Source organism: Capricornis sumatraensis, chromosome 3 (assembly GCF_032405125.1).
Source record: "Capricornis sumatraensis isolate serow.1 chromosome 3, serow.2, whole genome shotgun sequence".
Classification (NCBI taxonomy): Eukaryota; Metazoa; Chordata; class Mammalia; order Artiodactyla; family Bovidae; genus Capricornis; species Capricornis sumatraensis.
The window spans coordinates 91,199,552-91,487,909 of record NC_091071.1 but is presented as its reverse complement, the minus strand read 5'-3'; the positions used below and the strand labels follow the sequence as shown (position 1 = coordinate 91,487,909).

The 288,358-nt window shown below is 41.4% G+C and overlaps 1 protein-coding gene and 1 long non-coding RNA gene across 2 annotated transcripts; one reads left to right on the top strand and one right to left on the bottom strand.

Moving 5' to 3' along the window:
- Positions 1–110,586: 110,586 nt before the first annotated feature.
- LYPD6B (LY6/PLAUR domain containing 6B) lies at positions 110,587–140,691 on the top strand. The gene is made up of 5 exons (XM_068967961.1): positions 110,587–110,634; positions 127,785–127,937; positions 130,577–130,675; positions 134,833–134,963; positions 140,016–140,691. Exons 2-5 carry the CDS (start codon positions 127,823–127,825, stop codon positions 140,178–140,180), a joined length of 510 nt encoding a protein of 169 aa, XP_068824062.1. The 5' UTR covers positions 110,587–110,634; positions 127,785–127,822; the 3' UTR covers positions 140,181–140,691.
- Positions 123,256–250,585, bottom strand: LOC138075889 (uncharacterized). Its single transcript, XR_011144662.1, has 6 exons — positions 250,421–250,585; positions 140,992–141,126; positions 136,120–136,305; positions 133,314–133,436; positions 133,055–133,196; positions 123,256–123,439 (listed from the first exon to the last, which is right to left on the bottom strand). It is a non-coding gene; the product is annotated as an uncharacterized lncRNA (long non-coding RNA).
- Between the last annotated feature and the right edge of the window lie 37,773 nt (positions 250,586–288,358).

Sequence of the window (288,358 nt, the reverse complement as noted above, 5' to 3'; positions counted from 1 at the left end):
AAATAAGTAACTAATGAGAACCTGCTGTATAGCACAGGGAACTCCATGTTCTGTGGTTTGATGAACGGGAAGGAATCCAAAAAAGAGGGGACATATGTGTACATACAGCTGATTGACTTTGCTAGAAAGTGAATGGTAGAAATGAACACAACGTTGTAAAGAAACCATATTCCAATAAAAATTAATTAAAAAATAAACTGTAGTCTCTGAGAAAGCTCTTAAATACTGCATTTTCTTTATTTTGAAAACTTAGTGAGAGAGCATGGGGCCTCAGAAAGGGCACTTGGCACTAGTGGGAACAAGTCACATCTCTGCTGGGCTCTGTGTTTGCTCCTTGGCAATTTTTGTTGTTATCTTATGTCAACTCTGATTTTATCCTATATCCTAGCTGTTCCACATCTCCTTCAGCTCCTAACCTCACCCCTCATGGTTCTGATCCAAGTATGATCTTAGTTTCAAGGACACATTAAGGGAAGATTATTTGTAAAAACTTGGTCACAGCATTCCACAAGGCATTTCTTACATTGGAAAGTGAGTGTGAGCATTTGTAGACCTTGGGGGTTTGTGATTCTTCCATAAGAATTTTAAAATGTTGCTTCACTTTGGATGGCAGTAAACATTTAGACATAATTCTATATCTTTGGATAACTATCTTATAACTAAGCACTGTGACATGGTTTTTGTGTCTCTGCCTGCCTTTAGGTTTTTGGTTTGTGTTCACATTAGCGTCAGGTCAAACCAAAATAAATGTAGAGGGCTCTTAAGAAAAGTCAGAGTTGAGTTAATTTGATGCCAAAATACTATTTATATTTAAAGACCGAATGCTGACAGAGCAGGTTTGGTGAAGAAAGGTTTCACAGTAGTTCCCTTGGGGAAAGTGGTGGGAGGATACAGTCACTGCATTGAATGTGGAGGTAAATGCCTGCTGAGCTCAAAAGGGCCCCGTGCTACAGCACTCAGTGACCAGCACCGCGTAAGTCTTCATCTGGGCAGCAGTGTGGTTTCAGCGGAACATCATATAGTATGTTTTATTCACACTGTTTGGAATGCTGTTGGTTTTATTTATGTACTGTGAAATTTTTATTGAAATATAGTTGATTTACAATGTTGCATTAGTTTCTGGTGTGTATATAAATATATGAATTCTTCTGCTGTAGACGGACTATACACTATATATAGTCTGTAGACTATATAGTGCATCGGATATATCGTATATATACTATCACACACATATAGAGTTCTTTTTCAGCTTCTTTTCCATTATATATTGCAACATACTGAATATAGTTCCTTGTGGTACACAGTAGGTCCCTGTTGTTTGTCTTTTTAATGTAGAGTCAGTTCAGTTCAGTTCAGTTGCTCAGTCGTGTCCGACTCTTTGCGACCCCATGAATCGCAGCACGCCAGGCCTCCCTGTCCATCACCATCTCCCGGAGTTCACCCAGACTCACATCCATTGAGTCCGTGATGCCATCCAGCCATCTCATCCTCTGTCGTCCCCTTCTCCTCCTGTCCCCAATCCCTCCCAGCATCAGAGTCTTTTCCAATGAGTCAACTCTTCACATGAGGTGGCCAAAGTACTGGAGTTTCAGCTTTAGCATCATTCCTTCCAAAGAAATCCCAGGGCTGATCTCCTTCAGAATGGACTGGTTGGATCTCCCTGCAGTCCAAGGGACTCTCAAGAGTCTTCTCCAACACCACAGTTCAAAAGCATCAATTCTTCGGTGCTCAGCCTTCTTCACAGTCCAACTCTCACATCCATACATGACCACAGGAAAAACCATAGCCTTGACTAGACAGACCTTAGTAGGCAAAGTAATGTCTCTGCTTTTGAATATGCTATGTAGGTTGATCATAACTTTTCTTTCAAGGAGTAAGGGTCTTTTAATTTCATGGCTGCAGTCACCATCTGCAGTGATTTTGGAGCCCCCCAAAATAAAGTCTGACACTATTTCCACTGTTTTCCCCTCTATTTCCCATGAAGTGATGTGACCAGATGCCATGATCTTCATTTTCTGAATGTTGAGCTTTAAGCCAACTTTTTCACTCTCCACTTTCACTTTCATCAAGAGGCTTTTTAGTTCCTCTTCACTTTCTGCCATCAGGGTGGTGTCATCTGCATATCTGAGGTTATTGATATTTCTCCCAGCAATCTTGATTCCAGCTTGTGTTTCTTCCAGTCCAGCGTTTCTCATGATGTACTCTGCATATAAGTTACATAAGCAGGGTGACAATATACAGCCTTGACGTACTCCTAGTTTGTATCTATTAATGGTGAACTTCTAATTTATCCCTACTTCCTCTTACCCTTTCCCCTTTGGTAACCATAAGTATTTTCTATGTCTCTGAGTCTATTTCCATTTGGTAAATAAGTTCATTTGTATCATTTTTTTTAGATTTTGCATATAAGTGATATCATATGATACTTATCTTTGTATACTTAACATGATAATCTCTAAGTCCATCCATGTTGCTGCAAATGATATTATTTCACTATTTTTTATGGCTGAGTAATAGTCCTGTGTGTGTGTGTACACACCACATCTTCTTTATTCCTCTGTTGACAGGCCTTTATTATTCATTTTAGGTAGCTTCCATATCTTGGCTGTTGTAAACAGTGCTTGGGTGCTGATGGTTTTGTAGTTTTGTTGTATTCATTTTTACCTGTGCTTTGGTTTGTATTGGTTAAAGGTGATACATGTAAAGATTTTGTACTTGGTTTTATTTTGGTTGTTTTCTAAAAAATACACTAAAAACAATAGTCAACACTGGGAGATATGAGGACATTTTTCTTTTAAAATATCTGTATATAGTTCAAGTTGGACAATTACTGAGTGGAGTTAGGAACACTAGACTGGGAATCTCAGCCTCTGTGCACTGGAAAGGGAGAGAGGAAGGAAGGAAGGAATTTTGCAGTCATCTCTTTTAACTCTATGAAGACTATGAATCTTCACCCCAAGAATTCATGAGGTTTTGGTTTATTTAAGAGCTCATATTTGGGAGATATATAAGCCAATGGGATCCCTCTGGCTCATTTGCTTTGTGCTTTTTCAGTTTGGGTCTCTCGTACATGGAATCCAAGGGCCGTTCTTCATGTTTCTACCATAACCAAGTATACAGCATGATGAAATCTTGAAAATATTTGCTGACTAATTTCCTAAAATATTAATTTCATTGGTTGAAAATATTAAAGATATCTCTTTAATTCCTCACTGTGCTGCCCCTTCAATAATGTGGATTTTGAATGCAGGACTCCTTGGGGTTACCAATATGTAGTCCTCTTTGGGGCTGGGAGAAATACTTTGTAATTGCCAGCGACAGTATTTTCACTGGGCTTTGTCTTCTCTGTGCCCATAGCAAATAGTTAACAACACTCAGGGCAACTACAGGCAAGTTGGAAAATCAGGAAGTAGTATGTTTGGTATTAAGTTCACGGGTCTGTCCTTTAGGCAGGGGTTATAAAACATGTTATGTGCTCTGTGATGACCTAGAGGGGTGGAATAGGGGAGAGAGGCTCAAGAGGGAGGGCATATATGTATAGTTATGGCTGATTCGTGCTGTTGTATGGCAGAAACCAACATAACATTGTAAAGCAATTTTCCTCCAATTAAAAGCTGAAAAAAAGAAGCAAAGTAAAAAGCCCCACATTATGTAACTGAGGGGTCATATGATCCCATGGGCAGGTGTGCATGCTGGAGTAGCCTGCTAGTCTCAGCTAGGCAACACCTTTTGTTCTTAGCAGCTCTCTAGGGTAGAATCACTTCTCATGCTTCTAAAGTTATGGTAACAGGGCAATTATTAACCACTGTCACCACTCACTAATTCTTCAAATGGACTTCATCGGGGGAGAGGTAATCTGAATAATAGATAGTTTATAAATAATTTGGAGCTGGCATTGAATGAGTCCTACAGTTTCTTCCTTGTCTATTGACCTTTCTACTGTTTGCTTTAGGATTAAGAAAGAGGGAACCTGCATTCCACAGGTTAGCGTCCCACTTACAGTGCTGCTCCTCTGCAGCTCTCTTCCCACCTCCTTCTCGTCCTTTAAGCCCCGTTGCCCAGATTGTCATGGAACGTGATAAAGAAATGACCACAAGAAGCTTCTTTAGGTTGTGGTCCTGGATGCCGACCCTAATACTGAGGAAGACCTCAACTAAATAACCAGGTTGCAAGGAAGCCTTTGAAGAAGGAAGGTATTGGCTATGACTTTTCTTTTCCCATCAGGAACACTGATGGGGTGGATGAGGTCAGACTGCATCTAACAGAAATGTTCCAGGAGGAAATTGGGCTTTCCCAGTTGAACGTAAACCTTTCTCTTCTCAATACCTCTTGACTGGCAAAACCCAGAAACTCAAACACATCCTTGCCTACCAGTCCTTGCAGTAACTTTGCAAATCACTCATCTCTAAGCCTGTTTGCTGTAGTCAAACAATGCCCAGCCCCTACAAAGCCCTCCACAAACATAGCCACTCCCAGCCTGCAGGTCAGGGTAAGTAGATTACTTTAGAGACAGCTGAAAGTTCTGCTGCCCAGACTCTCTGCCTTTCCTTCTCCTCCAGGCCTTTTCTTTGCTCAGGGCTCTTCCTCTGCTCTCAGGGAACCCACCGAGAATTCTGTTCTGTCAGGAAGTGGATCAGATCTGCTGGTCTCACCCCAACCCCTTCCGGGCTAGATTACAACTAGGGAGAGAAGGTCTGGGGTATGAGGGGATGTTCAGGTGGATTAAGGCCATGCTCCTTTTCCCCCACTGAGAATGGAGTTAATCGGTATCATAACCTCTCTTCCAAACAACACAGCACCTTAGAGTATTGTAACTCATCAGCCTCTCTATTTTTCTGAGGTATAATTGATGTATAACACTATGTTGGGGCTTCCCAGGTGATGCTTGTGATGGAGAATTCACCTGCAAATGCAGGAGACGTTAGAGATGCAGGTTTGATCCCTGGGTTGGGACGATCCCTTGGAGTAGGAAATGGCAACCCACTCCAGTATGGGCTTCCCTCGTGGTCAAATGGTAAAGAATCTGCCTGCAATGCAGGAGACCTGGGTTCGATCCCTGGGTGTAGAAGGTTCCCTGGAGTAGGAAATAGCAACCCACTCCAGTATTCTTGTCTGGAGAATGCCATGGACAGAGGAGCCTCGTGGGCTACAGTCTGTGGGGTTGCAAAGAGTCGAACATGACTGAGCAACTAACACTTTCACACTTTTCAACATTATATTAGCTTCAAGTGTACAACATAATGATTGGATATTTGTATGTATTATGAAATAATCACACAGTAAGCCTAGTTGACATCTTTCCCTATACATAGTTATAATTTTTTCTCCTTGTGATGAGAACTTCTAAGAATTACTTTCTCAACAACTTACAGATATGCAATATGGTATTGTTAAGTGTAGTCACCATGTTGTAAATTACATTCCCAAGACTTATTTGTTTTATAACTGGAAGTTTGTAGCTTTTGACCTCTTTCGTCTAATACCACCACCTTCCCACTGTCTCTGGTAACCAGCAGTCTGTTCTCTGCTTCAGTGAGTTTGCGTTCTCATCCCCTAACATAGTGTTACCATGTGATCCAGCAATCCCATTTCTGGGCATGTATCTGGGAAAAGATGAAAGGTCTGATTTGAAAAGATACATGCACCCTAATGTTCATAGCAGCTCAATCTACAGTAGCCCAGACATGGAAGTGACCTAAATGTCCATCAACAGACAAGTGGATAAAACATGATATGTGTATCTGTGTGTGCGTGTAAATAATGGAATATTACTCAGCCATAAAAGAATAAAATACTGCCATTTGCAGCAACATGAATGGATCTAGAGATTATACTACTAAGTGATGTACGTCAGAGAGAAAAGACAAATACCATATGATATCATTTATTTGTGGAATCTAAAATATACAAATGACTTATTTACAGGACAGAAACAGACTCACAGACATAGAAAACAAAGTTATGGTTACCAAAGTTACCTAGATATTTACCAAGTTTTCTGTTCACCATTTCTTGCATTTCAACCTTTCCTTGGGTTCATTTTGTTCTCTTCTAAAGTATATCTTTTAAACATTTTTAGTGAAGTTATGTTGATAATAAAGTCTCAGTTTTTGTTTAGAGGAAAATGTTTTTCATTCTTAATAGCTTCACTGGGATTTCTAGTTACTTCCTCCTAGCACTTGGAAGATAACTTCTATCTTCTGCTTTTGTCTTCTGACTTCAGTTGTCACTGGTTAGAGATCTGCTTTCAGTCTAATTGTTGAAATTTTTTGTGGCTGCTTTTTGTAATATTATTATTGTCTTTGGCATTCTGTAGTATTACTTCAGTTATCTAAGTGAAGAGTATTTTTTAATCCATATCTTATGTGAATTATTTTATATATAGAATTATTCTGTGTCTAAGAATGTTAAATGGAGAAGGCAATGGCACCCCACTCCAGTACTCTTGCCTGGAAAATCCCATGGATGGAGGGGCCTGGTAGGGTGCAGTCCATGGGGTTGCTAAGAGTTGGATACGACTGAGTGACTTCACTTTCACTTTTCACTTTCATGCATTGGAGAAGGAAATGGCAACCCACTCCACTGTTCTTGCCTGGAGAATCCCAGGGATGGGGGAGCCTGGTGGGCTGCCGTCTATGGGGTCGAACAGAGTCGGACATGACTGAAGCGGCTTAGCAAGAGTGTTAAATATTGGTAATAGAGGGTATAGCTCTGTTGTTTGCAGGCTTCCATAGTGGCTCAGAAGGTAAAGAATCTGCCTGCAGTGCAGGAGGCCCGGGTTCAATCCCTGGGTTGTGAAGATCCCCTAGAGAAGGGACTGGCTACCCACTCCAGTACTCTTGTCTGGAGAGTTCCATGGACAGTCCATGGGATCGCATAGAGTCGGACATGACTGAGTGACTAACACTTTCACTTTCTGTTGTTTATTGTTTTTGGCCACTCTGATTTATGTTGCTTCATGTTTTGAGGAATATTTTTTTCCGAGAGTTTGTATTTGATTTAATTTACAGTAGCAGTAAGGGCTTAAGTTGAGAGCTTTCCTCCAGAGAAAATGTGCATTTCTTACGTCCTGGAACTTGGGGACAGGATGGACCTGGGACTACATAAGCTACTTTCACGGGTCCCAGCTTAATGCACAAGCCTCAGACCCAGCTGCTGCTGCTGCTAAGTTGCTCCAGTCGTGTCCGACTCTGTTCGACCCCACAGACGGCAGCCCACCAGGCTCCCCCATCCCTGGGATTCTCCAGGCAAGAACACTGGAGTGGGTTGCCATTTCCTTCTCCAATGCATGAAAGTGAAAAGTGAAAGTGAAGTCGCTCAGTCGTGCCTGACTCTTAGCGATCCCATGGACTGCAGCCTACCAGGCTCCTCCATCCATGGGATTTTCCAGGCAAGAGTACTGGAGTGGGTTGCCATTGCCTTCTCCGTCAGACCCAGCTACCCCATCATATGAGGGATGGGAGTTCAGTCTCTGATGCCAGAATGATCTTGACTAATGTATGTGCTTGCCAGTTACGATTTTGAATTTACCTTAAACTTCTTGCCCATTCCTTCCTCCCTCCCTTTGCTTTCCATTTTCTTTCCACTCCTTTAAAATATTTTCTTTACTTTCTTTGATGGTCAGAAATGCATTATAAAGTTTGCTTTTCTATTTATCTAGGACCTTGTAATATTGTAGCAGGAGGGCCTCTCAGAATATGGGATAGAAGTAGAGAATCTTCCTAATCTCTCGATAGGTTGCCCCAGTTGCTTGATGCCTCTTGGTTATAGCTAACGTGTGTGTAAGAGTAGGCTGATCCGTGGAACTACTTTTGGCTTCTGAGGTATAAAGGTGTGCTAATCACTTAGTGTTTCACACACTAACTAACTTACGATCTTCTTTTACTGTACTGATTACTCTGAGGTCGTTGGTTAGGAGTGTGTCTTCAAAATACAGTACTACATAGGCTAATGAGTATTTTTTAAGGAAAAAATAGAATGATATATTTGGGGTTTTAATTTCTTTAAGAGGTACATTTTCATGTAACATGCATTCAACTGATTTATTTATTTAAAAGAAAAAGACATAACCCATTTTTCAAGTCACTCTTTCCACATGAATATGGTATTGCCAGCATTTGTTTCTTGAAAATCAGGTTTGTATCTTATTTTTCTTTTTAAATTTTTATTTTTTATTGAAGTTTAGTTAATTTACAATGTTGTGTGTCTGGTATACAGCAAAGTGATATATATATATACACACAGACACGTATATATATGTACAACCTGATACATATGTGTTCATATATTTATATTTTTTGATTCTTTTTCATTATAGATTATTACAAGATTTTGAATAAAGTTCCCCATGCTATACAGTAGGATCTTGTGGGTCTTACAAGATCCTAATTAATTAAAAGCCCCTAATTTGTCCCTCCCTGCTCTTTCCCCTTTGGTAACAAGTTTGTTTTCTGTGTCTGTGAGTCTGTTTGTGTTTTGTAAATAAGTTCATTTGTGTTATTTCTTTTAGATTCCACATATAAGTGATATGATATTTATCTTTCTCTGACTTCGGTTAGTATGATAATCTCTAGGTCCATTCATGCTGCTGCAAATGGCATTATTTTTTATGGCTGAATAATATTCCATTGTGTGTGTTTGTTTGTATGTATATGTGTCTATGTATGGATATACACAGACATATCACATCTTCTTTATCCATTCATCTGTCAGTGGATGCTTAGGTTGCTTCCATATCTGAACTATTGTAAATACTGCTACTATGAACATTGTACCTTTTTGAATTAGCTTTCTCTAGATATATGCCCAGGAGTGGGATTGCTGGATCATATAGTAATGCTATTTTTAGATTTTTGAGAAACCTCCATATTGTTTTCCATAGTGGTTGCACAAGCTTATATTCCCACCAACAGTAGAGGAAGTTTCCCTTTTCTCCACATCCTCTCCAGCATTTATTATTTGCAGACTTTTTGATGTTGAACAGTCTGACTAATGGGAGGTGATACCTCAGTGTCGTTCTGATTTTCATTTCTCTGATAATTAGCAATGTTAAGCATCTTTTCATATGCCTATTGGCTATCTGTATGTCTTCTTTGGAGAAATGTCTATTTAGATCTTTTGCCCATTTTTGATTGATTTTGTTGTTGTTGTTATTGAGTTTTTTGGGCTGTATATTTTGGATATTAACCCCCTTTTTTGGTAGCATCATCTGCAAATATTTTCTCCCATTCTGTGGGTTATCTTTTTGTTAATGGTTTCTTTGCTGTGCAAACACTTATAAGTTTGTTTAGGTCCCATTTGTTTACTTTTGCTTTTATTTCTTTTGCCTTGGGAGTCTGACTATTAAAATATTGCTACCATTTATGTTAGAGAATGTTTCATCTACATTCTCTTCTAGGAGTTTATGGCATTTAAGCCAGTTTGAATTTATTTTTGTATATGCTGTGAGGGAGTGCTCCAGCTTCATTGATTTACATGTGACTGTCCAGCTTTCCCAACACCACTTGCTGAAGAGAGTATTTTCTTTGTTGTATATTCTTGCCTCCTCTGTTGAAGATTAATTGACTGTAAGTGTGTGGGTTTATTTTTGGACTCTATTCTGTTTCATTAATCTGTATGTTTATTTTTTTTGCCAATACCAGACTGTTTTGATTACTGTAGCCTTGTAGTATTGTCTGAAGGCCAGAAGGATTATAACTCCAGCTCTGTTCTTTTTCCTCAGGATTGCTTTGACAATTCTGAGTCTTCTGTGGTTCCATATAAAATTTAAGATTATTTATTCTAGTTCTATGAAAAATATCATGGGTAATTTGATAGGGATTGTATTAAATATGTAGATTGCTTTCAATAGTATGCCATTTTAGCAGTATTAATTTTTCCAATACAAGAGCATGGTATATCTTTACATTTCTTTGAATCATCTTCAGTTTCTGTTATCAGTATTTTATTGTTCTCAGCATATCAGTCTTTCACCTCCTTGGTTGGGTTTATTCTTAGGTATTTTAAAATGTCATTTTAAAAAGGATTTTTTATTTTAACAATCTCATTCTGATACTTCATTGTTATTGAAAAGGAGTGGAACAGATTTCTGAATGTTAATCTTGTATTCTGCTTCCTTGATGAATTCATTCATCAGTTCTAGAAGTTTTTGTGTGACGTCTTTAGGATTTTCTGTGTATAGCATCATGTTATCTGCATATAATGATAGTTTTACCTCTTCCCTTCCAGCTGGGGTATCTTTTATTGCTTTTTCTTATCTGATTGCTGTAGCTAGGACTCCCAGTACTGTGCTGAATAGAAATGGTGAGAGTGGGCATCCTTGTCTTGTTCCAGATTTTAATGGAGGGCTTTCAGCTTTTCACAGTTAAGCATTATGTTGGCTGTGAATTTGTCATAAATAGCTTTTATTATGTTGAGATATGTTCCCATTATACCTGCTTTGGTAAGAGTTTTTATCATGAATGGATATTAAATTTTATTCAAATGCTTTCTATGAATCTGTTGAGATGGTAATGTGAGTTTTGATTTTTCTTTTGTTGAGATGGCATATCACATTGATTGGCACATGTTGAGCCATCCTTGTGACCATAGGATGAATCCAAGTTGGGTGTGGCATATGATCTTTTTTTTTAACGTGTTGTTGCATTTGATTTCCTAATATTTTGTTGAGACTTTTTGCATTTGTATTCATCAAAGATGTTGGTCTCTAATTTTTATTTTTGGTAGTGTCCTTGTCTGATTTTGGTATAAGGGTAATAGTGGCTTCATAGCATAACATTCAGAATGTGCCCTTCTCTTCAGTCTTTAGGCAGATTTTGAGAAAGATAGGTGCAAGTTCCTCTTTGTACATTTGGTAGAATTCCTCAGTGAAGCCATCTGGTCCTGGACTTTTGTTTGCAGGAAGTTTTTTTTTTTTTTAGTATCTGGTTATTTAGTGATCTTGCAGCTTAGGTTGTATGACATCTTTTGCCAGCATTCAGTAAGTATTCCATGAGAGTTGTTTAATATGTAGAGGTATTTTTGATGTATTTGTGGGGAGGAAGTGCACTCCATTTCTAATATTCTGTCATCTTGATCTCCCAGACACATTGTTTTTATTTTTATATCTGGCTACACTTCAGTTCAGTCTAGTCACTCAGTCGTGTCTGACTCTTTGCGACCCCATGAACCCCAGCATGCCAGGCTTCCCTATCCATTACCAACTGCCAGAGTCTACCCAAATCCATGTCCATTGAGTTGGTGATGCCATCCAACCATCTCATCCTCTGTTGTCCCCTTCTCCTCCTGCCCTCAATCTTTCCCAGCATCAGGGTTTTTCAAATGAGTCAACTCTTCTCATCAGGTGGCCAAAGTATTGGAGCTTCAGCTTCAACGTCAGTCCTTCCAATGAACACCCAGGTCTGATCTCCTTTAGGATGGACTGGTTGGATCTCCTTGCAGTCCAAGGGACTCTCAAGAGTCTTCTCCAACATCACAGTTCAAAAGCATCAATTCTTAAGTGTTCAGCTTTCTTTATAGTCCAACTCTCACATCCATACATGACTACTGGAAAAACCATAGCCTTGACTAGATGGACCTTTGTTGGCAAAGTAACATCTCTGCTTTTGAATATGCTATCTAGGTTGGTCATAACTTTCCTTCCAAGGAGTAAGCATCTTTTAATTTCATGGCTGCAATCACCATCTGCAGTGATTCTGGAGCCCAGAAAAATAAAGTCAGCCACTGTTTCCACTGTTTCCCCATCTATTTGCTATGAAGTGATGGGACTGAAGAGTTGACTCACTGGAAAAGGCTCTGATGCTGGGAGGGACTGGGGGCAGGAGGAGAAGGGGATGACAGAGGATGAGATGGCTGGAAGGCATCATGGACTCGATGGATGTGAGTCTGAGTGAACTCCGGGAGTTGGTGATGGACAGGGAGGCCTGGCGTGCTGCGACTCATGGGGTCGCAAAGAGTCAGACATGACTGAGCAACTGAACTGAACTGATGTAACTGGATGCCATGATCTTAGTTTTCTGAATGTTGAGCTTTAAGCCAACTTTTTCACTCTCCTCTTTCACTTTCAAGAGGCTCTTTAGTTCTTCTTCACTTTCTGCCATAAGGGTGGTATCATCTGCATATCTGAGGTTATTGATATTTCTCCCAGCAATCTGGCTACACTTACCATGTGATAATTTTGTGGAATTGAATTACATTTTTCAGGTAGCTTGACAGAGATCTGGGTAACTGTGACATTTTAGGGAAGTACCTTCAAATAGCATTTGAAATCTCCTGATAGATAAGTCTTAATTAGCAGAGCAAGTTGTTTGGTTCACCTTATAGATCCAAATCATGGACTTTAGAGAAATTTTCTGAAAACAGATTCCTTATCTTGGTTCTCATCATTGGTACCACTTCTCCCTTTCTGTTATTGATGAATAGCTGCTGTAATTACACGAGTCTCCCAGGATGGAGAGTGAAGGATAGAAATGGCTTTTATTTGTTGTTAAGGCAGTTTTGGGACTTCCCTGGCAGTCCAGTGGTTAAGACCTCACCTTCCAGTGCAGGAGGTGCAGGTTGGATTCCTGGTTGGAGAGCTAAGATCCCACATGCTTTGTGGCCAAAAACCAAGACATAAAACAGAAGCAATATTGTAACTAATTCAATGAAGACTTAAAAATGGTACACAGAAGAAAAGAGCTTTCAAAAGAAATCAAGGCAGTCTTTAGTGTTCTTGTCTCATCTGGGTAGAGATCATTGAAAGAAATGTGTCAGGTAGTCAGTGTTTCAAATGAACTATGATAAAAGAATCTTTGCGTGTGAAACAGTTCCTAAATTGTGTCTTTTCAAAATGTCAGAATTTCAATTACAGAGACATTTGTACTAACAAAATAGCAAAAAGATGTGTTGTGGAAAGTTAAGGATCTGCTCATTGCTCAAATGCTATGGACATGCCGCATCACTTGCCTTTTTTTTTTTTTTTTTTCTTGAGACAGCTTGACTTTTAATGTTGGCTAGTTTTTTAATGCCCTTGATTATACTCCAGAAGAAAATCTGGTGAAAATTACGTAGGCCACCTGCCTGAGCTTCACAAATGAGAGGAAGGGAGAACTCACAGGGGAGAACCCTTTGCCTTTGAATAGCAAGGGGTTGTGTGGAATTTTGAGGTCTGCTGCATGCTTTCAGCATATAGGGGATATCTTTCAAATACATGGAAGCCTCTGCTAGTTAGATACTGGGGACATGCAAGACAGGAATCACCAAAATCCATATGTTTAGGAAGATTCTTTAAATTGATCTCTTCTAGACTTCTAAGGGACTTCCCTGGTGGCTCAGATGGTAAAGAATCCGCCTGCAATGCGGGATACCTGGGTTTGATCCCTGGGTTGGAAAGATCCCTTGGAGGAGGGCATGGCAACCCACTCCAGTATTCTTGCCTGGGAAATCCCCATGGACAGAGGAGCCTGGCAGGCTACAGTCCATTGGGTCGCAAAGAATCAGACACCACTGAGTGCCTAAGCACAAGACTTCTTAGACACTAACAAAAACGGAAAAATCTAAGAGTTACAGCATGTGAAAGTACTTCAGAGCAAGAATAATTTTCTGAACTTGAGAATATATAAAAAATAGCAAACAAGATGTTTTTGGGGAGTGTGGCCTGAAAGAACTAGGACAGGTGGCAGGCCTGGGCTGACCTCTGCATATACATATACTCTGTACATCTCTTAGGGAACCAACCCTCAGACTCTACCTGAACTGCTTCCTTTGGGATGGATGCAGTTAACTCCATACAGAGCTACAAATCACTAATAAGTCCCAGGAGTTTCCTCCTCTTAGTTTTTAACTGGAGACAATCCTCAGTCAAAGGAATGCAGCTCCAATGTGTGAGAGCCTTTATATCAACTTGGTGGGGGAAGTTACCTTTTGAAGGAGGAATGGGGAGTATGAAGTGCTTTATAGAATCACAAGGCTTTTTCTGTGATGTTGACAGCTTCTGCAACTGTTGTTGCTCATGATGAAATAGATAAAGCTGGTAGATTCCATCCAGCTTTCTTTTCTTTCTGCTCTTTGTATCTTCAGAGCAGAGAACCTGTAGAATGCTTCTCTGCATACTTCATTTCTAACTCAATTCCTGGTGCAAGCCAGGAGCTCTAAAATCTTGGCTGTTGAATGGATTGGCTCAGGACCTACCAGCAGGGCTCAGGTGTCTGGGACAGACAAAGAAAGAGACATTCAGACAGGTACCTGACTCAGAGGGGTAACATGCTGACCACAAAAAATATTGTATCATTTTTTTGTCTCATATTTTTGCCATGGTCCCAGACATCACTTTGCCAACTAAGGTCCATGTAGTCAAAGCTATGTTTTTACCAGAAGTTATGTACAGATGTGATAGTTGAATCATGAAGAAGGCTGAGTGCCAAAGAATTGATTCTTTCAAACCTCTGGTGAGCTTCCCTTGTGGCTCAGCTGGTAAAGAATCCTCCTGTAATGTGGGAGACATGGGTTTGATCCCTGGAAGATCCCCTAGAGAAGAGAAAAGGCTACCCACTCCAGTATTCTGACCTGGAGAATTCCATGGATTGTACATCCATGGGGTCACAAAAAGTTGGACACAACTGAGCAACTTTCACTTTTCAAACCTCTGGTGCTGGAGAAGACTCTTGAGAATCCCTTGGATAGAAAAGAGATCAAACCAGTCAATCCTAAAAGAAATCAACCCTGAATATTCATTGGAAGGATTGATGCTGAAGCTCCAATATTTTGGTCACCTGATATCAAGAGCTGACTCACTGGAAAAGACCCTGAGGCTGGGAAAGACTGAGAGCAGGATGAGAAGGGGGCAACAGATGATGAGATGGTTGGATGGCATCACTAGTTCAATGGACATGAGTTTGAGCAAACTCCAGGAGATAGTGAAGGTCAGGGAAGCCAGGTGGGCTATAGTCCCTGGGGTCACAAAGAGTCAGACATGACTGTGACTGAACAACAACAGCGGCAGTCCTTCTTGACATGGATTTTCCTGTTGTGAACAAAGTGGCTCTTTGTTCTGTTTGTTTTTTCCTCCCTGGACTCCTGCTTCTGCTCCATCAGAGGCCCTCACCTTTGATCCAGGAGCCTGGGTGCTGTAGGCCTTATGCTCAAATGTAAGGAATGCACCCCTTCTTCTCTGTATTCCTTTGAAAGGCCTATTGGACCAGGACCCCGAACAGCTGCTCTTCTCCCTCCACATTTTAGGACAAGCCTTATATTTCTGTGCTTTGAGTTTCTCTAAGACACAGCCAGGACCTGCTCCATCTGTGAATTTCCTGCTGAAGACTCGTTGGTATCACTCCGCTGACCTGTCCTCCAGCCCCTTCTTCTAAAATGGCAGGTCTCCTGATGTATTGTGTTTGTATTGTTCTAGGGGGGAAAAACCTTTAAATACCTTTTTAAGGGGAGGAGAAGGAGGAAGAGCCAACAGTTTTAATTTGGACATCAGAGTGTTTTGGCTTCTGTCCTGTAGCCATTCCATAATGAGTCTTTATTTAGGCAGACATCCATGGAGAGATTAATCAAGGAGGGCTGAAAGTTAGTCATCCATCTTAGGTACCTGGCAAGTTCTTTCTTATACCTGGAGGTAAAGTTCAAGGTGCTTGCTCAAAAACCAAATGTTTCCACTTAAGGAAAAGAGAGGGCGGCCTGGTCCCACTAAGTTTTGTGTGCATATGTGCTCAGTTGTGTCCGATTCTTTGTGGCCTGATGAACTGCTGCAGCCCACCAGGCTTCTCTGTCCATGGGGGTCTCCAAGAAAGAATATCGGAGTGAGTTGCCATGCCCTCCTCCAGGGGATCTTTCTCACCCAGTGATCGAACCCGTGTCTCCTGTGTCTCCTGCATTGGCAGGTGAATTCTTTATCCACTGAGCCACCTGGTTATAGCAGGACTGAATTAAGTGATTCTCTGGGATTGGAAAGAGGAGCATTGCCTGTGCTCTTTCCTGTTCCTGCCACTGCTGAAAATTTGCATCCACTCTCTACATTCTTTGGATATTTCTGCCTGGGGACAAGAGGACACTGTCTGAAGTCTGGATCTTTCTTGTACCTGGTTTGTGGCTGGGAAAGGTTATTGAGCCTAAGGACCTCTTTAAGACTTGTCCCCTGCCAAAAGCCTCTTACTTACTGTAAAAGCTTTTTATCCCAATTGTCTACAACATCAGTCATAATGATACCTTTCCATGTTCATTTGTTTAGATATGCCACACCGCTGCCTGCCTTTGGCAAGCCTCCTGGACTAGGCTGCTTTTGTTAATCACATGGATGTTGTGAGTATTATGTTCACAAGTGGATGCAGAGAAGATATTTTGATTGAACTACAAATCCTTACCGTATGAGCTACTCGTGCTTAGCAAAAACTATATTAAACAGTGGTGATCCGGAGTTTCATTAATCTTGGGGATTATGCTGCTTGCCCATCTGTAAAATACTGTGATTTCTATATCTTCCTGTAATCATATCGACTTTTTATGAAAGAACTTTTGATACTGAGCTGTGTCTTGTAATGTTTCAATGTAGAGGTGGTTGTTGATCTTAATTTGTGATCCTGAATTCATTTCGTCTCAAGTACTTTTATGTTGTAGCTTCCTGAATGTTTTTAACAGGAATGTACTTCAAACAGCTCTCAGTCCTAATCTTGTACTTCTGTTCATTGAAGATAACCAGCAATTTCTTTTTTTTAAAATTCAAAGAGAGTTGATTTAAAATGCTGTTAGTTTCCGCTGTACAGCAAAGTAATTCAGTTTTGTGTGTGTGTATACACACATGCACACATCTATACATACAGAGATATATGTGTGTGTGTGCTTTTTCATATTCTTTTCCATTCTGATTTATTATAAGATATTGAATATACTTCCCAGTGCTATACAGTAGGACCTTGTTATCTATTTTTATATATAGCAGTTTTGTATCTGCTGATCCCAAACTCCTAATTTATCCCTTCCCCTCCTTTCCCTTTTGGTAACCATAGTTTGTTTTCTGTGTGAGTCTGTTTTGTAAATAAGTTCATTAGTGTCATATTTTAGATTCCACATATAAGTGATATCATATGCTATTTGTCTTTCTCTTTATGACTTAATTCATTTAGCATGATAATCTCTAGGTCCCTCCCTTGCTGCAATGGCATTATTTCATTCTTCTTTAGGGCTTGGTAATATTCCATCGTGTGTAAGTGTGTGTGTGTACACACACACATTGTTTATCCGTTCATCTGTTGATGGACATTTATGTTGCTTCTGTGCATGGGCTATTGTAAATAGTACTTCTGTGGACATTAGGGTGCATGTAACTTTTTGAATTTGCATTTTCTCTGGATATAGCCCAGGACTGGGATTAATGGATCATATGGCAACTCTGTTTTTAGTTTAATGAAGAACCTCCGTACTGTTCTCCATAGCGGTTACACCAATTTACATTGCCATAAACGATGTAAGAGGGTTCTTTTTTTTTCCCCATACCCTCTCCAGCATTTATTATTTGTAGACTTTTTGATGATGGCCATTCTGACTGGTGTGAGGTGATCTTTCATTGTGGTTTTGATCTAATCTCAAAGAAAGGCAATGCCAAAGAATGCTCAAACTACCACACAATTACACTCATCTCACAAGCTAGTAAAGTAATGCTCAAAATTCTCCAAGCCGGGCTTCAGCAATACGTGAACTGTGAACTTCCTGATGTTCAAGCTGGTTTTAGGAAAGGCAGAGGAACCAGAGATCAAATTGCCAACATCCACTGGATCATGGAAAAAGCAAGAGAGTTCCAGAAAAACATCTATTTCTGCTTTATTGACTATGCCAAAGCCTTTGACTGTGTGGATCACAATAAACTGTGGAAGATTCTGAGAGAGATGGGAATACCAGACCACCTGACCTGACTCTTGAGAAATCTGTATGCAGGTCAGGAAGCAACAGTGAGAACTGGACATGAAACAACAGACTGGTTCCAAATAGGAAAAGGAGTACATCAAGGCTGTCTATTGTCACCCTGCTTATTTAACTTCTATGCAGAGTACAACATGAGAAACGCTGGACTGGAAGAAACAAGCTGGAATCAAGATTGCCGGGAGAAATATCAATAACCTCAGATATGCAGATGACACTACCTTTATGGCAGAAAGGGAAGAGGAACTAAAAAGCCTCTTGATGAAAGTGAAAGAGGAGAGTGAAAAAGTTGGCTTAAAGCTCAACATTCAGAAAATGAAGATCATGGCATCTGGTCCCATCACTTCAAGGGAAATAGATGGGGAAACAGTGGAAACAGTGTCAGCCTTTATTTTTTGGGGCTCCAAAATCACTGCAGATGGTGACTGCAGCCATGAAATTACAAGACGCTTACTCCTTGGAAGAAAAGTTATGACCAACCTAGATAGCATATTCAAAAGCAGAGACATTACTTTGCCGACTAAGGTCCATCTAGTCAAGGGTATGGAGAAGGCAATGGCACCCCACTCCAGTACTCTTGCCTGGAAAATCCCATGGACGGAGGAGCCTGCTAGGCTGCAGTCCATGGGGTTGCAAAGAGTCGGACAAGACTGAGTGACTTCTTTCACTTTTCACTTTCCTGCACTGGAGAAGGAAATGGCAACCCACTCCAGTGTTCTTGCCTGGAGAATCCCAGGGATGGCGGAGCCTGGTGGGCTGCCATCTCTGGGGTCGCACAGGGTCAGACATGACTGAAGTGACTTAGCAGCAGTCAAGGCTATGGTTTTTCCAGTAGTCATGTATGGATGTGAGAGTTGGACTGTGAAGAAAGCTGAGCGCCGAAGAATTGATGCTTTTGAACTGTGGTGTTGGAGAAGACTCTTGAGAGTCCCTTGGACTGCAAGGAGATCCAACCAGTCCATTCTGAAGGAGATCAGCCCTGGGATTTCTTTGGAGGGAATGATGCTGAAGCTGAAACTCCAGTACTTTGGCCACCTCATGTGAAGAGTTGACTCACTGGAAAAGACCCTGATGCTGGGAGGGATTGGGGGCAGGAGGAGAAGGGGACGACCGAGGATGAGATGGCTGGCAGGCATCACTGACTTGATGGACGTGAGTCTGAGTGAACTCCAGGAGTTGATGATGGATAAGGAGGCCTGGCGTGCTGCGATTCCTGGGGTCGCAAAGAGTCGGACACGACTGAGCGACTGAACTGAACTGAACGGAGTAAGTAGCAAAGTTGAACATCGTTTCTTGTATTGACCATCTGTATGTCTTCTTTGGAGAAAGGCCATATATAAGTCTTCTGCCCATTCTTTGACTGGGCTGTTTGTTTTTGTTATTGAGCTGTATGAGCTGTTCATATATTTTGGAAATTAAGCCTTTGTCAGTTGCCTCTTTCGCATGTATTTTTTCCCAGTCCTTAGTTCGTCTTTTGTTAATGGTTTTCTTTGCTGTGCAAAAGCTTATAAGTCTGATTAGGTCTCATTTATTTTTGCTTTTATTTCTATTGCCTTGGGAGACTGAACTAAGAAAACCTTGCTATGATTTATGTCAGAGAATATTTTGCCTGTGTTTTCCTCTAGGAGTTTTATGGTATCATGTCCTATATTTAAGTCTTCAAGCCATTCTGAATTTATTTTTGTGTATGGTGTGAGGGAGTGTTCTAACTTCATTGTGTCAAGCAGCAATTTCTTATTTTATTTCTTATCAGTTATCAACAGGTCTAAACAACTCTCTTAGTTGTGCTGCCAGGACTGAGAAAAGATGAGAAAGAGGGAGGGGGAAAAATAGACAGATTGACAAAGTATGAGATAAAGACGGAAGATAGCATAGTGGGAAGGTGATGTAGGCTGCTAATCATTTGAGGGCTGTCAATGTCGTGCAATAGTTTATAAGTTGAATGTTACCTGTTACCTGTCTGCAGGCCCCCAAAGAAAATGTGGGTGTGGGCCATGTGTCTGGTCAGTGGCACTTCTCCCTCTGTTTGATGACTGAAGGATGGGAGAGTTGTCAGCAATGAGGGCCACAGAGAGCTCGAGATTGCTGAGTCTTAAGTCTGTCTCTTAAGTGAATAGTCTCACAGGAAACTGTCTAGAGTAAGACTGAGTGAGACACCCTGATGACCTCCATTTCAGACACGGCTCTCCTTTGGATATGATAGCTCAAATTCTTGCCTGTCCTGTTTTATTTGATTTTCTGCAGCATAGCTGATGGCTCACAATTCCATTTCTAGAAGAGGCAGCCTAACCGTGTGGAAAGGACCTGTGAGACACAGCTTTGCTGCCACATACTATGTAATTTGGGGCATGTCACTTCCTCTCTTGGTCTCGGTTTCCTCATCTTCAAATCACAAAGAAGAGGCTAAAATGATACCCAGGAGTGCTGTCACTCTAGGAGTCTCTAATTCTGTGGATTTTTCTGAGATACTTTTCTCTTTGAAGGAATTATATTCGTCATCAATCGTTTTTGGCCACTCTTTGTGTTTTTTGCTCTTACTTATCCCCCAAAACTTTACTAGTCAGACTAGCAGGCTGCCTTTTCCAGGCTTAGCAAGACACCCTGAGTGCAGCAAATAAAAGCAACATTCTAGGTGGAGTCCAGGCTTCCTGGTACACACTTAGACTCAAAAGGTTGATGTGGAAATGGACTCACCTTCCATGTGGCATGATTTGATTTCCTTTGGGGTAAGGGGAAAGACACTTGGAAAAAGTGTGTAGGTTAAGGCCAAGTAGACATGATTCCTTGTGTCTTTTCTCCAGGAAAGGAATCAGATGCTGCTCGAGTCTTTCCATTCATGGCTCCGGGGGCTCCAGTGGTGCTGGGTAAAGCCTCATGTTTTGCCAGCCTCTTTTCTGCAGATGGAAACAAATTCATTGGCAGCTACACACCAAGAAGGAGAAAGGCTTCAACACTATTTTGGAGCTCCTTAGCAGAGTTACTTAGACAGTTACTGCTGAAGATGAGGACAGCTTATTTCCATCTTACAGATGTGCAGTTTGTTAAATGCGCTTGGCCCTGCCCCATTAAATTAGCCTTCCACTCTCGGTAGCTTGTTGAAAGAATTGCTAGGGCTCTGCTTCATTGCTCCTTGGCAGGCAGTTTAATAGAGCACTTTGATAGCAAATGTCAAGCCAGAGTACTGAGGTTTAGAATTATGGCCTGCTTGAAGCCCCTTGGCTTCTGTGGACTGATGCTTTTATTTATTTATTTATTCTTAAATTTCTTTCCTTCTTTCTTTCCTTTATTTTTTTTTTTTTACTGTGGTCTGTTCACTTGTAGTGACAGAACCAAGAGCAACTCTGGATCAGACAGTTTACTGCTTATTTAGTTGTATTTTATGATTCTCTTTTTGTCAGTTCCTAAATCCCATGGGCAGAGGAGCCTGGTAGGCTGCAGTCCATGGGGTCTCGAAGAGTCGGACACGACTGAGCGACTTCACTTTCACTTTCCACTTTCATGCATTGGAGAAGGAAATGTCAACCCACTCCAGTGTTCTTGCCTGGAGAATCCCAGGGATGGGGGAGCCTGGTGGGCTGCCGTCTCTGGGGTCGCACAGAGTCGGACACGACTGAAGTGACTTAGTAGCAGCAGCAGCAGGTCTCCTGTGATTTAAGTGACCCGCAGCCACTGATTTCTGTGCATATCTGGGTTACTTCCTCTTTACAGACTCCTATTTGGGAAGGTGAACTTTTTGGCTGCAGAGATTCTGAAGTTCAAAGTAGCCTTTGTACCTGTTAAAAAGGGAGCTCTGGGGCTGTGTGGTCCATTTAATGAGGTTCATGAATGCTTTATAGTATCACTGTGTGTGTGTGTATTTTTTTTTTTTTAGTATCATTGTTAATCAGTGATCTTACACTCCCCCCACTTCTTTTGACTTAAGATATTGGAAAGGGAGTCAGTATAACATTTTTGGGAACCACGAAAAGTGAGCAGGTTTCAAAGGTGTCAAAACTGCCAAGTCAAAATGCATTTAATGGTGATGTATACAGTAAGGTTCTAGATGGGTTGCCGCAGGAGTAACAGAACTTCTTGGAGCATTTGTTTAAATAGCTTTGGCTTTTTGTAGGATGTTGTTCTTTGCTAGAGTAAAGGAGAAGAGGTTTAAGTAGAGGTTGGGAAGTATCCTTTGTACCTTCACTGTGCCTTGGTTTTTAGTATTGAGCTGCAAGGATGGAATGTGAATGAGCTAAACAGATTTTGAAAAACATCGTTTATTTATTCAACAAATATTTGTTGATGTGACTTGTTGGTGTCAGGAGTTGGAGATATAGTAATGAACTTTTCTAGGGCATATATTGTATTAAAGAAAGAGGGGAAACAAACAAGTGTGTTTCTGGTGATAAGTGCTGTGCAAAAATAGGGAGAGTAAAAGAGAGAAAAGAAAAAAGGAAACTTCCTTTCCTTGCTGCTTTGGATTTATAAGCTAGATATTGTCATTTTTACCCCAGGTTTATGAGGTGGTTGCTATTAAATGGGATCATGCGTATGAAATATTTGTTATGGTATTTGTTGTGGTAGTTAAGTATTATCTATTACATGGTATTCTGACTTTTTACAAAAGAGACTCCAACCCACCAAACCCTTTATTGCTTCTGAGGTATTTGTAGGCATAGAAACTATTCCTTTGGGGATGGGGATGCTACATAAATGTAGAATTGTTTTACTTCCCCTGCAGTTCCAATCACTAGAAAGTGTTCCTCTGAAATAAAAGCAGTTTGCTCAGGGATAGATTTGAATCAGTGATAGAGTTTGCAATGATGCCAGGCACCCCGTTCTTTCACAGTGAGTGACGTGGCAGAGGGGAAGGTTGGTGGAGGAGGAGGCAGAGGAATGCCCTGGTTTTGCAGTAGCCAGGTCTGGAAGGAAGCCAGAATGCGTCTAGAAGTGCAGAGGCCCCCTGTGTTGTCAGTCACCATCTACCAACCCAGAGCTACTGGGTCAGTGCCTCTGGGGTTGGTGTGCTAAACGGTAGTGAAGAGGCAAGGCTGAGAATGTGCTTGGTAAGAAGGCACCTTCATATTTTTAAACAAAGTTACTTTGGAATCATGGAAAATATTCATGGCAAGAATGAACTCTTCAAAGCAGATTACTCCTAATTAGGTCTGGTTTTCCTAGAGACCTTGTAATATCCTATTGTAAGCTGTGATTTTATAAATTTTGAGAGTTCCTTTAGGTTAAAAGGATATTGTTTAGTGACTTTTTTATGGAAAGATTGAAGACAGGCGGAGAAAGGGGTGACAGATTGGATGGCATCACTGACTCAATGGACATAAGTTTGAGCAAACTCCAGGAGACTGAAGGACAGGGAAGCCTGGGGGTTGCAGACCATGTGGTTGGAAAGAGTTGGACATGACTTAGTGACTGAACAACAGCAACAAAGCTGTGTTTTTTTTTTAATAAAATTTGAGGGTTCCTTTAGGTTACAAGGATATTGTTTAGTGACTTTTATTTGTATGTCTAAATATGTATATGTATGATTAAACAAGTATGTATTTTTTCCAGTCTTTCTATGAAGGTTTAAAATTATTTTTAAATAAAAAATTAGAAACATCAGAAATCAAATGGGAGATGATTTACCAAGAACCAGAGATGATATCTTATTGAATATTTCAGTTTTGGGGGGCGCCTTCCTTGATTCTCCCCGCTCACCCCTCCATTTCCCTAGGCTGGATGAAGTGCCATTTCTATGAGCTCTCAGATTATCCTATGTATATCTCAGTCACAGAAATGATCCCTCCTTAATTCAGTATCTGCCCATGGCTTTCTGAAAAGCTGACTGCGCCCTTGAGCTCTGAATCATCAGGACTTTGCATGGTCCTTGACATGTAATAGAAGCTCCATGTATGTTTACTGAATAGATGAATGAATAAATGAGTTACTAAGATTTATATCTGGTTTGAACTTGGTAAGCAAAGCAAAATATATATATATATATATATGTTGACTACACAGTTCTCATAGGCATATAAAACAGAGCATTATTTTTACAGTATTTTTTTCCTTGGTGCTAAGTTCCTGAAAGCCTTGATGAAACATGATATAAAGATAGTAAGTTTTGAGAAGTGTTTTCAGTATTTAATCAGCTACTTGTGCCCTGGACTCTGAAAAAATTACTTTGGTAGAGCCTGGCAACTGGAGGCCAACTCCAGCACCTGGAGAACCTGGGTCTTCATTAGCCTTCTAGCAGATTACCTGCTAGAGCATCACTTTCCCAGATGGCAGGGGCTCCACGAGACAGCTTATTTTATGCCACTGGACTTTATTTTCATAATTGGAACTATTTAACAGATACTCTATTGAAAGATTTTATTGTGCTCACAGTCTCAGGCATTAAATGGAGTGTGTGAATTACGGGAAAACATCCAATAGAAAGCAAATGGTGAGGATGCTGCAGTCAGTTTCAGACCTCAGCATGCCTGTGGGTTTTTCAAATTCTTAAAGAAAAAAAATTTTTTTGCCCTTGCTGACATGTAAGCTTTATGAGAAAAGGATTATATTTTTAGAAACAAAAGTGACTATCAGGATACAGGTGAGAATAACCTAATAGATATCTGCTTAGTTAAAAAATATTTTTAAACCAACTTCCTTTATGAAGAAGTAATAGTGCTAAGAAGTACAAAGATACAGTTGCTGAAGGAAAGAAGGTTTTTTTTTTTCCTGTGATGTATGAACTGAGACAGGAAGGAAAGAGCAAGGACAATTAAAAATTCTTTGATTCAGCAGCATGATTATTATTTGAATGTTTTTAAAGAATATATTTTCTTTTCAGTTGGATAATCAATTAGTGAAGAAAGACACTGAGTGGTTAAGGGTTTTGAGTCTCAAGACAGTTTGAAAAGAAAGGACAGGAAAAAGAAATTTATTGAGTGTCTACTTTTTTTCCAGGCAGCTCTAAAGAGTTTTTAGACATTTTTTTTTCTTTTTGTCTAAACTCTTGTGGTAATTCTGTGAGTCTGGAATGTAGATGTTAAATAAATTGAGATTGTACAGTTAGTGTATACATCAAAGCCAGGACTGAAAGCCAGTTAAGTGTGTTCTAAAGTTCAAGCTGGTGTTAATTTTTTATTTTAAACCTGCTCCAGTGGCTTCCTATTTGCATGGAAGGGACTCACAGGGGCTTCAGAGCTTTACAAAGGTTTCATTCAAGAGCGTATCTGGCATTACCTGTATTACAGAAATGTCATACAGATATATGCATGTCTATACTTCAAGAATGTGTAGGATGTATTTGAAACCATTATGTCTAGTATATAATCTCAACAAGACCAGAGATTTTTTTGGAATATTTTTGTGAGGTAACAAATTGCCTAGAACCCCATCAGTATAGCAGACGCTCAGTATTTGTGCATGCCAACAAGGAAAGAGTCGTGGTTCTTTGAACAAACCATGCTTTATTTCTATTACTAGAAATTTTCCTGTTTCTGTTTACCTTTTTATAAACAATACTTATACAGGCTACAAATACGTTCTTATATGTACTTCTTTGCACTTTATAAAGAAATAGAGAAATATTATATATTTTCATTGTAATAGAGTCTTGGAACTGCTGGATCAAAGGATAGTTTGGATTTTGATATGAGGGCAATTTGACACAACGTATCAATGATATTATCTCAAATAGCATGTGAGATTGTTATTTGTTTCACCTCAACCTGGCTGACAGGAGGAGTTTTCAGGCTTTCCCCTCTTAAACGCTCATTAAATTTCAAAGTTTGGTAGGCTTACTGCTTTCTCACAGTTTCTATTTATCTTTCTTAGAAGCCGGGACAATACAGTGTGACTTCTTTCCTTCTGTGTTGAGAGAGTATGTATGATGATACTACTCAATGAAATTATTTTTTAAACCCAAATTATGTTCTTTTTCCTAACTCTCTGCATTCCTGTTTGAATATATGGACTCTGTATTGTCATTGGTGACTATGTGCCTAAAGAGAAAAAAAATTAGTCTAGAATTGGTTGTATCTCATTAGCAAGTACAATTGGACCACTTGGTGAGAAACCGTGGATACATTTCTGAACCAGATTGACCGCTGTGGGCATGATCTGTCGTTGGGAACGTGGGGTCTCTTGCTCTGGCCCAGCCAGCAATGCAAATGCCTGAGAGCCCATAGTATGTTCCTGTCGGCTGTTAAAGATGCACAGGAACAGCTGCTGTCTGACCTTGGTTGTTGCCCCATAAGCAGATGTGGGTGGGCTACAAATATGTTCTTATACGTATTTGTGCAACCAACAGATCTTTCTGTTACCAACCAGGATTCTTGGCTTCCTCAATCAATAGAAATTGATCAGAAGCCAGGCAGGAAATTCAGGCTTGGCCTCATGGGGCCCCTGCTGCAGCAGAGGGGAAGGAGAACAGTCAACAGGTTCCCTTGCCTGCTCACTCCCCCAGAAGGGTGAGCTGATTCCTTCCAAGGGGTGAGGTGGGGAGTGTGCCCAGGGGTTGGGTCAGGGGGTTGGCATAGGTGGTCTGCCCGCCCCTTTGGTGGTGGTGTGTGCAGGGGGCGCGGGCCAGTACTCTGCTTTTGCTCCTGGCTCCTCAGAAGAGGCAGTTTTGTATCTTATTGTCCACAGTTCACCCCAATTACCCATGCACACAGTTATTTTTAGTCTCTTGCAGTTTCTCTGTATTTTGCTGCTGGAGGACATGTTTGTGCAGGTGCAAGCGCCACAGCAAAGGGTCCCAGGTCTCGTCCCTACCCAGCAAAGAATGTAGAGGGCACTGGCTTCTTGCTGGCCTCTGCTTTGCATGGGTTTGAAAGCAAAGGACTTTAGAGAACTCAGAAGCATGTGCTCAACATTCTCCAAAACAATCTGTATCCTCTGACAGGGTTATTCATACAAGAAAACGTTTTAAACAAGTATAGAGTTGACTCTTGAACAAGCTAGGTTTGAGTTGCATGGCTCCACTTGTAGGGGAATTTTTTTCAATAGTAAGTAACACAATACTACATGATCTCTTGTTGGTTGAGTCCACAGTTGGTTAAATCTGTGGCTGTGGAATCACAGACACAGAGGACCAACCCTAAGTTACATGCAGATTTTTGACTGCACAGAGGGTTGTCTCCCCTACCCCGCTTCTCCTCTTTTTCTTTTTACTGGGTATTTTATTTTTTATTTTAAATTCTTATTTATTTAATTTTGGCTATACTGGGTCTTTGTTGCTACACTTGGACTTTTCTCTAGTTGTGGCGAGCGGGACTGCTCTCTAGTTGTAGTACATGAAGGTCTCATTGCAGTGGCTTCTCGACAGATCACTGGCTCTAGGAGTGGGAGTCTTGGTGGTTGCAGCTTGTGGGCCCTAGAGTGCGTAGGGCTCAGTAGTTATGTCACACAGGCTTAGTTGCCCTGTGACATGAGGGATCTTCATGGACCAGGGATCGAATCTGTGTTCCCTGCATTGGCAGGCAAATTCTTAACCCCTGGACCACCAGGGAAGTCCTCCTTTTTCCCGTCTTTGCTTAGGCTACCAGAAAGTTCAGAACCATGGGTAAATTCTAATAACTCATTATGGCTTCAGTAGAAACAAGCATGGAGCTCATATTCCGTGTCAAGTACCGTGAAAGTGCCTGTGGGTTCAGGTTGCGGCTCATGAAGGAATAGTTTCTTGCCTTCTCGAGCTCCTTGTTTTGGATGCTTGCCCTGGAAGAGGAGAGCCCAGCTTTTCCCATGGAACATAACCGTCTCCATTAAACTTATTAGCACTAGAAAGGAGGTGGCTCATTTTGCTCTCAGGTGGAGACAAAGGCTGCTCTTGTCCTGGGTGAAGGGCCTTCGGTGACTTTATTAGTGCACAGGCTGGCCTCTGCTGATTTTCAGATGGAGACCATCAGATATCATCCGCCGCCTCATTAGGCTGACACTGGTCCTGCCCCCTCTTGTAATAATGTCACTGGAGCACTTAATAATCTTGGTAAGTGCTATAAGCATGCACTGCAGAGGTAACCCAGGGTCAGCAGTGACAGATGCTCAAAAAAGCACTTGTTTTCTCATCCCCGGCTCTGGTTAAAATATAACAAAGCAAGAGGTAGAATAATCGCACAGATTTAAATATTGAAGGAGCAGGACTGTGGCCATATAGCTGTCTTTATGTCTGATTCAAGCTTGCAGGTTTTCAAGATTGAGGGGACCATGAAATAAATTGGCTGATTGCCATGGACTTGTGGAAGGGTTCATTTGTTTCAGAGAAGAGAAGGCAGAGAGGGGTCCTTAAGTGTTGGAAGATATATAAGATGGGCAATATTTATGAACTCTTCTTTTCCAGTGAGAATGGGAGAAATAAGTCTTATGTTGATTCAAGGAGTAATTTAGATTAGACTGTAAGAAGAACTTGCTGGGTAAAGATTGGACAAGCCCATGGGTGGGGAGTGGACTAGGCTCCCACCTTTTTTAAATATGTTTGCACATGTGTGTATATGGTCTTCCCTGGTGGCTCAGTGATAAAGAATCCGCCTGCCAATGCAGGAGATGCAGGTTCAGTCAATGGGTCGGGAAGATCCTCTGGAGGAGGGCATGAAAGCCACTCCAGTATTCTTGCCTGGGAAACCTCATGGACAGGAGGCTGGCAGGCTGCAGTCCGTGGGGTTGCAAAAGATGTAGGCATGACTTAGCAACTAAACAATGACGATAATGTATGTATATATGCATGTGTACTACTTTTTAGAGTAGACAGCTATTTTCTTTATTGGAATTGGATTCCAGAAACTGTTTGTTGGGCTGATACTGGGCTGTGCACTAATTCACAAGTGTATATATAACCTGCCCTCAGAGAAGCAGGGGATGTGGCAGGACTTCAACAGGTCGTTCTATATTGTGTGGGTTACAAGGATGCAGTGGGAAGGGCTGGGAACAATGGAGCATTTGTCTTGGTGCCACATAGCTGACACCGTCTTCTCTCTGTGGGTCAGCGCTGGAAGACTAGAGCCATAGGTGAGCCTGTGACAGTACTTCCCAGGACGTGGTTGTTGTTTAGCTGCTAAGTTGTGTCTGACTCTTTGCAACCCTGTGGACTGCAGCACGCCAGGCTTCCCTATCCTTCACTATCACTCAGGGTGTGGGGCTCCCTTAACCAAAAAGGGGGCGATGCCTTCAAAACAGAACAGTCTGGAAATGGCAAAGTGAAGAGACTACTTTCTGTCCCCATGATTCTCTGACACAGGTTAGCACCATTTCCCTGGTGAATGAAGCTGGGGGAACGTAAGTGTGAGAAGTCCACTAGAGAGCTGAATTGGATGGGAGTCCAGGGTATCCTGCCAGGGGACAGGCAGCTGGATGCTTGATCCTCAGGGACTTCATTAGATCTCAAACACCTGCTTCTCCACGAGTGCTGAAGTCCCTCCCAGATGAAATAACTGCATTGAAGTTATCCTTGCTTTTAGAATACTTCTGTAGCATTGGGGTTTTATTCCTCATACTGTTTGAAAAGATTTTCCCTAGCTTTTACAATTGGATGGCCAGGAAAATAAATGATTCTGAACCTGTAACATATTAGCTTGGTGAATTTAAACAAAATCCAACACCAAGGTTACAAGTTCTTTTTCCCTTCGTGAGTCTGTTCTTTCTCCAGAAAGAACTTCTCTTCCATTTGCCCTCTCTTTGAACATTGTCTAGGTTCAAAGACTAGAAAAAGCTGCAGTCTTAAAAAATAAACATACAATAGATGGGATTTGGCCAGAAGATGAAAAAAACTATGTTAAGAGATTTCCTGCAAATTTATGCCACGTACATTCATTTAGGGCCTACTGTATACTTTTAGGGACTGGTGAATAGCAGGAAATCTTGCCCTTGATGCTAGAAAGGGCTCACCTTCTCGCATGGGAAGTCAACAAATATGCATGTTAGATAGTGATGAGTGTTGGGAAAAGTGATAAGGGTAAGGGGATCTCAACAAATCCATGGAGTAAGTCATGTGACTTTTGGGGGATGTGCTGCTGGAGTTGGTGGGAGTTGAAGGGGTGTGGGTGGGACCAACCCAGGAACCAAGAATAGCACCTGCCTTGAGGAAGGGCTGGAATTTCCCTGGTGTGTCCTTTGGGAGTAGGGAGGGAAGAGAGATCAGAAGATAGCCAGGATTTATTAAGCTGGTTTGCCATGAAAGGAAGTAGTCTTTCACTTGTTTGCGCTGCTTTTGGCCTGGAGTTTTTGACTGAGCACTTTCACATGTACCAGTCAGGTAATGACCCTCTAGAAAACCTTGTTGAACATGTTTGCTGGTTTAACTGCACAGACATGTTAGACCTGATAGTTCATCATTAAAGGAATTTAAAGGGAATGTGCAAAAGAATTTGGAATATCTGCAGTTTATTAGGCTTCTCACTAGAGACTTCATTTTATTTACATGCTCTGTTTTAAATGAATGAATAAAGTGACTAGAGGCTTTTTGCCTGTTTATTATTTGAATAGTAATTCATAGAACATGGTAAATTGCAGATCATTTCTTTTAGTTAAAATAAGTCTTCCCTGTCTCCCAGTGCTTACAGAAGCAACCACTGCTAGCAGATGGTGTTAGCATGGTATTTTTCTAGAATGAAAATAAAGACCCTTTTCCTTATGAAAAATAAATGATCATGGCTATATACATTGTTCCAGACCTTAAGCATTTTAGAGCTCTTTAATATCATAAACATGGCACTGTCTCATTCTTGTTACTATTCAGTTACCTGAGAAGACCACAGTTTAATCCTTCCCACATTGATGGACATTAAAGTTTTTGGATCTTTTGCTATAACAATCAATACTGTAATGAAAGTCCTTGCACACTCTTCTCTTTGCACATGTGTAAGTGTATCTATATAAAAAATTACAGGAACGGATTGGTGGGCAAGGAGGAAATGTGTATTTTAACTTTTGATAGATATTGCCAAATTATGACAATTGATACTCCCACCTTGGCCAGGAGTCCCTGTGTTCTTGCATCCTAAGCAACACCTTGTGTTACGCTTCATTTGTGTTTGCAGTATAGGCAAGAAATGCTGTTTGTTGTAGCTTACTTTTTATTTCTCTTAGAACAAAGTTGAATTCAGAGATGAACAGTATTGTATTTTGGTCAAGAAAGGATTGTCTGTGTGACCATGATTCTTTGAAATATGTGGGGACTTCTTGGAAATCTAGTAACTGGTTAATTTTATAAATTGTCCTATGTGCTAAAAAAAGAAAAAGAATGTGAATTCTCTTTGTTGGGAGCAGGGTTTTGAACGTATTTTTGGATTAATCTTGCTGGTTAAATTGTTAGCATTTTCTGTCGCCCTACTGGTGTTTTTCTCATCTGTTCTCCAATCACTTCTTTTAGAAGAGAATGTCTCCCACTCTGGGTTTTTCCAATTGTTCTTATAGTCAGCTTTCCCTTGACATTTTTGTAGATGATTGCTGTTTAGGAACATTGCAGTTAATTTCTTTCTGGTGTATTGCATGCATGAATTGCTCCTTTTTATCTCTGATGTTAATATTGCTACACCTGCTTCTTCTCTTTTTAGGTGGTGTCTGGTATATCTTTCATTTTCTGTGTTCTTCCTACATTCCTATCATTTTGTCCTGTCCTAGAAATGTCATCTGAAAACTGCATAGATGAATCAGATTTGTAAACCCATTCAGCATTTTGCATTCTAATAAATGAATTTCCTATGTTCATACTTTTTGAATTACTGGTGTATTTCAATTTATTTCTGCTATGTTATTCTGCATTATGTAAAAACTTTTTTTCTATTAGGAATAGCTCCTGTATTCTGTTGTATTAATCAAATTTTCTGTTATTCTTTTCCCACACCCCTCCCTAAATGGAAGCTGAGTTAGTTTTCTAAGGCTGCTGGAACAAAGTGTCACCCTCTGGGTGGCTCAAAACCACAGAAATTTATTCTCACAGGTCTGGAGGCTAGGAGTCTGAAATCCAGATGTCTTCAGGGCCATGATCCCTGGAAACCTGTAGGGGAATCCTTCCTTGCATTGTCTCAGTGTCTGGTGGTTGCTGACAATGTATTTAGTATTTCTTGGTTGGCACCTGCATAACTCCAAACCCTGGCATCCTGATCACATGATCTCCCAAGGATCTCTGCAGGGTTTCTGCTCTTATCTTTATTATTTCTTTCTGTCTGCTTGCTTTGGGTTTATATTGCTCTACTTTTTCTAAATTTTTGGTATGAGAGCTAGAGTATTGCTTTGAGACATTGCTTTTTTAATGTTTTCATTTAGTGCTATACATTTCCCTCTCAGTACTGCTTTAACTGTGTTCAACTTATTTTGACCTATTGTATTTTCATTTTCATTCAGTTTAGCAAACTTTAAAATTCCCTTTAAGACTTTGACACATTTAGAAGTGTCGTTTGGAGTTTTACCTGTTACCATTCCGTTACTGATTTCTGGTTTGATTCATTGTGGTTGGAAAATATATGCTCTGACTGATACAGAGTCTTATAAATTTGTGGAGGTGTGTTTCATGGTCCATGATGCCTCTTTTGGACAGAGTTCCATGGGCATTTGGAAAGAATGTGTTTCTGCTGTTTTGGGGTGGAGTGTTGTATAAATGTCTATTACTTTCTGTTGGTTGATGGTATTTTTGTCTTATATTTTTCTATATCCTTGCTGATATTCTGCCTAGTTGTTCTATTAATTGTTGAGAGAAGGCAATGGATTTTTTAGTCTTTCTCCTCAGAATGCATTCTTCCTCTCTGAAGACCAAAATATTTTCTGAGTTCATAATAAGCATTAATTACTGTTTGATCAATCAATAGACCATGGTGGTTATGTGACCTCACTGTCCCCTCCTTATATCTTAAACTCTTTTAAAAAAAATGTATTTTATTTATGTTTTAAATTTAAATTTTTATTGAAGTGTAATTGACTTATGGTATCAGTTTCAGGGGTACTGCTAACTGATTCAATTATATATATATAATTTTTTTATGTATATGTTCATGTTTATTTCTAATCTGTGTGAATGGTGTTCTGCAACTTATTTCATTCAAAATCCAGATTTATCACAGATAATATCTAGTTCATTCTATTTTTTTGTGGTAAACAATGAATTCATTTATATACAGAACTAATAAAGAACAGCAGAATAACTGCAGGATTTGGTTAATAGATTATGGATGTTATAAACATATGTCAATGTGTGGCAAAACCAATACAGTATTGTAAAGTAAAATTTTAAAAAAATTAATAAAAAAATAAAAAAAGATTCTCTTTTGATTAAAAAGTATTGTGAGAAAACTAAGAAGTTGGATAATTCTGTTTTATTGAGTGAATGGTTTAATTTTATGTGGAGTTGACGTTCTACTATGACAAGTGGGAATAGCACGTCTCTTACATCCTCGTGACTTACCACCCTCCAACTTTTCTGTTAGACCATCATTGCTACATCATCTATGTTTAGATATATTATTTTATATATACATAATATTTTACATTGTATGCTATTACAAAATATGAAGTATGGTTCCCTGTGCTAAATGGTAAATCCTTGTTGCGTATCTGTTTTATGTATGGTAGTTTTATATGCTAATCCCACTGCTTCTATTTTATTTTTCCTCTCCCTCCCTTTATTCTTTGGTAGCCATAAATTTTTCCGTGTATATAAGTCTGTTTCTATTTTCTATATAGATTTATATTTTAGATTCCACATAAAAATGATCATATAATATTTGTCTTTCTTTGACTTCACTAAGTATAATATTCTCTAGGTCCATCCATGTTGCTGCAAATGGCAATAATTTATTCTTCTTTTCATGGCTGAGTAATAATCTATTTTATGTGTGTGTGTGTGTGTGTCTGTGTCTGTGTCTGTGTGTCTGTGTGTGTACCAAACCTTCTTAGGCCAGTTCTCTGTTGATGGGCAGGTGGGCTGCTTCCATGTCTTGGCTGTTGTAAATAATGTTATGAACATTGAGGCGCATGTTTCTTTCCAAGCTAGAGATTCCATGTTTTTTTGGATATATGCCGAGGATGGGGATTGCTGGGTCATTTGGTAACCCTGTTGATTAAGGAACCTCCATACTGTTCTCCGTTGTGGCTGCACCAGTTCACACTCCCACAAACAGTAGAAGAGGGAGGGTTCTCTTTTCTCCACACCATCTCTAGCATTTGTTATTTTTTGACTTTTTAATGATGGCCTTTCTTTGAGTCTTCTATAGAAATGTCTATCGAGATCTTCTATTTTTGAAAAGATTTTTCATTTATTTGATATTGAATTGTATGAACTGTTTGTATATTTTGAATACTAATCCCTTATCAGTTTTCAAACATTTTCTCCCATTCTGTAGGTTTTCTTTTTGTTTTGTTGATGGTTTTCTTTGCTATGCAAAGGCTTTTAAGTTTAATTAGGTCTCATTTGTTTACTTTTGCTTTTACTTTTTTGACTTAGGAGATTGACCTAAGAAAACATTGATATGTTTCCCGTCAAAATGTTTTGGTTATGTTCTCTTCTAGCAGTTTTATGGTGTCAAGTCTTATATTTAGATCTCTAAAGCATTTTGAGTTTATTTTTGTGTAGGGTGTGAGAGAGTGTTCTAATTTCATTGGTTTACATGTAGTTGTCTAGCTTTCCCAACACCTGTTGAAGAGATTTTTTCTTCATTGTATGTTCTTGCCTCCTTTGTCATATTTTAATTGACCTAAGTGCATGAGTTTCTCTCTGGGCTTTCTATCCTGTATCTTTTTTTGTGTCAGTACCACACTGTTTTGATTATATATGTAGTACAGTCTGAAGTCAGGGAGCATGATTCCTGCAGCTCTGTTCTTCTTTCCCAAGATTGTAGGAGGTTTGGGCGATGCATGACACTGGGCGCTTGGGGCTGGTGCACTGGGACGACCCAGAAGGATGGTACAGGGAGGGAGGAGGGAGGGGGGTTCAGGATGGGGAACACGTCTATACCTGTGGCGGATTCATGTTGATGTATGGCAAAACCAATACAATATTGTAAAGTAATTAACCTCCAGTTAAAATAAATAAATTTATATTAAAAAAGATTGCTTTGGCTATTTGGAGTCTTTTGTGTTTCCATACAAATTTAAAATTCCTTTATTCCAGTTCTGTGAAAAATGCCATTGGTAATTTGATGGGGATTGAATCTGTGTAGACTGCCTTAGGTTGTGTTATCAATTTAGCAATATCGAGTCTTCCAGTCCAAGAACATTGTATATATTTCCATCTCTGTGATCTTCAATTTTCTTTTATCATTGTCTTATAGTGAAAACTATAGGTCTTTTAGAAAATATAGGTCTTTTGCCTCCTTAGGAAGGCTTATTCCTAGATATTTTATTCTTTTTGCTGCACTGGTAAATTGGGTTGCTTCCTTAATTTCTCTTTTTGACATTTTATTGTTTATTGTTAGTAAATAGAAATGCAACAGATTTCTGTATATTGAGTTTTGTATCCTATAAGTTTACTGAATTCACTCATGAGCTCCAGTAGTTTTCTGTTTTTGACTTTAGGATTTTCTCTGTATCAGTTCAGTCAGTTCAGTTCAGTCGCTCAGTCATGTCCGACTCTTTGCGACCCCATGAATCGCAGCAGGCCAGGCCTCCCTGTCCATCACCATCTCCTGGAGTTCACTCAGACTCACGTCCATCGAGTCAGTGATGCCATCCACCCATCTCATCCTCTGTCATCCCCTTTGCCTCCTGCCCCCAATCCCTCCCAGCATCAGAGTCTTTTCCAATGAGTCAACTCTTCACATGTGGTGGCCAAAGTACTGGAGCTTCAGCTTTAGCATCATCCCTTCCAAAGAAATCCCAGGGCTGATCTCCTTCAGAATGGACTGGTTGGATCTCCTTGCAGTCCAAGGGACTCTCAAGAGTCTTCTCCAACACCACAGTTCAAAAGCATCAATTCTTCGGCGCTCAGCCTTCTTCACAGTCCAACTCTCACATCCATACATGACCACAGGAAAAACCATAGCCTTGACTAGATGGACCTTAGTCGGCAAAGTGATATCTCTGCTTTTGAATATACTATCTAGATTGGTCATAACTTTTCTTCCAAGGAGTAAGTGTCTTTTAATTTCATGGCTGCAGTCACCATCTGCAGTGATTTTGGAGCCCCAAAAAATAAAGTCTGACACTGTTTCTACTGGTTCCCCATAGTATTAGTGAAAGTGAAGTCGCTCAGTCGAGTCCGACTCTTTGCGACCCCATGGACTGTAGCCTACCAGGCTTCTACGTCCATGGGATTCTCCAGGCAAGAATACTGGAGTGGGTTACCATTTCCTTCTCCAGGGAATCTTCCCGACCCAGGGATCGAATCCAGGTCTCCCGCTTTGGAGGCAGATGCTTTATGTCATCGCAAAAAGCAACAGATTTACTTCTTTTCAATAGACTCCTTTTATATCCTTTTTTCCCTCTGATTGCTGCGGCTAAGTTTTCCAAAACTTTGTTGAAGCAAAAGTGGTATGATTAGGCCTCCTTGTTTTGTTCCTGACCTTACAAGGAATGCTTTCAGTTTTTCACCATTGAGTATGACGTTAGCTGTGGGTTTGTCATATGTGGCCTTTATTATGTTGAGGTAGGTTCCCTCTATGCCTGTTATCTGAAATTTTGTTTATTATTATCAATGGATGTTGAATTTTGTCAGAAGCATTTTCTGCACTTATTGAGATGATCATATGGTTTTTATTCTTCTATTTGTTAATGTGGTGTATCACACTGATTTACAGATACTGAAAAATCCTTGCATTCTTGGCATAAATCCCACTTGATTATCGTGGATGATCCTTTTAATGTATTGTTGGATTCGGTTTGGCAGGATTCTGTTGAGAATTTTTGCATCTGTGTTCATCCTTGATATTGGCCTATAACGTACTTTTTCTGTGGTATCATGGCCTCATAGAATGAGTTCAAAGTGTTCATTCCTTTGCAGCTTTTTGGAATAGTTTTAGATGGGTAGACATGGATTATTCTCTAAATGTTTGGTAGAATATACTTGTGAAGCTATCTAGCCCTTGATTTTTGTTTGTTGGGAGTTTAAAAGATTACTAGTTCAATTTCCATACTTGGTCTGTTCATATTTTCTATTGCTTCCTGGTTCAATTTTGGGATACTGTATCTTTCTAAGAATTTTTCCATTTCTTCTAGGTTGTCCAGTTTATTAGCATATAGTTGCTTGTAGAAGTCTGTTATGATCCTTTGTATTTCTGTGTTGTCAGTTGTAACATTTTTCATTTCTGATTTTATTAAATTTTCCCCCCTCCCTTTTTTTTCTTCATGAGTCTGGATAAAGATTTATCAGTTTTGTTTATCTCTTCAAAGTATCAGCTTTTAGTTTCATTAATCTTTTCCATTGTTTTTTTGACTCTATTTCATAGATTTTTGTTCTGATCTGTATGGTGTTTTTTTTTGTTTGTTTTATTGAATTTGGGTTCTGTTGATTCTTATTTTCCTAGCTGCTTTAGAAGTAAAGTTAGGTTATTTGAGGCTTTTCTTGTTTCCTGAGGTAAATTTATATCACTATAAACTTCCCTCTTAGAACTAGCTTTTGCTTTGTCCCATATGGTTAGATCAGTGTGTTTTTGTTTTCATTTGTCTGTAGGTATTTTTTTATTTCCTCTTTATCAGTGAACCATTGGTTGTTAAGTAGCATATTATTTATGTCTTATTTCTCCATCTCCTTATTTAGTCCTTCGTCTGGAACATATTCTTCTGCTGCCTCATTTTGTCTGAGTTGCTATTTGTATTTTTATGTATATGATAGGCTAGTTACATTTCTCGGTCTTGGAGAAGTGGCTTTCTGTAGGAGACATCCTATAGATCTAACAGGGCACGCCGCTCTCATCACCCAAGCTATATGCTCTAGGGTTTCTCTTAAGAGGGCTGCCTGAAGCCTTCTGTTGTGGCAGACTGACTACGTGGGCAGTGTGTGGTAGGTTTGGTTGGTCCCTAGTCTGATTGGTTTCCAGGCCCTGCCTGTGTGGGTGCTGCTGGTTGCTGGATGGTGGGATTTGGCTATAAGGTAGTGGGTGCAGAACCCTAGGGGGTGCTAGGGCTAGTGCTGACTCACTGGTGGTGGAGTCAGCATCTGGAAGACTCTGGGGCTGTTGCCCACCCACTGGCAGGTGAAGCCAGATCCTGGGATTAGTGCCACTCAGCTGGGAACAGAGCTGGTTTCTGGAGTCTGGCTGCAGGCCTCAGGGGTTCCAGAGCTCACTGGTGCAGGGATTCTGATTTCTGATGCAGTTGGACATGGGGTCCTGCGTGTCTTGAGAGCTGTGCTGACCTGCTAGAGGGCAGGGCCAGGGCCAGGGCCCAGGTGGCCCAGGATAGGGTCTGGTCTGTGTTGGTGGACTGGGCCTACAGACTGTAGGGATCATAGTTGTTTTGTTTCTGGTGTCTGCCCTGTGGTCAGTGAGGTGGTCTAGAAACTTGTGGAGGCCTCCTGGTTGGGGGCGCCTGCCCAATTCTGGGCAGAACTGTGACTTGGCCCTCTAGTGAGCCGCACTGTGTCTATGTGTGTGTCCAGAGGCAGGAGTGGGCTCAGGAAATCTTGATGCAGCCTTTGGATGGTTGGAGCTTTGTCTGCCACCTCTTCTCTCTAAGACCAGCAGTTAGGTCTGGCCCAGGCTCCTATCAGAGTACTGCTTTTGTGCTGGGTCCTGGTGCACATGAGATTTTGCGTGTGCCCATTAAGAATGAGTCTCTATTCCCCTCAGTCCTGTGGGGCTTCCGCAGTTAAGCCCCGTTGACCTTCAAAGTCAATGCTCTGGGGGCTTGTCTTGGTGCTGGAAGCCAGCCTGGGGAGCCTGATGTAGGGCTCAGAGCTCTCCTCCTATGGGAGAAACCTCTACAATTTACTTATTCTCGTTTGTTGGCTTCTCACCTGGGTGGTTTGGGAGTCAGCTATATAGTGATTTTGCTCCTCCTACCCAACTCATTGCGGTTCCTTCTTTATATATTTGGTTGTAAATCTTTTCTGGAATGTTCCAGTCTCTTTCATCAATGGTTGTTCTGCATCTGCTGTGACTTTCGTGTGCTCGTGCAAGGAGGTAAGCTCAGGGTCTTTTTATTCTGCCATTTTGGCTGCTCTCCCACCTTCTGTGTCATTTCACCTGCTCCTCATTGCTTCTAAATTGCTTTTGATCTCAGCAATTGAATTGCCTTCTGCATCTTTATATTTTCTAGTTTCTTTTTACTGTGATCTGCATTTCTATCGATAATCTTTCTTAATACCTTTAGCATTTTTATTACCTCCTATTTGAACTCAGTCTAATAAACTGTTGAGATTTGTTTCATTATTTGTTCTTTCAAGGGCTTTCTCTTGTTATTTTACTTAGGAGTAGTTCCTTGACTTTTTTGTTTTACTTAACTCTTTCTCCTAAATTCAGAGACAGAGTAAGTTATCTACTGTGGTTTTTGAATGGGTGTTTTTATGTGGGAGCATTCCTATGTATGAACAAATTCCAGGAGACAGGGGAGGACAGGGAAGCCTGACATGTTGCAGTCCATGGGGTCGCAAAGAGCTGGACACGACTTAGTGACTGAACGACACCATTCCTGTGTAGACCATGTGAGTCCACTATTTTCAGTTGGAGGGGTGGTGTGGCTGGTGGCCGCATCTTTCCTCAGGATGTGTTGGCCGTTATTCCCTTGATAGGGGTCGTGACTAGTGCTGTGACAGAGCTGCACTGCTTGCTGGCGGGGCCTCTTTGCCCCATGGCCATTCCGGCTCTGTTAGGGGTGAGGTCTGTTCTTCAGGCTGAGTGGAAGCCATGAGGAGTTTGATCAGGCTCTGTTGCCCTCAAGCATGGGTCCCACCCCAGAGGAGGTGACCATTGAAGAAAGTCAGGCCCATGTAGTCACAGTGGACCTACGTGCCCCCCGGGCAGGTGTCTGTGTTTCTGCCCAGGAGCAGCCTAGGGTCATCCCCTTTCGCCTCTGTATTCATCTCAGACCGAGTGCTAGGCTGTGATGCGTACTGGGCTGTGGCTTGGGCACTGTGGCTGCAGAAATCAAGGTGGTTGTGCTGGGGACCTGGACTGCCTCTGTGGCAGGGCTCTCCCAGGACTCTGTCCATTCCATCCCCCTACTCTTTCGCTTGATCCCCTTCCCTGTCCCTAACTTTTAAAAGCAGAACTACTGTACACATTTCAGCTGCTCCAGACATGCACAGTGAATTATAGCTTCTGGAGGAAGAGAAAATAGTAATGACTTGAAATCCCCACACCTGTACTGCTGTAATAAATACTTAACTGATCTCCTCACATCCAGGCTCGGTTTACTCTAGCTTGTCTTATAGCCTCACCCTATAGACTCAACCCTGCTGCATGTTAGAACCTCCTCGGAAGGTTTTAAAAAAAATACTGATGTTTTGGCTCGCACCCAAGACCAATTAAAGTAGAATCTCTGTTGGCGTGGCTTTGGGCATTGTTCTTATTAAGAGCTCCCTGGGTGAGTTCACTGTCCAGGCAGGGCATTGCCCGGACAGTCTCCCCAAGTGCTTATGAAGCACCCACAGTCCACAGGCCCTTTGCTGGGTCTAGAAGGGCACAGCTGAGGAAGGTTTTTGCATTCTGAGAATGTTGTCCCACAGCATTTATTGAGGGCCTTCACCTTCAACTCAGTTAATATTTCTTAATTGGTTGATATAGTCCCAGAAACCTGATAAGCTGCCTAGGGTAGGAGTCAAAAAACTTAAGAATGGGGAGGGAGGTGGAGGATAGCAGCCTAATATTTAATTAGGGAGAAAAAGAGATACTACATTCTTAATGTGCAGCTCTTAATTTTTGCCTTGTTCATTCTTTGCTGTACTGTGCTCATTTGTGTACGACTCTGTGGCTCCATGAACTGTAGCCTACCAGACTCCTCTGTCCATGGAATTCTCCAGGTAGGAATACTGGAGTAGGTTTCCATTTTTTTCTTCAGGGGAAGGAAGCCCCCGGCCCCCTGAATATATTCTTATTGCCTGCATTCTCTTCGATTAAAATTTTCAAAAAATTTATGTTTTGCTTCCCCATGTAATTGTAAACTATGTATATTAATTATGTTCTTTAGGGATTACTTCTATTTTTAAAAGTTAATAAAGCTTTTTGTACTATTTATTTATGACCTCTGTTGCATGCACGTTTAAAGTCATAGTGATGGTTTTTCCTAGTACAGAGCAGCAGTTCAGTAAATACATCTTTTTTTTTTTTTTTGTGCCGTGCTGCGTGGCATGTGGGATCGTAGTTCCTTGACCAGGGACTGAACCTGTGTCCCCTGAACTGGAAGCGTAAAATCTTAACCACTGTATGGCCAGAAAAGTCCCCATACACATTTTACATTAGAAAAGTTCTAGATTTTAGGAAAAGTTGGAAAAATAGTACAGAGAGTTCCTCTATACCCTACACCACTATTTCCACTATTATTACCATCTTATATTAGTGTGGTACACTTGTCACAATGTATCAACCAGTAATGACACATTATAATTAACTAAATTATAATTTTTTTTCACATTTCCTTAGTTTTCACCTAATGTCTTTTATCTGTTCCAGAACCCATCTAGGATACCACATTATATTTACAGATTTTGTTTTGTTTCATTTTTGGCTTCATCGGGTCTTAGTCGAGGCATATGGAATCTAGTTCTCTGACCAGGGATTGAACCCAGGCCCCCTGCATTGGGAACATGGAGTCCTAGCTACTGGACCACCAGGCAAGTCCCCTACAGAATATCTTTTATTTTTTTGTATTCATGAATCAATTTATTTTCCAGCAAAGTTTGTTAATTGGTAGCTTTCTCTCTTATAAGACAACAATATTAACATACTTTAATTCCCCTTTGTTTTTCCACTCCAACTCCTTAGCTAATGTTATGTAAATTTTGGTTCCAACTCTTTTTAGGACTGTAAATGCTAATGAGTTTAGAATTCTGGCAAGGACATTCAGTGAGAAATGTCTGTTCTTGGTCTTCCTATGTTTAGAACGTCAGTGAAAACCACAGGTCTATCAAGTTTTAGCTATCCATTTGATGATTTTTGAAATTTGTCTTCTGAAATTGCAAAATGATGTTTTTCTCAAATCACTCCACCTTTACTCCAAAGAATGGCCAAGAAAATTATCTGTGAGTGGCAGAACCTTGTTTCACTCTCAGTAGTTTCTCAGCGAAGATATCTCCATCCAGTTGTCTCTCATCTGGGGATCATAAAGACAGACTCATCATGAGATGCAGTAAATAACACTGACAGAGTTTAATTGTTTTTTTAAATTGCAATCATAACTAATTAAATACTGAGATGTGAACAGCTGCACAAGAATATTTAACAGATTTCTTGGAGTCATCCCCACTTTTGATATGACTTTTGAAAAGCCTAGCTTGTGGAAAGCTGAGTGAGTGGTTATCTTATGTTTTACATTAGAAAGTGAAAAACCAACCTGAAAACTAGCAAGAAATGAATTGGCAAGTCTTGGTGAAGGTGTCATCTAAGTTCAGTCTTAAAAGACGAGTAGGATCCTTTCAGTCAACCTGTATATATTAAACTTCCGTCACTATGTTAGAACTTGGACCCCAGGGTGACTTGCCTCTGAGGAGCTTATAGTGTGGTGGTGGTGGGGAGAGGGGATGGGCTGACTCATCGGTGGTTAGTGCAGGGGCCTGTGGCCAAAGCCAGCCTGTCACCTGGTTTTGTATGACCCATGAGCTGACAGTGATTTTTACGAAGCAAAGAGGGAGCAGGGATGAGTAAGGGACTTTCCAGCTCTGCTTTTTTTTTTTTTTTTTAATGTTTCTAGCCTAAGTGGAGCCCCGTCTAGCCCCTTGGATAAAGACTTAATATTTTATGGTTAGAATTGCAGCACACCCAAGGGGCTACAGAAACAGGAGGACAGCTAACTATGACTGGGGAGACCAGAGAAGTCACCCCAAGAAGAGGAACAAACGTCGGGTTGCGCTTGCTGGGCCTTCGGATGCCAGCTGCCAGGTTGTCCATCCTTGATTTTTTCCTTTTAAGATTTGGTCCTTCTTTCATCTGTTCCTTATAAAACGTGACTTTGGTTGCTGAACTTGTCATTGTCCATTGGCTATGTTCCCTGTAGATGGGGCTTCAGGGGTTCTGAGGACCCCCTAAATGGATACACGTGTGCATTTTTCTGGGAGAAAGACACATGGCTTTCATCACATGCTCCACCGGCTCCATCATTCAGAAATTTTGGAAGCACAGTTTTAAAGTGGGTGCCTTCAAGGAAACCAGAATTGAAAGAGACACGTGTACCCCAGTGTTCATCACAGCACTGTTTATAATAGCCAGGACATGGAAACAACCTAGATGTCCATCAGCAGATGAATGGATAAGAAAGCTCTGGTACATATACACAATGGAGTATTACTCAGCCATTAAAAAGAATACATTTGAATCAGTTCTAATGAAGTGGATGAAACTGGAGCATATTATACACAGTGAAGTAAGCCAAAAAGAAAAATACCAATACAGTATACTAGCACATATATAGGGAATTTAGAAAGATGATAATGATAACCCTCTATGTGAGACAGCAAAAGAGACACAGATGTATAGAACGGACTTTTAGACTCTGTGGGAGAGGGAGAGGGTGGGATGATTTGGGAGAATGGCATTGAAACATGTATACTATCAGGTAAGAAACGAATCACCAGTCTATGTTTGATACAGGATACAGGATGCTTGGGGCTGGTGCACAGGGATGATCCAGAGAGATGATATGGGGTGGGAGGTGGGAGGGGGGTTCAGGATTGGGAACTCATGTGTACCCGTGGCTGATTCATGTCAATGTATGGCAAAACCAATATAGTATTGTAAAGCAAAGTAAAGTAAAAATAAAAATAAAAAAAATAATAAAGTGGGTGTCTTTAAAATTGGGACTGTTGATGGTGGGTTCTGACTAGTGCAGAGTTAAGCAGAGGATTTATATGTTTCCTGAATATTCATTGGAAGGATTGATGCTGAAGCTAAAACTCCAATACTTTGGCCACCTGATGCAAAGAGCTGACTCATTTGAAAAGACCCTGATGCTGGGAAAGATTGAGGGCAGGAGGGGAAGGTGACGACAGAGGATGAGATGGTTGGATGGCATCACCAACTCAATGGACATGGGTTTGGGTGGACTCTGGGAGTTGGTGATGGACAGGAAGGCCTGGCGTGCTGTGGTTCATGGCGTCGCACAGAGTCAGACATGACTGAGCAACTGAACTGAATTTACTGTCCAGGCTCAGATGCCCAGGGTCTGTGCACTCAGAAGAAGTTCAGTGAGAGGCTTCTCTCAAGGTATTCTGTGCTTGGGCTGCAGGAGTGGTTGCTTCAGGGACACTGGGAATGTCAGAGGATATCAGCCTGAATGGCTGAGAGAAGAGGGTCTGAGAGAAGGACTAAGAGGCCAACAATTGATTGGGAAGATGCGAGCCCTGGGTGATGGGGCAAAGAGGAGACTGCGTTACTGCTGGCTGACGCCTTTCAGCAGCCGTGAGGTGCCGTATCTGTCCCTCAGCCACTTACTCTTGGCTCCACGCTTCTCTGGGAGGGCTGCAAGAAGAGGCCACACTTCGCAGTAGCCCCTTGGAGAGAGGAAGGAGGTTTAGGTGCCAGCCTGACTTGTGTCTCCTTGTCATGTCGGTAAAGCTAATTCTCCTCACTTCAGGGTACTCCCCACCAGCCTGCAGGGACAGCTCGGGAGCTGGATCCCATGCACTGCAGGGCTGGAGTCTGGTCTATCCAGAAGCAGAGGGGCAATCAAGCAGAGGCGGGAAAGACCATTAGAAGAAAAAGAAATTTAGAGAAGTGTGTCAAGGAGTTGGAAGGTGAAGGTTTGTTTCTATCAGTAGGAGGTAGACCTCTGAAGAAACAGCAGGTGTCGGGTTGGGGTAGGACCATCTTGGCAGAGGACACAACTGATCAGAGGTGGCAATGGAGGGAAGAGGGAGGGGAGAGTAGTCCCCCCGAGACTATGTATCACCCTCTCTCCTCTGCATCCGTCTGACACTCAGCTTCTGTTCTGTGCCAGTGGTGATATGATGAGTGAACAAAACCAGATCTGGTCTCTTCTCTCACAAAGATTAATCCAGTGTGGGAGACAGAGTATGCACATCATCACACTGGCAGATGTGAAATTGCAGCTGTGGTAAGTGCTCCTGGGAGACAGCTCTCAGAGCCTTTGTTAGACGGATTTAAACACAGTGAGAGGTCAGATAAGATGTCCTTTTAATTTTTTATTGGAGTATAATTGCTTTGCAATGTTGTTAGTTTCTGCTGTACAACAATGTGAATCAGCTATGTGTGTACATATATCCCCTCCCTCTTGGACCTTGCTCCCACCCCTCTAGGTCATCACAGAGCACGGGGTTGGCTCCCCGTGTTACAGCAGCAGTTTCCTCTAGCTCTCTGTTTCACACATAGTGGTGTACATACAGTCAGTGCTGCTCTCCCGATGTGCCCTCCCCTCCCCTGCCCTCCATGCCCACATGCCCATTATCTAGCTCTCTATTCCTGCCCTGCAAGCGTGTTCACCTGTGCCCTTTTCCAGACTTCCCTGGTGGCTCAGACTGTAAAGAATCTGCCTGCAATGAGGGAAACCCAAGTTCAATCCCTGGGTTTTGAAGATCCCCCTGGAAAAGGAAATGGCAACCCACTCCAGTATTCTTGCCTGGGAAATCCCATGGATAGAGAAGCCTGGAAAGCTATAGTCCATGGGGTAACAGAGTCAGATACGATTGAGTTGGACACACACATATACCTTAGACTTTGTATGTGTGCATTAATATAGTATATTCATTTTTCTCTTTCTGACTGACTTCAGTCTGTATGACAGATTCTAGGTTCATACACGTCACAACAAATGACCCAATTTTGTTCCTTTTTATGGCTGAGTAATATTCTAGATAGGGCTTTCCAGGCCAAGTGGCTCATGACCTGAAATAGAAAGGACTGGTGGGAGTTAAGGGCAAGAGCAAGAGAAGGGAAAGCTCTTTTGGTTGGAGGACAGATACCTTGTCCAAAGGCTCTGTGGCAGGCTGGAGCCTGGCACATGTGAGTGTCAGAAACCAGGCCAAGGTGACTGGAGCAGTGAGAACACGTGGGACAGGAGGTGGGTGTCAGGGGCGGGCTTCAGACTTCCATGCCAGAACTGGGGCTGTTGGAGCCCTTCCCGGAAAACACCAAATATTAACAACCCCACGGATATCTGAAGGACAGGCAACTCCAGGAAAATCTCTGCAGCACCAAGCTAAAGGCAGTAGAGACTTTGGGGCTGGTAGCTGTGAGGGGGGCTTCCCAGGTGGTGCTAGTGGTAAAGAATCTGCCTGCTAATGCAAGGAGACACAAGAAATGTGGGTAAACGTGCGTTCAATCCGTGGGTCGGGAAGATTCCCCTGGAGTAGGAAATGGCACCTCAAAAAGACCCTCATACTTGCTTGCTGGCTCCAGGATCATTTTTAAATGTTGCAGAGCTTTTTCTTTTTATTATTTTTTAAATTCATTTTTTAATTGGAGGAAAATTACAGTGTTGAGTTGGTTTCCGTGGTACAACAATGTAAATCAGTCGTTATTATATATATATATATATGCATACGTGTGTGTGTGTGTGTGTGTATCCCCTCCGTGTTGAGCCTTCCTCCCATTTCCCCCTCATCCCACCCCTCTAGGTCATCGCAGAGCACCAGGCTGAGCTCCCTGTTATACAGCAGCTTCCTGCTAGCTATCTGTTTACACATGGCAGTGTATATATGACAGTGCTACTTTCTCAGTTCATTCCACCCTTTCCTTCCCCCTCTGTGTCCACAAGCCCGTTCTCTATATCTCCTGGAGCTTTTTTAGACTATTCGCTCTTCAGATTTTCTAGCAACACTCTCACATGGGGCATGAAACTCAAGGTGCCTGCATGGAAAGTTCCAGAACCAAACCTAGCATACAGACCTCCTCCTGGGCAACATCCCACAGTGGCAGTGCTGGGGGCAGGTCAGGCAGAGGGCTGGCCCACACAGCCCTGGGCCAGGACTCCTCGTAGGAGGACGCACAATCCCCATCCTCAGTGTTTGCCCCAGGGATTGACTCACATTCTCTTGGAGCAGTATCTGCGCTGCTTCCAGGTGCTTTGCAGATAGTTATATGGCCCGTAACTCTGCACACTTCAAACAAAGCACAAAACAAAGCAGAAACCCCCCAGTGAAGCTATTTGAGAAAGAACTTTTATCGGTCTGACTACCAAGTTACCTTTGGCTTGTGATAAACAAAATAATCCAACTCATTAACCTGGGAGAAAGTATCTCTGAAGGGCAGGCTTTTGGTATCTTGAAAAGCTTTGAGAGGAATTTAAATGTATTCTCATTTGGCAGAAATTTATGTATTGTGATTACCTCCAGTCAGAGCAGATTGTCTGATGTGACTGCAAGAAGCCTTGGGATTGGTTAGAGCAGTCTTGGCTGATTACAAATTTATTCATCTGAGCCTCTGTCTCTGTGTGTGTGTGTGTGTATTTTTCAAGTCAGAGATGGTTGTTGTCTTGTGTTCTGAGCTGTGAGTAGTTTTGATTCTTTTTTTCAGAATATTTCAAGAGTGCTGCAAGAGCAGACCTCTCTGGACCCATTTATCTATGTAATTTTAATGCAGGAGAAATAACAAGAGAATATCTAGATACAAAATTCCAGTCCTCATGGACTCTGGAATGCTTGGCATTTTTCCTTTCTAAACTGGGCAGCTGCCTGTGAGAAGCTGATTTAACATGTCAAATCTTGGATAGCCCTTGTAAAAGCTCTTAGGCACACTCTTGCTTGGTAATTCTGAACTGTGGGAAAAGAAGTGCAGGACTTCATGAGTGGATTTGAACAAATTGGAGGAATTTAGAAAGAGTCATAAAAGTGATTAAGGGTTGGAGGGAGTGACTGAAAAGAGATTAAAGGAGTGAAATGCATGTCTTGGCCAAACTACAGCTGTGGGAGAAGCAGAGGGCAGAACTCTCAGAGGATCATAAAATGCTGGGAGGAAGTGGGCTGATTCAAGGCTCTTAACTTCTTTTGGGGTCACGGACCCTTTTGCAAATCCAGTAATAGCTCGAAACCTCTCTTCAAAGGAGCGCCCAGGCTCACATAGGCTTGGTTTGCCTGTTTCTTGCTCTTTGTTCTTGGCTCTAGACATGTTGGGTTCCATATGAGCCTGGAATTGCCACAGCTTTTAATTTCTTTAAAGACAAATTGGAAATACAGATTTTTATGTGAATTTTTTCAAAGAAACAGTACTGACCAAATTAAATGCCGTTCTGGGCCATTGTAGCCTCTAGGTTGCCATCTTTGTCTTTTTTGTCCCTAGTTCCTTGTCTGTTTATCTGTTTAGTTGGTTCCACTTTTTCACATGGAGACTTTCCTCAAAGGTCTGGTGATCCTGGCTGTAAGTGGGTGGAATTTTCCTGTAGGTGATGGATGATGAGTATGTATGGGTGTTTCTTTGGGGCACTTAGTTTTTCCAGAGAGTTGCCCAATCTCCCAAGAGAGGTTGCAGTGAGGTGGGGTATAAAGGGGGACAGGGGAGAGAGAAGGTCTGTGGTTCTGTAGCTGGATGCTGCTGTTGTAGGAATGGACATTTGAGTATGTGGATTACTGACAATTCACCACTTGTCAGCATTATACTTCATCCCACTGCTGCACTGTGCCTGATCCCTTTGAAGCCAGAGAATCCTCTTCTTGATTTTTTCCAAAGGGTGAAGCCCTATTTTTGTAGGGTTGGATGTCTTGCTGTGCAGAGATGGGGAGAAGCTCTGGAGGTCTGAGTTGGCCTGACTGCTTGTAGACAATCTGTTTTTAACCTGAGAGCCGCACTTGCCCTCTTGCTGCCTAGTCTTCAGGTGCTGAACCCTCCAGGGATTCTGCAGAATGAATTAGTTTGTTTCCTGTTGGTATCCTACTTGGTAGGTTATTGGTAGAGCAAAGAATATCATAAGCTAAATTAGTTGCCTTCTATTTTCCAAAATCTCTCTTCTGCAGTTAGTTCCTTCTAGATCTTTAGTAAAGAAAAATTCAATCATTTTAACCAACAATCTTTTTAGTGAGGATTTGGGAAAAGAAGGGCAGAAATGTATATTATAGTCTGCTATTAAAAAAAGTTGAAATACAGATGACTCAAAATATTGTGTTTAAGGGATACAGCAAAATGATTCATTTTTTTTCAGATTATATTCCATTTTCAATTATTATTCAATATTGACTACATATAGTTCCTTGTGCTATCACAGTAAGTCTTTGTTGCTTATCTGTTTTATGTATAGTAGTTTGTATCTGTTAATCCTATGCTCCTAATTTCCCTCCCTCTCCCCTTTGGTAACCATAAATTTGTTTCTATGTCTGTCAGTCTGTTTCTCTCTCTTTTGTGTATAGATTAACTTGTATTATTTTTAGATCCCACACATAATATTTGTGTTTCTCTGTCTTCACAAAGTATAATATTCTTCAGGTCCATGCATGTTGTTACAAATGGCAATGTTTATTTTTAAGGGTGAGTTATAGTCCATTGTTGTCTATGTGTGCATATACACACCATATCTTCTGAAGACAGTTGCCTCCTGGTGGGCACTTGAGTTGCTGTTATGTGTTGGCTGTTGTAGATAGTGAAGACAGGTGCAGAGATTAGGTTTGTGCAGTTACAAGCCAAGGAATGCTAAAGGTTACCAGCAGCCACCAGAAACCAGGAAGAGGCTGGCATGGAACACATCCTCTCTCAGAGCCTTCAGAAGGCATCAGCCTTTCTGACTCCTTAATTTTGGTCTTCTGGTCTTCAGAATGCAGAGAGAATAAACATCTTTTTTTCTTTTAAAGCCACTAAATATGTGGTAATTTGTTATAACAGTTAGGAAACTAATATAGTTATGTTCAGATTTTAAAACAGAGGACAGGAATTTGCTGACCTTAAATCTCTGTAACCTTGCTGTTTTGTTTGATCTTCTGAAAAGATGGACATTCGTTGTGATCATGCTGTTGCTGACATTACCTGGCTGGTGGCATAGACGGCAAGAATGAGGAGAGGCTTGTGTTGTTGAGTTAAGTGAGGCAGGTGGGTTTCCCTGGTGGCTCAGACAGTAAAGAATCTGCCTGCAATGTAGGAGACACAGGTTCAATCCTGGGGTTGGGAAGATCCTCTGGAGAAGGAGATGGCTACCCACTCCAGTATTCTTGCCTGGAGAATCCCGTGGACAGAGGAGCCTGGTGGGCTACAACCCATGGGGTCTCAAAGAGTCGGACCCAACTGAGCGACTAACGCTTTCACTTTCAGGTGAGACAGATGTAGTGGATTGGATTTGCTTCTCTGCAGGGAAAACTATTTCAAAAACAAAGGTGAAAGTGAAAGTCACTCAGTTGTGTCCGACTCTTTTCGACCCCATGGACTATTCAGGCCATAGAATTCTCTAGGCCAGAATACTGGAGTGGGTAGCCTTTCCTTTCTCCAGGTGATCTTCCCAACCCAGGGATTGAAACCAGGTCTCCTGGATTGCAGGCAGATTCGTTACCAGCTGAGCCACAAGGGAAGCCCTCAAAAACAAAAAGCAATCAGTAATTGAACCTTTATCATGTTTCTGTCTTATGTCCAACAGTATCTCTTGTTCAGTCATTCAGTAGTGTCTGACTTTTTGTGACCCCATGGACTGCAGCATGCCAGGCTTCCCTGTCCTTCACCATCTCCCAGAATGTGCTCAAACTCATGTCCATTGAGTCAATGATGCAGAGAGATTAGAATTAGATTCCATGTGGACTCTTGAGATGCTCACAACTCAATAATTGAAACAAAACCATTAGCAAGCTAATATATAATCAATTGGTAAGAGGCATAAGGAAGGTTGAACTGGATAAGGAACCTCAGTTTATTTATTAGTCGGATACTTGATTTTTTTTTTCTTCAAAATTCATCACTCAGTTTCAGGTTCTGTGACTAAGTCACTCAGTAGGATGTGTCCCTGGATCTCATTAAGGTCAGATTACCCCTTGGCTTGAGTCAAGGTGTGTGCTGATTGCATAGCAGAGTGCTGGCATTTGTAGGCCGAGAGATCATCCCTTTTTCCCCCTTACCTCAGTGCTTGGAAAATGCAATGCAGCTGGCAGAATCAGCAGGGGTGGGAAGCACAATCACCCTCTAGGATTGGGAACGGAATAAATTAAAGTACTGTCTTATCTAAATGGTTTGACAAGTTCCCGTTTGCCTGGCAAATTGCATCAGTCTGCTATCCTTGCTCCTCCAAGGCTGGGATTCTCAGGCTAGAGTGTTAGCAGCCCCTGCCCTGGAGTGTGCCCCAGCCCATTCCTGCAGCCTAGAGGGGACCCTGGGGTTTTATCTGCTGACCCCAGGAGTGCTCCAGGGCCCTTCTTTTAATAATAGATTTCACAGTCATTGCTGGATACTTCCCTGCAAAGCTGTGCCTAGCTGGTGTTAACTTTAGGGAGGTGGGCTGAGCAAGACTGAGGAGCCTGGGGAGATCAGTGAAGCTGGGACCCTAGGACTGGCTAGGCGAAGCCTTGTGCTCCTGCTGTCACTTGTGACTTACCTCCAGCAGTCCATCTTGTTAGGATTCCCTCTGAGTCTAGCACAGGCCCCTTCAAGTCATAGCTCCTGGAGCCAGAGATATAACACTGGGCAGTTGGCCAAACATGGAGAGTATGGAAATCAGACACAGTGGTCGTGGCTCCCAGCACTCACAAAGCCCATCAGTTAACTCTCCTGGATGAACTTTTCCAGTGAAGGAAAAAAATAGTGCGAACTGAGTGTTAAGGCAACTGCCAGTCCTTTTGTCTCTGATGACCTCTGGCTCTGGACTTGCTTCTATAATGTGCGAGGTGCTTAGGCCCCCAACTCTGCCTTTTCTCTTTAGGGAGAATAGGGAACGGAGATTGCCCAAGGCATCTGAGCCAGCTGCAGGGATTGAGGCAAGAGAAAGGAGGACTCAGTTTCTGGGAAGAGTATCCCAAGGATGCTGTTTGCAGGGCAACTTCTAGTTAGCACAGAGTATTTGGGAGAAGCAGAGGAAATTCCTGTAATGTGGAAGTCAGAGGCCTTGGGGCAGGCAGCGGCTCCCTCTTTGGGTGTAGGGGTCTTCAGTTTATTTGAGAGATGTTCCTATTTGTCACCCTCTTTGGATTTAGAGATTACCCATTTGGGGTAAGGACATGGATGACAGTGAGGTCCCTGACAAGGGTTGGGGACAGTGTCCCTGTGACTTTTACAGACTCCTGCCTGGGAATCCTGGCATTCTGAGGAGAAAGACAAAGACAAGGGATTAGTTATCTAGGCCTGCCATAACAAGTCATGCAGGTTTGGTGGTTTAACAGCAGGCATTTATTTCCTCACGGTTTTGGAGGTTGGAAGTCTGAGATCAAGATATAGGCAGGATTGGTTTCTTCTGAGGCCTCTCTGCTTGGCTTGCAGACGGCCGTCTTCCCCCTGTGTCTTCACGTGGCCTCCCTCCTGTCCTTGTCTGTGTTTTGTATCCAGATTTACTCTTGTCAGAACCCAGGTCATATTGGATTAGGGCTCACTCCAGTGGCCTCATTTGAAGTTCATCACTTCTTTTAAGACCTTATCTTCAAATATAGTCACATTCTCGGGTTCTGGGGATTAGGACTTAAACCAGTGAGTTTTGGAGGGAAGGGGACATAATTCAGCCCAGAACAGAAGCAAATTGGCATTCTACTAAGTTTAAGTTTAATTTTGTAACTACTGGTGAATGCTAGTTGTCTTGTTGGGGTTCTTACCTTTGAGAATGTTTTCAGGCCATGGGACATTTTTTTTTGAGAGTGTGTGTATCCACATCAGAAAGGCTTGAATGAACTTAACCTTACTTAGATGTATGGAATGAGTATCACAGATAAAATCTTAGTACTCAGTTTATGCCTCTTATCCATTTTCAGACTGTGTATTACTGATACCCTAAAAAGAGGGGTTGAGTAATTACTTCGGATGGAAAGCTGAGTATCTTCTTATTCAGGAGTCTCCTCATTAGACAAATTTGAGATCCATGCTATTAAAATCTTCATTTCAGCCTGTTGGGAACTGGCTTCTACAACCTATGGAAATGTCTCTTGTTCTAGAGACAATGGATTCTTTACCTATTTGCTAAAAAGAACAATCTTTCTGGCATTTATTTTGTTTTTATCTTAAAAAATAAAAAACCCTCTTGCTCTCAAAGTCAGTCTTAAAAAAACATACAGGAGGAGCTCAAGGCTGGATTCTCTGTAATTTTCTCAAACAGCTTTTGTGTAAATGACATGTTCCTAGCTAACTGAACGCAGAAGTAGCAGATGAGCTTAAACTCAGCCAAGTGGTAATAGTCTGGGATGACAGCAGATCCTCCCAGCTGAGAAGTTTATGCTGTACAAAGTAGCCTGCATCAAAGCGGCTCTTGATTTTGCTGGCAGTTCCCTTGCCAGAGTGCAAAAATGGTGGTTTTTCATCAGCTTCCTGCAGACATCTTTTGATGACTTTCACCGAGCCACTTCTGTGAACTCAGGTGTACAGTGGCATCCCCTTCATGCCACATGCTCCTTTGTGCACTCTGAAGGTGGAAGCCAGAGTGGAGTGTAGCGTCTCACTTCTTCTTTCAATACTAAGACGTCTTGCTGTGGACCTGTGTTCTTCTTAGGACCCATGTCTCCATGCAGAGATTGGTTATCTTATTTATGTGCCCTAGAAATGAAAAGCTTCTGATGGATAGCAGGCAGGTGAGGGGAAGGATGTGCTTTTATAGTTGACTTTGTCAGAATATTTCATCTGCAGAGGTAAAGAAAGCAGAGTCTTGCAGTCCTGCAGTTTCTCCGGCTTCTTCATGTTAGCTGTTTTGATAGTTCATTATCAGTGGGTCAAGGGTCAAGAATGACACGTTATAAGCTTTAGGCACCATGATATGGAGAGTTGCAGTGTACACTGGCCACAGAGTGAGGCCATTTTAATCTCAGGTCAGCTTTCAACATGAAGAATGCTAATTAAGATTATAGTGGGGGATTTATTTAACTCTCAGGGAAGGAAAACTATTTAACAGACTTTTGTTTTCTCTCTGCTGCTACTGACTCTGAAGCTAGGATTTATACAATTAATTGGCTTCTTGTAGAATAACTGTTCTGCCTCTTACACACTGTTCTTAGAATAGAGTTAATATTTAAACAGTCGAGACTTTGTACATTATATTCAATCATTGGTGGTGGTGGTGGTGGTTTAGTTGCTCAGTTGTGTCCGGCTCTTGCGACCCCCTGGGCTGTAGCCTGCCAGGCATTTGATCATTATTTGTTGAATTAGTTATATAAAATAGTATATACTTGTAATAAAATAATATTCAGCCATAAGGGAACATGAATGAACCTTGAAAACATTATGATAAATGAAATACAGACACAAAAGTACAAGCATGGTATGATTTTACTTTTATGAGGTACCTCAAATAGGTATATTCATGGAGACAGGAAGTAGAATGATGGTTACCATGGGCTGGGGTCAAGGGCATAAGTAGAATAGTGGTTACCATGAGCTGGGGTCAAGGGTATAATGGGGACTTTCTGTTTAATCAGTACGGAGATTCCATTTGGGCTGATGAAAAAGTTCTGGAGATGGATAGTGGTGATGGTTGCACAACTGCAAATGATTAAATGCCACTAAATTATACTTAAAAACAGTAAATTTTATGTTATGTATACTGCTGCTGCTGCTAAGTCGCTTCAGTTGTGTCTGACTCTGTGCGACCCCAAAGATGGCAGCCCACCAGGCTCCCCCGTCCCTGGGATTCTCCAGGCAAGAACACTGGAGTGGGTTGCCATTTCCTTCTCCAATGCATGAAAGTGAAAAGTGAAAGTGAAGTCACTGAGTCATGTCCAACTCTCAGCGACCCCATGGACTGCAGCCCACCAGGCTCCTCTGTCCATGGGATTTTCCAGGCAAGAGTACTGGAGTGGGTTGCCATTGCCTTCTCCTATGTTATGTATACATTACCATAAAAAAAGAGTTTTAAAAAATTGATTCCATTTCAAGAAGAGCTTCTAAAAATGCAGAAATATAAAAAAATTTAATTTGCTATTTCTTAGACATGTGTTACATGTATTTCTTAGAGTTTATAAACCTGAGGGCAGCTTTTCTGTGTTTCTGCCCTTAATCAGCAATAGAGGCAACCTTTACTCCATGGATGGAGTAGTCATGTATAGATGTGAGAGTTGGACTATAAAGAAAGCTGAGTGCTGAAGAATTGATGCTTTTGAACTGTGATGTTGGAGAAGACTCTTGAGAGTGCCTTGGACTGCAAGGAGATCCAGCTGGTCCATCCTAAAGGAAATCAGTCCTGAATATTCGTTGGAAGGACTGAAGCTGAAACTCCAGTACTTTGGCCACCTGAGGTGAAGAACTGACTCATTTGAAAAGACCCTGATGCTGGGAAGGATTGAACATGGGAGAAGAAGGGGACGACAGAGGATGAGATGGTTGGATGGCATCACCGATGCGATGGACATGAGTTTGAGTAGGCCCTGAGAGTTGGTGATGGACAGGGAAGCCTGGTGTGCTGCAGTTCATGGGGTTGCAAAGAGTCAGACACGACTGAGCAACTGAACTGAACTGAACTCCTCCAGTAATTATAATTTTTCTCCTTAGCTCAGGCCAGATGATCAGATGGCTGTGTGCTTGGCCTCCTTTTTTGACTTTGCTCAATCACTTCTGCATGAATTGTGCTTTGGCCTCCTCTCTCACATTGAAGGAGCAACAGGAAGCATTTCAGGAGACCCCCTACTGTCTATACCTAGAGGCACTATTAACTGATTACTTCTCCACCCCAATTTCCCAGTATTGGATGGTAAAGGATACTTTATAACAATGTACCCAAGGAAGGGAAGATTAACTACTTTGGGAGAAATTCCTCAATGATAAAAAAAACTAAGCTCGAAGTATGTACATTGCATCGCCTTTTAAAGTCAATGTCTGTTTTATGTCTGTTTTCTTCTTTACCATGGCTACTAGGATGCTCAGAACCTAATACATGAAACACACCTAATAATAGTTCAGTACTTTATAAAAATATGTCTGTGGACTGCCTTTTCCTCATGCTCTTCTAGCCTCTTTTTTTTTTTAATGTTGTCTTCTTGACATAGTGAACATATTTTATGTCATTCCTCCTGTTTTGACATTAGATGGTGTATTGGGGTTCTGCAGAGAACCAGGACCAGTAAGAGGGTGTGTGTGTGTGTGTGTAGAGAAGGAAAGAGAGAGACATATTAATTTTTAAGGAATTAACTTACATAACTGTGGAGACTGGCAAGTCCAAAATCTCAGGCAGGCCAACAGACTGAAGATGCAGGAAATAATTGATGTCACAGTCTTGAGTCCACAAACTGTCTAGAGGCAGAATTCTTTCTTCTTTGGGACACCTAAGGCTTTTCTCTTAGGACCTCAACTGATTGGATAAGGCACTCCCATACCGGGCTTACCTGGTGGCTCAGACAGTAAAGAATCTGCCTGCAATGCAGGAGACCCAAGTTCAATCCCTGGGTCAGGAAGATCCCCTGGAGATGGGAATGGCAACCCACTCCAGTATTCTTGCCTGGGAAATCCCATGGATAGAGAGGAGCCTGGCAGGATACAATTCATGGGGTCACAAAGAGTCGGAAACAACTGAGGGACTAACACTTTCACTTCCCACTTTATGAAAGGTAATCTGCTTTACTAAAAGTCCACTGATTTTGTTTTGATTAAAATATAGTCTTTGTATAATATTACATGTTTTACAGGTGTACAATATAGTGAGTCACAGTTTTTAAAGATTATACTCCATTTATAGTTATAAAATATTGGCTATATTCCCTGTGTGGTCTAAAATATCCTTGTAGCTTATTTTATACATAATATTAATAGTTTCTACCTCTTAATTCCCTACCCCTATATTGACTCTTCCTACTTCCCTCTCCCTACTGATAACCACTAGTTCTCTATATCTTTCTTTTTGTTCTGCTCACTAGTTTATTTTAGATTCCACTTATAAGTGATATAATACAGTATTTGTCTTTCACTGTCTGACTTATTTCATTTAGTATAATACCCTTCAAATCATCCATGTTGGAAATGGCAAATTTTTGTTCTTTTTTATGGCTATTTAGTGTTCCATCGGGCTTCCCAGATGGCTCAATGGATGAAGAACCTGCCTGCAATGCAGGAGACACCAGAGACATGGGTTTGATTCCTGGGTTGGGAAGATCTGGTGGAGGAGGGCACAGCAATCCACTCCAGCATTCTTGCCTGGAGATTTCCATGGACAGAGGAGCCTGCAGTCTACAGTCATAGGTCGCAAAGAGTTGGACATGACTGAAGCGACTGAGCACAGCACAATATTCCATTGTGTGCGTGTGTATGTTGTGTGTGTGTGTGTGTATACACACACACATATATCTATATTTCATAGCTTCTTTATCCATTCATTTGTTGATGAACACTTAGGTTGATTCCACATCCTGGCAATTGTAAATAATGCTGCAGTGAACATTGGAGTATACGAATCTTTTCAGATTATTTTTGTTTGTTTTTTTGGAACTGGTGGATCATAATGGTAGTTTTATTTTAGATTTTTTTTTAATTGGAGGATAATTGCTTTACAATGTTGTGTTGGTTTCTGCCATACAACAATGCAAATCAGCCACAGTTATATATATATATATATATATATATATATATATATATCTCCCCTCCTTCTTGAGCCTGCCTCTCCCCTTCCATCCCACCCTTCTAGGTCATCACAGAGGGCCACGGTGGGCTCCCTGTGTTATGTAGCAGCTTCCCACGAGCTAGTTTACACATGATAGTGTATATATGTCAATGCTACTTTCTCAATTTGTCCTACCCTTTCCTTCCCCAATTGTGTCCAGAAGTCTGTTCTCTATATTTGTGTCTCCATTCCTTCAGATAGGTTCATCAGTAGTATATTTTCTAGATCCCATATATATGTGTGTTAATATACATTATTTGTTTTTCTCTTTCTGACTTACCTCACTCTGTATAACAGGCTCTGGGTTCATCCATCTCACTACAACTGACCCAAATCCATAAGTTTTTATGGCTGAGTAATATTCCATTGTATATATATACACCATGTCTTCTTTATCCATTCGTCTTTCTTTCTGTCAGTGGACACAGGTTGCCTCCATGTCCTGGCTATTGTAAATAGTACTGCAATGAACACTGAGAAACAAGTATCTTTTCAAATTAGTGGTTTTTTTTTTTTTTTGTCTATATACCCAAGAGTGGAATTGGTGGATCATATGGTAGTTTTAAGTTTTTGAATTAACCTGTATACTGTTCTTGCACAGTGGCTGCACCAATTTACATTCATATAAACAGTATAGGAGGAGTCCCTTTTTTCCATGTCCTCACTAACATTTTTTATTTGTGTACTTTTTGATGAGTCCTTCTGACAGGCATGAGGTGATAGCTCATTGTGGTTTTGATCTGCATTTCCCTCAGTGCTTACTGATGTTGAGCATCTTTTCAAGTGTCTGTTGTCCATCTGCATATCCTCTTTGGGAAACTGTCTATTCAGTTTCTCTGCCCTTTTTTAAATCAGGTTGTTGTTTTTTGATCTTGAGTTATATGAGCTGTTCATATGTTTTGGATATTAACCCTTTACCAGTCATATCATTTGCAAATATTTTCTCCCATTCTGTAGATTTGTCTTTTCATTTTGTCAATGGTTTCCTTTGCTGTGTAAAAGATTTTAAGTTTAATTAGGTCCAATCGGTTTATCTTTGCTTTTATTTCCTTTGCTTTAAGAGACAGATCCAAAAGATATTGCTCCAGTATATGTCAAAAAGTGTTCTGCTGGTTTTCCTCTAAGAATTTTATAATTCCTGGTCTTACATTTAGGTATTTGATCCATTTTGAGTTTATTTTTATATGTGGTGTTAAAGAATACTGTCTAGTCCTTAGCACCACTTCTTGAAGAGACTATCTTTTCTCAATTTTATATTCTTGCCTTCTTCATTGTAGATTAATTGACCTAAAATACATGGATTTATTTCTGGGCTATCTTCTATTTTATTGATCTATGTGTCTGTTTTTGTGTTAGTACCACACTGTTTTGAGGACTGTGTCTTTATAGTGTGGGCTAAAGTTAGGGAGCTTGATTCCTCCATGTCTGTTCTCCTTTCTGAAGATTGTTTTGGCTGTTTGGGTCTTTTCTGTTTCCATACAGATTTAAAATTATTGTTCTCATTATGTGAAAAATGTCATTGGTATTTTGACAGGGATTGCACTGAATCTATACATTGCCATGGGTAATATGGTCATTTTAACACTCTTCTTTCAATCCCCAAAATGGTATATCTTTCCATGTATTCATGTGACCTTCAGTTTCTTTTATCAATGTTATACAGTTTTTGGAGTGGAGGTCTTTTTGTCCTTAGGCAGGTTTATTCCTAGGTATTTTTTTTTTTTTTTGATGTAATGGTAAATAGAATTGTTCCCTTAATTTCTCTTTTGAATCTTTTGTTTTACTGTATAGAAATGCAACAGATTTCTGTATATTAATTTTGTGTCCTGCAACTTTACTGAATTCTTCAATGAGCTCTAGTAGTTTTCTGGTGGCATCTTTAGGATTTTCTATATACAGTATCATTTCACCTACAGTGAAAGTTTTACTTTTTCCTTTCCCATTTGGATACCTTTTATTTCTTTTTGTCTGATTGCTGTGGCTAGGACTTCCAATACTGTGTTGAACAAATGTAGCTTGAATGGGCATCCTTGTTGTTCCTGATTTTGGAATGCTTTCCAGCTTTTCACTGTTCTGTAATGATGTTAGCTGTGAGTTTGTCCAGTATGGCCTTTTTGTTAATTTATGGTAGGTTCCCTCTATGCCCTCTTCCTGGAAATTTTTTTTTTAAACATTCATAAATGGATGCTGAATTTTGTCAGAAGATTTTTCTCCATCTTTTGGGATGATCACCTAGTTTTTATTCTTCAGTTTGTTAATGTGTATCATGTTGATTTACAGATACTGAAAAATCCTTGCATCCCTGGAATAAATCCCACTTGATCATGGTATATAATCCTTTCAATATATTATTGAATTCGGTTTGCTAGTATTTTCTTGAGGATTTTTTTGCATCTGTGTTTATCAGTAATACTGGCCTATAGTTTTCCTTTTTTGTGGTTATCTTTGGTTTGGTATCAGGGTGATGATGGCCTCACAGAATGAGTTTGGGAGTGTTCCTTCCTCTACAATTTTTTGGAATAGCTTCAGAAGGTTGGGCATTAACTCTTCTCTAAATGTCTGGTAGGATTCATTTGTGAAACCATCTAATCCTGGATTTTTGTTTGTTGGGGATTTTAAAATTGCTGATTCAGTTTAACTAATGGTAATTCAACTGTTCTTTTTTTTTTTCCTTCCTAGTTCAGTCTTGGGAGACTGTTCCTTTCTAAGAATTTGTCCGTTTTTTCTAGGCTGTCCATTTTTTTTGGCATACGGTTGTTCATAATAGTCTATGATGATTCTTTGTATTTCTGTAGTGTCATTTGTAACTTCTCTTTCATTTCTGATTTCATTGATTTGGGTACTTTCTTTTTCTTGATGAATCTTACTAAAGGTTTATCAATTTTGTTTATCTTTTCAAAGAACTAGGTTTTACTTTTATTGATCCCTTTTATTTTGTTTTAGTCTCTAGTTTTGCTCTGCTATTAATGATTTCTTTTATTAATGCTAACTTTGGTTTTTGTTTGTTCTTCTTTGTGTTGCTTTAGGTATAAGGTTAAGTTGTTTATTTGAGATTTTTGTTTCCTCGGGTAAACTTACTGTAAAATCTCCTCTTAGAACTGCTTTTGCTGTGTAGAATATTCTTAGTTGTAGGTTTTCCTTTTCATCACTTTAATAAATCATGCTGGTTCCTTCTGACCTATAGAGTCCCTGCTGAGAAGTCAGCTGAAAGCTTTATGGGTGTTCCTTTGTATGTTATTTGTTGCTTTTCTCTTGCTGCTTTTAATATTCTCTTTTTTTCTTTAGTTTTTGTCATTTTAATTACAATGTGCCTTGATGTGTTCCTCTTTGGGTTAATCCTGTATGGGAATCTCTGTGCTTCCTAGGCTTGGGTGACTGTTTCCTTTCCCAGGTTAGGGAAGTTTTCAGCTATTATGTCTTTAAATATGTTCTCAAGCCCCTTTGCTCTCTCTTCTCTTTGTGGGACCCCTATAATGCAAATATTAGTGTGCTTGATGTTGTCCCAGTAGTCTCTTAAACAGTCCTCATTTCATTCTTTTTTCTTTTCTTTTAGGCCTTGGAGATTTTCACTACTCTGTCTTCCAGCTCTCTGATCCAGTCTTCTATATCATTTAGTCTATTGTTGATTCCTTCTGGTATATTTTTCTTTTCATTTATTATGCTCATTATCTCTTCTTGGCAGTTCTTTGCATTTCTATCTCTTTGTTTAAAATTTCTAACTTCTCGCTGTGTGCATCTATTTCTCTCCTGGGTTCTTTGATCTCCTTATAATCACTACCCTGAATTCATGCTTGGGTTATTTGCCTGTCTCCAGTTCATTTAGCTCTTCTTCTGGGGATTTATCTTGTTCCCTCATCTCCTGGAGCATGTTATTCTGTCACCTTAGTTTGCCTTGGTTGCTGTTTGTATTTTTATGTATCTCTTACATTAGTTATGTTCTCCAACCTTGAAGAAGTGGCCATTTGTAGGTGGCCAGAAGCACACTCTGCTCTTGTCACCCAAGCTATAAGCTCTAGTTTTCCTTATGAGGATGGTGTGGGTTCTTCCATTGTAGTGGGCTGTGTGGGCAGTATGGTAGGCTTCAGTTTCAGTTCAGTCAGTCAGTCATGTCTGACTTTGCGATCCCATGGAGTGTAGCATGCCAGGATTCCCTGTCCATCACCAGCTCCTGGAGCTTGCTCAAACTCATGTCCATCGAGTCAGTGATGCCATCCAATCATATCATCCTTTGTCATCCCCTTCTCCTCCTGCCTTCAATCTTTCCCAGCATCAGGGTCTTTTCCAGTGAGTCATTTCTTCACATCAGATGATCTTAGTTTTTTGAATGCTGAGTTTTTTTAAAATTTAAATTTATTTATTTTAATTGGAAGCTAATTACTTTACATTATTGTATTAGTTTTGCCATACGGCAACATAAATACATCATGGGTATACACATGTTCCCCATCCTGAACCCCCCTCCACCACCTCTCTCCCCATACCATCCCTTTGGGTCATCCCAGTGCACCAGCCCCAAGCATCCTGTATCCTGCATTGAACCTGGACTGACGATTTGTTTCTTATATATTATACATGTTTCAATGCCATTCTCCCAAATCATCCCACCCTCTCCCTCTCCCACAGATTCCAAAAGACTGTTCTATACATCTGTGTCTCTTTTGCTGTCTCACATATTGTTACCACCTTTCTAAATTCCATATATATGCATTAGTATACTGTATTGGTGTTTTTCTTTCTGGCTTACTTCACTCTGTATAATTGGCTCCAGTTTCATCCACCTCATTAGAACTGATTCAAAAATATTCTTTTTAATGGCTGAGTAATACTCCATTGTGTATATGTACCAGAGCTTTCTTATCCATTCATCTGCTGATGGACATCTAGATTGCTTCCATGTCCTGGCTATTATAAACAGTGCTGCGATGAACATTGGGGTACACATGTCTCTTTCACTTCTGGTTTCCTTGGTGTGTATGCCCAGCAGTGGGATTGCTGGGTCATAAGGCTGTTCTATTTCCAGTTTTTTAAGGAATCTCCACACTGTTCTCCATACTGGCTGTACTAGTTTGCATTCCTACCAACAGAGTGTCACACCCTCTCCATCATTTATTGCTTGTAGACTTTTGGATAGCAGCCATTCTGACTGGCGTGAAATGGTACCTCATTGTGGTTTTGATTTGCATTTCTCTAATAATGAGTGATGTTGAGCATCTTTTCATGTGTTTGTTAGCCATCTGTATGTCTTCTTTGGAGAAATGTCTATTTAGTTTTCTGACCCATTTTTGGATTGGGTCGTTTATTTTTTCTGGAATTGAGCTGCAGGAGTTGCTTGTATATTTTTGAGATTAGTTGTTTGTCAGTTGCTTCATTTGCTATTATTTTCTCCCATTCTGAAGGCTGTCTTTTCACTTTGCTTATAGTTTCCTTTGTTGTGCAGAAGCTTTTAATTTTAATTAGGTTCCATTTGTTTATTTTTGCTTTTATTTCCAGAATTCTGGGGGGTGGATCATAGAGGATCCTGCTGTGATTTTTGTCGGAGAGTGCTTTGCCTCTGTTCTCCTCTAGGAGTTTTATAGTTTCTGGTCTTACGTTTAGATCTTTAATCCATTTTTTTATTTCTATGTATGGTGTTAGAAAGTGTTCTAGTTTCATTCTTTTACAAATGGTTGACCAGTTTTCCCAGCATCACTTGTTAAAGAGATTGTCTTTTCTCCATTGTATATTCTTGCCTCCTTTGTCAAAGATAAGGTGTCCATAGGTGCGTGGGTTTATCTCTGGGCTTTCTATTTTGTTCCATTGATCTATATTTCTGTCTTTGTGCCAGTACCATACTGTCTTGATGACTTTGGCTTTGTAGTAGAGCCTGAAGTCAGGCAGGTTGATTCCTCCAGTTCCATTCTTCTTTCTCAAGATTGCTTTGGCTGTTTGAGGTTTTTTGTATTTCCATACAAATTGTGAAATTATTTGTTCTAGCTCTGTGAAAAATACCGTTGGTAGCTTGATAGGGATTGCATTGAATCTATAGATTGCTTTTATCTATAGATTTCATTTTCACTATATTGATTCTTCCGATCCATGAACATGGTATATTTCATTTTCACTATATTGATTCTTCCGATCCATGAACATGGTATATTTCTCCATCTATTAGTGTCCTCTTTGATTTCTTTTACCAGTGTTTTATAGTTTTCTATATACAGGTCTTTAGTTTCTTTAGGTAGATATATTCCTAAGTATTTTATTCTTTTCGTTGCAATGGTGAATGGAATTGTTTCCTTAATTTCTCTTTCTACTTTCTCATTATTAGTGTAAAGGAATGCAAGGGATTTCTGTGTGTTGATTTTATATCCTGCAACTTTACTATATTCATTGATTAGCTCTAGTAATTTTCTGGTGGAGTCTTTAGGGTTTTCTATGTAGAGGATCATGTCATCTGCAAACAGTGAGAGTTTTACTTCTCCTTTTCCAATTTGGATTCCTTTTATTTCTTTTTCTGCTCTGATTGCTGTGGCCAAAACTTCCAAAATTATGTTGAATAGTAGTGATGAGAGTGGGCACCCTTGTCTTGTTCCTGACCTTAGGGGAAATGCTTTCAATTTTTCACCATTGAGGATAATGTTTGCTGTGGGTTTGTCATATATAGCTTTTATTATGTTGAGGTATGTTCCTTCTATTCCTGCTTTCTGGAGAGTTTTTATCATAAATGGATGTTGAATTTTGTCAAAGCCTTTCTCTGCATCTATTGAGATAATCATATGGCTTTTATTTTTCAATGTGTTAATGTGGTATATTACATTGATTGATTTGTGGATATTGAACTTGCATCCCTGGGATAAAGCCCACTTGGTCATGGTGTATAATCTTTTTAATGTGTTGTTGGAGTCTGATCACTAGAATTTTGTTAAGGATTTTTGCATCTATGTTCATCAGTGATATTGGCCTGTAATTTTCTTTTTTTGTGGCATCTTTGTCAGGTTTTGGTATTAGGGTGATGGTGACCTCATAGAATGAGGTCCTCTGCAATTTTCTGGAAGAGTTTGAGTAGGATAGGTGTTAGCTCTTCTCAGAATTTTTGGTAGCATTCAGCTGTGAAGCTGTCTGGACCTGGACTTTTGTTTGCTGGAAGATTTCTGATTACAGTTTCGATTTCCCTGCTTGTGATGGGTCTGTTAAGATTTTCTATTTCTTCCTGGTTCAGTTTTGGAAAGTTGTACTTTTCTAAGAATTTGTCCATTTCTTCCAAGTTGTCCATTTTATTGGCATATATTTGCTGATAGTAGTCTCTTATGATCCTTTGTATTTCTGTGTTGTCTGTTGTGATCTCTCCATTTTCATTTCTAATTTTATTGATTTGAATTTTCTCCCTTTGTTTCTTGATGAGTCTGGCTAATGGTTTGTCAATTTCATTTATCCTTTCAAAGAACCAACTTTTGGCTTTGTTGATTTTTGCTATGGTCTCTTTTGTTTCTTTTGCATTTATTTCTGCCTAATTTTTGTGATTTCTTTCCTTCTACTAACCCTGGGTTTCTTCATTTCTTCCTTTTTTAGTTGCTTTAGGTGTAGAGTTAGGTTATTTATTTGACTTTTTTCTTTTTACTTGAGGTATTCCTGTATTGCTATGAATTTTCCCCTTAGCACTGCTTTTACAGTGTCCCACAGGTTTTGGGTTGTTGTGTGTTCATTTTCATTCATTTCTATGCATATTTTGATTTCTTTCTTGATTTCTTCTGTGATTTGTTGGTTATTCAGCAGCATGTTGTTCAGCCTCCATATGTTGGAATTTTAAATAGTTTTTCTCCTGTAATTGAGGTCTAATCTTACTGCATTGTGGTCAGAAAAGATGCTTGGAATGATTTCAATTTTTTGAATTTACCAAGGCTAGATTTATGGCCCAGGATGTGATCTATCCTGGAGAAGATTCCGTGTGCAGTTGAGAAAAAGGTGAAATTCATTGTTTTGGGGTGAAATGTCCTATAGATTTCAATTAGGTCTAACTGGTCTATTGTATCATTTAAAGTTTGTGTTTCCTTGTTAATTTTCTGTTAGTTGATCTGTCCATAGGTGTGAGTGCGGTATTAAAGTCTTCCACTAATATTGTGTTATTGTTGCTTTCCCCTTTCATACTTGTTAACATTTGTCTTACATATTGCGGTGCTCCTATGTTGGGTGCATATATATTTATAATTGTTATATCTTCTTCTTGGATTGATCCTTTGATCATTGTGTAGTGTCCTTCTTTGTGTCTTTTCACAGCCTTTGTTTTAAAGTCTATTTTATCTGATATGAGTATTGCTACTCCTGGTTTCTTTTGGTCTCTATTTGCGTGGAATATCTTTTTCCAGCCCTTCACTTTCAGTCTGTATGTGTCCCCTGTTTTGAGGTGGGTCTCTTGTAGACAACATATATAGGGGTCTTGTTTTTGTATTCTTTGAGCCAGTCTTTGTCTTTTGGTTGGGGCATTCAACCCATTTATGTTTAAGGTTTAATTTAAGGTTTTTAAGGTAAGGTAATTATTGATAAGTATGATCCCATTGCCATTTACTTTATTGTTTTGGGTTTGAGTTTATACACCCTTTCTGTGTTTCCTTTCTAGAGAATATCCATTTGTTGGAGGGCTAGTTCGGTGGTGCCGAATTCTCTCAGCTTTTGCTTGTCTGTAAAGCTTTTGATTTCTCTTTCATATTTGAATGAGATCCTTGCTGGGTACAGTAATCTGGGCTGTAGGTTATTTTCTTTCATCACTTTAAGTATGTCTTGCCATTCCCTCCTGGCCTGAAGCGTTTCTATTGAAAGATCAGCTGTTATCCTTATGGGAATCCCCTTGTATGTTATTTGTTGTTTTTCCCTTGTTGCTTTTAATATTTGTTCTTTGTGTTTGATCTTTGTTAATTTGATTAATATGTGTCTTGGGGTGTTTTGCCTTAGGTTTATCCTGTTTGAGACTCTCTGGGTTTCTTGGACTTGGGTGATTATTTCCTCCCCCATTTTAGGGAAGTTTTCAACTATTATCTCCTCAAGTATTTTCTCATGGTCTTTCTTTTTGTCTTCTTCTGGGACTCCTATGATTCGAATGTTGGGGCATTTAATATTGTCCTGGAGGTCTCTGAGATTGTCCTCATTTCTTTTAATTCATTTTTCTATTTTCCTCTCTGATTCATTTATTTCTACTATTCTATCTTCTACTTCACTAATCCTATTTTCTGCCTCCATTATTCTACTATTTGTTGCCTCCAGAGTGTTTGTGATCTCACTTATTGTATTATTCATTATATATTGACTCTTTTTTATTTCTTCTAGGTCCTTGTTAAACCTTTCTTGCATCTTCTCAGTCTTTGTCTCCAGGCTATTTATCTGTGATTACATTTTTATTTCAAGATTTTGGATCATTTTCACTATCATTATTTGGAATTCTTTCTCAGGTAGATTCCCTATCTCTTCCTCTTTTGTTTGGTTTGGTGGGTACTTATCCTGTTCCTTTACCTTCTGGGTATTCCTCTGTCTCTTCATCTTGTTTATATTGCTGAGTTTGGGGTGTCCTTTCTGTATTCTGGCAGTTTGTGGAGTTCTCTTTATTGTGGAGTTTCCTCGCTGTGGGTGGGGTTGTACTAGTGGCTTGTCAAGGTTTCCTGGTTAAGGAAGCGTGTGTCCGTGTTCTGGTGGGTGGAGCTCTATTTCTTCTCTCTGGAGTGCAATGAAGTGTCCAGTAATGAGTTATGAGATGTCAGTGGGTTTGGAGTAACTTTGGGCAGCCTGTATATTGAAGCTCAGGGCTGTGTTCCTCTGTTGCTGGAGAATTTGCATGGTTTGTCTTGCTCTGGAACTTGTTGGCCCTTGGGTGGTGCTTGGTTTCAGTGTAGGTATGGAGGTGTTTGATGAGCTCCTGTTGGTTAATGTTCTCTGGAGTCAGGAGTTCTCTGGTGTTCTCAGGATTTGGACTTAAGGCCTCCTGCTTCTGGTTTTCAGCCTTATTTTTACAGTAGCCTCAAGACTGCTCCATCTATACAGCACCATTGATAAAACATCTAGGTTAAAGATGAAAAGTTTGTCCACAGTGAGGGACACCCAGAGAGGTTCACAGAGTTACATGGAGAAGAGAAGAGGGAGGAGGGAGTTAGAGGTGACCAGAATGAGATGAGGTGGAATCAAAAGAGGAGACAGCAAGCTAGCCAGTAATCACTTCCTTATGTGCGCTCCACAGTCTGGATTGCTCAGAGATGTTCACAGAGTTATACAGAGAAGAGAAGAGGGAGGAAGGAGACAGAGGTGGCCAGGAGGATAAAGGGGGGAATCAAAAGGAGTGAGACAGATCCAGCCAGTAATCAGTCCCCTAAGTGTTCTCCACCGTCTGGAACACACAAAGCAATTCACAGAGTTGGGGAGAGATGAGAAGGGGGAGGGAGGAGATAGAGGCGACTAGGTGGAGAAAAAGGAGAGTCCAAAGGGGGAGAGAGCAGTCAAACCAGTAATCTCACTCTCAAGTAAAAATAGGTACTGAAGACTGGGTTCTTAAAGGTACAAAATTGATAACAAATACCAAAAAACAAAGATTAAAAATCTAGAGTAGAGGTTGGATTTTCAACAATGCAATATTAAAGAAAGAAAAGGCACAAAAATTATAAAAAAATATATATATATGAAGCTTGCTTTAAAAAATAGGGTCTTTTTTTATTTTTTGCAAAGTAATAGTATGTTATAAAATGAAAATTAAAGGAGTAGTAGAGGACTTAAAATTTTTTTAAATGAAAAGAATGATCATAAAAATAGTAAAAACATATCTAGGACTTTCTCTGATGTTGCTGCGGGCCGTGTAGGGTCAGTTCATTTTCGGATAGTTCCTTGGTCTGGCTTATATCTCTCAAGATCTATAGGCTCCTTCCTACGTAGTCGGTCCTAACTACAGGCTTTTAATCTATTGCACCTGTCACTTCCAAGGCGGTTCCCTCTGTTTTAGCTTCTTCTGTTTGCTGGTCTCTTCAGTGTCTGATTTCCGCCCTGACACAAGGGGGGCAGTGGTGGACACTTTTTTAGGCTCACTTATTCAGTTGCACTGTGGGGAGGGAGGGACACTGCAAAAAATAACACTGGTGTGTGCTCGCAGTGTCTCAGCCACACTGGGCCTGCCCCCGTTCACGGCACGTGTGCCCTCCCTGCCCACACTGCTCAGGCTCTAGGTTGCTCCACCGGGAACCATCCGAGGCCGGCCCTGGGCTGCATGAACCTCCCAGGTCTAAGCAGGTTCAGGCACTCAGGAAGTCCTCAGAGGTGCAGACTTGGTTGGGCCTGAGTTCTGTGCCCTTCCCAGGTCCAAGCAGCTCAGGTGATGAGGTGTTTGGCAAGTGCGGTCACTGTGACTTATTTTCTCCCCCCGTCCCTGCCTCTCGGTTTTCTGGGTGTACAACTGGTGCACCTTTTCAGGCAGATGTTGACTGTCCAGAACCCCAGGAAGTCTTAGTTAGCAAAGAAGCCTGCTTTCAGTATGGTAGATAATGTCTTCTGGGGCTGCAATTGCCCCCTTCTGGCTCTGGCTGCCTGTCACCGGAGGGGATGGTCTGCAGCTGACTAGCTCTGTTCAGCCCTTTGTTCTGTGAGCGGGCCTGGCAGTGCTTTAAGTTAGGGCTTTTCGCGTGGTAGCTATCCCACAGTCTGGTTTGTTAGCGCAAGTTAGTTCCCTCAGATTGCCCTTGGGGCATTCAGGCCTGGTCTTTAAGCAATGCAGCCCATACCTCCCTGCCCAGCCCCCGCTTGCTAGTGGCGGGTGCAGGTGTCTGCGCTGCTTCTCCGCTGGGGGAGTTACCGTTGGGCACGCAATCTGTGGGTTTTAATTATTTATTTTTCCTCCCAGTTATGTTGCCCTCTGTGGTTCCAAGGCTCGCCACAGACTCGGCAGTGAGAGTGTTTCCTGGTGTTTGGGAACGTCTCTCATTTTAGGACTCCCTTCCTGGGACGGAGCTCCCTCCCTACCTCTTTTGTCTCATTTTTTGTCTTTTATATTTTTTCCTACATCCTTTTGAAGACAATGGGCTGCTTTTCTGGGTGCCCGATGTCCTCTGCCAGCCTTCAGAAGTTGTTTCGTGGAATTTACTCAGCATTGAAATGTTCTTTTGATGAATTTGTGGGGGAGAAAGTGGTCTCCCTGTCCTATTCCTCTGCCATCTTAGGACCGCCCCTGAATGCTGAGTTTTAAGCCAGCTTTTTCACTCTCTTCTTTCACTTTCATCAAGAGGCTCTTCAGTTCTTCTTTACTTTCTGCCATAATAGTGGTGTCATCTGAGTATCTGAGGTTATTGATATTTCTCTTGGCAATCTTGATTCTAGCTTGTGTTTCATCCAGCCCGGCATTTCTCATGATGTACTCTGCATGTAAGTTAAATAAGCAGAGTGACTATATACAGCATTGATGTCCTCCTTTCCAATTTGGAACCAGTCTGTTGTTCCGTGTCCAGTTCTAACTCTTCTTCTTGACCTGCATACAGATTTCTCAGGAGGCAGGTCAGGTGGTCTGGTGTTCCCATCTCTTGAAGAATTCTCCAGTTTGTTGTGATCCACACAGTCAAAGGCTTTGGTGTAGTCAATGAAGCAGAAGTAGATGTTTTTCTGGAACTCTTGTAGGCTTGGTTGGCCCCTGGTCCAGAAACTTGCCAGGCTCTGCCCTGTACAGAGGCTGTTGACTTCTGATTTGCTGGACTAGGTCATGAAGAGGATGACTGTGGAACTGAGGAGTGTCCTGGGGCTAGTGCTTACTTACTGGTGGGTAAAAAGGATACAGAAGACTCTTGCCTGCCTATTGTTGGATGGAGCTGATTCTGGGATTAGTGCTGGACTACTGGGAGGTAAAGCCAGATCTTGGAATCTGGTTGCAGAGCCAGGGATTCCACAGCTGGTGTCAGATTGCTGGGAGGCAGGAGAATGCAGTTCTTGACATGGGTCCAAGGTCCAGAGTTTCCTACAGCTTGTGTTCACCTGCTCGTGGGCAAGGACGCAGCCCATTTGGGCCCAGGTCAGGGTCTGGCTTACTGGTGGGCAGGCTGAGTCTTCTGGTTGTGGGATTGTGTTTCCTTGCATTTGGTGGATGAGGCTGGTCCAGAGGCTAAAGCAAGCTTCCTAGAGTGTGGGGCCAGGGCCCAGTGAATTCTGAGACTGATGCCTGCCTTCTGGTGGGTGGAGCTGGGTCCTGGGCCCCCTGGTGGTCAGAGCCATGTACAGAGGCAGCTGCAGGCTCAGGGAGTCTTAAGGCAGCCTGTCTGCTTGAGTGGGTCTGTGTTCCCACCCAGTTAGTTACTTGGCCTGAGACGTCCCAGCACTAGTGCCTGTAGGCTATTGGGTCAGGGAGGGCTGTGTGCTGGGAACAATAAGCTATAGGGAAGATTCCAAAATGGTGTCCACCAGTGCCAGTGTCCATGTGGTAGAAGAGACTCCCAGGAATGGCTGCCATCAGAGTCTGTGTCCCTGGGGTGAGCTCCAGTTGCCTCCCACCCCTCTGGAAGACTCTCCAACACCAGCAGATAGGTCTGACCCAAGCTCCTATCAAATTACTGCTTTTTCCCTGGGTCCTGAAATATGTGAGCTTTTGTGTATGCCTTTAAGAGTGATGTTTCTATTTCTTCTAGTCCTTTGGGGCTTCCTGAATTATGCTCTGCTGGCCTTCAACACTAAATGCTCTGGGGGCTCATGTTCCTGGTGCTGGACCCCCAGGCTGGGGAGCCCAGTGTGGGGCTCAGGCCTCTCACTCTTTTGGAAGGACTTCTGCAATTGTAATTATTCTCCAACTTGTGAATCACACACCTGGATACAGAATTGACTATATTGTGAGTTCATCCCTCCTCACCCATCTACTTGTGATTCCTTCTTTGTCTCCTTAGTTTAGAAGAACTTTTCTGATAGGTTCTGATTTTTTTCATTGATGGTTTCTCTGCAAATAGTGGTGATTTTGGTGTGCTCACAAGAGATGGTGAGTTCAGTGTTTTTCTACCCAGCCATCTTGGCTGATCTCCCTTGTTTAAATGTTAATCATATCTAAAAAATATCTTCACAGTGATATGGAGCCTGCTATTTGGCATCATAACCCAGCCAAGTTGGTTAAACTCAAAATTAACCATCACAGATAGGAATATAAATATATAATAGAATATCCTTAAAATTTGGCATAATTGTTATTTGTCTTTTACACTTGCTTCAGTTCATGCAGAAAAAATATTCTGACTCTCCCATCTCCTCATCTAGGTTCAAGTCTCATGTCATTATTTCATCAACTATCAGGGCTTTCTTCCAAGGCAGTGTTGGTTAAATGGCATAGAGTCTTCATTGTATGTGGATGTGTGAATGCTCTGACCTGCCAACATACCCTGATACATGTCGGTGTTATACAGAGTTCTGCCAGCTCCTTGGTAAACAGCCATTTTTGTGGAGGGACTTGATGAAGTGTATGATTTCACCAATTATTACTATTTCCAATTAGCCAGGGTCCAGGTGTGTGTGAATAAAACCTTAGCTCATCCTCTCTGTAACGTTAACAGCCTCCACCTGACTTGATTCCAGGGCTTTCATGCATTAAATATTGTTCAGTTGATTATATTGTTGCTTTTCAATTCTGGAAAGTCTTCAAATATCCGGGGACCTGCCTTCTGTTAGAAAATACTCCAGTTGTTGAGGAGTATAACTCATCCTTGAGGGTGGCTCTCCCCTTATCTCTTTATCTTTGAGGCTGATTACTTTATTTGGTCACAAAACTCTTCACTTTTGGAGAGAGGAGCTGACAATCTCCCTTGCTCTCTTCAGCTAAGAATAAGGTGATTACGGACAATGGTCAGCTTCTTGTTTGGGAGCGCTGGGTTAGGTCAGCATGAATATCTTGGGACTCTGTCTTTGACCATCTCCTCAGCAGTTTGCCAGGTTTCCTGTTCCATCCTAACCCTTTGCTTCTCACTGTCATCTTGGGATTCAGAAGCTTGATTTTGCCTTAAGTTAATTATATTTCTGATGAGCCCAAGGGAGGAGGTCTGATACCTAGGGAATGATTAGTGGTGAGACTTCTCTGCTTCCCATGTGATGCACTAATTTGATCAACTGAGAGAAACTTCCAGAATAACTGTCCCAGAGATGGGGGTGGGGATATATGTGTGTTTGGGGGGAAGGAAGAGGGGTAGGAGCAATGCTCAAAATTGTTCACATCAAGTGAAGTACATTGGTAACTACTTGCTATTCTGAGTATTTGTAATTATTGGACATTTATATGTTCAGGATTAGAAGATATTTCCTGATCCAAAACAGGATGAGGGTGTGTCCCCAGCCAAGAATAGGTGGCAGCATCTATGTGAGCATGTTTCAAGTTATGTGTTTTACTGATGATTGCTCTTTACCACATTCATTTGGCCCTTTTGCTTTTAGGTGTGGTGTTTAATACATAAGTCAACCAGTGTTGATTGATAGGTCTGTCTTCATTTTTCCGGTGAAAAAAACTGAATCTAACATCTGGTTTTCCGAGGTCCAGGTTACCAAAGCCAAGGAATATCTTCTTGAGGCCTCAGGGACCTGAGCCTGCCTGGTCTACTGAGTAGTCATTTGCCTGACTGGGCTCTCAGCTCCCACCCCAGAGGCCCTTTGCCTTGTAACCAGACCTCCCACCTTGCATCTGATGAGTGAGGGAGGCAGCCTCCAAAGGAAGTTGTCTGAGATTGTGAACTGATGGGGCCAAGGCCATGTTTACCCTTCCTGTTTCTTGTCTACAAAGAGCAGATTGAATCATTAGTGCACATGTTTGTTAATGATAATTACATGTTTCAAGTACAAAGCATTATTCTGTAGGATATTTACTAAGATGGTTTACTCCTTGCCTTTTTAAAAGGACGACATTGTACTACCCTAATTAGGTTCAAGAAAACAAGTAGGAATCTGCATAGCATCATCACTTTTCTCCCTAGGGCATACTGGTTGGTGTGCAAGCTATTACTTGAACTTAAGAGTCTGCTATTAACCTGAAGAATATGGAGATCAGAGAAGTGATGTCCACCAATGAGACATTTAGAGAGTATCGGGTTATCTCCCAAAGCTAGGCAGTGTAACTATAGTTACAGGTTCAACACAATGTTAGGAACATGGTAATGATGGTCATGATAATCATAATAATAATGATAATAATGGCAATAAAAATAATAAGTCTAATGTGAACTATCTCTATCTCCACCATCACAACAGCTAATATTGGTTGGCTCCTACTTTCTACCAGGCCCTAGATTAAGCATTTTATTTGCATTCTCTCTATCTGCATAGAATGCTGATTACTATGAGGAAGGTCCTATTAACATTCACTTTTTACAGTTGAGGAAATTTAGGTTCAAAGAGATTAGATAATTAGCCCAAAGTTAGACTGTTAAGTCCCAATGGGGCAGAACAAGAAGTAACCCTCCACATAGCACAGAACATGGTCCAACCTCGGTGCAGCTTTGACTCACGGGCAGGTGTTGTGGCCAGTACTCTTCTAGGTTTTCACACTTGCCCTGCTCACCTGCCCTTTGCCCTTTGCACCTACCATTGACATTTTGTGTCTTTTGCATTGAGGCAGCCAAAACATTCAAATATATATAAATAGTTCAAGATCGTTCAAGAATATTCAGGCTCTGGGGGACAGCAGAAGGAGTGAAAAGTAAAAATCACCCAGTTTTTAAAAATCCCAACTCTGGAGTCACAAACACATTAGTGTGTCCTGCTGTGGCTTTTCCTCTTGTAAATAGTTTGTCCATGTTTATTCCATAGTTATTCCAAATTTAAGTTTTGAATTTTAAGTTTAACATAAGTATTTTCTTACACATTTGCTCTCATAGTCCTCTTTTGCAATTTAATATTTTTTAATTAAAAAGTTAGGTACTTAGTTTTGTGCTGGGTCTTCACTGCGGCGAGGGCTTTTCTCTAGTTACAGCAAGCGGGGACTTCTCTCTAGTTGCGGTGTGTGGGCTTCTCCTCATGGTGGCTTCCCCTGTTCCCCTATTGGGCTCTAGGGTGTGCGGACTTCATTAGTTGTAGCACGTGGGCTCAGGAGCTGTGGCTTTCAGGCCTTAGAGCACAGGCTCAATAGTTGTGGTGCATGGGCTTAGTTGCTCTGCGGCATGTGGGATCTTCCCAACCCAGGGGTCAGACCCTGCATTGGCAGGTGGATTCTTCACCACTGAGCCACCAGGGAAGCCCTCATAATCCTATCTTAATGGCTGCTGAGCTCTCTATTAAGTGCATACGGTTAGCGGGCTTTTAAGTCTGTGCCACAGGAGGTTGTATCCTGTTGCTCCCATGTGCCAGGTGCAGGCTTTTGCTCAGCATGCTGAGTGCTTGTTTCTGTCTGCTGCCAGGTGGGTTGGAATTGTGGGGTGTCTCTACCCCCTCACATTGTAAATAGCTTGTATCTTGAGAGGGGTCTCTATGGGGTTTGGCAGGAGTCCTACTGGCCTGGAGCTAAGGAGACCCAGCTTAGGCTTTGTATGAAATTAGCTGCAAGTCCTTCAGGTAAATTATTAATATTAATACTTCATCTTAGTGTCTCCACCTCTGGGCCACTTACATCTAGTCAGTGCTGTAATTGCACGAAATCAGGGGTTTTCTGCACTCTCTTGGTTTATAGCCCAATCAGTTCCAAATCGCTGCAGCAATTTTGGTAGGGCTCAGCTGAGTTATGCTGAGTTGCTTCAAGCAGAGAATTGGTTTTCAAGATGACCAGACCCGTGGGCTCTTGAAAGCTGCAGTGTCTTAGCTGCTTCAATTTGATTCTTTCCATTCCCACTTCTGTGTTCCCACCCTGCCAACTTTTTCCACGGCCTACTCACCCACAGCATAGATAGTACAAAGTCTGTGCTAAACAAATGTGAGTTGAGCAAATGAATATATGTGCAGACAAATGATCTTGGTCCTCGTTTAAAAATCTTTAGCACAATGGCTGACCTACCTCATCAAATTAATAAGTAAGATTATTTCATATAGATGCAATGGTCTTATTTGTAATAAACAGGAACTTAAGCTTGCAAGTCTCTCATAACATCTTTCAGAGCAATTTTCCTACAAACTTGATTATGATTTCTTCCCTTATGTTACAGAAAAACAAACAAACAAAAAACCAACACTGATTTGTGGAACTTCATATTTTGTCCCTGTATTGTAGGGTGAGATGGGTTTTTGTTTAGGTCACAGCAAAATCACAGCTTGGGATGTAATCATTGTCTCATTTGACCAGCAGAAAAAATTAGAGCGATAGGGTTTCCTGCTTTCTTAGAGCCACAGAGCTGGACCCATGGGGTGACGTGGTTTGTTCAGACTGGCTCTCTGAATCTTCTCTGGTGATACTAACCTTGATTTTGCTTGTGTCTTGAAGGCATCTACCCACATCATCATACAATATCTAAGACTCCTAGAATAAAGGTGCTTCCAAGGAAGCCAGATCTTTGCATTTCTGGCCCTGTATTCTATCACAGATTAAAAGAAACAAAATTTTGAGTTCCCACTACGCTCCTCGAAAAGACTTAATTTGGTGTCTGCCTCGGTGCAGAAAACTTGCCTCCATCTCCCTAGATATCATTAATTGGTCTTATTTTTCCCAAGCTGATGTGCTGACTGCAATGGCCCCCAGTGGGTGGATGAGAGCTTGGAAGCAGCATGTGGTGGTTGGTAAATCTGCTGGCATATAGACAAGTGGCCTGGTTTTGTGTGTGTGTGTGTGTGTTTGACATGTCATTGATAATAATGCCTCATTTGTTTAGGCCTTTGTATCTGTTATCTATTGTGTAACAGTAGATACACAACCTCAGTGGCTTAAAACAACCACCATTGTATTTCTCATGATTCTGGGGCCAGAGACTGGGGCTGGGCTCAGCTGGATGGTGGGTCTGCTGGTCTCCTATGGGGTCCGTGCCACCACGTTCAGCCCAGTGTCTGGGAAGTTGATACAGGGGCCTCAGCTAGGATGACTCAGCTCTGCCATGTGGTCTCATCCTCCAGAGGTTCTCTCGGGCTCCTTCACAAGATAGAAGTGTCTGGTAAGAGGGTAAGTATTGAAGTAGCACAGTCTGTTGGCCAAAGAAAGTCATAGATTCAGCCCAGAGTCAAGGGGAGAATGTTGAAAATAGACTCCAACTCTTGATGGGAGTAGCTACAAGAGATTCACAGCCATTTAAAATTTATCTGGGCTCTTAACTTTGATATGAAAGCATTCTGAAATTAACATTACTTAACCCTTGTGGCTCAGATGGTAAAGTGTCTGTCTACAATGCGGGAGACCTGGGTTCGATCCCTGGGTCGGGAAGATTCCCTGGAGAAGGAAATGGCCACCCACTCCAGTACTCTTGCGTAGAAAATCCCATGGACGGAGGAGCCTGGTGCAGGCTACTGTCCATGGGGTTGCAAAGAGTGGGACACGACTGAATGACTTCACTTCACTATTTGACTTTAAGGGCTTCCCTGGGGGCTCAGTGGTAAAGAATTGGTTGCCAAGCATGAGATGTGGGTTCAGTCCCTTGGTTGGGAAGATTCCCGAGAGAACTGGCAAACCATCCAGTATTCTTGCCTGGAAAATCCTATGGACAGAGGTGGGCTATAGTCCATGGGGTCGCAAAAGATTCAGACATGACTTAGCAACTAAACAATAACAACATTCAACTTTAAATCATCCTGGAATAGAGATAGTGTTGTCACTGCATCTGAGAGCAGAGAAATTTGGAAAATACTTCTGTAGCATACCCAAGAGTATAAGAATAAAGATAATGATAATATCAGCAAATATTAATAATTGCTATTACTATATGCCAAGCAGTGTTTTAAATCCTTTAAATATCATAATGCATTTGGTCATTACAGAATCTTATGAGTAGCTATCACTTTAATCCCCTTCTTGGTGAGAAAACTGAGGCACAGTGAGGTTGAGAACTTTCCCCAATGTCATAAGGCTACTAAGTGGCAGAACAAGGACTTCTCCACAGGTGATCTGGCCCCAAAGTCTGTGTATTAACCCCAAGCGCCTCTCAAGTGATGAAATTTAAATCTTCCTCTGAGAGTGCTCTCTTGAGCCATGTAATTTTTCTAGAGACAAGGGGATTGGCTATTTGGAGAGGGACATTAGGTCTTTCTGGGTACACCCATGGGGCCGAAAATGGGTCTAGTCACACTGCTAGAGACCCTAATTGGACATAATAATGACACCAGATCCCTGGAACAGAGAGTAATTCTCCTGGATGTTTATGGGGAGTGGGGGGTGTCTGATCATGGTATCACTCTGCTGTTTCCTTTGCTGAGAAAGGCATTGAGGAATGAGAATATTTAATGTTCTTGCCAGTCTTTTGGACAGCCTCTTGTTCTTAAATTCAGGTAACCAGAAAGCTTTGGCTCCAGAGAAAAGAATGTTGTGTTTACTTAGCTTTTTGTTTAAGGACTACCCCTGAGAAACCTTTTTTATACAATGTTTGTCCATCTCCAGGTGGGACCAGGTGGTTTACCTAAGGGGAGAGACACATTTTGTTGAATTTGTAAGGCCACCCTCACAGCCATGGATTCAGTGGTCCACGGCACCTATATCTTAGTCTTGAGCCTGCAGCCCCTTCTCAGTGTGAGTAGTGTAGCTGTGAATCAGATTTTAGAGCCAGGATTACACTGGAGTCTCAAAGTGGTGATTTCTCACTTTGCATTTAGCACCAGAACAGGGGAAGAGACCACAGTCTAAGGCTTAAGAGCAGTCATTCTGGCCATCTGACGTCTCCCCTCCATTCGATCCCATTGTTGTCTCTTGACTCCACAACTAGCCTCCTGCTAGTTGGACCTGATGTCCTGGTCCTCCTGTGGTGACTCATGTTATCATCAGTGCCCGTTTCCACTTCTGAGAGGCATTTGCTATTAATATATCTTCTGCATAGATGAGAACCTGCATATTCATGCCAATGGACTAGAGTAGAAACTGAGTGGAAAGCCAGGCAATCTGGATGGGCACAGCCCACCAGAGCGGGCAGGAAGTGGGGATGGACTGGGGAGACCCACACTGCTGGCTGCCCCTCCCCTTCTAGCACGTCTCACCTTCCTACCCCGGGAACTTCTTGATCGTCAAGTTCAAACTCCTAGGGAATCCTTCCCCATAGCAGTGGAACCTCTGTTAACCTTCATCATCTTTTCCTTCAGCTACTCTTGAAGAGTTTATGATCCTGTCCTGCATTAAGTATTTTTTCCTTTTTGGATGCTTACATCCTGTTTTTCTTATTCAAACCATCTGGAACAGTTGATCCCCTATTATAGAAACAAAACCCTCCCAGGCAGGTCTCTACAGGAGAAATTCTCCAAGCAGTGCTTGGCTGTTGGAGATGACAGCCAAATAGCTCAGACTGCCTTTACAACAGGGAATGAGAATAAACTGCTTTTGTGTCTGAGGACTTTGGGGCTTTTCCTTCCTGGCCATAAACATAACTGCTTCTTGGGATGGACCTGGTCAACAGACTGGTATTTCTTTAGCTCCCTCCTGTCTGGTCAGCCTGGAATACCAAAGCCTGCACCTTCATCAGTGGATGGGGTTGAATACCATTGGTTTCCTTTGACTCTTGCTGGCATTGCCTATTTTGGGGATTGGCAGTGCCCAGGAGATGGATGTGCGCATGCATGTGGTGGGGAGGCAGGTGAGAGGCAAAGTGGTGAGCAGGATGAGACTGTGCACTTTGCACACTGGGGTCCACTCTGTGCTCTTGAGTGTGCTCAGATGGGTGTGCTCCAGAAGGGTGGTTATTCATCTTATCCCCTTAGAGGATGCTTCAGACGTGGCATTTCCTTGAATTTATTGCAGTTTCAACTCAACCTAGGATTGCTGTGTTTCCTTGTTCCCCTTTCTGGTTGGTTTTATGACCAATGTTGCAGGACGACAACCCTTGAAAGTTTGTGTGAGCTCCCCTTTCTTTTCCCAGCAGTGAAAATGATTGCTCAACAATAAACATAGAAAGGAAGTTTTTAAAAAAAAAAACAAACACAAAATTTTGCTCTAGGCTGGCTCTTGGCAAGGAAAGCTGAGCTGGCAAAGGCAGCTCCTAAATAGGATGCATATTCACACGCCCCACAGTCTAGGGCTTGTTAGCAACTTTCTTATCCTGTGGCTCTGGAAAGGTGGTTATCAGCAATCCAACCAAAAGGCGGCATTTCAAACTTAACCTGAAGTGGCTCTTGAAATTTCACCTTCAGGAAGTCTTTCTAGAAAAGAGATGAAAACTTTCTCTGTGTCTACACATGTCAAGCCCATGCACAATTCTCCTGATCTCACCACGGTGACCTTCCATATTTAACCTGGGAACATCAAGTCCCGTCCACTAACTAGCTATATTTTTCCTGTTTGTTGAATGTGGGTCCATCCTAGGATAAAAAGGGCAGAGCTGGTTATTCTGGGATGGCAGATCTGTGCTAACTACCCAGGGTAGCACCACCAGATGGACAGTGAATGAACGCATCCAAACAGTGATGTCACCTACAACATACACTCTGATCACAGGGGCCCAGTGTCTCTTCTGCATTTAAACTTCAGGTATACTCTGGTCCCAGGTGGCACTAGTGGTGAAGAATCCACCTGCCAATGTAGGAAATGTAAGAGACAGTGGGTTCGATCCGTGGATTGGGAAGATCCCCCGGAGGAGGAAATGGCAACTCACTAGAGTATTCTTGCCTGGAAAATTCCATGGGCAGAGGAGCCTGGTGGGCTGCAGTCCATGGGGTCTCTAAGAGTTGGCTAGGACTGAGTCACTGAGCACACACATATTTTGATCAAGTGTGTGGTCAAGCCTTTTTATTGAAGTTTACTTTGGAGTTTCAGCAATATATCCTATTAGATTATTGCCAGAATCACACATGGTATCAACCTATTTGACTTTTATCCCATCGAACTCAAATAGGAGGCAGTAATGTAGACGGTTGCTTGCCATCTATTAGTTTAGTTTATATATTTTTATTTTAGTGCCTTATTTGTAACTAAATGATAGTCTAAAATCTTAAGTGAAATATATTTGGCACGTAACTGTAAATTTAAGGTACACAACATGCTGATTTGATACGCTTGTACACTGTAACATGATTGCCACTGTAGCTATAGCACCTCTGTCCTGTCACATCATTATCTTTCTAGTGGTTGACATAATTAAAATGTAGTCCCCTAGCAAGCTTGATTATAATGCAGAATTGTTGTCTCTAGTCACTATACTGTGCTTATTTCTCTACTAGTTTCAAGTTAACAGTATTTTCACCTCTCTCCCCCAAATGCTACCCGCCTGGTAGATCAGATGGTAAAGAATCCTCCTGCAATGCAGGGGACCCGGGTTTGATCCCTGGGTCGGGAAGATCCCCTGGAGAAGGGAATGACAAGAACCACTCCAGTATTCTTGCCTGGAGAATTCCATGGACAGAGGAGCCATGGGGTCACAAGGAGTCGGACAACACTGAATGCCAAACATTTTCAGTTTTCCCCCCAAAAGGGTAAATTAGAATAAAGCAGTATGGAGAAGAGTGGGGAGAGTCAGATTAATTAGGGAATGAGAGTGCCTAGTGCATTCCTGGATTTGATCCCTGGATTGGTTACAACTCTGAAAGGGAAAGGTTTTCAATTTTCAAGTCTTTAAAATGTACTGCCATGGCAGAGGCTTTTACTTTCACTCTTCCGCATGTGTTCACCCTATTTGAATAAGACATCAACTTAGTTTTATAGAACACATTCCTAAAAGAGCCAAGGCAGTGACCACAAGCAGAGAGCCAGGTGCTGTTCCTCCAGGATTTCTCTCCACTAAGGTTACAGATGGTCTCGCCTCCATCTCTGCCCATCTCCATCTCTGTGATCACTAGGGGCCTAATGGGGAGTTTTGTGGAGAGGTTGCCTGGAATTGTGGGCTGAAATACAGACTTTAAATACCGAGTTTTAAGATGTGAGGAAGGAAAGTGACATTGATTTATTTGTTCTGTTCTTGGCCAGCCTGAGAAACCTGTCCCATCAGGTAATCAACAACTGCTTTTATCCTAACTAGTGACTTCAAGAGGGTGATTACTCACCCCGTCATTACCATTCTCCCTGAGTCATCCAGGCTGGCTCCTGTTGGTTTCAACTGAATAAGAATCTTCAGGCCATGGACTCTAGGGCCAAAGTGCCTGTTTAGTAATGTGAATTACAGACACAGGTCTGGAACATGGAGCCATGGCTCCTCCTTCTCCTTCTCTTTATCATTTTATTTTTATCTTTTTATTTTTGGCTGTGCTGGGTCTTCGTTGCCGCACACGGCTTTCTCTAGTTGTGGAGAGTGGGGGCTCCTCTCGCATTGCAGCCCACGGGCTTCTCATTGTGGTGGCTTCTCTTATTTTGGATCACAGGTTCTAGGCACGTGGGCTCAGTAGTCGCAGCTTGTGGGCTCTCCAGCCGGGTAGTTGTGGCACACTGGGCTTAATTGCGCTGCAGCACTTGGGATCTCCCCGTACCAGGGATCAAACTCATGTCTCCTGCATTGGAAGGTGGATTACTACTGAGCCACCAAGGAAGCCCCATGGCTCATTTTGAAAAGATATTGTGTAGGTTCAGGTTTTTAGTTATGTGTCTATTTGAGGAATTGTATTGTCTGGTATCATCTAAGTGGCCGTCTTAATGGTCAACATAGAATGATTCTATGAGTAACCAGACCTTCTAACCTGCCTGGTGATGATATAAAGAGAAAGATATGATTATGCAAATGGATGGTGACTTGGGGGCATCTCATGCTGGTATCTTCTCAGAAGTGCTTCAGATTGACCACTGTGTATTAGGGGGAGGTCTTAGCAAAGACCCTTGAAAGCCTTGGCCTTGTGATGGTGCTGGGAGGGCTTTGATACTTAGAAAGATGTGTGCTGTTATGGGTATGCTGAAAGGAAGCCAAGATCATTTCCATTTTACAGATACCCCCCCGTCCCTTGCTAAGCCACTCTCCCACTATTCTTTGGTCATATTGTATATGATTTGGACAGTCAATTTGAGACTAAATTGTCTTGGGCCAAATTTGGATGTATGGGTAGTTGTAGAGATTAATATTAATTGGCACATGTGTTTAGTTCCAGTTCATTCCAAAGTTCAGTCTATTTCCATGTTTTGAATGTTTATGTTCATCACAGACCTAAAGAAACTTAGTTTTGAAGGGAAGCAGCCTTGTAAGACTTAGTTGAGGCAACACACGTTCATAGGAGAGTTTGACATGTTTTGAAATAGAAAAGGAAAAGGTAAATCTTGGGATACACATTTATGGGTTAGTTGAAACTCCTACCCCTTTTACATAAAGTTTCTTACCTAATCCTTCCCGGGTTTAAATAAAATCAACAGTTGCTTTTACAACAGCTATTCTGTCACTGTTGTCTATCTCCAGGCACTTGAAATATATCGTTAAACAACATCAGAATTAATCCAAGGTCCTTTAGACTGTAGACTGAGCTGCTTGGGGCAGGAACCTTTCCTTTTTCATCTTGAATTCCTAGGACTGAGAAAAACGAGGACTGGGAAAAATGCTTGTTTTATAAGCAGACATGTGAAATAGTAGCAATGGAAAGAAGAACTACTGTGATCCTGAAGCGCTGGTGGATTGGTGGCTTGTCCTGTAGGGTCTGCATTGGATGGGAACCTGGGTGCAGGTGGGAAGCAGCTGCTCTGAGGCTCTTGGACAGGCCTCAAGGAAGGCACTAATGCAGGTCACTTGGCGGGTTGACTTTTACCATCCTCCATGATTCCTGTGTTGAAATAGGAGGGTTCAGCCCAGACAAATGCTAAGGAAACAAAACCAACTCTTTTATTACTCTCTCCAACATTTATAGCCAACTCTTATTCAATGCCCTTATCCTGGAGCCATTCCGACAGTCATTTTAATGATTTATTTTCTTTTCCACAACCAAAAAACAAATAAAATATTTTATTACCTTTTGGGTAGACTTGATGTCTTTCTCTTCATTTCATCACTTTCTGGGTCTATAAAATTTCCCTTACCTTTCAGTTTTTATAACACAAGGGATAGGAATTCTGTTTTTTCTCATTCTTTATGTGAAAAAAAATTTTTTTTCAGTATGAGGATTTTTTTGGTCCTATATCCCCAGGCTGTTGTTGTTCTGTGTGGTGGAGGGAGGGGGTTAAGGAAAGGGGGACACAAGGCCACATGTTTGCTGAAATAGGTGGATGGCAGGGAGAGGTTTGTTTTGAATAAGAAAAATATATATCTTCAGTGCTGTTCTCCACTATGGGGCTGTTGGAGCCTTTGGTGGTGAAGAAGTGGTTGTGCTGGTTTAAGAGGGAAATACTACTGCAATTTGCTCTGTGGTTTCTTTCCCAGGATCTACGATAAAAAACAATGATCTGTACGAGAACCCACAATATTGTGATTACCCTTCTCCACTCAGAATTATATGTCTTCACCCTAAGCTTCCTGCTTTATAGCTCACATAGGCTTTTTTATTTTTTATTTTTGGCTCTTTGCCCTGTTTTGCTTATTTCTGCCTCATTTTCTGTATGCCTCCTTACATTAAGGTGTCAGATGAGTCATCCTGAGCTACAGAAGCTACGCGGCCACATATGTGGGTTTGTCAGGACAAAGCTCTTCTCAGGTTACTCTTAATCGGAGTTGATGTAGCATGAGATTGTGTCAAGTTCAGCAGTGCACCTCAGTGATCTGAGATGTCTATCTCCTGCCCTCTGCTCCCTTCACCATCAGCTTTAATGAAGACCATAGAATTGAAAGGGTTTTGGGGGTCTTTTCTTTCAAGGATCGTGATCTCGAGTGTGGAAATGCATGTGATAGCATCCCCATTGGTGGTTACCCCTCCATCCTCTCCTTGAATGATGCCATGGGCAGGGTGCTCCTCAATCTCAGGCAGCCCATTCCCTTGTCAGGCATTTTAAAACTTGACCCCAAATAGGTCTTCCTGCAGCTTTTATGAAGTCATCCTCTGAAATTACTTTCTCCTCTCCACTGATTTGTAAAGTTATTAGTTCAGGTTTAACTCTCAATCTCCCCCTCCCTCCACCAAAGTTTTCATTTCTCTGGGCAAACAAGTATAGCTCTCTCAGATATTATAATGTAGGCAGAGTTTTTTGACCTCTCACCATCCTGGATATTTTGTACTATAGGCCGTCTAATTAGAAGTGGATGAATGGCACAGCACTCCAGTACTCTTGCTTGGTAAATCCCATGGATGGAGGAGCCTGGTGGGCTACAGTCTGTGGGGTCGTGAAGAGTCGGACACGACTGAGCGACTTCACTTTCACTCTTCACTTTAATGCATTGGAGAAGGAAATGGCAACCCACTCCAGTGTTCTTGCTTGGAGAATCCCAGGGATGGGGGAGCCTGGTGGGCTGCCGTCTCTGGGGTCACACAGAGTTGGACATGACTAAAGTGACTTAGCAGCAGCAGTAGCAACAGTTGTATTCCAAAGGCGATCAAGACTCATGAAGAGGAATTTTACTCGACTGAGATGTGATCTAAAGATAAGACTCAGTTGTACATCAGTTTCTTTAAGCAGCCATTTTTTTGTTGTCCAGCCACTAAGTCGTGTTCAACTCTTTGTGACCTCAGGGACTGCCAGGCTCCTCCATCTTCCGTTCAGTTCAGTTCAGTCCCTCAGTCCTGTCCGACTCTTTACAACCCCATGAACCGCAGCACGCCAGGCCTCCCTGTCTATCACCAACTCCCGGAGTCCACTCAAACGCGTGTCCATCGAGTCGATGATGCCATCCAGCCATCTCATCCTGTGTCATCCCCTTCTCCTCCTGCCCCCAATTCCTCCCAGCATGAGTCTTTTCCAATGAGTCAGCTCTTCGCATCAGGTGGCCATAGTATTGGAGTTTCAGCTTCACCATCAGTCCTGCCAATGAACACCCAGGACTGATCTCCTTTAGGATGAACTGGTTGGATCTCCTTGCAGTCCAAGAGACTCTCAAGAGTCTTCTCTGACACCACAGTTCAAAAGCATCAACTCCTCAGTGCTCAGCTTTCTTTATAGTCCAACTCTCACATCCATACATGACTACTGGAAAAACCATTGCCTTGACTAGACAGACCTTTGTTGGCAAAGTAATGTCTCTGCTTTTTAATATGCTGACTAGGTTCCTTCCAGGGAGTAAGTGTCTTTTAATTTCATGGCTGCAATCACCATCTGCAGTGATTTTGCAGCCCAAAAAAATAAAGTCAGCCACTGTTTCCTCTGTTTCCCCATCTATCTGCCATGAAGTGATGGGACCGGATGCCATGATCTTAGTTTTCTGAATGTTGAGCTTTAAGCCAACTTTTTCACTCTCCTCTTTCACTTTCATCAAGAGGCTTTTTAGTTCTTCACTTTCTGCCATAAGGGTGGTATCATCTGCATATTTGAGGTTATTGATATTTCTCCCAGCAATCCTGATTCTAGCTTGTGCTTCCTCCAGCCCAGCGTTTCTTGTGAAGTACTCTGCATATAAGTTAAATAAGCAGGCTGACAATATACAGCCTTGACGTACTCCTTTTCCTATTTGGAACCAGTCTGTTCTTCCATGTCCAGTTCTAACTGTTGCTTCCTGACCTGCATACAGATTTCTCAAGAGTCAGGTCAGGTGGTCTGGTATTCCCATCTCTTTCAGAATTTTCCACAGTTTATTGTGATCCACACAGTCAAAGACTTCCATTATCTTCCATTATCTCCTGGAATTTGCTCAAAGCATTTGCTCATGAAGCAGAAGTAGACATTTTTCCTGAATTCTCTTACTTTTTCTATGATCCATTATGTTGGCAATTTGATCCGTGATTCCTCTGCCTTTTCTCAACCCAGCTTGGAAGTTCTCATTTCACATACTGTTGAAGCCTAACTCAAAGGATTTCGAGCATTACCTTGCTAGCATGTGAAATGAGCACAGTTGTGGTAGTTTGAACATCTTCACATTACCCATCTTTGGGATTGGAATGAAAACAGCAACACTATGTATATAGAACTTCCCAGGTGGCTCAGTGTTACCAAAAGAGTTGAATATGATTTAGCCACTAAACAACAACTAAATATGTAAAATTGTGAGTCTTTATATATATTTTCACACACATATATATTTTATCTATATTTTTATAAAAATCATGCGTGTATATGATGTGTATGTGTGTGTATATATGTATATATTGAATGACATGGTGTCTTTAGTTACTATAAAATTCATGTAAATTAATTTGTCTAGTAAGGTCCTGGTTATTCTCTGCCTATGCTGTTGATAATCTAAACCAAAATATATAACTTTAGTATCATGTAGATTTCAGCTTTATGATATAATCTGTCAAGAATTTTTTCTGTCATGAAACAGTAGCTGTCTTTCCTGGCTTTCTGCCCTCAGTAGGTTTCATGGGAAATCTTATCTTGATTCAAGTAGCTGATAAAATTATTAAAACAGCATAAATAAAGACAGAATTCTGTAGTACTACTAGAACGTTTGGGGTTGAAAGTGAAAGTGTCAGTCACTCAGTCATGTCCAACTCTTTACGACCACATGGACTGTAGGTCACCAGGCTCCTCTGTCTGTGGAATTCTTCAGACGAGAATCCTGGAGTGGGTTGGCACTCCCCTCTCCAGGGGATCTTCCCAACCCAGGGATTGACCCTGAGTCTCTTGCATTGCAGGCAGATTCTTTACCTTCTGAGCCACTGGTTTGTTTATTAAAAAAACATAATTTGGCAGCTCATGATTTGCTGTTGTTCCCATAAGGATAAAAAATTTTATGTATTGAGTTGCCAAATCCAGGTCATGTGTGGAATGTCACTGATTTAATAGCCTGGTAAGTATATCACAAAAGGAGAGATTGGTTTGGCTATATTTTACATTACTTTACCTTACTAATCACTTCTTTCTTCTCTATTTGCTCACAAACCAACTGTTTACTAATCTGCACCTTTGTTTATCAAAATTCAGAGAAGTTTATTTGTGAAACTTCAGTGTCTAGTACAGCACTCAATATATGTGACATAGTTCTTGCCTTTAAAAAGGGAAGAGACATATAATACTCTGTTGATAATATACATATATGCAAATGGGTATTTATGTTACTTATATAATAAAGATGGGGTTTTATAAACACAGTATAGGGAATAACACCTAGTAAAGGTTTATCCAAAAGATCACGGACAAATGCAATTTGGGCCTTGCAGAATAAGGAATTAATGGTTAGTTTTGGGAAGGATAGAAGCCGTTCAATGAAAGGAATAAAATCTTCAAGGATAAGTGGCCTGTGCCTAGCTTCCAGACCCTGGCCTGCCTAGGACTTTCTGCCTGACAACATGACCTCCAGATTCCCAGACCTGTGGCTTGCACTTGGTCATGTTAACTGCTGTTTTGTTTCGGTTTTGCCTTTTCCTTAGCTATTTGACTCACAGATTTCTAAGCAAAGCCTGATTTTTTGGTTTTGGGGCATTTAGTATAATCAGGTGACTACAGGCAGTTGACAGGACCTATCTGGTAGCTGCCTACATCCTAGCATGACAAGTCCCCCATAGATACTGTAGAAAGCAGTGGTGTTATGACCCTAAAAGTTGTCACATGCAACCATATAGGACTCACGTCTGACAAACTTTAAAATTAGGTAGTGCCTCTGTTTTAAGCCAGCAACTACTGAACAGATACATTTCCCCATCCGTATATCCACTATCCTCATGCCCCAGGACATCCAACCAACTTTACTTTGAAATATCTCATCTCCTTTCATCCGTTGTTGAATTGTTTGGGAAGATTTGAAGTGGATCAATTCAGCTGTGTTTGCATTTTCTAGAACATGAAGAATGGTGTTTCACTGATTACCTGTGGAGATTGAGGAACTATTTGCACAGCCCAGTGTCTTAGATTGCAGGTGGAATTGGTAGTTAGAGAAACGGCCCCCAAGCATGGAAGCTGAATAAATTCAGTTCATGCTGCACAGAGAGAAGAAACCTGGAACACCACAATGGTGTTTTCTTCAAATGCATTTCCGACCATTCCTCATTTGCTGAAGAAGAACTTTTGTTTTTCCACATTGGCCCTCTGTTTCCATCAAACATGTAGCCAGCTGGCTAAGACAGTAACTTGCAAAGCTGGCTGGAATCCTGCTTTTAGCATCCCAGCAGGAAAGAGATGTTTGTTTTAGTTGGGTGCCTTAGCTGTTCTTCCATCTGGCCATTTCCTCCTGTCTCTTACTCCCCTTCACCTTGTTTCTTTGGGAGCCAGTAGTGGCTCCAGTGGTAAAGAATCCTCCTGTCAATGCAGGAGATGTACAGGAGAACGTAGATGTGGGTTTGATCCCTGGGTGGGGAAGATCCCCTGGAGGAGGGCTTGGCAACCCACTCCAGTATTCTTGCCTGGAGAATCTCATGGACAGAGGAGCCTGGCAGGCTACAGTCCATGAAGTCACAGAACCGGACATGACTGAAGCGGCTTGGCGTGCACACATGCACAGTGCTGCTGCTTATATGGAAGTGTGATGTGTTATTCGTTCAGGTGTGTCCAGACTCTTTTCGACCCCTTGGACTGTAGTCTGCCAGGCTACTCTGACCATGGAATTTTCCAGGCAAAAATACTGAAGTGGCTTGCCATTCCCTTTTCGAGGGGATCTTCCCAACCCAGGGATCAAACCTGGGTCTCCTGCATTACAGGCAGATTCTTTACCATCTGAGCCACCAGGGATGCCTCTTTATCATCTGTCTCATTCATTTTATATGGAAAATGGATGTAAATAACTAAGGGCCATGAAACAGCTCATGCATCACATTTTGGCTGAGAGGGTGGGCATTTTGAGAGTCAATAGCAGGAATCTTTGCAGTGAGTTCTGCAGGGAGTTGGGAGATGGCTAATGCTCTGTGAAGAAATCTCACACCTGTCAAGCACTGTGTTGCTTGCCTGCAACAAGATACTCCAGCAGGCAGTCCTCAGAGCCTGCTTACAGGACTGAGAGTGATTCAGCTGAATCTGCCACCTGAACAAGAATAAAGTTCACATGGTGTCAACTTCTTATGCTACCTGGCCCTGTTCCTTTGCCACAATCAAAAGTTAACCTAAAAAGGGAACTAACATTTATTGAGCACTTACTGTATGCCAGGGATTGTGAAACATACATAATAGTTAATTCACTGAATTCTCACTCTTTCTTATTTACTTCTTACCATGCTGAGCACCAAAGAATTGATGCTTTTGAACTGTGGTGCTGGAGAAGACTCTTGAAAGTCCCTTGGACTGCAAAATCAAACCAGTCCATCCTTTAGGATATCGACCCTGAATATTCTTTGGAAGGACTGGTGTTGAAGCTGAAGCTCCAATACTTTGGCCACCTAATGTGAAGAGCTGACTCATTTGCAAAGACCCTGATGCTGGGAAAGATTGACAGTGGAAGGAGAATGGGACGACAGAGGATAAGATGGCTGGATGGCATCACCGACTCAATGGACATGAGTTTAAGCAAACTCCAGGAGATAGTAAAGGGCAGAGAAGCCTGGTGTGTTACAGTCCATGGGGTCACAAATAGTTGGACATGACTTAGCGACTGAACACCAACAGTCTCGAAGTGGAAAGTTTACCATCCTGATGTATAGATAAGGAAACTGAGACTTGAAGAAGTTTAGCAACTGGCTCAAGTTAATCAATTTCTGACAGTGATGATCAGACCCTGAGTTCAGGATCTAAATAAGGTTTCACTGACTCCCATTAAATCCAGTACATCAAACCTTGAGAAAAGCTTGTGTTCTTCTGGGAGTTGGAGATATAAGTACTCAGGCTGAGAAACAACTGGGCTTCCAGCACAGCTTTTTATATAGAATGTGACATATAGACAATGCCTTGTTCTTTACTGCCATCCAGTAATGTCAGTTCAGTTCAGTCGCTCAGTCGTGTCCGACTCTTTGCGACCCCATGAATTGTAGTATGCCAGGCCTCCTTGTCCATCACCAACTCCCGGAGTTTACCCAAACTCATGTCCATTGATTCGGTGATGCCATCCAGCCATCTCATCCTCTGTCGTCCCCTTCTCCTTCTGCCTCCAATCCCTCCAGCATCAGGGTCTTTTCCAATGAGTCAGCTCTTCGCATGAGGTGGCCAAAATATTGGAGTTTCAGCTTCAGCATCAGTCCTTCCAATGAACACCCAGGACTGATCTCCTTTAGGATGGACTGGTTGGATACACTTGCAGTCCAAGGGACTCTCAAGAGTCTTCTTCAATACCACAGTTCAAAAGCATCATTCTTCAGTGTTCAGCTTTCTTCACAGTCCAACTCTCACATCCATACATGACCACTGGAAAAACCACAGCCTTGACTAGATGGACCTTTGTTGGCAAAGTAATGTCTCTGCTTTTTAATATGCTATCTAGAGCTTTATAGAAATTGTAAAATATTGTAATGACAGCATCTTGTCACTGCTGTGACCTAGAGGTCAGTGTAAAATTAACTCAGTTTTCTATCATTCTGCCCTCTCCCAACCCTCTGAAAGACCAAATAGTGCAAGCTGTATGTGCTATCCTTTTGTTCTTTAACGGTTAAGTCGTGTCTGACTCTTTAGAGACCCCATGGACTATAGCCCACCAGGCTCCTCTGTCCATGGGATTCTCCAGGCAAGAATACTGGAATGGGTTGCCATTTCCTCCTCCAAGGGATCTTGCCAGCCCAGGGATGGAACCTGCGTCTCCTGCATTGGCAGGTGGATTCTTTACCACTGAACCATCAGGGAAGCTCCTGAGCTTGTCCTCTAGCCTATGACAGACAACAGAAGTGACTGAAACTATGCAGAAGCTGTGCCCTGCTCCCAGAGCAGACTCTGTCAAAATTAAAGACCTCTGCATTTCCAACAACTTCAGACAGACACTGGCAGCTGACTCAGCTTGCTTTTCAGATTTTTTTCCCTTTAAACTTGAGAAATGCCTTTAATGTTTTCCTCCTGATGATAATGCATTGTAGATAAGATCTTCTAAGCCAAACAGCTGCTTTTTGAGGTCCTGAAAGCCTGTTGAAGGTATTCATTTTCTTTCTCAACACATGGTATATCCCTGCACTTGCTCAAGCCAGTAGGTCTTGTCAATAAATCTGCCAAAGGCCAGGCCAGTCTGCACAAAGCATGCTTTACATCTTCTACAGCAGGATGAAAGGCAACCTCTTAGAGCTTGGTACAGTGGACATTATCTAGCTCAAGAATAAAAGCGTACATCTCTCAGTTTTCCTTCTTGCCTGCCTACTGCAGTGGTCAGGAGATTATTTATTGTTCATCCATTTGTTGTTGTTGTTCAGACGCTCAGTTGTGTCTGACTCTTTGCAACCCCATAGACTACAGCATACCAGGCTTCCCTGTCCTGCACCATCTCCCAGAGCTTGCTCAAACTCATGTCCATTGAGCCAATGATGCCATCCAACCATTTCATCCTCTGTTGTCCCCTTCTGCTTCTGCCTTCAATCTTTCCCAGCATCAGGGTCTTTTCTAATGAGTCAGCAGTCTGCATCAGGTGGCCAAAGTATTGGAGCTTCAGCATCCAAGATTCTAATGAATCTTCAGGATTGATTTCCTTTAGGATTGATTAGCTTGACCTCCTTGCAGTCCAAAGGACTCTCAAGAGTCTTCTCTAACACAACAGCTCAAAAGCATCAATTCTTTGGCACTCAGCCTTCTTTATGGTCCAACTCTCACATCCCTACATGGCTACTGGAAAAACCATAGCTCCTTCATTAGCTGGTTTGTAAATACCCACATGTGAGGCCAAGGAAGGAGAGTCCCAGCTGTGCTCTGTGATCTCAGAACCACTGACTAGAGGCAGGCAGGAGAGAGAAGTGCATGCCGGGAAGCGCACTTTCCTGTCCCACAATGATGCTTGGGTGCTGTTCGTTCAGGAATAATTGAAAGGGAGGTTTGTACATACAGTTACCAGACAGGGGATCAGAGAGCCTCAATTTCTCCTGGCATAATTATGGGTTTTCCGGGGGATTAGAAAGCTCTGCAGTTATGCAGATGACTTGCAAAGGCAACATGAGATATTTTACTACTCAAACCAAAGTGAGCCATCTCAATAATCCAGCAGCTAGCTGAGAGTGCCAATCACTATTGTAAAATCAGGAGCTTTTGTGTTGGTGAATTGCTTGTGAAGCCCAAAGAGCTGGGTAACCTATTTTAAGGAGATTTTTATATTTCTGACAGGGGTGATTAAAAAACAGGCTCTACTGCTCATATCAGCAGATAGGCTGCTGACATCATATTTTCCCCAGATTGCCAAGTGGGATACAGTTCTGTTTGCAGTGTTGGTGAGTGCTGGAAAAGTCATTTTGATTTGTCATTTGGTAAAGTGGGCATTCTGAATATGAAGGAGTTAATCAGTTCACAGAGGGCTGTCATTAATCCATAACTTACAGGCCCTTTTGGAAATGTCTCTTGCCACTAATGTCATTGCAGGCAAGGTCACAGTCCCCTCAGAATCCTTCATCCCGAAATGGTCCCTTCCAGTCCTGCCAGGGGCAAACTCAGCTTGCACTGTTGGTTTGTATATCATCTATATAAACTCCAGTTTTCCTAAATTTACAGTTAGGAGCATTGTTAGTTTAGGAGCTTTTTTAATTAGATGAGATAATTCACAAAACTGGTAAGAAATCTTTCAACCTTAGTTAAAATGGAAACAGCTATATCTTCAGTAGAAATTGTCTGTAAAATTCTACCACCTTTGTTTATTTTTCTTGACAGTAAGGAGAGGAAATACCAGAGCTGAAAGTCTGTCCCTTAGTAACTGGCAAAAAGCTGTGTTCTGGTCTCCCTAACTTTTCTCTGGGTATATTTAATCAGTGTTTGCTGTCAAAGGAGAGAAATGTCTAGCTTCAGCAAAGACGCTTTGTCCATCACGATAAACACAGCTAAGGTGACGGTAGGCTCTGTGTGAAGAAGTGAGGAGAATGCTTTTTTTATGACTGGAATGCAAAAAGACAGATTTACTAGGGACTCTGCTGCGCTTTTCTCCCTAAACTTCCTGATTCAGCGGGTGATGCAGTCTCAGGTACGTTATGTGCTGTTATACAAGTGAAACCAGCAGATTTAATGACTCTGTGCTTCTGGCTCGTAATTCTTTGGTAACAGCAAGAATCTCAAACCTGCAGCACTCCTTTGTCTTGCCCAGGGCATAGACATTTCTCTTTGTAAGGTGGGGTTTTGTTTTGTTTTGTTCTGTCTTTTTGCCTTAGTCTCCAAAAAGACTATAGTGAGGAAAAGAAATAACCAAGTGTTGAAATATGAACGAGTCAGAGAAAAGTATTAACCAGACTCTTGCCTTATTCAGTTCAGTTCGGTTGCTCAGTCGTGCCCAACTCTTGGCGACCCCATGAATCGCAGCAGGCCAGGCCTCCCTGTTCATCACCAACTCCCGGATTTCACTCAGACTCACATCCATCGAGTCCGTGATGCCATCTAGCCATCTCATCCTGGGTCATCCCCTTCTCCTCCTGCCCCCAATCTCTCCCAGCATCAGAGTCTTTTCCAATGAGTCAACTCCTCGCATGAGGTGTCCAAAGTACTGGAGCTTCAGCTTTAGCATCATTCCTTCCAAAGAAATCTCAGGGCTGATCTCCTTCAGAATGGACTGGTTGGATCTCCTTGCAGTCCAAGGGACTCTCAAGAGTCTTCTCCAATACCACGGTTCAAAAGCATCAATTCTTCAGCGCTCAGCCTTCTTCACAGTCCAACTCTCACATCCATACATGACCACAGGAAAAACTATAGCCTTGACTAGACGGACCTTAGTCAGCAAAGTAATATCTCTGCTCTTTTTTTTTTTTAATTTTTATTTTTACTTTACTTTACAATACTGTATTGGTTTTGCCATACATTGACATGAATCCACCACGGGTGTACATGCGATCCCAAACATGAACCCCCCTCCCACCTCCCTCCCCATAACATCTCTCTGGGTCATTCCCGTGCACCAGCCCCAAGCATCCTGTAACCTGCATCGGACATAGACTGGTGATTCATTTCTTACATGATAGTATACATGTTTCAATGCCATTCTCCCAAATCATCCCACCCTCTCCCTCTCCCTCAGAGTCCAAAAGTCCACTCTACACATCTGTGTCTCTTTTGCTGTCTCACATACAGGGTCATCATTGCCATCTTTCTAAATTCCATATATATGTGTTAGTATACTGTATTGGTGCTTTTCTTTCTGGCTTACTTCACTCTGTATAATCGGCTCCAGTTTCATCCATCTCATTAGAACTGATTCAAATGTATTCTTTTTATGGCTGAGTAATACTATCCTATTAGACGTTCCCTAATCCGGTCCCATCACTTCATGGGAAATAGATGGGGAAACAGTGGAAACAGTGGCAGACTTCATTGTTTTGGGCTCCAAAATCACTGCAGATGGTGATTGCAGCCATGAAATTAAAAGACGCTTACTCTTTGGAAGAAAAGTTATGAGCAACCTAGATAACATATTCAAAAGCAGAGATATTACTTTGCCGACTAAGGTCTGTCTAGTCAAGGCTATGGTTTTTCCTGTGGTCATGTATGGATGTGAGAGTTGGAGTGTGAAGAAGGCTGAGCACCGAAGAATTGATGCTTTTGAACCGTGGTATTGGAGACGACTCTTGAGAGTCCCTTGGACTGCAAGGAGATCCAACCAGTCCATTCTGAAGGAGATCAGTCCTGGGATTTCTTTGGAGGGAATGATGCTAAAGCTGAAACTCCAGTACTTTGGCCACCTCATGCGAAGAGTTGACTCATTGGAAAAGACTCTGATGCTGGGAGGGATTGGGGGCATGAGGAGAAGGGGACGACAGAGGATGAGATGGCTGGATGGCATCACGGACTTGATGGATGCAAGTCTGGGTGAACTCTGGGAATTGGTGATGGACAGGGAGGCCTGGCGTGCTGCGATTCATGGGGTTGCAAAGAGTCGGACACGACTGAGTGACTGAACTGAACTGAAGAGGCTTAATGTGGGAACAAGCTCAAGTGGGCATCAGTCCCACTGTTCTGAGGGCAGCCTGCTGAGCATGTGCAGGGGCTGTATCCCCGTCATGGTCCCTGCCACCTGTGTGGGTTGGTTTTAGGGATTGGCTTAGGCCACAGGCACAGTAAAGGACCGGGTGGGATCCTGGCCTGGGTCTTCAAAGTACATTAAATGGTTTTTGCTTTCTGAGTTCTCAGTTGCCCAGTGCCCTCACCAGCCACCCCCGGCTTTATTGAGGTGAAATTGACAAAATTGTGTTAAGGTATATAACATGGTGATTTGATATGCATATACATACATATTGTGAAATGATTACCACAATTAAGTTAATTAACACCTCCATCACCTTACATAGTGACCATTTCTAATGGTGAAAACACTTCTTAAAATTTGCTTTCTTAGCTAATGTCAAGTATGCAACACAGTATTATTAACAACAACAAGTCAACGTGCTGACCATTAGACCCCAGAGCTTATTCATCATATAACTGAAAGTTTGTGTCCTTTGACCAGAACCTCCACCCCCAGCCCCTAGCAACCACCATTATACTCTCTAGTTTATGATTTTGACTTTTAAATTCCACTTTTAAATGATAGTAATACACTAGTTGTCTTTCTTTCTTTGGCTTATTTCACCTAGCATACTGCCTTCCAGGCTCATCCATCTTGTCACAAATGGCAGGATTTTCTTCTTCTTTTTTTTTAATGTCTGAATAATATTCCTTACATATGAATCCCAAATATATGTACTACATTTGAAAAGAATTCATTCATTGGTTGATGGACTTAGATTGGTTTCATATCTTAGCTATCAGGAATAATGCTGCATTGAACATAGGGGTACAGATATCTCTTAGAAATACTGACTTCATTTCCTTTGAATATATACCCAGAGGTAAGATTGCTGGATCATATGGGAGCTCCATACTGTTTTCCATAGGAGCTGCAGCTTTACTATCCCACCAACAGTGGACAGGGTTCCTTTTTCTCTACATTCTCCCCAACAATGGTCATCTCTTATGTTTTTGATTGCTAACCATTCTAACAGGTGTGAGGTGATATCTCATTGTGATTTTGATTTGCCTTTCCCTGAGGACTAGTGACGTTTGTGTTCAGTCACTCAGTCTTGTCCAGCTGTTTGCAACCCCCATGGACTATAGCCCACCAGGCTCCTCTGTCCGTGGGATTTTCCAGACAAGCATACTGGAGTGGGTTGCCATTTCCTACTCCAAGGGGTTTTCTTGACCCAGGGATCAAACCCACGTCTCTTGCATCTCCTGCATTGGCAGCCAGATTCTTTACCACTAGTGCCACCTGGGAAGCCCCTAGTGGTTTAGTACCTTTTGTGTACAACAGAGGATGAGGTGATTGGATGGCATCGCTGACTCAGTGGACATGAATTTGAGCAAACTCCAGAAAATGTTGAAGGATGGGGAGGCCTGGCGTGCTGCAGTCCATGGGGTCACAAAGAGTCGGACACGACTGAGCGACTGAACAACAACAAATGTACCTGTTGGCTATCTGTATGTTTTCTTTGGAAAGTATCTCTTCAGGTCATTTGTCCATTTAAAATTGGATTATTTGGGGTTTTTTTGCTGCTGAGTTGTTTGAGTTCCTTATATATTTTGGATCTTAATCCCTTATCAGATATTGGTTTACAAATATTTTCTCCTGTTCAGTAGGTTGCCTTTTCACTTTGTTGATTATCTCCTTTTGCTGTGGAGCCTTTTCAGTTCCTAAAGTATTAATAGTTATAATTCCCCCTCAAGTGGCCTCACTTGCCTGTGACCTTGGGCCAGGCCCTGCATCTCTCTGTCCTGTCTTCCTCATCTGTTTGTGGCTAGGATTGGACTGAATCAATGGCTTTTCGGTTGTTTTAAGCCATGGAACTCCTTACCCATATGAAGTTTTGTGAAATATCCAAATAAAAGCAGTTTTATAAAATCAGACCTATTCTCAGTTAAGTGTAGGTGAGGGATGCAGAGTACCTCCCACCCTATTCAAATCCCTTCATCTGTTGGAGCTACAACAGCTTGTAATCAGTTCAGCCTGATAACAGCCTGGCTGAATGCGGGAAGTCAAACGAAAGCCTAAAAATGCAGGTAATTTTACCTTTGTCAATCCTAAATGCTTGAGACAGCATATTTTATAAGCTTTATGTCAACCAACCTAAAATGACTTAATCCATCATAAATTTCTAAGCACCAGTCATCCTTCTTTTCTATGCCCTGTTCTTGTAACCGGAGTATTTTTAGCTTTGCTGTTGTTAGTGATGTGCAAATGAACTGGGTGATGAATTCTGTAAAGCATGTCCACCTCAACATTTTAGAACTATGCCAGGTCATTCCTCCCCCTGCCCCGTTTCCTCCTGAATTCCAGAAACTCGGACTGTTTGCCTCCCTACCATCCATTCTTCTAACCCCCCTGCTGCTGGAATACCATGTCCCCTTTCTTAACCTCTATATTGTCTCCTTCCAAAAAAAATAGCCTCTTTGCTATAAAGACAAAAACTCAACTCCTGATTTCAACTTTCTGCAGATTCCATGATTATTTAGTTTTCCTATCAAGCTGTATTTCCTACTTCCTTCTTATATATATCTCCTTTCAGTAAGTTGTTCCCTCCTAATTCTCTGCCTCCAAGCCCGTGGTCATGTTCTTTGCCTATTTCTCTCTTTTTCTTTCTCCATGAAGACCCCATATCCTTTCTGTTGCCTACCAATACCCTTTACAGCTCCCCTTTCACATCCTTCCACGCTCCTTCCTCTTCTCCAGTGGTACTTAGCAAAGAAGCAGCTTGATGTGGCACCAAGATTACAGAACAGAGAGGCAATGCTAATACTACTGTCCTGGAACTCTGACACTTATTTGCGAGGTGCCCTTGGCTACCCTGGGCCTCACAGTTTCCTCATCTATAAAATGACATCTATTATCACTTACTGTATCCTAAAGCACTTTTTATAATTATTAATCATCTCTGCCCTGTTCTCACTGTAGTCATTTCATGTGTGATATCTAGTCCCAATAGTTCTTTAGGTCAAAGACTTTTCTTAAATATAAAGTATAACTCCATTTCAACCCTGTAGTGGTCATCACAGTGCTGACCACACAGCAGGTACTTCATATGGATTTAATAGAATTTTGATCTCTGCATTTTCCCAAGAACCTACTATTTTGGATGTGCTGGCAATTGTGGTCATTTAACTATCAGACGGTTATTTGAATTTCTGGCATCTTCCCAAAGCAAGATTGAAATTCTAAAGATTTAAAAATGGATGTGGGAGACCTTAGAAGCAGGGTTGAATAAGTTTGGGTGAGATAGTTTCTTGAAAATGAACTCAATGTAGAACTCAGTTCTTGGACCAGTTGTAATGAGTCTGACAGTCATCACTACAGCTTGTAAGAATTCTGTATATGTTATTATAGTTCCCTGTGCTGTACAGTAGGTCCTTGTTAGTTACCCATCCTATATATGTGTTGCACTGTCATTTTAGTCGTGTCTGACTCTCTGTGACCCCATGGACTGTAGCCCGCCAGGTTCCTCTGTCCATGGAATTCTCCAAGCAAGAATACTGGAGTGGGTTGCCATTTCCTGCTCCAGGGGATCTTCCCAACCCAGGATTGAACCCACATCTCATTATGTTTCCTGTATTGGTAGGCAGGTTCTTTACCATTCCCAGACTCCAAATTTATCCCTCTCCTATTCATTTCTCCATTGGTAACCATAAGTTTGTTTTTGATATCTGCAAGTCTGTTTCTATTTTTATAAGTAAGCTTGTATTATTTTTTTAAGATTCCACATATAAATGATATATGAAAGTAAAACAAAACAACAGAAAAACTTCAAAAAACTCTGTGGATGCTCATAACGGACAGGGAGGAAGTGTCAGTAAGTGAGGTTGCCTCCCAGACTCTTAAGGACTACACCACATTTCACTGAGGATACTGCTTCAGTCTGAAACAGCAAAAGAGTCCTTTGGTGGCTTCAGCTGATGATACATTTTAGCAGTCCACATGAATTTGCATCCAACTTTTCCAAGTCAAAATAGGAAACAGGTTCTTATGCCCATTGTAAGAGTCAGGGTGCTCAGTAAGATGATGGCAAATACTTAATGTAAGTGAAAATTATTTTATTTTGAATCATACAGAAATATACCATTTCTAAAAGGTATCTAAAGTTCCTTCAGGAAAATAAGCTAAACCTGTTGTGACAAACTCACCTTGGAGGACAAAGACATACTGGGTACCTCTTCCTACACTGGACATTTCATTTGCAATGAGTAAACTGGTAATCAGTAAAACTTTATTTTTCCAAGCTTGTCATATCTAGTGTAATTTACGCTTCTGGAAGAATTGAACTTTGTTGGAAGGGTGAAGTTTCTGAACCGAGAATGAGGACATGAGGGCTCTGAAGTTTGCTGGAAAACAGAGTGCTAGACTACCAAGTTCCTAGTTCAGGATGTGGACACAGAGCCTCAACATGCTCCCCGTCAGACCACAGGTCTCAGTGTGTCCACCTCCATTCATTTATTCTGGTGATACCTGTGGAAAGTCACCACCAGCATGCTCCTTTTTCTCCTGGTAAGAAAAAAAAGCATTTTCTCTAGACATTTGTTCTGTTGAACCAAGCTAAACATATGTAGATTTGTTCCTTGCAGACTTGCTTATTTCTGGGAGCCTCCCTACAAGATTTTAGCATAAATAATACACTTCCCTACCTACTACAAGCTACAGGGATCACTAGAAATTATTTTATAAAAGTAAATGGAGCAGAGTTAGTAACACTGCACAATCCCATGTATCTAGAGCAACCTTCACCTATTTGCCTTTTGTGCATAAACTGTCTTCATCACTGTATTCAAACTTTAGGGCATGGACCCTGTCTTACTTAAATTTTTATTTCTAGCTCCTCATATAGTACATAGTGCATTCAAGAATGCCTATTAGAGAGAGTAGCATTGACATATATGTACTACCGAGTATAAAATAGACAGCTAGGGGGAAGCTGCTGTATAGCACAGCGAGCCCATCTCAGTGCTCTGTGATGACCTAGAGGGGTAGGGTGAGAGGAATGGGGAGGCAGAGGCTCAAGAGGGAGGGCATATATGTATATATACGGATGATTGACCATGTTGTACAGGAGAAACTAACGCAACATTGCAAAGCAATTACACTCCAGTTTAAAAAATATAAAAAGAAATGAAAAAGAGGTTTATATATCTATATATCTGTTTACATATATATGTGTGTGTGTATATGTATCAGTTTTCCATTTAAAAAGTTTGTTAGTACTTCCTCAGCTAAGAAAAACTCCAAAGATAAGTTTGGATGGATGGTGCCGAACATGACACTTCTATTCCAGTGCTCAGCATAATCACTCACACAGAGGAAGGCAAATCATGGACTACATGGTGTGGCAAGGCCATGGCTGCAGGGCATCGCCAAATTTTCTTTGGTCTGTTCTGCAGGGCCCAGTGAGCCCAGACCCAAAGGAATTCTAGTGACAGTGCTCTCTCAACTCTCCGTCTTGAACTACCATTGCCAGGAGGTATAGGAAGTTAAGTAGAAGCCTAAGCAGGGCTGACAGTATTTTAATATACAACGCACATCGTAGGTCTCAGTAAGGCATTAAGTTCCTGCAGTTCTGGAATTGTCCTTGAAGGATTCCATAACCAAATTAAGCTTGTGAGAGTGTTGGTTATTGCTCCCACTGCTGTTTTTTTCCGTGCAAACTCCTGATTCTGTGTCTGTATTATACTTTTCTCCTATATTTCAATTGCAGCTTTTAACTGTTTTAAGTTAATGGTGAAAACTCACTGGTATTTGCTATAAAATATGTACTAAGAGCTTGCCTTGTCTTTTCAACATTCTTTCTTTTCATTGAACTATAGTTGATTTACAATGTCATGTTAGTTTTCAGATGCATAACAAAGTAATTCAGTTATTTATATATATTCTTCTTCAGATTCTTTTTGACTATAGATTATTACAAGATATTGAGTATAGTTCCCTGTGCTGTACAGTAGGTCCTTGTTGTTTATTTTATACGCAGTTCAGTTCAGTCGCTCAGTCATGTCCGACTCTGTGCGACCCCAGGAATCGCAGCACGCCAGGCCCCCCTGTCCATCACCAACTCCTGGAGTTCACTCAGACTCATATCCATAGAGTCCGTGATGCCATCCAGCCATCTCATTCTCTGTCGTCCCCTTCTCCTCCTGCCCCCAATCCCTCCCAGCATCAAAGTCTTCTCCAACGAGTCAACTCTTTGCATGAGGTGGCCAAAGTACTGGAGTTTCAGCTTTGGCATCATTCCTTCCAAAGAAATCCCAGGGCTGATCTCCTTCAGAATGGACTGGTTGGATCTCCTTGCAGTCCAAGGGACTCTCAAGAGTCTTCTCCAACACCATGGTTCAAAAGCATCAATTCTTCGGCGCTCAGCCTTCTTCACAGTCCAACTCTTGCATCCATACATGACCACAGGAAAAACCATAGCCTTGACTAGATGGACTTTAGTCGGCAAAGTAATGTCTCTGCTTTTGAATATACTACCTAGGTTGCTCATAACTTTTCTTCCAAGGAGTAAGCGTCTTTTAATTTCATGGCTGCAGTCACCATCTGCAGTGATTTTGGAGCCCAAAAAAATAAAGTCTGCCACTGTTTCCACTGTTTCCCCATCTATTTCCCATGAAGTGATAGTATCTGTTAATCTTAGATTCCCAGTTTATCCCACCAGCTTCTTTTTTCTTTAACAATCAAACTTTGTTTTCTAGGTCTGTGAGTCTCTTTCTGTTTTGTAATTAAGTTCATTTGTATAATTTTTAAAGATTCTACATATAAATGATATAGTATTTATCTTTCTGAATTCACTTAGTACAGCCATCTCTAGGTCCATCCACATTGCTACAAATGGCATTAATTCATTCTTTTTATGGCCAAGTAGTATTCCCTTGTATATATGTGCTATGTCTTCTTTATCCATTCCTCGGTCAATGGACACTTAGCGTGCTTCCATGTCTTGGCTCTTTTAAATAGTGCTGCTGAGAACATTGGGGTGCATGTGTCTTTTTGAATTAGAGTTTTCATCTTTTCTGGATGTATGCCCAGGAGTGAGATTGCTGGATCATGTTGCTCTATTTTTATTTTTTTAAGGAAAACAGTGGCACTAGTGGTAAAGAACCCACCAGCCAGTGCAGGAGACATAAGAGATGCGGGGTCAATCCTTGGGTCAGGAAGATCCCCTGGAGAAGGGCATGGCAACCCACTCCAGTATTCCTGCCTGGAGATTCCCATGGATGGATGAGCCTGGCAGGCTACAGTCCAGAAGGTTCCTAAGAGCTCATGCATCCTCATTTCAGTGTAGTATGTGATATGTATATCCCCCATGCAAGTGTTTCATTATTAGATCCATTGTCCCATGAAGTGCCCCTTAAAGGAAAAGGTGACTGTACTTTTTATACCTCTTTCTTCATTCCACAATATTCAGCAAACACTTGGGCCCCCGCTCTGTGTCAGCCCCATTGCTGGAGATGCAAGACTACTCCCACCTTCAGGGAGCTTAAATATGATGCGAGAGGGGGAGAGATATTGCCTGTGGGCACACCTTCTTCTTCCCATTGAAGAATCTGAGGTCTGATGAATGGTTGCGTGGGCTGCTGGGGCATTCAGGGCCGACAGGCAACATTTATCAGTGGACTGAGTAAAGACATATCAAGGAGAATAACTTCAAATTTGGGGCTTCAGACCCTAATATCACATTAACCTGGAAAAATAGCAGCAGTGATTGCCATCAGCTGACACACCACCCCCAGAAAGAGTGATCGTTCTAGGCAGGAAGGTTGTTCTCTCCTGCGAGCAGAGTCAGGAAAGTATCCCTAATTAGAGTAGCTCCCTGAGCTGGTTCATAATTTGCTTAATCACACTCACTTCACTAAACTATGATTTTGGTTTTAGGGGAGAAAATGCAAGGTTTGGGGAAAGGGAAAGGAAGCAATTAGAATTCAGACTGATCCTCCTCCCTAGTCAGTTTGGGATTGGCAGAAAAGACAGCAAATGACATCAATGGCCAGGTGTAAATATAAGGAAGCTGATTTGGAAAATGGGTCCTTTGAGTCTTGTTTGGGTGAGAATCATTGAGATCACAAAAGGAAGCAGCTGGTAAGTTCCAGAAACCTTTTTTATGTCAGCCTAGAATATGAATAATACACTAAATGGAGTGTAGTGCATATATTTAAATATTTATGTTCGAATGGGTGTCATTTTTTAGCCTGCTCTGCCATGGTCCCATGACTGGATACAACTGCTTTTAAATGATCATTTTGTAGATGCTTGAAAGACATTGTTTAGAAGATGAAAATCACAGCAAAGCAAACAAAGAAAATGCAGAAGAGACCATTAGAAACCGAATATATCCATCCTGGCCAACCCTATTTAAGAAGTTTTGAAGGCAGTTTAGTTGTAAGGATTAAGATGGAGGAGTTTGTAACTGGACCTGAATTTTATTTCTGTTTGTGATTTACTGGCTCTGTGGTTTTGAATAAGTTACTTTTCCTATCTTTAAATTTCAAACTCATCTGTAAAAAGGGGATAATAATAGTACCACTTCACAGAGGTGCTGTGAGAATTAAATGAATTAATGGTGTTCAGTGCCTGACACCCATAAGCCCTCAATAAATGTTAGCTTAAAAAAAGGAAGTTGTTCCTCATGAGGGCTCATGGAGGAAACCATTAGCAAAGCATTGGAAAGTCTGACCTCTGAGAGCAGCATCTGTGTTTTAGGGACTAAAGCTGTGGTGGTGAACAAAACCATGCCAGGCATGTGGTAGGTGCTCCATAAATACTGACTGAATAACTGAAAAAATGGGTTGTGTGCATCTACAGTGTATAAACTGGATTATTCTATGAAATTAACATGCATTTTAAAGGAGGAAAGTATAAGGCAAGAAATAACGGGTGAAAATTTTGAGTGTGGCAAAGGTATATATTTCAAACTTTTAGCCAGGAAAATGTTTATCCCGTGATTTCCCATTAGGGATGCAGGATCTGATTTCCTTTTCTTCTCTAAGATCAAATGATCTGGGGGAGCTGTTTGTAACATTCTGGATAGTGTCTTCCTGACTGTCCAGCCTCAGCTCCCATCCTCTCCAGCTTGCGTGATGCTACCATGAGCCACTGTTGGGGAGGGACAGGCACACATTGAAACTACTGATTAAGGGTGTTCTTTTCTCCCGTTTGCTTCCACATCACAACCCTGGGGGCTCAGATGATAAAGAAGCCACCTGCAATGTGGAAGTCCTGGGTTCTGTCCCTAGGTTGGGGAGATCCCCTGAAGGTGGGCATGGCAATCTGTTTCAGTGTTCTTGCCTGGAGAATCCCCATGGACAGAGGAGCCTGGCAGGCTACAGTCCATGGGGTCACAAAGAGTCGGACACGACTGAGAACTAAGCACATGATACTTTAACCTCCCTCTGTGATGGAAGAGAAGCTTGGAGGGGCCAGATCCCAGAGTCCAGCTGCATGTCTGTCCTGTTTGTGAGCTGGGCCAACCCGGTGTCTCTTCCAAACTCCCTGGGGAAGCAGTGGGCTGGTTGGTTCCGCCCTTGTCTGTGTGTGGTGTCTTCCTCTGCTCCCTGTGTTCCAGGCCTCACACAGAAGGTGGGGAAAGGTGTTGATATTCTCTGCCTGACCCTTGCCTGAAGTCATTTCTAAGACAAAACGTGATGAACAAATACTGTCTTTGGAAGAAGATGTACAGGTTTGCCAAGGAGAGAATGTAGGTCTGGGACCTCCTGGCTACAGGATCGTATAAATCACTCAACACTAGTAAAGTTGAAATTTTGAAAGTAAATAATTTCCATCTGTACCAGAGCTAATTAGCCTAAGGAAAATGGTGACAGAGATGTATTCTGTAACTTCTCAGGCAGCCCTGGAAGTCTGGCTCCAAAGACAGAGTTTTCAAAATACTCATCTCTAAGATGTTACAGGTAGGCAGCTAATATTTACTGAGTTTGCACTGCCTTCAGACATGATTCTAAGTGATTGTGATGTTCACTCACTCCCTTGAGGTTGTATTTTTTATTTTCTCCTTTTACAATATGGAAACTGAGGCACAAGGGGGTTAAGTGACTTCCCTAATGTTAGCACTAACTCTTAATACTTGATTCAACATGTGAGGAAACTGAAATGCTGAGAAACAGCCCACAAGCTAAATATTTAACTTGATACTCAGCTAAATAGGAATTTCCCCCCAACTATGTGCACAAGGAACCATTGCATCCTTTCCTGTGGGAGTGGGTTATAGGCCCCTCTTACCGCTGAAGCCTTCATGTGGAGATGGGGAGTTGCTGAATTCTGAGATTTCAGAACCTCAGTTGGAGTCCTGGGAGATAAGCCATTTCTCATAGTTCAAAGAGCCTAACAGAAATTGCTCATTTAGGGGCAATAAACAATGTGGGCTAATGAACATGAAAGTTTTGTGTGTGTGTGTGTGCTTGTCAAAATTCTGTATATCATATTAAGGTAATTATTTTTTGTGGAGCATGCTTTTCATGGCAGTTGTGCATTTTGTTTTACATTAAAACCTGGTTTATTGCATATCTTCTACATTGTTGCTGTTCAGTCGCTCAGTCATGTCAGACTCTTTGTGACCCCATGGATTGCAGAACCCCAGGGTTCCCTGTCCTTCACTATATTCTGGAGTTTGCTCAGATTCATGTCCATTGAGTCAGTGATACTCTCTAACCATCTCATCCTCTGCTGCCCTCTTCTCCTTTTGCCTTCAGTCTTTCCCAGCATCAGGGGCTTTTCCAATACAGTTTATTTAAATCCTTCTAAATGTGGAATCTGGGGTCTAGACTTCAGGAATGAAAAAGTTAGAACATATTGCCCTGCAGTGAGAGAGGGATGTGTTGCTAATAGTCAGCAATCACAGTGGATTCAAATGGATAGAGCACTCCTGTTCTGCTGGGAGGCAGTGCTTCCTGGCTGTTCTCTCCCTTTCCTGCATTTTTAATCCATTGTCATATTGCAGACAACTGTGACTGTGTTCTTATTAAGATCTCAGGGGCTTTCCCAATGGAATTTGCAAAATGTAATTAAGATGGTGAATTGTCTGGGACTCCCATCCCTACCACTAAATAATAGCATTTTTATTTGGCTCTGCAATGTTTTTGTATCATTTGCTCTTTGGATTTACAAAGTCCCTGGTCCATTTAGAGAGAACTGTTGATTTTTAAATATACAGTAGGTACTTATCCATAAACTACAGAGCCAGTCAAACCCTGTTTTAATTTAAATTTCGAGTAAGTTATGCATTCATATGGATCAAAATTCAAAACAATGAAATGAGATGTGCTTTGAGAAGTCTCCATCCCACTTCTGTCCTCTTATTAGGTGTATTATTTATCCCTGTCCCTCCACCTACATGTCATCACTTTTATTAGTTTCCTATAAACTGTTCCTGAGTATATTTATGCATATAAGTATGAATACATATAGCAGTTTTTGTTCCCTCTCTAACACACAAAAATGACATGATATTCATATATTTATAACTATCTCTATTCATATATATATATATAATCTCCTAGAACTTTTTCACAGCAGAATATAGGGAGTATCTCCTTTTTTTTCTTTTTTCAGCTGTGCCATGCAACATGCAAGATCTTAGTTCCCCGACCAGGGATGGAACCTCTGCCCCGTGCAGTGGAAGTATAGAGCCTTAACTGCTAGACAGTCAGGGAAATCCCACTGTTTCAAATGGCTGCATCATATTCCATTTTAGGTGTATACATATATGTATACACTCCCCTACACACACACACATGCTCTTTTGATGGACACTTAGGGTTTTGTCCAATCATTTGCTATTATAAACAAGGCTCCAAAGACTATCATGGCAGTATATTATTTTGCATGAAAGCAGACCATCTGTAGAAAAAATTCCCAGATGTGAGATTTTGGGTCAAGGGTAAATGCATTTGAAATTTTAATAATGTTTCCAAATTGCTCCTTGGAGTCACATTCCCTCCAGCAGTGTATGAAAATGACTGATTTCCTATGGTCTCCTCAAAAGAGTGTTAGAAAACATTTTTATCAATCAGACAAGTCAAAATTTGGAATTTATAAAGTATAGTTTTAATTTATATTTTTTCTATTTGAAAAGATGGTCAGCTTACATCATGTTGTTTAAAGGCCATTTTATTCATTTTTTCCACAAAATGTCTATTAATGTCCTTTACTAATTTTTCTGTTGGGTTGCTGATAATTTTCTTACAAATTTTCAATGTTACTGAGATTATCCATTGTTTTGTCTGTGACATGAGTTGAAAATATTTCCCCCAGGTTATTTGCTTTTTTTTTAATTTATGATTTTTTTGTCATACAGAATTTATTTTTGCTTAATGTAATTGAATTTTCAAACTTTTTAATACATTCTAAATTTTTAATCATAGTCAGAATAGCCTTTCCCCACTCCAAGGAAGTCATTTATATTTTCTTGTATTTTTAAGATATTTTATTACAGATAATTTTAAGCATAGACAAATTAGAGAAAATAGTATAATAAACCCCAACTACCTGTCATCCAACTTCAACAATTCAGAATATTTTGCCAGTATTATTTCATCTTATTCTCCCACCCATTGTCAGAATATTTAAAGCAAACATTATATTTACTTTGTAAGTACATCAATATATATCAATAACATGTCAAACTTTTTAGGATATAGTTTCTATTTCATTGTTATACCAATGATCCCTTAAGATTATCCAGTACCAGTCTGTGTTCAAATTTTCTTTTCTGGAACATTTATGGCTTTATGTGTGTGCAGTATGATGTATGTACCCAATTATCCCAACTCAGTTTCTTACAGTTTATTCTTACTTTACTGGTTTTAGATGCTATTTTCCCCATATAACAGACTCTCACATGTATTTCAGTCCGTTTTCCAGACTTTCTATTCTGTTCCATTTGTCTACTCAAATGCTGCTGCTGCACTGTTTTAATTACTGTGGCATTAGAGCATGTTTTATAGTCTTTCTGAACTAGTCATTCCCCAAATGAAATAGTGAGTAATCTACTCCAGTTCATGCTCTGCAAAATGGCAGAAATATACAGTCCAGCCTCCTCAGATCAGGGATGGGTCTGGTGACTTACAAATCAACAAGGAGTGGGAGTACAATGTGTGAGCATAAATCTGGTCCCTAAGAAAAGTAACAATAATCACACTGTGGGAAAGTAAATAGTAATAACATAAAAGCTGGAAACCTGGGAAGGGTCCTCATTTGCAGCTAGGAGGAGGAAGCAGAACTGGCAAAGCAAAAAGGACATGGTTTTGGTGGTTGAAACGTGCTTCTCCCTTGGGAGCAGATAATCCTGGTTCTCTTCGGCAAAGTCAGAAAGGGCGGTGGTAGAGGAAGTTGCAGCATTTGCCGTGTGCCTGCCCTAGCAAACCCATCAGAGACATAAAGCGTGCTGAAGAGCCAAGAGGGCCTGGCCGCAGTGTGTAGAGGAGACTGTGCGATCCCTGTGCTCTGGGAAGTTCACAAACCTGAACAGGCAATAACCCTGACCTCCAAGGCTGCCTGTGTGCTGGCTTGTGCCTCTGAAGTAGCAGGAGTGAACCTTATTGTCCCTTTCTCAGGAAAAGGATGAAGATGTTCTATTCTGAACCCTCTTTCCAGGAGACAGTATTAATTCTGCCTAACAAGATACTTGTACTGGAAAGTATCTGAGAGAGGACTTCTAATATGAGTTATTATGGGAAGAGACGGCTGAAGTATTTAGCAAGGGCACACTTTCTTCTTGTAGTTTAGTCGCTAAGTCATGTCTGACTCTTTTCGACCCTATAGACTGTAGCCCTTCAGGCTTTTCTGTCCATGGGATTTTCCACGCAAGAACGTTGGAGCAGGTTGCCACTTCATACTCCAGGGGACCTTCCCAACCCAGGGGTTGAACCTGCATCCCTTTTGTCGCCTTCACTGGCAGGGAGAGTCTTTACTACTCAGCCACGAGGAGGGTATACCATAATACCTTTTTTCCCTCTTGAAATGCATGTATCTGCTGGACTCTGTCTGCACCATCACAAAAGTCCAGAGAATGATAAGGTGGTCACAGCACAAGGAAAAGACCTGGACCCAGAGTGAGTGGAAAGACTGCACCAGGATGACTGTGGAATGACTTCATCCCTGGCCGACACCCTCAATAACCTTTGACAGAGCCGGTAACCTCTTCATCCCCAACTTCCTCCTCATAAACTGCAGGAGAGCATACCCGCTTACCTCACAGGGAGGTGGGGAACCTTAATTAGGTTCTGATGGGAAAGTTCTTTACTGATGAGTCATGATCTCGTGACTGTGATAATTTGAGGCTGCACAGCCATGAGTTGCCCGCTGCCCAGACGCAGATGCCAAAGGGTAAATGGAAATCGGTCATCATCAGAGTCAGGGGAGTGGACTTTTCAAACCGAATGAATGGGTGAAGTCATCCTTGTTCGGGCATATTCAACAATTCCTTACTGAGTGTCTACCCTGTGTGAATGGTAGCAAGCAACTGTGGTGGGGGCAGGAGGAGGTTCGCGAGGAGTGGCAGGCCTGAGGTGCGTGCACTGAGCTGGCTGCTGGAGCGGCTGTTGGCCTCCTTGGAAGACAGTAGCTCAGATTTGTGACTCTTTGGACAAGAAGTCACTTTTGCCATCAGTGGTGAGAGCTGGATGTTGGTTATAGTCGGCTTCACATTCCAGCATGGTTTAAACAATAAGAGTCATTGGGGCTCCCCCAGCCCCCCTCACTTTCCAGATGCCACTCTTACCAAATCCCTAACCTAGCTTTCTGTCTTAGGTGTTCCAGGGAAAAGAATCTTTGTGTTTATTAACAAAAGGGGAAAAGAAAAGGGACCCCTCTTTTGGCCTCTTTGACTTCTGTATTTACATGAAGCTGTTTTACAAAGTACTTTCAAGGTGTGCTTTATTTTAAGCACAAGGTAAAAGGGACTCTTTTAGGCATTATCATAGAACACTGTCTCTGCCAATAAGGAGTTTTATGGTCTGGAAATTGGTACAGAATATGGATGAGATCTCAATGTACATTTTAAGCTGAACCTTTTTTTTTTTTTTCAGGTGTCCTTGGGTGAGAGTAGCAGGAAGTAAAAGAGGAGCCGAAGAGAAAATTAAGAAGGGTGAGTACGAGTAGATTTGGAAGGTGAAGTAAATGGCTTCTCTGGGCAAATGAGGCTGCTAAGACCATTATCCCAATAGGAAGTTTTTGGACTGTGGAGGTGAGAGGTAACCAGAGAAAAATCAGAGGAAGTTCAGGAGAAAGTCCTTCATTTAAGTGACAAGCCCATTGTCACATAAAAATAGTGTTGTTTATTGAAACACAACATTTTAAGGAAGGAGACTAGGGCAAATCATAATTGTGTTAATGTGGAATTCTGGTTTTCAGTGAATTTATTTTAATTTTAAAAATATAGAATTTTTAAAGATTACTTTGCGTTTATAGTTATTAGAAAATATTGGCTATATTGCCTTGTACAACACAGCCTTGAGCCTATTTTTTATTATTTTTTTAGTTTACAGTATTTTAAACCCCATAGTTTGTACCTCCCACTTCTCACACCGCCCCGCCCCTGCCTCGCCTCCCTGCTGCCCTTCTCACCTGACTCCACTTGTAACCATTAATTTGTCTCTACATCTGTAAGTCTGCTTCTTTTTTGTTATATGCACTAGTTTGTTATATTTTTCAGAGTCCACATATAACTGATAGCATGTATTGTATCTTTCTGGCGTATTTCATTTAGCTTATGCCCTCCAAGTCCATCCATGTTGCTACAAATGGCAAAATTTTATTTTCTTTTTATGGCTGAATATGGCTTGCCTGGAAAATCCCATGGACAGAGGAGCCTGGTGGGCTTCAGTCCATGGGGTCGCTAAGAGTCGGACATGATTGAGTGACTTCACTTTCACTTTTCACTTTCATGCATTGGAGAAGGAAATGGCAACCCACTCCAGTGTTCTTGCCTGGAGAATCCCAGGGATGGTGGAGCCTGGTGGGCTGCCGTCTGTGGGGTCGCACAGAGTTGGACATGACTGAAGCGACTTAGCAGTAGCAGTATTCCATTGTATGTATGTACCACTCCTTTATCTGTTCATCTGTTGATGGACACGCAGGTTGCTTTCCTGACTCTGCAGCTGTAAATAATGCTGCTGTGAACATTGAGGTGCATGCATCTTATTCAACTAGTGACTTTTAAATTTTTTTCAGTAATACCTGGGAGTAGAATTGCTGGGTCATATAGTAGTTCTATTTGTAGTTTTTTGAGAAACCTCTACACTGTTTTCCACAGTGGATGCGCCAATTTACACTCCCACCAGCAATGTATGAGGGTTCCCTTTTCTCCACATCCTCCCAACATTTGCTATTTGTATTATTTTTGTTGATAGTCATTTTGACAGGTGCGAGGTGACATCTCATTATGCTTTTGATTTGTATTTCTCTTATATTAGCAATGTGGAGCTTCTTTACATGTTCCTATTGGCCATCTGCATGTCCTCTTTGGAAAAATGGCTATCAAGTTCTTCTGCTCATGTTTTAATTGGGTTGTTTATTTTTTTTTATAGAGTCCTTTGAGCTGTCTACACATGTCGGTTATTAATCCCTTATCAGTCATGTCATCTGCAAATATTTCCTTCCTTTCAGTAGGTTGTCTTTTTGTTTTTCAGTTGTTTCCTTTGCTGCACAAAATCTTTTCAGTTTAATTAGGTTCCATTTGTTTATTTTTGCTTTTATCACCTTTAATTTAGGAGACAGACCCAAAAAATATCGCTGTGATTTATATGAAAGTGTGTTCTGTCTATGTTTTCTTCTAAGAGTTTTAGGGTTTTGGTCTTACTTTTAGGTCTTTAATTCAGTTTATGTTTGTCTGTGGTGTGATAGAATGTTCTAATTTCATCCTTTTACATGTAGCTGTCCAGTTTTCACCTACTGAAGAAATTGTCTTTTCCCCATTGTATATTTTTGCCATCTTTATCAAAGTTCAAGTTGATTACTATTGACTATAAGTATGGGGGTTTATTTCTGGACTTCCTGTCCTCTTCCACTGATCTAAATGTTTTTGTGCTAGTGCCACACTGTTTTGATTACTGTTGTTCAGTCGCTCAGTCGTGTCCAGCTCTTTGCAACCCCATGGACTGCAGCATGCCAGGCTTCCCTGTCCTTCACAATCTCCGGGAGTTTGCTGAAACTCATGTCCATTGAGTTGGTGATGCCATCCAACCATCTCATCCTGTGTCATCTCCTCCTCCTCCTGGCTTCAACTTTCCCAGCATCAGGGTCTTTTCCAATGAATCGACTCTTTACATCAGGTGGGCAGGATATTGGAGCTTCAGCTTCAGCATCAATCCTTCCTTTGAATATTCAGAGTTGATTTCCTTTAGGAGTGACTGGTTTGATCTCCTAGCAGTCCAAGGAACTCTCAAGAGTCTTCTCCAACACCACAGTTTGAAAGCATCAGTTCTTCGGTGCTCAGTCTTCTTTATGGTTCAACTCTCACAACCATACATGACTACTGGAAAAACCATAGCTTGGACTATATGGACCTTTGTTGGCAGAGTATTGTCTCTGCTTTTTAGTACACTGTCTAGGTTTGTCATAGCTTTTCTTCCAAGGAGCATGGGTCTTTTAATTTCATCACTGCAGTCACCATCTGCAGTGATTTTGGAGCCCAAGAAAATTAAGTTGGTCACTGTTTCCATTGTTTCCCCATCTATTTGCCATGAAGTGATGGGACTGGATGCCATGAGCTTGGTTTTTTGACTGTTGAATTTTAAGCCAGCTTTTTCACTCTCCTTTTTCACTTTCATCAAGAAGCTCTTTAGTTCTTCTTCACTTTCTGCCATAAGGGTGGTGTCATCTGCATATCTGAAGTTATTGATATTTCTCCTGGCAATCTTGATTCCAGCTTGTGATTATTGTAGCTTTGTAATATAGTCTGAAGTTAAGGTATGTGATTCCTCCAGCTCTGTTCTTCTTTCTCAAGATTGTTTTTACTATTTGGGATCTTTTGTGCTGCCAGCAGCAGTATTCACGTGTGGAATGTTCCCCATTATGGCTGTGACTAGTGTCTATATCCCCTTGGTGAGCTGCAGCCACCTCCCATCTTTCTGGGTGACTCTCTTGAGACAAGCAGGGAGATCTGGCGTGGGTTCCTATCAGATTACTTCTTTTGTCTTAGGTCCTGGTTGTATGTGAAATTCTGTGTAGCCCTTTTAAGAGTGAAGTCTCTATTTCCCCCAATACTTTGAAGCTCCTGAAATTAAGCCCTACTAGCCTTCAAAGTCAAATGCTCTAGGGCAGAGGTCTCCAGCCTCTGGGCCACAGACTGGTGCCTCCTGTCAGATCAGCAGCAGCATTAGACTGGAAATAAAGTGCACAGTAAATGTTATCATTTGCACTTGAATCATCCCAAAACTTTCCCCCTCTCCCACCGGCCCACAGAAAAATTGTCTTCCAGGAAACCAGTCTCTGGTGCCAAAAAGTCTGAGGACTTCTGATCTAGCGGATGATCTTCCTGAGGCAGGACCATGCAGGCTGGGGAACTGGACATGGGGTCTGGAATTCTTATGCCTTTTGGGAGAACCTGTACAATATCATTCTCCAGTCTGGGGGTCAACCACTCAGGGGTATGGGGTTTGATTGTTTCTTGAGTCTGCCTTTCCTAGTTGTCTTGTTGTGGTTCCTTCTGTATGTCTTTAGTTGGAGAAGATCTTTTTGGTGGGTTCTAGTCATTTTTTATGGGTGATTGTTTTGAAGATAGTTGTTGTTTTGCTGTGCTCATGAGAGGAGGTGACCTCAGGGTCTTCCTACTCCCCCATCTTTCCCCCTTCCTCAGTGAAATGTTTGTGTTTAAATAAACTTACATTTCTGTGTTAGGTTCTATGATGTAGTAAGAGTACAGCTTTGAATACACTAAAGCTTCCAGGGGCTGCTGTGCTGTGTTCATCAAAATGTGTTCATTTTTCTCAGCTCTTTTATTAAATAAGGTTCAGGAATTTCACCTCCCTCTCTTTTTCCTTATTTCATGATGTTCTTTAGTGATCTTAGGAGCAGGAGAAAAGATGCGTTTTGGTGGACATATGATATTTGCATGGGATTATAAAATATTTTTCAGCTAGATTTTCCTTGTTAATATTCTCATTTTCTTTCTAAAGCCTTCATTCTCCCCTTGATTAGTTTGGGGCATATCCAGTTGTAACAGTTGCTCTTATACTCTCCCGGTAAAGAGGTGTTGTTTAGTCACTGCAGCTGTTCCTGACACTTTGGTTCAGTGTGACTCACTTCCTAGTGTTTTGAGACTAGATTCACAGCTTCATCAGGGTCCTGGAAGGAACCAGATGGCATATTCAGACTGGTGTTATTTGAGAGAATGAATAAGGGGCTATTTACAGTGGTTTGGGCTGGGTTTAGGGATATCAACAAAGGATAGTCCCAGCCTTCAGAGATGGCAACAGAGAGAAGCCATTTCTCTCCCACAGGCCTGAAGCTGTGAGTTGCTCAGTCATGTCTGACTCTTTGCCACCGCATGGACTGTGGCCCACTAGGCTCTTCTGAGCATGGAATTCTCCATGCAAGAATACTGGAGTGGGTAGCCTTTCCCTTCTCCAGAGGATCTTCTCGACCCAGTGATTGAACCTGGGTTCCCCTGCATTGCAGGCAGATTCTTTACCATCTGAGGCTCGGATAAGAAGAAATGGTTACTGGAACCCAGGAGAAGGTAGCTATGAAGTCAGGGACCTGACAGGAGCTGAGAGACATGACGACAGCCTGGCAGGGGAGTAAATACCTCAGTCTCACTCTCTGCCCACTCTCCAGTGTGCCAGTTCCTGCCACTGGCCAAATCAAACTGAGAGCCCGTAGGAAAGGGAACTGTGCGCCCGGTCATCGTAGCTTGGCTTCGCAGGGCACAGATCAGAGTGGACAAGGCTGGATGGTGGGGCTGGAGGAGCAAGAGATGAAAGCCCAGCAGGGCTCAGTCCCTTTCACCCTTTTAGGATAGCTTGGGAAGGTCATGTGGTCAGAGCATATTTAAGGCCCAACCTAGTATGTGTTGAACCACATGTGAATACACTAGGCCAGCGATGGGCAGAGCTTTAGTTGTTGAAAACAGAGCTCTCACAGTCTTCATGTGTTCACCTAAAATCTAAATGAACAGTCAGCATGGAAATGGAAATTCTGTTGGTGGAAAAGATGAAAAAGCTTTTTTTTTTTTTTTTAAAGGTAATGCCTGTGTGTGTGAGGCATTTAGAGATCTTTTGCCCATCTCTAAGCAAGAGTTGGAGCTGCAGTTCCCACTCCAGTGCTCGATAAGGAAGGGCAATCTTGTATCCCCAAACAAACCCCAAGCATTTTCCAGGGTGGAAACTATTACATGGAGCAGAGTAGACACAGAAAGTTTTCATGAGGGAGAAATATTGGAGCTTAGCCTTTAAACAAGAGTGAGAAACACAAAGTATTTCTTTAAAGAAGAGTGAGAAATACAAGCACAGAGTCTACTGCTCTTTTTTTCTTTTTTTGAATTTTTTAAAAAATTAAAAAAATTTTAATTGCAGTATCATTGCTTTTCAATGTTGTGTTTCTGCTATACAGCAATATGAATCTGCCATATGTATGCTTATCCCCTCCCTCTTGAATTCCCCTCCTACCCACTCACCATCCCACCCCTCTAGGCCATCAAGGAGCACTGAGCTGAGCTTCCTGCTAATTATCTATTTTACACACGATAGTTTATATATGTCAGTGCTACTCTCTCCACTCGTCCCACCCTCTCCTTCCCACACCACAGTGACCACAAGTCTGGTCTCTACATCTCCATTCCCATCCTACAGATAGGTTCATCAATACCATTTTTCTAGATTTCATATGTATGCATTAATATCCAATATTTGCTTTTCTCTTTCTGACTTATTTTACTTTGTATGACAGACTCTAGGGAGCCTGTTGCTTTTTAAAGCACACTTTATGAGAACTGTTTTTATTTATGAGCATAGAGAAAGATGTATGGATGTGAGAGTTGGACTATAAAGAAAGCTGAGTGCTGAGGAATTGATGCTTTTGAACTGTGGTGTTGGAGAAGACTCTTTTTTTTTTTTTGGATTCTTTTTTTTTTTTTTTTTTACTTTATCTTACTTTACAATACTGTATTGGTTTTGCCATACATTGACATGAATCCACCACGGGTGTATACAAGCTCCCAGTCCTGAATCCCCCTCCCACCTCCCACCCCATATCATCTCTCTGGATCATCCTCATGCACCAGCCCCAAGCATCCTGTATCCTGTATCGAACAGAGACTGGCACTTCGTTTCTTACCTGATAGTATACATGTTTCAATGCCATTCTCCCAAATCGTCTCACCCTCTCCCTCTCCCTCAGAGTCCAAAAGTCCGTTCTATACATCTGTGTCTCTTTTGCTGTCTCACATACAGGGTTATCATTACCATCTTTCTAAATTCCGTGTATATGTGTCAGTATACTGTATTGGTGTTTTTCTTTCTGGCTTACTTCACTCTGTATAATCGGCTCCAGTTTCATCCATCTTATTTAGAACTGATTCAAATGTATTCTTGAGAGTCCCTTAGACTGCAAGGAGATCCAACCAGGGTGTTCACTGGAAGGACTGATGTTGAAGCTGAAACTCCAATACTTTGGCCACCTGATGCGAAGAGCTGACTCATTTGAAAAGACCCTGATGCTGGGAAAGATTGAGGATGGGAGGAGAAGGGGATGAGGATGAGATGGTTGGATGGCATCACTAACTCGATGGACATGGGTTTAGGTGGACTCTGGGAGTTGGTGATGGACAGGGAGGCCTGGCGTGCTGCGGTTCATGGGGTCGCAAAGAGTCAGAGACGACTGAGCAACTGAACTTAATAGACAAAGAATATAGATTTATCAGAAAGGAGATAAATGAAAATACTCCACTGAGGCCTAAATATTGTGCTCACATATATTCTAGAGTAGTTTTCTTAAAACTCATCTTCAGAGGAGTTTTACATTCTTCTCTCTTATTTACTTAGATAATCACAGCATTTGAGAACTGAAAATAGGTGTATTGAATTTGTCTTAAATCTGGCCCAGATATGGTATAATCTTAATCATATTGGCTGGTATGTAATCCATTGAGGAACCATAAATCTCTCATTTTAGATTTTTTTTTGCATTATAATGTTGTGTTAGTTTCTGCTGCACAGCAAAGTGAATCAGCCATACATATACATATATTCCCGTTTTTGGATTTCCTTCCCATTTAGTCACCATAGAGCATTGAATAGAGTTCCCTGTGCTATACAGTCCTTGTTGGTTATTTATTTAGAACATAGTAGTGTATATAAGTCAATCCCAATCTCCCAATCCATTCCACCCCCTTCTAATTTTAGTGTTTAATACTTATTTAATAGTTTGATCATTAAACCAACCATGTATAGGGACTTAGTCATTCTCTTTTATTCCCACAACTCTGTGCAAAATAGATATTTAATATCTGTTGTACTGATAGGAACCCGAGTCTCAGAGCAGTAGAGGAATCAGCCAGAGGTGGCAGGTCCAACTAATGGCAGGGTCAGAATTTGCTCCCAGGCCTGACTGAGCGCCTCTAAAAGCCATTCTCCCTGTGCTAGATGAGGCAGCATATACACTTGACTCGACCTTTGTGGGAATGTGAACCGTTGCTTAAATGTCATTTTTCATGATGCAATTAAAACACTATTTAATGCCTATAATTTTTCAATTTCCTCTGGGAATATAAAGTGATGCACAAATATATCTTTATGTGTACACTTCCTTCTGCTCCAAGTGGTAATAGTGACAATTTATAGGGCAAGTGACATGCTGTAACTTTGTTATATATGTAGAATGCAGAAATTTTTTTTTTACTAGAATTGCTTTTATAAGCTTGTTACCTTCCAGAGAGTTCTTTGAATAATCGGTTCTGGAATTTGTGACTGTGCAAAAGTTAGCATGACATTCTTTGGCCATTGCATGTAGTTTATTGTTGGTTTTCAAATGGCCTCCTGTTTTAGAATGATAGCCATGAACATGTTCTTGTGCAGTACAATTTTAGATACAGAATCAGGAATAATTTGGGCTAGCTGTATGAACCATGGTCCGTGACATAAAGCCTCAGGACAGAAGAAGGACAACAGGACAAATGCATAGCGACAGTTCTGCATTCTTAAGCTTTCCCAGATGAGAGATAGCCACGTGGATGCTGAAAGCAGCTGACGTGGTAGGTGATACAGCCTCTTACACAGAGTGCCAGGGGCTTCCCAGGTGGCGCTGGTAGTAAAGAGCCCGCCTGCCAATGCAGGAGATTTAAGAGATGCAGGTTAGAGCCCTGGGAGGGGAAGATCCCCTGGAGGAGGGCTTGGTAACCTACTCCAGTATTCTTGCCTGGAGAATCCCATGGACAGAGAAGCCTGGCAGGCTGTGATCCACAGGATCACAAAAAGTCAAACATGACTGAAGCGACTTAGCAAGAACACATGCTCAGGGTCACTTTGTCATAGAGCTTAAGCAGTTATTTCATTCATAAGATATGTATGTACATTTGCATATATGCACACACATATATACATATATATGTATCCATATATACATACATATATACATATGTACACATATACACACATATCCAGATGAAATTATCATCTAAGATTTCTGTTTTGGTACAGATGTTCCATCATGTTAGAATATATACAGAGACATTCAAATGAGACACACATCAGTATACATACTTTATTTCTATGGTCATTTTTCTATGTCTGCTGAGGCTAAATACAGTCAAAAGTGCTCGCCGTCACTTGCATGTCTAGTGACCTTGAAAGCTAAATTTTCCCAGTTGAGTTCTGTATGCCATGTGTTAGAGAAGGCATATTTGGATTGTTCTCCTCTACTCAACAATTGTAGAATAATGGGTCCTTAGCCAGCTGTTGGACATTTCAGCCTAGATTTCTATTATGAGAACTTTGATTGGCTATTAAAAGACATGAGTTCAGTACAGCCAGCACGGATGGGGAACATAAAAAACAATGTCTTCTGTGCCTAGCCTCTGCCGCCACTCGGTTTACATCCGGGAAGTTCTGCGGGTGGCATGGTGCGTTAACAGCACCAACACCTCTGTGCCTGCAGCTCTCTTGAAGAGGTTCTGTCCAGTTATTCTGTCTTCCTCTCAAATTTAAAGAAACCTCTCTTGCACAGAAAAGAAAATAACATCCCTCATTTGCCTGCCTGACAGCGGAAATATCTTTATAAAATTGCCTCAATATTATGCCTTTGGCTTTTTTTCTTTAAAGAAATGGCCAAATGAGGGATGCGTCTTGAGCTCTTCAAAACAAATTTCAGGCATTATCTGCATGTTCTTTGGTGCTCTCTGTAGAAAAATGCATAGGGCCCATTAATTTGAGAATTAAGGACTAGGGAGTTTTCTGTTTACAAATCATGAGAATGTGTATTCCACATATGTTTCCCTTGGTTCCTGGGCAGTACAGAGCAGAGCGTGACGTACAGCAGAGGAACACCATTCGTACAAGGGGTTAGGATCTTTATTTTTCCTTTCATCCAATATGGTTTTTACACTGTATTTTGAGAACCCTAATGCTTTAATTTGACTTGGCATAGGCCTCTTAAAAATCGCTTATGGAAGCAAACTGTGTAAAAATTATTCCACCCATGTGAAGGGTACTTTTAGATATAATCAATTAACATATTTTATTAGGTCTCTACAATTTGTCCAAAGAGTTCAATGAACACGACAAACCAATCTTGATCCTTTTTAAAAGGAATCCATTTTCCAAGTCTCAAACATCTAAGCTTTTAAATATTGTTCATTTGGAATTCTTACTGTCTTATTTCTCCAGTGTCATGAAAGCCTTCTCAAAAAGATGTAAAATTATATCTTGGACAAAAATGCAACTGAAAAGCTATTACTTTGGAAGTATCTTTTAGCTATTTCTTAAAATTTGAATCCCATTTAAAAAGATTTCTTTACAATTGATTAAATTTCATCACCCAAATTACATACTTATGGGCCCTATATTAATTCACAATTAGATTTAAATTTGGTTTGCATAATGAAGTGATTTTAATGTTAGCACAGTTTTAGACAGTATCTTGTACCACGTTGCATGTAGTAGGAAAAACTCCCATCTTAACACTGTAAAATGCACACCTTTATGTTTAGAAATGTGATACTCAGTTCTGTGAGTTTTTGATCCTGTGTTTGATGAGATTTTTTTTGAAAGATTTTCTTTAAAAGAGAACAGTGGGAATCTGAAATATTATGGTAATATTGTATTCATTATGACTTTTTATGGCATAACTAAAAGTCTTCATTAATATTCTTCCCCTAAAATCATAGAATATTAGAAGTGAAGGAACCTTGGCAGTCATTCATCCCAGCTCTCCACTTGGTTGCAATAGAGAGAACTTCAGAATCTTCCTGAGAAATGAGTGCACAGAACTCCACACTGTGTACCAGATTTGGTCCAGCTGATACGGAATGGAGTTAGACAGTTATATCCCTTGATCTGATCTCTATTCTGCTAATATTGTCTGAAGAAGCCTCAGGGGAGGAAAGGAGAGGGAGAACAAGTCTTAAACATCATCTCAGTAAAATAGGAGTTACCTATGTTATTGCACTCAGTCCACACAATTTAGAAAATTTACCCACCTGACTCTAAGCCTCACTTGTCTTTCTGGCAAATGGGGACAGTACTTCTTAACTCCGTGGTCACCTGCTTATGAAATGTAGAACTAGAATTTTATCCTGTTTATTGTTGTTCAGTTGCTAAGCTGTGTCTGACTCTGTGACGCCATGGACTGGCAGCATGCCAGGCTCCTCTGTCCATCAGTATCTCCTGGAGTTTGCTCAGATTCATGTCTATTGAGTCAGTGATGCTAACTAACCACTTCATCCTCTGCTGCCCCCTTCTTTTGCCTTCAGTCTTTCCCAGTATCAGGGTCTTTAGGTCTTCCTGAATCTAAAGCCCATCGTTTCCCCCTCAAAGATGACAGTATTAATATTTGACAGTCATAATTCACCAGTGGCTCACATTAACTTCTGGGCTCCAATAATGTGTGATAGCACAGGGACTGTGTCTGTTACTCACTGTTGGATATAAGTGCTTAGCACAGTACCTAGAATGAATGCCTGACTTATAAACATGCTGCTTTCAAGATTTGGACAAGCTGTAAAGAGAGGTCAAATCATGATTCCATTTTTCCCTATTGAATGTTTTATGCAAGAGTAAAATCCATGGTACTCCATGGAGATTTTTGTATTTTCAAATAAAGATGATGGACTGAGCATAAGCTAAAATTCTCTCTTGTATTTTACTTCAGGCACATAGAAATGCTAAATTAAATATCTTTAAAATTAATATTTAAACTTGGGTTGGGGGGCGGGGGGAGGAATTATCCAGGGACTGGAAACAGAGAATCTGTCAGAGAGGGTCAACTCTGAGCGGCAGGGCCAGGCTCTCATTGCCCAGGTCAGGTCCCCTCAAGGAAGACAGCTGAAGCAGAGTCTCAGCCTATATAGCCTGTGGATCATGTTGCCAAATTTCTTGGGAACCAGAATATCGCCACTGCTCAAACTCAAATAGCTGGAAACAAGTAGTACAACCCTTGTGACAGACTGTAAAGTTTCCTGGAAAATTTCTCCTTTTCTGAGGAGTGTTTTCATCTTTTCCACTGTGAGTAAAATTCCAGGACTTATGCTGCATTTTCTCTTTGACTTCTATTCTTTTTACAAGGGAAAGCAGGCCCATTAGGTTTGCCATTAAAGTGTCTTAGCACGGATAAGTGATGCTTGCAGGAAGGTGTTAATGCAGGTGTTGATAGGCATGTTGAACTTAGGAGAGCTGCTCCCCTTAAATTATCTATTGCATTTGTTTTATTGGCAGTGGAGGTTGGCCTGGCGCTTGCTGACTCATTTTTCGCAATTGTATAAGCTGTGCTGGTATTTACCACCTCTGCTTGGTCTCGGGTTTCAAATCTCCTTTTGATCCCCATCATCTTTATCATCTTTGGATGCCCTGCCAGCTCCTTATTGCCCACAATCTGTCTTACTTGCTAAGAAAGGTGCTCCTTATAATAGGTCATAGCTAATGATGTTTGTTCTGTTCCAAAACGTATCTATTGAATATCTACCATGTGCTGAGTGTGGACCTAGGGGATATAAAAGTGATGGAGGTCCTTTTCCTATCTCAGAAGAGCTTGAGGTCAAGGGTGTGCCATTCCTGAGGCCTGCACATACCCCAGAAAGCTTAAAAATGCCACATGTAGGATGGGATGATGACCATGGCTGGGACCTGGGAAATAGTCATGCTTCTGGACCATGAGCCATGTATGTCCATTACTCCTGGCAGTAGTGGGCCAGTCTCATATGGAGTTTCCTAAATTTACACATCTGGCTACCTGCCATTCCCTGAGTGCCTGAGAGTTGCCTGTCCCTGCTGTAACCCTACAGATGTGCCTTGCAGAAATCCCTTCTCTTGGCAAGGAAGCACACTGCATTCTGGAACAAGAATGAATATGCTTTCCAAAGAGAGGACTCCTAAAATAAAGACCAGCACCAGAGGTGAGGGGTTTCTGACAAGGTCTTCTATCTGAGAAAGATGGATGATGGTGATGAGCTTTGTTGGGGGTTGGTGGGGTGGGGATGTTTTGAGCCACCCGTGGGTTTGAGAAGTGTGGACCAGGCATCTACTGTCTATGTGAGGCTATGTTAGTGTCAAAGTAAGAAAACATCCAAGTTACAGGAAGCTGAATTATAATGGCTGTATTCTAAGTCAGAGAGCAGCTATTGTTAACCATTATGTGTAGGTTTTAACCCGGGGGAAAACATATATGGACATGATAATGCAAATAACCTTAAGTTCCTCGCAGGTCCTCCTCTGGTACATGAAGAACTCAGCTGTGTGATAGTCCTAGAGAAAGTAACAGAATGGGTTAGTCTAGCTTGTGTTAAAGATTTTTTTCCCCTTTCTGGAGCAGAATACAAACTCTGCTATAACCTTGTTCTGCAAGAAAGACTGCAACAAGAGCCTACTCAGCAAAGCCTCAGCAGATAAATTTTAGTTCAGAGTCTCCATGAAATGATTCCAAATGTGAAACTACTTTCAGATACTATAATTTAGTCATTTGCTTTTTCATTATCCTAATGTCTTTGGGTTGTGAAAAATAAGATAGTCATGTTAACACAAACCTATACACTGAAAAAGAGAGATAAATATAGGTGCCATGGGAAAAGCAGTATGTAGTAGATTGTAAAACATGCTCTGGAAAATATGAGATATTGTTATTTGGTGCTTCCCTCATTTGACAGGTAAAACCTTTGCAGTTTTAGAGGATCTTGATAGAATAAGACTATGCTGTTTTAACGAAAACCAGAAAGGAAAATACATCTAGTCTATATGGAAGCAACATTCTTGTGGCCTATTTTTCACCATTATCAACTTTTGTTCTAGAAGAACCTGCACAGACACATTTTGAGGGCATGCTGTGTTCCAGGCTGTGTGCTAGGATCTTTGCACATATTGCCCCTGAACCCCCCGACCTTGTAATGAGACTATAGTAATGAGACTATATTCTCTACGGTGCTTTTTCCAGGAAAGGAGAAACCACAACACAAGTCTAATTCTTGGGTTTGTTGTTCCTTCCGTTGTTTTTAAGTCTTCTATGAGCCATCATATCATGCATGATGTCATCCAGAAGAACCTTTGAGGTGTATCTGAATTCTTCCTTCCTGTGTTCACTGTTATTTGTATCCCTTTCTTCCCGGGGCTAGAAACAGGACTAGGCATCTTGGACCAATTACTACCTTCCAGAGACAAAGCTTCCTTGAGAGTAGTTTTCAAAACTAGATAATCTAAAACAGAACAGTTTCTCGACTCGGCTGGATCTGAGATCCTTGCCATGGCCTGGAAGTGCCTGTGTAGTCTGGCTTCACCGATTCTGGCTTTGTCTTTTCCCCTCTCTCTGCACGCTCTGGTCACACTAGCTGCTTTCTGAGTTCCCCCAGTGAGGCACACTTCTTCTGATCTAAGGACTTGGTTTCTTTTCCTTTGATTCTTTGCTTGGACATGTCCTTATCAACATTAAATTCACCTGTATAAATGTCACCTACTCTGGTGTACTGGGCTTACCATATATATTAAGCAGTTCCTTCTGTCCACTGACATAACACACATGTTCCCTCCACAGAATTTACAATAGTCAGAAATTATGGCCTTTTCCATATGTACTGCCTGTCTTCTCCCTCTAAAATGCAAACTGCCTGAGAGCAAAGACTTTGTTGGGGATCCAGCGATGAAAATGTCTGTTATGTACTAGGTGTCAGTAATGGTGTATTGAATGGATGGGCTTTTGTCTGAGATTATGTGAGGAAAATTAGGGGTTCTGACTTGTGATTCCGAAGTACTTGGTGATTAGTTCATCATAGTAAATGCTTCAGAACTAGCAAAATGCTGAGCACATAAGTAATGAGATAGGTAGATATGTATTAACAAATTTGTATACCCCTATGAGGTAGGTACTATTATTATTATTCCCACTTTATAGATGCAAAAATTATGATACAGAGAGGTTGAGGAACTTGTGTTAGGTGCTATTCAGATGGTAGGTTTGAAGGCAGGTACTTGAGCTAATGATCTTTACTACTGAATAGAAAGTGCTCAGTGAATACAGTTTTGACCATGTGCCCAGCACTGGCTGAGTTCTCTCTATGCATGATGTCACTCAGCCCTCACTTCCATACTGTGAAGTAGGGACTGTCATTATGCCTGTTCTGGAGATGGAGATGCTGAGGCTTGGGAAACTTAAGCAACTCAAGTCCCATAGTTGGCACTTAGTGATGCAAAAGGGACTTGGATATAGATAATATGAACGCTGTGATCTTATGCATTCTCTCTATATTACAGGGGCTTCCCAGGTGGCTCAGTGGTAAAGAATCCTCCTGCCAGTGCAGGAGACGTGGTTTGATCCCTGGGTCGGGAAGATCCCCTGGAGAAGGAAATGGCAACCCACTCCAGTATTCTTGCCTGGAAAATCCTATGGACAGAGGAGCCTGGGGGGGCACAGTACATAGGGTCACAAAAAGTCAGAAAACTGAGTGACTAAACCACCACCACCACCACCTTATTCACAGGAGCACTTGTGAGTTGCTCTTACAACACAGTCATGTTTGTGAAAGAGGAATTAGTCTCCCCTACTCAGAGGGTCTCTGCCAGTGTAACAAAGAGGGTACCCATTACTTGGCTACAGATTTATAATGGACATGGAATAGTCCAACTCAGAGAAAGAAATAGGAGAAGCGGAATTTATGTCAATATAGCCACTTGTTTATAAGGAATTACAGAGTTGGTTAAATGTTCATTTTTTTTAAGAAAGAGCATAACAATAGGATTTGGAAACCCAGTAACTGCAAAAGGTCAATTGTGATTTCTAAAATGAGCAAGGGCAGAATGAGATACATATTTGTGTATCACTAGGTCTGATTTTGGACTGAGCTGAGATGCAGTGTACAGCGTTTAGCATTATTGTTTTGTGAAACTTGCCAAGTTTTTTCACCCTGAGTCCTTCCTTAGGGACTTAGTTCTCTCAGAGGCAGAAGCCAGCTGTAGGGATGCTATGATGTCATGGGTGCATTTTGTCTAATATTCAGCTTATCAATAGGCATTATTATCCCCTTAGGCAAAACCAGTATACTCAGAGATGGCATAAAATCCCTAGAAATTATGCATTCTTAATCTTAGCTGCAGGGAAAATATCCATGTCAGGGATTATGCTTAGATATGTGGACATATTTTTTTTTCCTTTAGAAGTTTCCCTAAACCCACTGAGACCTATTGAATCAGCAAGAAGACAGGTTCAGCCATTGTCTTTGAACCCCAAGATTCCACCGTTTTCACAGAGCTTGTATTACAAGTGCTCTTATGCACACAGTTCTATGTGATCCTACCCAAGCCTCTATTGGATGGTCACAATGACCCAGGGTGTGGGCAGGCTGGGTGTTATTAAACCACTTTACAGATGAGGAAATTGAGGGTAATAGAATCTAAAGAGCTTGCCCAGGGTCAGGCCGCTAATAAATGGCAGAGCCAGCACCCGAACCAAAGTCTTTGGACTCCAAATGACTTCCTTTTTCTGCTGCCCACGCCTCCCGCTTGTGAAAGAGAACCTGTCGGTGGTGATGTTACAGGCTCTGAGCATCTCTCCTGAAGGTTTCCTTACTAGCAGGTCTGCTTCAAGAGGGTAGAATCTGTGGGCTTAATTAAGATGAAACACCTTACTGAGTGCTGTGTGCAAACCACTTTCTCTGGGTTTTGGCCCTGCCAACTTGAAGTGGCTGAAAGCAATAAGCAGTGTCTGTGGGCCAGAATTAACATTATGTGTGTGGTTTTCAAACAACTGTTACTCTGTTCCCTTGAGAATCTCCTGGCCCCTCCCCTTGCTCCTGGCGAGACAGGATACAGGTGGGGACGGCCTTTCACAGTGACTCTCCTTTCTCTCTTCAGTGTCTGTGTGCTCTGGGACCCAGTTGAGGCTTTGTTTCTCAAACTGGTTGCCCTTTTACTCACTGTCCTTCCTACTTTTCCAACTTTTATTGTGTCTTCCAAGTTTTGAAAGAATTGCAAAATTCATCAAGCGTTAAGTATTGACTCAGGGACTGGAATTTCAGAGAGGTGGTTCAGCAACTTCAGTGCAGCGACCTAGTTGAACCAAATTGCGATTGTTAAAAGATCAGGTGACTCAGCACAAAGTCACCCAGCCAGTTCTGGCCGAGCAGTGATGGAATGGGGTGCAGGCAGATCAGGACCGCTGCTCCATCTCTTGGGACCTAAGCCACCAGGTGTCCTGCAGAGCCTGCCCAGTAGAAGGTAGCAACAGCTTAGCTTTCACCTGATGGGGAAGAGTACCCTTAAGTCACAGGTGTGGCTCTAGAGAACAAGCAGATGGTTGGATACGTTTAAATAATCAAGCTTTTTCAAACAGAAGCCAAACACTCCTCGTGGGCTTCCCTGGTGGCTCAGCTGGTAAAGAATTGCCTGCAATGTGGGAGACCAGGGTTTGATCCCTGGGTTGGGAAGATCCCTGGAGGAGGCCATGGCAACCCACTCTGTATTCTTCTTGCCTGGAGAATCCCCATGGGCAGAGGAGCCTGGCAGGCTACAGTCCATGGGGTCGCAAAGAGTCAGACATGACTGAGCGACTAAGCACAGCACAGTGATGTATAAAACGCAGAGAAACTCAACTCGTCTCTTTTCACCACAGGTATATGAGTATTGGACTTCCCCACACCTGGGGTCAGAATGCTGCTCCTCTGTCACGTCCTCACTGTAGCTGTGGTCCAGACTTTTATCTTCTCTGAAAACCGGGTATTTGCCAAGAACATCAACTTCTATAATGTGCGGCCTCCTCTTGATCGTAAGTAGTGGTTGTCACCATTGTCCGTGACATGGGATCGGAATAACCAAAATCTGTTTCCCTATAGTAACCTTGCTGATTCTGGAACATTTGGTTTATATCAAGCATAAATCGGAAAGTCTTCATTACTTCCATGGGTAAGGGTGACACATGGTGACAGAAATTTTCTCCATTTCTTTAAGATGGTTTGGCTTCCTGCTGAAGTCTTAAAAGGGTTCATGTTTAAAATAATTTTCTGAACATTGTCCTTAAGAATGGCTCAGCGGGGAAATTCAGTGTTCTTTGCTGATCTCTTCCTTGGAGAAGGATTTTGACTATAGGAAGATTCTGCATAAATTATATATAAAATTTCCCCTCCTTTCTCTCTCTTCAGACAAGTAAATATACCTTATAGAGAATGTGTGATAGACAAAAATAGTTTTAGAAATGTTAATGCCAGTGGTTCACAAACCTGGAAGAGTATCAGAGTTACAACAAAAGCCTTTAAAGTTTCATATTCTTGGGTTTCTTCTCCAGAGATTCAGTAGTCAGCAGGGTGAGATGTGAAATTCTCTTTTTGCTCACAGAGTCAGGTTTGGGAACAACTGTCTTTATACTCCTGATGAGGAGTGTTCATACTCCTGTATGGTTACCATTCTGCACTTTGTATTTTGTTATTTAGGACATTCAGTCCTTAGTAAGTAGGTGTGTACGCATATATATACTACATAGCCATACACATGTACACCCCACACACCTTGAACTACCATTTATTATAAATTTCTAAATTGGTAGTGGTTGTATACTTGATAGCTTAGCATAGACATCATTATCATAAAATTAAATTATTGACAAATGTTTAACCTTTTAAGCCTGATATAACTTTATGATGAGCAAATTATTAAAGATATAAAATTAATACTTGATTATTATAGAAAATTCCAAAAAAGACTGGTAAATGTGTAGAATAAGAAAACTTATTCATAATCCCAAGATTCAGAGCGAGCTCTTCTTTACACTTTGGCATACATTTTGACCAACATGGATTTGAACTGCCTGGGTTCACTTATATGTGGATTTTTTTCAATAGTAAATAGTACTACACGGTCTGCAGAGGGACATATGGAGGGCTGACATGAGATTATGGGAGGATTTCAACTGCATGTTCTTCTGTTGCTTTTTCTCTGTATATGTTTTTAAATATGTATATGTTTTAAAATATGTGACATACTGAGATCAAACAGATTTAATTTGGCAGTAGCGTTTATTCCTTTACATTGTATTTTGAATACGTTTCCATGATTTTGAAAGTATCTTAATGTCTTACATTAAAAAATGTTTTCACTCATACAGCTGGCAGTGACACACACACAATCATAAACAAACTAAATGTTTATGCTTCACTGAAAATCTTTTTAAATGCATTTTTCATTGGCTAATGACCTTAGAACAGATTTTAGGAATTACTAAATCAAAAAGATAGTGCCAATTTTTACATTAACTATTCACCTACCAGCAATGAGTTTTAGTATTTTTTAAACTGTACTGAATTAGTAGGTGAAAATGGATTCCATTATTTATTTACCTATGCATAGGCAAAACTGAAATGCATTTGTGGTAACTGATTTTGTGTCCTCTGAGTTTTAGCTTTTGATAGTTTGCTCTTGTTTTATGCATCAATAATACTCTCCCCTGTATGTGAAATACCCACTGCCTTCTAATTATCATCCCAACTTGGGGTCAGGTTGCTAGGATGGTTTGGGTTACCTTGATCTTTATTTCAGTCTTCAAAAATAGAATTAAACGTTTCACACAGGGCTTTACACTCTGGTGTACAGAGAAATGTCAAATTTATCCATTTGATTTCTTGCCCATCAAAATAACAAGGTACAAGGCAGAAAAAAGAAAGCATAAAGACAAAAAGAACATACTAGTTGTTATCATTCCAGATTGCCAGCAGTCCATAATTCTTGTTTCTATAACACCCTTGCCTGAGCACAAAGGCCTTAAAATTACTATCATCCTGATATTAAATGTTACATTCCTGGTTGATGTCTAATGTAGGGATAATTGACATATCAAATGAAATTACTTGTTTGAAGTTAAGTCTAGCTATAAAGCAAGTACATAGGGATGGAAATCAATGTGGTTTGATATGCCAGGGATCCTAAGAGAGATTTTTCATGCAGTCTCTTGTTTAACCTTTATTATACCTCTGCAAGTCATGGGGATCTTTAGGTTATAATAATAAATTACTTCTTAGTCTAAAGGGCAGAATCAAGCTCAGGTTAATGACTCCAGTTCTTTTCAGGGCCAATAATATATCAAAGTATAGGTCCCAATACTACCACCATCTTTGCCAATCCACTCAACTTTCACTTATTCCCGAATTATAATAGAACAATACCATGGATATTTCAAAATGGCTCATGGAATCATCTGCAGTACTCTGTAGTGCATATTCATAGACGAAATATTCAAAGAAAAGAGGATAAAGAAAACGCCCCAAAGTGTGGCAGTTAAGCCCAGCTTGATAGAAATTGTAAGGAGAATGATTTGTAAATTTTATTTGCTCTGGTAAAAGTTGCTAATTTTATTCCATATCTGATGTTTGAAAAATTTAACTATATTGTTTCCCTTTGCATTTTTTTTTTTTAAAGCTACACCATTTCCAAACAGCTTCAAGTGTTTTACCTGTGAAAATGCAGGGGATAATTATAACTGCAATCGATGGGCAGAAGATAAATGGTGCCCACAAAGTAAGTGTGCTGAGTTTGGAACTCTCTTTGTGACCAGACCTCATTTAGATCTCTCTCAACTGGCTCTGAGTAAAGGCATCTTATGTGATGAGATTAGCAAACCAGCAGGCTGGTGATGTTCTACAGAAATCAGAGAACTTTTGATAAGACTATCACAGACATCAGACTAATCTGAGAGTACATGGAAACTGATGACATAGCCTCAATTTATAGTTGTGTGTGCTTTGAGGAAGAATTTCTTAATTAATATTTACCAGTGAGAACAAATAGACCACAGTGTTGACTAAGGCATTCTAAGAATGTCAGAAATGTTTGATGATACTACTAGAAAAGTCCTACTTACTGTAAAGCAAAACACGGTTTCTGTCCTCTTGAGATACACTGATGCTTAAGTGACTCATTTGTTTACTTGACAAACGTTTGAGCATCTTTTTAGTTTGTTTAGTTGTCTGGTAGATCCCAGTGTGTAATCCAGTACCTGGACCATATTGGGCACTTGGTAAGTACTGACAGAATGAATGGATGCCTTTGACTATATAGTCAGGAAATCTCTGAGGAATCTACATTTGCACTAAGACTCGAATGACCAGAGCAAATCAGCTCTGTGGAGATCTATAGGAAAAACATGTCAGTAAGAGGGAACAGCAACGCAAGGGTAAGATTTGGCTTCTAGAGTGAACAGGAAGGCTGGCTGGTGAGGCTTAGTGGAAGGGGGAGAAAGGATTTGATGGAGATAAGGACCGGGACATGCAGGATCTTCGTTTTGGTAAGAAGTTTAGATTTCATTGGAAATGTGTTGGGAGTTGAAGCTATAGAGTACAAGATGCTAGGTGTATTGTAAAATATTGCTCTGGCTTCTGTGTGCAGAATGAATGGTTGGGGACAAGAGAAGAAGTGGGCACCAAGTGGGCTCTTTCATTATCTTTTAGGGCAGTAGAAGATGGTCTTAGACGAACATAGGGGGAGAGAAGATGAATGACTTAATACAGACAAACTTGGATGCAAAGCAGACAGGATGTACTGATAGAATTGAAAACCTCTACTTAGAACTATAAGGAAATCAGGCTGTTTGTATTTTAGGATACCCTGTTTTTTTTAGGTTTTCAGATGTGAAAGGCCAACAAAAACAAACTCTTCCAGACTTAGCAATAACCAACTTTGATCTACTATTATTGTGAATCTTTTGGAAGTTTCTGTATCACTTTATGGCAGTGGAAGAGGCCTACCTCTTCCAGATAATGCCAGTGGGTTGTGAGTGTGCTGTGCTCCGTCGAGTCCTACTCTTTGTGACTCCATGGACTGCAGCCCATCAGGCTGCTCTGTCCATGGGATTCTCCAGGCAAGAATACTGGAGTGGATTGCTGTGCCAGCCTCCAGGGGATCTTCCCCAGCCCGGGGTTGAACCCACGTCTCTTTCATCTCCTGCATTGGCAGGTGGGTTCTTTACCACTGAGCTACCTGGGAAGCCCTTGATGATGCCAATGGGTGGAGCCAATTGATGGTAACAGTGGAGACCTTTAGGGGCCTGAGAATCTTATGCTCTAAGTTAGACAGATGACTATGACATTTGCATGGACAGCATTGTTCATCACTTCTTTTCAAGAATAATTCTGAAGATTTTGATCTCTTACAGCTCTTGAGAGCATGTGACTGAATTGTACTTTTGAGTGCATGTGTGTCTGTGCATGTATTCTTTTGGGGATTTGTTTATACATTTTCACAGACGTTTATTTCAATGTTTGCGAGGTAGGCAGATGCCTCTCTTTATTAGCTTGTGTGAGAGGGCTGGGAAAATTCTTTAACCATTTGCTTTAAATTTCCCCGAGAACTGGCGGGGTGGGGGGTGGAGGGGGAAGGGTTTGGCACAGCAGTAGATTGGGGCATTGATGTCCAGCCTCTTTATGACTGTCACCCATTCTTTTGAATTTTACCAAATGCTGTTCAAGAGGAAAAGGGAGCAACCAAGGATGAGTTGGTTAGACAGCATCACTGACTCAATGGACATGAGTTTGAGCCAACTCTGGGAGATGATGAAGGACCTGAAAGCCTGGAGTGCTGCAGTCCATGGGGTCGCAAAGAGTCGGACATGACTGAGCGAGTGAACAACAACACGCTGTTTCTACTAGTTGTGTACATGTTCCAATCTGTAATTCATTAATCAAAGCCACTTTTAAGGGAACTTGCATGGGCATTTCTGGGTTTTAGAACTTTGTTGAAACATGGGAGCAAAAGAGGGATGCTGCAGTTTTCTGCCTCCAAGAAAATGTCAGGGAGGAGAGATGGACACGAGATGACCCTGCATTCCAGCGTGTGTGACTGTACACCAGCCAAGCCCCCCAAACGATAATCATCTGGAGTTCTGAGGCTGTGACTGCTTACCTTTCAGCTTGTCATTATCAAGGGGAGTGAGAGTCAACCGTTTCTTGGGACAAACAGGCCTGTGGCTATTGTTCTTTGTCATCTCAGGTTTTCCTTTATGGCTCTGCTTCTGCCATCAGCCAGTGGTGTTAAAATAGAGTCTCTAGGTAACAAAATACGACAAGAATGACACTTATTATTTTGTCTACCCCGATTCTTACTCTGACTTTGTAGGGCTGCTTTAGCCTGTGTGACAGACTCTATGAACACATGCACCTACCAGTTTTCGATTTTGTCTGGAGTACAAATTGGAATGCCTTTCAGAACATGGAGTGGTTCTCTCTCCTTCTGAGTCCCAGTCAGCTGCTCTTGTAGAGGTGCTCTGCTGATGCTCAGCTCAATGCTGTGTACAGAGAGGCACAGTTGTGTGCAGGTGGAGAGCACAAACCCTGGAAAACCACCTCCACAAGAATCTCATCTTCCATCACTTTCTACCCATGTGACTGTGAGCCTCAGTGTTTTATCCGTGAAATGACGATATTACTATGATTTGTCTTAAGGGCTATTGTGAGGACTGAATGAGTGAATGCATATTAGAAGAGTGCCTGGTTGCGGGTACACAACGTGCATTTGCTGTTGCTAACATGAAAGCTTACAACAAGTCTATCCAAATGCAAGTGCACTTACCGTTTTGCTAAAAAGAAAGTAAGCTCAAAGGCTGTCACATGGCTTACTCACTTGTGACAGAGGCAGCTCTCTAAGTCCTGTCTTCTCAACTTTAGTCGAGTTTTCCTCCTCCCTGCCCCTACTTTTTTGGCAACTACTGCTTTAGTCCCTTCTCAGTAAACTAAGAAGCATTTCACTGGCCTGAGATATCTAGAATACGAGGCACAGAGCTAAAGGAGAATGTCCCAGAGTAGTGAGAGAAATTGGTTTCTTGAGAGAACTCTTAAGTAATAAAATGTGAATGGTTAAAGGTAACTTTGTGTGAAAATGAACTAGCCAAGCAGAGGAGGACAGAGAAGGTAAGAGAGAACTAAAGAGGAAGAGAAAATACAGAAATACTTTGGGGAAAACTCACACGCGTTGGGAGGATTAGAGCCTGAAGAACTAGATGAGTAAGGGAAGCGCCTTGGCGTGTAAGGTGAAGCACCTGCTTTCACTCCAGTTTGCCACATGGCCTATTAGTATATAAAGAAACAATGAGACAGGAAGAGCTGTGGCCCACTTCCTTTTTACATTTATGCTGCTGCTGCTGCTAAGTCGTGTCAGTCGTGTCCGACTCTGTGTGACCCCATAGACGGCAGCCCACCAGGCTCCCCCGTCCTGGGATTCTCCAGGCAAGAACACTGGAGTGGGTTGCCATTTCCTTCTCCAATGCAGGAAAGTGAAAGTGAAGTCGCTCAGTTGTGTCCGACCCTCAGCGACCCCATGGACTGCAGCCTTCCAGGCTCTTCCATCCATGGGATTTTCCACATTAATAGTTTTCATTTTATTTTAGAGTTATAGAACATGTGCTTCAGAGGGAGAGAGAAAGATACTGCCACTTTCTTATGACATGAGCAGACCTGGAGTTTTGATGAAAGTCTTGTTCAGTTGTTTTACCTTGCACCAAAGGATAACTGCCCATTTATATTCATTTTAAAAATACACATACTTCAGAAGCTAGTACCTATTCAGAAAAACTACCTAGAAACTTAAGGATCATCCTGAATTTTAGTCATTTCTGAAGTGATTGTTCAAAGGTTTTTGTGTGTGTGTGATGTAAAAAGTGAAATTGATTTCCCCCCCCTGCCTAGATACACAATACTGTTTGACAGTACATCACTTTACCAGTCACGGAAGAAGTACATCCATCACCAAAAAGTGTGCCTCCAGAAGTGAATGTCATTTTGTTGGCTGCCACCACAGCCAAGATTCTGAACACACGGTAAGGAGTGTGTGTGTAAAGTTATTGTCCAAAAGTTTCTTGATGGTTGTTTGTATATAGAGGCAGGACGGATAAATAATATGTCAAAGGTGTATACTTTGAGAGACTCCCTTACACTGATACAATGGAGATGAAAGAAGGTGAAGACTTTCTGTCCATCAAACAGTATCACTACTAAAAATGAATGACAATTCTCAGACTCCAGAGACCCTAGGGTCTTGACCTTGGACTTTGGGTGAGTTGCCTGAAGTAAGCTCTGGAATTCCAAGAGTAAACCATCCCTGCATGAAAGGATGACCAGTGCTACAGAGCCCAACTTATGTATTTTGTTTACGGCCAAAAATCACCAAGAATGTTACACAGATGAGGTGCAAAGAGGAAAATGGTGACACCTTTTATAAAGAAAACCTTGTCTTACTGCCTCTGCTTAGATGAAGTGAGAGTCTGAAAGATTAATCCCAGCTTATTATGATGAACTATAGGTAACATTTTAGATCAACTGGTTGCTTCAGTTTTCTCATTCTACCACTTTAAATGAGCATGACTCTTTTATATGCCTGGAATCCTGAAATGTTTGAGAAGAAAATTACTTAACAGTGTATTAATCTCATGAGATCTTAGAATTCAGTTTAGCCTATACATACATAAAATGGTCCTGACACCAGTGGCTTTTTAAAAAAAAGTTATTTTAGTATAGTTGATTTACAATGTTGTATTAATTTCTGCTGTAGAACAAAGTGATTCAATTATACTTTGTCATATTCTTTTCCATTATGGTTTATCACAGAATACTGAGGACCTTCTTATGTATCCATCATATATATAATAGTTTGCGTCTATCCCAAATTCCCACTCCTTCCTTCTCCTACCCCCTTGGCAACCACTAGTCTGTTTTCTGTGCCTGTGACTCTGTTTCTGTTTTGTGGATAAGTTTGTGTGCTGACCACTAGTGGCTTTTAGCTCTGGCTACACAGGAGAACCTCCTGGAGCTTTTCATAGGCTCTGGTAAGAGGGTAGCAGTGGGCAGACTCAGACCAGTTGAAACAGAACTTCAGAGTGAGGTCCTGGGCATCAGGATTTTTTTGGTAAGCTTCCTCAGGGTGATTCTGATGTGCAACCAAGATTGAGAACTACTGAGATAGATAATTTATCTTACCTGGCCCTTCTGGGAGCCATTTGATGTAGATACTTTATCCTGAAAGCCTCTGTGAATGTCTGGGTTTATCAGGTGGAGGTGTTATACCAGGTATTATGACAAGAGCATGCTTCTCTTGAAACAAGCTTGTGCTGTGAGAGCTAGCGTTTTTCACCAGTCAGCAGCCAGATTAGCAAGCCAGCGTCACTGTAAAGATAGGGATGAGGCATTAGTATAGACAATAGAGTCATAATTATCCCCTACCAAGTAGTACTGAGAAAGAAAATCAATGACTAATCCACAAGGTTCCTAGCTTTCATTTCTGTTTCAGTGTTTCCCCTTGCAAACCGTCAGGAGATTTGTTGACTCCATTAAACAGTCTTACTCCATTTGCCTTTCTCTTGCTTATGCTTGGGTTGATGCAGATAAATCACAGTTAAAGTGAAAAGACTCTCAAGATGGTTTTTACTTTGAGGTCAGTTGTGGGGAAGGGTGCCCAAGGGCCTGGATGACTCATAGATCAAAAACCAACTCAGTTCTGTCCTCAGAGTGGTTTCTAACCTCCTGCTGTTTGCGCTTCAGTTACTGTCTCACTGAAGTCACTTAAGAGACCCCCAAGCCAAAACTGCCAAGCCTGTCCTAAATTCCTGGAAAGCTCCACTTAGAAAAATTACAGTGTGAAAATTTACCTAGTTGGAGACAAGCTGGTGGAGTAGAGGATGTGAGCTCACCTTTTCTTATGAAAATACCAACAAGCATAGACAAAACATGCTGGAACCCACCAAAAAAGATATCCTACACCCAAAGACAGAGGCACAACGAGATGGTAGAAGAGGTGCAATCATGATAAAATCAAATCCCATACTGGCCACATGGGCAATCCACAAGCTGAAGAATTATTAGAGAAGTTCTCCCATAGGAGTGAAAGTTCTGAGCCCCACATCAGGCTCCCCTGCCTGGCAACGGGAGTTTGGCAATGGAGGAGGAGCCCCCAGAGAATCACTGGCCCTTTTGAAGGCCAGGGCTTCCCTAATGGCTCGTTGGTAAAGAATCTGCCTGCAAAGCAGGAGACCCAGGTTCGATCCCTGGGTTGGGAAGATCCACTAGCGGAGGGCATGGCAACCCACTCGAGTACTCTTGCCTGGAGGAGTCCATGGATAGAGGAACCTGGCAGGCTACAGTCCACAGGACAGCACAGAGTTGGACACGACTGAAGCAACTAAGCAGCAGCAGTGGAGTCTGTCTGAGGAATTCCACTGGACTGGGGGAAACAGAAACTCTACTCCTGGAGGGCACACAGATGGTCTTGTGTGCACTAGAACCCAGGGAAAAGAGCAGGGACCTCTTAAGGGCCTGAGCCAGACCTACCTACTGGTATTGGAGGGTCTCCAGGCTAGGCTGTGTGTGTGTGTGGCTCACTGCAGGGACGCAGACACTGGCAGTGGTAGTTTTGGAGAGTACTCACTGGCATGAGCCCTCTGGAAGGTCACCAGATCAGAGAGAAATTAAAAACACAATCCCATTTACCATCAGATCAAAAAGAATAAAAATACATAGAAATAAACCTACCCAGGAGGCAAAGGACTTGTACTGTAAAACTAGATATGGATGAAAGAAATCGAAGAGGGCACAATCAGATGGAAAGGTATACCATGTTCTTGAATTAGAAGAATCAGTGTTGTCAAAGTGACTCTACTACCCAAGTAATATACAGCCTCAGTGCAATCCCTATTGAATTACCAGTGGCATTTTTCACAAAACTAGAACAAAAAATTTATTTTGTATGGAGACACAAAAGGCCCTGAGTAGCCAAAGCAGTTCTGAGAAAGAAAAGCTGAAGGAATCAGGCTCCCCAACTTCAGACTACACTGCTACAAAATTACAGTAATCAAAACAGTATGATACTGGCACAAAGCCAGAAATATAGACCCATGAAAAACCTAGAAATAACAACATAGCCCAGAAATCAACCCAAGTACTCGTGGTCAACTAATCTACAACAAAGGAAGTGAGAATATACAATGGAGATAAGACTGTTTCTTCAAAAAGTGATGCTGGGAAAACTGGCCACTCACATGTAAAATAATGAAATTAGAATATTTTTTAACACCACACACAAAAATAAACTCAAAATGGATTAAAGACCTAAATGTAAGATTGGATACTATAAAACTTGTAGAGGAAAACGTAGGAAGAACACTCTTGAACACAAATCACAGCAATATCTTTTTTGATCAATATCTAGAGTAATAGAAACAAAAACAAACAAACCCAAATGAGACCTAATGAAACAAAAGCTTTTGTACAATAAAGGAAATCATAAACAAAATGAAAACATAACCCACAGAATGGGAGAAAATATTTGTAAATGAAGCCACCAACAAGGGATTACTCTGCAAAATATACAGACAGCTAATGCAGCTCAATATACATATAAAAAAAAACCACAATCAAAAAATGGGCAGAAGATCTAAATAGACATTTCTCTGAAGAAGACATACAGATGGCCAAAAGGCATGTGAAGAGATGCTCAATATTACTAATTATCAGAGCAATACAAATCAAAACTATAAGATATCACCTCGTACCAGTCAGAATGGCCATCATCAAAAAGTCTACAAACAATGAAGGCTGGAGAAGATGTGGAGAAAAGGGAACCCTGCTATACTGTGGGAATGTAAATTGGTCCAGCCACATGGAGAACAGTATGGAGGTTCCTTAAAAAAAGCTAAAAATAGAGAGCTTCCATATGATTCAGCAGTCCCACTCCTGAGCACATATCCAGAGGAAACCATGGTTTGAAAGGATATGTGCACCCCAGTGTTCATTGCAGCACTGTTTACAATAGCTGGGACATGGAAGCAACCTAAATGTCCATCAACAGAGGAATGGATAAAGATATGGCATATATATACACACACACATACACACACACAATGGGATATTACTTCAACACTAAAAAAAAAAGGTTATGCCATTTGCAGCAATATGGCTGGACCTAGAGATCATCATACTAAGTGAAATAACTCACAGAGAAAAACAAATATATGATATCACACATGTAGAACCTCAAAAAAAATGATACAAATGAAGTTATTTACAAAACAGACTGAAAACTTATGGTTACCGAAGGGGAAAGATGGAGGGTAAAATGGAAGTCTGGGGCTGATGTATACACACTACTATGTTTTATTAGTAGATAGCCAACAAGGATTTACAGTGTAGAGCAGGGAAGTCCGGTCTATATTCTGTAATAACCTATATGTGGGAAAAGAATTACATGTATGATTGAAACACTTTGTGCTACCTGAAACTAACACAACATTGTTATTCAACTGTACTCCAATATAAAATAAAAATTTTTAAAGAAAACTTACCTGTTTAAATATTCAGACATATTCTTAGTGGCTGCATCATATTAAAATGTTCATAGCTATAATTCATCTACTTCCGTATTAAGAATACTAGGCAGCTTTTAATATTTCTCTAGTCTAAATAAAAACCCACATAATCTTTGTGGTGCACATTACTAGATTGATTTATATAAAGTTTTTGATAGAGATTACCAAATTACTCCCCAGAAAGACTGAAGCAATTGTATTCTCAGTAACTGTCTGAGAACTATGTCATGGACCCAAGCTCTCATACTTTTTGGAAATCTTTGTTAATTTTTAAGGTAAAAGGTATATTTTCAAATTTATAATTTTTAGTCTCAAACAGTAAACATTTAAAAAATAAGATAGCCTTTTTCTCTTGTAAGTCATTACTCTTTTGAAAAATTTTGCACTTAAATAAAAATTTATATACTCAGATAAAAAAAATTCTGTCCTCAGAGCTGGAGGAGGTTTTTCTTTGACCCTCCCCTCTTCTTCCCATTACTCACTGGCTCTTCCCCTCTCCTCTTCCTTTTGTAACAGGAGTGTAGGTCTTGCTGTGAGGGGATGATCTGCAATGTTGAATTACCCACCAACCACACGAATGCGGTCTTCGCTGTGATGCACGCTCAGAGGACGTCTGGCAGCGGTGCCCCTGCGCTCTACCTACCTGTGCTGGCCTGGGCCTTCGTGCTGCCGTTGGTATAAGGCCACCTTCCTGGGAGAGGCAGAGACCAGTCCTCTGAAGCACAAGCTAATAACTGTAAAATGGCGAACTTTGAAGACCAATCTCTTCAAGATTGAAGGATGTGCATTGGACCTCACAGCAGAAGCCAGCTGTTTGCTTAACTCAGATACTCCTGCAGGAGGCCACGAGGAAGGGGACTTGGCAGGGACTGAGTGATTATGTAGCTGTTAGGTTTCTTGATCAAAAGGGCTGCATTTTGTCTCTTCTGCAAGGAGGGTCCTGCCAACATCTACCACAGGCAGGTTCAGTAGCCTGTGTTGTCCCTGCCAGACCAGACCTTTAGGGGAAAGGACTCCTTGACCTAATTGACTCCTTCAGGGGCTGCTGGAACAGACCCTCTCAATTCTGTGACTGGCTCAGAGCATCTCTGTGAAATCTAATCCTTCCCTCAAGAGAAAGCAGTTTCCCCACTGAGGGTGTAGTAATGAGAAAGCCCACTATAGGAAGAAAACTTCCAGTTGAACTAATATGAAACCTATTTGCTAATTGTGGGGAGGAAATAAAGCTTTTAAATTATAAGTGTAGAATGCATGCTTATGTGTTTCTTGGCTGACGTGGAGATGAAACTCATCAACGAGTGTCATAAAGGAGGCCAGTTGAAGCTGATCATGCAACTACAGGTGGTATATTCTGGCTTAAAGTATGCAAGCCTATGCCAAGGTAACTTAATTCTTTCTTTGGGGGAAAGAACCCTTCTAAGGATGCCAAATGCAAAATTAGTGACCTGAGAAGGTGAGGAAACCTCCCTGAGCAAGGAGGGTGATACCTTACCGTGTGATAGAGCCTCAGAAGTAGCAGTTTCGGGACTTCCCTGGTGGTCCAGGGGTCAAGACTCTGTTTCCCTGCAGGGGGCATGGGTTCCATCTCTGGTTAGGGAACGAAGATCCTACATGCAGAGCAGCATGGCTAAAAATTAAAAAAAGAAAGAAGCAACTTAAAGACAGAGAAACTGGTGACAGTGTCTCTCTTCCAGTCAACCTGTCTCAATGGGAGGGCCATCAAGAGAAACTTTTGAAATCCATGCTAAAATGTCTGGTCCCCTTGACTTCTCTTTCATTCTTATAACACAGTCGTAGACTTTCAAAGGACTTCCCTGGTGGCTCAGATGGTAAAGTGTCTGCCCGCAATGCAGAAGACTTGGGTTCGATCCCTGGGTCAGGAAGATCCCATGGAGAAGGAAATGGCAACCCACTCCAGTACTCTTGCCTGAAAAATTCCATGAACTGAGAAGCCTGATAGGCTACAGTCCATGGGGTCACAAAGAGTCGGACACGACTGAGCAACTTCACTTCAACTTCCGTTTCTAGAATCCTAATTTCTCGCCTTTACACTTTGGAGTGACCTCTGAACACTCTGCCTTTATATGTACAGTGAGGAGGTAGTGGAGTGTGTGTTGCTTTGTTTCTCAGTAGAGCATCTACCATTAGAATGCTGAGTGCTGCACAGAATCCACTAACGATTGGTGTCCTTGCCACACTGGCTCATCCATGATGGGGTTGGCCATGGATCAAATACATCCCACCACTCTTAGGCTGCCCAACTCTTCTAACAAATATTCTGTTGCCCTGGTGTCTTCAACTCAAACATGTAACCCTCACAGTTCTGGAGGCCGGGAGATCAAAATCAAGGCACCAGCAGATCTACTGTCTAGTGAGAGCCCTCTTCCAGATTTGCAGACTGGCCTTTTCATATATGCTCAGGGCAAAGGGTGAAGAGTGAGCATAAGGATACTAATCGCTTTTATGAGGACTCCACCTGCATGACCTAGCATCCCCCAGAGGCCCTACACCCAAATACCATCACATTGCGGCTTTAGGCTTCAACATGTGAATTTGGGCTTCCCTGATGGCTCAGACAAGTAAAGAATCTGCCTGCAATGCAGGAGACCTGGCTTCAATCCCTGGGTCAGGAAGATCCCCTGGAGAAGGGAATGGGAACCCACTCCAGTGTTCTTGCCTAGAGAATTTCATGGACAGAGGAGCCTGGCGGGCTACAGTCCATGGGATTGCAAAGAGTCAAACACGACTACCACCACCACGTGACTGTGGGGGAGAAACAAATATTCAGTCTGTAGCAACCCCCTAGCCATGCCTATTCACTTACATGTTGTCTACAGCTTCCTTCTTGCTACAACACCAAGGGTGAATAGAGGCAGCCGAGAGCACATGGCCTGTGAAGTCTGGAAGGTCTGCTAGTTTGCCCTTTACAGGAACAGTGTGCTGACCCCTAACCTCTATAATGGCAGAAGTACACCGGGAAAAAGCTGCTTGCTTTGCACGGGCTGTGGTGCTCATGGCGGTGAATTGGCATCTGCAGTGGTTTACCAGATCACTTTCCTTGCATGCATCCATGAATTTTTCTTCTTCATTTTGTTTGTTCTGTTCCTTTGATTCAGCCTCTTAGTGGTTATGTGCTATTGTCAGGTGCTGAGCTGTATATGTTTCTTCTCGACCCTGATGCACTGGGAGTGTCTCATCTTAAAGCTCTTTGCCTTCCGATAAAACAGGGAGGAGGCAGATGTCATTACCCCCCTGTCTCTGGCCGAACCAGAGACTGACCTGGAAGCAGCAGTTTTGAAGTCTGATGTAGATTTATCTTGCCTTTCACTCAGCACCTTGAGGTATTTGAATTTTCATAGCTATGCTTGTTTGAAATTAATTATATATGACTTCAGTTGGAACATTTTAAGAGCATCTTTGGTGGGTGTCTTTTTATTCCCCAGGGTTTCTTTTGTCTGTGAAGTTGATGAACTGTCTGGTAAAAACCATTAGCAGACAGTACTTCTTTTTCTTCTGTCTAGATTAATGAATTTTCCTTTGTGTTTTTTATTTTTGTTTCCCAAGGAAACATCTTAATTTTTTCTTCTTTGCCCCACATATGTTTTCATAGATTGCCCTCCTAACCACCTCTCCTCTGAGCATTTAAAATAGAGTTATCCTGAGCCAAAGAGAGAACACACAGAGGAAACAAACTGCAAAGACAGCCAAGTGAGTAGGGGTGCCAGATTTACAAATGAAAGGATGGGATGTCCCATTAAATTGGAATTTCAAATAATTTTTTAGTGTAAGTTATTCATGAACTCATAAGTCTGGCTCATCTGAGGCAATGTTTTCGAGTCCTTGTAATCAGAATTTTCTGGCCAACTTCAAAATAAGACAAATTCTAAGGGCCTCCTGGAGATGCTGCCTCAGGAGATGGGATGGAGCCCATGCCTAATCCTAATAATTAGATGTTAAAGAAGAAGCTCCCAGATGACTGTGATGCTAGGTGTGTTACCCTTGATCTGAGAGATTTACTCCCTCTTCAGAAGCCCAGTCCTTGGTCACATAATAAGTGCTAATGAATAATAAACCTGGGTTGGAGTTGTGGTTCTTAGTGTGGTCTCTGGACCAGCAACGGAGGCATCACCTGGGAATTTATTAGAAACTCAAATACTCAGCCTCCATTCCAGACCCACTGAATCAGAAACTCTAAGGGGTCAATCTGGGTTTTAATAAGGTTTCCAGGTGCTTCTGATGCACACACTAGTTTAAGAACCACTGGATCAGAGAAGTGCTTCCTAAATGGGTCCTTGGTGGGGACATGCAAATTACTCAGGGAGTTTATATTTAAAGAAGAAAACTGGACTCACAGGCCCCAAATCCAGAAAGTCATAGTCTTTTTGTTAGAGTTGAATCAGAAAATCTGTATTTTTAGTAAACTCCTCACGTGGTCCTGATACACAGCCACTTTTGGAGCCACTAAACTAGAGAATAAGAGATGGGGGTGATGTTAGTGAACAGAAGCCCTAAACCTTTAACACTTGACCTTGAAATCCCTATGCATTATAAATGGACTGTATGTGGTGTCTCCAATGTAATTGTTTTAAAACTAGAATCCAAGAATCTAATCAGAGTCCATTTGCATGGATTTTTTCAGTCCATTACATAGTGAGCTAGAATGGCCAAGTGATCCAGACCTCAGATTAATTTCATTTGCCCCCTAATGAGCAAGAAGATGAAAAGTACCTTGTCAAAATGTCCCGTGAGAACTGGGGTAGTGGAGGCAGGAAAGGAGAATATGTGGATTTGTTCTTATAAAAAAGACAGGGGGATTAGCTATGAATACGAGGAAAGTGTGAGGGAATGACCTGTCAAAGTTCCATTTTGAACACTACATTCTAGAATAAATCTCGAGTTCCTGTCCATCATTCACTTTCTGAAAAGAAAAAAAAAAAGTCGTACAGAACACATCTTTTCCCTGCTGAGTCTAAACTCTCCCTAACTCCAAACCTGACTGAGGTTAGCAGCCAGAAATTACAGGCATCGTCTTCTGTACAGTCTGCATTCTGCTGTGTCACACGCTGTGTAAAACATATCTCATAAGAAAAGAGAAAGAGGGGGTTGGTTTCTCTTTCTCACTGGGAGAGGACTTAAAAGCTGGGCAAAGCATGAAATGAGCAGCATGAACCAGCATGGACTTGGAAAGTGAGGTGTGGTGTGGAATTGGGAAATATTTCACAATTCAGACATTACCCTTATGCACAATTTTTGTGATGTGTCAATTGCCATCTTATAAAATTCTGCTCTGACCTTTGAATCTTGTGCATTTTATTTTTCACCTCTTTGTCTGTCACCGACTCTGATTTGTGGAGGGTGTCACTGTGATTCTGGATATGTGTGTGTGTTGTGGGTGGGAGGAGGCGGGCGAAGCACGCCAGAGGCCAGAGGTGAGTAGTGGATGCATGAAGGTGACAGCTGTACAGACTGGAGACCAAATGGCTGTCGTCATGTAATTTGAGTCTGCCTTTAGGCGTAGCTCCTCGGCTGTGCACCTGAAACAGTCTAGCATCTTCCTGGTATCACACACCTCCCACTTCTCCTTTGGCCTTCATAGTTCTACTTCCTTCCCTGTCTTCTTCCCTCATTGCCTTGGCCTCTTCTATTAGATGCTGAGGCTAGAAGCTGAACTACCTGGGGGTGGAGGGGGGTGTGTAATCCAGGATGTGAGCTACTCAGAGTGTAGGCTGTGAAAAATATGGCTTTCATACTTGATCCCAGGAATACTATTCAAGGAGTCTGGGAATCTGGAGTTTGAACAAGCTTCTACCTGGTCGTGATTCTGGTACTGGGAGTCCTTAGGGCATCATCTTTAGAAACAATAATGCAAGGCCTCAGTAAAGGCTGTAGAGGCTCAAGTAAGAGCATCTACCACACAACTCCTAAACCTCCATTTCTGCACTTTTTTGGTCTATGAAAATTGGTCCCAGAGAAAGGGCTAGGATAAGCTAGAAGACACTCTGGCTTGGCAGAGCTGCCCTATGTGGATGGTCCTGGGTTCAGTTCAGTTGCTCAGTGTATCCGACTTTTTGTGACCCCATGGACTGCAGCATGCAGGCTTCCCTGTCCATCACCAAGTCCCGGAGCCAACTCAAACCCATGTCCATTGTGTTGGTGAGGCCATCCAACCATCTCACCCTCTGTCGTCCCCTTCTCCTCCTGCCTTCTATCTTTCCCAGCATCAGGGTCTTTTCCAATGAGTCAGTTCTTCACATCCGGTGGCCAAAGTATTGGAGTTTTAGCTTTAACATCAGTCCTTCCAATGATTTCCTTTAGGATTAACTGGTTGGATCTCCCTGCAGTCCAAGGGACTCTCAGGAGTCCAGCACCACAGTTCAAAAGCATCAATTCTTCAGCACTCAGCTTTCTTTATAGTCCAACTTTCACATCCATACATGACTACTGGAAAAACCATAGCTTTGACCAGACAGACCTTTGTTGGCAAAGTAATGTCTCTGCTTTTTAATATGCTATCTAGGTTGGTCATAACTTTCCTTCCAAGGAGCAAGCATCTTTTTAATTTCATGGCTGCAGTCACCATCTTCTGTGATTTTGGAGTCCCCAAAATAAAGTCTCTCACTGTTTCCATTGTTTCCCCATCTATTTGCCATGAAGTGATGGGACCAGATGCCATGATCTTCGTTTACTGAATGTTGAGCTTTAAGCCAACTTTTTCACTCTCCTCTTTCACTTTCATCAAGAGGCTTTTTAGTTCTTCACTTTCTGACAGAGGGTGGTGTCATCTGCATATCTGAGGTTATTGATATTTCTCCCAGCAATCTTGATTCCAGCTTGTGCTTCTTCCAGCCCAGCATGTCTCATGATGTACTCTGCATATAAGTTAAATAAGGAGGGTGACAATATATAGCCTTGACGTACTCCTTTCCTGATTTGGAACCAGTCTGTTGTTCCATGACCAGTTCTAACTGTTGCTTCTTGACCTGCATACAGATTCCTAGGAGGCAGGTCAGCTGGTCTGATATTTCCACCTCTTGAAGAATTTTCCACAGTTTGTTGTGATCCACACAGTCAAAGGCTTTAGCATAGTCAATAAAGCAGATGTTTTTCTGGAACTCTCTTGCTTTTTAAATGATCCAGCAGATGTTGGCAATTTGATCTCTGGTTCTTGGTTTTCTAAATCCAGCTTGAACATCTGGAAGTTCACGGTTCATGTACTGTTGAAGCCTGGCTTGGAGAATTTTGAACATTACTTAGCTAGTTCCTGGGGAGGCCTAGACAATTGGGAGCTCCAGAAAACCAGGTCTTCTTTGAGCCAAACAGGATGTCCAGGCTTCTGACCACTAACAGGACTCCCTATGAGTCATGGCTGAGCGAGTATAGTAAAAGCAATACAAAGCCAAAAGCAAGGCAAACTTATTCACAAGGGCTAAGCAGAGAAGAAAAACCAACCCAATTCAAATATTCTTTAAAGCAGGATAAGGAACAGGGGTCAAACAGGTCCTGGAGACAGACCCTATCTAGGTTGTTGAGGGTCCCCAAAGACAGTAGTACTTTTTAGAGAGTGATGTATCCATCAGGATGACTTCAACTACAAATAACAGAGAGGCCCAATGAAATTGGCATAAATTTGTTGGCTCATACAACCAGAAGTCCAGAGGGAGAGTGGGATTCAGGGTGGACTTAAATCAGTGGTCCATTCTCTGCTGTTTTCTGGCTCCATCTCTCCAATGTGTCTGGTAAGGAGATGGTCACAGCTCTCCCAGACATCCCAGCCGGTGTTCAGAGAACAGATAGAGGGATGCTACTGGATACTGACCAGGAAGTGAAGATCTTTACCCAGGCCCCCAGCAAATTTCACCCAGGCAAGATGTGGTTGCTCTTGACTTAGTACAGCTAAACAGAGCTCAGTGTCCCCTAAGGCATGTGTGATGCATGACAGGAGGTAGATAGATGAGCAAAATAGGAATTAAAGAGAAGGAAGGAAAAAATGGATCTGGGAGGGCAGCCAGAAAGGTCTGCTCCAGATTCCCACAGTCGGAAGCCGTGTCGGGAGGCAGTTGTCAAGGTGGCTGAGAAAACGTTCTGGCTAGAGATAAGCCAGCCAAGCCCTCTGGAGCTGTACAGACTTGTCCTGAACACACAGTTAGTTGGTAGCAGACCCAGACAGAGAAGCACCCCTGTCTACTGCACTTTCTACCATGTTCTCTTTTGATTAATGTATGTCGTAAATCTGCAAGGAGTGGAGACAGTATTCAACACTTCCCAAAATATTCTACAAGAGAAACTTTTCTTTCTCAAGCATGTGAATTCCATAGAACACACTCTGTTTAAATCAACACCACTTTGTAAATATAGAGAAGTATGGGGGCGGGGGTGGCTGCAGAACTCAGCAGATGGGTAAGGAACTGACCCCTAAAATAAGGTGGTTGGTTAACACATGCCAAGTGCATGAATCTTGACTCCTTCAGAAACACTCATTTCTCTAAGAGCTTGGGCTCCATCCTGTGCTTGTATAAATGACATCCTTGTGTCCTTTATCCTCAGGTGAGTAGAGGCAGAAAACTGAGATTTTTGCCCTTACAAAAAGGGCAAAATACTTAAAAAAAAAATTATGTTCTCAAATTGTTGCCTATCAGTATCCTGAACTAATTTTGATCCCACTCATGGCATTTTCCTCTAGGTCCGAAGGCCTGCTACTCCTTAAGACCCAACTGTAAACCAATCTGGAACACATTGTTTTCTAAAGATTGTGTTTTCCTCTCTTTCCATATGCCCTTTGAAGGTAGTCACTGAAGTAGTCACTTGTTAGTTTAAATATTTTTAGATTTATTATGAAATTAACCTTGAGTCAGAAATGGGTCCTGAAGACTAATCACTTGTCTTTATTTCAACTAATGCATTTAGACCAGAATTTCTTAAAGGACTGAAGATGTCTTTTTATCAGAGATATGGACATATTCTTAAGGAAAGTCTTTTGGTATCTCATCCAACAATAAAAAAATGAAGGTAGAAGCTTCTGAGTGGTGAACACATGGCAGTTCAGAGAGGGCAAGGAAGCTTGCAACCCTTGCCACAGAGTTGCCTAAGCATCTTTTATCATGAGCCACTTCCCACTGGTCACAAAGCTCTGCCCATGTGACAACACTCGGGGAGGTTGTTATCCATCCACCATGAGGCCTTAACTTGCACCCTGGCCACTTGCTCACATGAAAGGAGGAGACAAGATGCCAGAGGAGAATGACTTTAACTCACCTCCTCTCACAGAAACACCAACATCACAACTAATTGCTTATCAACCATTGACAAAGAAGACTAGAGTCTACCAGAAAAAGACACTCTACATCCAAAGAGGGAGACAAAAAGAGATGGTAGGAGAGGCATTTTTACCATATAATCAAATCCCATACTTACCAGGTGAGCCACCCACAGACTGGAAAATAATTATATCACAGAAGTTCTCTCACAGGAGTAGGAGTTCATCAGGCTCCCCAGCATAGGGATTCTGGCATTGGGAAGAGGAGGCCCTGGAGCATGTGGCCTTCAAGACCAGTAGGGCTTGAGTGCAGGAATTCCACAGGACTCCTCAGGGGAAAACAGAGACTCCATTGTTGGAGGGTGCACACAAAGTTTCATGTGCACTGGGATCCAGAGCATCAGACCTGTCTGTGGGTCTTAGAGGGTTTTCTGGGTAAACAGGGGTTGCCTATGGCTCATTATGGGGGCAAGGACACCGGAGGCAGAGGCGCCAGTGAATACTCCATTGGTGTGAACTCTCCTGAAGGTCACCATTTTGGCACTGAGACTTGAGCCCACCCAACAGCTTGTAGGCTCCAGTGGTAGAATACCTCAAGCCAAACAACAAGCAGGGTGAGAACACAGCCCAACCCATCAGCAAACAGGCTGCTTAAAGTTGTCCTGAGTATGCAGCCACTTCTAAACACACCCCTTGATGCAGCCCTGCCCATCTGAGGGACAAGAGCCAGCTCTACCCACAGTGGGCAGACACCACTCCTTAACAGGATCCCTGCACAAAACCCTGGACCAACCTCTTCCACCAGAGACGAGAGGAACTACAAACCTGCAGCTTAAGAAATGGAAATCACAAATAAATAAAGTTAGACAAAATGAGACAGCAGAGATATATGTTCCAGACGAAGGAACAAGATAAAACCTCAGAAAAACAACTAAGTGAAGTGGAGATAGGCAATCTGACTGAAAAAGAATTTAGAGAAATTATAGTAAAGGTGATCCAAGAGCTCAGAATGGAGGCACAGGCAAAGAAGATAGAATATATGTTTACCAAAGAGCTAAAAGTGTTAAAGAACAAATAGATGAACAATATAGTAACGGAAATGAGAAAATAGACTATAAGGAGTCAATGGCAGGAAAATGAGACAGAAAAAAGAATAAGTGAACTGGAGGATAGATAGGGGGAAATCACTGCTGTGGAACAGAAGAAAGAAAGGATGAAAAGAAAAGAGGACAGTTTAATAGACCTCTGGGACAATGTTAAATGTGCCAACATTAGCATTATAGGGCCTTCCCTGTAGAACCTGAGGAAACACTTGAAGAAGAAATGGCTGAAATCTTCCCTAACATGAGAAAACAAACACTCAAGTCCAGGAAGCACAGAGATCCTACACAATATAAACCCAGGCAGAAGGATACCAAGACACATAGTAATCAAATTGACAAAAATTTTTTTAAAAAGAAAATGTTAAAAGCAACAAGAAACATACAAGGAAATCCCCATATGGTTATCAGCTGATTTTTCATCAGGAACTCTGTAGGCCAGAAGGAAGTAGCATAGTATTAATATAATTAGAGTAATGAAAGGGAAAAGTCTACAGCCCAAAATACTCAACCCAGCAAGGCTCTTGTTCGTATTTGACAGAGAAATCAGACATTTTACAGATAAGCAAGAGCTAAGAGAATTCAGCACCACCAGACCATCTTTGAAACAAATGCTAAGGAACTTCTCTAGGTGGAAAAGAAAAGGCCACAACTAGAAATAAGAAAATTACAAATGGGAAAGGCTCACCGGTAAAGGCAAACATACAGTAAAGGTAGGAAATGACACAAAAATATGACACCAAAATCAGCAATCATGAGAAGAGTACACATGCAGAATATTAGAAATGCATTTGAAATTAAGAAACTAACATTCTATATATAAATATATATTTCTATATCAAAACTTCATGGTAACTCCTAATCAAAATCTACAATAGATACCCTCACAAGAAAGAAAAAGCAATCCAAACACAACTCTGAAGATCACAAGACAGCAAAAAAGGAAGTGAAAGAAAAGGACCTACAAAACACAATCCTAACAATTAACAAAATGGCAGTAAGAACTACATATTGATAATTATCTTAAATGTAACTAGATTAAGTGCTCCAACCAAAAGATACAGACTGGCTGGGAAAATACCAAAACAAGACATATATTTGCTGTGTGCAAGAGACCCACTTCAGATCTATAAACACATACAGACTAAAACTGAGAGGATAGAAAAAAGTATTTCATGCAAATGGAAATCAAAAGAAAGCTGGAGTAGCAGTACTCATATCAGACAGACTTTAACAAAGACTGTTACAAGAGACAAAGAAAAACGTTACATCATGATCAAGGGATCAACCCAAGAAGAAGACAATTGTAACAATTGTAACTATATATATACCCAACATAGGAGCACTTCAATACATAAGGAAAACACTAATAGCCATAACAGGAGATATTACCAGTAACACAATTATAGTGGGAGACTTTGTCACCCCAGTTATATCAATGGACAAATCATCCAACCAGAGAATCAGTAAGAAAACACAGGCCTTAAATGACATATCAGACCAAATGGACTTAAATTGATATGTGTGTGTGTGTGTGTATAAGACAGAGACAGAGTGAGAGAGTGTGCACATTCCATCCAAAAGCAGCAAAATACACATTCTTCTCAAGTGCACATGGAACATTCTCCAGGATAGATCATATGCTGGGCCAGAAAGCAAACAGTAAATTTAAGAAAATCATATCAAGCATCTTTTCAGACCACAACACTGTCCAATAGAAATCAACTACAAGAGAAAAAACCATAAAAAACACAAACAGATGGAGGCTAAAGAATATGTTACCAGACAACCAACGGATTGCTGAAGAAACCAAAGAGGAAACAAAACATGTAGAGACAAATGAAAATGAAAACAGCGATCCAAAACCTATGGGACACAGCAAAAACACTTCTAAGAGGGATGTTTGTAGCAATACAATCTTACCTGAGGAAACAAGAAATATCTCAAATAAACACCTTAACTTTACACCTAAAGCAACTACAGAAAGAACAAACAAAACCCAAAGTCAGTAGAAGAAAAGAAATCATAAAGATCAGAGCCAAAATAAGTGAAATAGAGACAAAGAAAATAATAGGGGGGAAAAAAAGTGAGACTAAAAGCTGGTTCTTTGAAAAGATAAAACTGATACACATTTAGCCAGACTCATCAAGAAAAAAAGGGAAAGGGCTCAAATCAATAAAATTAGAAATGAAAAACGAGGAGTTGCAATGAAACCACAGAAATACAAAGCATCATAAGCGACTACTACAAGAAACTACATGGCAATAAAATGGACAGCCTAAAACAAGCGGACAGATTCTTAGAAGGGTACAGTCTCTCAAGACCGAACCAGGAAGAAATAGAGAATACTGAGACCAGTCATTAGTACTGAAACTGAAACTGATTTAAAGCTCCCAACAGACAAAAGTCCAGGATCAGATGGCTTCACAGGCAAATTCCATCATTTAGAGGAAAGTTAACACCTATCCTCCTAAACTCTTCACAAAAATTGCATAGGAAGGAACACTCCCAAACTCATTGTATAAGGCTACCATCACCCCAATATCAAAATCAAAGATATCACAAAAAAGGAAAATTACAAATCAATATCACTGATGAACATAGAGAAATCTTCAACAAAATACTAGCAAACCAAATCCAACAATACATTAGAAGGACTACAGAATGTTGAAAAGACAGTCTCTTCAATAAGTGGTGCTGGGAAAACTGGATAGCTACATGTAAAAATTGAAATTAGGATATTTTCAGCCTACTGTATCACACAAAAAAAGAGAATTTTACTTTTTGAAATTAATGCTTATTTTTTTGCCAGTTTTTAAAAATAACCTAAGGAAATCTAATAATGATGTGTCAGATACAAAATTTTAAATATATTTGTGTAGGATATAAGATTAATATAAATTTATATAAATAGAAATCTATTCTATTTAAATTATTAATGACATCAGTCAAGATGCTCCTATTCTTCTTTCCTCTGCACTTGATAAAATATTCTCAGAGAAATATTAGAATGTCTCACTACGATTATATATTTTTTTCTTTTCCCTTATATTTCTTCTGATTTTTGCTCTATGTATCTTTGTTTCTTTGTTGTTAGGTGTTTGTTGGCTTATGATGTCTATCTTCTTTGTGAATTGTACCTTTTATCATTAAAAATATTAAACTTTGTTTCATTTAAAAATAAATTTAATAAAAAAATGAAAAGAATATTCTCAGCCCCTCACTGTCTGAAATGGCCTACACTCTGTCTATGGAATGTGTTTCTCTCTAAATAAATCCAATTCTTACCTAAAAAAAAGAATATTCTCTAACACCATACACAAAAAAACTCTTAGAAGAAAACTTAGGCAGAACACTATTTGACATAAATTGCAGTAATATCTTTCTGGATCCACCTCCTACAGTAATAACAAAAGTAAACAAATGGGACCTAATTAAACTTAAAATGTTTTGCACAGCAAAGTAAATCATAAACAAAATGAAAAGACAACCCACAGAATGGGAGAAAATATTTGCAAATGATGCAACCAACAAGGGATTAATTTGCAACTGACACAGTATTAATCTCCAAAATATTCAAACAGCTCATGAAGGTTAAAAGCAAAATAAACCACTCAATCAAAAAATGGGCTAAAGATCTAAATAGACATTTCTCCAAAGAAGGCATACAGATGGCCAGTAAACACACGAAAAGCTGCTCAACACAACTAATTATTCAGTTCAGTTGCTCAGTCTAGTCTGACTCTTTGCGACCCCATGAATCGCAGCACGCCAGGCCTCCCTGTCCATCACCAACTCCTGGAGTTCACTCAAACTTATGTCCATCGAGTCGGTGATGCCATCCAGCCATCTCATCCTCTGTCGTCCCTTTCTCCTCCTGCCCCCAATCCCTCCCAGCATCAGAGTCTTTTCCAATGAGTCAACTCTTTGCATGAGGTGGCCAAAGTACTGGAGTTTCAGCTTTAGCATCATTCCTTCCAAAGAACACCCAGGGCTGATCTCCTTTAGAATGGACTGGTTGGATCTCCTTGCTGTCCAAGGGACTCTCAGGAGTCTTCTCCAACACCACAGTTCAAAAGCATCAATTCTTCGGTGCTCAGCTTTCTTCACAGTCCAACTCTCACATCCATACATGACTACTGGCTAAACCATAGCCTTGACTAGATGGACCTTTGTTGGCAAAGTAATGTCTCTGCTTTTGAATATGCTATCTAGGTTGGTCATAACTTTTCTTCCAAGGAGTAAGCATCTTTTAATTTCATTCTTTTAATTTCACCACCTGCAGTGATTTTGGAGCCCCTCAAAATAAAGTCTGACACTGTTTCCACTGTTTCCCCATCTATTTGCCATGAAGTGATGGGACCAGATGCCATGATCTTCGTTTTCTGAATGTTGAGCTTTAAGCCAACTTTTTCACTCTCCTCTTTTAGAGACATTCAAATCATAACTAAAATGAGGTCTCACCTCACACCAGTCAGAATGGCATCATCAAAAAGTCTACAAACAATAAATGCTAGAACAGGTGTGGAGAAAAGGGAATCTCCTACACTCTTGGTGGGAATGTAAATTGGTGTAGCCACTGTGGAGAACAATATGGGAGTTTCTTAAAAAATGAAAAAAAGAGAAAACATGATCCAGCAATCCCACTCCTGGGCATATATCTGAAGAAAACCATAATTCAAAAAGATACATTCATTGCAACACCATTTACAATGCCAAGACACTGGAGCAACCTAAATCTCCACTGACAGGGGAATAAATAAAGATATGGTATATATACATGCAATGGAATACTACTCAGCCGTAAAAAGGAACAAAATAATGCCATCTGTAGCAACATGGATGGACCTAGAGCTCATCATACTAAGTGAAATCAGACAGAGAAAGACAAATAGATGCTATCACTTATATGCAGAATCTAAAAAGATTATACAAAGGAATTTATTAACAAAATAGAAACAGACTCACAGATTTTGAAAACATGGTTACTAAAAGGGAAAGGGTAGGGGATAAATTAGAAGACTGGGATTAACATATACATATTACTGTGTGTAAAATAGATAACCAGCAAGGAACTACTGTAAAAAACAAGGAATTCTACTCAATATTCCGTAATAAGCTATATGGGAAAAGAACTGGAGAAAGAATGGATATATGTATATGTATCATTATAACTGAATCACCTTGCTGTACACCTGAAACTTAATACCTGACGAGTTAGTTTCAAATACAACTCAATATAAAATAAAAATTAAATTTAAAAAGACAATGATGTAACTAAGTTGAAAGTAAGGGAACACTAGTATTTCCCCTAATCTATTTCTTTTCATGGATCTTTTTTTTTGTAAAAGATCAGAAATCCAAATATCCAAAATTGATTTTGGAAGATGTTTTCTCAGCTGTACTCAGGTTATGACTCTTTATACTTACCTGGCCTTAAAAACCGTGGAATTTGAAAAAAGACAAGAGAAAGATTTTGATCATAGTTGCACCAATGTGTCATCTGTAACTACCTGGAGGCAGGGAGCAATTATTTGACTGATAAAATAGATTAGTGAAATAATTCTACATGACATCTGTGTTTTTCTTTTTAATGCAAAGTTTCAAAGTGAAATGAGTTTAATTAAGTGGAAAGATAATCCATGATTAAATAAGATAATGAAGCACATATTGCAAACAAATGACATGGTTAGAGTTCATGGTTAGGATAAGACAGTGAAATAGTTTGAGGCAATACTTTCTTGATTATTTTTTAAAAAATCAAGACTGCTAGATCTTATCTACATCTTAAGCTAGGCAAGGCCAAATCTTCCCATTTCACTACCTACAAACTGCTCTGAAAATACGATTACTTGAAGTGGTTTGATGTCCTTTGTCAGCCATGGGTAACTGTCTGTGCTAATGAGGCAAGGACAGCAGTGTGGTATGTAGGGTGCAGTTCTCAGGGAGCACGTGCAGAATCCTAATAAGCATTTAATTTCTTTTACTTGGAGAAGCCTGCAGTGCCTTAGGGGAAATGTAATCACAGATTTGCAGAAATGAGTAGGAAAACCACACGTGCAGAGGGGCTTTGCACTGCTTACTCTTGGAATCAGGTGGGGTTCAGTGGTACCTTAAAGGAAGCAGGGGACAAGCCTGGCCTTACAGGTTGCCCTTGGGTAGCTTCAGCCATTACAGCTGAGTTCTGAGAGTTTAGCTTTAGAAGCAACCAGGGTTTGAATGACTTAAGCCCTCACTTTCTAAAGACACTCAGGACCAGGTGGTTGAGGATGACTCTTTTTTCCTGTGGTTATCTTGGATGGGGGGGTGGGTGGATGACACTGGGCAGATCAATAGGTATGAAGGTGAATTATTTGTAAAACGGCATTAGGGTATGGCTTAGCAGTCTGTTGGGCTTCCCTGGTGGCTCAGAGGTTAAAGCATCTGCCTCCAATGCGGGAAACCTGGGTTTGATTCCTGGGTCAGGAAGATCCCTTGGAGAAGGAAATGGCAACCCACTCCAGTATTCTTGCCTGGAGAATCCCATGGACAGAGGAGCTTGGTAGGCTACAGTCCACGGAGTCACAAAGAGTCGGACACGACTGAGTGACTTCACTTTCACTTTAGCAGTCTATTATCCCATTTGAGACTCAGATTCTTACCAACCTGTTTTGCCCCATGTGACTAAAAACTGCCTTTTTTACATCAAAAGTTGGCTAAAATTTCTAAGCTCTGAAATTGTAGCCAACTTTTGATGTTTCTTTGTGGGCTTCCTGGGTGGCACAGTGGTAATCTGCCTGCCAACATAGGAGATGCAAGTGACCTGGTTTGATCCCTGGGTTAGGAAGATCCCTTGAAGGAAATGCAACCAACTCTTAGTATTCTTGCCTGGAAAATTCCATGGAGAGAGGAGCCTGGCATCCATGGAGTCACAAAGAGCTGGACACGACTGAGCATGCACATATGCTTTGTAGGAAGCAGTTAGAAACCAAGCTCTGGTGGGATCCTTACTAAAAATGAACAGGCAAGAAGGGAGGAAGAAGGGAGAAAGAGGCTTAGATCGTAATAGTCTTCAAAGTTTGTAACTTAGCCCTGAAAGAGCTGAATGTGACAAGAGATGATTATAAACAAAAACTGGGTACAGGGAGTCCTAAATTCCTGCCCCTCCCACCATACCCAACATTAATTCCTGTAATTGGGCCAATAGCAGATAAATCCAGGCTTCACCCAATGAGGAAAACCTGTTGAAATGAACCCATGAAATGTTTTTCACAAAGTACTTAACCTCACCAGCATTCAATGTCTCATTTGTGTTTATTATTTATTGATACTGCAGAAGAATCAAGTAATGAATCAGGTATTGGCAGTCAGTAAGTACCACAATTATGAACTTATATTATCTTCACTTTATGTCTTGTCAATCAGTAATATTCTATGTGTTACTCTTAATATTTTGAAGTCATTAAGGTGACCCTTCTGCACCCACGGAATTGACTTCATTTTATTGGCAAACAGATTCTCATTTATTTTTCATTAATTGGTTAGGTTTCCTCAAATTTCAAATGCCTGTTAAAAAAAACACAATAGGTCGTATATCCTTTATATTAAAGTGCAGAGCTCCATTTAATGGATTGTTCAGCTAATTTTCTTTTAGGCAAATAAGCAAATTAATTTATATAAGCTATTAATACCAATTATTAATGCTTTTCATTTTGTTGGTTTCAACCATCTCTGCATGACACACACTGCAACAAAATGAAGATTGATTTCACTAAGTTTGGCAACACTGCAGAATTCTATAACCTTTGCAACAATGCTTATCTGAAAGGCTGGGTTTAATTATTCTTTTTTCCCCTGCATCTCAAGATGCTGATAGGTAACAGTTCTATTGCACTTGACAGTTAAAAGTAAATTCATCACAGTCCTCCTACACTGCCCTTGATGGTTTTCACATAAGGAGACTTTAATATGCCCACCAGAAAAGCATCAGCCTGGCTTATCTGCCTTAGTTTTTATACATGGGCTGGGAGTAGGGAGAAAGTCAGCTACAAAGCAGGGCAGGAAGCAGGCCTGCTGGGCAGAATAGAACCTGACTTGGCCTGTTCTAAAACTGGGTTTCCGGGTGGCTCAGTAGTAAGGAATCTGCCGGCAATAAAGGAGACTCAGGTTCAATCCCTGGGTTGGGAAGATCCCCTGGAGGAGGAAATGGAGCCCACTCCAGTAGTCTTGCCTGGAGAATCCCACAGACAGAGGAGCCGAGCAGCCTACAGTCCATGGGGTCACAAAGAGGCGGAAACGACTGAGCACGCATGCGCGACCGGAACTACGCATGCACTGGAATTCAAGACCTTATAGCGCAAAGGATCCTGGGTCTTCCGGGCACTGCATGGCCTTTACGTGACTTTCCAGTTATGCCTCTTTTTGATGTCTTCTCATTTTATCCGCGCTCCTAAGAACTGGCTCCCTGACCCTCTCTCTGTTGTGCTGTTTAGTTGCTAAGTCATGCCCTGCTCTTTGCGACCCGATGGACTGCAGCACGCCAGGTTTCCCTGTCTTTCGCTATCTTCCGAAGTTTGCTCCAGACTCAAGCTGTTGCTTATTTAGGCATTTGAACCCTTCCTGACTCTGGCTCTCCGGGCTTCTGTCACCTCTCTGCCTCGTGACCTTTATGCATTTGCTCCTGCTGCACCATCTGAGCAGCTCAGCACTTCCTTGCTTTGGATGTCATTTGCACTCTGGGGCCCTTGTCCTGCCCCTGGTCCATGGAATATGGTCCAACAGTGGGGAAGGAGAACAGGGCTTTCTGACTCTCCCCTCTGTGAGGCAGCCAGGCAGGGCAGCTCCCTTCTAAGTCATGATGGGCAGGCTAGGTACTATGATTGATCAGGACCCCAAATAATCAGCCAGGGCACATCTTTGAGGGTCTTTTAAAGCTAAATGTGGTATTAATAACATAAAGGCATCTAATTCTCATGATTGCTCTTCTCCCTTCCATATCCTAACCTTTCTCAACATTGAATCTATTCCATCAGTATTTGAATTTCAATTAATAAGACTGTGACTGGCTAGCTATTATATTTTTAGTGGCTTAAAATTTTGTAGAGAGGTGGGAAACATTTTATGTTCCCATGTTCTGGACAGTAGGAGCTGTGTTTATAGAAGGATACAACCCACAGGGACACAGTGAAGGCGATAGAGGTGACAGCCCAAAATGCCTGCTTTTCCTGCGGGCCTGACCTTCTCATTAGCTGTTCTGAGTTTTCACCGATCAACACCTAGCCATGCCACAGAGTAAGAGACTGCCAGCCCAGGGCTACTTTAACTGGGATAGGGAATTAGAATGTTCAAGATGTGTTTATATACATAGCATTTAATTAAATCTCATGGAGGTGAAGTCCATCTTGAATGCATTCAAGCTGTAACTCACGGCATGTTTGCTTGTGTCGCTGGTGTGATAACTGATGTAACAGTCATCAGTCCTTCCAGTATCTACACTCAATCAGGAGACACACGTGGTTCCACTTTGGGAGACTTATGACCTAAATATCTTAAATGCAGCTTTTCCAATTTCCTGCTGATCTCGCTGGTCTGAGAGGAGAGAAGCAAGATTGATAAGATTTGCTTTGAGAAAGAATATTAAAGCAAGGAATAAACAAGGTAGCTTTATTTGGTCAATATTCGGTTAGACCTTTTTGTCTTTATTCTGACTGTTTAGATGGTGGGGTTGCAGTTCTTTATTATGCTCAAGGAGGATTTACTTTTCCTGGGGGAGAATTTCTGAGAAATGTCTGACACTTTAAGATAACCAGATTTTTGAAAAGCCAGCCACAATAATGAAAACTAAAACCTGATTAAAAATGTGATTTCTTGCTTCTGCCTGGCCCTGTGGTTTATGTTTCAGTTAAGCTTCAGTAGAAGTCCCTAGGAATAGCCTGGATTCTAGAAGCCAAATCTGCACCAGTCACAATCTAAACAGTGTTTCTCATTTCTGGAGGACATGATCTCTTTCTATCCCTATCCTGATATTACAAGGTCTCCATGTCACTAAACACTGGGCATGCCTGGCTGGGCTTTCTCCCTTCATTGTGCCCCTCCCCCACCTCTCATAATGGATGAGGGTCCTCCTTGCCCTTTGGATTTGCCTGTGGATATGGGGGAGGTGGCAGTTCAAGAGGAGGTCTCACATAATACCAGTTTTCTGGATCATTTGATTTATTTAAATACCTACAATGCCAAGGCCCCTGGGCATTCATCCAACCAACTGCTTATGTTTCCATAAATAATGTCAGCTCTGGGACTCAACTGAATTAGGCCAAAGGGCTGTGTCTCCTGTTCCCTGAAGGTCAAGAGCTTTTGAGTATCAGTGTATAAGAACTTTTTTCAGAAAAGTACTCCAAGTACAAATTTTTCAGAAAACACTGTCTCATTTAATATTCAAATTTCAGTGCATTTCAATAATCTAAGTGTAGGGTTTGTGTCGATTGGCATGGAAAAAGGAGCTCTAGCAACTGATGTGGAGAATTAGAATTTAACACTCACTGGTTAACCCTAACAGGTTTGTATTAAAAGGCAAAGTCTAATAAGCTGATGTTGAAATAGCAGTAAACAATTCATGTTTTGATGAATCATGTTTTCAAATGCCAAGGTAAGGGGAAATTCAAGTAGAAGTCTGAAAATTCAAATTCCTTAATAGGTGCCCCTAGGCCCTAATGACTAATATAAACATATTGTACTAAGTTTATAGTTTTATTTGTCTTTATTTTAATTGGAGGATAACTGCTTTACAGTGTTGTACTGGTTTTTGCTGTACAACAATGCAGATCAGTTATAACCATATATATATATATATAATATATATATATATATATATATACATATACATATTCCCTCCCTCTTGAGCCTCCTTCTCACCCCATCCCAGCCCTCTAGGTCATCACAGAACACCAGGCTGGGCTCCCTGTGTTATACAGTAGCTTCCCTCTAGCTAGCTATTTTACACATGGTAGTATATGTATATGCCAATGTTTCTTTCTCAGTTTGTCCCACCCTCTCCTTCCCCTGCTGAGTCCATAAGCCCTTTCTCTATGTCCATGTCTCTATTCCTGCCCTGCACATAGGTTCATCAGTACCATTTTTCTAGATTCTATATATATGCATTAATATACAACATCATTTTTCTCTTTCTGACTTGCTTCATCACACTAAGTTTAAATGAACAAATCCTTAACTTGAGTCTTCACAGTGAACCAGCACTATAATCAATAAATTTGTTCCTTCCTGCCAGATAGTTAGGAGATGAAGCAGTGTTTGGATACTATTTGGTTACTCAAGAGAGAGAGAGAAGTCACTTTCAGCTAGTCTGCTATCAAGGGGATCTCTTGGGTAATATGATGCCCATATCACCATGCAGAAGAAACAGATGTAATTGCATGTGACCAAAGACATCCACAAAATGCTCAGCAGACCCACTTTGAGGAGACTTGGGGACAACAATCAAAGAGTAAATCTAGTTGTTTTTTAAAATTTCCCCAAAGTGCTGTTTTCTGTAGGAACTGATTCTCTAAGTCCTTCTGATCTATTATCCCCTCCCCCACCCCCTGTGCCAAGATGAACTCCCTTGTGCTCTCCTACTGCCCTTCCCCCTTCACACCACTCAGCACTCAGAGGGCAAGGCCTGGCCCCCACTACATTAATCCTCTCCTTCAGCCCTCTGCAGCTGAGACCATACTGCCAAATTTGCACAAACCTTCATCAAAGGTTGGGTGATCTTGGAGAGCAAGTATAATACAACATACAGTAATTGACGTTGACACTTCAAGGGGCTGCCCAGGGTCGCTCCACAAGGCCTGCCTCCCTGTGCTGGCAGCCACTCACCACCCTCATCCATTCCTTGCCTTGCCCACATTTGCAACCACCACAGTTCCACTGGGCATCTTAATACTTTAGTTATTTGAGGATCCATTTGTATCTGGTACAGAAAAGGAAAGCATTTCTTTCCCTTTTTGGTTTAGTCTGTCTCCCAGAACTGTTTTCTTACCCCAGAAGCCGCCTCATCTCAGGATGACTGAATAGGAAAGTCTACTTCATTCAACAGACCCCACTCCTGACTCATGGGACATTATGGTCCACTAACACAAGATATTATTGCATAAAAAATAGTGTTGTTATTTAGTCACTAAGTCCTGTCTGACTACTTTGTGACCCCATGGACTGCAGCCCTACAGGCTCCTCTGACCAATGGGATTTCCCAAGCAAGAATACTGGAGTGGGTTGCCACTTCTTTCTCCAGGGGATCTTTCTGAACCAGGGGTTGAACCCATGTCTCCTGTAGGTGGATTCTTTACCACTGAGCCACCAAGAAAGCTCCAAAACAGTGTTATCTAAGCCTTAAAATGAAAACCACAATCACAGAAAACTAAACTGATCACACTGATCACAGCCATGTCTAACTCAATGAAACTATGAGCCATACTCTACTGGGCCACACAAGATGGACGGGTCATGGTGGAGAGTTCTGACAAAATGTGGTCCCCTGGAGAAGGAAATGGCAAACCACTACAGTATTATTCCCTTGAGAACTCCGTGAACATTATGAAAAGGCAAAAACATACAACACTGAAAGATTAACTCTCCAGGTCAGTAAGTGCCCAATATGCTACTTGAGAAGAGCGGAGAAATAGCTCAAGAAGGAATGAAGAGGCCAAACCAAAGTGGAAACAATGCCCAGTTGTGGATGTGTCTGGTGGTGCAAGTAAAGTCTGATGCTGTAAAGAACAATATTGCATAGGAACCTGGAATGTTAGGTCCACAAATCAAGGTAAATTGGAAGTGGTCAAGCAGCAGCTGGCAAGAGTGAACATCAACATTTTAGGAATCAGTGAACTAAAATGAATGGGAATGGGTGAATTTAATTCAGATGCCCATTATATCTACTACTGTGGACAAGAATCCCTTAGAAGAAATGGAGTAGCCCTAATAGTCAACAGAAGAATCTGAAATGACAGAAATGATCTCAGTTCATTTCTAAGACAAAACACTCAATTTCACAGTAATCCAAGTATGCCCCAACCAATAATGCCAAAGAAGCTTAAGTCGAATGGTTCTATGAAGACCTACAAGACCTTCTAGAACTAACACCAAAAACAGATGTCCTTTTCATTTCAGGGGACTGGAATGCAAAAGAAGGAAGTCAAGAGATATCTGGAGTAACAGGCAAGTTTGGTCTTGGAGTACAAAATGACACAGGGCAAAGGCTAAGAGAGTTTTACCAAGAGAATGCACTGGTCATAGTAAACACTCTCTTCCAACAACATAAGAGGTGACTCTACACATGGACATCACCAGATGGTCTCAAATTGATTATATTCTTTGCAGCTGAAGATGGAGAAGAGGTTTGTAACACTGTATAAGAGGCAGTGATCAAAACCATCCCCAAGAAAAAGAAATGCAAAAAGGAAAAATGGTTGTTTGAGGAGGGCTTACAAATAGCTGAGAAAAGAAGCAAAGTGAAAGGCAAAGGAGAAAAGGAAAGACACACATCTGAATGCAGAGTTCCAAAGAATAGCAAGGAGAGATAAGAAAGTCTTCCTAAGTGAACAATGCAAAGAAATAGAGGAAAACAATAGAATGGGGAAGACTAGAGATCTAATCAAGAAAATTAGAGATACCAAGGGAACATTTCATGCAAAGATGGGCACAAGAAAAGACAGAAACAGTATGGACCTAACAGAAGCAGAAGATATCAAGAAGAAGTGGCAAGAATACACAGACGAACTATACAAGAAAGATCTTAATGATCCGGATAAGCACAATGGTGTGGTCATTCACCAAGAGCCAGACATCCTGGAGTGTGAAGCTCAAGTGGGCCTTAGGAAGAATCACTATGAACAAAGCTAGTGGAGGTGATGGAATTCAAGCTGAGCTATTTCAAACCCTAAAATATTGTGCTGTGAAAGTGCTGCACTCAATATGCCAGCAAATTTGGAAAACTCAGCAGTGGTCACAGGACTGCAAAAGGTCAGTTTTCCTTCTAATCCCAAAGAAGGGTAATGTCAAAGAATGTTTAAGCTACCACATCAGTTCAATTCAGTTCAGTCGCTCAGTCCTGTCCGACTCTTTGCGACCTCATGAATCGCACCACGCCAGGCCTCCCTGTCCATCACCAACTCCTGGAGTCCACTCAGATCCATGTCCATTGAGTTGGTGATGCCATCCAACCATGTCATCCTCTGTCGTCCCCTTCTCCTCCTGCCCTCAATCTTTCCCAGCATCAGGGTCTTTTCCAATGAGTCAGCTCTTCACATCAGGTGGCCAAAGTATTGGAGTTTCAGCTTCAACATCAGTCTTTCCAATGAACACCCAGGACTGATCTCCTTTAGGATGGGTTGGTTGGATCTCCTTGCAGTCCAAGGGACTCTCAAGAGTCTTCTCCAACACCACAGTTCAAAAGCATCAATTCTTCAGTGCTCAGCTTTCTTTATAGTCCAATTCTCACATCCATACATGACCACATAACTGCACTCATTTAACATGCTAGCAAGATAATGCTCAAAATCCTTCAAGCTAGACTTCAATAATATGTGAACTGAGAGCTTCCAGATGTACAAGCTGGATTTAGAAAAGGCAGAGGAACCAGAGATCAAATCGCCAACATCTGTTGGGTCATAGAACAAGCAAGAGAGTGCCAGAAAAACATCTACTTCTGCTTCATTGACTATGCTAAAGCCATCAACTGTGTGGATCACAACAAAATGTGGAAAATTCTTAAGGAAATAAGAATACCAGACCACCTTACTTGCCTCCTGAGAAACCTGTATGCAGGTCAAGAAGCAATTGTCAGAACTAGACATGGAACAATAGACTGGTTCAAAATTGTGAAAGGAAGACATCAAGGCTGCATATTGTCATCCTGCTTATTTAACTTATATGCAGAGTACATCACACAAAATGCCAAGCTGGATGAGGAACAGCTGGAATCAAGATTGCCAGGAGAAATATCAATAACCGCAGATATGCAGATGACACCACTCTTATGGCAGAAAGCAAAGACGAACTAAAGAGCTTCTTGGTGAATGTGAAAGAGGAGAGTGAAAAAGCTAGCTTAAAACTCAACATTCAAAAAACGAAGTTCATAGCATCCAGTCCCATCACTTCATGGCAAATAGATGGGGAAACAAAACAGTGAGAGACTTTATTTTCTTGTGCTGCAAAATCACCGTGGATGGTGACTGCAGCCACAAAATGAAAAGACACTTGCTCCTTAGAAGAGAAGCTATGACAAACCTTGACACCGTGTTAAAAAGCAGAGACATTAACTTTCTGATAGAGGTCTGTATAGTCAAAGCTATTGTTTTACCAGTAGTCATATATGAATGTGAGAGCTGGAACATAAAGAAGGCTGAGTGCCAAAGAATTGATGCTTTCAAACTGTGGTGTAGGAGAAGACTCTTAAGAGTCCCTTGGACCAGAGGAGATCAAAGCAGTCAGCCCTAAAGGAAATGAACTGTGAATATTCATTGGAAGGACTGATGCTGAAGCTCCAATACTTTGACCACCTGATGTGAAGAGCTGACTCATTAGAAAAGACCCTGATGCTGGGATTGAAGGCAGGAGGAAAAGGAGGCAACAGAGGATGAGATGGTTGGATGGTGGTATCACCAACTCAACAGACATGAGTTTGAACAAGCTCCAGGAGATGGTGAAGGACAGGGAAGCCTGGTGTGATGCAGTCCATGGGATTGCAAAGAGTCAGACACAACAAAGAAATGGGTACTACCAGCGAGCAGCAGGAGGGAAGGCAAGGTGGCTAGGATTTGCTCCCAGACATCAGGATTTTCCAAGGAATCAATGATCCAAAGAAGAACTTCTCAGACCTAAAAGATGACATGCTCACATAATTAGAATTGGAAACTAAAAGATCAGCTTTGAACAAAAGAACATTTATTAATTTATCTGTTCATATTTTACTCCCCTGCCAGGTTAACCATAGTCTGGGATGGTATAATCTAGCCTACACTGAATACAGACCCCAGATGATTAGAAAAATGTCTCCAAATGACCTTGGGCCTAAGCATTCAAACAAAACCTTTGTAAGTGCCACATGGTTGGATTTCTAGATATCTTAGAAGATTCTAGGAGCTACTCATCATCACAGTGAGGTATGAACCCAAGAGACACCTGACGTCAAATAAGCATAATAATTCCAAAGGCAAAGAGGAGGGGATGTGGGGTCAAGGAGACATCAACCCTGTTCTAATGGAGACCAAACATGGAGGGAAGACGGCAGGGGACAGAAGCCACAGCTATTTACCTACAAATAGCGGCTTCTGAGAGGTGAAATGACTGTTGGCACCTCATGGTGGTGCAGATTTGCAAGTCCTGCCAATAGCACAGTAGTTCTCCAATTCTGCCTGCCTGAGAATTTCCTGATGCATTTGTTTAAAATGCATGTCTCTAGGCCCTATTTCCAAAGACACTGATTTCCTAGATAGGGTGTAGTGCGCATGATGAGTATGTTTAAAGCACCACATGTAATTCTGATGCAGGTGGCATCAGATAGTGAGGCTACAGAATTGAAACCTTGGGCCCAAGATTTCAATTCTGTGACTGTGAAGACATGTTAGTGAGTGAGCAAACCACAGCAAGACTCACAGAGGTATGGAAGAGCTGCGCAACAATGTACAGTCTGCTCAGAGAAGTATATTAGGACTATTACAGAGTAGTGTCTATCAGGACCGATTTCTCCTCTCCTTACAGACCTAAAATGTGAATACAGAGTAAGAGCTGCAGACATAAAGGAAAGCATCAGTTAAGTACTTTTAAATTATTGTAGATTGCTATGCTCTTGTTCTTATTTCTGGTATTTTTTGTTGGTGGGGGAGGACAAGTCATACACTAAAGCAGCATTCAGGCAGCTTGCTTTTAAGTTATAAGTATACTGATAATTTTTCATATTTAAATACTAGGATGGGTTTCTATATCAACTTTATGGAATATAATGTTCATGTGTGTATTCGTATGTTGTAGTCCAAACCCCAAGTCCCTCAGAATGTGACTGTATTTGGAAATAGTGTCTTTTAAAACAAGATCATCAGGGTAGGTGTTAATTCAGTATGACGAGTGTCCTGTAAGAGAGGAAATTTAAACACAGAGAAGATGACATAAAGGCATAGGGAGAAGGCAGCCACCTACAAGCCAAGAAGAGAGGCCTCAGAAGAATGCTGGGTGGTTGTTTATCTCACCAGCCTGCCGTACTTTGTGATGGCAGGCTTCACAAACTAAGACACCCCTATAAACTCTTAACATCTCCCAGAGTTTGTTCAAACTCATGTCTGTCGAGTTGGTGATACCACCATCCAACCATCTCGTCCTCTGTTGCCTCCTTTTCCTCCTGCCTTCAATCCCAGCATCAGGGTCTTTTCTAATGAGTCAGCTCTTCGCATCAGGTGGCCAAAGTATTGGAGCGTCAGCATCAGTCCTTCCAATGAATATTCACAGTTCATTTCCTTTGTGATTGACTGCTTTGATCTCCTCTGGTCCAATGGACCTCAAGAGTCTTGCAACACCACAGTTTGAAAGCATCAATTCTTTGGCACTCAGCCTTCTTTATGTTCCAACTCTCACATTCATACATGACTACTGGTAAAACAATAGCTTTGACTGTACAGACCTCTATCAGAAAGTAATGTCTCTGCTTTTTAACACGGTGTCAAGGTTTGTCATAGCTTCTCTTCTAAGGAGCAAGTGTCTTTTCATTTCATGGCTGCAGTCACCATCCACGGTGATTTTGCAGCACAAGAAAAAAAAGTCTGTCACTGTTTACATTGTTTCCCTGTCTGTTTGCCACAAAATGATGGGACTGGATGCCATAAGCTTCATTTTTTGAATGCTGAGTTTTAAACCAGCTTTTTCACTCTCCTTTCACCTTCATCAAGAAGCTCTTTAGTTCCTCTTTGCTTTCTGCCATAAGAGTGGTGTCATCTGCATATCTGCGGTTATTGATATCTCTCCCAGCAATCTTGATTCTGGCTTGTGCTTCATCCAGTCTGGCATTTCGCATGATGTACTATGCATATATGGTTGATTCTCTGGTGGCTCAGACGGTAAAGCGTCTGCCCACAGTGTGGGACCCTGGTTCGATCCCTCGGACAGGAAGATCCCCTGGAGAAGGAAATGACAACCCACTCCAGTACTCTTGCCTAGAAAATTCCATGGATGGAGAAGCCTGGTGGGCTACAGTCCATGGAGTCGCAAAGAGTTCGACATGACTGAGCGAATTCACTCACTACGCATAGAAGTTAAATAAGCAGGATGATAGTACACAGCCTTGACGTACTCCTCTCCCGATTTGGAACCAGTCTATTGTTCCATGTCTGGTTCTAACTGGGCTTCTTGACCTGCATGCAGGTTTCTCAGGAGGCAGGTCAGGTGGTCTGGTATTCCCATCTCTAAGAATTTTCCACATTTTGTGGTGATCCACACAGTTAATGGCTTTAGTATAGTCAATGAAGCAGAAGTAGATGTTTTTCTGGCATTCTCTCGCTTTTTCTATGATTCAGCGGATGTTTTCCATTTGATCTCTGGTTCCGCTGCCTTTTCTAAATCTGGAAATTCTCAGTTCATGTACTGTTGAAGCCTAGCTTGGAGAATTTTGAGCATTACTTTGCTAGCATGTGAGATGAGTGCAATTGAGTGATAGTTTGAACATTTTTTGGCATTGTTCTTCTTTGGGATTGGAACAAAAACTGGCCTTTTGCAGTCCTGTGGCCACTGCTAAGTTTTCCAAACTTTCTGGCATATTGAGTGCAGCACTTTCACAGCATCATCTTCTAGGATTTGAAATAGCTCAGCTGGAATTCCATCACCTCCACTAGCTTTGTTTGTAGTGATGCTTCCTAAGGCCCACTTGACTTCACATTCCAGGATGTCTGGCTCTAGGTGAGTGATCACACCATCGTGGTTATCTGGGTCATTAAAATGTTTTTGTATAGTTCTTCTGTGTATTTTTGCCACCTCTTTTGGATATCTTCTGCTTCTGTTAGGTCCAGACCATTTCTGTCCTTCATTGTGCCCATCTTTGCATGAAATGTTCCCTTGGTGTCTAATTTTCTTGAACAGATCTGGAGGAGCCAACTGGGGAGAGGAGGGCTGCAAAAAAAGAAGTTCAATCTCCACAAACCCCAAACCAGCTCGCTTCCTCCTTGCATTTCTTGTTAGGGAGAGAACTGATAGCTCCTTTCCATTTTCTAGATGGAGCCTCTTCTGGTTTTATAATTATTTTCTTGAAGTCTTTATTGAATTTGTTACTATATAGCTTCTGTTTTATGTTTTTGACTCTTTGGCCCTGAGGTATGTGGGATCTTAGTTCCCTGGCAAGGAATTGAACCTGCACCCCTGTATTGGAAGGCAAAGTCTTAACCACTAGACCACCAGGAAAGTCCCTAGTTTTATAATTATTAAACGTACCCATACATCTGCTAGGTCGCTTCAGTTGTGTCCGACTCTGTGCGACTCCACAGACAGAGGCCCACCAGGCTCCCCCGTCCCTGGGATTCTCCAGGCAAGAACACTGGAGTGGGTTGCCATTTCCTTCTCCAATGCATGAAAGTGAAAAGTGAAAGTGAAGTCACTCAGTCGTGTCTGACTCTTAGCGACCCCATGGATTGCAGCCCACCAGGCTCCTCCGTCCATGGGATTTTCCAGGCAAGAGTACTGGAGTGGGGTGCCATTGCCTTCTCCAACCCACACATAGACTGTTTAACATTGGAGAAGTGTTTATGTGTATGCAAGTGGGGGAGTATGTTCTGGAAACATTTCATTTGGGGAGAAAAATGGGCTACATTCCACCCTCATCAAAATACCTCCCCCTAAGATGCATCTCTGCATTCAGAAGGCTCAGGCCTCCATCTGGACACAGCTCCCTGGCAACTTCCTGGACTTTGATGGAGCTGTTTTTAATGGGCCTTTCTCTGGCTGCCTGCAGTAACTGAGAGGCACCAGTAGTGTAACTTTCTGCTTTGACGATTCTAATCCTCACTGATGAGCCCCATCCTCTCTCACTAGTCTGGTTATTCTTCTTCCAAGTTAGTGACAGAAATGTTGGAGAAAGGATAATGCTTCAAATCAGAAAGAAGCTTCAGTTACCTTAACATAAGAGTTAGGAGATGAATGCCTCACTCTACTCCTTGCTCTAGCAATACTCAGCATTAAATCCCCTCTTGGCTCTACAATTTTATCACTGTCCCAAACAAGGCTGGTTCGTAAAGAGAACTACCCTCCCTCATCCCACAAATCCACCCTGATTTCTTCAGCATCCTAAATACTTCTGAACATAACCAACTTTTAGGCCAGTTGTCTCTAGTTAAGAAACTACTTGGAATTTAGAAAGATGGCAATGACGACCCTGTATGCAAGACAGGAAAAAAGACACAGCTGTGTATAACGGACTTTTGGACTCAGAGAGAGAGGGAGAGGGCGGGATGATTTGGGAGAATGGCATTCTATAATGTATACTATCATGTAAGAATTGAATCGCCAGTCTATGTCTGACGCAGGATACAGCATGCTTGGGGCTGGTGCATGGGGATCACCCACAGAGATGTTATGGGGAGGGAGGTGGGAGGGGGTTTCATGTTTGGGAACACATGTAAGAATTAAAGATTTTAAAATTTAATAAAAAAAAAAAGGAAAAAAAAAAAAAGAAACTACTTTAAAGGATACCACTATCATTCTTACACAAGCAGAACTTGTCAACTAACAACCTCAATTTCCTATTAACCTTCAACATGAAGATCATCCAGAGGATCAAAAAGAATGGCCATAAGAAATCCACAAATCTATAGTGATACTCAGAAAAAGGGTGAGTAAGGAAAACTCACCAGCGGCTCAATACAGAAGCAATATAAGAATCACCAAATCTCCATTTTGAACTTCCAGTGTAATAGCTGATTCAGGTAAGAATTAAAGCAAGGTAAAAATTTGGTTGAAAACTTTTAAGGAAATCAAGATACTTGTACTCTGCCAAAAATCAGCCCACAAATTCTTACTAATTGTAAAGAAAAATGTACTTTTCTGGTGGAAAGACCCAGCAGTCATCAGCTCTGTATTAGTAATACTGAGACAGCAGGGCATTATATGATATTAATTTCACAGTATCACCTATGAAGTAATTTTGGTGACTGTTTGCTATAGACTGGATGTCTGTGCCCAAACCCAAAATTCCTATGTTGAGACCTCATCCCCAGGGTAATGGTATTTGGAGGTGGGACCTTTGGGAGATGATTAGATCAAAAGGGCACAGCTCTCATCAGTGGGATTAGTGCCCTTATAAAAGAGACCCTACAGAGTTCACTGGCCCTTCTGTTATGTGTGGGTACAAGCAGGCCTACTGCAACCCAGAAGGGGGCCCTCACCCAACCATGGGGGCACCCTGATCTCAGACTTCCAGCCTCCATCTGTGAGAAATTTCTGTTGTTTATAAGCCACTCAGTCTACAGTATTTTTGTTAGAGCAGCGTAAGTAGACTAAGATGATATTTAACCTGAATCTGCTAACACTTCTAAAACTAATTTCCTGTGTATACTAAATGCTAAAGAAAAAGTAAACGATTCATGTGGAAACCCTCAAGAAACACATAATGTGGGACATTCTCTAAGACAACTAGCCTGGACTCTCCAAAATGTTAAAGAAGCAGACGTGGTGGCTGTTAAAAGTTAAAATGGACAAAAAAAGACATAACCAAAGGCAATTCATGAAATTTGATTAGATCCGAATGTTGAAAAAACATTAAGACATTTTTCAAGGAGTATGGAAATTTGAAAAGACTGGATACTACATGGTAAAACCATCACTGTTATTATTCTTAGGTGTACTATTGTCTATTACAAGGAAGTGGAAATATCCTGATTTTTAGGAGCTGCATTCTAAAGTTTTTAGGGGTGAAATGAATGCTCTGATGTCTGAAGCTGAAGAGAAGAGCAGATAGAGCAAAATACTGTTTGTGGGGCAGCATATTGGCAGGGAACACATGAAGCTCTTCCTTTTTTGTAAGAGAATTGCTCTGCAGTCATGCCTTACAGAGCCACGTGACCCCCACTCAAGGGCGTTTGGTCCAGCGCCTCCAGACTCTGGCCTGGGGACCTGAGTTCTGCAGCGCCTTTCTCATCTGACGGCCGGAGCCTCTGCTCTGTGTGCTGGCACTGGCTTTCCTTTCTGGAGGTGCAGCTGGGAGCACACAGGCAGCCAGCAAGAATGCTGTTCCACACCCTGGACTCCTTATTTCCTACAAGCAGTGAGGCAGAAAGGAAGGCCTGAGTTATGGCCGAACCCAGCCAGGTTCAGCTAACAAGCTTTTCCAGCTATCTAACAACCTGGTAATGATTAACCTCACAACAGAGTCCAGCAAGTTTGAACCCTTAGCTGGCACAAAACAATTGCCAATAATTGTGATGACAACCACGATTCTTGAGTACTTTCTAAGTGCCAGACACCAAGTGCCTTATGTACCATAATGTATGGATTTACAGGAGCCATCAAAATTTATCATAGCATCGTTAAGTACTATTATCCAGGACTGACTGAAACCTTCAGCATAGGCAAAGGCTAAAAGTAATTTGCAATAGTACTCACATTCATAAGGCTGAGTCATCTTTGCTTGAAAAAATGGGAATTGATACTGGAGGTGGGAGGAGGTTCAGTATTTCTTTCCCAAAGAACCTTACTGTGAATCACCTCTTACTGTTTCAAATCTTGGCCTCCATAACCATTTATCACAAGGAAGAATGTACCATTGTCAAAAACCACGGCTGACTTCCTGACATCCCATCGCTCATCAGCTACTTGCTACTCTTTTCACATATTAGTGTAGAAAATTCTAAAGACTAGAGCAGATGCTCCCTCTTCAATATTACTGCAGAGAGTTATCCATGGTGGGAAAATTAAGCTTCAAATATCCCCCTTGGTGATAGAATAAACAGGGAAAAAGACCTACAAACACTGAGGAAGTTAGGCAGGCATTTGAATCTTGGAGGTCGGCAGCTGAATATGGACAAAAACAAGAAGGGTGGACAATCCTTTAGCAACTGACTCCAGTATTTAACTACCTAGTAACTGTGTAGTAACTACACAGAATCAGTAAATTTTACTAATAAAAAGGCACCCTATCTTGCAGCCATTGGAACTGAAGGGGAGCAGAATACAGCATGCCAAAATAAGACCACAGGGACTCAGGACATGCCACCCCAAAGATGTCACTTTGATATACTGATTATTTTGAGCTGTAGGTACTTCAAGAAGAGTAAATGAAGAGGGACGTTTCTTCCAACTCCCTTATCTGCCTAAAGACAGAACTTCCAAAACCAACTCTGCTGTCATCAATCCCTTCCCTGGAAGTTTCATCAACTGGGGAAGATGGACCTATCACAAGAGAGGAGACTGGATGTTGACATAAACTCACAAACTTTGTCACAAGCTCTCATAGCTCCCACTTACTCTTCAAGGGGCCCTTCATCCTCCCTAAACACCATTCACTCTCCCTTAAAAGGCTTAGATCTGCCTTCCCTTTCCCTATTAAGATGGTCTAATCCCTAATTCTCTGCCACCTGGGAGAGTTACTGATTTTCCCCTGGTGTTGCCCATGATGAGGTAGGTATGTTAGTAAACTTGTTTTTCTCTTGTTAATCTGTCTTTTATTATAAGAGTCTCAGCTAAGAACTCAGAAGGGTAGAGGAGAAAGTCTTCTTCCTCCCCTGCAGAATAAATGGGCATCACTTCAGGCAATAACATGATGAAATCTCATATAATTTCGAACAAAAGAAGCCAGACACTGAAAAGAACATACTGTGACTATATGGGCTTCCCTGGAGGCTCATTGCTAAAGAATCTGCTTGCCAACGCAGGAGAAGCAAGAGATGCTGGTTTGATCCCTAGGTGGGAAAGAGCCCCTGGAGAAGGAAATGGCAATCCACTCCAGTATTCTTGCCTGGAAAATCCCGCAGAGGAGCCTCACAAAAGACTGGGACAAGACTTCGCAACTAAACAACAACAATAAATTACTATAATTTATTAAAACTTTAAAATATTTAAAATATGTATATAGAACAAAATTCAAACCAAGAGAAAAATAATAAACACCATTAATATTCAGAATAGTGGCAACTTTTGAAGACAGTAGAAACTTAGAAGGGTCACCATGGACATGGAGTATCTCTGGGGGCTGCTCAGTTTCTCTTTCTTCATGTGGGTGCTGGTGACACAGGTGTGTTCCACATGTGAAAATTCACTGAACTGTACTCTTCTGTGTGTACTTTTAATATGTATGCTATACTTCAAAAGTTTAATTAAAAATGTGACAACAACCAAAACCACAATGAGATATCACCTCACATCTGTTAGAGTGGCTATTATTAAAAAAAAAACAAGATAGCAAGCATTGATAAAAGATTTGGAGAAAAGGGGACTCTCATGCATAGTTGGTTGGAATGTAAATTGGTGCAGCCACTATGGAAAATAGTATGGCCATTGCTCAAAAAATTAAAAATACAACTACTATATAATTTAGCAATTCTACTCGGTATTTATTCATACCCAAAGGAAATGAAATTTCTATCTCAGATAGATACCTACATCCTGCCATGTCAATGCAACATTGTTAACAATAGCCAAGAGATGAACATAATCTATGTGTTCATTGATGGATGAAGAAAATGTGAGATTACATATATGTATGCACACACATACACACATAGTGGAATAGTATTCAGCCATTAAAAAGAGTGAAATCTTGCCATTTCCAACATGGGTGGATCTGGAGGTTATTATGCTTATTGAGGTCAGACAGAGAAAGACAAATATTGTATGATCTCATGTATACACGGAATCTAAAAAACAAACAAGCAAGCTCATAGATACAGGAAACAGATTGGTGGCTGTCAGAGGCATAGGGGAGACAGTTTGGGATCTGGGACCCTTTGCTGCAGTGCATGCACCTGGACAAAATACAAAGAAACTATATAGGACTAAAAATAGCTGTGAGCACGTGCAGTTTGGGCAAACTGAACAAGACACAAAAAGACCAAAAACCCAACTGCCACTTCTAAGGAGCTGGGGGCAAAAGCAGGGTACTGCACATGCCCCCTGCACACAGCGCCACCAAGGGGTGAGTAAACACCTAAATCACTCCTCTGGCCCAGCCTCTGAACCTGTCCCTATCCTCCCTCCATCAAAGGAACCAGCTCCCACACCATACCAGGGAGCAAGCAAGGGAAACTGTTTCTTGTTTCCACTCTCCTTTGCTGCAGCAGGGCCCCCAGTAAAGCCTTGCCTGAATCTCTTGTCTGGCCTCTTCTCAATTTCCCTTAAGGAGGCCAAGAACGCTGGCCAGTAACAGACTTTGTGGCACCCAGCATGGGGCAGGGGGAGGAACTGGGCACCTCTGGGGCCACCAAATGCAGCTTCCCCATGGGTGACAAGTAGCCCCCTGAGCCTCTCGTTTCGGTGTCAGTTCCTTCCTGGTCCCGGGGGGCCTCAGTACCCTAACTCAGACAACACTTTCCCCCTTTCCTTTATCCCTTTCCTCTCCTCTATCTCCTTCTCTTTTGCCCTCTCCTACTTCTCTGACCCTTCCTTCTAAGACAGTGGACGTCAGGCAGCTGCAGCATCATTCCTCTCAGCGTGTGAGACCTATTCCTTTGGGCCAGCAATGGCTCACCTTGATGGGTGACAAGCAGGTGTCCAGACCTTGGTCCGGGGGGTTCTGCCTGATGGGAGATTTATGAGAATGATAGAGCTTTAAACTTCATATGATGTCGTGGCTGGAAGTCTGATCATCCCACTCTCACCTTTATTTTCCTGCTATCTGTTTCCCGTCCCTCCTTCCTTTACCTTGTCCTTGATTTTTATGCCTGCACTCCCATCCTGTTTATCCTGAAAAATCTCTGTGTCTTTAAGTTTCTGTCATTAGTCTATGTTGAGTAAAAGGATCTTTGTCTTATGTAGTTTTGCCTGTCCAACTGCTCCTAAAAGTCTCTGCCTAAACTGTGGGCACAGTGGAGCATTTAAACCTTGAAATACAAATGCAGCCCACATTACCTGAGACTCCATCCAGCCTTGGGTTACTTAGTGGGATTTTAAAGAGAGAGAGAAAAAAGAAGAGCTTGCATTTCTCTCTTCTGACTTTGTAATGTATCTATGCTCTCAAGAACCGTCTGATCCATCTATAGTCCTCCAGAGTGAGGGGGGAAAAGGCCTTTTTAAACTCATGCAGGTGTAGACGTATGGCTGATTCATGTTGATGTATGGCAAAAGCCATCACAATATTGTAAAGTAATTATCCTCCAATTAAATAAATTAAAATTAAAAACTCAGGCAGGAAAACTATGAGATCTCTGGTTTTGTCTGTCTTTAAAAATTAGCTTGTAAATGAGCTGTATTTAGTTTGCTTAAATCGAGCACTTGAGACACAGGCCCAAATCAGGAGCACCATTGGGTTTATAATTCCCCAAAGGGACCAGAAGCCAGGAACCACACAGAGGGGAGAGTGTTCAGTCATGTCCAACTCTTTCTGAACCATGGACTATAGCCCGCCAGGCTCTGCTGTCCATGGGATTATTCAGGCAAGAATACTGAAGTGGGTTGCCATTTCTTCCTCCAGGGGATCTTCCAGACCCAGGGATTGAACCCACGTCTCCTGCATCTCCTGCATTTCAGGCAGATTCTTTATCCACTGAGCCATCTGGGAAGACCAGGAACCACATAATCCAATGTGTATTAGAAGGAATGAGAAAGTGCTTCAAAAAGCCAGACTATATGTATCAAAACTCAACTATGAAAAGATTAAAGGAGTGACCCAAGAAGGAAAAGAAAATCTAGTTCTCTTTCAGGGATGGCTTGTGGAGGGTTTTAGAAATAGTGATTCATCCTCTCCTGAGGGTCAGTCCATCCACTCCTGCTGGAACAACATTCTATCAGCCAGTTCATCCCTGATATTAGGCCAAAGTTACAATCAGACCCACAAACTCCCATGCCCCCAACTCCTGGAGGTAGCCTTTGGGGTATTTAATAACTGAGATCAAGCTGAGGAGGAAGAGAGAATCCAAGTGAAAACAGGCAGGCCAGGGCTTGTGCAACCTCAGGACAACCCAAGGGGGCCAAGAAGTTTTAACCATCTGTCTGGAGGTAAAACCAGCAAGGCAGAATGCTTCAAATGCAAGTCAACTAGCCACTGTGCCCATGAATGCCAGGAAGTGCCCCCAGGTCCATGCCCAGTCTGTAAACAAACAGGTCACTGGAAGTGGAACAGTCCCCAGTCCCAAAGGGGGAGCGGGGCTCCGGATCCTGAGATGGCCATCCCGGACAACTGAGACAGCCCACAGATTCTGGTGGCAACCCCCTGCCCCCACCCTACGGGGATATCTGTCTCCATCAAGGAGCCCCAGGTGATCCTTGAAGTGGCAGGTAAGAAAATCAATGTTAAAACTGATACAGGAGCCATTTACTTTGTTCTGATCTCTCATGTTGGGCCTTTTTTCTCCAAAGATTGTGCAGTGACTGATGTCATTGGACAGCCTTGCACCCATTACTTCACTGGGCCTCTCACTTGCCAATTTAAACTCCATCTGATCTCACATTCCTTTTTAGTTGTGCCTGAAGGTTTGACTCCAGTAGTGGGGAAAGACCTTCCGGGCTCCCTCAGGGCCATATTAGGACTAAGAGGCCCCAAACAGCCCCTTTTCTAGACCCTAAGACAAATCAGCTGTTAAAACAACGGCCTATTCTCAGACATATTCTACACACAGCTAAACTGACAGTTTGGGACAAAGGAATCCTTGGAAAGGCTGTAAATGTGAAACTTGTAAAAATTACCCTTAAGCCAGAAGCCACTTACCCTAACAAGAGATCATACCCCAGAAATTTGGAAGCAAAAACGTATTTTCAACCCCTCATAGATAAATCCTTAAAACATGGCCTCTTGGTGCCCTGTCAGTCTCCATGCAGTACCCCTGTTCTGCCAGTTGTTAAGCCGAATGGGGACTATGGAATGGCACAGACCTTAGAGCCGTAAACGATGCACTAGACCTACACATCCCCTTGTGGTCAGTCCTTATTAATTCAGGTTCCTGGAGATGCTGAATGGTTTACTGTTCCTGACCTCAAGGAAGCCTTCTTTTGCATCCCAGATCATCCCTCATCTCAGTATCCATTTGCCTTCAAGTGGACTATCCCTACTAAAGCCAAATGCAACAACATACCTGGACAGTATTGCTGCAAGGGTTTCAGGACAGCCCACACTTGTTCATCCAGGCCCTACTAACAAACTAAGGGAAAGACACCTAAAAGAAGGAACTATTCTATAGTATGCAGATGATAATATGTAATACTCTCCATGGAGGCATCAGATCAAAATATCACTGAGGTCCTTAATTTCCTTGGGGCATAGGGTCTCTCAGAAAAAGACACAAATTTCAAAACAACAATTTAAATATCTGGGATATATTACAAACCCTGGAAGTAGACAGTTATCTCCAGATAGAAAACAAGCTATATTACACCCAAGTGCCCCAAAAGACAAAGAAACATTTAGAAATATTTTCATACCTTCTAATGCATGACAGGATTCTGAAGAATTTGAATTCCAGGATTTGGACTAATGACTAAGCCCCTATATAAAGCCGCTAAAGGCCTAGATATAGAACCATTACTTTGGACTGGGGAACAAGAAAGGGCTTTTAATAATGTCAAACAGGCCCTCACCAGATCTCCTGCTTTGGGTGTCACCTTAAAAAAGCCATTCATCTCATACATAGCTGAAAAGGAAGGGACAGCCCCGGGGGTCCTTATACAGAAGCTAGGTGCAGTTCAGAGGTGTAGCTCAGACCAGAGGCTATTTTTCCAAACATCTAGATGCCATGGTCCAGTGTTGGCCTGGCTGCTTCCAGTAGTAGCTGCCATTGCTTTATTAGTGGAAGAAGCTAACAAGCTTACTTTTAGACAGTCGTTGAAAGTCCAGACCCCATTAAGTACAAATAATTCTGGAGATAAAAGGCTAACACTGGCTAACAGCAAGCCTCCTTACTAAGTACCAGGCTTTACTTCTTGACTCCTCAGAGGTAACCCTCAAAATTTTCCACACCCTCATTTGGGCAACACTGATGCCTGTTGAAAGCCCAAAACTAACATGTTCCTGCCTCAAAACCCTGGACCAGGTCTATGCCTGTAGGCTTGATACAACAGGCCAGGCCACAGAAAACCCTGAGGAGGAAAGGTTTACTGTTGGGAGTAGTTTACAATCGACCACCAATCCTCACTATTCAATATGGGCGGGGAAATTGAACACTGGTTCCCTAGCTTGCTCTTTGGATCTCACAAGGTATAGAGACTTTCTGGCAGGAGATCTTCATTTTCTCATAACCCTTCTCTTTTCAGTCATACTGATTTATGATTTATTTCATCTAGCGCTCCATTGTCTTCCCTCTTGTTATAAATCTGTGACTAAGACTATTTGATTCAAAAAAGAGACCTGAGACCAATAGGTCCAGATGTCCCATTTTAAAAAATAGATACACATGTTAAACTTTAACTCTGAAATTAACAACTGTACATCCAAGCAGAATGGCTTCACAGTTTTGACAGGAGGAATACTGCCTGCACTGTCTGATCGACAGTTAAGGAAGCCCTCCCAAAGTTAGCATGGTTCCTTTCCTTTTCTAGGCCCTTTTAGTGGCAATTATTGTTGTCCTTTGGGCCCTTGTTTAACCTTTAGGTTAAGTTTGTATTTTTAGGCTCCAACAGTTTCAACTGAGTCACATGATGGCTCAAGGAATTCAATCCATTTTAGCAGAGAATGACCCAGGTAGCAAAGATCCTTGGAGCAACCAGCTAGGAACTTCTACAGGGGGTGGGTGAAATGGGTAAAGGAGGTCATAACATACAAATTTCCAGTTATAAATCATGAGAATATAAGGTACAGCGTGGTTGAGATAATTAATAATGTTGTATAGTCATGCAGTCATATCCGACTCTTTGCGACCCTATGGACTAACAGCCTGCCAGGCGCCTCTGTCCATGGGATTTCCCAGGCAAGGATCCTAGAGTGAGTTGCCATTTCCTTCTCCAGGGGATCTTCTTGACCAAGGGATTGAATCTGAATCTCCTGCATTGGCAGGCAGATTCTTTACCATTGAACCACCAGGGAAGTCCAATAATACTATATAGCATACCTGAAAACTGCTAAAAGAGTAAATCCTAAAAGTTCTCATCACAAGAAAAAAAACCTGTAACCATGTATGGGGACAGATATTAACTAGATTTATTGTGGTGATCATTTTTGCAATATATAAAAATATTGATTCATATCATATACCTGAAGCTAATATAATGTTGTATGTTAATTATATTTTTAAAAATGAATAAATATGAAGACAACTTAAATTCCTATACCAAGAGATCTGACTCCTATTTCCAAAACAACCTTAGAAATGGTGCTATGTAAAAACATCCACTCAAAGAAAGTGAGATCTCAAGGCATTTAAGAACCAACATCTTAAGTCCACGTATAAAGTGAAATTAGACACAGATCCTGCAATAGCTGTACAAATAACTCTGCAGGCATTAGCAAGACTGCTGGGAGGAGTAATTACAGAGGCCTTTGATCCTCTATTATATCTTCTATCTGGGATCTCCAAGAAGACAGCAAACAAACAAGGCCCAGCCGTGAGCTGCCAAAGCCCTCATGTCTTCATCTGTGTACAGCACCAACCCTAGACCCTTCATCTCTGCATGGGAGCTGCTGAATTCAGGGAAGGACCAAGGTGGTACTAATGTCCTGACATGAAAACAGTATTAAATCAAAACTCCATGTAAGTTCACTTCTGTCTGGTTTTTATAAGCAGGATCCCAATCAGAGAGCAAATCTATGCCTTCCAAGTTGGCATTTACCCTAATATATCAAGTGCTATAAAAGCAAGAATGAACAAGAGAACTTGAGAGATTAGTACAGTCCGTTACTTCAAACTTCCCAAGCCTATTTGACCTTACCTACTGTTATGACCAACCTAGACAGCATATTGAAAAGCAGAGACATTACTCTGCCAACAAAGGTCCGTCTAGTCAAGGCTATGGTTTTTCCAGTGGTCATGTATAGATGTGAGAGTTGGACTGTGAAGAAAGCTGAGCACTGAAGAATTGATGCTTTTGAACTGTGATGTTGGAGAAGACTCTTGAGAGTCCCTTGGACTGCAAGGAGATCCAACCAGTCCATTCTAAAGGAGATCAGCCCTGGGTGTTCTTTGGAAGGAATGATGCTAAAGCTGAAACTCCAGTACTTTGGCCTCCTCATCCGAAGAGTTGACTCATTGGAAAAGACTCTGATGCTGGAAGGGGTTGGGGGCAGGAGGAGAAGGGGATGACAGAGGATGAGATGGCTGGATGGTATCACTGACTCAATGGACGTGAGTCTGAGTAAATTCCAGGAGTTGGTGAGGGACAGGGAGGCCTGGCATGCTGCAATTTGTATGCTGGAATACTAACCCATAGTCCTCATGACCTTATTTGGAAACAGGGTCATTGTAGATGTAAGTAGGTAAGATGAGGTGATTATACAGGAGTAGGGTGGGCCTGAATACAACAAGAGTGGCACTCTTATAAAAAGAAAAAAAACACAAACCTTAGGCATGTGTACACAAACACACGGAGAATACCACGAGAATACTGGAGTCACACAGCCATAAGGAAGTAACAGAAGCTGGAGAACGACCTGGAATACATTCTAAGTGCCCTCCAAGGGAGCATGGACCTGCTGACCCCTCCATCTCAGATTCTGGCCTCCAGAACTGTGAACTGTTTAAGGTCCTGAGTCTGGGTTAGGGCTTTCTTCTGTATTAGCAAACTAACATATCTACAGAGCCCAGGTCTGGCAATGTTGGTGAACAAGGCACCTTTATTCTTATCTTGGAGATGAAGAAACAAGTATAGAGAAATAATTCAGGATGCTGTAAGTCAGAAAGCCCCCATTGGCCAGGATTAGAACTCAGAAATCAAGAAAAAGAGTGCTCCAAAAAGTTCTAAGAAGTAAAAGCATGAAAGAAATGGCAAATTCTCCTTCCCCAAAGGCCTGCTAACTCCTTCCGGGAGGGATGAGGGTGGGCCTGTCTACAGAGAAAGAGGCCTAATGTGTGTTCCCAAAGGTGCTCTACCCCTGCAAATCTAAGCTAACACATTGTATCTGCACTGAGATTTGTAATTCCCAAGGAGAGAATGAATTGCTTTCAAAGGGCTGAATCTGCTAAAAAGAATGTAGCGACTGAAAATGTGGGAAGGGAAAAAAGAGGATGTGAATAGAAATGATGCTGTAATGAGACTTCCAGGGAGGCTAGCAGTTCAGAATCACTTCTGAACTTTCACATAGAACTAATCTACATCATGTTCCAAAAGTGTCAGTCTAGCAAAGAACTTGCACAATGGTGTCCATTTCAAATGCAACCACAGAAAATAAAAATGAACCTCCAGAAGAAATCAATGTTCAAGTGGGTTTTATAAATTGATCTCTAGTGTGTGACAGCTATGGCTCAAATCCAAATTACAGCAAACATCGGTAATACCTAGATTGCATTTAATAGTAGCTGGAACAATATGGCTAGAATCAGATTTTATGAATTAGAAAGCCACACATTTAAGAAATATTAATTGAGCACATGCTGCAGGCTGGATGCAGTCCACCCATTCAAAGTCAGATCCAGGGGTAAACAAAATAAACACCAGCCCTGTCTAAAAGCCCTCACAGATTTTAGAGTGAAGCTCTCAAACTGGAGTTCAGAGGTAACTCACAGCGGTGATATCCGCTGCTATTTAAAGGAGAAATTTTAGTGACAATCACCTTAGAAATTTCTATTTGTTCTTCTGAGTCTTACAGTTAGCCAGACCTCTATGGCTATCACTGAAGTCAGCACCAGAGGCTGGGCTCTGGCTCCTCTTGGGTACAGTGTATGGACTGGGAGGAGCGTTCCCCTTCGTGTGTGCATCAACTTCAAAAGGGACCAAAGGTTAGCTTGAAAAAGACAAGGTCACTGATTTAATCTTCACAGGACAAGGTAACTTCAAGAAACTGCACTTATTATCTTGGCTGACAAGTCCACATTTCAAATCACTGGTTTACAGATAAGAATAGGCCCTCAAGCAAGAAACAGGTAAAGCATTTCTTGAACGAAGAGGAAAAAAGCTAACAGAGATGACGATCCAGTTATGGCAAGAAACAGGCCTCCATCCAGCCATCACTCTGCTTTCCCAGGGGAGGCAGGGGTGCCAGGAGCACTCACACCACCTTATTATATGAGACGCCCTCTGGCCTTTAAGGACCCTCCCCTGGCCTGACCTTGTAGCACTATGACATGACAGCCTCAGCCCACCAAGTAAACTAAGAGTGCTGACAGTCACATCCTCATGTGAATTCCAGGATTTCCTGCTCCAACCCAGCAGTTCAGAGCAGCCTCTTTGATAGCCTCTTCAGCTCTTCCTGAAGCAGCAGCTCTTGCTACAAGGAGCAGCAACTCAATTTTAGCCAAAACTACCCTGTTGGGACTTGATGCCATTTTAACCTACCTTCTTTCTCAATGAAATCCAGTCATCTTCAGTCAAATGATGACTTGAAAGCTAGACGCCAATCTGATTAACTTCAGTCTTTACATTATTAAATTTGCATTTTATCCACTAAAGAGATGCCCAGCACTTTGAGGATAGAGGCTTATACAATGTGCTAATGGTGCTGACCTTTCACTGTGGCTCAGGTGAGCTCAAATACAGCAATTTTAGTTGCATGTGTTAGTGTGGATGTGCTCAACTCACTGACTTTAAATAAGACACATGAAAAAGGATGAAAACCTTAAAAGCCACTCCCTTCAAATCACTTTAAAAACCTCCTTTGAGAAGCTGCTCTAGTGTAGAAATTTTCTTTTAATTATAGTTACCACTTCTTACTACATGTCACCTTGTCTTTAAGAAAAATCAAAATGTTGAGAAATACGATTGTTTCCAAATACACAGAGAACATATTTTTTTGGAGTTCATCTATTATGTCCAGGGACTTCCCTGGTGGCTCAGATGGCTAAGCGTTTGTCTACAATGCGGGAGACCCGGGTTCAATCCCTGGGTCGGGAAGATCCCCTAGAGAAGGAAATGGCAATCCACTCCAGTACTATTGCCTGGAAAATCCCACGGACAGAGGAGCCTGGTAGGCTACATGTAGTCCATGGGGTCGCAAAGAGTCAGACACGACTGAGCGACTTCACTTCACTATTATGTCCAGATGGCTATTTAAAGCAAGCCAGAGATCCAAGCCCACACCTCCCTGTGCTGCTGGAAGGCTGGTAGGTTTCAGTGTCTCCAGAACTTCTGTAGAAGTCGCTGGGGCTGCTTATGCTCTGGGTGCAGCCCCAGCAATGTCTCTTGCCTTATCTTTTACAAAGTTGCAAGGGACTTCCCAAGAATTAAAAGTGTCCTGTGGCATTTAACAGAACACTAGTCACTAAGTAGCCCATGGCTGTCCATGCATTTCAGGTAGCCAGCTGCTTGGCCACCTATAGCCAGAGGCACTGACTGTCATCTCCATGAATTATAAATGCCTCATGTAAAGGGTCAGGAGAGCCTGCAAACAGTGTGAATTCTAGGTTAGAAATGTTTTATTTGTCCCCACTAAGCATTGCTTCCTCCCCCTCCTCCCTGTATGACCAACCCCAACCCCAGAAATATTAACTTTGACACTTCACTTCTAAGGACTTTACAAAAATGCCTTGAAAACCTCAAATTTAAAACATTCTTGATAATATTCTCCACTGAATAAAGGCAACCAAATTTCCGTTAGGGGCCCTTTTTCCTTTGTATTTTATTTTAATTAGAGTAAGGATTTCTCTGCTACTTTTTCAGGCACTATATCCTCACTACACAGTTTATTTATTAGATCATACTAATGACATTTTTAAAACTCCATCACACTCTCTTTTGCCACATTCTCTCTTCACCTCCTTTTGCCTCCTGACTTCTGCCTGGGTTGCCCTTTAGCTCTTCTGCCTGCTGTGCCCTTTGGATGGTCTGGGCAGGGGGACCAAGGCCAGGACCCCAGGAGGAATCTGGCAGCCTGTGTGGAGGAGGCCCCTGTGGATGGCAGAGCACAATTAGCCCAGGAGATACTAAGGTGCATTTAGGAGAGGCAGAGATGACAAGTAATAGCCCTTGATCTTATTTTTTATTTTTTTCTTTTTAACATTTTTTTTTGAGGTGGATCTTTTTTTTTAAAGTCTTTATTGAATCTGTTACAACATTGCTTCTGTTTTATGTTTTGTTTTGTTTGGCTGTGAGGCATCTCAGCTCCTTGCATAGGGATTAAACCGCACCTCCTGCATTGGAAGACAAAATCTTAACCACTGGACCATGAGGGAAGTCCCAGCCCTTGACCTTAAGTAGTTCTCAGCCTGGGTCTGGGAGAGTACTCTGGAGAATTAGAAACAGCCCTGGACACAGAGCAAAGGGGAGGAGCTACTCAATATCCAGGGCAGGCTTTGGTGATAACACCAATCAGACCCCCTATCAAGGGGATAATGACAAAAGCCTCTGGACCAACCTAACCCACCAAGGGGCAGACACCAGCAGGAAGGAAAACTACCCTCCTACAGCCTACAGAAAGGAAATCACAAACACAGAAAGTTTAACAATATGAGATGACAAAGAAATATATTGCAGATGATGGAACAAGATAAAAACCTATGGTGTGAAGTCGCTCAGTCGTGTCTGACTCTTTGAGACCCCACGGACTTTAGCCTACCAAGCTCCTCTGTCCATGGGATTTTCCAGGCAATAGTACTAGAGTGGATTGTCATCTCCTTCTCCAGGGGATCTTCCCGACCCAGGGATCGAACCCAGGTCTCCTGCATTGTAGACAGACACTTTACCATCTGAGCCACCAGGGAAGTCCCTAAAAACCTAAAACCTATGAGAACGATTAAATGAAGAGGAGACAGGCAATCTACCTGAAAAAGAACTCAGAATAATGATAGTAAAGAGGACCTAAGATCTCAGAAAAAGAATGGAGGCGTGTATGAAGAAGATAGAAGAAATGTTTAACAAAGACCTAGAAGAACTAAAGAACAAATGAACAGATGAACAATACAGTAACTGAAATGAAAAATACACTAGAAGGAATCAATACGAGAATAACTAAGGCAGAAGAATGGATAAGTGACCTGAAAGGCAGAACGGTGGGATCTCTGCCAGAGAACAGAATACAGAGAAAAGAATGAAAAGCAATAAGGACAGTCTCAGAGACCTCTGGGGCAACATTAAATGTACCAGCTTTGAATTATGGGGTTCCCAGAACAAGAAAAAGAGAAAAGTGTTGAGAATACATTTGAAGAGATAATAATAAAAAAGCTGCCCTAATTTGGAAAAGGAGATAGTCACCCAAGTAAAGGAAGCACAGAGAATCCCAGACAGGATAAACCCAAGAAGGAACACACTGAGACATATTAATCAAACAAAATTTAAGTACAGAGAAAAATATTAAAAGCAACAAGGGAAAAGTAACAACATACAAGGGACTCTCATAAGGTTATCAACTGATTTTTTAATAGAAACTCTGCAGGCCAGAAGGGAATGGCATGATGTATTTTATGTGATGAAACAGAAAAACCTACCGTCAAAAATTCTACACAGCAAAGCTCTCATTCAGATTTGATGGAGAAATCAAAAGTTTTACATACAAGCAAAAGATAAGAGAATTCATCAACCACCAAACCTGCTTTAAAACAAATGCTAACAGAACTTCTCTCAGGGAGAAATACAAGAGAAGAGAACAAAGGAGGAAGGGAAGAAAAAAGACCTAAAAAAATAAAGAAAGTGGCAATACGAACAAATATATTGACAGTTACCTTAAATATAAATGGGTTAAACACTCCAACTAAAAGACAGATTAGACTGGCTGAATGGATAAAGAAACAAGACCCATGTATAATGCTTTCTACAAGAGTCTGTATGCATCAGACCTAGGGGCATAAACAGACTGAGAGAGGATGGAAAAAGATATTCTATGGAAATCAAAAGAAAGATGGGAGTAGCAATACACGTATCAGACAAAACAGACTTAAAAAACTATTATAAGTGACAAGGAAGGGGGCTTCCCAGGTTGCTCAGTGGTAAAGAATTTGCCTGCCACTGCAGGAGACAAGGGATCCATCCCTGGTCTGGGAAGATCCCACATGCTGCAGAGCAACTAGGCCCATGTGCCACAACTAGGAAGCCTGGGAATCACAAATACTGAGCTCCTGTGCTGCACCTACTGATGCCCGAGCATCCTAGAGCCCGTGCGTCTCCACAAGAGAAAGCCCCCACTCACCACAACTAGAGAAAAGCCCACGCAGCAATGAAGACCCAGCACAGCCAAAAACAAAATAAAGAAAGAAATAATTTTTAAAAAGAGACAAGGACACTACATACTGATCATGAGATTAATCCAAGAAGAAGATGTAACAACTGCAAATATATATGCATCCAACACAGGAGCACCTCAATATATAAGGCAAATGCTAATGGTCATAAAAGAGGAAATCGACAATAACACAGTAATAGTGGGGGACTGTAATATCCCACTTACACCAATGGACAGATCATCCAGAAAGAAAATTAATAAGGAAACACTAGCCTTAAATTTCCTTGGAGAAGGCAATGGCAGCCCACTCCAGTATTCTTGCCTGGGAAATCCCCTGGATGGAGGAGCCTGGTAGGCTGAAGTCCATGGAGTCGCTAAGAGTCAGACACGACTGAATGACTTCATTTTCACTCTTCACTTTCATGCATTGGAGAAGGAAATGGCAACCCGCTCCAGTGTGCTTGGCTGGAGAATCCCAGGGACGGGCGAGCCTGGTGGGCTGCCGTCTATGGGGTCACAGAGTCGGACACGACTGAAGTGACTTAGCAGCAGCAGCAATGGCCTTAAATGACACATAAGACCAGATAGACTTAATTGATATTTATGGGACATTCCATCTGAAGGCAGCAGAATACACATTCTTCTCAAATGCACACAGAACATTCTCCAGGATAGATCACATCTTGGGTTACATATCAAGCCTTGATAAATTTAAGAAAACTGAAGTCATATCAAGCATATTTTCCAACCAAAATACTATGAGATTAAAAACCAATTACAGGGAAAAAAAGACTGTAAAAACACAAACACACGGAGGCTAAACAATATGCTGCTAGCTAACCAATGATCACTAAAGTAATCAAAAAATGCCTAGAGACAAAGAACAACAAAAACACGATGATCCAAAACCAATGGGACACAGTAAAAGCAGTTTTAAGAGGGATATTTACAGCTATACACTCTTAAGAGAAAAAAAAATTTCAAGTAAACAAACTAACCTTACACATAAAGAAATTAGAGAAAGAAAAAACAAAAACCCCAAGTGAGTAGAAGGAAGGAAATCATAAAAATCAGAGCAGAAACAAATGAAATAGAGACAAAGAAAACAACAGAAGCGATCAATGAGACTAAAAGACGGTTCTTTGAGAAGATAAACAAAATCGATAAACTAGGCAGACTCTTCAAGAAAAGGGGGAGAGGACTCAAATCAATAAAGTCAGAGACGAAAAAGGAGATGTTACAGTGAACACCACAGAAATACAAGTGACAAGAGACTACTACAAGTAACTGTTAAATGCCAATATATGCCAATAAAATGGACAACCTAGAAGAAATGGATAAATTCTTAGAAAGGTACAGTCTTTCAAGACTGAACCAGGAAGAAATAGAAAATATGAACAGACCAATCACAAGTATTGAAATTGAAACTGAAATTAAAAATCTTTCAAGAAACAAAATTCCAGGACCAGATGGCTTCACAGGCAAATTCTATCAAACATTTAAAGAACAGTTAACACATAAATTTCTGAAACTTTTCCAAAACATTGCATTGGAAGGAACACTCCCAAACTCATTTTATGAGGCCACTATTACCCTCATACCAAAACTAGACAAAGATATCACCAAAAAATATTATATGCCAATATCACTGATGAACATAGATGCAAAAATCTTCTCAACATGATAGCAGAAGAAGTTAAGTTGCTCAGTTGTGTCCGACTCTTTGCAACCCCGTGGACTGTAGCCCACCAGGCTCCTCTGTCCATGGGATTCTCCAGGCAAGAATCCTGGAGTGGGTTGCCATTTCCTTCTCCAACCAGCACATTAAAAGGATCATAAACCATGATCAAGTGGGATTTACCCCAGGGATGCAAGGAATTTTCAATATCTGCAAACCAATCAGTATGATACAATACATCAACAAATGGAGGAATAAGAACCCATATGATTATCTCAATAGGCACAGGAAAAGCTTCTGACAAAACTGAACACCCATTTATGATAAAAATTCTCCAGAAAGTGGGCATAGATGGAACCTACCTCAACATAATAAAGACCATATATGACAAACTCACAACTAACATCATTCTCAATGGTGAAAAAGTGAAAGCATTTCCTCTAAGATTAGCAACAAGACAAGGGTGCCCACTCTTTTTGCTGTTATTTAATATAGTTTTGGAAGTCCTAGTCATGACAGTCAGAAGAAATGGAAATAAAAGGAATCTAAATTGAAAAAGAAGCAAAACTGTCAGTTTTTTCAGATGATACATTACTACAGAAAACCCTAAAGCTAATACCAGAAAACTACTAGAGCTCATCAACAAATTCTGTAAATTTGCAGGATACAAAATTTATATGCAGAAACCTCTTGCATTACTATACAGAAGCCTCTTGCATTACTATACACTAACTATATAACTAATGAAAGACCAGAAAGAGAAATCAAGGAAACAATGCCATTTACCATTTCATCAAAAAGAACAAATATCTAGGAATAAATCTACCTAAGGAAGAAAAAGACCTATACTCAGGAAACTATAAGATACTGATGAAAGAAACCAAAGATGACACAAACTGATGAATATATCATGTTCTTGAATTAAAAGAATCAATACTGCAAGAATGACTGTACTATCCAGAGCAATCTACAGATTCAACGCAATTCCCATAAAACTACTAATGGCATTTTTCCAGAACTGGAACAAAAAATTTCACTTTGTATAGACATTCAGAAAATGAAGATCATGGCATCTGGTCCCATCACTTCACAGCAAATAGATGGGCAAACAGTGAAAACAGTGGCTGACTTTATTTTTCTGGGTTCCAAAATCAGTGCAGATGGTGATTGCAGCCATGAAATTAAAAGACGCTTACTCCTTGGAAGGAAAGTTATGACCAACCTAGACAGCATATTAAAAAGCAGAGACATTACTTTGTCAACAGAAGTCCGTCTAGTCAAGGCTATGGTTTTTCCAGTGGTCATGTATGGATGTGAGAGTTGGACTATAAAGAAAGCTGAGTGCCGAAGAATTGATGCTTTTGAACTGTGGTATTGGAGAAGACTCTTGAGAGTCCCTTGGACTGCAAGGAGATCCAACCAGTCCATCCTAAAGGAGATCAGTCCTGGGTGTTCATTGGAAGGACTGATGTTGAAGTGGAAACTGCAATCCTTTGGCCACTTGATGTGAAGAGCTGACTCATTGGAAAAGACCCTGATGCTGGGAAAGATTGAGGGCAGGAGGAGAAGGGGATGACAGAGGATGAGATGGCTGGATGGCATCACTGACTCGATGGACATGGGTTTTGGTGGACTCCTGGAGTTGGTGATGGACAGGGAGGCCTGGCATGCTGCGGTTCATGGGGTTGCAAAGAGTCGGACACGACTGAGCGACTGAACTGAAGTGACTGATAGACACGGCATTCTTGAGAAAGAAAAATAGAGTTGGAGGAATCAGTTTCCCTGACTTCAAATAATATTACAAAGCCACAGTAATCAAAATAGCATAATATTGGCACAAAAACAGAAATATAGATCAATGGAACAGGATATATAGAAATTCCAGAGATAAACCCATGCACCTATGGTCACCTAACCTATGGAAAAAGAAGCAAGAATATACAATGAAGAACAGACAATCTTTTCAATAAATGGACAACATACATAAAAGAATGAAATTAGAATACCCCTAACACCATACACAAAAATACACTCAAAATAGATTAAAGATCTAAATGTAAGGCCAGGCACTATAAAACTCTTAGAGGAAAACATAGAGCACTATTTGACATAAATTATAGAAATACATTTTTCAATCCACCTCCTAGAATAATGAAAATAAAGACAAAAATAAATAAATGGGACTTAATTAAACTTAAAAGCTTTTGCATAGTAAAAGAAACCATAAACAAAACAAAAGACAACCCTCAGAATGGGAGAAAACATTTGCAAATGAAGCAACTGACAAGGGATTAATCTCTAAAATCTACAAATAATAATCTCTAAAATCTCCTGCAGCTCAACTGGGGGAAAAAAAAAAAAAAACGTGAAAATGGGCCAAAGATCTCGGAATAGACATTTCTCCAAAGATACAAATGGCTAAAAAGCTCATGAAAAGATTGTCAACCTTCCTAATTATTAGGGAAACGGAGATCAAGATTAAAATGAGGTGTCACTTCACATTGATTTGAATGGCCATCATCAAAAAATCTACAAACAGTAAATGCTGGAGAGGGGGTGGAGAAAAGGGATCCCTCATTCACTGTTGGTGGGAATGGAATCTGGTACAGCCACTACGGAGAACAGTATGAAGGTTCCTTAAAAAACTAAAAATAGAATGACCATATGATCCAGCAATCCAACTCCTAGGCATGTATCCAGAGAAAACCATAATTCAAAATGATATATGCACCCCAATGTTCATTGCAGCACTATTTACAATAGCTAGGACATCAAAGCACCCTAGAAGTCCACAATGACAGACAAATGGATATAGAAAATGTGGTGTACATACATACAATGGAACACTATTCATCCATAAAAAAGAAGTGGAATAATGCCATTTACAGCAATATGGATGGACCTAGAAATTGTCATCTCTAGTGAAATAAGTTAGCCACGGAAAGACAAATATATAATATCACTTAAAGCTCAACATTTAGAAAACTAAGATCATGGCATCTGGTCCCATCACTTCATGGCAAATAGATGGGGAAACAGTGGAAACAGTGTCAGACTTTATTTTTCTAGGCTCCAAAATCACTGCAGACGGTGATTGCAGCCATGAAATTAAAAGACGCTTACTCCTTGGAAGGAAAGTTATGATCAACCTAGTTTGAAAAGCAGAGACATTACTTTGCCAATAAAGGTCCGTCTAGTCAAGGCTATGGTTTTTCCACTGGTCATGTATGGATGTGAGAGTTGGACTGTGAAGAAAGCTGAGCTCCGAAGAATTGATGCTTTTGAACCATGGTGTTGGTGAAGACTCTTGAGAGTCCCTTGGACTGCAAGGAGATCCAACCAGTCCATTCTAAAGGAGATCAGCCCTGGGTGTTCTTTGGAAGGAATGATTCTAAAGCTGAAACTCTAGTACTTTAGCCACCTCATGTGAAGAGTTGACTCATTGGAAAAGACTCTGATGCTGGGAGGGATTGGGGGCAGGAGGAAAAGGGGGCAACAGAGGATAAGATGGCTGGATGGCATCACCGACTCAATGCACATGAGTTTGAGTGAACTCCAGGAGTTGGTGATGGACAGGGAGGCCTGGCGTGCGTGCTGCGATTCATGGGGTCGCAAAGAGTCGGACACAACTGAGTGACTGAACTGAACTGATATGCGGAATCTAAAAACAGGGTACAAATGCACTCATCTAAAGATCAGAAACAGAGTTACAGATGTAAGAGAACACACGGCTACCAGGGAGTCAGGGGTGGGGGATGGATAAATTGGAAGATTGTGATTGACATATGCATACTATTATATATAAAATAGATAATTAATAAGGACCTACTGTATAAAAGTGGGAACTTTACTCAATATTCTATAATGGCCTATATTGGAAAACAATTTAAAAAAGAGTGGATATATGTATCTGTATAACTGATTCTTTTTGCTGTACACCTGAAATTAACATAAGCATTGTAATATACTGCAATAAAAATTCTTTAAAAAACCATGACATATACACGACAATCAAAATTCCTTCCTGTCATTTTTCCAAACTATTTTTGTCTTGCTTCATACCTAATTTAGACCATGTCATAAATATTACTTAAGCTGCAGAATGTCCCATCCTATGGAGGTACTATAATCTACTCATCCATTCCCTCCTTAGAAAATTAACTCAATTTTTATTATGAATTACACTTTCACATTTTTATGCCAAAGATTTCTTTTAATTTCAGACATTCCCTGGAAAACAGATTTCTAGTATTAGAATTACTGAAGGTGTAAGCAATTATCTAAGTGCTCAAAAAACTTGTTTCCACTATCACACTGGCAAAGTGGTTCTCATTTCAGTGTTAAATCTGACATTTCACTCCCATAGTCAGACAACTTTCTTCCCTCAACCACTTTCTCTGGCATCTCCTCTCCTGGATTGGCCTCCTTTCTCCCTTAGGCATCCTGCGCCCATCAGTAGCAGAACTGGCCCCACTGGCTTAGGCTTAATGGTCTCATTTTTAAGAAGGCAGGGGTTTGTTAGGTATTTGCTTGTTTCTGTTTCATTCATCCTCCAACTCTGCCACAACACACTCAAAAAAGTATCCCATTAGCACCAAAAAAAGTATTACGTTAGCAGGTTTTTAATGATATGGATTATGTATTTATCTTATTTATAGAAGGGAAACACTTTAGTGATTGGAAAAGTTTTTAAAGTGTTTAAAACAAACAAACAAAAAAACCTCACAATATAGTCCCCTGACCTACTTTCTACTTTCCTTTTTTGTAAATGTTCTACAAGTTCCTAAATTCAAATTATTTGCACTAGTTTACAGGTTCACCCATCACAGGACTTTCTATCATTTTTGCCCTCTACTCCTCTCCTTAGACAAAACAAAAAGTTTCCTTCTTTCTTTCCTCCAAGAGAAGTTTGACAACTTTTAAAAGGAATTTATATTTATTTTCAGAATCCCATTAACTATTTAGTTCCATCACACTGAAATTAGCACATATCAAGTCTAAATTGTTCAGAAATGTGAAATTTAATAAAATGAACACACTGCAAAACATAACATAAAACCACAACCATAAACATATGTATCCATCAAACCAGAAACCATCAATTTATATCTGATTGACTATTTCTACATTTTCCTACTAACATTTGCTTATTACTTATTTACTTAGCCCAGCTTCGCCCCACAAGGAAGCAACAAGCAGCAAGTGCCAAAGGTTCAAGAACAATTCATAAGGGAAGGAAGGAGAAAGATTTCTGAATTTAAAAATCAAAGCACAAAAAGTATACATAGTACCTTAATTTGAAAAGATCAGCCTCCTATAACTTCAGCGACAAAACAGAGCCCTCAGAATAAGATGAGGAGCAGAGCTCTTCATGAGGACCATCTCTCCTTTTTTTTTTCTTTAACTCCACATGGACCTCTGCTTACTCTGCTACCTGAGACCAATGCTGTGACAGTGAGACACGGCAGAGGGTTCTCAAACCTTCAGCTGCTTCAGAGTCACTTTGCAGTATGAAATGCTGACTCTGATTGGGGGGCTTTAGGGTGGGGCTTGAGATTCTGTTTTCTCACAAGCTCTCAGGTGCTTGTTACTGCTGCCAGCTTGAGGAACAAAACACTGAGCAGCAAATACAGACTTCAGCATCTACGTGAGTGTATGTGTGCCTGCACTCGGTCGTGTCTGATTCTTTGCCACCCCATGGACTGTAGCCCACCGGGCTCCTCTGTCCATGACCTAGGAACTTTGTAATTACCAGACTTACAATAAAAGTTCCCAAATAGAGCTATAAATGATTGATTGGCTCACTTTGTTTTATATAGAAGGTTCTTAAAGAGAGAAAAATGACCTTGATTATCCTTAATATTAATATAGGTTGAGCACATTTTACTGTATATTAACAAAATAGAGCAGAAACTGGTAATATGAGTTCCCTTGAGGAAGAAAACAGCCCACTTTGAGAAGGAGGGTGAGGAGGAAGGGTTTTCCCTGATTTTCACTGAATTTCCTTTGCAGCCTGTAAATGTTGAATCACAGGTCAATTACCTTTTCAGAAAATAACTTGCATTTAAAACTTTTAAAGCATTTCATGGGATATCCTGGAAGCTGATTAAACGTCAACTCAATCCACTTCCCAAAGTAAGTGGTTAAGGCAGGAGAGGACTCCGTAACTCTAAGTCAGCATTTTTCTTCGAAGAGGGAGCATGCCTTAGTTTAACCGCCTTCTAGGATCACACCAATACTATATTTTTATTATAATGATATTTTTGACCCCATTACTCTTCTCAAGCACCACAGGGGCTCAGTAGCATGCCTTGATTCACAGGAGATTTGAAGAAAATTCTGTGTGCTATGTGTACCCCTAGGGAACCAGGTTCTCACTCTAGGGAATTTTTCAGTAAGTCTCTGGTTTGTAAGTTTGAGAACTGGGCCCCTTGGCACTGAAATGGTTTTTATTAACAGAACTGATTGACACAGAAGTAACAGCAACTGAAAACAGAAACCAAAGGACTGAATGGGTGACAGTGTGCATGTATGTGTGTGTGCGTGGGTGTGTCCTCACACCAGTGACCCCTGGCTGACCCTTAGAGCAAACATTAGCTTGACCATCTGACCTGAACTTAACCCATATGAACCCAGCCCCACCTGTACTCTCTCAGGGTCTCCAAGGCAGACACGGTCTTCTTTACATAAGTTGGTCATGTCTCAGCTATAAGACTTCTGGAAAATGCTTGTTGCATTTGCAACTTGTTAATTAATATTCATCCCTAAGCCCTTAAATGCTTGTTCTGGTCCTGCTCTTTGCTGAATCTCCTTAGAGCAGGCTGCATCATGTTCCGTCGCGTCTTCTTTAGATCCCTCATATCTGCCTCCTCCTCCATTCGCCCTGCCTGGTCTGGACCCCCATCCCCCACCCCAGTTCCCCATCCTCCTGGGAACAGCCTCTGTTTATAACTGAGTGGATCAGCCTCAGAGACCAAAGGGAACGATCAGACATGGGCAAATCCAGGCTGGAGGGAGTTCCACACGTCACAGCCCTGCCCCGAGGACTCTGGAAATGGTCCAGCATGTGTGTCTGAAGAAGCACAGGCCACCAAGCTAATTCCAGTTTCTTGTCTGTTATCCCAGAAGACACTGGTGGGGAGAGAACCAAAAATGTAAGGGTCGGGGAAGGAAGCCTTCAGCAGTGCTGAGGACCTTCCCAGCTCTCCGCTCAGCACAGAGCTCCACACAGCTACAGACACAGCCTAGGACCAGCACTGACTCCCAGCAACACAGGGGGTGGGCTGGGCAGGGGAAGGATGGCAAGAATTAGGTGAAGCCAAGGACCCAGCCACAGGGGCTGCAGTTCAGGCCAGACTGTGGTTCCAGCAGGGACATCGGAGCCAGGCAGGAAATCAAAGAAAAACCTCAGAATTGCAGGTCCAGAAAATACTGTGAGGATTGAGGTGAGGGTGTCGTTCAGCTCACATGGGTGCTCTCACCCTGGGCTTGAGCTATATCACTGGTTTCCTACCTGCCAGGTGATGGACGTAAAGCTGCTGAAGTGCCTCTGCCCATGTGAGCAACAGACCGGCAATGGAGAGCTACTGAGTGGAACTGCCAGTGAGAAGCAGAGAAGCTCCAGTGGCACCGGGCTGGAGGCAGCGGGTTCAGCTGCCAAACTGCCCTCCCACGCACTCAAAAACTCTTCATAGCTCCTCCTACATCACCACCACCATCACCATCACTGAAACCAGCAGGAGACAGGCGTGCATTGCCTGCTGCCACTCTCCTCCCTGCTCACCATTCTCCTGAGTCTCTGGCCTCTGAAGATCCTAGAACCAACAAGTATGTGGCCACCCCAGGGCATTTGCACTTGCTGCTTCCGCTGCCTAGAAGGCTCTGCCCAGAGGTACCTCATAGCTGTTTCTTCTCCTCCTTCACTCTTCACCCAAATGTCTTAATTAGCCTTCCCCGAGACCCCTTTCGGAGAAGGCAATGGCACCCCACCTCAGTACTCTTGCCTGGAAAATCCCATGGACGGAGGAGCCTGGTAGGCTACAGTCCACTGGGTCGCTAAGAGTCAGACATGACTGAGCGACTTCACTTTCTCTTTTCATCTTCATGCATTGGAGAAGGAAATGGCAACCCACTCCAGTGTTCTTGCCTGGAGAATCCCAGGGATGGGGGAGCCTGGTGGGCTGCCGTCTATGGGGTCGCACAGAGTCGGACACGACTGAAGCGACTTAGCAGCAGCAGCAGAAGAGACCCCTTTTAAATCACAAATGCCCTCTACCACCTCAATATCCTTTTCTGTATTCATTATTCTTTACACACATATCACACTGACATTCCATGTTTTCCTGCTATAGTTGGGTGCCCTTCACCAGAAGCATCTGTGCCAAGAGTCAAGGGAGGGTCAAACAACTTCCCAGAGAGAAAGACGGTATCACAAGGAAAAACAAATGTCCATCAAGCCATTTTTCTTCTTCCCATGCCACAGACATCTGTTTCCCCATCTTTAGGGGCTGAGAAACCTCTTCCTGAAGGTTCTTCACATCTCCGCTCCCTTCTCTCCCTTTTCTCCAAATTCCCTAGCATTGTCTATTCCATGTAAACTCCATACTGACCAATAGCACCTGCCTCACTGGGAGGACTGAGCAGGTCAGCTCATGCTTAGGGAAGTACTAGGATGGTGTGGTGCTCTTTAGCCAATAAAGCAGAGCCGTTATTACCATTATTCAGTACAAGTGCATTGTATCACATATACTGATTAAAGTCTTATTTCCACAAGTAGGTTACAAGCAAATTGAGGGCCAACATCTTACCTTGTATTTTTGAATTTTCCCCCAGAGTACTTATCACAGGTTTTTAATATTTGTCAAGTGATGGAAACAAAGGATTTTCATGTTTAAAGATTCATTTGAAACCCTTTAGACCCTCTATTTAGATAGTGATTCAATCCTTTAACCTCTTCCAGGACTGACCTTGTGTGTAAATATGGCAAATCCCTGAAAATGGCATTTATTATGGGAACTTTGCTAGAGCATGAACAGCAAAGCCAAAATACTCTCTACACAAAGATCAAACAAATATTGACTCAAAAGAATTTTCCCCCAGGCAACTGTTACAGTCTTATCTGGAACAGAATGCTTGCACAGTTAATTAAGAATCGCTATGGACTCAGCAAAACCCCAGCAGACTCTCCTGGGAGGTAAAAAGCCGAGTTTCATGCCCCCACCATCTTATCACTATTTACAAGTCGTCTCCTCATACGCCTCACCTATCGCCACCGCTAATGCCAGGTGTGGGATTAAATGATAAGTAAGTCATACGCTTTTTATCCATGGACAAAGGATAAAGGAATCCCAGGGCCAAAGAGTCCATTCACCTATATCATAGCAAATATACTCCCAGAAATCAATCAGGCTGCCTCTGTTACTACCTGTTAACTTCCTAGAAATGTATGAAACAGCAGAACCATGAGGAGAGAAAGGTGTTCACAGTGTCACGGGACCCACCTCCATACACCAATCACTAAGGACAGTTTACTTCCTATGGTCACTGACCCTGAAGCCTGCCAGAACCTGGGAGCCTCCAAATGCACCTGGAAATCACACACTGTTCTGTGTGGGGGGAGTGGGCTAGCTGACACTGGGCTGTCTAAAGTGTGGGGAGGACAGTTATGACAGGGAGAAGCTAGCAAGAGTTATTCACAATCTTTCCTCCTTCCTGCCTTCTACTGGTCAATATTTATTGAGCATTTCATTTGGCATCATATTTATATGAAGGTCCAGGCAGGAATCTAAGCACGAGGAACAGCAGAGGGATACACCCTACCATGCTCTCAGGAAGGTTCTCTCCAAGTGACAGATCAGCAAGAGAAATAAGCAACATGTATATCATGTTAGCTATTGATAATTGATAAGGTGAAGAAGGGGAAAAAAATGAGGAGGCTGTACACGAACTGTCAAAGGGCTAAAGGTAGGGAGTAAAATTACAGATGCATAGCCAGTGATGTCCTTGATGAGAGGCTCATTTTTATATCTGAAGGGAGTAGGGGGGCAGGCTCACAGATCAATGGGGAAGGGCATTTCCAGCAGAAGTGAGCAAATGCCAGGCTCTATGACAAAGCATAGGTGGCACGTGGAGGGCCCCACAGAGACCAGTGCGACTGGAGCCTGACGTTCACAGGGAGAGACGAGGAAATAAGATGCTAGAGGAGCAGGAACAAGACCGTTCTGAACTCTGCTTCCACAACAGAGGCCTTTCCATCAATCACAGAAAGACCACCCTTCCATCTAATTTTCACTTCCTCAAAACTCTCCAGTGGTTATTTTTCCAAGAATCTAAATCTACGTAATCCAAAGAGCAACCTGCCCTCTACAAAAAGAAAAAAAATGATACAGCAAGCCAACATATGCCTGGGGAAAAATCCTAAGCTCCTATTAATAAAAATAGAAGCAGTTGTGGCTTTGAGTGTAAGCTTCTATAGGATTGGGACCAGGTGTCACAATAGAGAACACAGCTCAGCACCATGGGCGACTGGACATGCACCAATGCTACAAAAAGATGTCAAGCTCATTAAAAAGAATAACATGCGTTGAAATTTACCACAGGGACATTTAAAAAATGTTGCAATACATCAAACTTTGGCAAATTTAAATGCCAAGCTGGCCAATGTGATACCACACTCCCTTTCCTGCTCAACCAGCTTCTCAACAAGAACAAGATGCTATCAGCCAAGATCTGCAGCAGCTGGGTTCAGATCTGCTATCTTCCAATTCTATTCAGTCCTGATCAGCCCAGCTTCATGCATCACATAATATTTGTTCTTTGGAAAAACTGTAATACTCCTAACAAATTCTATACAGCTCATTTTAGTGACTCCATTCTTCTTAAGAACACACAGTTTTATCAAGGCAATAAGCATGGACTCCAGGGCATACTTGAAGCCTGAGTAACAGCAACAAAAAACCAGTTATTATTAATAATAACTAAGTTGTCACAATTCTTCCCTATCAGGTTCTGCTGCAGCCACACCCACTGCCCCACCCACAAAATGGACAATTTCCTGTTGCTGGGTTATTTCATGATTCTCCCTGGTTGGAAATTATCAAAAGACAACTAAAAGATGTCTGTGGGGCTAAAGTGATCCATAGAGTGAAGAACTGCGAAGGAAGAAGTAACTAGAATTTGGAAGAAGATGTGGATCAGAGGAGTGAAAATGAGTTTTGAGGAGAGATGAATGGGAAACTATAAGGCGAGAGAGTGGGGAGAGGATTTTTAGAGCTGTTACTTGGAGTTTTTAGAAATGTACACTGAATCTCTTTTTAAATGTTATCTGAATAAAGTAACATTTGAAATTTGGAAATACTTGTTACTTTAGTTACTGAACTGTGATCCTGTGGGTGGTAAATTGTATCAACTACTCTTGGAACAACTAGACTTGAGCAGAGTCAAGTCCATGGATATGAAAAATGAATGCAGTGAATTCTTCACATGACACAATGCATTCTGCATTACTGAGGGCAAAGACATATTCCAAAACAAGTGTTGTGAAGATGTTATAGGGAAAATCACCACCAAATGTCCCCTGCCTGCCTCAAACACCAAAGCCAGTTACTCACAGACATTCAAAACCATATGCTAGATTTCTCTCAAACGACCTAAAAAGGTAGTGTTAGTCACTCAGTTGTGCCCAACTCTTTTTGACCATGTAGACTGCAGCCCACCAGGCTCCTCTGTTCACGGGACTTTCCAGACATGGATACTGGCGTGGTTTGCGAATTCCTTCTCCAGGGGATCTTCCTGACCCAGGGACTGAAACTGGGTTTCCTGCACTACAAGGAAGATTCTTTACTGACTGAAAGGGAAGCCCCAAAAGGTAGAGATTTGGGCAAATATTCATTCTCTTGCATTTTTCCAGTCTCAGCCAAGAGTCCAGGTAACAAAAACCTGCTGCTTGCAGTTGCACTCTCCAGCCTAGACGTTTCAAAACAGCTGACTTAAGAAACACGTGTACCCCAATGTTCATCGCAGCACTGTTTATAATAGCCAGGACATGGAAGCAACCTAGATGTCCATCAGCAGATGAATGGATAAGAAAGCTGTGGTACATATACACAATGGAGTATTACTCAGCCATTAAAAAGAACACATTTGAATCAGTTCTAATGAGGTGGATGAAACTGGAGCCTATTATACAGAGTGAAGTAAGCGAGAAAGAAAAACACCAATACAGTATACTAACACATATATATGAAATTTAGAAAGATGGTAACGATAACCCTGTATGCGAGATAGCAAAAGAGACACAGATGTATAGAACAGTCTTTTGGACTCTGTGGGAGAGGGAGAGGGTGGGATGATTTGGGGGAATGTCATGGAAACATGTATAATATCATATAAGAAATGAATCACCAGTCCAGGTTCAATACAGGATCCTTGGGGTTGGTGCACTGGGATGACCCGGAGGGATGGTATGGGGAGGGAGGTGGGAGGGGGGTTCAGGATGGGGAACATGTGTACACCCGTGGCAGATTCATGTTGATGTGTGGCAGAACCAATACAATACTGTAAAGTAATTAGCCTCCAATTAAAATAAATAAATTTAAATTTAAAAAAATTAAAAAAAAGAACTTTCTCTAGGGATTAGCAATCTTACTGGTCCATCTTTTTTCCCCTGGAAGACAGCCCATCAGGCCAGTGGAGAAAAGCGTGGTCATGCATCCTTCAACAGTGAAGGCTTTTCTACCCTCTGGGAAGTTTCTGATCAAAGAGGATTCTTATATAGAACACGCCCACTGATAAGGAGTCAAATAAGCTTCTCAATTGCATGTAAAAGAAAATAAATTCTCTGTTCTAATCGCAAGATAAAATATATGAGACATTTATGATAACACCAGAATCTTTTAAAATTATATCAAATTTAAATTATATTTAAGTAAAATAGAATTTTAAAATTATATCAAATTTAATTATATAAAATTTAAATAAAATTATATAAAATGTAAATAATCTCTAAGTAGCATAAGAACTAAAAACAATATCTGAAACCAAAGGAAAGAAGCAAAGACTAGGCAGCACCTCTTTATTACACTATGTAAAACTCCAAAACCTAATATGTAGGATGCTCTCCATTCTCTGTTTTATGCTTTTTTCCTAGTTTCTTGATTTTCTACAAGGATCATATATTATGTTTACAATCAGGAAAAACATGAAGTTCTTCAAAATTATGCACAGAAAACAAAGAAAATGTTATATACAAGTATACTGGAGGGTAAGTTGCTCTTCTCTGTATTTTCTGAAGCTTTTAGAGTGAGAATGTAATAATTTACAAGAAAAACAATCTTAAAAAAAGATGTTTACATTATTAAAATATCAAAGGACTATAAATATATAAAGAAAATATAATCAGGAAGACAGATTTCAGCAAGCTATCTTTCATAGTCAAACAACTTCTACCTTGTATACCAGTGCTTCTCAGATTTGAGGAGGCAGAAGAACCACCTGGAGGTGACGCTAATCTGCCAGTCAATGAACCTCATCCCCAGGATGGAAGCAATGGGAAGCAGTAGAGCTTTGGGAAGCCTGCCATGCTCTTTCCAAAGTGGACAGAAGAGAAATGAGCTCCAAATTCCCCCTTTCTCAACATTCTAAAGCAGGGGCACAGATTTCTCTCTCTCCAGTCAGCCCTTGCTGATTAAATACTTAGTCATGGCCTTAAAAGGGAGCCAATGAAATTAAGATCATCACGATTCCAGAATCTAATGAGCTTGTTAGAGCATTTGATGGAGCCAGCCTCTGATTCCAACTTGGCAGACTGCCTCTGGACTCCCTAGAATTTTCCATATCAAATCTCTTGATGGAGCTTCCAAACACCGCACTGTCTCCTACCTAATGATTTGTCACAGGCCCAAGAATAGGATGGAGAACACCGATTCCAAATCTCTCTCTCCTAAGGAGACCGAAAAGAGAAAAAGAAAAAAAGGCAAGCATGTGCTCCGTGAATCAACCAAGTGCTTACCAGCTCCGGGATCCAGAGCTGCTGGGAAAGAGGGGGAACCTGTAAAGAGTCAGAAAGTTCCTGCCTCTTTGCTCTTGTCATCACGCTTCCCAGCCTCCTTGGGGGTCCATCAGGAGCTACGGATCAAAACCACACTCAGAAACTCCAAAAGCTTCAGGAGGAGACTGAAAAGCCCAAGAAACTACTAATGCTGCTGCCCCTCCCAGCCCCTCAGCCAATATCCTCCACTTGGCTAGCTCATCAAAATGCTAGAGAGTGACTACTGTTTCCTTTCACACTAAGGAGTAAGGTGCCTGGCTGAGAGGCCTCCCAGTTCTGCGCAGTGAGGACCTCAGAAAGAAACTAACTTAATTAACCATTCAGAAGAACACAGAGAATTTCTACCAGCCTCCAGGTCCCCAAACACCACACTTGCCATTTATCCCCCATGCTGCCATTTCCTGCCTGCAGTGAACTAATTACACACAGTGGGAATTCCGGAGCTGCCGGTTCTAATGTTTATCAGCTGCTAACTTGTTGTGTGACCTCAAAGACACTTCTCTAGTGCCTTTATTTCCTCTGCCATAAAAGCAAGATAAGGAAATGACATGCTTGACAGAGAGCCCTAATATAACACTACAGTCATCACCACCCTAGAAATGCTCACAAGGATGGTAATTAACGTGTTCACTTTACTACAGCCTTTAAAGATAACTGATGACATTGTGAAAAGCATGGGACCTCAAATGATACTTCCTCTTTCACTAAAACAGGTTTCAGTGGCAAAAACTCCCTAAAACTTGTTGATAAAAACAGTATCAGATGTGCTTCTTTGTATAGTACAAGGGGATGTATTTTTCCATAACCATCATTCTAACAGCAGACCAGGGCTTCGTAAGTAGAAGAGACAATAGAAAAATAACTTTCAATTAGATTTCTGTAACCTTCACATCTAGCACTGAAAACTTATTTAAGTAAAATTGAGTTGTTCTTCCTGACCAATGAAACACTTTGCAACCCCTGGAAAGTGTGATTTAGAAGACTAGTTAGTAACACAGTCTGGGCATGTGAGAAAAGTTAGTCAGAAAGCATTCTGTGCACAGAGCAATCAGTATCATCTGAGTTTTGTAAATCTATGTGAGCACAGAAACTAGTCAATAAATGAGAGTGATTATACTTTACACCTATCAATTTTAGGACGCCAATTCATTTCTTATACATTAGAATGAGCTATAAAATTATAACACAGGTTAATCATTTATGTGTCACAAATTTAATGCAAATTTTCCCAGTATGTTGTCTCTTCATTTGTATAGCAGTTTTAAATTTTAATATTTTCAGATCTGTTCATTTTTTCTTCACTGGTTGCTTCTTTTGAAGTCATGAAAATTGTCATTTTTATGCAGAACTAATAAATATTAAATTTTCTGCTAGTGTTTCTATCATTTGATTTGCAATATTCAACTCTCTGGAGTTATATTTGGGTTATGGTATATTTGGTGGGGGTCCAAATTTATATATTATGTCCAAGCCATTTATTTAATAATTATTAAATAATCCTTCTTCATTGCCCTATTTTGAAAACTTAGCACATTTGACTTAGTTAGGAAATTATTTCAATTTCAATTATCAAAGTACAAGAATCTCAAAGTAAGAATCCAAATATACATAATAGTTTTATAAGAAATCTCAGTAAGAGATTATGAACAAATCAAGTCATTATCAAGCCATTTCATCTTCAGTGGGGCATCAGTCAACTAACTAAGCCATAATTCTGTCTAAAATGTGTTATTCCCATTCAGTACAAGACTTTGAGAATGTAATTGTGGAGTATATAAGTATACAGTAGCTGAGTCACCGAATGTTTGAATTCTCTGCTTATTTTATGGGGAGGTGCTATTTCTTCGGTGGCAATGTTATTTTAACCCTGACATACATGGAAATAACACTCCTCGCCCTGAAGAAAATAAAAGAAGTTCAAGAATTGTTTAACTGGACAAGATTTAGAACCATGATTATGGTTCTTATGCACAGTGGACACTCAGGAAAGACTGCCAATGGATCAACTATCTTAGCATCTCAGCCATAAGTGAAGCTTGAAGAAAAAAGAAAATAACATTTATCACTGAATGCTTTCATCTGAATTCATCTTCCCTACACCGTAATACGGACAGATTTTTGCCATCAGTTCACACCCTGAAGCACAAAACATGATGATCTTTCTTGTCAGCTGCATAGCTAGAACTCGGCATTATCCAGTCCTCTTTTCTGATTCAACAAAATAGAACTGCACCATTAGATTTTCAGCATGTCTATTCTTGCAGTAACTATTTTGAATTGTCTCTTAGAAACATCCACTGTAAGACAAGAAAAAAAAACGTGTAACTTCTAAAGTATATACATGGCTTGGTTTTAGAATCTGATCTTTCCTGGGTTCATTTTCCTGGGCTTTCTCCAGTAGGGAAGGGATGGCTGAGAGGTTCCTCCAGAAGAAGGCACTGGATGGCAGTGCTCAGCCTGGCATTCTCTGCTTTTAATCTCCTCCACCAAAAACGAACTAGAGAGAGCACCACCATCGTTGCCATCATGGATGCAATTACTGAGCATCTGATGTTTACCAAGCTCACTATTAAATATGTCACTTGTTATATCTCGTGGTGTTTTTCCTACCCCTTCACGAAAAATTTGAGGATGCATTTCCTCCACATCTCTCAAAAAAAATTACTCAATATTATGCTTAAGTGTAATTTTAGAGCTCTTGCTAAATTTTTTAATCTAATAAATGAACAGTATATTGAGAAATGTGATATTTCACTTCACAATATAGTCTTGCACATAAAATAGGAAAGTCCAACTATAAGACTGTCCTCCCTGCTTCTCTCTTTTCCGTAGGAGAAGATACTTTCGTCATGCAGCATAAGGAGGGCAGGGAAGAGGAGAGATTATTTTACAAGCTAGCAAAGCAGTCACCTTCAGCTCCTTCCATCACTGTCCCCATCCTCCTCCCAAGCCCTGAGGAGGCTGGAGAAAGAGGCAGAGTTACCCGCTAACCCATCTTGCGTGGCTGCCTCTCCCTGCCTCCCTCCCAGCACTTGCCCAGGGCTGGACCCTGGAGAGCCAGGCACACCTCCCAGGAGGTTCCCAAGGAGTAGAAAGCAAATGACAGAGAGCCCAGAAAAAGATGCAGTTCCTCAATGAACTGAGAGAAACGCATCTAAAAACACATAAAAAACACACGACTGGAAAAGGTCAATTTTCATTCCAATCCCAAAGAAGGACAATGACAAATAAAACTCAAACTACTGGACAACTGCACTCATTTTGCACCTAGTAAGGTAAAGCTCAAAATCCTTCAAGCTAGGCTTCAGCTGTATGTGAACCAAGAACTTCTGGATGTACAAGCTGGGTTTAGAAAAAGCAGAGGAACCAGAGATCAAATCGCCAACATTCACTGGATCATAAAGCAAGGGAATTCCAGAAAAACATCTACTTCTGCTTCATTGCCTATGCTAAAGCCTTTGACTGAATGGATCAGAATAAACTGTGGAAAATTCTTAAAGAGATGGGAATACAAGACCACCTTACCTGTCTCCTGAAAAACCTGAATGCAGGTCAAGAAGCAACAGTTAGAACCTTACATGGAACAACTGATTGGTTCAAAATTGGGAAAGGAGTACAAGGCTGTATATTCTCACCCTGTTTAACTTATATGCAGAATACATCATGCGAAATCTGGGCTAGATGAATCACAAGCTGGAATCAAGATTTCTGGGAGAAAAATCAACAATCTTAGATATGTAGATGATACCACTCTAATGGCAGAAAGCAAAGAGCCGCTTGATGAAGGTGAAAGAGGAAACTGAAAAAGTTGGCTTAAAATTCAACATTCAAAAAATGAAGATCATGGCATCTGGTCCCATCACTTCATGGCAAATAGAAGGCGGAAAAATGGAAGCAATGACAGATTTTATTTTTTTGGTTCCAAAAATCACCATAGACAGTGACTGCATCCATGAAATTAAAAGACGCTTGCTTCTTGGAAGAAAAGCTATGACAAAACTAAACAGCCTATTAAAAAGCAAAGACATCACTTTGCAGACAAAGGTCCATATAGTCAAAGCTATGGTTTTTCCGTAGTCATATATGGATGTGAGGGCTGGACAATGGAAAAGGCTGAGCACCGAAGAATTGATGCTTTCAAACTGTAGTGCTGGAGAAGACTCTTGAGAGTCCCTTGGACTGCAAGGAGATCAAACCAGTCAATTCTAAAGGAAATCAACCTTGAATATTCATTGGAAGGACTGATGCTGAAGCCCCAATACTTTGGCTACCTAATGCCAAGAGCTGACTCACTGGAAAACACCCTGATGCTGGGAAAGATTGAGGGTAGGAGAAGAAGCGGAGAAGGCAATGGCACCCCACTCCAGTACTCTTGCCTGGAGAATCCCATGGATGGAGGAGCCTGGTGGGCTGCAGTCCATGAGGTCACTAAGAGTCGGACACGACTGAGCGACTTCACTTTCACTTTTCACTTTCATGCACTGGAAAAGGAAATGGCAACCCACTCCAGTGTTCTTGCCTGGAGAATCCCAGGGACGGGGGAGCCTGGTGGGCTGCCGTCTATAGGGTTACACAGAGTCGGACATGACTGAAGTGACTCAGCAGCAGCAGCAGGAGAAGAAGAGGGTGGTAGAGGAAGAGGTGACTGGATAGCATCACCAACTCAAAGGACATGAATTTGAACAAACTCTGGGAGATAGTGAAGAACAGAGGAGGTTGGTATGCTGCAGTCCACAGGGTCGCGCAGTCAGACACAACTTAGTGACCGAACAACAGCAGCCAAGGGAGGACATTTTAACCTTGGGTCTAAACAGTAAGTCTTCTTATGGAGTTCAACTCTGCTCACAAGGTCACGGTCATCACAGCCTGGTGAGTATGAGAGAGGCTGCCCAGTGCTCCTGCAGTGGGACCTCCACTCCTCTCCCATCCTTCCAGAAAGGGTTATTACAGGCCTGTGCTCATCCCCACTTTGAAGATTCAAACTCACACCAGTCCTTTTCCCTGAAATGTGCAGTCTTCCCCCAAACTCTGAGAAGCAGGAGAAAGCAGGCATTTACGAAGCCTGAAGGTCGGTGCTGGGACAAGCACAGGAAGGACACTAATTGAAGCCAGGCCCCTGGAGTCACCCTGTTCAGGCGAGTGTTGGCTTCACCCTGCCTGGAAACTCCCCTCTAGAAGCTGCATTAGGAGGAAATGCCAGCACCACCCATGGCCCCTTACTGTTGGCCCCAAAGCATCCCTGCTCCCTGTGTGCACAGCCTTTCCCAAGAGACACTGCAGCTCCTCCCCTCAACAAAAATCAGAATCCCCGGCCACTTGACCTTGGGCTTGCTCACCTGGCCTTGCACTGACTGCAGGGAGCCCAGGCTTTAAGAAATCTTTCAGGATTCTTCTTGCCCCTTCCAGCTCTGGCACAGCCTTGCTGAAGCTGCCTCTGGATGGCTGCTACCCTCAGGCTGGACCCCACATGGAGCAGATGTGAACAATCCTGCAGGCCCAGCCAGGGCCACAGTTTGAAGCTCAGTTGCTCAGTGAAGTCCAAAGTGGAGCAGTCAAGCTCCATAGCCAAGCTTCCACTGCAAAAGTGATTATAAACTGTTCTAAGCTCTGCATTTCAGAGTATTTGTTATCCAGTATTATTATTCCAACAGCTAACTGATACACAGTCTAAGAAATTGCTCACAGTCTAAGAAACGCTATGCCGTTTGCCTAAAATTTGATGACTACATCTTAGTGAGTGCACGCTATGGGCCCATTTTTGTAAGAGCTTCAGGTGAATGTATTTTGCCCTCTATTTCTTTGAACTGTTCACGTGAGAAGCCTTTCTTATCTATCTTTGCTATTCTTTGGAACTCTGCATTCAGATGGGTATATCTTTCCTTTTATCCTTTGCATTTTGCTTCTCTTCTTTTCTCAGCTATTTGTAAGGCCTCCTCAGACAGCCACTTTTCCTTTTTTGTATTTCTTTTTCTTGGGGATGGTTTTGATCATCGCCTCCTGTAAATGTTATGAACCTCTGTCTGTAGTTCTTCAGGCACTGTCTACCAGATCTAGCCCCTTGAATCTATTTGTCACTTCCACTGTATAATTAGAAGGGATGTGATTTAGGTCATACCTGAATGGCCTAGTGGTTTTCCCTACTTTCTTCAATTTGAGCCTGAATTTTGCAATAATGAGTTCAGGATCTGAGCCACAGTCAGCTCCAGGTCTTGCTTTTGCTGACTGTATAGATCTTTTTCATCTTCAGCTTCAAAGAATATAATCCATCTGATTATGGTATTGACCATCTGGTGATGTTCATGTGTAGAGTTGTTTCTCATGTTGTTGGAAGAAGATTTGCTATGAAAGTGCATTTTCTTGGCAAAACTCTTGAGCTTTTTCGCCGTGCTTCATTTTGTACTCTGAGGCCAAACTTGCCTGTTACTCCAGGTATCTCTTGACTTCCTAACTTTTGCATTCCAGTCCTCTATGATGAAGAGGACATCTTTTTTTTGGTATTATTTCTAGAAGGTCTTGTAGGTCTTCATAGAGTTCATCTTCCTTGGCATTAGTGGTTGGGGACTTGGATTACTGTGATATTGAAAGGTTTGCATTGAGAACAAAGTGACATCATTCTGCTGTTTCTGAGATTGCACACAAGTACTGCATTTCAGACTTTTGTTGACTATGAGAGCTACTCAATTTCTTCTAAGGGATTCTTACCCACAGTAATATATAAAATGGTCATCTGAATTAAATTTTCCCACTTTAGTTCATTTTAGTTCACTGATACCTAAAATGTCGATGCTCATTCTTTCCAGTTGCTGTTTGACCACTTCCAACTTACCTTGATTCATGGACCTAACATTCCATCCTATGCAATATTGTTTTTTTGCAGCATTGGACTTAACTTTCACCACCAGACACATCCATATTGGGTGTTGTTTCTGCTTTAGCTCAGTCTATTCATTCTTCTGGAGCTATTTCTCTGCTCTTCTCCAGCAGCATATTGGACACATACCAACCTGGGGAGTACATCGTTCAGTGTACTAACTTCTTGCCTTTTCATATGTGAACAATGCAAAGAAATAGAGGAAAACAATGGAATGGGAAAAGCTAGAGATCTCTTCAAGAAATTTAGAGATACCAAGGGAATATTTCATGCAAAGATAGGCACAATAAAGGACAGAAATGGTATGGACCTAACAGAAGCAGAAGATATCAAGAAGAGGTGGCAAGAATACACAGAAGAACTGTACAAAAAAGGTCTTAATGACTCAGAAAACCATGATTCTGTGGGTCTCTCACCTAGAGCTAGACTTCCTCAAGTGTGAAGTCAAATGGGCCTTAAGAAGCATCACTAGGAACAAAGCCAGTGGAGGTGATGGAATTCCAGCAAAGGTATTTCAAATCCTAACAGATGATGCTGTGAAAGTGTTGCACTCAATATGCCAGCAAATTTGGAAAACTCAGTGGTGGCCACAGGACTGCAAAAAGTCAGTTTTCATTCCAATCCCAAAGAAAGGCAATGCCAAACCAAGAACTTCCAGATGTACAAATTGGATTTAGAAAAGGCAAAAGACCCTGAGATAAAATTGCCATGTAAGTTTCTTACTGTTGCTTCTTGACCTGCATACAGCTTTCTCAGGCGATGGGTAAGGTAGTCTGGTATGTCCTATCTCTTTAAGAATATTCCACAGCTTGTACATCTGGAAGTTCTCAGTTCATGTACTGTTAAAGCCTAGCTTGAAGGATTTTAAGCATTATCTTGCTAGCATGTGAAATGAGTGCAATTGTGTGGTAGTTTGAACTTTCTTTGGCATTCCAATTTTGGGTTCCTACACTTGACCAACCCCACCAAGTCCATTGCCTCTCCCTGGAATGATCCCCTTCCTTCCTGGAGCATCCCCCCTGGGGTACCTCCCGCAGGAGCCCTTCCTGCACCAGCCAGGAGCATGTGAATGCCCATCCTGAGTGTCCCCCGCTCCTAGGACCTTCTTGAACATGCAGTGACCACTGCGGACTGTCACTACTCAGCTCCTGCCTGAGCCTGGACATGTGCTTCTTGAGGGCAAAGCCTGGCTTCATTCACTTCTGACAGCCCTGTGCTCAGCAAGGTGCTTAGTCTCATCAGGGTACTCAAGGAGAGTCTGCTAAGTTACAAAGCATGTAAAGGGAATAACAACACAATGGAGAACTGGATATGGGGATGTAAGGCCCACATTTTTGTTTTAAATGGGAAGTCTTCATTCCTCATAAACATTAATTAAACTGTTTAACACCCCCTGGGTCTCCAGTAATACATTGCTCAATTAAAATCGGTCAGTTGTGATGGTTTCCTCTGTCAAACCTTCCTCATGGGCTTCTGTTCTCGCCAGGACAGCTTGGGATAAGTAACAAAAGGCATGATATTTGCTTGAAACAGCAGGGAAATTGAAGGCCTAATCCCTAAATGTTCAGTGCTGGCAACATAGAAGCACACATACTATGATTCTAGAAGAGATGGAGGAAAGTTTGTTGCAGAGGGAGGCATGTAATGAATAAGAGAAAAGAGAAGGGTCCCAAGAGAGGGACCAGATAACTGATGACTTAACAAGGGAGAAAGAACTTAGTTAACACCAACAAGCAAGTGACTCTTGCAAGAGGCCCAGCGCTCAGAACCCCAGCTTGCAGGTGGTTGTCATTGCCTTAACCTCAGAGACACCAGTAAAGGTCAGGACTCAGCACCCGGACAGCACCTGTGGAAAGCTGACTAGGATAGAGGGGTACAGGCTGCAGCGCCCTCAACACCACATGACCACATACAGGATCCGGGCCCCAGGCTTGGAGTAAAGGGGAAACCACATCTAAAGGGAGTGAACTGGTCTGCCTACGAGTCAGAGGCTGAAATCCCACAAACACAGACTCCTTTCCTCACTGCAGCTTCACGTTCACTAATGAGCTGTGTTTCTGTTGCTGAGGATACACGTCCCTGGTGTTTCCTGGCCAAGATGGGAGAGGCTGGGATAACGGGTGTTCCTGACCCCTGTCACATTCAGCAGGGATGGGATGTCACAGAGACAGCTGGAATGTAAGAACAAGATCCTTGAGATCAGACCACCAAATAATTTTCACTTTCCAGTCATGGCTTTGTTCAAACAACAGCTTGCAGAAGTACAACTATGAGAGGAAGTCGTGGATGCTCTCCTTGGCAGACATAGGCCAGGACCCCAGTGCTGGTACCTGGACAGCCTCTGAGCTGGTAAATGGGGGCTTGGAGATCTGGTTTGGGAATATGGGAATCATGTACTTAGGCTAACCTTGCATGCTGCAATATGGAAACCACAGCTCAGAGTAAGGCGACTTATCCAGGGTCACAGAATGGAAGCCGGAAGGACCAAGCTCAGGACTCCAGTTCCTGACTCCCAATCAAACACTCTTTCGTCCACACGGTGCCACCCCCTTTTCTAGGAATGGCTCTCCATACCTTCTCCGGAGCAAGTTCCAGGCCACTCATGGGCTTAGACAGAGGTAAAGAGGAACTCAGTGACAATCTGCCTTACCAATGCCTTTGTCACACACAAGAGGCAAAGCTCTGCTTTCCACCAACTCATCTCCTCCACTCCCCACCACAACTGCCCCCAACATGAGCAAATTAACAGACCATTTCAATGGCCTGGAATTTCCCAGGCTCCCCTGCCCATCCATTTCCCTCTCTGTAGCATTTCCCACAGCACTGAATCAAATGACTGCAGTGCTGTGATTCTTTGCTGGAGTTTCCCCTACACAGTATATGTGCTTGGTTTTAAAACGCTGTTTGAAAAATGGCAATGACGACCCTGTATGCAAGACAGGAAAAAAGACACAGCTGTGTATAACGGACTTTTGGACTCAGAGAGAGAGGGAGAGGGCGGGATGATTTGGGAGAATGGCATTCTATCATGTATACTATCATGTAAGAATTGAATCGCCAGTCTATGTCTGACGCAGGATACAGCATGATTGGGGCTGGTGCATGGGGATCACCCACAGAGATGTTATGGGGAGGGAGGTGGGAGGGGGTTTCATGTTTGGGTACACATGTAAGAATTAAAGATTTTAAAATTTAATAAAAAAAAAATTAAAAAAAAAAATAAATAAATAAATAAAAAAATAAAATAAAATAAAACGCTGTTTGCTCCACTTTTAAATTTCATTTTAGAAGCCTGCAAGGAGAGATGCCAACATTTAATTGTAGGGACTAGAGGGGACTTTACAAACCGCTTATGAGGCACAAATAGAGTACTTATTTTCCTATTTCCTTTTTGATTGAATTGGCTGCTGTATCGTATGCAGTAACAGTGTGAACCAGAAAGCACTCCTGCATCCTTATCTCACCCTCACATAATCGAAGTATAAAATGCACTGCAGTAAAATGAAAAAAGGAAACTAGAACTTCATATTTGTTTGAAACAATTAAACTTGAAAGATTTGAAGGGATGACTTATTTCCTTTCAGCCTAAGACCAAAAAGTTCACATTCCATTTTACCAGTGGAATAATAAAAAAGTAACATGATGAGAGAAGAATCAAGTCAACAAAATTAGAAATGAAAAAGGAGAAAGGTTACAACAGACAATGCAGAAATGCAAAGGGTAATATGAGACTATTATGAACAACTATATGGCAATAAAATGGATAACCTGGAAGAAATGGACAGATTCTTAGAAAAGTTCAATCTTCCAAGACCAAACTAGGAAGAAATAGAAATTATGAACAACCCAATTACAAGCACTGAAATTGAAGCTGTGATCAAAAATCTCCCCAAAAAACAAAAGCCCAGGACTAGATGGCTTCACAGATAATTCTATCAAACATTTAAAGAGCTAATGCCTATCCTTCTGAAACTCTTTCAAATAATTGCAGAGAAAGGAACACTTCCAAATTCATTCTACAAGGCCACCATTACTCTGATACTAAAACCAGACAAAGACAACACAAAAAGAGAAAACTACAGGCCAATATCACTGATGAACAGAGATACAAAAATCCTCAACAAAATTTTAACAAACAGAATTCAGCAACACATCAAAAAGCTCATATACCATGATCAAGTGGGTTTATTCCAGGAATGCAAGGATTATTCAACATACACAAATCAATCAATGTGATACACCATATTAACAAATTGAAATATAAAAACCATATGATAATCTCAATAGATGCAGAAAAAGCCTTTGACAAAATACAGTACCTATTTATGATGAAAACACTTCAAAAAATGGGCACAGAAGGAACATACATCAACATAGTAAAGGCCATAATATATGATAAGCCTACAGCAAACATTATTCTCAATGGTGATAAACTGAAAGCATTCCCCCTATGATCAGGAACAAGACAAAGGTGCCAACTTTCACCATTATTATTCAACATAGTTCTGGAAGTTCAAGCCACAGCAATTAGAGAAGAAAAATATATAAAAGAATCCAGATCATAAAACAAGAAGTACAGCTCTCACTGTTTGCAGATGACATGATACTGTACATAGAAAACCCTAAAGATAATATCAGAAAATTACTAGAGCTAATCAGTGAATTTAGCAAGTTGCAGGATACAAAATCAATACACAGAAACCACTTGCATTTCTAGATACTAACAATGAAAAATCAGGAAGAGAAATTAAGGAATCAATCCCATTCACCACTGCAACAAAAAGAATTACATATCTCGGAATAAACTTACCTAAGGAGACAAAAGAACTGTACACAGAAAATTATAAGACACTAATGAAAGAAATATAAGAGGACATAAGTATATGGAGAGATACTCCATGTTCCTGGGTAGGAAGAATCAATATTGTGAAAATGAATATACTACCAAATGCAATCTACAGATTCAATGCAATCCCTATCAAATTACCAATGGCATTTTCCACAGAACTAGAACAAAAAATTTCACAATTTGTATGGAAACACAAAAGCCCCCAAATAGCCAAAGCAGTCTTGAGAAAGAAGAATGGAACTGTAAGAATCAACCTTCCTGACTTCAGATTATACTACAAAGCTACAGTCATCAAGACAGTATGGTACTGGCACAAAAACAGACAAATGCAACAAGACAAACAGAACAAGATAGAAAGCCCAGAAATAAACCCATGCACTTATGGGTACCTTATTTTTGACAAAGGAGGCAAGAATAAACAATGGAGCAAAGACAGCCTCTTCAATAAATGATGCTGGGAAAACTGGACAGCTACACATAAAAGAATGAAATTAGAATACTTCCTAACACGATACACAAAGATAAACTCAAAATGGATTAAAGACCTAAATGTAAGACCAGAAACTATAAAACTCTTAGAAGAAAACATAGGCAGAACACTCGGTGACATAAATCAGAGCAAGATCCTCTATGACCCACCTCCTAGAGTAACAGAAATAAAAACAAAAGTAAACAGGTGGGACCTGATTAACTTAAAAGCTTTTGCACAGCAAATGAAACTATAAGCAAGGTGAAAAGACAGCCCTCAGAATGGAAGAAAATAATAGCAAATGAAACAACTGACAAAATGTTAATTTCCAAAATATACAAGCAGCTCATACAACTCAATACCAGGAAAACAAACAACGCAATCAAAAAGTGGGAAAAAGACCTAAACAGATATTTCTCCAAAGAAGACATTTAGATGGCTAACAAACACGTGAAAAGATGCTCAACATCACTCATTACTAGAGAAATGCAAATCAAAAGTACAATGAGATATCACCTCACACTTGTTAGAATGGCCATCATCAAAAAGTCTACAAACAATAAATGCTGGAGAGGGTGTGGAGTAAAGGGAACACTCTTGCACTGTTGGTGGGAATGTAAATTGATACAGCCCCTATGGAAGACGGTGTGGAGATTCCTTAAAACACTAGGAATAAAACCACCATATGACCCAGAAATCCCACTCCTAGGAATATACCCTGAGGAAACCAGGGTCGAAAAAGACACATGTATCCCATTGTTCATTGCAGCACTATTTACAATAGGTAGAACACGGAAGCAACCCAGATGCCCATTGACAGATGAATGGACAAAAAGGTGTGGTACATATACACAATGGAATATTACTCAGCCATAAAAAGGAACACATCTGAGTCAGTTCTGATGAGGTGGATGAACCTAGAACCTGTTATACAGAGTGAAGTGAGTCAGAAAGAGAAAGATAAATACTGTATTCTAATGCACATATATGAAATCTAGAAAAATGGTTCTGAAGACTTTATTTACAGGGCAGTAATGGACAAACAGACATAGAGAATAAACTTATGGACATGGGGAGAGGGGAGGAGAGGGTGAAATGTATGGAAAGAGTAACATGGAAACTTACATCACCGTATGTAAAATAGATAGCCAATGGGAATTTGCTGTATGGCTCAGGAAACTCAAACAGGGGCTCTGGATCAACCTAGAGGAGTGGGATGGGGAGGGAGATGGGAGGGAGGTCCAAAAGGGAGGGGATATATGTATACCTATGGCTGATTCATGTTGACGTTTGACAGAAAACAACAAAATTCTGCAAAGCAATTATCCTTCAATAAAACAAATTTAAAAAAGTAACCTGATGTTATTTTAATTGTAATATTAATATATAACAAAGCCAGAATAAAGGTTTCTTTTAAAAATCCAAGTTAAAATGGAAGCACATGCTCCCTACCATTATGAACTGATGTATTTTTAAAAGCCTCTGTAAACATTTTTAAGACTTGTGTTTATCTAATTGCTCTTGTTAGCACCAACTGCATTCTTTTCTAGAAAGAGGACTACAGTAAGCAAACAGGTATGTCTTTATATGCATCCTAGTTAATCCTCCAAATTGACAAGTTTAAAATGGATGGAGTATGCTCTTTAAAAAAAATGTTGAATGTACAATTAAACAGAACAGGAATCCTCTCACAGCCTCTGGGTCACTCAGATTTGGAGTCAGATAATGTCCCTGTCCTTGTCAATTCCACGTCATCAACACCTATCAGAAGGACAATGCTGAATAGTCTTCGAGGGCAAAGTGAAGCAGGAATCCTAGACAAGTCACCCTGAAGATGAACATGGGGGCTGGTGTTATATTACCCCAGCCAGACACAACCAACGGAGCCAGGAAGTGGACTGAACATGGATTGCCTCTCTACAGAAAATACTGTGCATGTGTATGTCTGGGTGTGCGATAGAACATCTGAGAGAAAGATGAGAGGAGTTGCTAATAAGAGACAGCAGAATTGTTGAATAAGGTAAGAGGTTCCTCCTAGTGAAGAATGTGAGGTCAGATGAAAGGACTTACAAGCCTCTAGTTCGAAAATTCTTTGATTCCTATGGGGTAGAAAGTGAATGAGATCCAAACTGAGATCCAAAAACTCTAATGGTGAGCCCACCTCTTCTGACAGGTTTCCCTTTGATGGGAACTACTTGCTGGAATACTAAACTTCCTGTTTCCTGTCTGTCTTCCCCCAAAGACTTCTGCACAAGCACCCTAAGGGCACGGCCTGTGTTTAATTTATCTCTGTGATCTTACACAGTACCTGAAGTATACAGTGGGAAATAAAAAATGTAGAAATATAGGATGAAAAATTTAGTTTAGTAGGGACAATTTAAATTTTATTTTAAAATAACAAACATATACATACTAGATGTTAATCAAACTTCTTGGCACCTAGATATTATCTGAATAGATCTCTCAATTAAAATATGTCTTCTCTGGTAACTACTATGCCAAGCCTCCCAATGCAAAGGACAAATGGAATTTTTATTGTGTGATTTATTTTTTTATTATTTTATTATTCCTTCTTCCCTTGGAGGAACCAAGCAGCAACTCTGCCTCATCAGTCAGATTCTTAGAGTATAAAAACAGTCATCAAATAATAGCATAACTGACCCAGGGAATTGAACCCAGGTCTCCTGCATTGCAGGCAGACGCTTTACCCTCTGAGCCACCAGGGAAGCCCAATAGCATAACTAATACTGGCCATCTCGCTAACCAGGAACATTAGACAGGAACAAAACACAGAATCTTCTCTCATCACTTCTATTCAACAGTGTACTATCACTTCTAGCCAAGGTAATTAGGCAAGAAAAACAAAGGAATCTATGTTGGAAGGAAATTAAACCATTGCCATTTTAGATGATCTTGTATATCAAAAATTCTAAAGAACTAAAAAACATTAGAGCCAATCAATGAGAAAAACTTCAAGATTTCAGGATACACAATCAAAACCCAAGAATCAATTGTATTTCTACACACTATCAATAGAAAATCCAAAAATAAAATTGGGACAGTTTCATTTACATTGCAGCAGAAGGAATAAGAGGCTCAGTAATAAATAACAAAAGGGCAGTACTTGAACATGAAAATTAATAACATCATTGAAAGAAATTAAAGAAGACCTAAATAACTGGAATAACATTCTATGTTCATGACTGGAGGACACTACTATTGAAATGAATTAATCCTCAAATTGATCTCCAGAAAAAAAAAAAATGAAGATTTATACTTTCAGAATTCAAAATTACTACAAAAGCATTCAAGATTGTGTGGTAGTGGCACAAGGACAGATATATAAATCAACAGACTAGAATTCAGAGCACAAAAGTAATTGTATATATTTATAGTCAATTGATTTTTGACAGGGTGCTATGACAATTAATGGGGGAAAGAATATTCTTGTCAACAAATAATGCTGGGACTGCAACATGCTAAACAATAAATTTGGATCCCTAACTCACATCACTTACAAAAATTAATTCAAAATAGATCAAATATCTAAATATAAGAGTTACAACTATAAAACCTTTGAAGTAAACCTGTGTGACTTTGGATTAATCACTGGTTTCTTAGATATGACAACAAAAGCACAACTGAACACACAAAAAATATAGATATATAACAAGATATTGTCAAAATTAAAACTTTGATGTTTCAAAGTATATTAGCAAGGAAATGAAAAGATAACCTACAGAATGAGAAAAAATATTGGTAAATCATGTATCTGATAGGGTATATCCAGAATATATAAAGAACACTTACAACTCTAAAATAAAAAGACAAATAACCCAAATAATAATTGGCAAAGTATTTTAATAAACATTTCTCCAAAAATGATATTAAATGGCCAATAAGCACATGAAAAATACCCGACATCATTAATTAGTAGAAAAATGCAAATTGAAACCCTGAAGAGATACTACCTCATACCACTAAGATGCCTATAAGCAAAAAGATGGACAATAAAACATGTTGTGAAGGATGTAAAGAAATTGGAACGTTCATACATTGCTGGTGGGAAAGTAAAATGGCACAGCTGCTTTGGATACAGTTTGGCAGTTCCCCAAAGAGTCAAATACAGACTTTCCTCATGATCCAGCAATTCTACTCTTAGGTATATATCCAACAGACACGAAAACACAAGCTCTACATAAAAATTTTACATGGATGTTCACAGAAGCGTTATTCATAGTAGTCAAAAAATGAAAACAAATCTCCATCAAGATGAATGGACACAGAGAATATGGTATATCCATGCAACAAAATATTTTTCAGCCATGAAAAGAATGAAGTACTGGTTTACGAACCTTAAATCTTGAAGACATTATGTTAAGAAAGCTAGACATGAAAGGCTGTATATTGAATAATTCCATTAATATGAAATGTCCAGAATATGCAGATCCATAAGGTAGAGAGTAGAGCAGATATTGCCAGGGGCTGAGGGAAGGAGGGAAAAGCAAAAGTGTTAGTCTATCAGTGGTTTCTGACTCTGTGTGACCCCATGGACTGTAGACCGCCAGGCTCCAGGTTCATGGAATTCTCCAGGCAAGATTACTGGAGTGGGTTGCCACACCCTCCTCCAGGGATCTTCCCAACCCAGGAATTAAACCTGGGCTTCCCAAATTGCAGGCATTCTATACTATCTGAGCCACCAGGGAAGCTCAAAGGTGGGAATGGGGAGTGATTATTTATGGTATGAGATGTCTTCGTGGAGTCATGAAAACATCCTGAAATTAGGTAGTGATGATAGTTGTACAACTCTGTGAATATACTAGAAACCGCTGAATTGTATACTTTAAAATGGTGAATTTTATGGCACATGTATTTATCTCAATATAAAATTACAGTAATAATAGTGAGATACTTTCACATACTGCTGGTAAGAAATGTTCACTAGTAGAACTTCTTGAAAGAGAGGTCTGGAAAAGATTATCAAATTTTACCTAACAAATCAAATTATAAGAATTTATCCTCCATAAATAATGTCACAACTTTAGCTCTAAAGACTGTCTGCAATGTTGTTTATTGGAAATACCCTGAAGGCACAACAGAGATTTTGTTAAACCAATTATGGTACATCCATTCAGTTTAATACAAGTCACCTATTAAAATTGTTTCCAATATACTTTTAACCAGGAAAAGGATACAAAATACAGTATGAAGTATGATTCTATTTTTGCTTTTTCAAACTATACATGTGTGTATTCATGTCTCTGTCTTATAGAAATAATAGAACCGAGGCAGCCTAAACTATAGCCACTAGTGTATGTGCATATTTAAATTCAAATTCATGAGATTAACAAAAATTAAGAATTCAGAACTTCACTTACACTGGCCACATCAGGTGCTCAGTAAGCACATGAGGACAGTGGCTACTGTGCTGAACAGCACAGAAATTTCTGTCCCTGCAGAAACTTTCACTGAAATGAGCTGTTACAGAAGAGTACACACCAAGAGGGCTTATAGGTGCTTTTGATTTTCTTTATGTTTATTTTCTACTTTTCCTGTAATAAATATAAATGTTTATGATTCAAGAACATTATTTTTGTTTTTTAAAGATTCAAAGTAAACTGAAACAGGGAGAAGGGATCTGGAGAAACATCCACTGGGAGCAGGCATCGCCCACCACAAATGGAGCAAGTCCCTCTGATCTGGGCAGCAAAGGGCAGGCCCTCCCCCTGCTGAGATGACACCTCTGCACCACAGGGTGGGGCAGCTTGACAGACTGGTGTGATGGATGGGTTACCAGAATGATGAGAATTCTATTTCTGCTCATTTCATCCAGATTTAAAGTTGCTTTCTGGGGAAGAGGATGTGCAACCTCATCACTTGGCCACAGCCAGAAAGAATCCTGCTTCCTGACAGAGATTCTGAAAAATCATCACCTTAGAACTTGGGGAAGAGGCACTCTCAAACTTTAGATGATTAGCTCATGCTTTCTGGACATTTAGATACATGCCTAAATATATGAATATATGTCTAAAATATGGATATTGTGGCGCTAGTGGTAAAGTATCCATCTGCCAATGCAGGAGACATAGAGATGCAGGTTTGATCCTTGAGTTGGGAGATCCCCTGGAGAAGGAAGTGGCAACCCACTCCAGTATTCTTGCCTGGAAAATCTCATGGATAGAGGAAGTCTGGTGGGCTACAGTTCATGGGGTCACAGAGAGTTGGACATAACTGAAGTGACTTAGCATGCACACAAAAAAATCACATTCCTTTAAGCAATTGTCACTTCTTGAAACTCTATTCTAAGGACATAATCATGGATATGCTCAGAGATTTAGCTACAGCAATGTACATGACAGAGTTGTTTATGAGAGCAGAAGGCTAAATTCAAGCTAAAATTACAAAATGTGGCCTCACAGTGGAATATTATACCAGCTGTTAAAAATAATGCCACACAGAAATAGTTAAAGACATGGAAAATGTTTGTAAAGGTTAAGCTTTAAAAAAATTGTTTTTAATATTCTGTGAAAGACATTTCATTTTTAAACAAAAAAATATATATACACACATATGCCTAGAAGAAATGAAATGATTAAAACAGTGTCAACTACTAAGCAGTGGGAAAATATCTGATGCAGGAGGCAATCTGCTATTTTCCACATTTTCTACAAAGAACATGTATCACTGCAGTAACAAAAAAATAAACGTTAGTGTTTTAAAAACAATAACTTGTCTGATTTAAGACAAGAAATCTTTGTGTTTAGAATTTGAAATAAAATCATCAATACAGTTGAGGATTTTTACATTTAGCTCTGGGCTTCCAATCCCAAAGAAAGGCAATGCCAAAGGATGCTCAAACTACTGCACAATTGCACTTATCTCACATGCTAGTAAAGTAATGCTCAAAATTCTCAAAGCCAGGCTTCAGCAATACATGAACCTTGAACTTCCTGATGTTCAAGCTGGTTTTAGAAAAGGCAGAGGAACCAGAGATCAAATTGCCAACATCCGCTGGATCATGGAAAAAGCAAGAGAGTTCCAGAAAAACTTCTATTTCTGCTTTATTGACTATGCCAAAGCCTTTGACTGTGTGGATCACAATAAACTGTGGAAAATTCTGAAAGAGGTGGGAATATCAGACCACCTGACCTGCCTCTTGAGAAATCTGTATGCAGGTCAGGAAGCAACAGTTAGAACTGGACATGGAACAACAGACTGGTTCCAAATAGGAAAAGGAGTACGTCAAGGCTGTATATTGTCATCATGCTTATTTAACTTATATGCAGAGTACATCATGAGAAACGCTGGACTGGAAGAAGCACAAGCTGGAATCAAGATTTCTGAGATAAATATCAATAACCTCAGATATGCAGATGACACCACCCTTATGGCAGAAAGTGAAGAGGAACTAAAAAGCCTCTTGATGAAAGTGAAGGAGGAGAGTGAAAAAGTTGGCTTCAAGCTCAACATTCAGAAAACGAAGATCATGGCATCCGGTCCCATCACTTCATGGGAAATAGATGGGGAAACAGTGGAAACAGTGTCAGACTTTATTTTGGGGGGCTCCAAAATCACTGCAGGTGGTGACTGCAGCCATGAAATTAAAAGACGCTTAGTCCTTGGAAGAAAAGTTATGACCAACCTAGATAGCATATTCAAAAGCAGAGACATTACTTTGCTGACTAAGGTCTGTCTAGTCAAGGCTATGGTTTTTCCAGTGGTCATGTATGGATGTGAGAGCTGGACTGTGAATAGAGTGCCGAAGAATTGATGCTTTTGAACTGTGGTGTTGGAGAAGACTCTTGAGAGTCCTTTGGACTGCAAAGAGATCCAACCAGTCCATTCTAAAGGAGATCAGCCCTGGGTGTTCTTTGGAAAGAATGATGCTAAAGCTGAAACTCCAGTACTTTGGCCACCTCATTCAAAGAACTGCCTCATTGGAAAAGACTCTGATGCTGGGAGGGACTGGGGGCAGAAGGAGAAGGGGACGACAGAGGATGAGATGGCTGGATGGCATCACTGACTCGATAGACGTGAGTCTGAGTGAACTCCGGGAGTTGGTGATCGACAGGGAGGCCTGGCGTGCTGCAATTCATGGGGTCTCAAAGAGTCGGACACAACTGAGGGATTGAACTGAACTGAACTGGGCTTCCTGGCTGCCAAGGGGCAAAAGGAAATAAAGACTTATATAGGTCTCTACTGCTTGCTTGCTTAGTTCTTCTCAGGAGATAAGCTGCCATCTTGGCACTGGATGCTAGGAGAAATGTATGATATATTAACACATCATAATACCTATCCTATAGTGCAGGATGGCAGGGGATTGCTCACAGTCCTCATCTTTGTTCTAACTACTTCCGTAGTTGCTTAAGAGCTGTGGTCCTCACCTTTCCCTAAGGAACAAATACCACCACTCAGTGCCTTTATGAAAAAACATTCACAATATACTTCTATTTCTGTTTTCTTACCATGGCAGAAGGGTCCCAAAATGAATGCTCTCATAGGACAATAATGATGCAATATCCAGCTTTTATGCAATATTTTGATAGTGTCCCTTTACAAGAGTACTGAGAAGAGTGTCTCACAGATGCAGTGGACCACAAAACATGGTAGATGTGACATACTTTAAGAATATATGCTTCTTAATAAAACATTTAAGAGCCCGCTGAGGAGACAAAGTAAAAAAATTAGGTCAGTGGCCATGGATACTTGCTCCAAAAGCTAATGGAAGCCACAGAGAGGCAGAGCTGAACTACCAGCCCTGAGGTGGCCCCTGGCAAGCTGAAGCCTCACCACGACAAGAAGCCCCTGCACACGACATCTGTCAGCATCGGTGTCCCTGAGGATTCAGACACTGGGGATGGCGGTCAGGGGAGTTGAGCCTGTTACCTTCTGTTGATGTCTATCCTTCCTGCAAAAACCATGTAAATTAGAGTTCCCTCTGTAACTCACCTACAGTTTCTCTCAGATCCTACAGATCTAAGTCACTCTGAGAGACAGCAAAGATGCTGTAGGACTCGGGAGACTATTAACAAAGTGTTCCTCTCCTTGCTAATCCTCCCCACCCCCAAATACCTTCCATTCCATGTCCCTGATGCTTACCTTCAAGGTCAAAATCAAGACTTTCCTGACCAGTACTGTGACCTTTCTTTCACCTGTGGCCTCCAAGAGAACATAACCCTACACAACTCACTGACACACATCCTGCGTGGCATGTGCCCCTGGTCAGGCTGTAGCCTGTGGCATATTGGGCATCTCACCCAGGACCTGCTATAGTGTCTTCTGCATGAGTACCAAGGTGACAGTTCATCTAATTCCCACTTTGTCCACCGCCCCTTTGTTAGGTTAGAGGTAAGGTTGATAGCATAACTGTGAACAAAGCAATGGTGCTAAAAGGCCAAAGTTTCTTGACTGGGAATACAGTTTTCTAAGAATAACTCAGCAAACGAAATTTTGTGTGTTTATTATGGAGAAAACAAAAGAGTATTCTTTTCAACATCCAAGGAGTTCAGTCTCTTGGAAATTAAAGACTCATATGTAGCTAATTAGAATAACATGTCATCAATATGAAAAAAGGTAAGAGGACACATAAAAGCTACAAAGAAAAGCCATAAGCAATGCTACTCAAGAGAAGGCTTCAATTTACATCCCACTGAATTTGGGCCAGGGGAGTGAAGTGCTGTCTACGGAAAAACAAGGGACCTTCTCTACTCTGAACTGATCTGCCACTTGCAGGGCCCTGGCCTCTGAGCTAGGCCATTCATCTGCAGAGGACACCATGCACTGAAGTCCATCTGGTGCAGGACACTGGCCAGGGCAGTGAGGAAGCTGAACACAGCTGAAAGAACCAGTACAACACTGGGCACATGAAAGCTCTTGGGGAGCCAGACGAGTGGTCATGAAGGTTCTGAATGCTTGTCTAATGGAAGATGGGCTCAGTAAGCATTTCTCATACTACAAGAAACAGCCCATAGCGGGGTCATGAGGTCAATCTAAAGACAGAAGACTTGCAGTACGTGCTGTTTCATAAAATGCTTGTCATAAGCATGAGTGTGTGTGTGCACACATGCATGTGCACTGTGTCATGCAAATGGATTTCTTTCAAAACAGTTTGCAAGGCTGTGAAATGGACACGTTATTATTAGAAAGATTTATTTCAATTCAGTAGAAGGAAAACACCTCAAACAAGTGAAACTGCCTCAAAACAGGGTTTGTTATTATGAATGGCAGACAGCTTCCAGCCTTTGAAAGACTCCAAGCAGCACTAAAGGGATAGATTGTCAAGGAGGATAATCACATTGGTGGAAAGCGAAATGTAAGGAATTGTTAGTGTCTGCCCCATGCTACGAGACTGTCAGTCTAGACCACAGGCCTTTAACTACTACTGAAGGAACAATTACAAGGGAAACAACTCCATGAAGTCACAGGGATGAATGTATATGCAGCTTGACATTTCATTTGGTCATTCATACTGGAATAGAAACTCTGTGAAGGGAAACACTGTAAATGGTACTTAAGACTGAGGTTCTTCTGACATCAGAATCACCTGGGGAACTTGTAAAAGGTACCCAAACTTGGATCCCAAAATATCTCAATTAAAACACTGGGGCCCAAAAGTTGTATTTTGCTTCATGTTCCCCGTGTAAGAGTTGGAAACCACTGATTTATATGTAAAAAGCATAAAAGTGATGATTTATAAAGCACAGAGGGACATGAAGATCATAAAAAGAAAGGGCTGGAAAATATCAAACGAAGGGTTTTGGATTCTACTCTGGATGCAGAGAGCTGAAAAGAGAATCACTCCCATGCTTACAAATAAAACACATAAACTGCAAGTTCATGACTCTCTTGAGTCTATTAGACAGCTGAGGTCACAGGGGGAACAAAGTAGCCCAGAATCTGAGGAGACCAGGCACCTGAAGAAAGAGTCAAGATATGGCACTTCTTTACCTGAGGCAGATGTGCCTGGACACAAGCATCAAGTAACAAATAACAATGGAACCCTGGTGGGGGAGTTGAAAGAGCATGGACACACATCACTTGGAGGCACAGAGCATAAGAAAGACGTAAGGCTCCCAATGAAACAATGAGAAAAGTCCTGAAGCAAAACAGCCCCAACTCTAAACTCAAGGTGTCACTAGAGGAATCTGAAGTCCGTGGGGCATTGAGGAGAAGTACACCCTCAACAAACCTCAAATCCAATCAACTCCCATCCAGACCGATCAACTCCCCACACTAAAGGCCTAGTGGAAACACAAAGGCATTCTCATTTACAGGCATAAAAACTATCTCAGTCTCTAATGTCCCGCAGAAGATGTTCATGTCTTGACAAAACATTATAGAGCATACAAAAAGCAAGAAAAAACACTGCCAAGAGACACAGCCATTAATAGAACCAGATTCAGAATTGACACAGATGGGGAAGCTATCAGACACAATACTTAAAATAACTATAATTAGCACCAAAAGACCCTAATGGAAAGAAGAGTGGATAACATGAAAGATCAAATGTATAATTTTAACACAGATAAAAACTATAAGAAAGAATCAAAAGGAAATGCTTGAACATCTAAGCACAGTAACAGAAATGAAAAACATTCTCCACAGGCATCCTTCCGTAGATCTGATGCATCCAAGGAAACAGTCAGTGAACTTGAACATAGGTCAACAGAAATTACAACACCTAAAACAAGAAGAATCAAAAAGAATGAAACAAAAACAAATAAGATTTCAGAAGAAGAAAAAGAGTAAGGGACAGAAGAAATATCTATTGAGAATTTTCTAAAAGTAATGACAGATACCAAACCACAGAACCAAGAAGCTCAAAAACACTATGGAGAATAAAAATCAGGCATATAAGCACAAGCTGGAATCAAGATTGCCGGGAGAAATATCAATAACCTCAGATATGCAGATGACACCACCTTTATGGCAGAAAATGAAGAGGAACTAAAAAGCCTCTTGATGAAAGTGAAAGTGGAGAGTGAAAAACTTGGCTTAAAACTCAACACTCAGAAAACAAAGATCATGGCATCTGGTCCCATCACTTCATGGGAATTAGATGGGGAAATGGTGGAAACAGTGTCAGACTTTATTTTCTGGGGCTCCAAAATCACTGCAGAGGTGACTGCAGCCATGAAATTAAAAGATGGTTACTCCTTGGAAGGAAAGTTATGAATAACCTAGGTCCATCTAGTCAAGGCTATGGTTTTTCCAGTGGTCATGTATGGATGTGAGAGTTGGACTGTGAAGAAAGCTGAGTGCCAAAGAATGGATGCTTTTGAACTGTGGTGTTGGAGAAGACTCTTGAGAGTCCCTTGGACTGCAAGGAGATCCAACCAGTCCATTCTGAAGGAGATCAATCCTGGGATTTCTTTGGAAGGAATGATGCTAAAGCCAAAACTCCAGTACTTAGGCCACCTCATGCGAAGAGTTGAGTCATTGGAAAAGACTCTGATGCTGGGAGGGATTGGGGGCAGGAGGAGAAGGGGACGACAGAGGATGAGATGGCTGGATGGCATCACCAACTCGATGGACATGAGTCTGAGTGAACTCCAGGAGTTGGTGATGGACAGGGAGGCCTGGCATGCTGCGATTCATGGGGTCACGAAGAGTCAGACACGACTGAGTGACTGAACTGAACTGAATTGAATGTGCGTGTATGTGCACATGCACGCATGCACACACGCACGCGCACGCGCGCACACACACACACACACACACACACACAGAGGCGTGTCAGAAGCCAAAAACCAAAGACAAAAAGAGAATCTCAAAGCCAGTGGGAGAAAATGAAACATTAAATACAAAGGAACAAAGATAAGAATTTCAGAAGACACTTTGTCAGAAGGTATTCAAATGAGAGAAAGAAGCAACATCTTGGAAGTACTGAAAGAAAACTGTCAACCCATAATTCTATACCTAGTGAAAATATATTTCAAAAATGAAGGGGAAATGACTGCAACAGGCAAACAAAAACTAGAAAATTCACTGGCAGGAGACCTACACTACACGAAACACTAAGGTTTTATAGGCAGAAAGAATATGATGCCAGACAGAAATCTGGATCTACACAAAGAAATGATAAGTGCTAGAAATGGAATAAATGAAAGTCAAATACAATCCTCTTTCTGATATTAAAATTGCTATAAAAAGTAACTGAATGTTTAAAGCCAAGAGTAAGCAACTATGGCATGCAAAGCAAATCCATTTTACAATCTGTTTTAGTATTACCTATGAGCAACGAGTGGTTTTTATATTTTTAAAGTGCTGTTTAGGAATAAAAGAAGTATGTGTAGCAGAAACCATGTGTGGCCTCAGAGCAAAACGTTTACTTTCTGGGCCTTTACAAAAAAGGTGGGGGGGCGCCGCTTGCTGACTCCAGGTCTATGATAAAAATAGTAACAATGTTTTGTCTACAGCATATGTAGAAGAAAAATGATGACAACAATAGCAGAAAGGAAGGGTTATAAATATACTGCTGAAAGCTCCTCAGACTACACATGAAACAGTCAATCACAATGTTAAAGAAGCATAATAAGAAGTGGAGATAAAAGGGAATCATAGAAATTCTCAGGTATTAGGGAAACAGAGAACATAACTAGCAAGATGGTAGGTTTGTAACTAAGCCAAATTAATACCATAGTAAAAGTGAATGGTCCAACACACCACTTAAAACACAGATATTGTCAGATTAAAAAAAATAAGACCCAACTATCTGAGTTCCACAATGAACCTGTCTTACATATACAGACACAGACAAGTTAAAATTAAAACAATAGGAACAGATATGGATAGAAACACTAAGAACAAGAAAGCTGAAGTAGCTAAATTGTTGTTTAGTTGCTAAGTTGTGTCTGACTCCTTTGTGACCCTATGGTCTGAGGTCCACCAGGGTCCACTGTCCATGCGATTTCCCAGGCAAGAATACTAGAGTGGGTTGTCATTTCCTTCTCCAAGTAGCTATACTATTAACACCCAAAGTAGACCCCAGAACAAGGAATATTGACAAGGGTAAAAATGAACATTATCTAATGAAAACAGGATCAATTCTCCAAGAGGACATAACAATCCTAAATGTATATGCACTGTGGAATTAAAGAAACCTCAGCTAAAATTGAAGTTGGAATGGCACATATGGGGAGCTCTTAGGCCCCTATTATGCAGTATCAATTACTCCAACAACAAAGTACTTCTGCCACTCCTGCTGCTGGAAGACAGCCCAGGCAATCAAAGACTAAAGCAGCACAACTGATGAGAAGTCTCCATACACTGAACTCCTAGCTTCCTGCGACAGGTGCGTGTGTGCATGCTAAGTTGCTTCAGTCCTGTCCAACTCTTTGCAACCTCATGGACCATAGGCCACCAAGCTCTTCTGTCCATGGGATTCTCAGGCAAGAGTACTGGAATGAGTTGCCATGCCCTCCTCCAGGGCATCTTCCCAACCCAGGGATTGAATTTATGTCCCTTATGTCGCCTACACTGGCAGGCAGGTTCTTTACCGCTAGCACCATCTGGGAACCGTCCTGCAACAGGACTCTTTGGTTATTACAGTCTCTCCCAAGTTCCTGCTTTTACCCATAAAAGTAAGTTCCCCTTGCTTGTTCTTTGGAGTTGCCTGTGGTCCATCATGGTTCACATATCCTGAATTGCAATTTCTCTGGCTATTCCCAAATGAACTTGCCTTCACTGGAAGAATAACTGGCTATTACATAAGCTGCACTTAGAAACAAATGGTCAAAATATATGAATCAAAAAGTGATAGAACTGAAAACAGAAATTTAAAATCCACAGTTGTAGTTGGAGAGTCTAACATGCCTCTCTGTAACTGACAAAACAAGTAGGCAGTCAGGACACAGGACGCTTGAACAACCCTATCAGACAACTTGAACTAATATTTCTAAAACATTCTACACAACAGTAGCAGAATGCACATTCTTTTCAAGTGCACACTGAACATTCACCACGATAAACCATATTTTGGGCCATGATACAAACATGAACAAATTTAAAAGAATAAAAGTCATGCAAACTATAATATGGAATAATAAGAGAATTAAACTAAAAATCAGTAACAAGAAGACTTCTGGAAAATTCCCAACTACTTGAAAAGTTAATGACACACTTTGAAATAATACATGGGTCAAGAGGAGGTCCGAAGGAAAAATTTAAATATATAAAAATGAAAATATACATATCAAAATTGTGGAATGCAGGCTAAAGCAGTAAAGGGAAATTTAAAGCATTAAATGTTTAGTTTTTAAAACAGGAAAAAATCTAAGATCATTAATATATGCTTACCCCTCAAAAAACAGGAGTGTAAATTAAACCCAAAGCAAAGTGAAGGAAATAAAAAGGGCAGAAACTCAATAAACTTAAAAATAGAAGAACAGGAAAACTTAATGAAATCAAAATCTGGATCCTTGAAAGATCAATAATGCTGATAAAGTTCTAGACAGACTAAGAAAACAATTGAAGACACAAATTACCAATGTCAGGAATAAAAGGGGGAACATAACTACAGACCCCAAAGACATTAAATGGGTAATAGGAGAATATCACAGCAATTCTATATCGATAAATTTGACTACTTATGTTAAGACAACAAATTACTAGAAAGATATGAACTATCAAGACTTACCAAGAATAAATAGGTGACCTGAATTGTCCTCTATGTATTCAAGGAGTTAAAACTGTAGTTTAAAAACTTTCCGTCAAAGAAAACTCTAGGCTGAGATGAATTCTACAAATGAATTCTACCAAACTCTGAAGGAAGAAAAAATAACAATCGTACACAGTCCCTTCCAAAAATACACCACAACCAAGTAGGATTTATCCTAGGAACACAAAGCTGGTTCAACATTTGAAAATCAATCAGTGTAACTTATCACAGTAAGTATGAATAAATCACATGATCCTGTCAATAGAGAAAAAGCATTCAACAAAATTCAAAATCTATTCACAATAAAAATTTTCAGTATATAACAGATACAAGTGAAATTCCTTAATCAAATGGGGTATCTACAAAAAAACCTCAGCTAACATCATACTTCAAAATGAAGATTCAGTTCAGTTGCTCAGTTGTGTCCGACTCTTTGCGACCCCATGAATCACAGCACGCCAGGCCTCCCTGTCCATCACCAACTCCCGGAGTTCACTCAAATTCATGTCCATCGAGTCGGTGATGTCATCCAGCCATCTCATCCTCTGTCATCCCCTTCTCCTCCTGCCCCCAATCCCTCCCAGCATCAGAGTCTCTTCCAATTGGTCAACTCTTCGCATGAGGTGGCCAGAGTATTGGAGTTTCAGCTTTAGCCTCAGTCCTTTCAATGAACACCCAGGACTGATTTCCTTTAGAATGGACTGGTTGGATCTCCTTACAGTCCATGGGACTCTCAAGAGTCTTCTCCAACACCACAGTTCAAAACTATCAATTCTTTGGCACTCAGCTTTCTTCACAGTCCAGCTCTCACATCCATACATGACCACTAGAAAAACCATAGCCTTGACTAGATGGACCTTTGGGGGCAAAGTAATGTCTCTGCTTTTGAGTATGCTATCTAGGTTGGTCATAACTTTCCTTCCAAGGAGTAAGCATCTTCTAATTTTATGGCTGCAATCACCATTTGCAGTGATTTTGGAACCCAGAAAAATAAAGTCTGCCACTGTTTCCCCACCTATTTCCCATGAAGTGATGGGACCAGATGCCACGATCTTTGTTTTCTGAATGTTGAGCTTGAAGGCAACTTTTTCACTCTCCTCCTTCACTTTCATCAAGAGGCTTTTTAGTTCCTCTTCATTTTCTGCCATAAGGGTGGTGTCATCTGCATACCTGAGGTTATTGATATTTCTCCCAGCAATCTTGATTCCAGCTTGTGCTTCTTCCAGCCCAGCGTTTCTCATGATGTACTCTGCATGTAAGTTAAATAAGCAGAGTGATAATATACAGCCTTGACGTACTCCTTTTCCTATTTGGAACCAGTCTGTTGTTCCATGTCCAGTTCTAACTGTTGCTTCCTGACCTGCATATAGGTTTCTGAAGAGGCAGGTCAGGTGGTCTGGTATTCCCACCTCTTTCAGAATTTTCCACAGTTTATTGTGATCCACACAGTCAAAGGCTTTGGCATAGTCAGTAAAGCAGAAATAGATGTTTTTCTGGAACTCTCTTGCTTTTTCCATGATCCAGCGGATGTTGGCAATTTGATCTCTGGTTCCTCTGCCTTTTCTAAAACCAGCTTGAACATCTGGAAGTTCACAGTTCACGTATTGCTGAAGCCTGGCTTGGAGAATTTTGAGCATTACTTTACTAGCATGTGAGATGAGTGCAATTGTGCAGTAGTTCGAGTATTCTTTGGCATTGTCTTTCTTTGGGACTGGGATGAAAACTGACCTTTTCCAGTCCTGCGGCCACTGCTGAGTTTTCCAAATTTTCTGTCAGGGGCAGCAGCTGAGAGGAGCTACCCTACGCCTGGAGTCAGGGGCAGCAACTGAGAGGAGCAACCCCACGTCCAAGGAGCAGCTGCTGCGCAGGCGCAGGAGGGCCGAGAGGAGCTACTCCACGTTCATGATCAGGAGGGGCGGCTGTGAGGAGATACCCCTCATCCAAGGTAAGGAGCAGCGGCTGCGCTTTGCTGGAGCAGCCCTGAAGAGATAACCCATGTCCAAGGTAAGAGAAACCCAAGTAAGACCATAAGTGTTGGAAGAGGGCATCAGAAGGCAGACACACTGAAACCATAATCACAGGAAACTAGTCAATCTGATCATAGGACCACAGCCTTGTCTAACTCAATGAAACTAAGCCATGTCTGCAGGGCAACCCAAGATGGGCGGGTCATGGTGGAGAGGTCTGACAGAATGTGGTTCACCGGAGAAGGGAATGGCAAACCACTTCAGTATTCTTGCCTTGAGGATCCCATGAACAGTATGAAAAAATGAAAGATTATTTCTCCCCTATTATAAGAAAAGGCAAGAATGTTCTTTCTCACCATTCCTATTGAACACTGTACTAGAATTCTTAGTAGAATAAGTCAAGGAAAAGAAATAGAAGGTATCCAGATTGGAAAGGAAGAAATAAAAGTATCTTTATTTAGAGATAATATGACTGTCTGTGTAGAAACCCCTCAAAGAATCTACAAATAAACCTCTTAAAACAAATAAGTGACTTCAGTGAGGTAACAGACTACATCAAAATACAAAAATCGATTTTATTTCTAAACATTGGCAACAAGAGCAACCTCCAAAATGAAATACTAAATTATAAATCTACAAAACATGTAGAAGATCTATATCCTGAAAATTACTGAATGCTGATAAAAAATTTTTAAAAACAGAAATAAGACATGAAGAGATAAGCAATATTTTGTTCATGGATTGAAATACTGGATATTGTAAAGATGTCAATTCTTCCTAAATGAATCTATAGATTCAATGCAATCCTATTCAAAAATCCCAGAAGGATGTTTCGTAGATATTGACAAGCTGACTCTACAATTTATATGAACAGTCCATGGAACTAGGAGAGCCATGATGATTTTGAAAAGGAATAAAATTGGAGGACTTATACTACCTGTTTTCAAAATTCATAATAAAGTCATAGTATCTAGACAGTGTAGTGCTGGCACAAAGTAGGCATATAGATCAATGGAATAAAATTGAGAATCCAGAAAAAAAATCCTTATGACTATGGGCAATTGATTTTCTACAAAAATGTGCATACAATTCAATAGGAAAAGGATAGTCTTTTCCATAAATGGTGCTGGAACAACTAAAATTCCACATGTCAAAAAAATCTTCACTCATAGTTTACATCTTATACACAAATTAACCCCAAACAGATCATAAACCCAAGTGTAAAACATAAAACTATGAAATTTCTAGAAGAAAATTTAGAAAATTTCAAGACTTAACTAGGTAAAGAATCTTAAGATACAACAAAAGTCTAATCCATAGAAAGACTGATACACTGGGTTACAAAAGTTAAAAGAACTTTTGCCCTGAGAAAAACACTGCTGTGGGAATAAAAGGATAGGGCACAGACTGAAAGAATTTATTTGAAAATCACATTTATGACACAGAATATGTATCCAGATTATGTAAAGAACTCTGAAAACTCAACAATAAGAAAACAAACAACCCAATAAAAATAGGCAATCAAAATTACCTCTGAGTAACACTTGTATGCTATACATTTTATTTATTTCCATAGCCAGTCATGAGTCCAAGCTTAAATGTTCACCATTTTTTATTTATACCATATTATTTGACTCTCAAATTAGGCTTTTGATCTTTGTTAACCTTTAATGTGGAGAAGGCAATGGCGACCCACTCCAGTATTCTTGCCTGGAAAATCCCATGGGTGGAGGAGCCTGATAGGCTGCAGTCCATGGGGTCGCTAAGAGTCAGACATGACTGAAGTGACTTAGCAGCAGCAGCAGCAACCTTTGATGAACTTCATACTGATCTAAAAAAAAAAATACTATACTGTTTCTTCCTATCAAAATAAAATTGGCTCTTTTCACACACACCCCAGAAATTATAACTTTCTGAGGCATCAAAGATTTACATTAAAACTTTTAAAATAATGAACCCTGAGCATAAATCACTACATTTTAAATCACTTCCTTCATCTCCTGCTACCAAATCTAAATAATTCTGGACACAATGATGAAAGAAAGGACCCCCACTTTCCCTTTCTTCATTCCTATTTCTTCACTTATTTCACATCATCATTTGTGGTAGTGGCTGGTGGGATTTAGTCCCTATGTCATGTCCAGCTTTTGCAAACCCATGGATTGTAGCCCGCCAGGCTCTTCTGTCCATGAAATTGTCCAGGCAAGAATACTGGAGTGGGTTGCCATTTCCCTTTCTAGGGGACCTTCCCAACCCAGAGATTGAACCCATGTCTCCTGTATTGCAGGCAGTCTCCTGCATTGCAGGCAGATTTTTTTTTTTTTACCACTGAACCACTAGGGAAGCCCCACATATCATGTTTCATAAGTCACTGTAAATCATGTTTGGGAACAATGTGAAGTATAGCAAAGAAATTCTGCATAAAAGAAATCCTTTAAGATCAAGTTATTCAATATGTAATCCTCTTCCTCCAAGTGAAGGTCTTTTTTTTTTTTTTTTTGCCCCATACCATGCCGGCTCAGGCCATATTACTCTGCTGTAAACCAGAGAGAGACTAAACTTTGATGTTTTCCAACACTGTGCCTAGCTTGTTTCCAACTACTGCAGTCTTCTCTTTTCTTTATAGTACTTATCATCTGACACAGGAGGCAAACAAACATATCTCCTTCCAGTGAAGTGTGAGCGCCATGAGAACAGAGCCTATGTCCTTCTCATATACTCTTTATATTCCCAGAGCAATGTCTGCCACACAGTGGGTGTTCAATAAATATGTGTGAATGAATGACTGTCCAAGGCATCTCTCTACTTTATCCCCTCACACTCTTCCAGGGACCCTGAGCGGGACTGCTGATGGAAACAACAAAATGCTGCCCTGCACTCCCTTCTTTTTTCCAGGATTAGTGACTAGATCTTTCTGCCAAGTTCTATGCTAAGTAGATACTGAGGATGAAGGATCAAGACAAGCAGCACCCCGGTGGCCCAATCTAACACCAAACACCCACCGTGTCCACCATGTCAAATGCAAACAAACAGCAGCTCACTTCAAACTTCAATGAAAACAGGCGAAATGCTCCAAAAACAGTGGATAGTAGAAGTTAATTTCCTCCTGAACAGAGTTATAAAGTATCCACTCGCTGAGAATCTTTCTCTAATCCAGGACCTGCAACAAATTGCATCTTCACCAAGTCCCAGCCTGTTAGTTTGAAGACAGGTAACACCAAAGTCATAACTGAGAGCAGATGTTCTCAGTAACGGACAGGGAGAGGGTGAAGGGGACGCTGTGGGGTGGGAGGCAGAGCAGAACCAGCTGTGAGGCTTTTTCTAACTATACTCAGCCCCGCCCTAAACCACCCACAGTTACCCCCATAGAGTGAGCTAGTGTTGCCGTCACTAGGGAAGTATGAAAGACTCAAACACATTGCCAGGTTCTGACTGTAAATTCTTTGAGGAATGGGACCAAGATTTAGGCTTCTTAATGATGCCCAGAGTGGTTCTCTTGTCTCTACCTGCGCCTCCAACCTCAGCCCCTTCCCTCCTCAGTCACATCCTACACTTCTGTTGTCCTGAGCTTCTCCTGTCTGCCCACAAGGCCATGTCTTTCATCATCTGTCACCACCTCTGGGAGACTCGGACGACTGCCTACTGACAGCCCAACAGGCAGTTTCATTGTCTGTCTGGCTAACAGAATTCTGATTTTCAGATATGGGCACCAATGTGCTCAGGGAATGTGACCCTCCCCAAGCTCCAGAGCACAGCTTGGCCAGGACAGTCACAGGCACTTTCTTCTCCTTTCCCAGTGATGGTTGAGCATGGACATATGACCGTTCTGGCCAGCAACACAGGGAACTTCTGAGAAATTTTAACTCTTGTTTATCTAGAGAATCACTGAGAAGCAAGACGTCTCCTCCCCTTTTTGGTTTAGCTGTTTAGCATGTGAAGGCATGATGGAGCCCCAGTCACCCTGTGGCAGGGCAGGGAAAACCAAGAGAATCTTTAAGCAGCCAACCCAGAGCTGTGGCCACTTTGAACCACCTACCTCTAGACTTCTTAAGTATGGCAGTAAAGTAACCCAAATTATGTTCCTCAGAACAGAAAGTACCGAACAACAGAAAGAGAACAAGCCTGGCAATCCTATGGGAGCCCCTGGATCAAGCTATACTGCTTGGCCTGGGAAGTCCCTCCAACTTTTCCTCCTCAAGCGGCCCTACTCATCTTCAGTTTACAGCTCAGTTTCCTTGGGAAGTCTTTGATTGTCCCCAGTTAAATATTCACAGCTGGCATTTTGCGTATCTGCATACCTGCCTCCCCAACTAGACTGTGAGCGTCTCAAAGCAAACATTTTCACGCTGTTATATGTTGAGGAATAATTAAATACTGAATGAATGAATAGATGGATGAATAAATGAATGAACCAACAAGCAAACAAAAAATCAAAGGATAAACATGCAGGACACCTTCCATGCCTTGGATAAAACTTCATGACTGATAGATGGAATATGGCACCCAAACCGTCTGTCTTCTATCAAAGACTTCCTTTAGGTGGTGGTGAGTAAAGGCCGAAATAGGACAATGAACAGGTCCTATTATCTGCCCAGAAGTCAGACCTCTCATTGGGAACTATTCTTGCCCAATCCCTGGCAGCTGGGGCGGGGGGCTGTCTATCATAGAGGCATCTGAGCCAAGCACTCACTCCTACGGTGGAAAACCACTCCCTGTCCATGGAGATGGCTTGGCCCCACTTTGGTCTAGTATATCAATAAGATTTACTGTAAGAATGGAGGAGATGAAAAGAGTGAAAGATATCCTTACTAGTCTCCCCACCCACACCCCAAAGGAACAGATAAACCTGAAGGTGCCAGTGCTTTTTATCACTCCCTACTAAAAACCAGTCAAGTGAAAGTGAAGTCGCTCAGTCATGTCCGACTCCTTGCGACCCCATGGACTGTAGCCTACCAGGCTCCTCTGTCCATGGGATTTTCCAGGCAATAGTACTGGAGTGGACTGCCATTTCCTTTTCCATGGGATCTTCCTGACCCAGAGATTGAACCTGGGTCTCCCTCATTGTAGACAGGCGCTTTACCATCTGAGCCACCAGGGAAGTTAAGAACCAGTAAACACAGCAGGAAAAAGAGCCAAGATTTGTGTGTGTGTGTGTGTGTATTTAATATATTTGTTGTTTAATCACCAAGTCATGTTTGACTCTTTGTGGCATACCAGGCTTCCCTGTCCTTCACTATCTCCCAGAGTTTGTTCAAATTCTTGTTCATTGAGTTGGTCATGCTATCTAACCATCTGCCGCCCCATAGAGAGAGACAGAGAACAAGCCCAGCAACCCTATGTGAGCCTCTGGATCAAGCTGTTCCTGAAGCAAACATCCTCAGTCCTTTTGTTTATGTGACCGAGTCAATTTCTATACTGCATAAGGCAATTTTCAAGGGACCAAAACCCAACTCAAAGAAGAATTCTGACAAATGCAGTTAGCAATGATGAAAGCAGACCAAACACATCCCTTCTGCATTCAGGACCTGTGTACTATCATCTCTCAAACTTGGCTTCTAGGATACAGTCAGGAAATAAGATCGCCTGGAGAAGACCTGACCAGGAACAGGTCACAGCTGGAAAAATGCCAGCCCCTGACCCCCATATCAGGGCCTTCCCTGATAGCTCAATAATAGAGAATCCATCTGCCAATGCAGCAGACTTGGGTTCGATCCCTGGGTGGGGAAAACCTCCTGGAGAAGGAAACATCAACCCACTCCAGTATTCTTGCCTGGGAAATCCCATGGACAGAGGAGCCTGGTGGGCTACAGTCCATGGGGTAACAAGGAGCCAAACAGGACTGAGCCACTAAACACCACCACCACACATACCACCACCAGCACCACCTAAAGGAGGGTGAATCTGAGCTTTCTGGATCTCCCTTCAATTCAGAAATGAGTTTGAACCTCTGGGAAGCACGGAGTGTTACATTAACACATAGTGGGGGAAATGAAGACAAATTTCACCAAGCAAGATGCTATGGGCTTTATGAATACCCTATAAATTAAGGCTGTTGTAAATTGGAGAAGGAAATAGCAACCCACTCCAGTATTCTTGCCTGGAGAACCCCAACAGAGGAGCCTGGTGGGCTGCTGTCCATGGGGTCGCACAGGGTTGGCCAAGACTGAAGTGACTTAGCATGCATGCCATAATTATAATACTCTTTTTATCTTTGAGCAAACTGAGAAACAGTGACGTAACTTGGTCGGGGTCACACAGCTAGAGCTAGTAACCAAAATTTATATTCTAGACTTTTTCCACTTTATCGCTCTGACGGCCAGGGCCTGGGAGGTGGAGCGCGACCCTCCGCCTCCACCCCAACTCTGACAAATCCCCAGGACACACAGACCCGGATGAAAACTGACAGCCTTAGCCCCTTGCAGTCAGAGCAGCCTGCATACCCAGTTTTCTGGAAGCCGCAGGTAGCTAACCCAGGTGTCTGTCGGATTCTCAACACCAGCGCCAGAAGTAAAGACCCGGGCAGAAGGAGCAGCGGCACCTGCGCGGGCCCGGGAAGCGCCCCCGAGAGAGAGGCGGGAGCTCGCCCGGTCTCCCCCGCGGCCCGAACCCCCCGCCCAGCCCCGCGCTCTCCGCAGCAGCCGGCCCCCCTGCTCTCCCCACCAGCGCCCCGCAAACCCTGGCTCCGCACTGCCCAGGCCGCTCAGAGACCCGCGCAGCCCATGTCCTGCCCCTGCGCCCATCCCAGCCCCGACCCCGGGCAGATATTCGCATCTGTTCGCCCCCAGGCAGAGACGCGACCCCGACCCCTCAGCGCCCACGGCTCCCTCGCTCCCCCGGCGCGCCGGGCAGGGGTGCCAGCATTGCCCACCGCGGCCGCGCGGCCCCGCAGGGACCGGGCTCAGGACCCGTTGTCCCCCGCGGACCGCCGCCCCCAGCGCGGTGCGCTCGCCTCGCTCACCTGCGCCGCTGTGCCCTCTGGGCCTGTCGTCGCGCCTGCCGGGTTCCGGCTCCCAGCTCTCGGATCCCAGTCCCGGGTCCTGGCTCCCGATTCAGGCTCGGTAGGCGCCCACAGGCGACCCTGCGGCTCCTCCCTGCCCCGAGCTACCAGGGAAACCCACGAAGGGGCGGAACAGGGCCGGGACAGTGGGCCCGGCCGCCACGAGCAGCCGGACTCTGGCTCCTCGGAGATCCTCCGCGGGGTGGAAGGGCGGTCCCCGCGGCCGTGTAATAAGTGACACCTGGGACAGTTAGTGCTTGGGAGGGTTGGAAGGGAGGCCCGGGCAGCCGTCTAATAGATGACACCTGCGCGGGCATAGGAGGGCCGAGAGGAGCTACTCTACGTTCTAGGTCAGGAGGGGCGGCTGTGAGGACATACCCCTCATCCAAGGTAAGAAGCAGCCACTGCGCTTTGCTGGAGCAGCCCTGACGAGATACCCCACGTGCAAGGTAAGAGAAACCCAAGTAAGGTGGTTGGTGTTGCGAGAGGGCATCACAGTGCAGACACACTGAAAGCATAATCACAGAAAACTAGCCAATCTGATCACATGGACCACAGCCTTGTCTAACTCAATGAAACTAAGCCATGCCGTGTGGGGCCACCTAGGACGATTGGGTCATGGTGGAGAGGTCTGACAGAATGTGGTCCACTGGAGAAGGGCATAGCAAACCACTTCAGTATTCTTGCCTTGAGGACTCCATGAACAGTACGAAAAGGCAAAATGATAGGATACTGAAAGAGGAACTCCCTGGGTGTGTAGGTGCCCAATATGCTATTGGAGATCAGTGGAGAAATAACTCCAGAATGAACGGATGAAGCCAAAGCAAAAACAATACCCAGCTGTGGATGTGACTGGCAATAGAAGAAAGGTCCGATGCTGTAAGAGCAATATTGCATAGGAACCTGGAATGTCAGGTCCATGCATCAAGGCAAATTGGAAGGGGTCAAACAGGAGATGGCAAGAATGAATGTCGACAATCTGGGAATCAGCAAACTAAAATGGACTGGAATGGGTGAATTTAACTCAGATGAGCATTATATCTACTACTGCGGGCAGAAATCCCTCAGAAGAAATGGAGTAGCCATCATGGTCAACAAAAGAGTCCAAAATGCAGTACTTGGATGCAGTCTCAAAAACGACAGAATGATCTCTGTTCGTTTCCAAGGCAAACCATTCAATATCACGGTAATCCAAGCCTATGCCCCAACCAGTAACACTGAAGAAGCTGAAGTTGAACGGTTCTATGAAGACCTACAAGACTTTTAGAATAAACACCCAAAAAAGATGTCCTTTACAGGGGACTAGAATGCAAAAGTAGGAAGTGAAGAAACACCTGGAGTAACAGGCAAGTTTGGCCTTGAAGTATGGAATGAAGCAGGGGAAATGCTAATAGAGTTTTGCCAGGAGAAAGCACTGGTCATAGCAAACACTCTCTTCCAAGAACACAAGAGAAGACTCTACACATGGACATCACCAGATAGTCAACAATGAAATCAGATTGATTATATTCTTTGCAGCCAAAGATGGAGAAGCTCTATAAAGTCAGGAAAAACAAGACCGGGAGCTGACTGTGGCTCAGATCATGAATTTCTTATTGCCAACTTCAGACTTAAATTGAAGAAAGTAGGGAAAACCACTAGACCATTCATGTATGACCTAAATCAAAGCCCTTATGATTATACAGTGGAAGTGAGAAATAGATTTAAGGGACTAGATCTGATAGATAGAGTGCCTGATGAACTATGGACAGAGGTTTGTGACATTGTACAGGAGACAGGGATCAAGACCATCCCGATGGAAAAGAAATGCAAAAAAAGCAAAATGGCTGTCTGGGGAGACCTTACAAATAGCTGTGAAACAAACAGAAGTGAAAAGCAAAGGAGGAAAGGAAAGATATAGCATCTGAATGCAGAGTTCCAAAGAATATCAAGAAGAGATAAGAAAGCCTTCTTCAGCGATCAATGCAAAGAAATAGAGGATAACAGCAGAATGGGTAAGACTAGAGATCTCTTCAAGAAAATTAGAGATACCAAGGGAACATTTCATGCAAAGATAAGCTCAATAAAGGACAGAAATGCTATGGATCTAACAGAAGCAGAAGATATTAAGAAGAGGTGCCAAGAATACATAGGATTGTACAAAAAAGATCTTCATGAACAAGATAATCATGATGGTGTGATCACTCACCTAGAGCCAGACATCCTGGAATGTGAAGTCAAGTGGGCCTTAGAAAGCATCACTATGAACAAAGCTAGTGGAGGTGATGGAATTCCAGTTGAGCTATTTCAAATCCTGAAAGGTGATGCTGTGAAAGTTCAATATGCCAGCAAATTTGGAAAATTCTGAATTTCCCTGGTGGCTCAGGTGGTAAAGCGTCTGTCTACATGTGGGAGACCTGGGATCGATCCCTGGGTCGGGAAGACCCCCTGGAGAAGGAAATGGCAACCCACTCCAGTACTCTTGCCTGGAAAATCCCATGGATGGAGGAGCCTGTTAGGCTGCAGCCCATGGGGTCACTACGAGTCAGACACGACTGAGTGACTTCACTTTCACTTTCTTTGGAAAACTCAGCAGTGGCCACAGGGCTGGAAAAGGTCAGTTTTCGTCCCAATCCCAAAGAAAGGCAATGCCAAAGAATGCTCAAACTACCACACAGTTGCACTCATCCTACACGCTAGTAAAGGAACGCTCAAAATTCTCCAAGCCAGGCTTCAGCAATACGTGAACCGTGAACTTCCAGATGTTCAAGTTGGTTTTAGAAAAGGCAGAGGAACCAGAGATCAAATTGCCAACATCCGCTGGATCATGGAAAAAGCAAGAGAGTTCCAGAAAAACACCTATTTCTGCTTTACTGACTATGCCAAAGCCTTTGACTGTGTGGATCACAATAAACTGTGGAAAATTCTGAAAGAGATGGGAATACCAGACCACCTGACCTGCTTCTTGAGAAACCTCTATGCAGGTCAGGAAGCAACAGTTAGAACTGGACATGGAACAACAGACTGGTTCCAAATAGGAAAAGGAGTACGTCAAGGCTGTATATTGATGTCATGCTTATTTAACTTATATGCAGAGTACATCATGAGAAACGCTGGGCTGGAAGAAGCACAAGCTGGAATCAAGATTGCTGAGAGAAAGATCAATAACCTCAGATATGCAGATGACACCACCCTTATGGCAGAAAATGAAGAGGAACTAAAAAGCCTCTTGATGAAAGTGAAGGAGGAGAGTGGAAAAGTTGCCTTCAAGCTCAACATTCAGAAAACGAAGACCATGGCATCTGGTCCCATCACTTCATGGGAAATAGATGAGGAAACAGTGGAAACAGTGGCAGACTTTATTTTTCTGGGCCCCAAAATCACTGCAGATGGTGACTGCAGCCATGAAATTAAAAGATGCTTACTCCTTGGAAGGAAAGTTATGACCAACCTAGATAGCATACTCAAAAGCAGAGACATTACTTTGCTGACTAAGGTCTGTCTAGTCAAGGCTATGGTTTTTCCAGTGGTGGTGTATGGATGTGAGAGTTGGACTGTGAAGAAAGCTGAGTGCTGAAGAATTGATGCTTTTGAACTGTGGTGTTGGAGAAGACTCTTGAGAGTCCCATGGACTGCAAGGAGATCCAACCAGTCCATTCTAAAGGAGATCAGTCCTGGGTGTTCTTTGGAAGGACTGAGGCTAAAGCTGAAACTCCAATACTTTGGCCACCTCATGGGAAGAGTTGACTCATTGGAAAAGACCCTGATGCATGGAGGGATTGGGGGCAGGAGGAGAAGGGGATGACAGAGGATGAGATGGCTGGATGGCATCACCGATTCGATGGACATAAGTTTGAGTGAACTCTGGGAGTTGGTGATGGACAGGGAGGCCTGGTGTGCTGCGATTCGTGTGGTCACAAAGAGTCAGATGCAACTGAGCGACTGAACTGAACTGAACCAAGACAGTGCTCAGATTGCAGCGGGGAACCAGGGCCGGCCAGTTTCCACATAGCCTGTCCTGCTGGGGATGTGGATCACAGAGAGTTGTGGCCAGACCCCGCCCAGCCGGAAGAAGGAAGACCAGTCCCTGTCTTTGTGGGCTGTAGAAACTAAGAACTGAGACCCTCAGGCTGAAATTCATGCCCCCAAGGGCAAGTTCAGAATTGGAAGAACTCAGAAAGGCTTTGTCTAACTGTTCCACCCTCTCCACCCCTACTTCAAATGATTCTTCCCCTTTTGAAAATAATGGCTTTAAACTATAAATAAAGTCATTTCAGATAGTGATGTTCCAGATACTCCACTCCCAGACTGTAAGCTCCAGGTGGGGCAGGAACCTCTCCTGTCCATGATGAATCACTAGACCAGTGAATAATCAATCCCAGGAGAGTTACTACCTGATCAATAAACGTGGTGTGATGAGGTGTTTTGAGTCTAATCTCCTACTGGTCCCCCCTGCCAACCCAGAATCAAGGTGCCTGGTTTCCAGGCCACCCACCCTCTCTGTTCTGCTTGCCTTCCCTCCCAGTGCTCATCTGGAAGTTGGCTTCTAGAAGGTTTATGCACCCTGGGCACCTTTGGAAGCTGTCAAGCAAATCTTTACCTCCTGAAGATGTCACAGGCAGAGGAACTCAGACATACCATGATGTCCTGCCAGCCCCACCCTGTGCAGGCACAGCTCAGAGTTTGGGCGACTGACCTGACATCCCACAGCTGATAGCAGAGCTGAGTGGGGGCCCCTGGTAGGCTGCTGGGCCTGGTGGACAGGAAGTCTTGACCTGCCGAAATGGTCAGGTTGAAGGAAGAAACAGAACAGGCTTTATCTTGAAAGCAGGACTCCATCTTGGGCCAGACTGTGTACTTTGAGCTATATGCCCAGTATCTATGGAAACGACATACCAACTGGAAAACCAGGCCCCCAGAAGGAAGAGCCCCATGGCTCTCCATTGCCTAAAAGAATACCCTAATTATCTGTGTAACCGAACAGAATCATACATTCTATTATGCTTATTGGGGTGTGACCACAAGCCTATTGATAATTGTCTACTGTTAACTACCTAGGCTTAAGGCGCTTATTGGGGTATGACCACAAGCCTATTGATAATTGTCCACTGTTAACTACCTAGGCTTAAGGCATATGAATCACGGGTTAACTTTGATTGTATCTTTTTCCTTTGTTCAGACTAGTTTCAGGGAACCTTATACACTTAGGGTATATCAGGTTTTCACAAAAACTGGTCGGGGTCTTTGGCTAAGAGGAGACTCTGCCTTGGGCCTGCCGGAGTAATAAACTGCACTCCACTATCTGCATTGTCCTCCTGAGTGAGTTTATTTGCCGGATGTGTGGCTACAACAAGGTGTGACCTGAGTCATTTGTTTTTACTAAGGCTGTGATGGTTTCAGTAACAAAGACATGTCAAAATAGGAAAGAACAAATGTGGTATATTTTTTGTGTATGTTCCATTAAACAAACGAATGGTCTTAACACAAACGCTCGTGCGTGTGCACACACACCCACAAAGGAAATGATGTGTGAGGCTGTGAGGCTGCTACTCAGACAGTTTCAAGACTCATTAAAGAAATCCATTCCAGGCCTACTGCAAGAAATGCTGTACAATATTAAAGGTGCGTGGAGACTATTCTTCCTTGTAATTATGTCAATGCTTCCCTGGTGGCTCAATAGTAAAGAATCTGCCTGCAATGCAGGAGATGCAGGTTCGATCGCTGGATCAGGAAAATCTCCTGGAGAAGGGAAGGGCAACCCACTCCAGTATTCTTGCCTGGAGAATCCCATGGACAAAGGAGCCTTGTGGGCTTCAGTCCATGGGGTCACAAAGAGTCAGACATGACTCAGCGACTAAACAACAGCAATAACAACAACAACAAACTATTTCAATATTCTTCAATGACTGCACATTAAACCTCAGAAGCCATAACTGGAGGCTGTCTGTTAAGGTGAAGTCAGGGCCAAGTGAGCTGCCCGCCCCTCCCCCCAACAATAGGCTCAAGACTCTCAAAGGGGACTCCATCCCCCTTCATCAGTAAGGCCTGCACAGATGGGTGTTTAAGATTTGGTACCGCCTAGTTGACCACATCACACTGGGCAAGACCAACCTGGAAAAAAGCCACAGAGGATGCCCCACCCAGTGTGCCCTCCTCCAGGTGCACTCCCTCCATGGAGGGTGGGGAGGCTGGTGTCCTGGGTGGGGCTGTCAAGGGACCTGCCCTTGGGATCTCCCCTTGTATCAGCAGTTAAGGCTGAGCCCCGGAGCCCCTCTGGGTCTCACCCACATGATATGGACCCAGCCTTCTTGCGTTCAGTTTCAGTCAGTGGAGCTTGTGATCCCCTGTGATTGAGGATCCTCCTGCTGTGTATGTGATCTTGGCCAGTCGGGTAGGCGATACCACCCAGGCTAGCCTGAGAATCATCAGGAAAGTAAATATAAGTTGGGCTCTGTGTGTGTGTGTGTGTGTGTGCGCACGTGTGTGTGTCTCATTCTCATATCCCTGTCTCTCTCCCATCAAGGGAGGAGATCCTATCCCAGGAAGCACTTCACGGAGTGAGGGAACAGGACAGGGGAGGGAGCAAACCCCTAGGAGAACTTGAATGAGCAGGTTACCTATGGGCAACTTAGTCCCCCCAGGACCTTAAGAGACACGTGTGGCTCATACTTCGGCATTGTCTCCTTGAGGGGTGAGGAAGTTGAGGCATTTATGCACCAATTCCTGGGATAAACATGCTTCTGGGCTCCTCTGTGCATTGATTGAACAACCTCTGTTCTTCCAGAGAGAGCTGCCTAAGGCTTCCTCGTGCAGGAATTGTCTGCATGTCATGTCAGGGTCAGCCAGGGGCTGTGGGCAGGGCAGTGGCAACTTCAGCACAGCAATTCTTCACTTGTTTAACTTTCTCATTCAATGTCACTTCTCCCTCTGTTTGTCACAAATAGTGTTCTTTCCTCCCTCGTGGACTCCTTCTTTCCTGGGTTTCCTCCAAGAACTTCCACAGTGTTCACTCTACCCAGGGATCTACATCTAAGTTGATTCTGTTTGACAGAAATCCAGGAAACCTCAGTCCATCAATAGTCCTCTTATTTTGAGAGTAGTTGTCGCTGGCTCTATGCTGTTGAGACGATGATCAGGCCACCTGGCACCATGCCAGGCATTGCTGAAAACTCTGCAGTGATGTGGTGAAAAGCATAGCATTCAAGTTTAATAACCTGGCGGCCTGGGGTGATGTATGCCCGTTAAAGTAGGAGTTTTGATGATCCAGGTCCTGGGTTAGAGATGAGAATTCTTCAACTTCAATTGTTTTGCTCATTTAATGTAATTCTGAGCCTCCCCAGAACAGGGTTCCTGAAGTTACCAGCTCTTTCAGGTTTTAAATAAGTACACATATTCCCCCAGGCATTCCTATGGTGCCACAGCAGGTAGATGGGTCCGGGGAGCTTAGAGTCCTGGCTACAGACTACAGTTAGAATGAGTCCTCAACATCTCAGCCTTTGAAATCAGATGTGACTCTGCTTTTCAGTCCCAAGGGCTGACATTCTTTCCCAGCCCCTCAGGGTGATTGACATTGTTGTAAGGCTAAGTCTCTATCTTCTCTCCCAGATCTGCGCTAAAGAAAAGGTAGTACTCAATAAGTAAACTTCTACCCAAGACTATCTCCTGCTGACCCTTCTGCACACTTTTCTCTTTACTCAGTCAAGTTCTAAGACTATGAGAGAGCCTGGGATCTAAGGGTGAGGCTGAGGAGGGGGTAGTAAATAAGGCTAGAGATGTATGAACTGAGATAACATCCCCTTTGGAGACAAAATACAGACAAAATTGGAAATTGGAAAGAAAGTTGGAAAGGCAGAGACACAGGAGAAAATAAGAAAAAGAGGAAGCATGTCTTTTTAAATCTTTACTATATTGAGAAAAAGAGGGCTTATATATATGACAATATCTTAGTGTTCACAGGGAAATACATAAATCAGTGGAAAGTAATGTGGCTGCAGAGGACCATACAGGGAATTGCTCAGTGATCATAGGTTGGTGGTAGATCAAGGGAAGTATATTACCATTGCAACTGTTAAGCAATCTAGTTGTATAATTTTTTTTTTTGAGGCAAAATCTGGATGTTGTCTTTCAAGACTTCTGCTACTGTGATTTCTACATATTGAACATATTGCCAATTCACCATATTTTTTCTTTTTAAAGTGTATGTTTGTATATCACATTCCTCTTCCTTGAACTGATGTGCAATTTATCCACTCTTGTTTTCCACTGGAGTAACTGGAAAAGTGTTAGTACATGCAGCCATATGACGTGGCAGCCATGAGGAGAGGCCTAAACCAGAAACGTCCAATGGTGCAGGTAGTGCCAACTGTGATATCCCTGTTTTATTTGTCACCCTGGAGTATGCCAAGAAATAGTATGCTCAGTTTGGTGTTGGTAGAGGCTATTATGCACTGAATGTTGCTGTTCCTGTTATGCCCAAGTCACGAATGGCTTTTTATTTTGCTGAAACATTTATAGAGTCTCAGACTGAACTTTTAAAATAAAACAGGGCTGGGAAACTCACACCAAAGGCTTATCACAGATTTTGCCTAACAAATCTAGGTGAATTTTTCCCTTTTAAGGTCTCAAAAATTTCTTGAGATTTTTGTACCCATGAGATAACCTTCCTAACTCATTTGATAAACTTACTGGAAACCTAAGAACTTCCAATTTTTGGAGGAGTCAGATAGAAAATGTAATTGTTTTGTTTATAATGCTTAATTTTACCAAAGTATTGTCATAATTAGTTTGAGGGGAAGATTTTCCCTACTCCCTGAAAACATATGATTCAAACCCATAATTTTTCAGATAGAAACCATAAAAGTTATAAGCGTATTCGCTGGTTCATTCAGTCCTTTTGTTAACTTTTGTGAAGTCATCAGGTTTTCCGTTAAAATACCAGGACATATCAGAATGTTAAAAACTCCATATAATTTCTAGGATATCTGTATTAGTAATTTTACCATACATTATAACATGAGCAGATCTATTACTCATTTGATAACCTTTTCCATGTAATTTAACCAACCAGATAAACACAGTTTAATATCTCTCTTTGGGATGTTCCAGGGGCCCTCTGAAGCATCCCAAAGTTAGCTAGAGATCAAAAAACTTCAAAAGAGTTCTATTTAGGAAGCTTTCTTATTAGAGTTTATATAAAAGCTCATATCTCATTTACATTTTTTAGAAGTTTTTTTTTTCACTTGAGGTAATTTCCTTGTTGACAAACTTGTAACAGATATAATATTTAACTTATATTAAACCTGGGTACAATGAAAATATGTTACTTAACGTTAATTACTCTAAGACGTATCTATATTAAATAGGTTAACAAACAAACATTAATATCAGGTATTTAACATTAAATATTTCCCAGTTCACATGAACCTGGAATTTATTGTTTAATTTAGAATTACTTGATTTGTAAGCGCTTACCTTTTTTTAAGCCAAATAAATAGAGCTCATATACAAATTAACCTCAAAAATATTACCCAGAGACAGAGACATACCAAGACATATTTAGACAGACACAGCGCAAGATCTAGCTTCAAGTCTTTTTTTTTTTTTTCCTTAGTGTCAGGAGTTAGAGATGGTCGAACCCAGGTCTCCCTTATTGCAGGCAGACACTTTAACCTCGGCTCCACCAGGGAAGCCCTTAAACACAAGAATACAGTCCCTCAGAAAACCTCCTATAGAGACACAGAACTTCAGATCTAAGTACTAACATCAAAGATTTCAAGGGAGGAAAGTAAGCCAGGTTGAAAAAGGAAGGGGGAGGAGGCTTATTAGTTCCGTATTCCTTATCAGGATCTCCTGTCATAAAACAACTCATGCAAATGGTTACTATGGTACCTGGACAGGGTGGGAGGTTTCAATCAGTGTGCTTCCCCTAACAATTCCCCCCTGTAAGATGGGGTATAACGGCACCGTGGGTCCAGTTTTCCTGGGTTCCTTCAGATTCTCTCCCACCCATGTCACCAACACCTGAGTGGTAGAAAGTTCCTGTTGAGGCAAAAAATGTTACCCAAGGAGGGGAGTGTATTATGATATTTTCCCACACTATGATATAGGGGACTTGGTCAGGGTGTCAGACCTGCGGACAGAGGATGATATCTCGGACTCGGTGCACAGTTTCCAAGTCAAACGTGCCTTCCGAAGGCCAGCCCACATGGAATGACGGCCATTCTGTGGTGCAAAAAGTAATTAGTTTATCTTTCTTAATTTTAACACTGAGGTCACAGGCGCCCTTTTTGACCTCTTTAAAATACTCAGTCATCAGAGATAGAGGAGTAGGGCTAGATTGACATTGCCCCATCGTTCCTGGATCAATCAGGCGTTGGTAAATTAACACAAACAACACAGACAGCCACACAGACAGACAGAGAGACAAAAAAAACAAACCTTCAGGAGTTCAGAGGCAAAACTGAAAGTAGGACAACAGCCTCCGGTCGTTCAGCGGGAGCAACCCGCTAATGTCAACAGAGTACAGGGGCACTCTGTCCCCTTTGGGAGGGTCGGGGACATCTCCCAACGACCCCCACCGGTGACCCGTTGGCGTGTCCGCCTGAGTCATATACCGGTCTCAGAAAATAGGCCTTATCAAAGACGAACAGGAAAACAGAAAAAAAAAACCTACCGGTTACAGATAACTCTCCGGATCGGTCTTCCTGTGGAGCTGATGGGAGATCCCGGACGAGCCCCCACATGTTATGCCCAAGTTGTGAAATCTCCCAATGACCACCAGGGAGCCAGTATCCGATGCAAAAGCAAGAGAGTTTTTATTACCAAGCTCGAGCTGGGGCTCCCACCGTTACCGACGCAGCAGCTAAGGAGAGGAGCCCCGAGTTTTGGGTTACACTGCTTATATAGGGAATATTCAGGTGAAAGGGTAACAGAAAGGGGTGTTCAGGCTGAAGGACTACTGATTGGTTACCCTCTTCTGTAGCGTTGTGTGTGGATCTCTGATTGGTTTTTTTTTTCACTTACACGGTGAATCATTATTTCACAAAGCTAAATCATCACTTCCAAGGTAAATCACAAATGTAAATCATTACTTCCAAGGTAAATCACAAATCCTTGAACTTAAAGTCAGGAGGTTTATCCTAAGGGCTGATTGGCTTGTGCATAGTGGGGCAAGTTTAGGCAATATCCAAAGTCTAAGTCTGTTTGCCCGGTACCTTTGCAAAAATGGAATTCTTTTACAAGATGGAGTAGCTCAGGCTCTACATTCCCTTCCCTTCCATTCGTATGTTGAAATACTGACCCCAATACGACGGTATTAGTGGGGGTGGGGGTGGCAGTTGCCCGCTATGAGTGGTGAGTAGGTCATGAGGGTGGAGTCTTCATAAATTACATTGGTCCCTCTTGCTCTCTTTCTGCCATGTAAAGGACTTCCCAGGTGGCACAGTGGTAAAAGAATCTGTCTGCCAGTACAGGAGATGTGGTTTCGATCTTTGGGTCAGGAAGTCCCTAGAGAAGTGAATGGCAGCCCACTCCAGTGTTCTTGCCTGGGAAATCCCATGGACAGGTGGCAGTCCATGGGGTTGCAAAGAGTCAAACACCACTGAGCAAATGAGCACAAACACAAGGATACAATGAGGAGTTTGCAGTCTGCAAGCCAGAAGAGTGTCGTCACCAGAGTATGACCATATTGGCCTGAATCTCAGCCCTTCAGGCTTCAGGTCTGTGAGAAATAGATTTCTGTCATTTATATGCCATCCCATCTCTTGCATTTTGTTGTAGAAGCCAGGACTAACTTGGACAGAGATCCACTATCAAATGTCTCAGTATTTCTACAAATGCTGCAAGAACTTGTACAACCTTTTGATCTAGTCAGCTCTTTGGCACATTTTGGCAAGCCAGCTAATTCTCTTTAAATTCTTTGTCATAGAAGCATTAAGACTCTTTTTCAGGGCATCGCTATTCAAAACTTAGTTCTATGAGTAGGTCTGATCATTTTTCTTACTGATGGCATTATTTTAACTCTTACTTTTCATGAGAAACAGATGGAGAAACTGAACTATTATGGTCATAGATCCTGGATTCAAGAGGTTACAGCTTTAATTTCCTTACCAGACCACATTAGTGGTCTTTTTTTTTTTTTTTTGGATTGTCTACATCCATTCACTCAACAAATTCTTCCCGAGTACCTACTATATGTCAGACACTGAGGGTGTATACAAGGTTTTATTGGGCTTTGTAACAATAGGTCCTACCTTAAGAGCAGCAGAGAAGACCGAAAAAAAGATATAAAGATACAAATTTTCAAGAAGTCAGAGTACATGCAAGCAGTATCTATCATATTATAAATGTGGTTGGCTTCACCTTCAGGGCGAAGGTATATGAGATGACCATCTTATTGTATGACTTTTTGTACTAAAGATATTTAAAAATTTGAAACCATGCTGCAGTTTGCTTGTTTAGCTTGCAAGCATGAAGGAGGCTGGGCTGTTTGCTTAAGGAGTTATGCCGGACATGTTGAATTCAAGTTCTAACATATATTGTCCTCTTCAGTGTTACTTTATCTGGTCCATAATAAAAAGAGAACAGAGGCTCTTCAGTCTACACTTACAAATTACATTTGAGTGTGATAATCTCATTTCAAAAGGGCTCTGGGTATGTATTGCTGCATTGCTCCTGAATAAACTCAGATGCATGCTGATTGGTTAAAATAGTTATAAGACTAACTTCTCCTTTAAATTGAAAACAAAATCTCCATCTGTACATTTATTACAGTTACTACGTCAACTTGGTTTAGGGATAGCTGAGGAACTTCAAAGCTAGATATATGACATGTGTTAAAAAAAATCTGTGGGCAGAATAGATATGGCCATTGAGGTAGAGTCCATCATCAGCTTGCCCAAGCCTGTGTCAGAGACCTTCAGAAGAATGGCTCATAATTTTCACAAATCATTTTGCTGCCAGAATGCTTTTGAGCTGGAAGGAGCTAAATATTCAGGCCATAACTTTAGAACTAAGTTCTCACCCTCTAAGGGACCTTTGAAACTTGTTCTATCATGTTTCATCCCTGTTTATTTCTGATCCTTCTAAAAGTCTCACTTTCTTTCCTAACTATCTGTCATCACCTGGACTCTTTTCTACATATTGTTTGATACATCTCCTAATTTCTCTCTTCCCTCCAAAGTCTTTTCTTTGTATCCAGTTTACCTCTGGGCTCTTAAAATTCCTCACCTTCCCAAACACTATTATCCACCTGATGCCTTAATATCTTAATTCCTCAATCTCCACAACCACAAATGCCTCTCATATTCATAGCCTAATTTTCATCACTGTACTGGATATCAGTGCACTCAAGTCTATGCCCTCTCTCTACCTATAGCACACCTGTCTGCAAAACTTCCAGTTCACTCCATCCATGTCACCTAATATGGTGAGAAAATCATGAAAACAGTTTTCATGTAACAAACCTTCCTTATTTCCTTAATAAAGAAACTTTCCTACTTTTGAAGACGACTGCTCACTCCCATCTTCTGTCTTAATTCCCAGTTAATTTGCCGCTCTTAATTTCCAGTTGACAATGTGCTTCCTGTTTCACAGAGAAACCAAAATCTATTGAACAGAGGTCTGAAATCTCAGGATAGAACCTGAACGTGGACCTTCGTGTGAACCTATCTTCTCTTCCTCCCCCTTTTCATCATGGATTTGTTAACAGCAAATCTCTCCTCTTTTTCACGAGATCTTATTTCCTTTCTTTACTATACCTTCCAACTCCCTTTCTGGGCGCTTCCTTGATGGCTCAGCAATAAAGAATCTGCCTGCAGTGCAGAAGACATGGGAGCTGCAGGCTTGATCCCTGGTTTGGGAAGCTTCCCTGGAGGAGGAAATGGCAACCCACTCCATTATTCTTCCCCTGGACATTTTTGAAAAATCGAGAACTAAAAAATATAATAATTGCAATGAAAAATTCACTGGGTGGATTTAATAGCAGATAGAAGAGGGTAGAACAGGAAGTCTGTGAAACTGAATGTCAATAAAAAACATTCAATCTGGAGAGCATGAACACAGCCTTGGCGGCCTATCAAACCATGTGACTGGAGTCTAAGAAAAGAAAGAATATGTGGTATAATAAGTATTTGAAGACGTTTTGGCCTCAATCCACAAATTTGATTTTTAAAAATATTAAAAAAACTCAGTGGTCCCCAGCAGAATAAACACAAAGCAAACCACACTTAGGCACATGACGATCAAGATGCTGAAATCCAAAGAGAAAGAGATAATCCTGAAAGGAGCCAGAGAAAGATGTCATGTTACAGAGGAGAATGATGATATGAATGGTGACTGGACTCCCTGTCAAAACCAGTGGAGTGAAAGTGGCTCAGTCATGTCTGACTCTTTGTGACTCCCATGGACTGTAGCCTGCCAGGCTCCTCTGTCCATGAGAAGCTCCAGGCAAGAATACTGGAGTGGGTTGCTTTGCTTTCCTCCAGGGAATCTTCCCGACCTAGGGATATAACCCATGTCTCCTGCATTGCAGGTGGATTCTTTACAGTCTGAGCCACAGGGAAGCCGAAAAACAATGACAAAACCCAAGACAACGGAGACCAAACAACACGAAAGAGAAAAAGCAAATGTCTCTGCTCTATATTTTATATATACCGATTTAAAAAAAAAAACATGAAGGTGGAATAAAGACTTTTTCAGATAAATGAAAGATACAGCAGAACTGTATCAAAAAAAAAAAAGAGCTAAATGCTTCAGGTTGAAGAGAAATGAAACCATGTGGAAACTTGGATCTACAGAAAGGAGTGAGACGCACACAACACGATAAATGTGTAAATATAAAAGAGTACGGGGTTTTTCCCTCCTAAGGACGTCGGACCCTTTAGAACAAAAATGATAACATTTTAAGGTGGAGTTTATGATTAATGTAAAAGATCGGAGAACGGTGGTACAAAAGACGAGGGAGCAAGCAAAGCGAAAGTATACTGTTACAAAGTTTTAGATTTTCGAGTGGGAAACAGCAAGTGTGAAGCAGTTTAAAGGTGAAACGTTAAATGATAAATACCAATTCTAATGAGCAGTGACGATTGACAAGCTGTGTTCTAAGCTCTCTCCTAGGTGGTTTGATCTATTTCCAAAGCTTTAAAAAGTCATCTCTATGTTGGTGCATCTCAAGTTTGTAATTCTACTTCTCCAACCTAAAATCATATTTCCGGTTGTGTACTTGACATCAGGCTCAATGGCATTTTTTTAAAAATGGAAATTTTGGTTTACTCCCTTTCCTCCAACCTATTCTTTCTTTAGTCTTAAATGACACCACCATTCACACAGCTCAGACCAGAAAGGAGGAATCATCGTGGTTTCCTCCTTTTCCCTCATTCTTTCTCATTTATCACATCAGTAAGCCTTGTTATATCTCTCATATTTCCACCACTACCACCAATCTAGGGCAATCCCCATCTAAGCTTCTCCCTAGACACCCCATTTCTACTCAAATACTCATAGTGTGAATGATCTTTTAAAAATGCCAACAGAGTTTAACACACCTTTGCTTAAATCACTTAAACAACTTTCTGTGACCCCAGGAATAAAATTCCTACTTCTACCACAACCTGAATCGCCCCTGCTTCCCTCTCTTATTACTTACTCTCTCCTGCTTGTTTCTCACTCCCAGGGCTGGGGCCAGTGTGAGGTGAATGACTCACAAAACATAAAAAGTTTAAAGACAGGACCAATGTCGATGTTATGCTAAGCTGTACTGGAGCTTGAGGCAAAAGGAAAAATCAATAATACTACAAATCTTTCTTTGAAAGATTGATATTTTGTTATCACAGATGGATTCATTTTTACTTTAATTTTGTAAATTTTGCATTAAAATATTACTTTTTTTGATTTTTTGGCACCCCCTTGAATTTTACAACCTGGGTGAATGCCCCCTCCTAATTAATCCCTCCCCTGCTCAAACCACCAAGTTCATTTCTGCTTCGTAATCTTTGCTCATCCTTTTGCCTTTGCAAGGAATCAACCATCCACACTGCAGGTGTGATTTCTTCTTGTCTTTAGATCTCAGCCTAAATGATACCTCCTTAGGGAAGGTGATCATCCTAGCTCAACAACAACCCCACCTGGCCCCTATTTATTATGGATAGCACTCTTTTTTCTTTTAAGGGGTTTTCACAAGCAATAATCATTTGATTTGCTTATCTGTTTACCTATTACCTCTCTTTCCCACTAGCCTATTCTCCAGCTGAGGTAAGGAGTCCAGCATTATTCTCAGATCATAGGAACACTCAATACACACTTTGGGGGGAGCTATTTGGTTTATTGCTACATCTTCAACATTTAAAAGTGTCATTGGTATATAAAAGGTACTTAATAAATATTTGCTAAACAAATTAGTGAAATCAATCTTGAAAGGATACACCATACCCTCACACTGCCCTGGGACAGATCCTTCTTACAGACCATTTCAGTGGGAATTCCTGGGTGACTTCAATACATACTTTTAAATACCCACTTTTAAAGTAAATTAATAAATAGGCTGAACTTGTGTTGAATAATGTTCAGCCCTTCTCTTCCTGGCCATTGCTTTTTCCTCTATTGTGATCTCCCTGTTTAGCCTATGAGAGAATGAGGTCTTCCTGAATCAAATACCCTTGGAGTTTTCTCTAAACAAAACAAAACAGAGAGAGGTTACATGGAAACCAAAATACAATAGTTGGGGGACGGTGGATGAAAATCCTCTTAGGTCTGCCTCAGGTTTTTATTTGTTTAGGATTTATGAATTAGTAATTATTCCCATGATTGCACAAAAGCTTATAGTTAGAGCTGCTGAATCCAATTAACTGCTGAGGCTATTCGGTACATTCAGTGATTCTTTTTTTGTTTTTAAATTTAACCATAGGAAGAAACTCTTATTAAAATTTCAATATAGAGAACTTGGCTTCTAGGTTTTTCCTCTATGTTTCTAAGATAATAATTCTACCAGTGGTTTATTCATTCAATAAATATTTATCGAATGCCTACTGTATTGCACGCAGCACTTTCAGGGCTGGGCAAACAGCAAGGAACAAGTCAGTCTTCACTTTATGGAATTTACCTTCGGGCACAGGGAGACAGTGAGGAATCCAGGAAGAGATATTGTTAGGAAGGAAACTACGAAAGCACAAGGGAATGAAGGGGAGTGCAATGGGTGTGAGTAATTGAGGGGCCCTTCTTTAAGGATGTGTGTGTGTGGGTAGTTGCTTCAGTTGTGTCTGAGTCTTTGCAGTGGTATGGACTGTAGCCCTCTGGGCCCCTCTGTCCAAGACAAGAATACTGGAGTCGGTTGCCATGCCCTCTTCCAGGGGATCCTCCCAACCTAAGGATCAAACCTGCATCTCCTGAATTGGCAGGTGGGTTCTTTACCATTAGTGTCACCTGCAAAGCCCACTTTAAGAACAGGGTTCAGTAAAGGCCTCTTTGGGAGTGTGCCATCTGTGTAGAGGCCATCTATGTGTTTTGCCTTGGAGTGTTTGTCTTGCTCTGTCTTATATTGTATTCCAGTGCATCATGGGTTGGATTCTCCAGGAGGAGATGCTGAAACAGACATTGGGATGCATGACGTTAATTAGGGTTCAACATCCATGAAAGGAAGAGAAAGGGGAGCAGGATTGGACAGAGGAAGTGACTGAAGCATCATGATGCCTCACCTAACCTGTGTCAGCACACAGGCTTTCTCAAAACAGCATTTCCTTCTTATAGCTTTATTCGTCTGAAAGTTCAAATAATCAATACACTGTTAAGTGAATCATTGAATAAATATTGAATAAATATCAACTAGACACTAAGCACTCTGGTAGGGACTGGAGAGGAACGAGAAGCACATGTTCTGCCTTCCTGTCTGGAGTGATGGATGTGCATGTGAATAATTTTAAATTAATGTGGAAACTGCACTTACAAGGGGCTCTTGCAGTGCAGCAGAGGGCATGGTTAAATGATCCACCTGGAAGTGCATTTTACAGCTACCCAAACTGGCAGGCTCATTGGTATGCAGGCTTCCTCAAAAATCAAGTATTCTACTGGAACACTATTAAAGTTATATTTTGGAAGAGGCAGAAAGCTGATAAACCCTGCCCTCGGAATCTCCCAGATCTAGAACATCTCTTCTATACCTTATCAATCAGGACTCTGGGGTTTCAGCTGATGGGTTTTTGGAACATTGGAACAAATAGTGAATAAACTCTTTCAGTTAAGAGATTAGATCCTATATTACATTTTCACTTAAGCTCTCACAGTTACAGCCACACACAATCCATAGATACAAAATTTGCCTACATGTCTCTGTGAAGGAGCAATATGCAGATGCTTGGAAGGTATTTATATATTGCAACACAGTATGCGTAATCTCTTTGTATTCAAGTGAAGTCTAAAAGGTCTGTTCAACAGGACCAAGGAGACAGTTCTTTAGAACTTAAAATGCAAGAAATCTAGGAATCCTAAAGAAATGAAGAAAGTGAAATAAGAAGTTGAGTAAAAATAAACGTATTGAAGGGAACTGCCTAAATTTGCATTTATAAAAGTCCAGAAGCTTTGTTTTAGAATAAGAATATATCAAGGCCTCCCTGGTGGTCCAGTGTTTAAGAATCTGCCTGCCAATGCAGGGGTCCTGGGTTTGATCCCTGGTCCAGGAAGATGCCACGTGCTGCAGAGCGCCTAAGGCCATGTGCCACAACTACTGAGCCTGAATGCTGCAGCCACTGAAGCCCTCAAGCCCGGAGCCCATGCTCTGCAGCAAGGGAAGCCATCACAATGAGAAGCCCGTGCAACACAGCTAGAGAGTAGCCCCACTCCCTGTAACTAGAGAAAACCCATGCAGAGAGACAAAGACCCAGTGCAGCCAAAATAAATACATAAATCTCTAAAAAAGGGATATACCAACACTATAACTATTGTGACTATTAGTTTTCTAAGCGTCTATTTTTCTTCATGCAAATAAAGTACACACTGAAGACTTCTAGGAATCCTTGAAAAATAAAAATATAAATACTACTCCTAATTTACAACCAAGAATAGCTATTCTTGTCTTATAATCTTATTTCTGTGCTAATTAATTTCATTTAATTCTTAAAAGTTGAGCATATTTTAAAGCCACTGCATAATGCAGAGGTGAAAAGAGAACTCCAATTCTGGAATGGAAGTATCCCAAAAAAGCAGGGAAACTATTTCAGCACCATGAGTTTGAACAGTGACTTGACTGTGAAGGTCTCATATTAAGTTTTGGCACTGTCTGGCTCAAGCCACAGCAGTCGATTTCAGGCTTTAATCCTATAGAGAAGATGATTTCTATTCAGAAGAGGACAGTGTGAACTTGAGTACTGAGAACAGCTGGACTGATTTAGGGGGTTTTGTTTTTAATATAAGAGTGCAGAGACAGTTCAGAAACAAAAACCTAGTTATTAGAATTGTGTTATTTTCTAATCCCTTTCTCTTCAGGGGCCATTCTGAGTTAGACATGCCTTTACTGAGAACCCCATTGAGCTAACTACTGCCTGGGAAGCTTGAGGGAAATCAGGCATAGTTTGATGAGGCTGGTCCTCAGACTAAAATAATATGCCTGTTTGCCAAGCAATATACAATTGTAGGCTAGATGAATGGCGCATGTTTAAAAACAGAACATGTTTAAAAACAGAACATGTTCAAAAGCAGAACATGTTCCTGTGGCTTTTTGAGACCATTATTGAAGAAGAAATATTTTACCTGCAAGTCTGACTGTTTGTCAACCTTTTCATATGCCTGGACAGGATCCTAAGAATGCTTTTTACTTCTGTGCCTTTCTTAAGATGGCATGTTGATACGTGATCTTTGCACAAGATGTAGTGAATTTAGGGTTCACTCTGAGACCATAGCAGGAGACTGTGACAAGTCCACTTTGCAATGTACTGAGTTTCTTTTATCAGACAGGTGCAAAACTGCCTCTTTCACCCCTTAATGGTAATGATTTAAATCCAGAAATAACTTTTCCTGCAAAGCACTTTTCTAATATCTTTGCTTATGTCATTATTTCTTTTTATTTGAATGAAAAACGTCCACCATAAAGGGGATTACTAAAGAGTCAGGATTGCCCTATTCATCCCTTACATGGAGAATAGAATTTTTTTTAATTTTTAAGTTGATTTTTTAGTTTGTTTTTGAACAATTCAATGTAGGCCATAATAATAATAAAGAAACACTAAAGATTTGGTTACAAATAGACTAGATTGATTACAGTACATACAGTATCATTTGGAAGAACATCTGTAAGAGTACCAATCCTACTCGATAAATGGTCACAGGATCCAAAGTCTAAAAATATAGCTGGGTCTCTCTATTTCTTGGGCATATTATACATTCATGGAAAGGGAGGCACTTTCCTAACACATTCTAAAAACGTAGAATAATGGGATTTGTTGTTCAGTTGCTAAGTCGTGTCTGACTCTTTGAGTCCCCATGGAGTGCAGCATGCCAGGCTCCTCTGTCCTTCATCGTCTTTTGAAATCTGTTCAAGTTCATGTCCATTGAGCCGGTGACACTATTTAACCATCTCATCCTCTGCCGGCCTCTTCTCCTGTTGCCTTCAATCTTTCCCAACATCAGGGTCTTTTGGAATGAGTCAGCTCTTCACATCAGGTGGCCAAAGTATTGGAGCTTCAGCTTCAGCATCAGTCCTTCCAATGAATATTCAGGGTTGGTTTCATTTTGGATTGACTGGTTTGATCTCCTTGCAGTTTGGGGGACTCTCAAGAGTCTTTTCCAGCACCACAATTTGAAAGCATCAATCCTTCAGTGCTCAGTTTTCTTTATGGTCCAACTCTCACATCCACACATGACTACCATATGGAAAAACCATAGCTTTGACTATACGGACATTTGTTGGCAAAGTGAAGTCTTGGCTTTTTAATACACTGTCTAGGCTTGTCATAGCTTTCCTTCCAAGGAGCAAGCATCTTTGAGTTTCATGGGTGCAGTTACCATCCACAATGATTTTGAAGCCCAAGAACATAAAATCAAATCTGTCACTGCTTATAATTATAATGGGATATAATTATGCTAAAATCCAAGAATCTGGTCTGATTTCCATTACCTTCTACTTAATTAGAGGTTTTCAATATTTCACAAGCTGAGAACATCCACAATTGACATATAGGTTAATTTCCTATCCTCAGAGATGTTGGAAAGATGCTTCTGGAAGGGGGAAGATTGGGTCTACTTCTCCATGAGTGACCCAACATCATCCCCTAAAACGTGACACTGAAGCACATGCATCCTCAACAAACTTCAATGCCATTTGGTGCAGCAACTTAAGATAGGCATCAGACTTAGGCAAATGTAAAAAATTTTTCTCTACCCCATTGTCAATTACTCCAGATAGAAATGAAGATTTAATAATGGAAATAATTTTTTCATGCCAAATGTCAAAGCCTTGGCTTTTGGACCTTGGCCATCATACTTTATAAAATCAGAGTCTGACAGTTGTGTGTTTCCCCTTTGGCTGAGAACATATTTAACTTGAACTACGTCAGTACCCTCAACATTTACAGTTTATAAGACATTGTATATATGTATTCCCACCATGAGAAACAAAGTCTTGGAACAGAATGCTGATTTTATGTTTTCAGGTAACTCAGATACTGTCAAAAAAGGATGACAAAGATTTTTATTGCACATCTGTTTTGACTGCTTACCAACCTTCTGAATAAACTTCCAGGACTTTGAGGCATTTTTGTTTAAAGGTACATCAAATGATTTTTAAAATGGGATGCTTAGAGATTATATAAGAGGCAATACTTCATTGTTATGACTTGGAGAGTGAAGCTAGAATAAAGTCTCAAGGTATTTATTCTAGAATTCTCAACTTTGAGAGTATAAATGCCATTCAACCCAACATTCAGGCTGAAATATGTCTCCCAACATCAGCATCCTTGCCTGAACAGGTGGATGCTCCTGTTTTGAGCTATGAAATGCCTACTCACAGAAAGACTGACTGTGGGTTCATCCCACGTACAGGGCACTGCTCTATGCAATTTCAGAATACTGACTCAAATGGGAAGTAGAGAGTTTTGTGTCTAATATTGGGATTTGTGAGGATTTAAGTCTAGAGGAAGGATGGTTACTGCCATGACAGTTCTTCCTCCTCCTGTAGGTGTGTTCTCAGAAAAGCAGTTCTCCTTCTCCATTTCTAAGACTTTAAGAGGATATTTAGGTTTACTGTCATGGACCTGGATTGATGGCAGATACATCACTTTGCTGTCAAAGGTCTGTATAGTCAAGGCTATGGTTTTTCCAGTCATCATGTACGGACATGAGAACAGGACAATAAAGAAGGCAGAGCACCAAAGAATAGATGCTTTCAAACTGTGGTGCTGGAGAAGACTCTTGAGAGTCCCTTGGACAGCAAGGAGATAAAACTAGTCAATCTTAAAGGAAATCAACCCTGACTACTCTTTGGAAGGACTGATGCTGAAGCTGAAGCTCTAATACTTTGGCCACCTGATGCAAAGAGCTGACTCACTGGAAAAGACCCTGGTGCTGGGAAAGATTGAAGGCAAAAGGAGAAGAGGGGAAGAGAGGATGAGATGGTTAGATGGCATCACTGATTCAATGGAAATGAATTTATGCAAACTCCAGGAGATGGTAAGGGATAGGGAAGCTTGGTGTGCTATAGTCCAGGGGGTCGTGAAGAGTGGGACATGACTTGGCAACTGAACAACAACAACATTTGTTGCCTACTCAATAGCTAAGCCACCTTCTTCCCGGCTAACAGAAGCCTATATGGGTGGCAGTGTGCTTGGGGAAGGGGAGTCCCTTCCAAACATCCAGAGCTTCTTGGAAATGCTTTTGTCTCTAATAAGCAAGGCAAGCACATATCTCAGTTTTCCTGAGATTGTACTGGTTTATGTGTATTGTCCTGGTAAAATTCCTAACAGTACCTTCTTTTACTTTAAAAAATTCAAATTCAAGTGATAAATTATATGGTCTTCCTGTGAATACGAGAGAAATCACTGCTCCACCTTCCTGTCTGTGTCTGGCAATGTAAAATGAGGGTATGATGCTTGGAGCTGAGGCAGCAATTTTATGTCTAGGAGGATAACCAAGAGAGATTCAGATCCAGAAACAAATTGATTCTGAATATGTAATGCCTCTGGATTTAGAGTAAAAATGAAGGTTTGTATCTCTTAAGACACATAGGGGAGCACTCTGTTACTTGCAAGGAAAGATAAGTAGGAAAGGAGAAACAGGGATGAGGCCTTTACATGGGAAAGATTTTGAATTGCTCTGAGTAAAATTTCTAAGTTTTACTTAGTATTATTTTCTCTATCTGTGTTTAGAAATTCTAGAAATTACATTTGTTTGAGAGGAAGTGGTACAAAGTAGAAGAATCATAGTTTACTGCTCAATGACAAGGTTGGAAATTGAAAAGGAGTAACTTTTTCTTACCCTCTATGGTGGTTCCTTTTGGGGACCAATAGAAATTCGTGGCAATATGTTGAAGGATGGGCTTCTCAGGTGGCTCGGTGGTAAAGAATCTGCCTACAATGCAGGAGTCATGGGTTTGATCCCTAGGTCGGGATGATCCCCTGGAGTAGGAAATGGTAACCAGTTCCAGTATTCTTGCCTGGAACATTCTATGGACAGGGGAGCCTGGTGGGATAGTCCATGGGGTCAAAAAGAGTCAGACATGACTGAGCAACTGAACACACACGTGCACACGTACACATGTGTGTGTGTGAGCACACACACACACACACACACACGGTCTAGGGATAAAGGTTCTCACTTCACACAACTGAGCCACCACCACACCTGCCAAAATTGTTACCAATGAGCTCTGGGGACTCAACAATTTGACTTTTACATCACCAAATTAGCTGTGTTCAGAATTTACATTTTCTTTGTAAATATTCTTCAGAGGAAGACATTTGGTTGAGACATTATGAAAACTGCTGTTGATGTTTTTAAAAAATGTACAGAATAGAGAATATAGTTCCACCTACTTATTTGAAATCACTTTAGGAAAATGATTACTGAAACACAAAAATTCTATTTGGCTTTGACTCATTATCTAGCTAACGTACATACACTCAAAGCAAACAAAAAGTGCATTTAAAGACTCTTCTTGTATTAATAGCAAACTCCTGGGCACTTCCCTGGTAATCCAGTGGTTAACAGTCTGCCTTCCAATGCAGGGGACTCAGTTTCAGTCCCTGATTGGCGAACAAAGATCCCACATGCTTTGGAGCAACAAAGACTGCACATCATAACGAGAGTAAAGCCCATGTGCTGCAACAAACACCAAAACGCAGCCATAAAAGCAAAAACAAAAACCCAAACACCAGATTGCTCAGATCCCCTCCAGTATAGATGAATAAATGTCTACTACACCTTGGCAAGCAAAGCTCCTGGCTCCCAAGGGAGAAAGCAGCACACGGGGACAGGACTAACGTGGAGTCTCTAGCACCATGCCTGGCATGTAGCTCAGTGGGGCATTTCCTTTCTTACTCTTCTTCACTGTGTTACTAGATAATGATGCAGTTCTGACAGGTTTCAGCTTAGCAAGAACTAGAGACTTACAGTATTGTTTTCTTTGCTTTAGACAATGTGATCTTCTTAACTCCTAAAGAGAAAAACGTTCTTTTAATTTCTCCTTCTCTGGAAGTCCATAGAAGATGCTGCACTTCCTAAGGTCGGTTGAAGAGTAGTGGGGCAGTCCTTGGGTATTGATTTCTCGGAATGAGTTAAAAATCTATAAACATCTGCAGTGATCTGGAGGAACTCAAGAATTAGTCTTCCTAGTGCAATTTCCTATCTCCCCTGTGTTGGGTCTACCTTGGGCTTACCTCTCTGGCAAGATAGACACCATAATTGGCAGCCTACTCACAGTAAGACTACACAGAGTGAAGACTGTCTAAACCTTGACACTTCACTAACCACACATAAAACTGCTTTCACTGTACACTTGCAAAAATTGAAGTTTTTTCTTGCATTGAAATGGCAAAGATTCTAAAAAACTAGTCTCTCATCAATGTTTAAGCTATTTTTTCAATTACTGCAGAGGATGTATTTTTGCTATTTCTTTTCATCTTTTTGAATTGCCTGTTCTATCTTCTCACTTTCTATCAGAGTCTATTTTCTCTTTTTACCTTGAATTTCTCTACATAAGTGAAATTTTTTGTGTATTTGTTCTTAAGACAGTGGCCCTAAGCTGGGCTTAGGCTTGGGGGAGCAATGTCAGCATCCTATACCTGATGGGGAATAGGAAGCCCAGATATTAACATTTTGAAAAAGGAAGATATTGTGATACCCATCACAGATTAATTAGCTAATAATGGATCCATTAACCCATTTGTTATTCCACAAATATATACTGAGTGCCTATTTTCCTAGACACCTTTCCGGGAGTGGAAGACAGCTGCAGTGAGATGACACATGCTGCCTCCAGCTTACATTGCCATGGAGAAAGTACTCAACCTAAAAATAGCCAAGTGATAGACACTAATGTCCAGTGAAAATGAGCACTGTGAAGAAAAACACAGCAGAGAAAGAGGATACAGTGGGGCAGCAGTGGGGCTATTTTAGATACTATGCCCTTAGCCTCATCATGAACATCATCCTTGTCTTTTGGACAAAGAAGGAAGCATTGTAATTCCCTCCTTCCTCTCCTCTTTCCTTCCCTCCTTCCTGACAAGCTGTGCCATTGCAGTTAGGATAGACAAGGCAGATTTAGTGGGGAGGTTGGGGTTATTATTATTTTTTTCTTCATGGAAAAACTTAATCCTGGTGAATATTTTAGTATCATTTTCGAAGAGGTAGTTCTTGGAAAACTCCCTGAGTGAAATTGGCTTATACCTGGTATTCCCAGGTAGTGCTAGGGGTAAAGAATCCACCTGCCAGTGCAGGAGATGCAAGAGATGCAGGTTCAGTCCCTGGTTTGGGAAGGTCCCCTTTAGAAGAGCATGGCAACCCACTCCAGTATTCTTGCCTGGAGAATCCCATGGACAGAGGACCCTGGCGGGCTACAGTCCATAGGATCATTGTCAGTGCAATGAATAAATATTTCAGGTCCCATCAGCCCTCTTTCTGCATTGCTCAGTTCTAAAAACCATCTGAGAATTGCAGTGGGTATAACGTGACCTCAGAGCTTTCACATGAACATCCTCAGTGAATGAGAATTTTCTTGGCCTTTGTATACTAGCTCCTCTCATTTTTTGATAGATGTGTAATTAATTTTGAAGCATTTTCCTTGATTCAGTTACAGGCTCATGATGTTGAGTATAAAAATATTTCTTCTAAAATGAATTCATGCCAGTTCACTTCTGTCTAGCATCACCATCAGACCTCATCTTGAAGCTTACCTCAAACTCAGCTGTTTAAAATTTGCTTGTCCTCCTTTGAGCCTATTTTCAAGGAGCAATCTTACTTGGACACTTTCATAGTGACCTCACTTATCTTACCTGTGAAGTTCATATCTTCCAGTGCAGTGGGCTTAGTTTACCTGCATTTGTATATATTAGTATAATGCCCTCAGTGACCCCTTGGCATCTCACTTTTTCTCTGGTAGTTTAAGCACTGCTTTCTTGAGACTGCTGGAAATGGATCTGAGTATTTGTCATAATCTTTAATATCAAAGTACGATCCATACTATTAACATGAAAAATGTGCCTGGCACACTAATCCCGTTGCCTCCTTGTATGCTCAGTTGCTTCAGTCATGTCCAACTCTTTGCAACCTCATGAACTGTCTCCTTACTTGAGAATAAAGAATAAGAGAAAAAAAAAAAGTAACAAAGAAAATTAAAGATACCTAATCCTCTTGCCTATAGATCTGTTTCCTAGTGATATCTTCAGAGCAACAGGATCATAGTTACCTGCAACAATGAAGTCAGACAAGAAGGGAGATTCTTTTCTGTTCCTTTCTTTGCACTAAACCTTTGAGGTATGTATTTTTTTCAACCAATTCAACCAACAATCTCTTTAAATTGTTTCTGTTTGCACTCAAACCTTGATTACCAATGCTAATGGTGGTGGATAATTTAAGAACTTTCTTCATCCAAAAATAACTTAAATTTCACTTTGAAATTCATTGTGGTATTTTAATTTTAATATAGGATAATTAAGGTTCATAATATTTCACACAAGGTGATGTATCCAGTTAGACTACTAAAGGAAGTTACATTCAAGGGGGAGTAGTGATGTGTCAGTGGTGCAGACAGCGACAATCACACCTGAATTCAGAGCAAGGCTCTGCCAGTGAGAGATAGGTGACCTCAGCCTGTTTGTTAAACTTGGAATGGTGACAATACTCACCCACTGGGATATCTGAAGAGATTAAAAGAGAGAAAAGCATGTAATCACTAATCAGGGTCCTCAACGCTGATTATAAGCTCCTGATGTTACTTGTTGTCATTATTCAGATAAGTGTCAACTACCGCATATATGTATTGGATTTTCCAATGGTCAAAGATTAGGCTTCATGTTAAAATCTTAGAAAAAAACCCAAAACTATTATTATAGACTTTGGGAAAATGTGGGCTTCCCTGGTGGCTCAGACATAGAGAATATGCCTGCAATGCAAGAGACCTAGGTTCAGTCCCTGAGTTGGGAAGATTCCCTGGAGAAGGAAATGGCTACCCACTCCAGTATTCTTGCCTGGAGAATTTCATAGGGAGAGGAGCCTGGTGGGCTACAGTCCGTAGGGTCGCAAACAGTTGGACATGACTGAGAGACTAATACTTTCACTTTGGAAAATGTGTTACCAAGGATAAGAAACCAGACTAATGTCAGGAAATGTCAACTAAAAATTACATAATTACTTTTTTCAATCAGCAAGGCTAAATGTAGAGTTGATGCTGAGCTTATATATTTTTAATTCCTTCATAATTGTTTTAGAGGCAAGAATACACACTGATGTCAATTTTACAAAGAAAATCAAGAAACTCAAGGACTCTCTAGTGCAGGAGTCCCCAAATGCCAGGCTGTGGACCAGTACTTTCTGTCAGATCAGCAGCAGCATTAGATTAGAAATAAAGTGCACAATAAATGTAATGCTCTTGCATCATCCTGAAACCATCCCTCCCACCCCAGTGCACGGAAAAATTGTCTGCCACAAAATCGATCTCTGGTGCCAGAAAGGTTTGGGATCGCTGCTCTAGTGGATTTACTTCAGAAAGCAAATGGAAGGCTCTGTGAGTGTTCTGAGAATGAGGTAGACAGATAAGCTGCAGTGTGGCTAGTACAAATAAAGTATTTCTTAATAACTATACAAAAGGTGAGCTAACAGCTTTGATGCAGGTTAGCCAGGCTGGTAATTTTTATATTCCTGAAAGCTGCCCAAAAGGCTCAGGAAGCTGGGCATGTGAGAGAAGGGTGTTCAGGCAATGTAGAGCTCACCCACCTCCTTAGCATCACAGACAATGAAACTAGGAAAGACTTCATGAACACAGACCAGGTTCAAAGAAGGCTACTAAAATGTTCAGGAAGCCAGAGGTCACGTATAAAAAACAAAGTCCAAATCTGAGGGTCTACCCACAGAAAATAAAGCTTATAAGTATTGAATCTGGAAATATGAGTATGGAGAGACTATACAAAATGCACTGACAACATTATAAAATATGAATGTGTACTTATTGATTAACTTCTGGCATACTAGGATGGGTGGGATACCACTTGAGGCTTGAAAGAGATCATTTAATACACAGAAGGCATATTTTTCATAGCAATAATGAATATATAGAACTTGTTAAACCAAATAAATAAAAATAATGTAACTTGAAGAAGGTAATAATGGATGATTAGATCAAAGTGTCAGAGCAGGTTATTTGGACAAAAGACAGAAGTTTAACTTGATGATGACTGCACACATAGCATCTTTAATGAGTGTCTCGTGGTTTCCTTATAGGGAACTTAGATCAAATTGTCCATCACACTGATACAATAAAGTGATTTCTCCATTTTTTTGTATTAGTCATTTTAGTAAAAACCTGTTTTAATAAAATTTTAAAATTGAAGTATGTATACATATAGAAAACTGAACAAGTCAAAGTGACAGTTTGCTGAATTAGTACATAGTTAACACATTCACATAACTACCTCATAGTCAATGAATAGAACATTACCAAAATCCCAGAAGCCCCAGTGGGCACTTTCCAGTGGGCACTCTTGACCCCTTCCTTCTCCACAAAGGTGATCACCTCTCAAAATCTTCCACATCATAGATTAGGCCAGCTTGATTTTGAGCTTTTTAAAATGGCAGTCATCAGGTACATGTTCTTTTCTGTCTGGCTTCTTGACTTTATGTTTGTGGTTCATTCATATTGTTTTGTGCAGCAATAGTTTGTTCATTTTCATTGCTGATTATCACTCATTTATATGAATATACCACAATTTATTTATCTATAAGTAAATTGGACCTTTGGGTTGTTTCTACTTTGGAGCTGTTACAAATGAAGCTGCTGTTGCTGTCTTGTACATGCTTTTGGTACACATACAGGTGACTGTCTGTTGAGCATACACCTAGGAATGGAACTGTTGGGGCATAGGCTGTGCCTGTAAAAATCAAATATTGGACACAGGGGAACTGCACAGGCCTCCTTCTCTGCATCAATGCCTTGATGTTTTCTGCATGTTGGAAAGTGCAGCTTTTCTGCCAAATATGCCAACTATTGCTCCTGGGTCAACCTTAAGGGAAAAAAAAAACCCCAAACACCCACATTTTTGAAGCTGCTGGGTGTTGTGGCTTGTCAAGCAGTTTCAGACCCTGGGAATTTACTAACTGTGGATTGCCTGCTGCTTTCACGCCCCTTGCCTTCCTCAGATCACAGGATTTGCTTTCACACTTGGATAAACCTACTTCTCATTAGCAGCTTAAGAAATCTTTTCTATTCATCCAGAATTTGTAATGTTTAGAAGTGGACTTCAACATTTTTTCTTTGCCAACAGATACTGCTATCCTAATGAAGGATGGATTTCAAGTACCTGAGACTTGAGGTAGGGCTGGCCACCACACTACATCATTAATGTTGGATGATCAGACATTTGTAAATAGTAAATACTGTACCCTGTACTCAGGCATCAGCTAAGGGTTTACAGTAGGAGGCACGGGTGCCATCTTGTCACTGAATGCAACAGAAGCGGTGCCTTTTAAATTTAACTTCCTTCAAAAGGGACTGAGTTGGCACCTCCAGTTGGGGATGCCTGACTCCTACAAGATTGATATGCCTTGAGCACTCCACAGAGAGTTCATTTAGCCCTCACACTGTGAGTATTTAAGATATAGAAATGGAATGCCAAATTTACTCTTAACATCTGCAGTTTCTGAGCATGTATGAAGTGCTTTACATGCATTATCTCATTCAATTTTCCAAGCAATCCTATGAGTTAGATTCTACTATTCTCTCTTGTAGATGGGACAATGGAGACTTGTAGAGGTTAAGTTGTCCTTCCCAATGATAAGTCAGTGACATTAGTTGGTGACAGAATCAGAACTCAAACCCTTGTTTTATGGAGTGCTACTGCAATTATGAACCACTTTATGTACCATCTCCTTACGTATTTGTAAAAATTAATTAATTTATTTGGCTGCATGGAGTCTTAGCTATGGCATGTGGGATATTCTTGTGTCATGCATGCAGAATCTTTTGTTGCAGTGTGTACTCTCTAGTTGTTTTGCTGGCGCTCCAGAGCATTTGGGCTTCAGTACTTGTAGCACCGGTGCTTAGCTGCTCTGAGGCATGTGGGATCCTGGCACCTAGACCAAGGATTGAACCTGCGGCCTCTGCATTACAAGGCAGATTCTTAACCACTGGACAACCAGGGATGTCCCCATGTCTCCCTGTGGTTGGTTTCCTGCTTTAGTCTTTCACTTGTGATGAATCTAGCTTTGGTTAATAACTCTGTAGAATTTAAGTCTCTCTCTCTCCCAGGACTGCCATTTACCACATTCATCATTTCTGTTTTCCTTAGGGCATTGCCTCAGTACTCTCTCAGCCAAAAAGGCTGACACTCCATTCATTCTCAGTTCCACCAGATTATAGTTTGGCACTTTTGTGCAAGGCATAGTCAGTGCATCAGTTTGTCTCTAGAGGCTTCTGTTTATTGGCCAATATTTTAAGACTCAGGCCTCTCCGGTAATGATGCCACAAACTATGGTATATTACTGGTTTACAGTAACAGATACTTTCATAATTCTCATTAATACCTGAGAATGGGGTATGATGTTAAATGGAAAAAACAGAATATAAAGAGGTAGATAACAGCTAATTTCCATAGAGAATTCTATGCCTGCACATTAATAAAGATTGGAAGATAATTTGTACAAGACTGGTATTAATTATGATATTCTTCATTGTGTGCTAAGTTGCTTAAGTCAACCGTGTGTGTGCTCAGTTGCTTTAGTCATGTCCGACTCCTTTCAACCCTATGGACTGTAGCCTGCCAAGTTCCTCAGTCCATGAGATTCTCCAGGCAAGAATACTGGAACGGGTTGCCATGCCCTCCTCCAGGGGATCTTCCCAACCCAGGGATTGAACCCACGTCTCCTGCATTGCAGGTGGATTCTTTACTGCTGAGCCACCAGGGAAGCCACTGCATACTCAATAAAACTAATAAATAACAGATTGGCTTGGAAAAGAGACATAACAATAATTGAAGGAGAACATAACCAAGGATAATGAGAATTAGACTAAATACATTTTCTGGATCACACTTTAGAGCTTTTAAAGTGTATTTGCATTTGTTTTCTTATTTGAGCCTTGTAACATACTAGGAAATAAGAAACATATATTATTTGTCCCATTTTATAGATAGAGCATCTGAGGCTCAGAGAAGTTGTTTGCATTGCCCTAGGTCACCAGTGATGGGACAAAGATTCATGCCCCGGTTTCATAACTCAGGTCAAAATTCCTCTCATCCTACCACACTGCTTTCTTTCACCAGATGGCAGAGCTACCGCCATTAACTACACAGCAGTAAGTCCATTTATCACGTGATGTCCATTAAAATCTAAAACCAAATCAATGTCTTCAAACCACATCTTCAAAGTCATCTTCATCTAAGAAATTCTGGTCAGTTACACACCTCTAAACTAAAGTGAACGAAATCCCAACTCAATTAATTATTTAAGTTATGGACATAAAAAGACATAATGTGACCTGAATCCAATCTTTCTTAACCCATCTTTTTGGGCAATAAAAAAGTTTCTCAAGTGTATAGTAGGTTTCACATTTTTAAAAAATTGTTAAAAATTTTTAAATTGTGATAAAATACACATTAACATTTATCATCTTAATAATTTTCAAATGTTCAGTTCAGTAATGTTAAGTACATTCACATTGCTGTGCAATTAATCTCCAGAACTATTTTCACTTTGAAAAATAGAACATCTACATCCATTAAACAATAATCTCCAGTCTCCCCTCTCCCAGCCTCAAGCAACCACCACTGTACTCAATGTTAGCCAAAAGACTGAGAAGCAATCAAGCAACCACCACTGTACTTTCTGTCTCTATGAATTTGGCTACTCTGGGTACGTAAGTGGAATCATAGGGTACTTGTCTTTCTGTGACTGGTTATTTCACTTAGCCTAATGTCTTTAAAATTCATCCATTGTATTAGTAACATGTGTCAGAATTCCCTTCCTTTATAAGGCTGAATAGTATTCCATGGTATGTTTGTACCCCATTTTGCTCATTCGTTCATCTGTTGATGGACACTGGGTTGCTTCCACTTTTTTGCTATTGTGACTAATGCTGTTATGAATATGGGTGTACACATCTCTTTGACATTCTGCTTTCAACTCTTTTGGGTATATATCCAGAAGCAGAATTGCTAGAACATTTTGTAATTCTATTTCACATTTTTTTAGGAACCACTGTATGCTTTTCCATAATGGCTGTTCCATTTTACAGTCCCACTGGCAGTGCACAAGGGTTCTAATTTCTCTACATCCTCACCAACACGTGGTACTTCTGTTTTTGTTTTTCTCTTTATAGTAACTATTCCTAATGGGGGTAAAATGGTATCTCGTGGTTCTGATTTGCTTTTCCCTAACAGTGTGTTGAAAAGCAGAGACATTACTCTGCCAACAAAGGTCCATACAGTCAAGTCTGATCTTCCCAGTGGTCACGTACAGTTGTGAGAGATGGACTGTAAAGACGGCAGAGTGCCAAAGAATTGATGCCTTTGAACTGTGGTGCTGGAGAAGACTCCTGAAAATCCCCTGGACAGCAAGGAGATCAGATCAGTCAACCTTAAGGGAAATAAACCCTGAATACTTGTTGGAAGGACTGATACTGAAGCTGAAGCTCTAATATTTTGGCCATCTGATGCAAACAGCTGACTCATTGGTAAAGTCCCTGACACTGGGAAAGATTGATGGCGGAAGGAGAAGAGGGTGTCAGAGGATAAGATGGCTTGATGGCATCACCGATGCAATGGACATGAGCTTGGGCAAACTTAGGGAGATGGTGAGGGGCAGGGACAGCTAGTGTGCTACAGTCCACAGGGTCACAAAGAGTCGGACACAACTGGGCGACTGAACAATGAGCAACAGTAATTAGTGATGTTGAGCACCTTTTCATGTGCTTTTTGACCAACCATATATCTTCTTTGGAGAAATGTATCACAGAAATCTTTTGCTCATTTGTAGTTGGGCTTTGTTGTTGTTATTATCGAGTTGAAGGATTTCTTTATGTATTCTGGATATTAACTCCTTGTCAGATATATAATTTACAAATATTTTCTCCCATTGCATGGGCTGCCTTTTCAGTCTGTTGATGGCGTCCTTTGATGTACAGTCTTAAATTTTGATGTAGCCACCTTCTTACCAGTTTTAGGATTGTGTTCCTTCCAAGAAATCAATGAAATAAATAGATTGTCTCCTAAGGAAAATAAAACATAATAGGCATTCAAATAAAATCTCATGTATGATCTCGTAAGGTTTTCTAATTCCCTGGCATCCATCTGGGGAGCTCCAGGGAAGCTTTCATCACTTGACTATTGTTTATGATGACTTGGCTGGGATTAGGGACAGATGCTGAGTGCTGGGGAGACAGTTCCTATTCCGTGATTTGAATCCTGACATACTAGACCCCTCTATTTCTTCTGGTGGAAGGAAATTAGATTTACAGTTCCTTCATTAACAGGAATTTGACTAGAAAGGCAGAATGGAAGGCACAGATTTGTGTAGGTGGTGGCTGAAATGCCTGTGCATGCAGGTGTGCAGTACAGATATTAGGAGCTGGGGTTAGACAGAAGCAATGTTGTCTTTTAGAACGATGATTGCTCCAAAGGAGCATCCAAAGTCCATCTAGAAAAATGGAAACCACTGTGAGAATTTAAAACAGAGGGAATTGAATTCAGGGAACTGGTTTCCAGGAGATGCAAGAGGCTGAACAAACAACTGAGGAACAGTTGCCAACTCAGGGTCTTATCTAAAGCAGAAAAGTAGGGGGAAAGGAGTCCAGAGAGGAAAGAAAAGAGGAGAAACATATTTTCTCTGGGCAGTGTCTCCCACTGGCTGAACCCATACCGAAACCGACAGACCTGGGATCCTGGGAAATAGAGCAGAGTGGGTTTGGGAAGGGCAGGGAGTCAATCTAAGACAAATAGGCCCTGGAGAGCAAGGTATACATGGGGCACCTGTGCTGTGGGGGATTCTAAGGATCCCCTTTTGCTTTATTTGGAAAACCTCTGCTGTTTATATGCATGTCACCTGCTAGGTTTGGTGGTGCCCCTTGAAATCTACTGACTCAGCTGCATGAATTAGGCTGCTATTAGTGGAAAGGGTTATGACTGTCCTCTGGTTTGTCCATGTAAAAGTGAAAGTGTTAGTTGCTCAGTCATGTCTGACTTTTTGTGACTCCATGGACTGTAGCCCACCAGGCTCCTTTGTTCATGGAATTCTCCAGGCAAGAATATTAGAGTGGGTTGCTGTGTCCTTCTCCAGGGGATCTTCCCAACCCAGGGACTGAACCCAGGTCTCCCAAATTACAGGCAGATTCTTTACCGTTTGAGCTACCTGGAAAGCCCAAGGCTGTGAAAATCTGGGACTAATGTGGATGGATGACACAGGAGGAGGGAGCAGCCCAGTGGCCAAAAGTGACTTTGGCTGAACAAGCAACCAGGTAAAGCGTCTGCCTGCAGTGCGGGAGACCCGGGTTCAATCCCTACGTCGGGAAGATCCCCTGGAGAAGGAAATGGCAATCCACTCCAGTACTCTTGCCTGGAAAATTCCATGGACAGAGGAGCCTGGTAGGCTGCAGTCCATGGGGTCGCAAAGAGTCAGACACGACTGAGCGACTTCACTTTCAATTTATAGAAACAAGCTTGGCATATTGGTTAGGCAAGGTCAGGAACAGCGTTCTTGTGATAATGCATCCAAGGAGAGCAGGGTGAGAAGTTTAATTCATGGGCTACATTCCATGGGGTCACAAAGAGTCAGACACAACTGAGCAACTGAGTACACAGGCACACATTTTGAAATAAGTTTCTTCTTCTGCACTCAAGGAAAATAAGACTTATTTTTCATTTTACATCCTTTTGTCAACATTTCCTTCCATATATAGCCCTTAAATAGAGTGAGCCCCAAAGACTTACAGAAAAACACTACAAAAATCATTATACTTCTAGAAGATTATAGGGAGTGGACAGAAGTGATAAGAAGGGAAACAAGAGAAAGAGAATACAGGGAAGAGGGTTGGTGGGGGGGGGGAGGGAGAAGCAGAGGGAGAGAGCAAAGTATAAGAAAAGAAGGAAGAGATAATGAATGAGAGCATTGAGGCATTCTGTAGAAGGAAAATGATAGTTAACAGAGGAAAGGGGATTTAAGAGAGGCAGAGGAATTTTGAAGGGAGCTTAAGTTGAGGTCAATTGTCAGACATATGAAACTAGGCTTTTAAAACTTTCATTCTACAGAGTTTCAATTTTGAAAGTCAATTTTGACTTCCCTGGTGGTGCAGATGGTAAAGACCTGAGTTCGATCCCTGGGTTGGGAAGATTCCCTAGAGAAGGAAATGGCAATCCACTCCAGTACTCTTGCCTGGAAAATCCCATGGACAGAGGAGCATGGTAGGCTACAGTCCATGGGGTTGCAAAGAGTCGGACACGACTGAGCGACTTCACGTTCACTTTTTCACTTTCACTTTCTAGGCCCTCTGACCTATAACCTATAAACCACCCACCTGTTGCATTCAGCCAGGACAGACTAGCATAGTGGAGCAGCAATTAAAATACTGCTTAACCAGATGGTCTCAGCCCTGAGACATAAATCACTTTTCCCACTCATCATCCCCATCACCACTTGCTCCCTGTGTCTCAGCTCTATTGGTTTTCAGGAACCTCCTGCAGTTCTTTTTTTTTTTTGGCAAAGTCGCTCAGTCGTGTCCAACTCTTTGCGACCCCATGGACTGTAGTCTACCATACTCTTCTGTCCATGGGATTTTCCAGGCAATAGTACTGGAGTGAATTGCCATTTCCTTCTCCAGGGGATCTTCCCAACCCAGGGATCGAACCCAGGTCTCCCATGTTGTAGACAGATGCTTTACCGTCTGAGCCACCAGGGAAGTCCCTCCTGCAGTTCCTTACCACCCAACAACTAAAGATCTTCAGATCCCTCCTCCATGCTCCATGCTGAGTGGTTGGCAAGCATTTTCAATATAATCCTATTTAATGGAATTGTCACCACACCCAGCAAAGAAGGATTATGCTGTGGGTTTCAGCTGGGCTTCCCTGGTGGTTCAGATGGTAAAGCATCTGCCCGCAGTGTGGGAGACCCGGGTTTGATCCCTGGGTTGGGAAGATCCCCTGGAGAAGGAAATGGCAACCCACTCCAGTATTCTTGTCTGGAAAATCCCATGGACAGAGGACCCTGGTAGGCTACAGTCCATGGGGTCGCAAAGAGTTGGACACAACTGAGTGAATTCACTTTCAGTTGAGCTGATCACAACACTGTCATCCTATAGGTTGGAAGAAACCAGAATAAGAACTAGATGTGATCTGAAGGCCAGCTCTGGCCTACATGAAAGAGAAAAATTCAGTCACTAACAGACAACTCCCAGATATAACCTTCATTTTGGAGTTAGTTTATATGCACTCCTGGGGTACCCTATGCACTAGAGAACTGCGGTTAAGACAAATAAGTCAGCTGAGTATAGAAGGGACAGTATTAAGTTCAAACAGCACCATAACCCTTCTTTATCTGATGATTACTTCTCTTTAAAGTATTCAAGCTATTGATCAAATCTCATTTATAGAAATTTTACTCAATGGAGTTCCAGAACTGAGAAAATTATATATTAAGGGTTAGATCATAGATTGTTTCTAAGCTTCAAAAGCCCCCACCAAACATAGGAATCTTGATGTGTCTGTTTATTTTTTTTTTGCCAGTTACTTTTTCCCTCTGCTGCTGGCCATGTCTTATGAGTAAAAATTTACAGGGATCAGTGTTTCCGTAGAACCAAAACACACCATTTTCTTACAGGGACACCACCCCAGCACAGGGATATTTGGGATTTTGAATTTAGATTTTTAGCCCCTTTCTTTTTCTCCACCAGGAAGTTATCATTTGTTTTACATGATTTCCCCAAATTCACTTTATAAAATTAAGCACTGCAAATAAATCTGACATTAGCTATGTATTACCTGGGAGTTTTAATAGTTATTTACTTCCTTTTTCTTTAATAAAATTTCTTTTTCCTCTAGTTGGGCAGTTTTACTTTCTGTTTATTATGTGGAAATAGGCGGGAAATCTTGAACTATGTTCTCTTGAGCAGAAAAAGTGACTTCCATCTTGGGGTATGAGTCGAAATTGACCTTTTCACCCCAGCATAGAAACATGGGCTTTAAGATAGCTCTCTTCAGGTATTCAACATCCTTTTCGGGAATCCTGGTGGGAGTAGCAGTTTACAGCTATTTCCCACATGCTTCAGTGTGGGTTACATTCACACCAGTAAAAAAGAAACTCCAAGAGCACAGTTTTACTGCTGTTGCTACACTTCTTACTTGCGAGCCTTCTCTCTCAATTCCATTGGCCAATTTTGGCGAACATTTGCTGAACCATCTCTTAAACTGATTGAAGTCACCTTGGTGTGCTCTCCTGCAGAGAGATTTTCTGAGAGACAAGGTGAGGGACACTCAACCACAAATGTAATCTTTCTACCACCTGAGCCCTGCTGTTACCTATTTATTTATTCTTTGTAGGAGGAGAGTGGGAATAGGAAGACTCTGGCAGCCTGAATGTGACAAAGTGCTGAGAGGCCCCGGGAGATCCCTCCTGTGGCAATGGCTCTGACTGTGTGTTCAGCGGTGCATGCTGCCTTAGCAGGTTCCAGTGGTTTGTATGAGACCTGGGCTTTCTGCAGAAAAGGCCCTGCTGAGAGAACAGCTGAAGTTCGCCTCCAGGATCAGAGAGCAAGCTTGTTTAGGTTAAGGTTTCAAAGCACTGACTTTTATTACATTTTAGTGATCAGAGTCATATTTTATTCATGGAACTCAAACTGAGCACCCTGCAGTTGGCAAAACACAAGGTTTCCATTTTACATTCAGGCTAGCCTATGGAAAAGTTTGAAATAGAAGGAAAATGTTGGGATTGGACATTCTTATTTAAAATAAACATCAAGGATGTGCTGAACACTGATGATAAAATATGTAGGGTGACATATGAAGACTTCGATGGAACGTCAATAAGGTACATTTCATTCGCTAGAGATGTAACCTCTCATAAACTTGTATTTTCAGATCTTCACAACATACTTCTGATAGAAACAGAACTCCCCCTGGCATTTCTCACCAACTGGGACAGTTGTAAAATAGTCTGTATTTTACTCTTTCCTTTTTGAAATAGAGAGAGTGAAAAACATTCAAGAGAGAGAGAAAAAAAAATATTGGGTTGTGTTCCATTTCTACATGGAGAAGATTATGTATAACGTGGAGAAGATTATGTATAACGTGGAGAAGATTGAGCGAGGTTCCAATTCACTTTGTAGGAAAGAATGAAGAAGAATTTAATTTTCTCTTTATTCTGCTGCTAGATGCAAGTAATGATAAGGGGTGATTAACCTTTATGTTTCTAAAGCATTTTCACATGAAAGTCATTTTCAAAGAAACAGCAAGTAATCCTGGTAACTTAGAGTGTGTTTGAGGCAATTTTCAAGGTGACCTCTGTATTTTGGGAGAGATTAGGACAACACCCATGGAGGGTGAGATTCAGATGTATAATTGGCATTTGGTTGTGAAAGATTTACCTGTAAATCCACCTTGAACTCGCTGGCCAAAAACCAAAGCTGTAAGTATGGCCAATGTTGACTTTTTCTTTTCTTTTTCACTTTGCAGCTGTTCTTAAACATCAAAGAACATCTCGGGAAGGAGACCCACAGGTGAGTGATGATAACAGTTGTTCAACATCAGTTCAGCAGCATCAGTTTTCCATCATCTGCCTCAAATTAGGGTTCAATTCCGGTATATTTAGCATGTTCCCTATAATTACAGAGTGAATAAATGAATGAGTAGGAGAGAAGAGCTTGTGAATAAAATACTTCTTAATAGCAGGTACTTCCTAATTCCAAAAGTCACTTTTCTTGGACATTGCAGAGAACTACACTTTTTTTTTCTATTATAGATTTACTTCTATAATTACATTTTGCTTGGGTTAATACTGAAACTCATGTTTTTAAGTGATTGCACACTAATTATGTGAATTTACAAGCTTAGAGGGAGCTGCAGAGCAAGGAGATATCAAGAATAAACTAAAAATGTTCCAGTGATAATTCTTAAGTGGGTAATCCAGTTAATTCCTCTAAATGCCAGCATGTGTTACCTGTGTGTTTCACCAGCTCCTGCTCCCTCCCAATAACTAGACTTGAAAGGAGGAACTACGTCTCATGTATGTCTTGCACATTGTCAATGCTTTGTCTGATAAAAGGGGAGGGGGTTAATCATAAATGTTTTCAAACTGTGTTCTGTAGACTCCTTTATTTTTCTTTAAATATTGAAATTCTGGAGATTCACCTTAGGTGACAATAGGTCCCATTCTTAAGTTTTAGTATGCTTCTTTGTGAGTTGGAAATAGGTTGCTGTAAGGATTAAAAGAAAGAGTCCACATAAAGAGATGATTAGTTCGTAGCTTACTATGAATGTACAAGACTACTGGGTGTTTTCATTATTACTCTTGTTCTATGCTCTGTAGAGCTCTATGCTCTACAGGGCTTTCCCGGTGGCTCAGACAGTGAAGAATTCACCTGAACTGCAGGAGAGCCAGGTTCGATCCCTGGGTCAGGAAGATCCTCTCAAGAAGGGAATGGCTACCCACTTCAGTATTCTTGCCTGAAGAATTCCATGGACAGAGGAGCCTGGCTGACTCCAGTCCATGGCATCCCAAAGAGTCAGACACGACCGAGTGACTAACACATGACATGCTCTATAGTGTAATTTAGCATGGATTTTGGCTCTTCTATAAAACTGTTAGCAGTTGGAATATCTTTGTCAATACCAAGCACATAGGATCAATTCAGTTCAGTTGCTCAGTCGTGTCCGACTCTTTGCGACCCCATGAACTGCAGCACGCCAGGCCTCCCTGTCCATCACCAACTCCTGGAGGTCACTCAGACTCATGTCCGTCGAGTCACTGATGCCATCGAGCCATCTCATCCTCGGTCATCCCCTTCTCCTCCTGCCCCCAATCCCTCCCAGCATCAGAGTCTTTTCCAATGAGTCAGCTCTTCACATGAGGTGGCCAAAGTACTGGAGTTTCAGCTTTAGCATCATTCCTTCCAAAGAAATCCCAGGGCTGATCTCCTTCAGAATGGACTGGTTGGATCTCCTTGCAGTCCAAGGGACTCTCAAGAGTCTTCTCCAACACCACAGTTCAAAAGCATCAATTCTTCGGCGCTCAGCCTTCTTCACAATCCAACTCTCACATCCATACATGACCACAGGAAAAAACATAGCCTTGACTAAACGGACCTTAGTCGGCAAAGTAATGTCTCTGCTTTTGAATATACTATCTAGGTTGGTCATAACTTTTCTTCCAAGGAGTAAGCGTCTTTTAATTTTATGGCTGCAGTCACCTCTGCAGTGATTTTGGAGCCCAGAAAAATAAAGTCTGACACTGTTTCTACTGTCTCCCCGTCTATTTCCCATGAAGTGATGGGACCAGATGCCATGATCTCCGTTTTCTGAATGTTGAGCTTGAAGCCAACTTTTTCACTCTCCACTTTCACTTTCATCAAGAGGCTTTTTATTTCCTCTTCACTTTCTGCCATAAGAGTGGTGTCATCTGCATATCTGAGGTTATTGATCTTTCTCTCAGCAATCTTGATTCCAGCTTGTGTTTCTTCCAGTCCAGCATTTCTCATGATGTATTCTGCATGTAAGCGGGGTGACAATAGACAGCCTTGACGTACTCCTTTTCCTATTTGGAACCAGTCTGTTGTTCCATGTCCAGTTCTAACTGTTGCTTCCTGACCTGCATACAGATTTCTCAAGAGGCAGGTAATGTGGTCTGGTATTCCCACCTCTTTCAGAATTTTCCACAGTTTATTGTGATCCACACAGTCAAAGGCTTTGGCATAGTCAATAAAGCAGAAATAGAAGTTTTTCTGGAACTCTCTTGCTTTTTCCATGATCCAGAGGATGTTGGCAATTTGATCTCTGGTTCTTCTGCCTTTTCTAAAACCAGCTTGAACATCAGGAAGTTCACGGTTCACGTATTGCTGAAGCCTGGCTTGGAGAATTTTGAGCATTACTTTACTAGCATGTGAGATGAGTGCAATTGTGCAGTAGTTTGAGCATTCTTTGGCACTGCCTTTCTTTGGAATTGGAATGAAAACTGACCTTTGCCAGTCCTGTGGCCACTGCTGAGTTTTCCAAATTTGCTGGCATATTGAGTCCAGCACTTTCACAGCATCATCTTTCAGGATTTGAAACAGCTCAACTGGAATTCCATCACCTCCACTAGCTTTATTCGTAGCGATGCTTTCCAAGGCCCACTTGACTTCACATTCCAAGATGTCTGGCTCTAGATTAGTGATCACATCATCATGATTATCTGGGTCATGAAGATCTTTTTTATACAGTTCTTCTGTGTATTCTTGGCACCTCTTCTTAATATCTTCTGCTTCTGTTAGGTCCAGACCATTTCTGTCCTTTATTGAGCCCATCTTTGCATGAAATGTTCCCTTGGTATCTCTAATTTTCTTGAAGAGATCTCTAGTCTTTCCCATTCTGTTCTTTTCCTCTATTTCTTTGCATTGATCACTGAAGAAGGCTTTCTTATCTCTTCTTGCTGTTCTTTGGAACTCTGCATTCAGATGCTTATATCTTTCCTTTTCTCCTTTGCTTTTCACCTCTCTTCTTTTCACAGCTATTTGTAAGGCCTCCCCAGAAAGCCATTTTGCTTTTTTGCATTTCTTTTCCATGGGGATGGTCTTGATCTCTGTCTCCTGTATAATGTCACGAACCTCATTCCATAGTTCATCAGGCACTCTATCTACCAGATCTAGGCCTTTAAATCTATTTCTCACTTCCACTGTATAATCATAAGGGATTTGATTTAGGTCATACCTGAATGGTCTAGCGGTTTTCCCCACTTTCTTCAATTTAAGTCTGAATTTGGTAATAAGGAGTTCATGATCTGAGCCACAGTCAGCTCCTGGTCTTGTTTTTGTTGACTGTATAGAGCTTCTCCATCTTTGGCTGCAAAGAATATAATCAATCTGATTTTGGTGTTGACCATCTGGTGATGTCCATGTGTAGAGTCTGCTCTTGTGTTGTTGGAAGAGGGTGTTTGCTATGACCAGTGCATTTTCTTGGCAAAACTCTATTAGTCTTTGCCCTGCTTCATTCCACATTCCAAGGCCAAATTTGCCTGTTACTCCAGGTGTTTCTTGACTTCCTACTTTTGCATTCTAGTCCCCTATAATGAAAAGGACATCTTTTTTGGGTGTTAGTTCTAAAAGGTCTTGTAAGTCTTCATAAAACCATTCAGCTTCAGCTTCTTTAGCATTACTAGTTGGGGCATAGACTTGGATAACTGTGATATTGAATGGTTTGCCTTGGAGATGAACAGAGATCATTCTGCAGTTTTTGAGATTGCATCCAAGTACTGCATTTCAGACTCTTTTGTTGACCATGATGGTGACTCCATTTCATAGGTATTGCAAGAGGGCATCAGAGGGCAGACACACCGAAGCCATACTCACAGAAAACTAATTAATCTAATCACACTAGGACCACAGCCTTGTCTAACTCAATGAAACCAAGCCATGCCCGAGGGGCAACCCAATACGGGCGGGTCATGGTGGAGAGAGCTGACAGAATGTGGTCCACTGGAGAAGGGAATGGCAAACCACTTCAGTATTCTTGCCTTGAGAACCCCATGAACAGTATGAAAAGGCAAAATGATAGGATACTGAAAGAGGAACTCCCCACGTCATTAGGTGCCCAATGGAGATCAGTGGAGAAATAACTCTAGAAAGAATGAAGGGATGAAGCCAAAGCAAAAACAATACCCAGCTGTGGATGTGACTGGTGATAGAAGCAAGGTCCAATGCTGTAAAGAGCAATATTGCATAGGAACCTGGAATGTCAGGTCCACGAATCAAGGCAAATTGGAAGTGGTCAAACAAGAGATGGCAAGAGTGAATGTCGACATTCTAGGAGCAATCAGTGAACTAAAATGGACTGGAATGGGTGAATTTAACTCAGATGACCATTATATCTACTACTGGGGGCAGGAATCCCTCAGAAGAAATGGAGCACATAGGATAGTCCTTCACAAAATTTTCACCACTTAAAACACTCTCCCTGCTTTTGTGACATGCTAAATGAACTCCTTTTCTTAAGTAATTAAAAAAATTAATCAAAGATGCTTAACTGTCAATTGGAGCTTCTGACTGACAAGACATATTCAGTGCTATAATAAACTGATATAATTCCAGGTGTTTGGTGAGTTAATACTTTCCTTTAGTTTTTAAAAAGTATGACTTATATTAGCTCAAAGATCCTCATAATTACCTACTGTACACATAACCATATTTAAAGACCCCAGTTAATCTCTCAGTTTGTATTTCTCTAGGGCAGAATGTTGGACAGAAAAGGGTATAGCAGTAAGTAGTTCAACTATTTTATTTAAAAAACACAGAACCTAAGTCCAGAGTGGTCATGTGATTTCTAATGTGAGAGGTGAGTTTAAGACTAGGATCAGATCTTCAAATGCCAGTAAAATTGTTCTTTGGCATCCGGAGGGTATTGGTTCAAGAAGTCTCCATGAGTATCAGAATTCCATTATATAAAATGACATAGTACAATGAATACCAGTTGATTCTTTACATTCATGGATACAGAGCACCAACTGTGCTCTACTTTTCCCCATGTACCACGTGAATGTTCACATAAAGGGAAACTAAATCATCCTTCGATATCTTAGGGCATTTTTATTTAGAAGGTTGAGAATCAAGATTCTCAAGAATCAAGATTGTGGGCAACCTTTATTTGCCCACAATAAAGATAACAGTCGACAGTTCATATGTATATTCCCAATGCTAATACATATAATGCTGTATATATATATAATCTTATTAAATATTCATAATGATTTTGTAAGGTACCTACCATCCTTATCTCTGTTTTACGGCTGGGGAATCATGCTCAGTGAGGTTAAGAATTCAGCTTGTCGGTTGTGAGCCAGGATTCCCAATGAGGCAGCCATGACTCTAGGCTTGTCCAGGGTTTCCTCTTTGACCATTCCACAGAACTGCCTCTACCACCTGATCCCTGTGTGAAACGGATGGAAGATAATGTATGGTGTCTATGGTGGCTTACCTCAGGAACTTAGGACAATTATGTAAATAAAGGCAGAGTCATGGATTCCAGCCTGGGAAAATCAAGCAACTTTGAACTATCCCCTCTTCATAGACAGCATTCTTACCCAAGCTACTTGTCTTGTGAGTAGTCATGGCTTAATGGAAGCCCAGTGAAAAGATGGCTCCAGCAGTGAAAACTCTTGATAACCCCTGCACACTTAACGGACAAATTTAACCATTCAAGAACCGAGAAGGGGGAATAGGGACACCACAGAGGTACCCCAATAGCCGTCGTAAAGCTCTGTCCATACATCTCTTTATTTTGGAAAGTCCATCCAATACTTTACTCTTTCCAGACACATTTCCTTCATGAGTTGCTTTTGCCTGTTCTTTGTCTATTTTTCACTCCAGTGGTTTTTAAATTCATTTGCAAGAACTCTTTACATGCCACACCTATTAATCCTTGAGCTGTCATAAATGTATAGCTGTTTTTCTATCTATTGATTGCTTTATGACGTTATTATTCTTTACACTTAAAGTTGTTATAGTTTTATGTAATAAAATCAGTCCTTTTCTTTATTATTTCTGCTTTGTGTATGATAGAAGGTACACTCCTATCCCAAGAAAATATTAATATTCATAAATATTTCTTCTATGGTTTTTCATTGTGTCTCTTTTGTACTTTTAAAACTTTAATTGGAATTACCTTTGGCGTTTGGTAAGATGGAATGACTTCCCTATTCCCAAATTTTTAGTCTCTTAATCCAATCATTTGGTGAATGATCTACCCCTTCTCTGTTTATTTGAAATATTCTAATTTTTGATACATATAATTTCTTCTGAAATTTCTATGGTATTTCATTAATGAATTTCTTCATCAGCATAATACTATTAATAGTTTCAATTATTGTTGGGTATGTACTTAATTTGTACTTATTTAAGCAATACTGGACTGGGTTTCTCATATCTCTGTCCTTAGTAAATTATAAGTAGCAACCCCAAGGCTCTTAAAGGGACTGTGAACACAGCAAGAAATGATTATGTTCAGCCTGACTGAAAGGTGGGAGGCAGAAAACGTTACAAAGGAGTCTTGAAGGCCCAATCAAAGTTATTTGGGATTACTTAATATAAGTCAAAACTCTTTAAAGATCTTAAAAACCTCTGAGACTTTCACTAAGTGATTGATATTAATAAAGAACTCAGGTCATAAAAATATTCCAGGAGTTCCCTGGTTGCCTAGTGGTTAGGATTCTGGGATTTTAGTGCTGCAGCCTGGGTTCAATCACTGGTTGGGGAACTAAGATCCCAAAAGCAGTGCTATATGGCCAAAAATAACAACAACAAAAAAATTCCAGGTATTCACAGATTCAGATCCAATCTCTGTACTAAATTGGGTCATAGTGAAGAATGGGGAAAACTCAGACACTGCTCTGTCATATGTAATAGATTCTGGAATAGATTTTGGCCCCTATTTATAATATATGCAAAATATAGAAGAAATAAACTGAAATCAAAGTTTAAATCAGCTCACAAAATAGTCAAATCAATTACTTGGCAAGTGTGCATTTTTCTCTTTGGAAAACTGCTTCTGGTAACATTAAAATTTTGTAAAAATAACTCTACAGAATGTGTAACTACCTAGATACCACGTTACTCTAACCTAGGGTACAACTGGGACAGCTGGAATTCTGAAAGAAATAACTGAGCTTTGACATGACCATAACAACTAATTCTGTCTTTTCTAAAAGCTCTTCCCTTCTCTCTTCCCATCAGTGCAAGGTCTAAGGATAAGTAGGAACACCTGATAGAGCTTGAGAGGTTCTTACTCACAATTGTGTGCTTTTTCATTGCTCTAAAGAGAAATCTAATAACAGCACTGAGTGAACAATGGGCTAAAATGTTCATGTGGAAGAAGAGGCCGAGGCCCTGGCCGGTTTTATGAGAAAGTCGTTCAGTCGTGTCTGACTCTTTGCGATCCCATAGACTATATAGTCCACGGAATTCTCCAGGCCAGAATACTGGAGTGGGTAGCCTTTCCCTCTGCAGGTGTTCTTCCCAACCCAGGGATTGAACCCAGGTCTCCCGCATTGCAGGTGGGTTCTTTACCAGCTGAGCCACAAGGGAAGCCTAAGAATACTGGAGTGGGTAGCCTATCCCTTCTCCAGGGGATCTTGCTGACCCAGGAATGGAACCGGGGTCTCCTGCATTTCAGGTGGATTCTTTACCAACTGAGCTATCAGGGAAGCCCATGTTTATAGTTTTAGGGAACCCATTTTATAGTTTTATAGCTATAGGGGGAGGCCAGTTTTACAGTTCTATTTTAAAATAAAAAAATAGTTCTCATTCCATAAAACATGCAGGTCTTACATGAGTAGCTTGATAAGTTTTGACAAATATGTATACCTGTGTAACCAATGTTTACGTTAAGATATAGAACATTTCTTTCACCCTAGAGAATTCCAGTGTTGTAACCAGTTAACTCTCTTTCACTAAAGAGGCACTTTTCTTTTTTTCTAATGTTATAGGCTAGTTTGGCTTATTTTTATAATTCAGATACATGCAATCATGTTATCATATGTGCTTTTTGGGAAGGAGAGGCTGGCTTCTTTCAGCCAAATGTTTTTGATGTGCATCCATGTGGTTACATGTGTCAATAATTTGTGTGTGTGTGAGTGGGTGTGTGCTCAGTCATGTCTAACTCTTTGTGTCCCCATAGACTGTAGCCTGCCAGGCTCCTCTGTCCAGTGGATTTCCCAGGCAAGAATAATGGAGTGGGTTGCCCTTCCCTCCTCCAGGGAATCTTCCCAACCCAGAGATCTAACCTGCGTTTCTTGCATCTCACGCATTGGCAGCTGGATTCTTTACCACTAGTGCCACCTGGGAAGTCCAATAATTTGCTCCTGTTTATTGCTGAGTAGTGGTTCATTGTAGGAGAAGGCAATGGCAAGTCACTCCAGCACTCTTGCCTAGAAAATCTCATGGATCGAGGAGCCTGGTAGGCTGCAGTCCATGGGGTCACTACTAGTCGGACACGACTGAACGACTTCACTTTCACTTTTCACTTTCACGCATTGGAGAAGGAAATGGCAACCCACTCCAGTGTTCTTGTCTGGAGAATCCCAGGGACGGCGGAGCCTGTTGTGCTGCCGTCTATGGGGTCGCACAGAGTCGGACACGACTAAAGCAGCTTAGCAGTAGCAGCAGCAGTAGTTCATTGTATGAATATATCACTGCTGTTTTATCCATTCACGTGTTGATACACATTTGGGTTGTTTCTAGCCAAAGGTTATATCGATAAAGTTCCTATGAATATTGTTGTATGTGTTGTTTTGGGGGCTTTTTTGTGGATATGTGTTTTCATTTCTCTTGGGTAAATATCTGAGAGTAGACATTCTGGATCAAAGGGCAGGTGAATTAACTGCCATCATGATTTCCCATAGTGATTGTAATATCTTAATGTCTAAAAAGGAAGGTGTGAGAATTCATGTTTTGCACATCCTTCCCAATATTTGGTATTGTCAAATTTGATTTCACTGTAGCTATCCTAACTGGTTTGAAGTAGTATCTCATGTGAGTGCTAAGTCACTTTAGTTGTGTCCGACTCAGTGCAACCCTATGAACTGTAGCCTGCCAGGCTCCTCTGCATATGGGATTCTCCAGGCAAGAATACTAGAGTGGGTTGCTGTGCCCTCCCTCAAGGGATCTTCCTGACCCAGGGACTGAACCCACGTCTCTTATGTCTCCTGCATTGGCAGGTAGGTTCTTTACCACTAGTGCCACCTCATGAGTGTTAGAAATGCCCTTTCT

What these genes read in the sequence shown, in the direction of transcription:
- LYPD6B (XM_068967961.1), top strand. Translation starts at nt 127,823, where the DNA reads ATGCTGCTCCTCTGTCACGTCCTCACTGTAGCTGTGGTCCAGACTTTT. An exon ending in AGATAAATGGTGCCCACAAA is followed by an intron (nt 130,676 to 134,832) that starts GTAAGTGTGCTG and finishes CCCCCTGCCTAG; the next exon opens with ATACACAATACTGTTTGACA. An exon ending in GCCAAGATTCTGAACACACG is followed by an intron (nt 134,964 to 140,015) that starts GTAAGGAGTGTG and finishes CTTTTGTAACAG; the next exon opens with GAGTGTAGGTCTTGCTGTGA.